This window comes from Phacochoerus africanus, chromosome 2, assembly GCF_016906955.1.
Source record: "Phacochoerus africanus isolate WHEZ1 chromosome 2, ROS_Pafr_v1, whole genome shotgun sequence".
NCBI lineage: Eukaryota > Metazoa > Chordata > Mammalia > Artiodactyla > Suidae > Phacochoerus > Phacochoerus africanus.
Window position 1 is genome coordinate 245,163,955 of NC_062545.1, and position 288,358 is coordinate 245,452,312.

Genomic DNA, 288,358 nt, shown 5'->3' on the forward strand with positions numbered 1-288,358 from the left:
ATCCGTGACATCACTCAGTGGGTTAAGGATTCAGCCTTGTCTTGAGCTGTGGTGTAGGTCATAGACACGGTTCCGATCTCACAGCGCTATGGCTGTGATGTAGGCCAGTGGCTGCAGCTCCCATTTGACCCCTAGCCTAGGAACTTCCACGTGCCGTGGGTGCAGCCCTATAAAAAAAAGAATGAGGAGTTCCCGTTGTGGCGCAGTGGTTAACGAATCTGACTAGGAACCATGAGGTTGCGGGTTCGGTCCCTGCCCTTGCTCAGTGGGTTAACGATCCGGCGTTGCCGTGAGCTGTGGTGTAGGTTGCAGACACGGCTCGGATCCCGCGTTGCTGTGGCTCTGGCGTAGGCCGGTGGCTACAGCTCCGATTCAACCCCTAGCCTGGGAACCTCCATATGCCGTGGGAGCGGCCCAAGAAATGGCAACAACAACAACAAAAAGACAAAAAAAAAAAAAAGAATGAGGAGCAGGACAAAAGACAGAGGAGGGATTTATCCCTAGCAAAGACCATTAACAATTCCCAGGAAGTAAAAATAGAATTAAAGTCTAACCTTATTTTTTCTTGTCCTTTGTGCTTAGTCTACTTTCACTTGCTCATAAGGTACATATGGAGAGGCCTCTCACTTGGCACTTTTGGCGCAAAGAAGGTACGCAGACACTTCACCTCAGGCTGCGAGCAGAAGCTGTGCATGATACTCAATGCAAGATGGTGGCGGTGGCGGCAGCCGTGAGCAGACATTGCACCTGGCACTGTGTTTCAGAGCAGGAACAGTATAGCTGCACCCAATCCGCCAAAACTCGGTCCCCTCTCACCGACTGAGAACCCAAAGGAGGAGACCACCCAGAGCCTGTCAGGAGGGTGTGTGCTCCAGAAATTGTCAGAATGCCTTTGCACCTCTCCATTCTTCTCTCTTTTTTTTCTTTTTAGGGCTGCACAATATGGAAGTTCCCTGGGCTAGAGGTGGAACACAGATGCAGCTGCCCACCTATGCCATAGCCACAGCAACACAGGCTCCAAGTCACATCTGTGACCTACATTGCAGCTTCTGGCAATGCTGGATCCTTAACCCACTGAGTGAGGCCAGGGATGGAATCTGAATCCTCATAAATACTAGTTGGGTTCTTAACCTACTGAGCCACAATGGGAACTCCACACCTCTCCATTCTTTGATCAAAGAATCAAGCTTTCCTTCGCTGCTGAACCAAAGTAGGTCTCATTCAAGCATCGCCAGGCAGCAGGACACTTGTTAGGGCCTGACTGGAAAGGGTCAGCAATAAAATCTCATAAGATATGAATCTACTAGGAGAAAGATGTTGAGTATACAAAAGCTTTAAAGTGCTTCTACTGACCTCTATACATAAAATAGATAAGTAGGGAGTTCCCGTTGTGGCTCAGTGGAAATGAATCCGATCAGTAACCATGGTTTGATCCCTGGCCTTGCTCAGTGGGTTAAGGATCTAGTACTGCCATGAGCTGTGGTGTAGGTTGCAGAGGCAGCTCAGATCCCACGTTGCTGTGGCTGTGGAGTAGGCCAGCAGCTGTAGCTCCGATTAGATCCCTAGCCTGGGAACTTCCAAATTTTGCAGGTGTGGCCCTAAAAAAAGCAAAAGAGTAAAAATAGAAAAATAAAATAGGTAAGTGGCAAGAATTTATTATATAGCACAGGGAACTATATCCAATATCTTGTAATGATTTGTAATGGAAAAATTTTGAGAAAAAATTATATATTATATTATAACTGAATCGCTTTGCTGTAATCTTTAACACAGTATTGTAAACCAATCAACTTCAATTGAAAAAAAAAAAAGTGCTTCTATTGAATGTGGCACATAGACTCTTAAAAGGGAATCCATGACAATTTCTTTGGTTGCTTTGAGTAGGAGGGCAGTAGCTGAGACTGCTCATAAAACAAAGAGGGAGTTCCCTAGCAACAGGATCTAGTTGTGGGCTATAGAATCCAACTGGTCTTTGATGGTCCCCATGTTAATGCGCTAGGATGCCCTTGGCATGTCCTTCTTGTTCACAGACAAAAAGGGAAGGGAGAATGTTTGAAATATCCTAAGGTGGAGCTATTATTAATTCATGTTTTGAGCCTGGAAGGCGGATTCAGATATTCCTAGCCAAATGATCAGATTCAATTTATTTTCCTTTAACAGGGCATAGAGATATTGAGCATACAAGGAAAAATTTGGAGTCCAGTTTCTGTAGCATCCTGCCAACCCCTGAGACCCTCATAGTTGCCCTCTGGTTTCAGGGAAGGGAAATGAATAATTCCCAGGATCTTATTAGAGTCCAGCATTGATCCCTGAGGTATTATTAGATGTCCTAAATATTTAACCTGGGTGTTAACAGATTGGAGGTTTTCCTTAGAGACTTTATGTCCTCTTAGGACTAATTAATTGAGTCAAGAGAAAAACTGTCTTTTTCTTTTCTTTTTTTTTTTTTTGTCAGTGCCCAGAACATATGGAAGTTCCCAGGCCAGGGACTGAACCTATGCCACAACTGCAACCTAAGCCACAGCAGTGAAAATACAGGATTTTTAAACAGTTGAGACACCAGGGAGCTCCCAAGACTTTCTTGAGTTTATGGTTTCTCAGAGGAGCAGAGGAGATTATCAGCATATTGAACAAGTAGATCCCTGAGCGAAAACTACATTAGCCAAATACTGCTTAAGTATTTGGGAGAAGTAGGATGGATTTTCAGTATAGCCTTGGGGCATAATAGTACAGGTGTGTTGTCAGTCTTACCAAGTGAAAGCAAAAGGATATTGACTTTGAGTAAATAGGCATCCTTAAAAAACGCATTACATAAATCTCTAACAGTAAAGAAGGCTCTATCTATAGGAATGGAATTAAGGATTGTTTATGGATTAGGCACAATGGAATGACAATATTGTTGATAGCTCTAAGATCTTCAATGAACTTCCATTCCTGCCCATTCGGTTTACAGGTGGAAGGATTGGAGTGTTATAGGGATTAGTATAAGGAATAATTAGGCCCTTGGCAATGTGTGCCTCTGTTACAAGATGAATTCCTTCAAGGGCCTCTATTCTTAGAGGATATTGCTTAGTATTAGGTAGCGGTTTGGAAGCAGCCACCTGAATTTTAATGGATGGAGTTGAATGAATATCATTAAAAAATTGTGACCACAATTAGGAGACACAGATTCTAACAACTTACTATTGGTTTGATTGGCTGTTACAATACTGGGATTCTAAATTCCACTTGTTATGTAGATGAATTATCAGAAATGTTCCGTATCTCAAGATTAATCAGATCCTTAAGGGAAAAGGAGATACTGGCCTTGAATTTTTCTGAAAGATCTCACCCTATTAACTGTGCTGGGAAAGAGGGTCCAAGGAGAAATTGAAGTAATCCTTATAAGGGGGCTATGTCAAAGAAGAGAGATTTTCATACTTTCATAGAAACCCCTGAATTTTAATCTTTCTTACTGTATAAGAAGAGGTAATGAAATTAGCAGTCTCATTGTACAAATGAGTCTTGTTGCATTTGTCACTAGTCATAGAAATATTTTCATAAGTATAAGAAAATTTAAACCCTTACTTTAACTGTGATTGTATGAAAACACTATAAACTTTTCATCAAAGACATATTGCAGACTGTGTCCCAAGAAGTGCTTACAACTTACCTAAACATGCTTGGTTTCCTTCCTTGCTCACAGTGAGAAATATCTCCAATTGCTCATCACTGTCAATGTGGGAATGGTAACCTCTAACCATCATCTAATTTTATGATTCTTCCCATTTTACAAAAGAGAAAAAAAACAAAAAGCAGAGATCATCCTGCATAAGTCCAAAAGTAGACATTTTAATCTATTTTTATTAAAGGAAGATGAGCCAGAACTAACATTTTGAATCTATGACTAATCAGACCACTTACCCACTCACCTGACCTTTCAACGGCAAAGGAAAGACAGATACTCATAGTCTCATATTCATTCTCAGGCTCTTTAATCTTTGCCTCTAAACAAACCTCCTAGGGGCTACTCCAGTGAGTTTTCTAAAAATATAAACCAAATCATGTTTTTCTCTGGCTTAAAACATTCCACCTGACCAAAGTGTCATTTGCATGGTATTTTAAGGCTATTCATAACCTGGTCTCTGCCAATAGCCTTACCCAGGCAAGACTACCTCTTTGGAAAATGAGCTCCTTGTGGGTATGGTGCTGTCCTCTCATACACCAGTTATTAAAATGGATGGTTTTGAAATGAGTAAGTGAATAAGCAAATGAAGGAACTCTTTCTAAGTAGTTTTGGACACTTTGGATAACCCTTTGAGATATCCTTGATGGGATGGAGACTACAGTTGATTTTTTTTTTTTTGGTCTTTTTGCTATTTCTTGGGCCGTTCCTGCGGCATATGGAGGTTCCCAGGCTAGGGGTCCAATCGGAGCTGTAGCCACCAGCCTATGCCAGAGCCACAGCAACGCGGGATCCGCGCCGCGTCTGCAACCTACACCACAGCTCACAGCAACGCCGGATCGTTAACCCACTGGGCAAGGGCAGGGACCGAACCCGCAACCTCATGGTTCCTAGTCGGATTCGTTAACCACTGCGCCACGACGGGAACCCTTTTTTTTTTTTTTTTTTTGGTCTACAGTTGATTTTTGATATCTGAAAACAATCGTTCCTTTTTTTAATTTTAATTTTTAATTTTTTGCTTTTAGGGCCACACTAGAGGCATAGGGAAGTTCCCAGGCTAGGGGTCAAATCAGAGCTGTAGCTGCTGGCTTACAGCCACAGCAACACCAGATCCAAGCTGCACCTGCAACCTACACAACAGTTCATGGCAACACCTTCACCCACTGGGCAAGGCCAGGGATCAAACCTGCTACCTCATGGATGCTAGTCAGATTTGTTTCTTCTGAGTTACAATGGGAAAGCCAGCAACTGTTCCTTAAAGGAGTACAATACGGTGTTTTTGCTGCAAGTCCAATTTAAAATTGTACTTATTTTTACAATCTGATGTTCTTGTAGGTTAAATCTAACTCATTTTATACCTAGAGTTCTCAAGTGATAAATGGTAAATGTCATTGATTATTAGAGAAATGCAAATCAAAACTACTATGAGGTACCAGCCGACACCTGCCAGAATGGCCATCCACTAACAAGCCAACAGATAACAAATGCTGGAGAGGTTGTGGAGAAAAGGAAACCCTCCTGCACTGTTGATGGGAATGTAAATTGGTACAATCACTATAGAAAACAGTTCAGAGGTATCTCAGAAAACCAAATTTAGAACTACCATATGATGCAGCAATCCCACTCTTGGGCACATATCCGGACAAAACTTTCCCTGAAAAAGACATATGCACCCATATGTTCACTACAGCAGAATTCACAACAGCCAAGACATGGAAATAACCTAAATGTCCATCAACAGATGAATGGAATTAAGAAGCTGTGGTATATATACACAATGGAATGCTACTCAGCCATAAAAAAGAACAAAATAATGCCATTTGAAGCCACATGGATAGAACTAGTGACTCTCATACTAAACGAAGTAAGTCAGAAGAGAAAGACAAATACCATATGACATCACTTATATCTGGAATCTAATATATGGCAGAAATGAACCTTTCCACAGAAAAGTAACTCATGGACTTGGAGAAGAGACCTATGGTTGCCAAGGGGGAGGAGCAGGGAGGGAAGGGACTGGGATGGACTGGGAGTATGGGGTTAATAGATGTAAACTATTGGGAGTGGATAAGCAATGAGATCCTGCTGTATAGCGCACGGAACTATATCCAGTCACTTGTGATGGAAAATGATGGAGGACAATGTGAGAAAAGGAATATGAATATATATATATATGACTGAGTCACTTTGCTGAACAGTAGACATTGACAGAACATTATAAATCAACTATAATGGAAAAACAGAAACAAACACATAGTGAAAGCAAAAAATAAAATAAAAATAAAATAAAATAGAGATTCACCTTGAAAAAAAATAATAAACCTTCCTAGGGTTGAAAAGTCACTTATCTAACTAAGGAGAGTTGTTTTACTCTCTCAGGAAAGCTGAAGGTACTCAGTCAAAAATTCAGAAATAGGAATCAGAAGCATATCAGTATTTGAGGACTGGTACATAGTATAGTCACAGTGCCGCCTTTTTTATTTTTTTTTTAATTGGGGACTGCCATGTCCATGCCTCTTAGCAACAATTGTGCTTGCCTAATCTGCATTGGTAACCAACTTCTATCACCATGATTATATTAAGATTCTATACTTCAATGACTGGAATCCATATTCCTCTCAAGATTTTTTTTTTTTTTTTTTTTTGTCAAGCTCTTGTCAACAACCTCACAGTCATTCTAGAAACAGGTTATACCCGATTGCTATATTTTCTGTTAAAGTTTATTTATTTTACAAATAATTCAAACTTGTTTTTTTAATTTACAAGTACAATTAAGTAAAAATAAAAATTTCCTAAAAGTAAAAATCAAAATTTAAATCAGATTAAACACTTAATATTTTATGTATTCCCATCTGTCTCTTTCATTTTATGTGTATATGAGTGTGTACGTATAAAATGGGAAACTTTTGGTTCTCTGATGCTAGCAGTCACCTCATACAATTTCTCACCAATGTACGCTTGCATCTACTGAAATGCTGGGGCTTTTATTCTCTAAGTAGAGGAGAACAGAGTTCAGTTTGCTTTTGGGGGCAGGGTGAAAAAAGCGAAAGGGGAAAACTAAAGGGAATAGGATGATGTGTGTCTCATCCTACCCACATGGCTGGGTTTGGGACACTTTGATTAGAGTCAGAAATAGAACAAACCAGGAATTCCCTGATGGCACAGCAGGTTAAGGATCCAGCATTTTCACTGCTGTGGAATGGATTCAATCTCTGGCCGGGAAACTTCCACATGTTGTGAGCATGGCCAAAAGAAAAAGAAAGAAGTAGAACAAACTGTAGTTAGGTCAGGTCTGCACCATCGGCTTCATGATCACTTCACTACTGTGGGTATATATAACATCTCTTGTTGGGACCTTACTTCTAAAAATAACTAGAAGACATTTTGACTGGGACCAAGGTTCTGCTTTGTGGAGAGGTGGCTCAGAGGTATTATATTTGGATATATATATAGACTTTAAATTCATTCAATTCTCCAACCCATGTTTTGTGTGTTATTATTAGTTTCCTATTGCTGTTGTAACAAATTTCCACAACCTTAAAATAACACAAATTCATTGTCTTAGAATTCTGAAGGCCAGAAGTCTGAGCTAAGTCTTACGGACCAAAGTCAAAGTATCAGCGGAATTGGTTCCTTCTGGAGGCTTTAGGGACGAATCCATTTGTTTACCTTTTCCATACAGATTTTAAAGGCTGCTTGTATTCTTGGCTCATGCCCCCTCATCAACTTTTCTTCCCCTTCCTCCGTCATCCCATCACTTTCTTCCTCCTGCAGTGTTTCTTCCTCCCTCATATTAAGGACCCTTGTAATTACATTTAGGGCTTACCTGAATAATCCAGGATAATTTTTGAGTCTTGGTCCATCTGGGTTGCTGTAACAAAATGTCATAGACTGGATGATTTATATATACTAAACACACTAAAAGAGATGAGAAGGTGTTAATAATTTAAAACAAGAATAGAAAAATGTAAAACAAGAATTAAGGAAAAATATCAGGTATGAAGAATAGGTAAAATAGCAGGAAAAGTTAAGGAAAAATTAGTAATGAGACCAAATTGAGGAATTTTCCCAGAAGGAAGTGGGAAAGGACAATACAAAAGAAAATCTGAGAGATATGGGCGAAAGAAATAGGAGTTCCAGAGAGAGAGAGAGGAAAAAAACTGAGGAAAAAATATTTTAAAAGTAAAAGATCAATTTTTGATACTTAAAAAAGGTGAAAAGAAATGTCAAAAAGGAGAGGTTTAAAAACCCATAATTAGACAATTAGACACAAAGAAAAATTTTATAGCTTACAGAGAACAGATGAAATACAAAGGAACAAATATCAGATTGTCAATAGATTTTTCAATAGTAATCATGGATCCCATAAGACAATGGAATAGGGCTTCTAAATAACTATGGGAAGAAAACTTAGAAGAACCAGAATTTTATATCTAGCCAACTGCTATTGCTGTGTGGGCATGACAAAATGTTCTCAAGTACAGGAAATCCTCCCTTTGCACAGCAGTGAAGGACTAAAAATGACTGTACAAGCTGAAACCACAAAAAGTCATTTTAATGATTAATCAGAACCCTCATGGTTCTTCCATGATCTTAAAAAATTTTTGTCAACACTTTAAAACTCTCTGTTGGTTCTAAATATATGAGGAAATGAAAAAAAGTCAAGCTAATATTTTAGTATATTATGATTTAAATCTTAGAAACATTAAGAATAACATGTTATTTCTTTGTAAAAAGGCTCTAAGAGTATTTTGAATAGCACTTACCTTTTTTCATATAAATTATGATGTATGGATTGCCTTTTAATAAAAGAGTTAATCTATGTTCAACTCTTTATTGCCCACTTTGAGAGTCTGTCTTTCTTTACATAAATTCTTGATGTTGTTGCATTTGGAAAGGTTTGTCTCATCAACACACAATATTTGATGAGCATTACAACTGATTTCCCTCAAATACTAACTCTGAGCTTAAACAAAACGGAAGATTCTTCATGTTCTGACATCATGACCTTACAGTTCCTAGCAAGTAAGTTACAGACACGTAAACTTAAGCAAGGAAGAAGAATACTGAAGTTTTCTAGTAACCAACACAAGAGAAAACAATGTACTTATTCAGGTTTTATAAACTGTGCTATTAAATACTGAGAGCTGAGATTCCTTAACACCTTTGGTTTGGAAGTCTCCCTGTTCTGGAACAGTTGATTTTTTTGCTCAATAAAATATTCATATCAAGTTAGGCTCTCTGAATTTCCTTTTGACAGAGGCAATGAGTGGGATAGCAAATACTTTATGGCTAGTGTAAATTATTGCTGAGGTCCTAGTTTTGTCTTGAGAAGTTTGGTATCCAGCCCAGTGGCTGCCACATATGTTTCTCAATGTGGCAGACTTGGACTTCTTTTGAAGCTCTCAAATTAATAAACAGGGAGGCCGTTAAACAGAGGAGGCTCTAATGCTATGGTGCCTGTATTAGCAAACCAAAATCTAAGACTGTAAATGCCTCAAGGCCACAAAATCGAAACACTAAGAACAACCAAATAGCCAATAGGTTTTAAGCTACAGCCAACAAATAATTTCCTTACTTTGCATCCATCTTTTGTCTATAAAAGTTTATTCATGAGCCCCTTTTGGTGGAGTGCTCCTAATGTTCTGATTAGGCACTGCCCAATTCCAGTCGATTTTTGCTCAAATAAACTCAAAAAAATTTTAACATACCTCAATTTCTTTTCAAAAAGTATAAGCCAAATTCTATTCAGCTTCTCTTTTGTAAGAGGAGGGAATGCCTTTTAACAAGGGCAATAATGCCCTCTCTTTAAATAGCTAGGTTTGGGCTTGCTTCTCAATCTATGTTTTAAACACTTTTCATATTTATTCATATGTAAATAGATGGTAAATTAAAACATTTGATTTAGAAAAAGGAGTGTATGGGAGATGAGGAAGTGGAGACTGAAAGTGGAGACAACTAGTATTAAGTCCTATTTCTTATAAAAAGGAGTGTTACAATTTATTCCTGTAACCTGCTTATTCCATTCATCAATATAGTCTAAGTTTATTTCATCTTAAGAAATACAGCCCTGTATCACAATTTTAATGCCTATATAGAATTCTGTATTATGGATATACCATAGTATTTAGATTAATTCTAAAATTATAAATAATATTATGATAAATATTTTTTAACTTTTTAAAAGTATAGTTGATTTACAATGTTGTGCCAATTTCTGCTGTACAGCAAAGTGATCCAGTCATTCCTATATATATATATGAATAATTTATATATATGGACGTTTTCTTATATTATCTTCCATCATGGTCTATCCCAAGAGACTGGATATAGTTCCCTGTGGTGATAAACATTTTTGTATAGTCATATTTAAACAATTATTTTATTTTGTTATTTTATTTAGAATACAGATCTTCCTCAACTTAAAATGGGGTTACAGGAGTTCCTGTCACACTGCAGTGGCAACAAATGCAACTAGGAACCATGAGGTTGTGGGGTCACTCAGTGGGTTAAGGATCTGGTGTTGCCATGAGCTGTGGTGTAGGTTGCAAACACGGTTAGGATCCTGCATTGCTGAGGCTGTGGGGTAGGCTGACAGCTGTAGCTTTGATTTGACCCCTAGCCTGGGAACCTCCATATGCTGCAGGGGAAGCCCTAAAAATCCAAATAAATAAATAAATAAAACAGGGTTATATCTTCATAAACGCATTGTAAGAAAATATCAGAAGTTGAAATTGGGTTGTGATGATCGTTGTACAACTATAAATGTAATAAAATCCATTAAGTAATTTAAAAAATAAATAAATAGGAGTTCCTGTCGTGGCGCAGTGGTTAACGAATCCGACTAGGAACCATGAGGTTGCGGGTTCGATCCCTGCCCTTGCTCAGTGGTTAAGGATCCGGCGTTGCCATGAGCTGTGGTGTAGGTTGCAGATGCGGCTCAGATCCCGCGTTGCTGTGGCTCTGGCGTAGGCCGGTGGCTACAGCTCCAATTCAATCCCTAGCCTGGGAACCTCCATATGCCGTGGGAACGGCCCAAGAAATAGCAACAACAACAACAACAACAACAAAAATAATTAAAGATAAATAAATAAATAAAAAAGAAAATATCAGAAGCTGAAAATGCATCATATACTGTAACCTACTAACATCATAGCTTGGCCTCACCTACCTTAAATATGCTCAGAACACTAACATTAGTCTCCAGCTGGAAAAATTATCTAACACAAAGCTTGTTTTATAACAAAGTGTTGAATATCTTATGTAATTTATTGAATGCTATACTGAAAGTAAGAAACAATATTTGGGTACAGAAGGGTTCTAAATGTATTGGGTGTTTACCCTTGAGATCATGTGGCTGACTGGATACTGCAGGTGGCTCCTGCTGCCCAGCAACACAAAAGAATACAGTTAGTTGGCATATCACCAGGCACTTCAAAAGTGACCTTTGCTAGTCACCTGTTAAAGTTGCTGGGAACACTGTAACTTGACTCTGGCTGTTCTTTGTTTTTCTTTTTGCCACTTTTGTGGCATGTGGATGTTCTAGGACCAGAGACTAACTGCAGTGACCCAGACCATGGTACTCCTCAAGCTGTTTTTCTAAGGGGATTTATGGCTCCGTAAAGTTCATCTCAGTTATTTAAAGCTATCTAGTTGTATCTGATTTTATGTACATTCTCAAACATGGCATTCCAGTCAAAGCCTTGGAAATACAACCAATGTTTCCATTTATGTTGTTATGAGGAGAAAAGATTTTTATTTAACTTATGCAAATAACTATACTGCCATTAAAATGAGCATACTCACTAAGAGTTCAACTCACTAAGAGTTCCAAATTCTGGAAGAATAAAGTAGAGAGAAAAAGACAAACGTTTTGATGTGCTTACAAAGGTATAATTTACCAAACTGCCACAAGTTATAGCTTAAGAGGAAAGTTTCCTTGTATCTTGAAACTTAAGATTAAAAGACAGTAATATTTCAGACAAAAAGTCATAAAAATTATCATTCAGCTCTACATAAATAATTCTTGTTATTTTTAATCTTCCATCCGCAGTTTACGAAGTCAAAAGTTTTTGATTTAGAGTTCTGGAATTAGAGTTCTGGAATTTCTTACCCAGTTCAGTGATATTGTCGGAAAGTTATCAGAAACTCCTACTTGTCACAAAGTCCTTTCTATTAATCTTGAAGATTTTCATCTTTGTAAAAGCATCAGAGTAAAACAGTAACTGTCTATAAATGACAAAAGACTTTAAATGGCATGGTTACAGATCTGATGATGCAATTGAAAAGGAAAATTTGCTATTTCTGTGGCATACAAAATTTTAAGGTAATAATTAGAATTATGACTGATATCATACCAGGACATATCTGAATTTTAGGAATTTCATATAACTTCCAGAACATTTACATTAATAATATTTGCCCATACAATATAATCTAAGAAGGTTTATCATCACTCATTTGACAATGCTTCCCATGTAATTTACATATCAAGTAAGACTAATTAGCTTAATATCTCTCTTTGAGATGTTTCAGGGGTCTCTGAAAACCCAAAGTTAGCTAGAGTTCAAAATAACTTCATTTACAATTTTATTTGGGGAGGTTTGTCAAAGATATCAAAAGGTTTTAAAAAGAAACACTTGATCGTAGCCACTGTGGAACCATACTCAGTTAATCATTTAACCAAAGTGACAATAAAAATTTCAAAAGCAAACTACAGAAAGTTATTATAGGGCATTAAAAGGTAAAGAAACTTTACAATCTATTATCAAAAGCAGATTAATACTCCAAGAAAACTCTGTCCTCGTAACAGAGAGAAAACCAAATTCTAGTTTTGAAAGCGCTTACCTTTAATATTAAAATTTATTCACTCCAATTTAATTTATTCCAGTGTTAGCCAGTACTGATTACATACAAAATTCTTTTCTCAGCATTTCTTTTCCATGAACCTTCTGTAATTCCTTTTTTACTTTCACATTTTGTCCCATTCTTTCTCTTTTTCTCTATTTTTTTAACCTCTCTTAGAACAAAATTACTTTCTTTTCCCTTAACAAAGATGTTTCCCTTATTAATTTTAGTAGTTCCAATTACATATATTAATCAGAATTCTCAACCTTTAAAACCCCTAATTTCTAGAGAAAACCAAGACTGTCTTAGGCTTACATAGCTATAAAACCAAAATGTATTTACAAATTCAATATAAACAAAGTAAAGGGAGTTTCCGTCATGGCTCAGCGGTTAACAAATCCGACCAGTATCCCTGAGAACATGGGCTTGATCCCTGGCCTTGCTCAGTGGGTTAAGGATCAGCTATTGCCGTGAGCTGTGGTGTAGGTCACAGACACGGCTCGGGTCCTGTGTTGCTGTGGCTGTGGCAATTTGACTTCTATCCTGGGAATTTCCATATGCCATGGGTGTGGCCCTAAAAAGAAAAAAAAAAAAGTAAAAATAAGTCCCATGAACAATATTTGATGTGACACGATGTTGTTTTGCTGAGACCCTACCTGGAATATGACTGCAGCATGAAATAGATTCTTTGGAGTTTAATGATCCATTTCACAACTCTTGACTGCCCCTTAGGGAAGATGCCTGACCTCTATCCATGTGGATTCTTTCAGGACTCCTATAAACTCCAAGGGGAGGGACTGTGCCTGGAAATCTAACTGCCCCAAATTTGTGCTCAGAGGGGTTGAACTGAATTACCCTAACTTGGACAAAATTATATACATATTTTTTGGTAAGTGCATTTATGTTCTACTCACAGAAAATTTCAAGGATAAATATGGTTTAATTTGTTCATGAAAATGATAGGTACTATTCATTCATATTGTCATGGTGTCTCATGTTAGCACTATAAATTTAGATATATTTTCCATTGTGAAGCTGTACCATTATTTAGCCAGCCCTTCTTGATGAACTATAAAATAACATCAAATCTTACTTGTTTTGATTCCACAAAATATCCTTCTGGTTATCTATAAATGTGGCTTCATGCCCAGACCAGCAAGAAGAAAAATTGATAATCAGAGAATGAAAATTTTCATCTTGTTGAAATAATTAGCAAAAGGACATTTTGGTTAGAAAATTATAAAGTTTGGAGAATGAGCGTTTTCTTTACCTCTCACCTCTCAGGGTTGGGGGGGTGTCCTAAAACGCTAATCAGTTTTGCGTTTGTCCCAGAATAGGAAATAAGGTGACTTCACCTACAGAATACCACCTAGGGAGGCATCTTTATGCTAACCAGTCAGCCTTCCTTAAGGGATACTTCTTGCATTGCATTTCAAGTTTTAACACTACTTTGATTCTCAGAATTGGTGCATTTCAGTGGCAAAAACTTGGGACATGACATGGAAAGTCTTAATCAAGGGATAGAATTGGGCCTTAAAAGATAGATACAAGGAGTTTCTGCTGTGGCACAATTGGATCAGGGGCAACTTGGGAGCACTGGGATACAGGTCCCATCCCTGGCCCAGCACAGTGGTTTAAGGATCTGGCATTGCCACAGATGCAGCTTGGGTCACAACTATGGCTCAGATCTGTTCCCTGGTCCAGGAGAACTCCATATGCTGCAGGGTAGCAAAAAAAAAAAACCAAAAAAGATAAATATGATATAGGTGAGTGATCCAGATGGGGCATGGTGATTAATAAATAAGGGTCATATAACACAAGCAAATTCAGCTGTTAACTTCTGAAAGATGGTATGTAAGGTGATTGGCATGGACTGACAATATATGGGGTGGGAAAATATGTGTGGTGGGAAAAATATATGAGATAGGGAATCTTTAGTGTCATCATTCTCTTCAAAATGCAATGGGATAAGAAGAGGCATAAAAGGGGTACACATATTGAAAAAGAAGTAAGAAAACTATTATTATTTGCAGTTGTATGATTGTTTTCCATCCAAAAAAAGAATCCAAAGGAATCAATAAGACAGTTTTGTAAGATAATAAGTCATAAGCAATATATACATATATATAGCGCTGTCCTATATAGCATGTTTAACCAACTGAAAAATGTAATTTAAAAAGTCTTATTCTCTGAGTTCCCGTCGTGGCGCAGTGATTAATGAATCCGACTAGGAACAATGAGGTTGCAGGTTCAATCCCTGGCCTTGCTCGGTGGGTTGAGGATCCAGTGTTGCCATGAGCTGTAGTGTGGGTTGCAGACTCGGCTCGGATCCCGCATCGCTGTGGCTCTGGCATAGGCTGGCGGCTACAGCTCCGATTGGACCCCTAGCCTGGGAACCTCCATATGCCGCGGGAGCAGCCCAAGAAATGGCAAAAAGACAAAAAAAAATTATTCTCAATAGCAATAAAACCTATGGATTTTCTAGATATATACTTAGTAACATCAAAGAGTTATAAAAAGAAAACCATGAAGTTTTACTGAAACATAAAGGAAGTCTTGAAAAAATGAAGAGATAAGATAAATACCTGGTTAAGGAGACCATTTCTCCCTAAATTATTCTGTAAGTGTAACACACTATTATCAAACTCTTAATGGAATTTTGTTTGCAAAGTTTACAGGTGGTTTTGATTCCTCACTCCTACCAAAGGCACTGTCTCCAAATACCATCACACCAGGGGTCACACATGAGTTTGATGGGGGCACAATTCAGTCCATAGCACTGAGTTGTTGGAAGTGTTGGGAATGGTCTCTTCTCCCACTCTTCTCTCTATAGGAATAAAAACAGAGCCATAATTTTAGAGCAAAATGCAATCATCTCCATACAAACTATCATCTGAAAGGATCAAGGGAGTGCCTGTTTGCTAGGGGTAGGACCACTTTTCAGCAAGACTCACACTTTCTTTTGCAGAAGTCAAGTGAGAGTTCCAGACCTCTGTGTCCTTAGCAAGACTCTAAAGTGACATTTGTGGGAGTTCCCGTCATGGCACAGAGGAAACGAATCCGACTAGTATCCATGAGAATGTGGGTTCGATCTCTGGCCTTGCTCAGTGGGTTAAGGATCCGGCGTTGCCATGAGCTGTGGTGTAGGTCACAGAGGTGGCTCGGATCCCCCATCGCTACGGCTGTGGAGTAGGCTGGCAGCTGTAGCTCTGATCTGACCTCTAGCCCGGGAACTTCCATATGCTGCGGGTGCAGCCCACAACTCTAAAAAAGCAAATAAATAAATAAATAAGGTGACATTCATTCAACTCTCATAGCACCGGCTCTCCCTTTCCCTCTGCTCATCCAGTGAATGCTGTGGTGTGCTGGGAACATCTTACCCACCCCCTTGTAGGACTGAAGAACTTACTTTCCCCAGTTGTGGAGAAAGTTTGACATTGTTAACAGCACTGAGCTGAGTTTCCCTCCAAAGCTTGCCCTTGGGTGATGAAAAGCCACCTGGTTCAAGCTCCTGCCTGCTTCCCCAGGTGAACCAGTATCTACATCCAATGACTGATTAATGCAGGGGTATCAAAGCTGGCCTCCTTGCCTCAATTCAGGGCAATTGCGAAAGGCTTTCTCATTTCTAGAGCTACCCATGATATCAGTAGAGGCCTTCACTGTGACAGCAACATAGTCCAACTTTTCTTTATGCCCTTTCCTGCTTCTTTTACTTCTCTTAGGTATTAAATCTCTTGCATACAAATCTCTATCTCAGAGAATATTTCCTGAAGACTCCAACAAGGAACAGTCTCTTATTCCTATTTGGCTTTGCCTTCAGCCTTTATGTATCCTTCTTCCACCCCTCTGCATTCTTTGAAACTCTGTCAAGTGCCTTCCTGAATTCCAGATAAATTGGTAAAAATCTTCATATGAAGGTCTGAGACAGACAGTTTTTTGTCAGTCCTCTGGATGTTTGAACAGTTAGATCTAGTTTACTCTTATGAGGAGGGATCTATAATAGGCACCCAACCTTGACTGTTCCTAGGCTTTGTCTCTTGTTCCCCTTGCCCTTCAAGGCCATGAAAGCCTATCTGCCCAGTTTGGCAAATACTGTACTGCTGAAAATGAAAATTCCATATCTTACATTTGTAATTATGCTCTGTACCCCCACCCTAATGCCTAATGCAAGCATTTCAGTCATGCTGATCTTTCTCCTCCAAGGCCAGGTGAGTTGCCAGTTACTCAGTAGTAGCAACATAAAATAGTGAATCTACCCAATGGGAGGTGAAGCTCTACCTAGCAGGGCTTCTACTTTTCAAATTCGTATCCTCTAATGAGGGAGTCATAGCAAGAATAAACGCATAATGAAAATCAAAATTATAAAACTATTTGTAACCTAAACATAGAATTCACAGGTTATAAAAACATAAAAGACCATTTCTCTGACTATAACATAGACACAACATGACTTTTTAGGAGAAGTGGGGCTTTTCTGATAAGTCGTGACTAAATATCAGCTCTTATGTTTCCATGGACCCTGCTGGGACTCCCTGTCCTCACCCTCTGAGGATGAGAGGCCTGGCTTTGGCTTCCTGGACTAAGCCATGGATCATGGTTCCCAGAAATCACAAAATAAGAGGGCTGGGCATGGCATAGCATAATGAGCTAGATGATTTAGAGAGAAGGAGGCCGGTTGTGGACAAGAAGGAGACAGATGTGGCAATGGTGAATGTCCATAAGATAGGGAAGGCTGAGGACAAGAGAGGGCTGGTTTCCGTAGGACACCCTCAGGCAGAGCTGGATATCATAATTTAGAGGAGTGGCTTCAAACCTGCCCAGAGAGGGGGGCATACTTACAAAAGTACGAACTTGCGTTTTTACAAAGCTTTCCGCTGGTGATTCTGATTCACTCAGTCTAGAGCAGGGGCCATAGTATCTGTGTACTTCTGTTTAACAAGTGATATCATGCTATATAAAATACAACTTGTCTAAAAATAAGGATAAATAAGTGCATAAATAACCCAATCAAGAGTTCAGGGAATATTAGAATGCATGGAAATATAATAATATTACAGCAGAACATTTGCAGGGAGCATAGACAAGATGGTAAACAAAAGTCCAAAATAACTTAATTTTGTCCTCTAAAAAAGCATTAAGCTTACCCTAAGTAGGTGTTCAGGTTTCTAAGAATTAAGATATGACCAAAAGTAAGTACATTTCTCTGCAACCAAAGCTTTAGAGGAATTGGGGGTGAAAGGATGTCACCTGCTGCCACCTTGTGGCAGAATTTTATAATTAACAAAGACAGGCAGCAAGTTTGAAGACCTGGCTCCTTAGAGAAATTACTCATTAAGTTAACCTGGAAAAAATCACTTGAAATCTTTATGACTCTGTTTGTTACTTTAAAAAAAGTAATATTTACTATATTACTTAAATTACAACATTGTTTATACAAGCAATTAGAACTTTTCAAAGACGTGCTATAAAATAATAAATATTCTTATAGTGTAGCAAACGTTGTCCTGCCATTTAGTGGTGAGGGTCAAACTAACTTTTCCAGGGTTATTCTTTTCTTCTCCTGATTCAAATGGTGACCATGTGGTAACTGATCAGAAATTGGAAACAGGGTCAATGAAAGAGGTCTCTTCCATCCACCCTTTCGTCTCTTCCATTTCCCCAATTCTGTAGGGTGAAACTAACTCTTTGGATCAGAATTGGCTACTGAGATGGTGTCAGATGATTGGCATTTTTGGAAAATATAGATCTCACCAGTAGCTGGAGAATCTGGTTATCTATATGGTAAGAACTGAAAGGTTCTATAAAGGTCTGCTTTCTTTTCAACATCTTGTCCAGCACTCTGAAGCATGGGTAGAAGTAGGGGTGTCCGACTTGAGTTGATCTGGAGCCATTTTCCTGTTAAAAAGGAGACCCAGAGACCCTAAATGGAGTCACTTGTGCTAAAATCAAGACTTAATACCTGATCTTATTGAAGTTACAACCTTCCCCAAGAATGTAATCCTAACCGGTCGATGTGGAATTCTCTGGTCAGCACCAATGAGGTAATGACCCCTAAAGGAAGATGAGGTAATCTGGCATACAGATCCTCTTCATCCCCTATAGGTAGGTTACATAAGCCTGAAATAATTTTTTTTCTTATGACTTGTCTTACCTTTAAAAACCTCTCCCTTTCTATAGCCCTTCAGAGCTTCCCTCTACTTGCTAAATGGGATGCTGCCCAATTCACAAATTGTTCAGTAAAGCCAATTAGATCTTTAACATTTTAGCTTGTTGGAGTTTTGTTATTTGACATTTTTGAGATTCTCTTGGTTCTGCCCATCTTCATGATCAAGCCAGGTAGCAAGAAGTCTCCAATACTTTTAGGCATCACAAAAAAAATTGAGAAGATAAGTAAACTGCTTCAGTTCTAGTGTTCCAAGCAATTCACCCTGATTAAACTGTCCATTGTTAAGACTACGACTTTAGCTTAGAGAATAGGATTTATTATTTAAATTAAGACAATCCTTGGAGACAGAAGTGAAGTCAGCTTCCTTCAAGACATATGGAATAAAGGGGTCTAATAGATAGAAATAATCATATGAATAAAATCTTGTTTTATTAAAAACACGAGAAAGGGGAAACGGATGCTGAGTAGGCAACCAACAAAGTTCACTTAGCACCAGGGATTGACTTAGCACAATACTACAGGTTATAATACTCAAACAAAATTCAATTAGTGTCAGAAAATCAATAATGAATAGAAGGGATCCTGACAGAGAGTAATAAAGAACTACTCAGCTCTAGGTAATGTGGCCATGTAAGAATATGAACCCAGTGTGACTAGATCATCAATATTTTCAAGAGAAGTTGGTAATCTGGATTTTTATGTAAAATATCTTATTTTAAATGTTGGCAAATAACTCAATTGTTGTTTTTAACCAAAAAAGTCAGCTAATGCTATCCAAAATAAAGCCTATCTATTGGTCAAACATAGGCTTGTGAAACTCAAGTTTACAAACTTTGGCTTAGAATCATTGTTTGCCATTCAGAGGTTCTGTAGATTAAGGTTTGCCCAGAGTAGAGCAGCCAAACAAAGGAGATAAGAGAGTATCGTTATCTAACACAGTGCTTTTCCGGATGGGTTCCCAAACAGGTTTTCAGGCTTCTGCTTCACCTAACAAAAAGTGAAGTCCATTTGGAGGACTTTTTTCCAGGCTTGGCAAAATGTTCCAGTATCAGGAACGATGAAAGCTTGTTTTTTCCTATTGTTTACCTTGTGATGTTATCTGCAAGGCATTCAGCCTTTTAACTGATAAATTAAAAAAAAACTTTTTAAATTAAAAATATGTTAAAAAGTTCGCTCGTGGTGTAAAGGGTTGGGGGATCCAGCCTTGTCACTGCTTGAGTCGCCGCTGTGCTGAAGGTTGGATCCCTGGCTTGGGAGATTCTGCATGTCACAAGCGGAGCCAAAACTTTTTTAAAAAACAAATCGATAAACTAGATTGATTACCTTCCTACATTAAAACACAAACATTTAGCTTAATTGAATGGGAAATAGCCGGTTCTTATTAACTAAAACAAATAAATGAATAAATTTAAAAAAATCAATCCTTAATTAGCTTAAAATAGACTAGTATTGAGATCAGAAACTACTTATTGATTTATGTTTATCTTTAACCTGGTCAATTTCTTGCTCCAAAGAAGCACAAAAGCAGTACTTGCCAATCCTGTTTACATGTTAGAATCTCGCTGGGGTCGGGGGAGGGTCAGGAAAATGCTTTTTTAAAAAGCATCGATGCCCAAGCCCTACCCTAAAAGGACCAAAACTCCTTCAGTGGTTCTCTTGTTTAGACCAAGCTGTTATATGTTATATACATCTCCCTGTAAGAAAAGTCCACAAGCTCCGAAACCCACCGAATCTCTTGGGTTTTCTTCAGAACCCCTCATTTCAGCACGATGGGGTTCAGAGCAGTATTTTCCCTAGGTGTCCAAAGGCTGGTTTTTCCCCCGGAGATTGACGGGACCTTCAGCCAATGTGCAGTCTGACCGAGAAATAGGCAAGCGAGCAACGGGGACTTAAAATAAACAGGGACTTCATCTCAGTAGAAAAAGATTAGGTCGCAATAGCAAAAGCCAACAAGTGGAAGAAAAATCCTGGGCGCTGCCTCCAGCGTCAGCTAGGCCTGGACACACCCAGAGAATTTGCCGCCGCCGCCGCCGCCGCCGCCGCCGGGTCCCCAAGTATTGCTAGAGAGACGCGCTTACTTCCGGGAGCACGGCGCCCTCGCGGCGCGTCACTTCCGCCCGGCTGTGTTTTAAGGTCCACCTGGCCGGGTTGAAGCGACTTCCTTTTCTCTTTCCCTTTTTCCTCTCCCTGACTCCTCCTCCCGGAAACTTCGCTGGACCTTAGCTTGTGGGTCAGGGGTGAGAGGTTGCGGGGGTGCTACGCGGACCTCGGTGAGTAACTGCCCAGAGTTCTGTTCCCAGGCGGCGCAGGTTGGAAGAACTCAGGTTAGATCTCGGCCAAGGACGGGACCAGACTGTGCGGGCACCAGGAATCTCCACCTCCTCCCGCTCCAGAGTCTCTCTCTGGGGCCTGCGGTTGGCCTCGCCGGGGGCTGGGATCCTAGGCCCCTCTCGAGTCGGATTGAGGTCCTTGTCCTGCCCCTCTCTCTCCAGGCGAGGCCCCATCCAGGTGGCTGCCTTCTCCTGGAGCTTGAATTGGAAGCAGAGTTGTGTGTAGTCACGGTGCGGGTGGGGCTTCCTCTTAAAGTAGCAAAGTGCTTTAGCATCCATTCTGCCTCCTTTGAGCTGCAAACCTTGGGAGGCAGGTAGAGCAGACAGAATAAATTGTTCGTGTGCATATGGGGAACTCATACTTTCAGGGCTGCACGGCTCCGTAAGAGTTAGAACTGGGATTCGCCCCCAGGCCCGGTTTCCCTAGGGTTGCACAAATTCATGGGGAGAGCGTTTGGAAATAGAGAAGAAACTGCAGATATAACAGAGCTATCCTTTCTGAGTGCATACTTCATGTTAGGCGTTATGCTAAGTTCTTTCTATACTTACTCATTCCTTATAAGGAGTATGGAAAGCATATACCTGTTGTTATTTCTGATTTAGGAAATTGAGGCTCAAAAGTGATAAATGACTTGTCCAGTATTAATAATTAATTACACATCTCCCAGGTATCTTTCAGTGCTCTGCTTCTCCCAACACTATATAATTAACTTCTTTTCTAATAAAACTGTACTTTTTGGATTTTGGTTTGGGAAATGAGAGTCCTGGAATTTTTCTTGGTCTCTGCACCCTTTGCCCATTGTTTCATTTCCAGCAGCATCTTATTTAGAAATTTGTAGTTATGTAAACTACATCTGTGACTTTTACTCCACAACTTTCTCTTTCCAAGAGAAACTTGAGGATCATGTTGCTGAGTGTGGAATTAATGGATCTAGGTTAAATGATTGGCTGGAAAAATTGGTAGTTTTTACATTATATGTGGACTGTCTTTAGTTGCTCACCTTGTGTATCTTACTTAAATTTCTGTCCTCAGGAAAACAGCTATCATCTTGTGCCAAGATGTCAGGAATTGGAAATAAAAGGGCAGCTGGAGAGCCTGGCACATCTGTGCCTCCGGAGAAGAAGACAGCTGTTGAAGATTCAGGGACTACAGTGGAAACAATTAAGCTCGGGGGTGTCTCTTCAACGGTAAGTGGAAATATTTCTATGAGGGTGTGCTTTTCTTCTGTCAGTTGCAACCTGAATTGATTTATGGAAGCCTTCTGGAGTAACAGGAATTGGTTTGAAAAGAAAAGGGTAATAAAAGTATAAAAGCCAAAAGTAGATGAAATGTTGTGTTGCTCTGTTCTGAGAAAGAAATAAATGGACTTTTGGTCTTTACTCTTAAAAGTATGTTTATATTCTTTGAAGAGTCTGGTACCTGAAATAGCATTGTTTATAGGTATTTAGCAATTGAAAGCTATGCATTGATTTTTCATTCACTGAAAACTTAGATGTCAGGCACTAAGAGGCAGTGTAGCAAAATCACCGAATGTGTGCCTCTTGTTTCTTTGTGAAATGTAATTACAGTACCTAACTCATTGGGTTTTTGAGAGGATGAAATGAAAGAATTCCTATTAAAGGTTAAAACAATACCTTTAACATGATAAGTACTCAATATATGTGAGCTATTAGTAATTTTTATTGGCCTGATAGTGTGACTGTAATGGTGAATAAAATAGATTTTGTCTGTTCTCTTCTGGAGTTGACGATTTTATTAGACTGTTATACACCAAATGCTTGTAGTAAATGTTTTATGTCCATTGGACATCAGAAGCTCACTCTAACAGTGATCTATATCTAGATCAGTAGTCTGTATTTTGGAACTCAACCATGGGAATATAGTGTAAAAATGCTTGACATTTTTATAGCTTACAAAGCCGCATCTACTTTTTAAAATTGGGGGTGAGGATCAGTGAGAATAATAGGAACATTCACAGTAAATTGTTGATGAAGTGTCATTTCTGAGGTTGTCTGGATTTCAGTGGTCTCCTGTTGCCAGGAGGTGATTTCGTCTTGGTACTATCTCCTATCATACATCACAAGGACATATATCCATTCAGTAAATGTAAATATTTGCATAGCATCTGTTATTTGCCGGACATTGTACTTTTCACTAAGGACAGCCCCTCGACTTCAGCTTATAGGTAGACATTGACAAGGGAACAGACTGTCAAGATGGATTGGGAAATGTGTCTTCATAGATGTAACCACATGTTCTAAGGGAAGCACAGAACACACATCCCAGTTTGCACTTTATCCAGAAGGCAGTGAGGAACCATTGGAAGGTTTTAAGCAGGGGAGTAGTGTGCTCTGACTTAGGTTTGGAGAGCAGATTGTAGGAGAGCAAGAGTTAGAAGCAGGAGTTCAGTTAGCAAAATTATTCTCTCATTCCTTCTCCCTCTATTCCCTCCTGTTCTCCCTCTCTAAGGGTGGGGTGCTGGGACATGTATCCACTGATAACTGCCCTACTTGGTTGAAGGTTGTTGAAAGCAATAACTCTTCCTTTGCACTTTGAGGTTGCTGTAGTGAACCACCTAAGATTGTGGAGCAAAAAAATTTTAGACTGCAAAGTGTGCTTGAAGTAGAAATACTGTTAATGTGACTGGAGCTGTCCACCAGAGGTGTGCTGAAGTCTGGAAAGTTGACAGATCATGGCATAGGGTGCAAAAGTGTCTGCTACCAGAGGTTGTTGCAGTGATCTTAATGAGAGATCATGGTGGCTTGGACCACTGTGGAGGTAGAGGTAGTGTTGACAAGATTTGCTCATGGACTGGGTGAAGTATATGAGAGAAAGGCGGCAAGATAACCCCCGGATTTTGAAATTATGGCATTTTCACTAACTGAGCTAGGGAGGGGTATGAGAGCATTATGGCAATTTCCACTAACTGAGCTAGGGAGGAGTATGAGAGGAACAGATTTTGAGGAGCTGTGGATGATGAGTCATGAGTTTGCTATTGGACATGTAAGTTTGAGATATTAGACCTGTGAGTGGGTAGGTATTTGGATATAGTGATCTGCAGTCCAGAGAGAGGCCTGGGCTAAAGTTGGACATGGAGGAATTTTTTTTCTTTTTCTTTTTTGGCTGTGCCATGTCAAATGACATTCCCGGCCAGGGATCAGATCCCTGAGTGGCAGCTGCAGACCTATGTGGCAACTATAGCAATGCCAGATCCTTTAACCCACTGTGCTGGGTGGGGAATTGAACCTGCATTCTGGCACTGCAGATACACCAGTGATCCTTTTGCACCACAGTGTGAACTTTGGGAATCATTTTTTTTTTTTTTTTTAAAGATGATATTTAAATCCATGAGACTAGAGGCTCTCCCATAAGAAATGAGTATAGGTAAAGAAGTATGAGAACAGGGCCCTGGATCACTGCAATGCTTCATGTCAGGAGATGAGAAGAGACTGACCAAGGAGGGGCCATTTAAGGTAGAAGGAGAACAGGACAGAGTGGAACCCCAGAAGCCAAAAGAAGAACGTGTTTCAAGAAGAAGTTGATCAGGTGCTGTTGATGGGTTGAGTAAGGGAATGACTGAGACTTTAGATTTAACAATTGAAAGTTCACTGGAGACTTGACACAAACTATGTTGGTGGTGATGGCAGCCTAATTGTAGTGAGCAAAAGAGAATATGAGAGGAGGGGAATTAGGGAAAAGAGGGTAGAGATCTTGCTTTGGAGAAGTATTGGTGTAATGTGGGCCTTAGCCCAAGGGAAGTGTGGGTAGAGGGAAGATTTTTTTTTTAATTTGTTTTTTAAAGTAGAGGTATTACAGCATTTTTAAGTATTGATGAAGTGATTTGTTAGAAAGGATATACTTGATGATGTAGCAGAAAAAGAAGACAGTTACTGGTGTGATGTCCTTGAATAAGAGGGAGAACACACTATAATGCACAAGTGAGGGGATGGGTCTTAACTGGGAGAGGGACAGTTTATCAACAGAAAGGAAGGCAGGGGATGTGGATTCACATCTAAGTAGGTCCGTAGTTGGAGTTGTGGGAGATAGTTGTGGACATGCTCTTCTGGTTGCTTCTGTTTCTTTCAGTGAAATCAGAAGCAAGACTCATCTGAATGAGGATGGGGGAGAAAGTTTTGGAGGTGTGAAGAGACACGAGAAGGTATGCAGCAGTCATCTTGAGGAGAGAATGGACCAGAGAGATGGAGTAGGGTTGCTGGCAGCACTGAGAATCTACTTGAATCTGTGGTCCTGAGTTTAAAGTGAGGCCAGTCAGCATGGTGCTTTATTTTTTCTAGTCACATTCAGCTGGATGGATGTAGGTGGAGATTTGGATGTTACTAGGATTGCGGTTTTTACCAGGCAAATATCATGGAGGAAGGAAGGAGAAGGTTATAAAACAGCATGATTATAAGACTGGTCATGGAATTTAAGTCTGATAAAGAAGGGAGTGAGGAAATGAGAGGAGTGAAGGACAGAGGTGTTGGATGAAGGTGTAGGACCCAATGAATTGTAGATCCTGGAGGAGTTAAAGTTTTGTTGGCGTCAGGAAGCTGGAGAGAGCTAGGGAAACATGGTAATTTTGGAGAATGAGGTGTTTGAAATTGAGTTTATAGAACATCTGGGTACAGTTAGGACTAAGAATAACTGTGGGTATTTGGTGACTGAGGGAAGTAGAGGACAAGATTGTTGGAGGAGAGAAGGTCGAGGTCCAGGATGATCTGAGATACAGGAAAGATTGTATGGGAACTGAAATCAGTAAGAAGTTTGACATTAGTAGTATTGGAGAAAGTGATAATAAGCTAAGTGCTGAAACTTCAGTAACTGTGGGGAACTGCCCTGGACAATAATAGGTGAGTGCAGCAAGGCAGGGTCACAGGTGGTACAGACCAGTGGCATGAGCTGCAAAGCTAGGAGGTTTTAGGGAGCAAAGTAGATAATGACTTAGAAATGGATAAGTCAGTGGATAACAGGAGGAGCTCTCACCTGCCTCTTATGCCCAGGGCTTCGAAGGGTATGGGAGAGACATAGACACCACTGGAGGAGCCTGCAGGGAAAGTGTTTTCATCCAGGTTTCAGGAGGCACTTCAAGAAGGGGAAAGTGATGTTCAGAAAAGAGGTTAAAGATACAGTTTATTGGTAGTATTCATCAACTGTTACAGTTGGGAAACCGTTGTCTGCTTTGGTGTATCAAGAATGCTTAACCAAATGGAAGAGAGAAAATAAAAATGAAATAAGAAATTGGTGCTCTAATGAACAGTTCTTCCTTTAAAATATTCATAATTTCTAGGTAAAGTAAAAACATAATCCCTTGGACCTGCTGTTTCTTTGTCTAAGTTACTCCCTCCCTAACCACCTCCCCAACCTCCCTCTCATTCCTCCACCAGCTTCTCCTAAGAGAGGTTAAAGATAAGGAGAGGGATACATAATTATATCTGGAGTGATGTTTTTGCAGAAACAGCAGAGAATAGGATCCTGAATACAAGTTGAGGATCTAAGAATGTAGGCATAGGTTGATAAGTTGTGACTGGATCTAGGAGATGAACAAGGAAGAACTTCCATATGATGAATTTTATTTTCTCTTTAAAATAGGAAGCAGAGTCATCTGCTTAGTGCAAGGTGAAAAGAGACAGGGTTCAGTAGTTTGATTTTGCCTTGATGTAAAATAGGAGCTAGCCCTCTTGTTAAAGAGAGAAACATTTATGGACAAATTCTGTTCAGGTTAAAATTCATTTTATAGAGGCCCCAGTCTTCCTGGTTTAATGATCTTATCTACAAGTCTCAGCATATTGGGTATAGGAATGGAATAGTAAAATATGTGGGTTAATTCAGATTGGGGTTTGTTCATAGTGGTAGAATAAAAAGATTAAAGGCAGGGAATTTGAGGAGCTGGATAGGCAGTAGTTTGAAGAAATGTACTGTATAGTATAGTCAGGTACAGAAGACAGTAGAGACAGAGAAGAAAGAAAGTGCAAAACTGGGATATAGATGAAGACTGGTATATTGGGACAAGGGCATGAGATGTCTGGAAAGATGGTTTTATTCAGGGCATGGGAAGTTGGAATTTAAGATTTTAGATGTGTATGGCATAGTTCCAGATACTGACAAATAGGACAAAAGGCTAAGATGTGGCTTATGAAATACCTAGCAAAAGCACAGCAAAGGAAATAATCATTGGAGTTGAGGAATTCAAAATACTGACAGTGTAGATGCTAGAGGTTTAGGTGGTTTGTCTACATGTGTACGTGTCCACGTGTATGTTGAAGTCACCAGATGTATTGACAGGGACTGGGATAGAGAAGGACCTGGTTATCAAAGTCCTGAGTGAATGAAGGGGCAGCACTTAGGTGATAGATGACTGTTGATTGGTGTAGATGGTGATCTAGCTGGATGATGGAGCCTCACAGTAGCAGTGTTTTGTGGGTGTACATGTGACTAGAAGAGTGAGCCGGATGAGGTCAAGATTCTAGTATATTTTTGTGTCGTTCTTTCCTCCCAACTTCATGGACCTTTATCACTTCTGCTCTTACTTCTTATCCAATTATTTGCTGTTTGTTTTTTTTTTTTTAATAAATAGCTTTATTCATAGGAAATAACTAATGCACACATTAATCCTTGTTTAGTTAAATAGCTGATTTGTGTAATTTCTTTATGGAAATTAATAAGATTGGTTTCCTGGGGCAGGAGGAGTTAGACATTCGAACACTGCAAACCAAAAATCGCAAACTGGCAGAAATGCTGGATCAACGGCAGGCCATTGAAGATGAACTCCGTGAGCACATTGAAAAACTGGAGCGAAGACAGGCCACCGATGATGCCTCACTGTTGATTGTCAACCGGTATTGGAGTCAGGTAGGTGGCTTGTTTATTTACTCAGGTTTTTATCCAAGCGACTTTAGTTCCCCTTAGCACTGTCTTATTTCCAAAGTTATGTCTTTCTTTATTTTTATAACTATACCTCTTCTCCTCCAGTTTGATGAAAATATCCGTATCATCCTGAAACGTTATGATCTGGAGCAAGGTTTGGGAGACCTACTCACAGAAAGAAAAGCTCTTGTCGTGCCCGAGCCAGAACCAGACTCCGATAGCAATCAGGAACGGAAGGATGAGCGAGAGAGAGGTAAGTGTTTGTGGCGGATTCACCACTGCCTACTTTGTGGGTGTTTGAAATAGAGCTTTGCTTTGAGGCTCTCCATTTGAGGGGAAAAAAAGATTTTGGTATTTCCAGTTTTATAATTTTAGGGGCTTCTTTTTTCCCCCTGTGTCCTCAGGGGAAGGGCAAGAGCCAGCTTTCTCTTTCCTTGCTACTTTGGCCAGCAGTTCCAGTGAAGAGATGGAGTCTCAGCTGCAGGAGCGTGTGGAATCCTCCCGCCGAGCTGTATCCCAGATTGTGACTGTCTATGATAAACTTCAGGAAAAAGTAGAGCTCTTATCACGGAAGCTCAACAGTGGAGGTGAGGTAGAACCCAGGAACCTGGGGGCAGAGGGACAGGAATGAAAAATCACCTTTGCTATCTTGTGGTTTTCAAACTTACATAATCATTTTTTTTTGTCTTTTTTTTGCCATTTCTTGGGCCGCTCCCGAGGCATATGGAGGTTCCCAGGCTAGGGGTCTAATCGGAACTGTAACTGCCAGCCTCCACCAGAGCCACAGCAACTCAGGATCCGAGCAGCGTCTGCAACCCACACCACAGCTCACGGCAACGCCGGATCGTTAACCCACTGAGCAAGGGCAGGACCGAACCCACAACCTCATGGTTCCTAGTCAGATTCGTTAACCACTGCGCCACAATGGGAACTCCTACATAATCATTTTTAAATTAAATTTCGTGGAATCCTGATCTCCAACATTGCCAGTAATGTCATTACTGTGGCACTTTAGTATTTTACAAGTGCTTCACATTTTAAACCAGAGGATAGTCCTATAAGCTGGGAAAAGACTATCAGATTCTTTCTGATGCACGATACATTTGACACTTCCGTAAGCAATGGAATTAATTTTATTATTTAAGAAATATGTAGTATTGGCCATTGATTTTTTAACTACTGTAATTGTATTTTTAAAATTTCTTCCATATATAGATGTATTTTCGGGTCATGCTCACGGCACATGGAAGTTCCTTTGCCACAACAGCAACTCAAGCCCTTGCAGTGACAATGCCAGATCCTTAACCTTCTGCGCCACAAGGGAACACCTTTTCTTTGCTTATTAGAAACTGAATTTTGACTTCAAAGAGTCAATTTTAATATAGTTTTGGTTTTTTTTCCATTTAATATTTTCAAAAAGAGTTGGCTTAAATTTTAGTATTGTCAGATCTCAGTGTTTAAAAATCTCAGTGTTGGAAAAGTTCTTATTTGAAATGAAACTCTTATTTGATATAATTATGTTTCTATTTAGTATTGATGCAGAAACTTATATTTGTATAGCATAGTCAGGTATTTGTGTAGCAAAGTTGCATCTTCTTAAATGCCCTTTTAAATAATAATAATGGTCTAGTTGTAACATCTCAATTTCTCTGATTATCATTAAGATGTTTAACCTTTATTTTCTGAAAGAACTATGTTGACTGTAATGGAGCTTGAACCATTGGATGGGCAAATAAAATTTTTCTTACTCTGTAATTTTGTTTTTAAAGGTACTTGGGCTAAATTATCAATAGAATCAAAAGAAGAGGCATGTTAAGGACTTATGAAAACCTTGTGGGCAAAGGTTTCTTTTGCTTTTCAATTTGTGTGTGTGTATTTCTGTGTTTTATTATTTGTATAACAGACTTATTTTAAGGTAGATAAATCAGAAATCACATAAAGTAGACTTACAAAAGTCCTCCCTTCTCACTTTCCAAAGACAGCGACTGTAAACAATATTGTTTGTATCCTCCCAGGCTTTTGTGTACATATGTTATATCTACTTGTGCGTTCCCAGCTAAGCTCTGTTTCTTGGTGCCATGCCTTGCCTCTCTCATTGTTTTTCTTTTGTCTTGCACTGTTTCTGGTATGGGCACTTACATAATGGAGAATGAATGGTTATAAATCTTCTCTGTCACCTAATGTAAAGTGATCTGTAACTTCCTTCTTCCCTTGGTTCTACTTGAATAGTTAAAAGGTACTTTTAAACACCAGTAATATGCCAAACAGATATACCATATGGATATTATACCAGATAATATGCCATATGCAGAGGCTCTGTCATTGTTAAATTTGATTTTATAAATGAATATCAGGTTTAAGAATTGTTGTGTTTAAAAAGGAACTAACAGTTCTTTAAAATTATTCTTTTTGATGGTATGCATTTTAACGTAGGGTTTAAATTAACAAATACATTAGCTACAGGAGTTCCCTTCATGGCTCAATGGTTAATGAACCTGACTAGGATCCATGAGCATGTGGATTCGATCCCTGGCCTTGCTCAGTGGATTAAGGATCCGATGTTACCTTGAGCTGTGGTGTAGGTTGCAGATGTGGCTTGGATTTCATGTTGCTGTGGCTGTGGCTGGCAGCTATAGCTCTGATTCCATCTCTAACCCAGGAACTTCATATTGCTGTGGGTATGGCTCTAAAAAAAAAAAAAAAATTACAAACAGCTAATCTATTATTTACAACATAAAAGGCAGTTACCATTGATAAGCTCAACTTTCTAAAAGATAAAGATGTCTATGGTATGCATTGCAGTATCAACTATAACTTAGTGGTTTATTTTTTTCCTTGTGTTTATTTGGTTCTTGATTCAAAAGAATTGCATTTAATAGCTAGTTTATTAATTCACTAAGAATTTGTTGAGCTTTTATTGTATTCTAGGTTTTTTTCTCAATAGCTTAAGCCATTAAGAGGACTAAAATTAACCCTAGTTCTTACCTTGGGTTATGAATTCATGAATTAAAATCACTTTGAGAGTTTTCAGGGGATACTCTTTTTTGGCCCTGCCTATATGTGTTCTTATTTAGTAGGATAGGAAAGGTCCTAGGGGAGTAACTAATTTTAAAGTTTCCACAAGTGATTCTGATGAGCAGTCTTGGTTGAAAACCATGAAAACTACCACATGACCAACGTGTATTGTGTTTCTAAAGAGTGATGACAAATTTACTTCTTGATAACTGCCTCTAACGGGCAGCAAGCATATATCCTGAGAGAACCTGTTTTCATTTACCAACATTTGGATTTCAGCTATAGTATTTGTGACTTTAAATATACTAATTTGGTATGGTAAATTCTATAGATTTACTACTTTGTGAATGGTAGTGTGCGTTTTGGTTTTGGAGCCTTGGGAGTGCCTCTGGCATAGTATTCTAGATTATGATAAGTATTTCTACGCTCTTGTCTTTATTCTTCATGATTTTATAGGTGCTTATTTGAACAAGGAAATTGCAGCCCCTGCCCCATCCTTCTCTCTCAGTAGAGAGATATTCATGTTAGTGTTAGTGAATAATAGGAATTTGTGGTAGACTTAGAAAATGGAATTTTATTTCTGTTAAGCTGACACTGATTAGAGATACCTCTGTCTTGTCCACATTTCTAAAATGCAGTTTTTGGGTGATTGTGCCTTATCTGAATCAAGTTATAAAACCTCTCCATTTCTTTTCTCAAGGCATTTTGATTTTATAGAAAGGTATGGATGTTAGGTGACCTTGCCTCAGTGTCTACCTCTACAGAAGCACAAGCTTGGCTCATTTCCTTAAGCAGGTCCTCTAACTAAGAACCAAGTCCTCTAAGGTACCTAATATGTCAAGTGAAGATAATAAAAGTCAGCCTACCTCTTGCAAATTTCGGGATAATAAAGTGAGGTAGCATGTCATTGCTTTGTTGGGTAACATAGTGGTAAAATTTGACATTATAGATGCTAAGCTAAAGTATAGTCCTTCTTCTTCAGATAATCTGATAGTGGAGGAAGCAGTACAAGAGCTGAATTCCTTCCTCGCACAAGAGAACATGAGGCTTCAGGAATTGACAGACCTCCTTCAGGAGAAGCATCGCACCATGTCTCAGGAGGTACTTGACTAGATAGGAGGATGGCGGTTTCCACTGGTCTGTGGGGACATTGATTTGAATACTGAATGCTTTGAAGCTCGTCTTACTGTAGAAATCCAGTTTTTATATTAAGAACATACAGGGCAGGTTAAAGCAGCCAGCTCTGAGAAATCGAAAGGCAAGGAAAGGTTAAAGGAAGGAAATAACTGAATACTTTTCCTTGACTCTGCCTCTGTTTAAACAGACATTTTAGGATCTTAGTCTTTAGGAAGAAATACGATCATGGAGTTTCGTAAAACAACACAGAAAATCCCCAAATAATAAAGTACTCCAGATATAAAAAACCATGTACAGTGTTACTGAACAGTGCATTGGTAGAAACTCATCTGAGAATAGAGCAGTAGGAACTACTGCATTTGTAATGACCTATGAACATGAGGAATGTGGGTTTTCAGTCCAGACCTGGACACAAATAGCACCATGATGAAACCTTGTCAAGATTTGGGTTGTTACTTATTTATGTAAAATGATTGAGACAAAGTGATGTTAAGCCTTATAGGACTCTGCTGAAATTTGACCCATTTTGTGCCCCCCAACTCTTTGTGCTTGTTATTAAGTTAATAGTTACATCTACTTAGTGCCTAGCACTTAAGCACTTTATGAATTTTATCTCTAATGGTCAAATAATGCTCATCTTACTGCCAAGGAAACAGATGCAAAGAAATTGGTAACTGGTCAGGACACAGCCAAGAAAGAGATTGAACTGTGCTTTGAATGTAGGTTCACTTAACTTCAAAGCCCACGCTCTTTATTATGCCCTATTTCCTAAACTTAAGTGCCAAGGTACATGCTGGGCTGGTTGCATGGGAATCATCTGGGAAATTTATTTTTTTTTATTTTTTATTTTTTTGTCTTTTTGCTATTTCTTTGGGCCGCTCCCGCGGCATATGGAGGTTCCCAGGCTAGGGGTCGAATTGGAGCTGTAGCCACTGGCCTATGCCAGAGCCACAACAACGTGGGATCCGAGCCGCGTCTGCAACCTACACCACAGCTCACGGCAACGCCGGATCGTTAACCCACTGAGCAAGGGCAGGGACGGAACCTGCAATCTCATGGTTCCTAGTCGGATTCCTTAACCACTGGGCCACGACGGGAACTCCCTGGGAAATTTATTAATACAAGTAAATTCTCATCAGCCTTCAAAGGGATTAGAGTATAGTGGTGCTTATAAATAAATTGGAGTGTAGTAAAAAAAAAATAGGATAAATTTCTGTCATGTTTTAAGAAATAAACTGGGTGTCACCAAGATAAAAAAGTCTTCCTTTACCAGCCTTTTCCCAGATCTCTCTTGGTTAGCATCACTAAGATGGAGAGACACATTGCTTTGCTCAGCTGAGTTGATGTCCAAGATGACTGTTATGGCTGCCTGTTGCTGCCACCTGTCAGCTACGAGCTCACCTTAGTTGTCCACTGAAGTGCCTACACATCCTGTTTCCAACATGGCAGTTTCACGGTAGTTGGACTTTTTACATGGCTGCTGGTTTCTTCCAGGGAATGAGTGTTTTAAGAACACTAAACGGCCTTTCAGACATAGACTAGAAGTTATGTAGCTTCGTTTCTACTGGTCACTAAAGTTGACCCAGATGCAAGAGGTGGGGACAGTGACACCATTTTGATGAGAGGGCTGTCAAAGAATTTGGGGACCATATTTTAAAACTAACACAAGGAATATGTATAGATTAGTGTGAATATGTAACAGTTTTGTAATTAAAGTATTAAATATCATTAGCTGTATATGGCTCCTAAATAAGCAGAGAACAACATAGGTTTTTGTATCTTTATAACATCTGATTCTAGATTGCCCCTGGCTCAGCTTGAAAAAGAATGGAAGTTTCCCTTTCATTCTCTTTGGATTAATATGTGTGGGAATGTGGGAAGGGGAGGTTGGGGGTAAAGATAGTTGCCATGTGTGAGAGAGAGAGAGATACATACACATATGTATGTGTGCATATATATTTATATGTGTTTGAATTTTTATCTTCTAAAATATTTGGTAAAATCAAAGATAGTATCTTTTGTCTCTTAAAAAATAACATTTTCTGATGGGTTTGTGGTCTATCTAGGGAAATGGCGCTTCTTAGAGGGTGAAAAATTATTGAATCTTAAATCTTCTTTTCTTTGTTTGAGTTATCATATAGACTTCTGCAGTTTTCATGATTGTGACTGATCCAATACCGTTAAAAGAACCTGTGATTTCAAGTTTATACTCATGTTAGGAAGAGGATAAAGTTTCTTTTACCTAAATTTTATCTATAATGATGCATGAACAAAAGTTAATCTTGTGGCATTTAGGATATAAGGTATTCCTTTTCTGACTTAGTCTTTTTTTTTCTATATTTTTTTGAACACCTCTCTTTGGGATGTAGTTCTCCAAGTTGCAGAGTAAGGTGGAGGCAGCGGAGTCAAGAGTGTCTGTCCTAGAGTCCATGATTGATGACCTGCAATGGGATATTGACAAAATTCGTAAGAGGGAACAGAGACTCAACCGACACTTAGCAGAAGTCCTAGAGCGGGCAAGTGCTGTCTTATTCACAGTTTGGAAACTAGAATCATTTTCAGGCCTCTGCTCAGAGGGGATGGACTGGAGGATATCCCCCAAGTAGTAGTATTTGGGGACAAAACAGACTTCTTTGAAATTACTTTGGTTGTTGGACTAAAATTTTAGGGTCTCTCACTAAACAATCTATGTCTTCTCCGTAGGTGAATTCGAAAGGTTATAAAGTATATGGTGCAGGCAGCAGTCTCTATGGTGGCACAATCACTATCAATGCCCGGAAGGTAAAATCTTGGCTCTCTCAGGATGTGTTCTTTGGCCTGGTGTCAGGGTTCTGCTAGGTACTTAGGATTGTGTTCGCAAGAGGCAAGGTGGGGTTTTGCTAGAAGAATGGATCAGTAGAGATGGAGGCTTGGGAGAGGGGATGATTTATTCATTCATTTTCTTTATTCCTATTTTGCTATTTCCTCCTTTTCTCCAGTTTGAGGAGATGAATGCAGAGCTTGAGGAGAACAAAGAGTTGGCTCAGAACCGTCACTGTGAACTGGAGAAACTTCGGCAAGACTTTGAAGAAGTCACTGCCCAAAATGAAAAGCTGAAGGTAGGAGGCAAAGCTCTGAGGGGCAGTAAAACGAAACTTTTTGCTGATTAGCTCACACACATGTTGTGAACCATTATAACTTATGAGGGGAAAAAAAATGTAAGATTTTGTTGCTTTATCTATTTATTTAGTTGTGTATTTACTTAATATTTGTACCCTGCCATGAAAAGGATTTAAAGCTACCTGCAGAGATACACTGACTGAATCAAAGTGCTCTAACTTAGGAGTTATTGAGAAAAGTGAGGAGTAGGGTAAACTAGGCTGAGGATCCAAAATGTGCTGCATCCTGCGCTGCAGGTCAACGGGAGATCCTGAAAGAGGGATGGCGCAGCATATAAAACGTGAAAAGTGGGGGACCAGGAGGCACTCTGTTTCTCTGAACAAAGGCCCCTAGGCTTTAGCCCATAGGGCTTTTATTAGGGAAAGTGACCTATTGAGGTTAGTGAGCAAAAGCAGGCATAGGGAGTGTCGAAGCTATCTCTTAGTGAGATTTAGGGAGACTACTACCAATAAAAGTTAAAGGTGTATACATCTGGGATATAGTGCAGTTGCCTAAAGACCAACATAGTTAATGTATAAGCCCCTTATTTTATTTTGACAGGAGACCCTGCACTTTAGAACTCCATGTCGGCAAACATGCTTATCTGGCTTTCGCCATCACAAGCATTCCTTGGTTTATCATGCTTTTGCACTACCAAGTTTGCTTTCTGCAGAGTTCAGCAGTTCAGTGGTCTCCAATAAAAATGTATTTTAGAAACAGGGCTTGTATACCATAAATACAAGAAGCACATTCATACAGTAGGTAGGCCACTCCCATGTCAGTAATTGCCAAATGTAGGCCACAGAAATTGGCTTTGCAGTTTCTGCCAAAATAGAGAAAGAAACATGATCAGTGATCTTGTTGGTTTTCAGACCTGCCTATTAGAATTTTCTTTCCTTGGTTCTTGATTCTTGATTAGGGGGGTGGGGAGAAAATGGATTCTGAAGTCTTCCCATCCCTCTTTCAGTCAAAACCACCTGTCTTATATACTTTAATTTGTTTTTGGGTGTGTGTGTATGTGTGGGTGTGTATAAAAGATGTTTGAACCGAAAAAACAAAAAACAAAACCAAAATAACCTGAGTTGAATCAGTAAAGTGTTTGGGTAAACAGTTGCTTAGGAGAAACTTAAGTATTTTTGATGCCATATCAAAAATATTTTTCTTTGTGACTATCAATAAAGATAACAAGTTAGTGACTGGGGTCCTCAACTATGTTCTTAAACTGTATACTGAGGAATTTCATACTGCTCTTCCTTGTCCCTAGATCTCACAGATTTTATAGGGCTCATCTAGTGTCCTTGGATTTAGGTTAATACATGATATTAAACACATATCATTTAAAACAATTCTTGAAGGGAAGAATACAGGTACTAGGTACCACCTCTTGGAGGTCTAATTTAGTTTGAGATAGATTTTACAAAACTAAAGGCATAGGTAGATATATTTTGTAAAGCTTGTCTCAATTGCACAAGATGTCCATGAGCTTAAGATGTTATTTCCTTGCTGGCATCCAGGACACAGATACTGGATTCTGCTTCTGATTTTTCTTTTCTTTGGGCTCTCCTAAGGTGGAATTGCGAAGCGCAGTGGAGGAAGTGGTCAAGGAGACACCGGAATATCGCTGCATGCAGTCACAGTTCTCTGTCCTATACAATGAGAGCCTGCAGTTGAAAGCACACTTGGATGAGGCTCGGACCCTGCTTCATGGCACCAGGGGGACCCACCAGCGCCAAGTTGAGCTCATTGAGGTAATGGCCAAGTTTTGGTTTCTGTATATAAACTTTCTCCCTCATAAATTTTAGAATTTTATACCCTCATGCTCAGTTAATCTTTTATTCATTCAGCAAACATTTATAGCGTGGCTGTAGTTCTTTACTCTGCTACATGGTGGGCATCCTGCCGTCAAGGATAATACAATCTGGTGGGGAGAATAGTATCCTGTAGAATGCAGTGTGGTACAATGGAGTGCATCCAGAAGGTGCAGTGATAAAGGAGACAGAGTATCTGATATGACTATGAATTCCACCTGTGAAAAGTGAAGTATAAATCTTAAGGATAAATACAAGTTTACTGGTAGATAAAAATAGGAGAAGGTGTTCCCAGCAGTGACAATAGCAGATATAGAATAGTTTAGTATGGCTGGAATCTTATGTGCATGGAGGAGAATAGTGTATAGAAGCTGCATCACTGCTTACAGTCCATTAGATAGTATATGTAAATAGTTTTTTTAAGGCAGAAACTTTCAATCATGTGTTCACTTCTATATTTTCCATAGCCTCTAAGGTTATGTTTATAGTAGCTGGTCTTTTACTGTGTCTGCCAAATGAATTGAATTTAATATATCTTACTTTATTATTTATATACTGTTTTATTCTTTAGTTTTCCAACTAAATTGTAATATTCCTAGTGTTAGGGACCATTTCCTATATTTCTTCAGTCTTCTGCCAGCATTCAAACCAGTGTTTTGTAGCTGTCTGGTGCTGTTAAGTTTTGATTGAATTGAGACTTTTTAGAGTAATCGCTCTTTTCTTGAAATTTTCTTTCTTTTTTTTTTTTAGATCCTTATAGATAAAATTTAGGAAGTGTCATCATAGAATATGATACATAAATAGAATATGTTGGACAGAATAGAGTATGATGACATTTCCACATTAAGAATTGTTGATTGGCTCCTTCTCTGTATGCAGCGGGATGAAGTTAGTCTTCATAAGAAGCTGAGGACTGAAGTGATCCAGCTCGAAGATACACTGGCCCAGGTCCGCAAGGAGTATGAAATGCTGAGGATAGAATTTGAGCAGACCCTTGCTGCCAATGAACAAGCAGGTACAAGTAGTGTAGCTCCACCTACAGTTTGTCTGCTGCACATGCCTTCCTTGAAAGACACAGTGTGGTCACCGTTAGTACTAACTGGAGTGGAGAGAATCCTAAAAAACCTTAAATCAAATCTTATTCATTTTGGTTTACAGCCTGGGTGTTTGTTTTTCACCTCAGATTGGCCAGTTTTGTTTTCATCTTCTGGGAAGGAATCTTCTTTTTGGTAATTGTCCCTGTTTCTCAGAGGTCTCTCATATGCTTTACACTTTGTTTCCTTGTGCCTTTGCCCTTGTCACAGCTCTTCATAACTTTACCATTGCTGTATTTAAGGCCCCATAAACCGGGAGATGCGTCACCTCATCAGTAGCCTCCAGAATCACAATCACCAGCTGAAAGGGGAGGTTCTGAGGTATAAGCGGAAACTGAGAGAAGCCCAGTCTGACCTGAACAAGGTAACCAGGAGGAGTGGAATAAGTATTATCTGTTGTTAAGATTGCAAAGCTGTTTTAGAGTGAGAAAAGCAGTGTGGTTGTCATAAGTGTGTGTAATGCTTTCCTTCCCGCCCTCCTAGACTCGACTACGCAGTGGCAGTGCCCTCTTGCAGTCTCAGTCCAGTACTGAGGACCCCAAAGAAGAGCCTGCAGAGCTAAAACAAGATCCTGAGGACTTACCCACCCAGTCCGCTACCTCGAAGACATCTCAGGAGGAAGTCAATGAAATTAAGTCCAAAAGGGATGAGGAAGAGCGAGAACGAGAAAGGAGGGAGAAAGAGAGAGAACGGGAAAGAGAGCGGGAGAAGGAAAAGGAGAGAGAACGTGAGAAGCAGAAACTAAAAGAGTCAGAAAAAGAAAGAGATTCTGCTAAGGATAAAGAGAAAGGGAAACATGATGATGGAAGGAAAAAGGAAGCAGAAATTATCAAACAATTGAAGATTGAACTCAAGTAAGAGCAATGTTTAGAGTAACTGTTTCTGACTCAAAAGCTAAGGTTAGGATTTCATGCATCAACTGATTGGAATGATGACATAGCTTATTTAAAGTGTAACTAAATGTACAATTAATGTGGTCTTGATTCTTCATCAAATGTACAGCTACAATGGCCTGCATGGCTATCATGTGGTCTGGTTCACTGATCAGGTCTCAGTAAACCCTCTTGCTGTAGCCTTATTCTTTATGAATCCAGATGAAAGGGAGGAGTGTCATGATTAAAGTAACACTCATGAGCATTTTTGGAAATTAACTACTGCTGTTTACTAGATTTGGGCAGATTGTTGGCATTAATTGTAATTTAAATTATAGTAGATAGAATTGTATCACTATAACTTGAACAGTGTTGATTTCATTGCCTGTTAAGTAGTTTGCATATATGTCAGATCATTTTAAGAGATTTCTAGGAGGTTTACTCCCATAGGCATTCAAACAGTAAGACAGGCCTTTAAGTCAATGAAACACTGCCATAATTTGACATCTTTCCCCTTCTCTTCCTGCACAACCAGTAACTTTTCTGATAGAACAGGTTACTTTTTGCTCCCCACTGGTCATGGTTGAGCCTTTATTGGGATTTTGTATGGATTTGAGGGACCACTGTGCTAAAAATATTTGAACTTCTTTAGCATATAAAAGAATAGTTATGAGGCTTGAAAATTTAGTAAGTTTTAGTCTGTATCTAATGGTTAATCAATCACTCAACTATCAAATCAAGGATTAGCAGTTTATTTTTATTTTTTTGTCTGCACCTGCGGCATCTGGAAGTTCCCAGACCAGGTCTTAATCCATACTGCAGCTGCTGGCCTCTGCCACAGCTGTGGCAATGCCAGACCCCACTGTGCTGGGCAGGGGAATGAACCCGTGTTTCCGTAAAGATGATGTCGGATCCTTAACCTGCTGTACCACAGTGGGAACTCCTAGTTCATTTTAAACTGATTTTTTTCCCTTTTTAAATCTCTTCCTCTTCATCTCTTTAAGGTAAAATTGCCCCCCAAAGTGTAGTAGCAGTCATCTAAGTGATTTAAAATACATTCCTGAACCTGATCCCAGACCTAGAGCCTCAGTTTCTAGGAGTGGGGCCCCAGAACCTTGCTTATTTAAGAAGTACCACAAGTATTTTATAACTTTATATTGGAGAACTTGATCTGAAGGGAGAAATGATTATACAACTTACTTTCCTATACTTTTTGAGTATATCCAGAAGTCTCATGATAATCTGTGCAAGTTTTGTCTTTTAGATGTGTGATATAAAGTGTAAAGTAGAACTGTGGTAAAATATTTTGCACAATTCAAAATTCCCTTGCTCTGATGCCCTTTGTTTTCTCATTACACCATTCCCCTCTACCACCCTCATCATAGGAAGGCACAGGAGAGCCAAAAGGAGATGAAACTATTGCTAGATATGTACCGCTCTGCCCCAAAGGAACAGAGAGACAAAGTTCAGCTAATGGCAGCTGAGAAGAAGTCTAAGGCAGAGGTAATCTAGTCTGCCACTACCTATCATTCTGGTCAAAATCTTCATTTGTGGGATTTTCCTTCACACTTCTGAAGGCTGTAGTTTCTTTATTTTTAAAGTTAGTGTTTAAAATTCAACCTTTTCTTCCCTTTCAAAGACCATCTAAAATAGAGATTTCCAGGTTTTCCACTAGGTGGTAAGGTATATCCGAATTATGGGGTAAAGGAGTAGTCTTTTCAAACTTTTTGTTCCCCCATTTGCCATATAAATCATTATCATGATGATTTTCTTTTTCTGACTATGTTTGGGAAGAACGTTGTATTCTTTTAAAATTTAGAGGCCTAGAAAAAAAGCGTGAGACCTACCATTCCAAGAAAAGGTACATGTGCACTCCTCAAAAATGCTGCCTATGGAAGAAGCGTGTGATGTTGAAATGGAGTGATGTTAGAAGATCAAGGGTTGTGATGTGGTGTGCTAGCATATCATTTATCTCCTTTCATAATTCCATAAAGGTTTCTTTGGTGTTATGGGCCCTCCATCTGTGCACAGTATTAATTAATTTTTGAAATTGTATTACAGCTTTTTTGGTTTTCTTTTTGTATGATTTCTTTGCTCCTATAGTTGGAAGATTTGAGGCAAAGACTTAAGGATCTGGAGGATAAGGAGAAAAAAGAGAATAAGAAAATGGCCGATGAGGATGCCTTGAGGAAGATCCGAGCAGTAGAGGAGCAGATAGAGTACCTGCAGAAGAAGCTGGCCATGGCCAAGCAGGTGGGGATACTTTCTTTTTCAGTAGATGTTCCTTGACAGGTAAGTTATTGACAGTGAAATTTGCCTTATTATCCAAATCTTTTTTTTTTCTTTCAGAGTTGGGGGTAATATTTTTTTCTCCTTTTCATTTGTTTTTGCATTGAATTCTCTCATCCTTCAGTTATTTTGTTTTATATTTGTGAGGAAGGAAATTTATTTTTATTTTCAAATGGATAACCAGTGATTGAAATACTGTCTATTAAGAGAGCTTTCTGGAATCAGAGGATATAATGAATATAATAGTTTATAAAAAGATATAAAATCTTTTATGCATTATGATTATAAATATTTGGAACTAAGATAAACGTGTCCCCCAAATAAATAACCAGTATGTTAACTGTGGTGGTTTCTGGATCATAGAACTATACGGACTTGTCCCCTTCTCATAAGGAACATGTATTTCTTCATTTTTAAGTCCCACTGAATTTTTTTTTTTTTGTCTTTTTGCCATTTCTTGGGCCGCTCCCGAGGCATATGGAGGTTCCCAGGCTAGGGGTCCAATCGGAGCTGTAGCCACCAGCCTACACCAGAGCCACAGCAACGTGGGATCTGAGCCGCGTCTGCAACCTACACCACAGCTCACGGCAACGCCGGATCGTTAACCCACTGAGCAAGGGCAGGGACCGAACCCGCAACCTCATGGTTCCTAGTCGGATTCGTTAACCACTGCGCCAGGACGGGAACTCCCCCACTGAATTTTTTAACATTTGATAATAAAGATACAAAAAAAAATGTATGGAAAAACCATGTATGTTCACTGTTTTAATGGTAAATTGATCATTAAATATTTTGAAAAGAGGAACTTTATTAGAACCTATATACATTTCTTTTGTAAAAAGTGGAGCTTTGAATACAGATCAGTTAATGAGCATCAGACCAAAAATCAAAGCCAGTGACTTCAGATAATAGAGCTTCTTCTGATTTGAGGGCTAACCTAGTGATAAAACTAGGCTTTTTAAAACTAAGTCTCTCCTCACTATGTTAATTTATTTCTTAATGAATAGTGGGAAACTTTAGTTTCCTATGCACATTTCTTTGGAATTAGAAGGTTCTATTAAAATGAATGTTCCATTCTTGGTGGGAATGTAATTGGTGCAGCCATCATGGAGAATAGTATGGAAGTTCCTCAAAAAACTAAAAATAGAGTTGCCATATGATCTAGCAATCCCACTCCTTGCATATATCTGAACAAAAGTGTAATTCGAAAAGATGCATGTGCCCCTGTGTTCATAGCAGCACTGTTTACAATAACCAAGACGTAGAAGCAACCTAAATGTTCATCAACAGAGGAATGGATAAAGATGGGGTGCATATATATAACAATGGAATTTACTCAGCCATACTAAAGTATGAAGTAATGCTGTTTGCAGCTGTGTGGATGGACCTAGGGATTATACTAAGTGAAGTGAGTCAGAAAGAGGAAAACAAATACCATATGATACCACTTATCTGTGGAATCTAAAGTGTGACACTGGAGTTCCTGTCGTGTCACAGCAGAAACGAATCAGACTAGGAACCATGAGGTTGCGGGTTCGACCCCTGGCTTCACTCAGTGGGTTAAGGATCCAGTGTTGCTGTGAGCTGTGGTGTAGGTTGTAGATGCTGCTCAGATCTTATGTTGCTATAGCTGTGGCGTAGGCTGGCAGCTGTAGGCCCAATTCGACCCCCTAGCCTGGGAACCTCCATATGCTATGGGTTTGGCCCTAAAAAGCAAAATAAAATAAATAAGTATGACACTGATGAATTTATCTATGAAACAGAAACAGGCTCACTGATGTAGCGAACAGACTTGTGGTTGCAAGGGGGAGGATTAGAGTAGGAATTTGGGACTAGCAGATGCAAACTATTAAATATAGACTGGATAAACAACAATGTCCTATGGTATAGCACAAGGAACTATATTCAGTATACTATAATAAACCATATTGGGAAAGAAAAAAAAATAACATGATTCTTATTTTAGGAGGAAGAAGCTCTCCTCTCTGAGATGGATGTCACAGGCCAGGCCTTTGAAGACATGCAGGAGCAAAATATCCGTTTGATGCAGCAGTTGAGGGAGAAAGATGATGCAAACTTCAAGCTCATGTCAGAACGTATCAAATCCAATCAGATCCATAAACTGCTAAAAGAAGAGAAGGAAGAGCTGGCAGACCAGGTGTTGACTCTCAAGACTCAGGTGACTAGAATGAATAAAGCTTTCCAAAATTCTGTTGAAGAGGGCACTTTCTACGTGAAGATAAATGTAAAAGAATGATTATTATGGCATTTTTTGTAAAAAGGAAAAACCCTGAAGCCCTAAAAACTAAACTTACATGATTAGGGAACTGATAAATAAAATACATATCCCTACAGTGCAGTACAATACATCTGTTTAAATAATTACGGATCTGCTAATATGGAAAATGTGTAAAATATATCATTGAGGGATTTGTTTGTTTAGCTTTTCTATGTTAAAAATGTGTGTGTCTTTGTGTGCATGTGCTGTAGTGTGTTAAAAATTTCTAGGTGGCTGCATGAGAAACTGTAAGAGTGATTTCCTGATTACTTTTGAATGTTGGAATGAGAGAATTATCACAGTCTTGCAAGTAAGTTGAAGGATTCATGGGTAAGATCAGTAATAGTTTGAGATTTCTAACAGATTTTTAGGCCTGTGGATTAACAGAACTGTCAGTGTTTTTGTTTTTTGGTTTTTTTTTCCTTCCTGTTTGTGTTAAGATGTGATTTTATTTTTCTAAGGTTGATGCCCAGTTACAGGTGGTAAGAAAACTGGAAGAGAAGGAGCACTTGTTACAAAGCAACATTGGCACAGGGGAGAAGGAGCTGGGTCTTAGGACCCAAGCCTTAGAGATGAATAAACGTAAGGTATGATCGATTACTCTGTAGTCTAAAGCGACTGTTCATCTTTGGACAAACAAATAAGTATAACAGTGATGCAATTATAGGTTCACTTTATTCCCTGGGCTTGGGTTAACCTGTTGTCATATTGGAAATAAGTGGTGATAAGGAATGTAATCATACATCCCTCATAGGCAATGGAGGCAGCCCAGCTTGCAGATGACCTCAAAGCACAGTTGGAGTTGGCTCAGAAGAAGCTACATGATTTTCAGGATGAGATTGTGGAAAACAGTGTCACCAAAGAAAAAGATATGTTCAATTTCAAACGAGCCCAGGTCAATTGTTTTTTCTTTACTTTTTACCTGTTAGGTGGTTTCTGAACTGTGAAGTGACCTATGTTATGAAAGAGTGATCTTTTGTATGTCATTTCTTACTTAATTATAAGTTCCTTGAATGAAGATAAGGAGGCTCTTTGATGAAAATATTCCCCAAATCCTGTCATGGTGCGTGCTACCTAATGGACAGGAAATAAATATTTACTTGAATGGGTTAGTGAAATTGTAAAGAAGTAGCAGCATAAAGACATGAATTTTTCTTTTTTTTTGCATGCTACCTGTTTCTCACAATGCCTTTCTATCCTTGTCTATAAATCTGTGAATTTTAATCCAGTCTATCCTCAGCTTAAAACTATCTTAAACTAAAGTAGTCTGTCAAGTTTTCATCTTTTTTTTTTCTGTACCTGTGGTATATGGAATTTCTCATGCCGGGGATTGAATCAGCCACAGCTGATTCAATATATGCCACAGCTGTGGTGATATATTCTTAACCCACTGTGTTGGGCTGGGGATTGAACCCTTGCTGCCACTGAGTCAATGCCAGGTCCTTAAACCACTGTGCCACAGTGGGAACTCTTCTTTTTTAAAAATTTCATCCTTTTAGGAGTTCCCGTTGTTGCTCAGCAAAACAAATCTGACTAGGAACCATAAGGTTGCAGGTTACATCCCTGGCCTCGTTCAGTGGGTTAAGGATCTAGTGTTGCCATGAGCTGTGGTATAGGTTGCAGATGCCGCTCAGATCTGGTGTTGCTGTGGCTCTGGTATAAGCTGGCGGCTGCAGCTCCTATTTGACCCCTAGCCTGGGAATCTTCATATGTCGTGGGTGCGGCCCTAAAAAGCAAATAAATAAATAAATAAAAATTTAATCCCTTTAAACTCTTAGATTGTATTTTCACAGAACTGATTGACAGTAGTTAGATGCAGCTGAGTTTGATGGTTTGATTACAACTGCTTGTCTGAAACAAAAGAAAATAGCTTGTCATTTGCAATTCTCTACATTCCTATAAGATAATTAGACTTGAAAGGACTGAAAGTGCTTTCTTTCTACAACAGAAAGTTTAAGTTGGAGCAATGAATTTTTCCCCAAGATGGCAGGTCTGGGGAAGTGTGTAATGGGTATGCTGTCCCACCACAGGAGGACATCTCTAGACTGCGAAGGAAGCTGGAGACCACAAAGAAGCCAGACAACGTACCCAAATGTGATGAGATTCTGATGGAGGAGATAAAGGATTACAAGGTTAGAAAAACTGCTTCAGTAATTTGTCTCTGTTCTTTGTTTAGGCCCACAGTGGCCCACTAACAGATTAGGAGAGTAAGTACTGAACTTTTTTACATGAAGGTAACTTTCATGAGAAATGGTTTATTCTGGGGGTGGGGTGGGGATGGTGCTATTAGTGCTTAGTGGATTTTCTTGCTCTTTGCTTATATATAAGAGCCTTTTGGGTCATAAATCATTATGGTTGGTCTGACTGATTTTTTTTTTCCCCAGGCACGTCTGACCTGTCCCTGTTGCAACATGCGTAAAAAGGATGCTGTACTTACCAAGTGTTTTCATGTTTTCTGCTTTGAGTGTGTAAAGACCCGCTATGACACCCGCCAGCGCAAATGTCCCAAGTGCAATGCTGCTTTTGGTGCCAATGATTTCCATCGCATCTACATTGGTTGATCCAAGGCCAGAGAAGAAGACGAGCTGGCTAGACAGGCACTTAGTCATTAACCACCAAACCTCTACCTCTTCTCTCCTTGACTGTCACCTGCAAGGCAGTTTGTCTGTCGACTCCCTTTCCTTTGTAGACAGGTTGTCCTGTCTAATAGCTAGATGACTTCAGGGGAAAGAACTGGTAATGCAAGTCTTGGGTTTTAGAATGAATTACAAACAACTTTTTTTTGTCTCCTCTACCAGCTTTGTGTATTTCCTGCTTTTAGACTTTTTAGTATCTTCTTCAGGCCCACTGTATAATCTTGGATTGTTCATTCCTCCTGAGGAAGTCAAATTGGTATTTGTGACACAGAGAAAGGAACACATGGAGACACATGGCTATTTGTGGGTGATCTTTTAGAAATAAGCTGTCTACGAGCATAAATAGTACTTGATTTGGGCAGTAAACTTTTTGTACACTTGGGTTATAAAATGGTATCATTGTGCTGCTGTTTCCTGGATGGTTTGAAGCCTTAATGAAATTTATGTCCAGGATGATTCAGTCCATTTCTTATTGACTAGCTAAGTAATTTGTTAAGGTCAGCTGGCTTCCTTGTTATTTAAGTTTTAAATGTTCTGCTCACTGATATCTTTAAATTTTGTGAGGCCAGAATAATTTCAAATACTATATCCCCTTTTAGCTTATAATGAACTTACAATTGGAGAGGATGGCATGCAGGACTGAGATGGTAAAAAGATCTTCTGGGTGCTCGGGGAACTTGTTCCAGGGAGGCCTTGGTGAGCTATATGAATTGCTATCATCTGCCTGTCCACAGGGGTTGTTGTGGCTCTTGTTTTCCAGAAGATTCTCTGTGATGTTTCTATTGGACTTTATACTCCACAAGCTTCAATTAAAGCAGGACTCAGTTTGCTTTTGTGTTCATGTTATCCTTTGAGATTTTTGTATTTGTCATTATTAGTTGATTTTATACCTGCTGTTTTTGAATTGAATTCTCTTGAACAGAAAAAAATCAACTTAGATTAAGAGGCTAGCAGTATTTATTTCTCTGATTAATTGAAATGCTTTTATGCCGGTTTTATTGAATCTGTTCTGGGGAGAAACCATGCCTAAAAGATGACAATTTTTTTGACTATGTAGTTCTTTTTCATAGTTCACCAGGGGGATAAGAGATTGTGATTTGTTTTCCAAGGGGTATCAGACTGCTGGGTACTTTAGTTTTGAGAGTTATTGAATTACAAGTTTTACGGCAAACTTGAATGACAAATTTTATGGTAACCAGCAAGCCAGACGACTTCCATATCTGTGCTAAAGAGTTGTATGAACTGGATCCCTTCTTGATCACCGCCTTTCTTAGAAGATGGGTAAGTAAGGGCAAATTCCATGTCCTTTGGTGGTCACTGTCTCTAATCAGCACGACTTGCCACGAGTTCCAGAGTCATGTGGTATGGGTTAAGAAACGAGTCAAATTAGGGAATCTTACAGTGTCATCAAAGAAATCACAGGTCTCTTGATCCCCCCACCCCTCTACCCAACACACATACACATCCATGAGGGGGGTCCAGCCCTGCTCCTAGGTATATAGTGCATCTGCATTCATTAATAGGCACCTTTTCCTTGCTCTTCTCTTATAGGAGAAGCATGGGCTTAAGTTTGTAGATTGGAGCACAAATAAACTGCTTGGGCAGTGGTGGTTTAGGTTTATTAACTGTTTATGATGCTTGACTAAGAAAGCCAGCATCTCAGCACTAAGGGATAAGGGAGCCTGAAAAAAAACCACTGTCCCATGGGAAGCTGGATTTGGGGGAGGGGAGTTCCTTTAGCTAGAAAGATCCCCTAGTTCCAATTAGTTTGAGGCCCACGCAACACAGGAGGAGTTCTTAAAGTCATTTTTAGATAACGACCACAACCAGTGGTGATTTGGAACATTCTGGCTTCTTATTACAGAAGAGGCTAATGAATGGGCTTCAGGAATACCCACAAATAGTATACTAAATTTTGCTGTGTTGTGAGTACATTATTCATAGCTTTTCTTTAGATCTGCAAAAGATCCTTAAAGGATCAAAATTTCTTAAAGGAAGTTTGAATTTTAACAAATACTAAGAAAGTTAATCACTGCTCTTGATCGATATTTTCAAAAAGAGATTTTCTTGAAAGTAATGCCTATCAATGCCAGTTTTAAAGATGATTGTGGAATTACTAGAGTTCCCCCCCCCCTTCTGTTTTTTAAAACATTTCCGGTGTTGTAGAAATGGTTTCTTACTCTTTTTTCTTTAGTTGTTACCTTGGAAATTGTCTCAGCAATCTGGACCAAGATCAGGGTTGATGTACCCTAAGGTGTATGCCTTAACTGCATGGCTTGGCTCTTACCTTTTTAATTGCTGCTCTAGAGATCTTTTTCAAATATGTTCAGCTGTTTCTGTTGGCAGTTGCATTCTTACATGAATTTCTACTGGGATTTCTTGTTTTTTTCTTATTCTCTGTCCAGATCCACAGGCATCTTTGTTTTTTCAAGGGTAGAAGTTGTGTCCACATAATCCTGTGGATGTGCCACTTGAGTGGTATGGAATGGCTTTAAATTTTGGTCCCTAAGGTTTTTCCCTGAGAACTGTTAATTCACTGATTAAACCCAAATACCAGTGGGTAAGTTATAACTAATTCTTACCGTAAAGTCTAACCTGCCTGACATAAGACAGCTATGCTGAGAGTAGGTAGAACATTGGTGGATTACATCTAAGTTGGATTTGGTTTACACAGTAGGAATCCAGGCATGGAAATAACTCAAAATTTTCCTAGATCTGCAGTTATCCCACCATAAGGAAACATTGGGCTTTACCTTCTGGGGATTTCTGCCCAATTTGGTCTCCTTTGAACATTAGTTATTAAGGTCTTATTTATAGCATACCTCACAATGACTAAAGTCAGGACATGCAAAGGACAGTGTTTTAGCAATCAAATCCCCAGTATCCAGCAGAGGGCCTGGCACATGGTCCTCAGCAAAGGTTTGCATGCTTAAGTTAATTCAGCTCCTGCTTCTGCTAACAAATCTACAGAAGTCTGTTTTATTGGACCAATGAGTGAATTCAGATATTCCTTTTTTCTACCCTCTCAGTGGAAACAACCTTTCCTCATACTGAGATACACTCTTTAAATTTGGATTATCCTAAAATACATGACTGCATTTTAAATTTCATTTGTGGCAATAACAAAAGGAATTGAAATGAATTCTGAAACTAACACCACTGTTGGAGGCAACTTGTGATAGCTAGGGCTTCTCTTATTACAGATTTAGCCTTTTTTTTTTTGGAGGGAAATTGTAGACAAAATTGGAACCATAGCATGTTCATGTTAATACAATAGTGACATGCTCTGAGGATTTCACATTACTGAACTCTGTGGAGTGTAATGGCTTGAAACCTAGAATATAAGAATTGCAAAGGGACTCAAACCATGTCCCTATTTTAGAGATGAGGAAACAGGCTCCAAGGTCATTCAGTTTAAAAGCAGAATCAAATTGTGACAATCTGACCTCCAGTTTTTTCTTTTGCCTTAAGTGGACACCTGTACCAAAAGAGTTCCTGTCATCAAGGAGATAATAAATGAAAATACTTTGTGTCTTTTTGAAGTCTTTCTGAAGACTTCTGTAAACCTAGTATATTTATCCTCAGTTGTTCTAATTTGAGTTAGGACCTCTTTGCAAGCCCTAGATTAGGATTAATTTTATTTCCCTGTTCATTGAGAGTTCCCATAGCACTTTGTTCTAGAGTAGAATTGAGCCAAAAGGATCTTAGATTGTTCCTTGCTCACCCAACGCATTTATGCATTTGTGGAGTGCTTTTTGTGATTTCCAGAGCTGGGCTAAACGTGTTTCCTACAAAGTTAGACTTGAGTGGGAATGGCCCTAACACTTAGTAAGTTAACTTTAGCAATGTTTCAGTTTCTTCATCTATAAAATAATAACTGTATTATAGGACTGAGGATGAAATGAGTCAATATGTACAAAATATCTAGTATAATGCCTAAAATCTAGTAAATGCTCAAAATAGCATCTTGCACATAAATTGAGAGGTCAGTATTTCCTTCTTCATTTTCTTCCTGTTTCTAGGAAAAACAAGATTGATAATTTTTTTGGCATCTAGGCCATGTGTGTTTATCTATGTCTGTCTCTAAGTCCATGTCTCCTAGTGATGTCATAGCCAAGTCATTCCAGAATATCAAAAAGTTAACTTCGTTTGGTCATTGCCCTACAAACCAACTGAATGCATGTGACAGTCAGTTCCATTGAGTGCTGAGGATGCTGATCTTTTCACATATCCATTTTCAGCTTAAAATCCTTAAGTGGTCCCTATAGTCTTGAGGATACAAATCCAGTTTAGCACAGTGATCCTGTCTCTGCTTTTCTCTTTCTTGTCCTTATTTCTTTCCACTTACCTTGTGCTTTATGTTTCTGTTATGTTGAACTCTTTGATGTTCCTAAGTACCTTGATTGCTGTAGTTTCCAGCTCCAGAACTGCACGTGCTATTTCTTTTACCTGGGATTCCTGTTACCCTCTACTCAGTGTCTTCAGTGCATGCACATGCACGCACACAGACACACACACACAGGCAAGTGTCTTCTTTGCTCCTGTAGTACCCAATGTGCGTTTATCAGCGTACATGCCCCATTGTTTTTCCAGTTTGTGTCCCCCACCCAGACTGAACTCCACGGGATCAGAATTTGCTTTGTATCTTTCTGTAGCTAGCCCAATGGCTAGCTCAAAATAAGCATCCAAAAAATGAATGACACAGAGTTTCCCAGTGGCCAAGCAGTTAAGGATTTGGTGTTGTCACTGCCGTGACTTGGGTTGGATTCCTGGCCTGGGAACTTCTGTATGCCAAGGGTATTCTCACTCCTGCCAAAAAAGAATGACTAAGTGATACAAAATAGACTTAGGTCAGTTGGTGATTGAACCGGGCTATAGTAGGTTTATATTTTTACAAAGTTTGATTTGGGTACATGCCAAAAGATCGTATAAAGAAAGCATCTAGCTAGCAGATTCGTGGTGGAAAAGTTTGCCAGCAGCTAATTGCAAAATGCCTGAGATTGCAGACCTGCTGAGTGGTTTGCAATGGTGTTTGGACCAGTTCTTGGTTGGATTAGAAAGCAAAAAGAAATGCCTGAAACACTGTTTCTGTGAGACTCAAGGACTACAGTGTTGAGTTCAATGGACCAAGATGGGTGCAGTTACCATATCAGCTTTCTCTGGAGCTGGGGGTCAGGCTGAAATATGGACGGGAGGCAATACGGCAGAAAGACTGGAGGGAGAAGAGGAAGTTATAAGCCAGTAAGCAGTATTCTGACATTATAATATGATTGTTCTGGAACTGAACTGCTAGCTTATGAATCTCTGCCACTACTCTTATTAGCTCTGTGATTGTGGGCAACTCACATCATTCCCTGACCCTTAGTCTTTCCATCTATAAACTAGAGGTCTAGTTGATCTACTCTAGACTAAGTCTAGAGTACCTATCATGGAGTTGCAATGAAGATTAAATGAGATCACAGTTGCTAATATGGGTGCTCAGTAGATGTTAGCTATGATAGCGCTCTTGGTTTACAGGTTGTGAAAAGGACATATTATGAGAAGGTCCCTGAGGTCTGACACCATGCCCATGTTATTCACAAATGTGACTCTAGCACTTGTTGCCTGTGTTGGGTTTAGCAAATGTTTGTTGAATTACTAAGTGAGTGTGGTCAAGGCAGAGTTTTTCAGAGATCTCTTAATATTGTGGCTTTGCCTAAAATGTCTCTCAGACGAAGCTATGTCAGTTTAACTTCATGATGCCAAGGCCCTGAGTTTGCTCAGTGTATTTTGTGCTACTTTGGACTATACCGAAGAAACAAGCTTAAGTCACAGCATCGCTGGGTGTCCTGTTAGGAAGGGACAATACCACAGCAACCTTTGGATCCTCAAAGACAATGAGTGCCAGCAGTACATCTGGAAGTGAAGTTTCTATCTGAACATTTATTCCACAGTCATAGAAACTGAAGATGGAAAAGACCTGAGGGCATCTAGTCCATCCACGTGATTGTACAAGAAAAGTGGCTGGAGCAAAACAGCCTGTTCACTTCATGCTCACAACACAGCATTTCAGTTCTTCCTGGAGCGGAGCGATTGCAAACACATTCAAATGAAGACACAATGCAAACACTTTACAGACCTTAAGAAAATACTTATAGGTATGTTATTTTCATAAAACAATTAGAAACTAAATTTAAAAGAATGAGGAAATCCTGGATTTGATGGGTATGGGTAAGTGAAGAAAGGAATAAACATTGCAGAGTGAAGTGGTTTCAATGACTAGAAAGTTTCTTCTAGGGACTGGGTGGATTTTCCAGTTTACCTATCAAAATATGAGTTGGGAGGAAGAGAGACTATGAAGTGGTTTCTTTCCCCTTCAGTCTTTATGCACACAGAGGAAGGGCTTACCAGCTCCAGAGCTCTAACAGACCCAGCACCAGCCCTGGGAAGTCTGTTGCCCAGATGACATAGCTCTGTCTTGCTTGGCAGCCGCTCCACTTACCACTTAGTGGGTTGGCATGGAAGCAGCAGCTCCTCTCTAAGGTTTGTGTGACAGCAAGACCCGTGAATAACAGAGAGTCATCTCCAGGCATGTTGTTAAAAACCTCAGCTGATTGGGTCCCTGTGGCTGCCTCAGTTGTCTGTCCCAGCCATTCTTCCAACTTGTCTTTAATAGAGGGATCCCCCTGCTCCTTCACCTTGGGCACCCACACTCTGGAGCCCTACTGTTATTATTTACATGAACTAGTAGCCTCATGTGTTCCAACTGGCCCATTCCTACTTTATTAGATGCTTCCTGTGCCAGAAATTCCCCCTTGGAAAACAGGGTTGGGATGTGTGACACAGCTGGCTTATTGTGTTCCCAGTTTCCAGGCATCAGAGGGCTTGGAAAAAAATGGAAGACTACCTGATCTCATGAAAGAGGAGCCCACAAGAGGAGGCAAGGTAGCCTTCCTTATCTCTTTCTTCTTTACTAGAAAACCACTCTCTACCTGAAGACTTGTGATCTTTGTATTTTTTGAGCCTGAGGGGGGTTGAGAGAACAGAGGTGGAGCAGAACAGGAAGGAGGGTTTCAAAGGACCCACCATTTCATGAAATCTTTTTACAGAACACAACACACTGTTTCACAAATTGCAAAACACTGTTCAATTACTACCAATAAAAATAACCACTGCTACTTAACAGGGAGACTGCTTCATTTCACCACAAGCAATTAAGCTTTGTTTTTCTTTATCCAGAACATGGAGGCATTTCAAGCAATACTCTGGCAGTAAGTCTGCTTTCAGCCCCTGCTGCTTCTTGCCGCATCCTGGCCACAGTTTTGGCCAAGGTAGTTCCTCAGAAGATACTGAAGGAGCCATGCCCTGGTCATCTACTTTGTGGATAGGCAGAATGGTCTGGCATGTTAACCACCGCTGCTCAGAATGCCTCAGGAGAGAAGCTTAAGGTAAACCCAATGTACAAAAGTCCAAACTTACAAAACAGATACATTAAGGGATTAATTGATTGCAATACAAAAGGATTCTTTACAAAAGAATTCACCTCTGGGTTCCTTTAAATAGCCAGCTTCTCAGGTACTATCAGAATGTGCACTGAGTTATAAAAATGTCCATGTTCAACATTAGGAGCGTGGCTGTTCTCTGAGTTGAGGTACACCTGTACATTGGCCTTTCAGGCTGTGCAGAGGTTAGCGGTGCAGAGCATGATGGCAGACGCTCTAGAGCATCCTTAGCTGCTGCAGATGGGTAAGGACGGCTAAGGGCCACAGTTTTCCAAAGGCAGTTGCAAACCTGCTTCTGGGTCTAGGATGAAAACATGGGAAGATGGGCATTTCACAGCCAGTTGTCCTTTCCGTCTCCAGGGCTCACTGTTCCCTTATTGTTGAACTGTTTCATCTAAGAGGATGGTGAATAGCTTTAGAGCCTTCCCGCTTCCCTCATCAGTATCTCTGCGGCTACTCACCCCAGGACTTTCTGAGACAATTAACTAATTGCTAAAGTGTTATAGCGTAAAGTGTTATCTTTCCCTGGGGGACCAGAGAGGTCTTGGAAATGCAGGGACTGCATCCAAAAGTAGGGGAAGAAACTTTGTGGATGAGGAGCCTTGCCACTGATCTGCAGCTCAGAGCACAGTGCTTCGCAAGGCGCAGAGACCTCACTGGGTCTTCAAGGTGACGGGGGTGGATGGAGCAAAGATGACACTGGAAGATAAAGCCAGTAACTGACAGACAAGGAAGTCTAGTCCTAATGGTGCCATGGGGTGGGGGCAGCTGTGTGGATAGTGAATCAGCAGATGGTGTGTCCTCAAGTTTGAGAAACTCTCAGAATGGCTTTCTTCTCATTTCTCCCCATGCCTGGAGCAGCCAAACTTTTAGAACAGTGTTCCTTGAAGAGTAATTTTGAACCACATGTCATTCTCCTGGGGGTGTTGGTAACAGGAGGTTCCTAAGCCCACATCCACCTCCTTTCAGGCCCCATCTTCTGGGGAAGAGCCCTGGCAGTCAGCATTCTGAGTTCCTAGGTGATTCCTATCTATACTAATACTGGCAACTGAAGTTCTGTGGTTCCCACATTGCTTTCCCTTTCTGCGCATCCAAGCCATTGCACGCTGGGAAAGGGCTGCCTCGAGAGAGGGCAAAGAGCTTACTCCCATCAGTCACTTGAGGGCATGAGATGGGGCCTGGGGGAGAATCAAAGGGACCAAAGCCTGCTCAGAGCTTCTCACAGGTGAGTGGCTGTGAAGCTGGGACACTGACCTGGTAGTTATCCACACAAATATGAAAAGCACAGGGCACATTCCTCAGTGTTGAAGCATGTGATGTTTACAGGCTTGAGGATCACTTCTGGGATTCCTACAGCTAAGACTCATGTGACTGCTGATCTGGAAAGAGCCTAGTATATGGTCTGCAGAACATTTTCCCTTAACCCACAGTGCCAGCTCACACGTCCTCTGCAGGCAATTAGCAGGGATGTTCCAGTTTCATCCTGAGGCCATAGCCTTGCTTTGCTTTTCTCTTTTTTCCTTTATGAAAGGCACACACTACAGTGGAGATGCTTAGATTAGAAGTACAGTTCTATTCATTCCTTAACCAAACTGCTTTTCTGGCCCAGAGCTTTTGTTTGAAAAGCATGGTGTACATTTTATTTTTTGGTGCACACAGGAGATGTGGCTGTTCCTGGGCCAGGGACTGAACCTGAGCCACAGCAGCAACCCAAGCCACTGCAGTGACACATCAGGTGCTTAACCTGATGTACCACAAGGGAACTCCTGGTGTACATTTTTAATGCCTTGTCTGCCTGTCCTCTTCTCCCACTCACCACATCCTGGGCCCCTTTCATAGTAGCACATGAACAGCTTCCTACTAAATGATAGGATGGTGTCGGAGATCCAGGACCCTTTCAAAAACATGGCTCTTGCCTGATCCAATCAGTCCGGGCCTGCTGGGAAATGAACATGTTCATTTAATTATTTTAAGTACTCACCTCCCTGTCCTAAGTTTTTCTAGCTCTTCCCTGGCTCCAGAAGAATGCAGGAACAAACCTAGACTGGGGAGTTGTAGCAAAAGCTAGCAATCCTGGATAACCTTGCTCTATACTGAGGTCAAAACCAACAACCCGGTAAGACACAGGTATGAGTATCAGTTTTATCTCCTGTTGTTGATAGTGCAGAGAAAGGGCCAAAAAACAGAAATATTACTGTGGCACCTGGTAAAAATGTTAGCAGGAGTGGGGGCTGTCTGGTTATTCACAGATTCCTCATACAACATTTACTCCTGTCTAATTTAAGATTTTTGCTCTGATAAAGACTCCTACCCTGGACACCTAGGAGTGAGCTTGAGAAGACTGGCTGCTGCTTTGCAGGCTAGAGGGAGCAGACTTGACCTCCAAGAAGACTTGAAGTCCAAGAAGACCTAGACCTTAGCTTCCCCACACCTTGGAGAGTAGTTACAAAAGAGCCTTACAAAGTCTCAAGCGCTTAGAGGAAGGTCAGGAACTGAGAAAGGGGAGCAGCATGGCCACTTAGGGCTCACAAGTCCGATTTGTCCTTTGATATTCTTCCAGCTCCGTTTTCCGGCTCATGGCCAGCTGCAGCTCCTGCCGGATCACCTGAATCTGCTTCTCCAGCTCTGAGAGCTCCTGCATCACTGAGTTCCGAGCCCCGTTTAGGGAGGCTGCTTTCCCATTGGTGGTCAGGGAGGCAGGGAGCTCTCCTCTTGGCGGGAGAGGGATGTCATGGTGGGTCCGCAGGCCCGGCTGGTTTTGTCCTCCCTCATCACTGAAGATGTATTTTCGTCGGTGGCCATGACTCAGATTGGAAGTATTCCACACAGCGAGCTGACGGGGTCCCATGTTGGACCTAGGAAACCAAGAGACACTTTAGGTCGCCCTTCTACTCTGCAGCTCTCAAAGTGCTGTTCCCATCTGTGAGCCACTTCCTGTGAACACAGGTAGAAATGGGGTCACAAAGCTGTGGTCAGCGGGTCTGCTGAAGTATCAAGGGGACAAAAGGAGCCAATACAGTTCCTTTCAACTCAAGTTCACAATCTCAACAAGTCTCAGCCCTGAAACTGGAATGGGTGTGTCACCTGGAGGGCTGATGGATCAGGGTGTGGTACATTCTTTTGTGAAGAATCTTAGATGCTTTTCTGTTACCTTCTTGTCACTGAGGCTCAGAAAGCTGCACTGCCTTGAAACACTCTATGGCTCTAAAGATTGTGCTTTGGCAGAAGTGAGGTTCAGTTTACTCAGCTGCTGGACTCTAAGCATGGGCCTGCTAATAGATACTCCAATACAACTCATCCTGAGTCCCGTAGGACAACCCTAATTCTTACTAGTTGAGTTGGAGGAGAATAAAAGTATCCAAGCAGCAGGTTTCACAAAAAGTTTCCCATTATAGGGATGATTTTGTGAATTGAGAATGACAGCTGAGGTTTGAAGCTTAAAAACAAACAAACAAACAGACAGACCCAGAAAGCCTCAAGTTCTTTCTGGAACAATGGATGTCAAATAGAAGCAGATTCGCAATTGTCTTTCAGGCTTGGTGTCATGCCACCTACCACCATCACTGAGATGGCTGTAGAGAGCAAAAGAGCTGCTTTGGCACAGGACAAGGGGTCTGGTTTCTGAAATACATTTGGACAGTCAGATGCAATGAGAAGAGTTTCTTGCTACAAGAACAGATAGAGTCCTAAGCACGGTTGCTGATTTCTTCCAGCTTTGTTGCAGGGGAAGGTGGGGGCAGGAGGACTATGACCACATTTGCAATCTACCACAGGACAAAACAAAACAGAAACACTCTATTAAGTTCTTGTGTCTTGGTTCCCGTCCATGTTACTGAATCAAGACTTTATTCCTGGACTCTTACTTAGCAGGAGGTGAAGGGGAGGACCTGCAGGGGGAGGGGAAAAGGGAGGGAAAATAAAGTGTTGATTCAGTTACATGGATAAGAACAAAAACACAAGAACTTAACAGGGTGATTCTGTTTCATTTTGCCCCATGGTAGACTGCAAAAATGGTCATAATCCTTTGTTCTTCTTTTCATCCAGATTGCTCTGTAATGTGACTTTGCAGCTCATTCTTATCAAGGGGGATACAAGGAGGAAAGTCTGCTTTCCCTCCCACTTGAAATTTGTCTGGTCTCATGACTGGTTCTGGCCAACAGAGAGTGGCAGAAGTGGCAGTTCCAAGCCTGGCATACTTCCACTGCTTCTCTCAGCAACCTGCTGCTGCAGTGGGAACCAGTCCAGACTAGTCTTCTGGTTGACAATAGACCATTGGAGAGAGTCCCCAGTCTTCCTGGATGATCAGCTGAGGCCATCCTAGACCAGCCAACCCTCTGCTGCTCTCCCCTTTCCCACAAGCTGGCTGCAGACATATGCCCCAATGTGGCCATGATCAGCCATGTTCGGTCCAGATTAGAAGACTGCACAGCTGACCTACAGGTTCATAAGCAACTCCTTGTTTAAAACATTACAACTTGAAAGAATTTCTCAAACAGAAAAAACCGACTGATATGTGTCTCAGCCTTTAAAACAAACACATTCCAGACCACCCGGCAGTTCTTTAACATCTCTCATGGTTTAAGTCTCATATGAATGAACAAGGGCACCAGAGCCCAGCTTTCATGTGTGCTGGGCTGGGTAAAAGTTCTGTAATAAACCCACTTACAGCTCCATTGGCTTTATACTGCGTCAGAGGTGTGGTTTTAATTCTTCTAGCCTTTCAGTTCCCTTTAATTTTTCCTTCAAATCTTTTCCTATTGAGTTTGAATAATTTCAAAACAATCTTATTTGTGGTGTGTGTTACATGGTTTACACTTTTTGTTTATCTTGAGAGGAAAGGGAAAAAGTGGGAAGGGTGGGGGGGTTTCTTAGAAACCCAGTGGCATGAAGGACAGACCAAAATTTACATGAAATCACATGTTGAATAAACCAAGGAGTGAATATATATATATATATATCTTTTATAATATATATATTATATATATATTAATATATATATATAATATATAATATTAATATATATATATCCTTTTATAATATCTACTTCTTCCTTCTGCTTTAAATAAAAAAGAAGCAGTATCTACTTTTGTATTATGGCCCAAGATTTCTCCAGGCCTTTCCTCAAACACGTATGTCAATAATTCAGTAATCGTTTTATTCGCTCAATAAATTTGAAGCACACAGGAAGGATGTCGAGTCATAGTAGACACAGGCATTTCTATTGATAGTCTTCCAAAATAAAAGAGGGAGAGAGTTTTCACGCCAGTAGACCTAACTCTCAGATCAAGAAATAATTCAGAGAAGGGAAAAACCTCAGAGGTGGGCATTAACACATTTTTCTGAAATCTCCAGGCAAGTAGAAATAGCCAATCTGGTTTTCTCCATAGCTTTGTACATATATCTAGCAATATATTATAGAAGAATAAGCAAAATACGGATTCCATGACAAGTTCCATGTGCTAGCATCACAAATATGATGACTGACATGTGGCTCTGAGCCACCTATGAATGCAAGGTGACAGACGTTCCATATCAGATCTGGTGTCTAATTGGAAGAAATGAACATGTTGTATTGCTGGCCTCTACAGTGTTTCAGCTGTGTTTTATATTAGGCTTTCCTCAGCCATACAGTGTAAGGTGACAAGTGAGTTAACTCTATTTAACACTAAAAAGCTTCCACAGGGCAATTTTGTAACATCGAGGTTCATTACTCAATTAGACTATTCAGATGAGGTGTGACAGCTGTGGGACCTCAAACACGATGTTTGAAAGGTTATAGGTGAGTGCTGGGTTGTAGGGAGGTAGCATAGGAAATAGGGGCCCAGTGAGCCATGAGGGCATGTTGCCTTAGGGCCTCCTCAAAATAAGGCATTTCAGAAGGGAATCTATCAAGAAAAATGGGTAAGATGAGTGAAAGACACATTTGGTTCTGAATTGTGGTGAGAGAGATGTGAACAGGAGTCATATCACAGTTGGAAATGGGATCACTGGCAGCTTCCTGTTTCTATTATGTCTAGAAAACAAATGCTTTGTTATTATGAGGTGGTGTCTTTGCCACTATGCCTTCTTGTGTTCCTCTTTGGTTAAAACTTTATGTCAAAAATAATTATAGAAAAAATATACATAACACATCATAGAACAGCTGTGACCTGATCAGTCTGCAGCTTGCTGCTGACGAGGTTGCAGTGTGATACAGGAATACCACAGACTGTGAGGGAGGCGGGTGTGCTCACTGACTAGAAAGAGAGGCATTAAGAGATAACGGAAATGAGTCTGTCAAGCTCCATGCAAATTGCAGAGACAGCAACTGTGGCAATCCCCAAGGAGGTACAGACAGTAAAAAGGAATCACGCTTTTCCTTTTCCTTTATTGTGAAGGAGAAATTTGAGTGTCAGATTTCAAAATTACCCAGAAAGCCAAGCTTGGAGCTGAGGGTCTGCCATAGATGACAGGGGTGGCTTGGAGTTCCTGGGGCCATAAACGGAGGCCTCTGAACATAAAGAATCAGGAGGTCACTTTAGGCAGCACGCAACCGAGGCCAGCCGGGTACTAGACCCAGATAACTTCTGGCATCTTTTGCCACCATGAATGAGGCCACAGTCATCCACAGGCTGGATGTGGGGAAGGTGGGAAGTTTCAATTTTCAAATGTCATCTCTGCATTTAATGTTTGATACTTCCTATTAATGAGATGCTCTTTTCTGGGGAGTTTGTAGTAATAGTGCCAGGAAATGGATTAAGCAGAACACGTCTGTTGCATATTTCAAATATTCCTCAGAGTGCTGGAAAGGAGCTGGGAGAGGAAACATGCCATAAGGGCGATATTGCATGAAATTAATTGCCTGAAGTACTTAAGAATTAAGACTTGTATTTTGTACACAGTAATAATACCTAAAATAGCTTTGTTTTCAGGGCTTTATATGTATTACTACATTTAATCCTTACAGCATCTCTAGAAAGTAGGTACTCTATCTTATTTTTACTAATGAGGAAACAGTTTCAAAAAGGTTAAATAAATGACTTGCCCAAGGCCACATATATTTTAAGTGTTGGTCAGAATTTGAACCCAAATGCTTGACTCTAGAGATCACAGCTGCACTTCAACCACAAAATATATCGCCTCTACTGAATTTCAGTGCCCATCTATGTATAGATGTTATTTTCTATTTTGTCTGTTTTATTTCTATTTGAAACCACATATTTTTACTGAATGTGTTTATCAACAACTTGATCCTGATTTGAATTTATTATCCTAGTTTCCCTCTTAAGCATGGAGTCTCAGTCACATCTCTGGATTTTTAACAGATATAAATGACACCTGGCACTGGCCTCTTCTTACCTCTTTTCCACACGTTTAGTCTTGAAACGCTGCTGCTTTTCCTCTACAAATGATGTGTTTAGTGCTCTATGTAATCTCTGGTGAAAAGAACAGATTCAAAACATAGAGGTTATTAGAAACACACATCCAGGGGACAAAGTACCCCCTAAGATTTAATCTCATCACTACAAATCTTGGCCTCTCAATAAATTTCCAGGAATGCCCCCAAACAGATCAGTATTCAGTCCCAATTCTCAAGAGAATAAGAATTCTAATTATAAGTTATCCTACCTGGAGGGGAAAAAAGTAATTTGATAGGAGCCTAAGAAATGCTCTGAGTTGTAAAAAGGTTATGTGATATAAAAAGTTATACTCTGAGTTGTAAAAAGGTTATGTGATATAAAAAAGTTATAAAGTGTGGCAAAGGGCCTTATACAATTGCTAAAGGTGTCAAAAACTTAAGTTTCACTTCTTAGCAGTGAAAACAAGGGAAGAACTGAGAATGAAACTAACTGGAAAGGATCATTTGTAAGAGGTCCTAGGATGAAAGTAGGAAGAACGGGGTTCCACTGTAACCCAACCAGTGACAGTGACCTCTTTAGAAGATAAAGTGGTGTGTTAACAGCAGAGGGCGAAACAGATGAATGGGGCAAAGATGGCAGAATGGCAGCCTTACTGCTGAGAGCAGTGATGGGAGGCAGGAGGGAATCCATCTGGGAGGTCAGGCTGGCTTCCCCCACCTCACCCCTCACCGAGCTCAGGGAGGACTGATGCCTTGGCGAGACCCCCTTCATCAGTAAGAAGCCTCCTGGGTATATTTTGGTTCTCAATGCCAGTGGTCTTTGGGTCAAGATATGCAAGGAGTGTGAATGGAGGTCTGCCCGACAGTTTCAGTTCTTCCTGTAAGTGAGTGTGCAGGTGTCTGGAATACACAAGAGGAATTTGGATGCTATGAGCTTTAGTCTTGGCACCAGTGGACTTCAAAGCTCTGGACCATCTAAAATGCAGAAAGAACAGGGGCCTGTGGGTTCATCTAAAGGAAAAGAGGGACTTCAAGCTCATTTAATGGGTTTCAATTTGGCAAGAAAAGAATCCATGTTGCAACAGAAGAAAGGCTGGGGGAAAAATGTAATTGTAATGTATACATGTAAGGATAACCTGACCCCCTTGCTGTACAGTGGGAAAATTAAAAAAAAAAAAAAAAAAGAATCCATCATTCACACCATCACTTCAGATTATCGTAAATGAAGCCAGGTTCAAAACAATGCTGTTGCTTCCACTGTGAGCAACAGTGCAGGGTTGTGTGAAAGGAAGGAGCATTATGGGATAGCTTAATTTAAGGGGCAAATGAATTAAACAAGATAGTATGGTGAGAGTGTCTATACCACCCTGGTTCTCTTGGTAACTTGGCATCTGTCAGTCTGACTTGGGGCACTGGATTCTTCCCTCTCTGGGAACTCTAACATTTAAAAATATTGCAGCAGGATAATGGTGGCACTCACCTGACTGGTGTGGAGCCAGTATTGCAGCCTAGATTTGTTCTTGATGCGTGGTAACAGCAGCCAGTACACTATGTGCTCACCGATGGTGGTCAAGATGGACAGACCAAATCCAATGCACAGCAGCACAAAGAGTCCAGAGAAGTGTTTGATGCCCATTTGCAGAGTCTGGCAGAACAGGAAAGAAAAGGCCATGAATGTGATGTACCACCTGTTCCCACTCTTACACGCAGATTCTTTTTTATTGGACCCAAGGAAAGCTGGACACTGTCCCTCTGCGTGCTCTGTAGACTTCACTATTCTACACTGTGAAGGGAATCCAGCTAGGACTGGGTGCTTCTGCAGAGCACAATTCCCGGGGTGCTCCTCACATACAGTGCAATTGTATGACTGGTCCCTAGAGTCGTGCAGAGGCCCTGTGTCTGGACCACTCTATGGTCTCAAGAGAGACACTAAGAGATAGAGATAGAAACTGAGATTTGAAATAACTTGATATATTAAAACACTGAATAGTTATCAAGGAAAGAAAGTCTCTCAGGGACTGAGAAAGAGTAGATTTAAGGGGAAAAGATGATGAATTCAATAATTTTGACATTCAGATCTTTCAGGGAACATGGAGATCATCTAGTTCAATGTCCTCATTTTTGGGAGCAGAGAAGTGAAGGAAATTGAGGCATGTCATAAAATTGGACAGCCATGGAGGATAAAGAGAAGGGACCTACTTGTTGATTGCTTTTTGTGCCCTGATATAGGTATTATAACTGCCATTCATACTTGAGGAAACTAAGGTCCCTGCAGCTTTTAAGTGACAAAGCTTGTCTATAAATCAATGTTTGTTTAGCTCCAAAGCTTGGGCTCTTTCTGCTGTACAACAAAACAGCGGCAGTTATAGGAACAACCATAAATAAAATAACTTTAACATCTGTGACAGGCACTTTGCTAAGTGATTTATACGAGGTCTCTATGAAACAGGCATCATTCAGTCACTGACATCAATGACCAGTCAATCCTGAAGAAGAAAAACATTTGCTAGTGCCTACTATGTGCCAGGCACTCTTCCAAGTATCAGGGGGTAGAGGGAGGAGGGTTATGCCCCTGCCTTCAATCAGATAGAGTCTAGGAAGGAAGCAAATATTTATACCCCCTGATACATTGATCCATGCCTTCTGGCTTTTGTGGAGAAGCTGGCTCATGAGATAAGACTTGAAGAGAGGTAGAACGTTGAGGCTTGGGTTAGGCACTCTAGGCTGAGGGCAGCAGAAACAAAGAAGGAAAGACATGAGCTTCTGACACAGTGATCTGGGGGCTTGTGAGATAGAAGGCTGTGCTAAAGGGGCAGGGAGCATAAGGCCTGAAGGAGAAACAGGGCTGCACTGGGCAAGCTTAGATAAAGCATATTCCCCAAGATCAAACAAGCCAGTGCTAAGCAGCCTGGTGTCATCTCTTTGTCGGAGGCTTTTGGTGGTCGTTGTCATTGTCATCTTCATTGATAATTACTGAGCACTTAATATGTGCAAGACATACTTCTGAGCACTCTGTCAACACAGCAACTTGCTTAATCTTCCTATTGACCCATAGGAAGGTCCTATTACTACTTTTATTTTGCAGGTGAGGAAACTTAGGAACAAAGGAGTTAAGTGACTTGTCCAAGGTCTCATAACTAGAAAAGGTCAGAGCTGTGTTCACACCCAGGCAGTCTGGCTCCAGAGTCTATCCACTTAACCACCTCATTTGACTAGTCTTGAGTGATCCTCCCATCCTCTTGAAGGGGTTTTCTTTTTATTCTCCCCACCCCTACCTCTACCCCCAGTCCTAAAGAAGCAGCCACCCGTCAGGATGGTTCAGGCATGGCTAGACCTCTGGGATGTGCCAGGAAGTCTATCTGGGGGTCAAGATTCAGAGGCACAGCTTGGAGATTAAAGGCTTTGGGGAAGCCTGGGCCATGGAACCTCTTTTCCTCCATGATGCTACTACAGCAGTGGCTTTGAACCAAAAATAGGTGCTAGAATCCCTGGAGAAGGAAAGACCTGAGGTGAGTAGGGGGATAGAGCATGCACCAGGTCTAGGAGACTGGGACACAGGCAGGAAAACTAGCAGACCACCTGAGAATGAAGCAGGAAGCCCAGCCTTAGTGAACAAGGAAAGCCGGTTTAAGAAAGGTGAGAGGTGGGAGTTCCCATCGTGGCTCAGCAGTGCCGAACCCAACTAGTATCCGTAAGGATGCAGGTTTGATCCCTGACCTCGCTCAGTGGGTTAAGGGATCTGGCATTGCCATGAGTTGTGGTGTAGGTCACAGACACAGCTCGGATCCCAAGTTGCTGTGGCTGTGGTACAGGCCAGCGGCTACAGCTCCACTTTGAGCCCTATCTGGAATTTCCATGTGTCGAGGGTGCAGCCGTAAACACACACACACACACACACACACACACACACACACAAAGTGAGATGTGTTTGGGGCCCTAGTGCTACTCAGGAACTAGGGCTTTTCCTGGAACATCTCTGTATAAGTGATGACCAACCTGACCACCAGAAAATATATACAGATGTGTTTGAAAATAGACCTTGGCACGGACCTGCTGTAATGTGCACAGGATATGGCTATTACAGAGGATACAATCAGTTACTACTGCTGTGGATGAAGAACGAACAAGGGGAATTCATTTTGGATTTTAACACTAACCCTATCAAACACTCAGCAAAACACTAAACAGACTGGTGCTGCTTTCTTATAAGGTGCTGCCAAGATGAAGAAGAAAAGTGTAACTTATTTGGAATCATTCTGCCTTTAGAAGCATGGTGTTCCCCTCTTGTTGCGTAAAAATAATTGTCTCATTTCCTCTTATGACCCCAATAACAAACAGGCTGTATTCAGTTTATTTTATACATTTCTTTCTTCAAGTTTCTGTTGTTTATATCACATACTTATAGACTAACAGAAATAGTTGCTGTTTTTCTTAGATTTAATATCTGTGTGCCAGATACCGTATATGCATATTATAATCTTATAATAACATTGTAAGTTAAGTATTATTGTCCCCACTTCACACTTGAGGAAACCGAGGCTCATTAAATACTGCACCCAAGATCATACAAGGTAATAAATAGGGAAGCCTGGCTATGGATCCAGCACTGCCAAAGCCTGTACCACCTTCAAGCAAACACCATTTACAGGTATCCCTTGCTATCTGAACTCTTACTGTCTATTCCCTGTAATAACTTGCAAACATTTTATTCAAAAATCAGCATCTGAATTGAAAATCCGCTATAATCTGCCTGTGGGCACCAATGACAATGTTGACACTGTGTCTGATGCTGAGTGATAAGATGTTCGACTGCAGCTGTAATTCAGCTGTTCTTCCTGGAGGGCCACACTGCTTCAGTGTGCCATGCATTAGATATGTGCATCTGCCCCATATTATCAAGTGAAAACTTTTTATTTGATAGAGTGGAACTTGCTCAACTTGGCATTTATCATTGGTCAGAGGAAGAAGAAGAGGAGCAATGAATATTCAGTGTCAAAGCTTTAAATCCAGTGATGCAGACAAAGTAATGATTGCAGTTGCAAGTGACGAGTAGAAACATCACACTCAGAAATGCAATCGCAGCCTGGTCTCATGTTGTCAAGAGCTGTATAAATGACAGCAAAGAAATGCAAAGAGAAATAAGTTTTTTGTTTTCTTCATCCCATTGCTTCATCTGCAGCTTTATTTGATAGCTCACAGTCCTACACTTCTGGAGTCTCAAGAGCCAAGGAGAGAAGACTGTTCCAGGATTTAACCATGGGTAAATCTCAGGCATTTATGGCTTAACTTAGTCCTGCAGACTCACCCCAGCCCACCCAATTTCACTCAGTTAACTCTTCTTTTCTTTTGCTTTTTAGGACTGCACCTGTGGCATATGCACGATCAGGCTAGGGGTCGAATTGGAGCTACAGCTGCCAGGCTATGCTACAGCCACAGCCACAGCAATGCGGGATCCAAACTGCATCTGCCACCTACACCACAGCTCAATGGCAAAGCCAGATCCTTTAATCCACACTAAGCGAGGCCAGGGATCGAACCCGCGTCCTCAAGGATGCCAGTCGGGTTCGTTACCACTGAGCCACAATGGAAACTCCCAGTTAACCAATAAGTAACATTCAAAAATCACCTTGCTTGCTTATTTTATTTTGCGAAATGTTACTTATATTTGTTATGTTTAACATTTTATTTTATTGTTCATTTACATTAGTACACATTTATTGCACTGTGGAGGAAAAGCATACTCTGCATTATGCACACATGAATACCCACTTCTTAAGCATTAAAGAACTGGTGTTTTAAATGCTTCATACTATGCAGGAATCATTGCTGGACTGTCATATATAGAAACCCATTCATTGTGCATTCAATTTTATTTATTTATTTATTTATTTATTTATTTTATTTTTTGTCTTTTTTGCTATTTCTTGGGCCACTCCTGTGGCATATGGAGGTTCCCAGGCTAGGGGTCAAATCGGAGCTATAGCTGCCGGTCTACACCAGAGTCACAGCAACATGGGATCCGAGCTGCGTGTGAGACCTACACCACAGCTCATGGCAACGCCGGATCGTTAACCCACTGAGCATGGGCAGGGATCGAACCTGCAACCTCGTGGTTCCTAGTTGGATTCGTTAACCACTGAGCCACAACGGGAACTCCTGTGCATTCAATTTTAAACACTAGTGAGTGTCTAAGAATGGTTTAGTGATTTTTAGGGAAACTGGTTGGGCTTTTTGAAGTGGAAATTCTTTATTGTTTTTCTCATATAACAGAAAAGGCTCCTATTATCTGTAAATTTACTAGCCAACACATTTCCAGAAACAGACTAGATTCAAATGGAGAGATGCTTTGACTACCAAAGGTTCTGAGTGGTCTTTGTTGAGATTGTCGGTGCTTCCAGTGACATGTAGAAGCCAAGACCACCACTTTTGTTGCTGCTAAACCCCCTTTGGCATCTTGCTCAGCTGTGGACCCTCAAAACATCTTGTAGCCGATGAGATAACTGACTAGACTCTGAAACCTCCAGCAAGTAATGCAGTTAAAGTATTTCAGTCATATTCGCCTCAGATGTTACTGGTTAAATCCTATGATTTAAGCCTCCTTAGACCCCAGTCCACAGCTCTCACCACACAGCAACTACCCCATTTCTCTGGTCCTCTAAAAAGTCTGTACTCATTGCTTTCAATTCCTCTCCTCCCATTCGCTTTTGGACGCACTCCAATTAGGCTTTTAATACCTAGCTTAGGATCCTGTCAAAGGCAACAATGACCTCCACATCACCACATCCAGTAGTCGATTTTTGACTTATTCATGCATTAACGTGGACACCGTTGATTATTTCATGCTCTTTGATGTATTTTCTTCATTGTTTTGGGGAAGCCTCTCTCTTTGTTTTACCTTAGTCTTCTTGCTGTTTCCGCCCCATCTTTCTGACTGTGAGCACTGGCATAGCTTCAGTTCTTTAGCTCCATTTACTTTCTTAACCAGACTCCTGGCTTTAAAGACAACCTACTTCCAAAGGCTTCCAAATTTTTATCTTTTCCAACTCCTGACTCATCCATATCTAATAGACATCTCCAGCTTGACACATCAAAATTACCTCTGAATTTCCTCCCTGAAACGTCCTCTTCACACAGTCTTTCCCATCTTAACAAATCTCCATCCTTGCAATTTCTCAGGCCAAATACCTTAGAGCAATTTTGATTCCTCTCTTTCTCTTCATCCAGTACTTATTGTGTCTGCAAATGCTGTGGAGCTTATTTGCAAAGTATGTCCAGAATCTGATGACTTCCCACCACCTCCATCTACCACCCTGGTCCAAGCCACCATCATCTCTCACCTTGACCACGGAAACAGCCTCCTGACCCCTTCAGTCTGTTTTCTGCAAGGCTGACAATGACTCTCAAAATATGTCACTCCTGTGCTCAGTATCCAGTGATGGTTTTCAGCCTCATACAAAGAGTCTTCACACAGGACCACAGGACCTTACCTGACTTAGTCCCACAACTTCTAGCTTCATATTCTTCTCTCACTCTCTTACTCTGCTTTGTTGCTTGGGCTTCCTCACACTTCCTTAAAAACCATCCAGCAGTTCCTCCTCGAGGGTTTTCATCTTCTGTTCTGTCTATAAATTCTTCCACCAGGGATCAGTATTGCTCCTTCCCTTATTTTCTTCAGGCCTCTGCTCAAACGTCATTTATCAGTGAAGTCTACCCCAAACACTGTGGTTAAAAAGGCAAATCCTGGAATCCCCTGGTGTCTCAGAGAGTTAAGGTTGGATCCCTGGCTGCAGAACTTCCACATGCCAAGGATGAGGCAAAAAAAAAAAAAAAAGGGGGCAAACCCTTCCCCTTTCTCTCCTGGACCCCTTACCTGGTGTTAGTTTGCTCCTGACATAACATGTGTTTGTTTATTGCCTATTTTCCTCCTCGAGGAGAATATAAGCTCCAAGAAGCCAGGGATTTTGCCCACTTTGTCCAGAGCATACCCTGACTGCCTAGAGGAGTGCCTAGCACTGACTAGATTTTAGTATATGTGCTGCTGAAGCGAGCACTAGCACTTACTAGGTTTTTAATAACTATTTTTTGAACGAATGAATCCTTACGAAAGTTAGAATCTTTTTATTTTTTTATTTTTTGAATTTTATGGCCACACCCATGGCATACAGAAGTTCTCAGTACCTCAGGCCAGGTACTGAGTCTGAGCCATAGCTGTGATTTATGCCATAGCTGTGGCAACACCGGATCCTTTAACCCACTGTGCCAGGCCAGGGACTGAATCCATGCCTCTGCAGCGACCTAAGCCACTGCAGTCAGATTCTTAACCCACTGTACCACAGCAGGAACTCCTAGAATCTTTTTTTGGGATGATGTAAATTTATATATCCTCCCCAACCACCAAACACTTTTGTATATCTCAGGAGGTTTTAGAATAATTCCGTGAAGGAGAAAGGTAGAGATGGATTTTCTCAATGGATGGATGAGAAAACTTGCCATCCTGACTTCCTAATGCCAGTGTCCCTCAGTCTGGGGACCTAATGTGAATTGGGAGGAAAAATACAATTAATAAAGTAAAAAGTTGGAGGTAGAAGGCAGTAATTTCAGCTTGCTTGTGTTGGAAATATATTGTATTGATTTTATTTGCTTGGGATCCTTCCCCTGGGGAACTGTCCTCCTCCACTTCATGTGGTTTTGGGGTGTCTACCACTCACAGGCTCCCCAGTCCTTATCACAGGAGGCCAAGCATGGGACCCAGAGTAAGCCAATTTGCATGTGAAGCAGACACATTTGACTTTGAAAGTGGTTGGAGCAGAGTCATTTCCAATGTCAGTGCCTCACAGACACTACTTCCAGCCACTAACGTTCCAGAGTCCTGTGATTCCTGAGGCATCAGTTACTCTCCTCCTTACCTCAAAACATTGAGCTTATCCTTCCTTTTTTTTTTTTTCTTTCCTTTTTTTTTTTTTTTCTTTTTAGGGCCGCGGCTGTGGCATATGGACGTTGCCAGGCTAGGGGCTGAATTGGAACTGCAGCTGTATCCTATGCCACCACGGCTTGTGGCAACGCTGAGCAAGGCCAGGGATCGAATGAATCCACATCCTCACAGAGACAATGTTGGGTCCTTAACCTGCTGAGCCACAACTGGAACTCCCCCAATTCCTTCGATAACCCCCTTTATCTTTCTTATATTAATCCGTTGCTTGCAACCAAAGAATCTGCACTGATCGACTGCTCCAAGATGTCGATAACCTATTTGAGACAGATGATTTTTCCTGAGAACACTGAATGAATTTATCACATGAAGTACATACCTGAAAAAACTTAGTTACAATTACTCTCAACACTTCTCGAACTTATTGGGTACTTTCCCCTAGAGCAAAAGGACTATAAGAACCAGGGGAAATCTTTTTATTTTTCACTGATCTAACGTGTTAAGCTTTGTGTGATGATTTCTCCTCTAAGTGTGTAAAGCCAAATCCTGGTGTTCTAAATGATTTTCTTTTTCTTTACTAAGAGACCTGGGTGGGGGAGGAATAATGGTTTTAGTAAGAGGTAAAGACAAGAAAGGTTGTGAAGCTTTTGAAATATTAACTCCTAGATACTTGGAAGCAGGATGAAGAGGAAGCAAATTTGAAAGCTAGATTTCCTTTCTGTTGCCCAGAAGAGCAGGAGCTCATTAAAACTTGGCAGACTCCTTGTGTCTGTACATACAACTCTTTGTCCGGGTCGGGGGCAGGTACAGAAGATGGAGACCTGCATTTGCATGAGGAGTGGGCTTCGGAGGTACCAAGAACAGCCTCCAGAGGAGAGAGTTTACCTGGCTGGAGACAGTGGGGTAAGACCATGCAGTGTAATCATTTGTGATTTATAAAAAAGTATAACAAGAGTCATGAGACGGGAGAGAGCAGATATTCACTCAGAGAATCTGGAACTTCCTCATCAATGAAGACCATCTGAGAGAGTACGTTTAACAAAAGAAACAAAAGAGATGATTTGCAAAATCCAGGGAGACACTGTGATGAGTGGAGTTAAAATTGCTCACACATTTGGATAGGAATATAATCTAGATGGGACACTAAAATCAGGATCTGCAGGAACTTCTCACTGCTTCCCTGGTCCTGGGAGCTGTGGCAGCTCTCTCTCTCTTCCAACCTGGAATCTGCCTAATGGCTCCTCACCAGGGCACTGCCCATGGTGCTGAGGAGGTGCCCCCTTTCGGTTCCTGGTGCTCCCAGAGCCTCTCCCCTTCTTGGTTTGGGTAACCATGTTTCAGGCTTAGACCTGATGCTAAAGGTGCTACACTAGCTCCGCTGCGCAGTCTTTCGAAAAATCTTAATTTAATAGGACAACTAAAAAATATTTCTAAAAATTAACTTTGGGGTGATTAACTATTATTCTTTTACTATGTAAACAATTACTTTCAAGTCTTCATTTTTTTCTTCTGAACTATGACCATATACATACATAGTTTCTAGAGTTGTAAGCTCTATGTTAATACAACAATTATGCTTCTTAAGAAACAATATATTCTAAAATTAATGGGTTTACACATTTTACTTATTAATATTAATGGCTTTATATTTTCACCTATAATTTTGACTACTGCTTCCAAACTGTCAGGTGTTTAAATTTTCTTTCTTTATTATATATAATAAATATTGCTACAATAAAAAATCCTTTGCATAGAGCATTAAAAGAATCTTTTTTTTTTTGGCTGTGCCCACGGCATGCTGAGGTTCCCTGGCCAGGGATCAAACCTGTGCCACAGCAGCGACCCAAGGAACAGCAGTGACAACCCTAGATTCATAACCCACTGAGCCACTGGGAACTCCTAAAAAATCATTTTTGATTCTTTCTTTGAGATAGATATTGCAATGGGTGATATTACCAGGTCAGACAATATGGTGCCTCTTGATTGGTCCTCAGGCATGTGAAAACCATTCCCAATGATTCCCAAGATGCCCCAATTTATAGGATGCTCACATCCATGCCAACTTTGCTTTGCAAATAGTCATTTCTTCCTTTTTAAAGTATTCCAATTTGCATTTATTCAATTAATGTGGCTACTTTTCAATATTTGTTTCTCCTATTTCTACATGTGTGAGTTACGTATTTATATATTTTGCCCAGGTAATCATTTTAGAAAAGGCAAGGAATTTTACTGAAAAAAGCCATTAACCTCTTTTCTAACATATTACATATGTTTCTGCATCTTTAAGTTTTCCTGTTAGCTTTGTTTAGTTATATTTATTATACAGATGTTTAAAATTCTACATGGCTCTATTTGCTTTGATTATTGGAAACTTGTTTCAGTTGTTGGGATGTTTTATAATCATTTGCTTTATTTTTTAGAAGTATTTTTACTGGTTGCTTTATTTTCAGAAAAAAAAGAAAAAGAAAAAGAAAAAAAATACTTCAGTCCATCTTGAGCTTTTTTTACCAAAGAATGGAACACAGTGAAATGGAGCAGGACCCTCTGATCTTCCCCGACCTGTCTTCTGCCTGCTTTTGTCTGTAGAGAAACTTCGGCCAAAGAATAAGTTAATCAGAGAAGTGAGAAGATGCAGAAGCAAAAGAAAACAGTTGAATGAGACCAAATAATACTAGTTTAGTCATTAAGCAAAGGCAAGGACCTTTAGTTCCTCCTCAAGGGCCATAGATAATATTCTGAACCATATCCTGTGAGCTGCCTTGTAGATAATGAAATCCCTACTGGGTGGAAGAAGTTAACTACAGGACGACCAGACTTGCAGCCAAGACATAAGCTGCCACAATTTGAGAAACGGCCTCAAAGAAATGGGAACAAATCCACCCAGGTGTACTTAAAAACAATCCAGATGACGATGTTGGGACTACTGCATGACCAATTTCAGGATGACTGTCAGATCTGACTGTGCTGTTTCTACAGGTAGCCCCCTCCCTTCACCTATACATCCCTGAAATTCCCATTTAAAAGGTCTTGCCCCTCCCCTGGTTGTCTGTGGGGAGAGCGTTGGCCTTTGGACAGAAGTTTGCCCTTTCTGCCCCTCCTACCCCCACTTGCTGGCCTCCAAAATAAAGCAAATTTTATTTTCCATCAAATTGATTCTTTTTTTTTAAACATTCTTTAGCTCATATTATCCTCCATTATGTTCCATCACCAGAGATTGTATATAGTTCCCTGTGCTATACAGTAGGACCTCATGGCTTATCCATTCTAAATGTAATATTTTGCACAATCTTGCCTCTTTACTGCCTGTAGAGCAGGAAGCAGCCAGACCTTACCTTCTGTAGCAACATCACTTTCTCTTTATTGAGACTTCTGATTTCAGTCCCATTTGCAGAGGTACTTTAGCCAATAAAAAGCTAGTCCCATCCTGGGGTTGTGTGCATTCCTTTATGTTAATTTTTATTTTTACTGAGAATCTTCCTTTTAAAAATATTGTCAACACACACACACACACACACACACACACACACACACGAACATACACAAAACACTGAGAGAACAAATATTATGTAAAACTAATAACAAAACTATTAGTGGGTCAGATTTTGCCTAACAGCTGTCAGACTGTATCCTTTATCTACATAGCTTTTATTGATGCTCCTGTCCCTTCAGTATTAGGGCTTTTCATGATGAATCAGCTAATGCTTTAAAGCTGACACATGGTTTGTTGCTGTTCACATAGTCACCAGACAGTAGTATGGCTTTGGCAGGCAATATGAAAGAAGAGGGGTCCAGTTCTGATTCTCAGCTTAGCAACCTGACTCCTTTATCATGATGTCGCTCTGTTTTAAAAAACATCCAATCCTCTCCCTTTTCAAGCCATACAAAGTAGATAAAACACAGTAGCCAGACTCACAACCCACTTTAGCCCAACAGAGAGACTCAACAGCATAAATGAAGAATGGAATTTGTAATAAAACAAATTCCTGAAGGCTTTTCCTTAGGAATTCATCTGAAGCATGATTGACTTAGGAAATAAACCAACTGTGCTAAGGCCATATTTTCTCCAACGCTAAAAAAGGAAGTGGTTTGGGGATTGAAACATATGGTACAAAGCGACACAATCCATAAATACAGGATTCATAACAACATATTGTTACTGATGTCTAGAGCTGAAAAGCATATTGGTTGCTGTTATCACTTTAATTTAAATACTGTCACTTATTTTTCTCAAGATGAGATGAAGGTGGAAGATGATCTAAGACTGCCTTGCCTAGTCTTTTTTATTTTTTGCAATGCACAGAACTAAAGAGGTAGGAGCTGCTTGCTCCTTGAGAAGCAGTTCACCTCTTTTGTAAAAACAGAGGATTTGATTACATTAAAAAGACCATCAGGGATAATTTGAGGCAGGTAAACACAGAAACCATAAAAATAGGAGGCAATTCAGTGAGATGAAAATAGCACAGCACTTGCAGCCCTTGCTTTGCCACTTACCAACTGGGATACCTTGGAGAAGATTCTAGATCTGTCTATAGCATCACTTGTGAGATGATCAAAAGTGAGATAATGGCGCCCACCTCACAGTGTTGTTATGAAGATTAAATGATTTAACAAATGTAACAGGACCTGGAACAGCTGTTCAGTACATGTTAACTACTATTATCACCCCAAGAAGCTATGCAGAACTAGATTTGATGGCAATTGGCAATTAACGAAGAGAAAAATAAAAGCATTTTAAATTGGAAGTAAATGTGATCTTTATTATCCTCAAATATCCATATAGGAGTTCCTGTTGTGGCTCAGTGGAAACAAACCCAACTAGTATCCATGAGGATGCGGGTTGGATCCCTGGCCCTGCTCAGTGAGTTAAGGACCCTGCATTGCTGTGAGCTGTGGTGTAGGTCAGCAGCTGTAGTTCCGACCTGACCCCTAGCCTGGGAATGTCCATGTGCTGCAGCCCTGAAAAGCAAACAAAAAAAAAAAAAAGGAAAAAAACCATACAGTCAGATCTTTCTAAAGCGAGAAACAGGCTCACAATTCAAGGTCATGGTCACAACGCCTTGGAGCTATGTCAGGTAGACTAATCAAGCTATTAGCTTGTAAATTCCAGCCATTCAACTTGTTAAATTTAATCAAGCATTTCAAACCCTTGGTCACAATTTCAAATTTCCAGGTTTTTTTTTTTTTTTTTTTTTTGCTTTTTAGGGCTACAACCACAGCATATGGAAGCTCCCAGCCTAGGGGTTCAACTGGAGCTACAGTCACAGCAATGTGGGATCTGAGCCGTCTCTGCGACCTACACCACAGATTGTAGTGCCAAATCCTTAACCCAGAGCGAAGCCAGGGATGGAACCCGCATCCTGATGGGTATTAGTTGGGTTTGTAACCCGCTGGGCCACAAGGGGAACTCTCAAGTCTTTCTCTTTTAAACTTCCTCCAGTCAAGAAGTCTGCTGTCCCCTCTGTAAATGAGGGGGTGAGAAGGACCTTGACATTGTTTCCACTATCTCCTTTCTGGATTAGAATCACACAAATGTTCAGCTATCCTGAGATCAGATGTGGCTAAGTATTAAGAAAGGGTTCAAAAGGAACCCGCAGGTCTCCTGTCTTCCTTATACACTGATCTCATAGAAGAAGAGGAGAGGGGGAAGGAAGGACATTAGTGGAATGAATGGGTTGTGTTCTAACACTTTACATGCTTCACCTTTTTGAATCCTCAAAGCAACCCAGGGATGAATCCTCATTTTAATTAGGAGAAATGACGCAAAGAGGTGAAGTAACTTGCTCATGCGGCTAATGAGAAGTGACTGTGGTAAAGACCCTGTTGTAACTGAATCCAAACCCAGGTGTGTCAGAACCTTTGAACTATGCTACCCTGAAATAGGGGTAAGACTCATGTAACTACAGGATTGGGAGCATTTACTGATTATTAATACCTTTTTTAAAGTACTGCACAGGGAATAAAGGGGCAGGGATACCTGTTCTCTGTAGTTCATAAATAGTTTATGAAATAAAGGTATGGCAGGAGCCTTAGTAGATGGGTGCTCTGATAGTAACTCACTTGTCCTACTTTTCTGTGGGGTGGGCAAGACTAGCTACCAGCCTTTTCAAAATATAAGGATAATACATCTTGAAATGGATCTTCCTTGCCCTGAGAAAAATCACCTGGGTTTTGTCCCTTGGCTAAGTACTTGTAGGGAGAGTACATCTCATTGTCCTGGCATTTCGAAAGCCTTAAGCGTCTTCCGCACGGAGTGGTCCATTGTGAGAACCATGCCTGATGTGAAGTGGAAGATACTGAGACTAGACCTGTCCCAGATCTCCAGCAGACAGCTTGTTCTCTGGGAAATGAGAGTAGAAGGTGGGACCACAGAAAGCTGGTAACATCTAGGGTACAGGCAACTGTGCACTTATTGGTATACTGGCTCTCCTAAACAAACAGAACCAAAAGAAGTAAAATTTTTTGCTCTTTTCCATACTGTACTATTCCTACCATACTGATTTTAGGCTACTGACATGAGGTCACTGAACATGGAGCTGGGGAAGTGGATCCATACTTTGGATCTCCTCCAGTGTGAATAGGTTCCAGCACACCCCTTGGCTGCAGGTTTATTTTCCTGTGAGGGATTCTGGGCTGTTACATTAGGAAAAAGACTTCCCAGGATGAGAGCGCTCTCAGCTTCCCTGTCAGGTCTGACTTTGAAACTAAGTTTTGTTAGTGTAGACAGCATCCATCTCTGCTGCAGAGGTGTACCTGCCCATCTCTGTATCTCTTGAGTACTAGGAGCAACACCACTTCAGCATCCTGGAGAGAGTCCACTGCAGCGGGAATCATCACTGCCTCCGCCCATGGGAGGGATGATTCTGAATCTGTGCCATTGTGTCCAATTGTGCAGTGGGGCTGAGAATCGGAGGTGAGAGAGCATCCCAGGAAGTTCTCATCCCTGACTGAGTGGAAGCCCCATTAACTGAACTTAATGCTGAATGGGCAACCAACCCTGAGAACCTATCTCCACTGAGACTGAGAGCTAAGCTGGGATTTAGTCCAGTCTTAGCTGTTCTTTCAAGAGTCCTGAGTTTCTGTCTGAAACAGAAAATTCAGGAGCAGAAGCAATGAGACAGGAGGAGTCAGGCTGGATTCTTAACCCTCAAGACATGCTTGGAGATTTCTGGATGTACCATGGGAGTGGGATGTGACTTTGGAAAGGGAAAGATGGGTTTCCATTACCCAAAGAAAAGTGATTAAAAGATGCTCAGACAAGAGAAATATATTCATCCCTGTTGCTACAAGAGGTAGTTAATCTATCAAGACACTTGAAAACCACCAGTAAATGAAAATAGTTCACCTAACACCTGATTGGAATTATATAACTTTCCCCATATATAAAACCATGAGATGTAAAGGAAAAGATGCATATTTTCTTATTTTTGAACTTTAAAAGTTCTTCTTGACTCCTTACAGTTTGGTCTCTGAGTCAAAACAAAGAAAAATATATGTTCATAAAAGCCATTTAATTTTCTTTCTCCCCTTGCTCTTTTCATCATGTTCTCCTGAACTCAGAGCATTACCCTGAATCATTAAAAGCAAAGGAATAAATAATACTGAGGTGGTCAAGAGGCTGGTGTTAGATAATGTTGCTTCACAAAGAGAAGTACTTTCCAGTAGGTCAGAGAGATTGTTGCAGGGCCTCTAGAGCTGATGTTTAAAGATACAGAGAGGAAAGAAAAAGTTGTTGTTGGGTGGTGCTCTTATAGACGGTCACACAATTACCCCCAATTTCTCGTGGACCTTCAGGTCTCTGGCCACAGCGCAGAATTCCTGGAAGGATATTTTCCCATCTCCATCCTTGTCCAGGGCGATGATGGTTTTGTCCACCAGCTGCTGTAACTGCCAGTCTTTCAGGTTGTCTCCCACCATCATGTTTAGCACCTGGAAGAGCTCCCCGTTGGAAATGTAGCCGTCTTTGTCCATGTCATAGATGCTGAAAGCAAACCTCAGCTTCTGCTCCTTGTCGCCCTTGACACTGAACTGGGAGGTCCCCACGAGGAATTCCTTGAAGTCCACTTCTCCGTTGCCGTCTGTGTCGAAAACATCGAACACTCGCTGCACCAACGGGTTCACCTGCAGCCCCGGCAGGGACATGAGCTCCTTCATACTCAGAGTGCCCGAACTGTCCAAGTCCACCTTCTTAAACCGCTTGCTCAGCTGTTTAATTTCGTTTTGGTCAAACTGGGAAGCCATTTCCACTGGGTAACTGGGCTCATTTCCCATGGTGGAGCCAGCTGTCTCACAAGCAGTTCGCAGGGTGGGAGGAGGGAGAAGGGTGGCGGGTGCGCGTGCGCGTGAAGCTTGAGAGGGACAGTTGCGCTGCCTGGAAGGGTGGGGTGGGGTGAGGTGTGGCGGCGCGGGGGCTGGAGGGAGCTGGGTGGGACAGGCTCGCGGGATCCTCGCGCCTCCAGACAAGAAAATAGGCAGCTCTGGGGGTCAGGCGTGAGAGTGGGTGGGAGGAGGACTGGGGGACAAGTGGGAGCTTGGAAGGAGGAGCCTGGATGGGTAAGGTCAGGAGAGAGGGGGAAGGGGAGGGGAGGGGAAGAGGGGAGGGGGGGGGAAGAGGGGAGCGGGGGGAGGATTCCCAGAGAGGCTAAGAGCCAGGATATCCCCCTTTCTTCCTTCTCTCAGCACCTTAACCCTTTTCTCTTGCCTTATTTTATCTTCTCACGTCCTCATTTTTCCTTTTACCCTGGGAAAGTAAACTCTAAGGGAGCTGGGCCGCATCTGTATTATCAAGAGAGTACCCCGAGCACAGTATCTGACATGCAGTATATGCTTAATATATGTCGAATGACTGTGGAACTGCAAGCAGAGCTCCTGATGCATATTTGCAGGCAGCGTTAGGACTAGATGAGATATTGCATCAAAGCATTGATCTCATATATACATTAACAGCTGACCCTTGAACACTATGTGTTTGTGCTGTATAGTTCCACTTTTCAACAGTAAATACTACAGTACTACAAGGTATGAGGGTGGCTGAATCCTTTGAGGCAAAACTGTGGATACTGAGGACTATAAATTATGCAAGGATTTTCCACTGAGCAGAGGGTTGGTGCCCCTAACCACCTCCCCCACCTGCTCCCTTGCATTGTTCAAGGATCAACTGTTTTTCCTAAATTCTCTGGGAGGGGAAGCCAGGAATGACATCCTTCTGGTACAGTGGCCACTGTCCTTTTTCAGAACATGAGGCTCAGGGGCTTTGTAAATGACACCCAGATATTATACAAAATTTCTCACATGGATCATCTACAGGCAGTAACACATGCCTGAGGAATACACACAATGCTGAGTTCAGGTCACTGTTCAAGCAGACACAGGTCTCAAGACTATAGCCTCTGTCACCCTGTTACTTCAAGTCCATCATCTCATGCCCAGTCCATATCTTTGTTGGGCTACTGCCTGGCAGCTGTCCTGCAGACCACTTTGGGGAATGACTGTAATATATCCTGAGAAGCCTTTTACATACTTTGAGAGTAAAAATGGGCCCCACCCTGTTTCTCTTTTTCCTCCTTTGCTTCAGCTGGATTTGTCCTTTTTTTGTTGAAGATGAATCTCACCCTGCTCCCATAGTCCTTATTCCTTTAGGAACACATCAGTTACTCCAAATGCGTAAGAAGTACCTTTGGTTCAAGAACAATACAGTTCAAAGAGAACTGGGGGAGCCCCAGGCCACTAAACCAAACTGAAGAGGGAAAACACTCTCTGGTTTAAAAAATGTGGGCCCCTTACCTGTGCTTTAGTTCAGCCAAAATGTTGGTCTAAAGATAAACATGCTGAAACCGGCACAACAAAGCCACGGAATACCTTACCATCAGATCTACACAGTTTAAAAGAGAAGAAAACGTTTAGAGGCTAAAATATTTGATGACTGACTGACCGAACTCATTTTCTCTGAAAGAAGCAGGATTCGGTGGAAAGAATTTAGAATAGGACAATCAAATCTTAACTGACCACTCAGTAGCAGTAAGCAACTTGGACAAGTCACTTAACATCAGTTCTCCCCATCTGGAAAATGGGGCTAATAACATATTTTGTACAGTTGTATGAGGATTAGTGCCGTTGCTAGCCAAGATGATAAATCATTGTTATTATACTTATTCTAACTAATTTTATTACTATTTACCCTGCCAATGGAGATGAAGTCTTAAAGAAAAAACGGTCGGCAGCCTGGACACTGAAGTGTACGTACGTACATTTAATGAACATTCCGTATGTACCGTGTACACTATGCCACTCACTGCTCTAAGCACTTTGCCAGCATTAACTTTGGCTCCTCCAGGGCAGTACTCTTTGGGGCCTGATGGCAGACTTTCCATTGCAGGCTCGAGGACTGCAGAGGCAGACCTCGCTCATACTCTTACAGACTCCTCTCTGCCTTTCTCCTGAATAATGCCTTGATGGTTGTCCTTTGAAAAGAGTCATCAGTGTAGAAACTCCTAAACATCTCCCTATTTGCAACACATTATTAGGAGGCAGTGAATAGTAGTGGAGAGGGCGCAGGAATTAAATAGACCAGATTTCAGTCCCTGCTCTGCCCTATTAGCAGTGAGCTCTTAGAGGAGCCGCTACTGTCCAAGCCTCAGCGTCTTTATCTGTAAAGTGGTGATAAGAATCGTCTGCTTTTTTGGTCTGAGAGTAAGATGAAGGATTGCATATAGAAATATTATGTGAGAAAAAAAATATTGCTTCGGAGTTACTTCGTGGCTTAGTGGGTTAAGGATTTGGCATTGGCACTGCTGTGGCTCTTGTTACAGCTATGGCATGGGTTTGATCCCTGGCCTGTGAACATGCTGTGGGTATGGCCAAAAAAATTTACTGTCCCAAGAGTTAACTGAATGGTCAAACAGACAATACGGGGAAGATGGTTCCCTTTCATTGAAATAATTCAGTGTGCAATCAGAATTGCTTTACTCCTGCCTTGTAGAGGAGGCAATGTGATGCCAGATCTGAAATTTTAGTCAATGTGAAGTCGAGTTCCCCAGTCAATGTGAAGGTGAGTTCCCCATTGTTCTACATTTCATAAACTTTGTAGTTCAGCATTATTATGGAACTTAGTGCCATTGTTTCAGTTTTCTCTGCCGTTACTCTTCGTCATTTCCATGGAAGACACTATGTGTTACTGTGGAGGGATTATTCGCTTATCCCTGTGGAGGGATTTGGGTCGTTGGACATTCACTGCAGGAAGTACATTAAAAGGACTGGATGACTAGTTTGGAAGAAATCGGGATCCTGGCATCACTTCCATTTCCCTAAGCCGTTTTTTTTTGTTTTTTGTTTTTTGTTTTCCCCTCAAGGCTTTTTGGAAAAAGGACCGTGAAGGGTTACATGTCAATATAATTAACACTGGAAAAAAAAAACAGACAGAAATGGAAGTGTTGCAAATTGAGGCTCATTATATAAAGCGCCATCTTCCAAGTGAGGCAGGAGAATGAGTTTCTGAGTAATTCACCAAGTCATTCTGGAAGCTTTAGAGTGGAAGCCCTCAACTTTCTGTGATGTTGCTGCTCACCATCTTTAACCTCTATTTGTATTTAGGTTAGCCACCATGTAGACTGTGGGACCACGCAGCCCTGAATATCAGAATTCTCACCTGCAACGCAATAATAACACAATAGTGTCATAATGTCATTGTAGGTTTTGGTGAGGTAACATCTAAAATCCTAAAAAGCATGTAAAATAGCACACAAGCACACAGTAAGTGCTCAAGACAGTTTTTACCCTGCTTCCTTACTTTTCCACTTCTTACTCCTTTATTTGCTTTCTTCAAAGAGGACATCTGGAGAAATTCTGGCTATGTGTTTTATCTTCTCTGGATGTGACAAAATTTGTTTGAAGTTTAAATCCATTTAATAAATACTGCAACAACATGGATGGACCTGAAGGGTATTATGCTAAGGGAAATAAGTCAGATAGAGTAAGGCAAATACTGTATGTTTTCACTTATATGTGGGATCTAAAAAATAAAACAAATGAACAAATATTACAATATGGAAACTGATCACAGATACAGAGAACAAACTAGTGTTTCCCACTAAGAGGGTTGGGGCAGGGGCAAGAGAGGGGAAGGGGATTAAGAGGTATAAGCTATTAAGTATAAAATAAATGAGGAGTTCTCATGGTGGCTCAGCAGAAATGAACTAAACTAGCATCCATGAGGATGCAGTTTTGATGCCTGGCCCCACTCAGTGGGTTAAGGATCTGGTGTTGTGGTGAGCTGTGGTGTAGGTCTCAGACACAGCTCAGATCCCACATTGCTGTGGCTGTGGCTGTGGTTGTGGCTGTGGCTGGCAGCTGTAGCTCTGATTTGACCCCTAGCCCCTGGGAACTTCCATATGCCTCATGTGCAGCCCTAAAAAAGAAAAAAGAAAAAAGAAAAAATACAATATCACTGATATTTTATAACTTTAAATGAAGTATAATTTATAAAAATATTGAATTCCTATGTTGTACACCTGAAACTAATGCTGTAAGTCAACTCTGCTTCAATAGTAAAAAAATATACAGCACTGGTTACCATATGAGATCCCTTAAGTTCCAACCTTAGTCCCCGAAAAGGCCACATTTATGCTCCAAAAAGATCAAAGACGCTATTATGAACCAGGAGAAACCTGCTAAACTGCAAGCACAAGTGCATTCTGGTGGGAACGGAATGGCTTGCAGAAAGAAGAAAGTGGTTCACAGAACTGCCACAGCAGATGACAAAAATCTTCAGTTCTCAGGATGTAATGTACAACACAGGATTAATATTGTAATAGTATAATCACTTGGTATGGTACATAATCTCTAATGATAATGACTATATTGTACATCTGAACCCATTACAATATTGTAAGTCAACTATATACTTCAATAAAAAATCTGATATAAAAAATTCATTTAACAAATATATACTAAGCACCTACTATGTGCCGGGCCTTGTGCCAGGTAAAGGACTCTTCTGTAGTGAACAAGACACAGTTCCTTTAGAAATCTACAGTTTAGTAAGTGGTATGGCTTTAAGGATGTAGCACTATTTTCTCAGTCTTTCACATAAACATTGTATATCAGGTATATGCAGAAGAATCAAGAGTAATATGCTTGATTTTCTTTTGTAATTCTGGGTTGGTATTTCATATGAGCTTTGAAGTACATGGTTTTCAATCATAATTTTGCTATTTAACAATTCTGTGATCTTGGTCAGAATTACTTATCTGAGTCATTTGCTCATATGTAAAATAAGGATACAATTGCTACCTTATAGCATCATTTTAGGATTGAATGAGAGAGAATACATGCTAGGCATGTAGTAGGTACACATATGGTAGATATTATAATTATTGCTTACTGGAGACTCGCCTAGGAAATTCTAGTTCTAATAGACTGTTTGCATATTTACACATGCAGATAAACTTAACTACTCATTTGTTTTCTCTGCAATTATTTACTGAGCATCTATAATATGTAGGCATACAATAGTGACCTATGGCAAAGACTCTGCCAGCTGTCTTTGTCTTATGGAGCGTACCGTTAGTAGGGGAGATGCACGTGAATCAAATTATCATGTTCCAATGTACAGGTGCACCCGTGGTGAGTGTTACAATCGAGAAGTAACACAAAAGGAATTTGATCTAGTCAGAAAGATTAGCAAAACCTTTATTGGGAAGTGATGACTGAGCTGAAATCTCAAGGGGAAGTTAACTGGATGTTTGGGCAGGGAATGCATGTTTCAGGAAGAAGGAGCCTCACACGCAGAGGAACTGGGGCAGAAGGAGCATATCAGGTAGGACAGACTTAAAGGCCACTGTGGCCAGAACGAGAAGTCAAAGGACAGCAAGGAATTAGATGAAGTGAAGAGATGGTCTGACCATGCCCTAGACATGGAAGAAAAGCCAATGTTTATTCAATCATTCCTTTACATGGCATCATTTATTCAGTTATGTTTTGACATATAAAGCATTGAGGGCATTCAGAGATGGTCTCCACTCAGAAATCTCATCAGGAGTTCCCTTCGTGGCGCAGTGGTTAACGAATCCGACTAGGAACCATGAGGTTGCGGGTTCGATCCCTGCCCTTGCTCAGTGGGTTAATGATCCGGCGTTGCCGTGAGCTGTGGTGTAGGTGGCAGACGCGGCTCAGATCCTGCATTGCTGTGGCTCTGGCGTAGGCTGGCAGCTATAGGTCTGATTCGACCCCTAACCTGGGAACCTCCACATGCCGCTGGAGCTGCCCAAGAAATGGCAAAAAGACAAAAAAAAAAAAAAAGAAATCTCATCCACAGCTGAGTGAATTGAGACATTGGAGCTTGTGATTAATCACAGCACAAGATGGAAAAGGAAAGATGCAATCAGAGAGGGCAAAGAGCTATAAGAATTCAGAGAACTGAGAAAGTGTTGAGAACTTCCTAGAATCCTTGCTGGGAACAAATGGAGGAAGATTTGTTTTTCCTCAAAAGTACTGTTTGGTCCTGATGAAGACAAAGGGGACAAATACCATAATCATAGAAGCGAGAAAAGGAGTTGGCACAGATATCAGCAGCTGGTTTAATGTGGCTGAAGCACTTAAGAAAAATATCAGAAGGTGAGCTGGAAGGAATCAGATCAAGGAGAGTTTTGAAATGTCTGGCTAAAGACATTTAGTTTTAAATGGCAGGGAAAACAGAGAAAAGTTACCTAATCAGAATTGTATTCTAAAAAGATCAATCTGGTCTTGTGAAGGGTGAATTGAAATGGAGGAGAGACTGGCAGATGGGAGAGCAGCCAGCAAACAATGACAACTACACAGGTTTGTCAGGAGAGCCTGAGCTGAGATGAAATTGGCACGAGAGGTGAAAGGCAAGGGGTATTAGTGTGCTGGGGTTGCCATCACCAAGTGCCACAAGCTGGGTGGTGCTTTCAACAGAAATTTATGGTCTCCCGGTTCGGGAGACTAGAAATTTGAAATCAGGGGGTTCCTGTCGTGGCTCAGCAGTAACAAACCCAACTAGCATACATGAGGACACAGGTTCAATCCCTGGCCTCACTCAGTTGGGTTAAGGATCTGGTGTCGCCATGAGTTGTGATCACAGACCTGGTTTGGATCTGGTGTTCCTGTGGCTGTGGTGCAGGCTGGTGCTACAGCTCCAATTCCACCCCTAGCCTGGGAACTTCCATACGCCACAGTTGGGGCTCTAAAAAGCAAAAAGACAAAAAGAGAAAGAGAGAAAGGAAGGAAGGAAGAAAGAAATTTGAAATCATGATGTCAATAGGGCATGTTCCCTCTGAATCTTATAAAGAAATCCTTCCTTGCTTATTCCTAACTTCTGATAGTTTGCTGGCAATCTTTGGTATTCCTGGGCCTGCAGCTGCATAAATCCACCCTTCACCTTCGTGGTTGCATGGTGTTCTCCTGTATCTCTGCCTTTGCATGCCAGTTGTCTTCATAGAGATACCAGTAGTGTTGGATTACGGACCCTCTCTACTATAGTGTGGCTACATTTCAATTTAACTAATCTTGTGTGCAATGACCCTGTTTTCAAACCAGGCCCTGGTATTTTGAGGTACCAGGGGGTAACTCTTTAGGAATTTTTTTTTTTTTTTACCACATCCACAGCATGTGGAAGTTCCAGGGCCAGTTCTCTGGCAGTGACCTGAGCCACAGCAGTGACAATGCTGGATCATTAACCCGCTGAGCCATGAGGGGACTCTCTACCCCTCAAAGGGATGGGGACACAATTCAACCCATCACACTAGGTCTCATAGACAGCGGGATAGAGGGAGGACACAAAGGTGACACTCCAAATGTGATTGCACTGGTTTCCCTGGCTGACCAGCCCTGTGCTTGGATGTTGTAGGAAGCACCCCTATTGTGTGAGGAGATGGGTATCCTTCACTCTCTCCCTGCTCCCCTCCTTGATGATGCTGGCGTCTCATCCAGCATGTCTTGAAATTCCACCAACTTCCAGAGCTGCCTGGGAGGAAGTGTCTTCAGAGAAAAGGGCTGGGCAATTTCTCACATTCTTAGACTTGGTTAATACCGTCTGTGAGAAATAAAAAAGATGGTTTTCTCACGTTTTGTGACACTTTACATCATCACCACTAGATGGCAATCTTCACACATTACCGAGCTTTGTTTTTTTTTCCAATCAGAATCTTCAGAGCCTGGAGATAGCTACTTAGCACTGGGAATGTTTAGGGAGGAGTCCTCTTTCCTGATTCCCCTCCTAGATTTCAGCAGTATGCATATCTGTAAAAGTGGAAGGAAGACTGTCTCTCACAGTTGTCCTAATCAGTTTAAGCACTGTTCACACCTTTTAGTTGCATAGTAAATGACATTCATAAATATGCATGAGTTCATTGAATTTAACCAGGGGAAAAGTAAGGATGATTTACTAATATGGGGTCATGGGTAAAACTGATGCCCAAGCATTTCTGTTATATAAAAGAGGAAACCCTTATTCCATGAGATCTGTTAACTTGATCATCAGAAAGGGTGAAGGGCGGCATTGGCTGGAATTAGTTTTCATTGTTATCTGAATTCAAACTTCTGTCATTTATAGTAAACAGAGAACGAAAGAAAAGCAGCCAGCCCTAGCTTTGTGATGATATGGGGTGAGGAAAAAACAACAATGCTAGAGAATTGTAGGTCTCTAGCCTGTCCACCCAGCAACTGGACTCTGGAATACTATTGACCACATTTAAACAAAATAGTTAATGTTTTTTCTTTAAAGGTCTATTTTAAGTGCAGGCTGATGATTTGTATAAGCCATCCTCATGTTTTCCTACTCAAACCTAGAAGCTGAGTTGGAAAAAAGAAATAACATGATTCTGGAAAAGCTAGTTAATCCAGCGCATTTGCAAAAAAGAAAATTCCAGAATCATGTATTTCTCAAGTCCAGTCCTCCCCACCCCCCAAAAAAATCTTCAGTTCCATAACATGTAAGTAATAAATAAAAGAACAAAATGCTTCTGCTTTTTTGAGGGGAGGGCCTCTCACACGGCGTATGGAAGTTCTCAGGCTAGGGGCTGAATCAGAGCTGCAGCTGCCTGCCTATGCCACAGCCACAGCAATACCAGATCTGAGCTGAATCTGTGAACTACAGCACAGCTCACAGCAATGCTGGATCCTTAACCCACTGAGCGAGGCCAGGGATCAAACCCACATCCTCATGGATACTAGTTGGGTTCGTTACCACTAAGCCACAATGGGAACTCAGCTTCTGCTTTTTTGGAGATGGGTTCAGGAGCAATTCCTGTAATTTCTTGCATGTGCTTATTATTTACCAGTTTTTTTCCCCCCTAGGCAGCTCCCATGGCATATGGAGGTTCCCAGGCTAGGGGTCTAATCAGAGCTGCAGCCTCTGCCCTATGTCAGAGCCACAGCAATGCGGGATCTGAGCCGCATTTGCGACTTACACCACAGCTCACTGCAGCGCTGGATCCTTAACCCACTGAGCAAGGCCAGGGATTGGACCCACAATCTCATGGTTCCTAGTCGGATTCATTAACTGCTAAACCACAACGGGAACTCCATTTTTTTTTTTTTTTTTTTGTCTATATGCATAGCTCTATACTCAGGGAAGGAGGACGGGATGTTTATTAAACTAGATGTTGTCCATAAACTCTCTCATCAAATATATTTTATTACTTAAAAGCAGACTATTATTATCCTTAGTTTGGAGGGTGAGGATATAAAGTTTTAGAAATTTCACAGCTTAGTTCGACACAGTGATGAAGCCAGGAGTCAGACTCTACTGTAACATTCACCTTCAGAGCTGAAATTCTTTCTGCTTTTCCAGATGGAGGTGGGCACCACTAAAATGACATGGAGTCTGTCCATCCAGCATGGTGAGTTGTGGTAGCTCTGGAGGGTGGGGCCAAACTGCATGGCTTTTATATAATTTCAGGTGTCTTGCTCATGCTCTGATGGGAGGGTTGGTCCCTCTCTAGGGGGTTCCCTCCTCCAGAGAACCTTCTCATATTTCTTCTTGCTCTTCCATGACTGAATCACAGGCTTGCCTGTGCCACCGTTCTAACCTTGCATCTTCTAGTGCTGCCCCTGTGGGGGTGTGGTCTAGGGGTTCCTCACAAGTCAGTCGCTACCGGCCTGCGATCTTGGTATTCATGTCTGCACTGGCTGCACCTGGCCTGGGGCTGGCACGCAGGGGTTCCAAACACATTTGCTGACAGATAAGTGAATGAGAGAATGAATACATGATTGAATCTGTTCTGGCAGCAAAGTAAAAGGTGAGGCCCTTCTGAGACTGGTCTCCCTTCCTTCATGTGCAATCCCATTCCACATCAGGAAAGGACACACGTGCAGCTGTGTGTTTCTTCAGGTTTCCAGAAAGTGCTGCCTGGATGGGTTCCATCTGACCTTACGCTTGGCTTAAATATTACGCTTAATTAATTAGGCTATTCCATGGGAAGCACTCAGCTGTCAAGGTTGTTCCTGACTTAACACAGGTTTTCAATTTAAAGCGATCTATAGTCATTAACTCTCCTTGCCTCGCCGTAACTTTCATCAGGCTGAATAAGCAGACAGTGACGTTTTAAACGGAAAAAGGAAGGAGGTGAGAGAGGGGCAGAAGGCTGTCCAGGTGTGACCCAGTTGTCAAGAGAAGAAAAGACTGCATTAAAACTTACCCCTTCCCCAATCCTATACCATTCCATGTGGGTCTTTAAAGATAAAAGGCAAAGAAAATTGATAAACACTGAAGGTTCTTGATGTGAATTGTGCGATCTCCTTGGCTTTCAATGTATAGTTGACTAACCTGTTCCTCTTCCCCACAAAAAAATTAATAGAGGGAAGAATGGATGTACCATGAGAAAGCTCCATTTACAGTGAATGAATGGTAATAGGTTTCACACCAGATGCATGTTTTGGTGGTCTGGGGCAGTGGTCAGGGATGGAGTGCCCACACTGGAGGCCAGTCAGTTCATTGTCCTCCCCTATGTCCCAAGATCCAGACCTTCTTCTAGTTAGGTCAGGATTCCTCTAAATGCACCTCCTTGAGGATCCCAGAATTCTCTAAGCCAGACATGCTGCATGGCTCAATCTTAAGGGCAGGAAGCAGGATTAACAGAATTTAAGAGATTTGCTGAAGGTCACTCGGTTCATAGCAGAGTCAGGATGAATAAGCTAAGTACCATCCATTCAGCATCTACCACATGTCAGGCACTTTTATGTGCATTATCTCTACTCCTTACGCCAAGCGGAAAAATCAAATATTCTCTCCATTTTGCAGAGGAGGAGACTCAGTGAGGCTAAGTAGTTTGTGTTCATGATGTTCTCAAGCACCTTTTACAGGTGGATAATTTGACACCATGGTAACTTTTTCATCTCCATCTCTACAGTGCTCCTAAAGTCACACCATTTAAACTTCGGCTTTAAAAAATGATCTAATAATGAGCTTCACAAATGTCTTCACTCCATCCCTGCTCCATGGCCCCATCCCTTATTGGATGAAGTTCAGGAATGGGGGGGGGGGGGGTACCAAGGATGGGTAAGATCAAGAGGGAATTAAAGGTCAGGTTGGGGTTGGGGGCCAGGAATGGGGTGAGGTCAGGGGTTGAGTAAGTTCAGGGGTGGCGGTGAGGGTCAAGTTGAAAGTGAGGTCATGGATGGAATTGGGCAGTTTCCTAATGTGTACTTTCCTTAATAATCATAATAAAATACCAAAAAGCATTCATTATTTTTAGACTGTTTCAAAATTTCCTTTTCCCTACCCTACATAACTGAGGTCACTGAGTTCCTAAGATAGAGCTCTCTTCACTGCAATGTTTATAATTCCCTAAACCCTCAATAAAAACACAAGGAAACCCATGAATTCTGAGGCAGAAAACCATGTAGAAACTCATCAAGATATGGACTCAGCTGTGGTTCACAGAGATTCAGACACTTTCCCAAGGACATAAAACTGCCTCGTCACAGTAATGGAAGAGCAAGGGTGCTCTGATTCCCAAGACCAAGGTCCTTCCAGTTGCCTGGCTGTCCTTCTCTCTCCTTCCTGACCAGTGCAAGACATGATCTCTCCCTGCTGCCTGGACCTCTGTCTGCAGGTACAGAAGCTGCACCTTCCAAATGGTCAGGCTGTAGGCACTTTCCTTTAGCTGGCCCCATCCCCACTTCCCTTGACACAAGGGGCTGTTCTGGACCTTCTTTTACCCTTCCAGATCCACTCTCCACCTCTCCCCACCCTGCTTTGTGCCCTGAGGAGATTCTCGATGGACTGCATTGACAGGCTTCGTTGACCTAAAGCAGTGGTGGAAGACAGAAGGGCGAGAGGAGATAAAGGCCAAGTATTAACTTCCTGGCTCTCACCAGGTCACTGTGGGATGGCTCTGTCCTTAGCCAGCGGTTACAGCTCCTATTAGAATGCCCCGTGCCTCTCTGGGTTCCAGGAGTGGAGCCCTCTATTTTTCCTCCTGAGCTAAGGTGCGGTAATGGTTCCTTCACTTTACCTGCCTGGGAGACTGCGCTGTATCTGCTGATTTCTGCAAACCATACCTCTGCAGAGAGTTTCTTGAAAACTCTCCTCAGACTGAGTGCAGTATCCATTCCCCGCCCAAATGGTTCCCTTTTCCTTCTTGACTATTTCTAGTTGATTAAAAGGCAGCTTATTCAACTCATTATTTAAAAAGACTTTCAAAAAGAGGTATCATATCGTGTACCTTAATAATTCCTTGAAGAATTTTGGGAGTTTGCTAAGCTCTGATCTATTGCCTTTTCCTGGTTTGTAACTAACAGATTTCATAAAACTGTTGCCCTGGAACTTTTAAATTCAGTCAGTGACTCAAAAAATACTTTTTTTTTTTTTTGCTGAGTCAAAGGAAAATGAAGTAAATTTAAAGCTTGCTATACGTTTCCCCCTGTGGAACTGATTGACAATGAGTCTACTGTGAGCAGAGGCACAGCTGTGCTAGGAGGATTGTGAAGAAATATCTAAGGTCAATTTAAAATTCCTCTCTGAAAACTGTTGGAGTCTGGTCTGCAGAATTGGACCTGCAATTTCCCAGGTGACTCTGGGAAGCAGACAGAGCCCTAGATTTCCAAAAAATGAGTTTATCTTCCAGAGAGACTGCAGCTACATAGCTCTGGGGTTGCCAAGAGATGGGAGGTGAATAGATCAAGGTTCTCACAGGGGATCAAGCATTAATGACCAACTTGAGAAACTGGTGGGAACTAGGTATATCATTCATTAGCCAAACAAGGATTTTGTTTCGTTTTGTTTTTCAGCGTGAAAAAGTGTTTAATTACTGTGTGGCAACATGCATAAACTAGGATTGTACCTGGAAAATGGCAGGTCAGAGAAATATCTTCCTCAAGAGGATCTGCTTCTGCTGTCCTGTGCTCTGCACTCCTCCCTCTGGGGGGAGGGAAGGAGGAAGGATGTGTTCATTAAACTGCCCTTTTATTAACTCCTCACAAGAAGCAACTGAAGATATGAAAAAGCCGAGACTGAAGTGGTTAGTGATTTTCCCAAGGCAAGCAGGTGGTAGAGAGAAGCTTCAAACATGGCTTGTCTGATTTCAAATCCAGTTCCAGTTTGTCTGTACCCATAGCCCAGCAGTTTACGACAAAGGCAAAAGGGATGCCAGCAAAGCACTCACAAGCATGCTTTCTTTTTCTGACCTTTTCTGGGAGAAAGTTAAAAAAAACAACCCCAAATACATGTCAAGACTCATGGATTGAGGGGAAAGGAAATCCAGCAGGCAGAGGGCCTTCAAAGAGGAGACCAAACTCAGCCAATGAATGAAAGATGGGTTTCATTTAATTATATCACGCCTTTAGGTTGAGAGAGTGACATCCTGAAGGTTTCTTAGGTTTTTCAAGACAAACATGCCAGTCAGTGCGCTGCTGTTTAAATGCACACAGGTGAGCATCACTACAAAGCAGTTTGTTGTTGCACAGACCAGAATATGCTGTAGGGCAGACCACCACCCCTGAGAAAGAAGAGCTTTATGAGGCTAGGGTGCCCCCTTATGTCTATACACACATACAGATGTTATCAGAATTTTCCTTTATTTCTGTTTCTGAAGTTCTAATTAAGGGTACACCTATCTTCCATTCTCCTTATTTCTACCCTTCGTCTCCTTCCGAATTCAGGTGACCTGGAAAGTGGGCCCAGGATTGTCTTAAGAACAGTCACTTGATCCTGATGTCAGCCTCTTATTCAGCTGCCTCATGACATTCAGAATTTCCCAAATGCTTTTCCTCTGAATTTGTCCCATTAAACACCATGGTTGTTGCATTTTGCATGGATTATCTGAATAGTGCATGGCTTTTTCTGATGTTCTGTTTGTTTTTCAAAATCTGTCTTCTTTTTTGTTCATACCTAACTTGGTTTTGTTTGAAATTACTGATAAATCCACAGAGCCCTGGAATAGTATTGGTGAACCCTCTTCATCCGTGAGGATATAAGTGACTGTGGTTATCATATGTGGGTATAAGTTCAACATTTTACAAACATTATCAGACTTAATTTGCACCATAATCCTATAAAGTATATATTATCACCCCAGTTGCAGAAGCTGAGGCTCAGAATGGCTAACATGTCATATTATACAGGTAGTGGTGTTCAAACCTAGAACTGTCTCTCCATTATGCTAATCTGTATACATATTAAATATTCTTATCTCAGGATGACAAAAAGATGATAATCACAGCCTCAAAGTTGGGGGGGGGGTGCTCGTGTAGATGATTAGATGCAAATACCTCATTGTATAGATAACTGGAAGTGCGTAGGATGAAAGTGGGTACAGAAGAAATGGTTGGCTGACTATTCAAGCATCCATTCTCCTGTCTCTTCCTTCCTAAGGAAATCTGGCTTTCATTTAGGTCTTTCTCTATGGGATCATGTATTTCAAGGAAAGCCACCCTATCCTCAGTCCTGGGGGATGAGTCATGAATGGCGTAATCTGTCATGGTGATCTCATTCCCCTCACCACTGATTGGATTAGGCATGGGCAGATAATGCAATTTTGGCCAGTGAATATGAAGAACTCTACTGAGCTTCTAGGAGGGTTTCCTCACTTCTAAAAAAGAGCTACAGGAAGATACCTGAGGATATCTATGAATGCAGGAAATTCTCCTGAAGGAGGGAGAGGAAGTATTAATAATTCATTTTTTCTTTTTCTTTTTAGGGTTGCACCTGTGGCATATGGAGGTTCCCATACGAGGGGTCCAATTGTAGCTGCAGCTTCTGGCCTATGCCATAGCCACAGCAACACCAGATCCATGTTACTAGGACCGATGCTATAGCTCATGGCAATGCCAGATTCTTAACCCATTGATTGAGGCCAGGGATTAAACCTGCATCCCCATGGATACTAATCAGGTTCTTAACTCACTGGGCCACAACTGGAACTCCCTCTATTAATATTTCTATTATTTAGTATGCCAGTTTTTTTTTTTTTTAACAAGTTCTTTCTGTAAATGATCTTATTCTCAGAACAAAATGACAAGGCAGGTTTTATCATATCCATTCATGGATGAAGAAACTCAGACTTAAGAGTGGTTAAGTCATTTGGTTGTTAACCAGTGGGAGCCAGAATGCAAGTCCAGAAATATACGTCTTCAAATTGTTCAAATTTTCTGTTGGATATTTTCAGACTGGAATAAACAGATTTTTGTTAGTGGTTGTTAATCTCCAAAAGTATGTTTTCCTCTATGTGCCCAGGCAGAGTGAGGTTCTGAGTCTGAAGAGCACTCCACCCTCAGAGGCTTGTCCTGGGAGCCAGATGGTCACTCCGGCTGGTGTCTTGGTCTGATGGTCCTCTGAAATGGCACAGCCTGGAGGTGTGCCTGTGATCAGGAGGTGAACATCCTTCCCCATTGCTGGCTTTGGGGACATGATGGGGAGGCTCCTTTCATCTTGTCTAATGTCTTGCTGTCAACTTTGAATCACTTGGAGATTTTGGTTTGAGTTAACCATGGTCACAACAAATGGTGGGAGACACCAAATGCTTGTTGCTTAGCACACTTTAAGCAATTTGTTTACTTTCTTAGCTGAATTAATCCACTAATCAGGTAAGCCCAATTTTATTTTAGGAAAAGTCACACAAATATCTCCAAATAAAAATAAAAATGCTTGCCTTAAGAGTTGTAGTGAGAACCAATGAGTTAATGCCCCAATATAGTTTTTGCCATATGGTAGGAAACAGCATGAGAGTTCCCCAATCCCTGATTTTCTTCTTTGCTTCCTTTAAATCTTTGCTCAATGACTATCTTCTCAAGAAGATATGAGGTTATAAAGGGATGGCACTCCCATTGTGGTTCAGTGGGTTAAGAACCCAACGCTGTGTCTCTGAGGATGCAAGTTTGATCCTGGTCTTGCTCAGTGGGTTAAGGATCCAGTGTTGCCATGGCTGTGGCACAGGCCTGCAGCTGTGGCTCTGATTCAGCCTCTAGCCTGGGAACTTCCTTATGCTGCAGGTGCAGCCATAAAATAAATAAATAAATAAAGGTGTTCCCGTCGTGGCTCAGTGGTTAAAAAATCCAACTAGGAACCATGAGGTTGAGGGTTCGATCCCTGGCCTCGCTCAGTGGGTTGAGGATCCGGCGTTGCTGTGAGCTGTGGTGTAGGTAGCAGATGCGGCTTGGATCCCGCATTGCTGTGGCTCTGGTGTAGGCCAGCAGCTTCAGCTCCGATTAGATCCCTAGCCTGAAACCTCCATATGCCATGGGAGTGACCCTAGAAAAGGCAAAAAGACAAAAATAAATAAATAAATAAATAAATAAAGGAAGATATAATACAGATTGTATCAGGGGCTATGGGCAGACTCTGAAGAAGGGAAATTTCAGCTGGGAGTTTATCATGAGAATCATTAACTGGGGAAATGTCAGGGGCAAGAGTAACTGGGAGGGATGGTGCAACAGTATGTGCCAAGACCTCAAGGCAGGAGAGCCACCGGGTATCTCCATCTGAAATGAGCATTGTGGTGAGGCTGTAACAAGCCAGGAGGAAAAGTGGCATGAGATAAGGCTGAGCAAGTAGGCAGGGTCAAGTCCCGCAGGGCAATGCAGGCCATGTTTAGCAATTTAGATTGTTCCATAATTAACATGGGAAGACACTTCAGGCTTCTAAGTAGGAGAGTGATCTGCCATGTCGAAAACAAATTGGAGAAAGGCGGACATGGAAACAGAGAGACCAGTTAGAAGACCTGCAGTGGTCCAGGTGAGGGATGATGGTTTGGACTACAGTGATAACAGGGGAGATGGAAATGAATGGGCATTTGAGACATATTTTAAAGAAGGAAAAAATATGGCTTCTTGATGGATGCAGAGGTGAGATGTAGGAGGCATTAAGGGTCCTGCCAGTTTCTGGAATGAGAAACGCGATGGACAGAGGTGTCATTACCCAAGATGTGAAGCACAGGAAGAAAAGCAGATTTAGGAGAGAAGATCAAGGGTTCCATTTTGACAAGTTAAATGTGAGATGCCTGTAAGATATTCAAGCACAGATGTCAAGTACAAAGGTAGATGGTTTTGGAACTCAGAAGAAGAGTTGGTGTTGAAATATGAATTTGAAAGTTGTTGAAGAGAGGCTATTTGAAGTCATTATTGTTGGCTTTAGTCTTTGCTTTTTTTTTTTTTTTTTTTATGTCAGGCTGACCTTGTATTTCTTTATTTGGCTTCTCTTTTAAATACAGGAGCCGGTGGCTCTTGTTCCACCTTTCAGTCTCCTATCTTAATCATCCAATTTCTGGCTCACTTTGCAGGTTTCTTTCTAATTACATCATAAAAGCAGAACATTGCAAAGGAAGAGATGTAGATTCTGAGAATATGTGTGCCTTGTGCGAGTCACTTAGGATCCCTGGATATTAGTTTCCCATCTGTAAAAAAAGGGAATTGGTTGTTTTCAGTTTAAAAAATCTAGAATGTGTCATCTAAGAGTTATCAGTTTTAAGTTAATGTCTACTTCTCCAAACCCACAAAAGATTCATCACTGAACTACTGGGAACTTCACTTCAATTAGATCTTGAGGATATTTTGAAGCCCACATCATGACCAGCAATTAATACTTAAACCAAACACTGTTAGAGTCAATCTCAGATACGACTGCTATAATTAAGAACAGCCATTTCTCCTGCACTAGTGGATCTAGCATATATGGAAAAAGAAGAAATTCATACATTTACTCATTAAAAACCAGTGAATTAATGCCCCTAATATAGTTTTTGTCATATGGTAGGAAACAGCATCCAAGTTCCCCAATTCCTGATTTTCCTCTTTGCTTCCTTTGCTTCATCAAAACAGCATCACAGTTAAATTCAAGACAAACTTGTGGTGTTACTGAAAATCCCTATAGGACAGGCATCCTCCAAGCGAAATTCAGAGTAATCTGGGACATGTAATAGCCTGGATTATTGGCCACAAGACACATTTCCAGCATTCAAGGTGCAGCTATACAAAGCGTCAACATTATCGGCAGTTTTTCCTTACCTCAGTGACAGCGAAACTTCTCTTGCCACAGGGAACCACCTTGTACCACTTATCATGTAGCACATCCATAAACCCATGTGACTTGTATTGACTAATTAGCTCAGATATATTGGAGGTCAAAGGAGAGTTGGGAGGGAGACCAATGCCGTATCCTAGGAGAAAAGAGAATCTCAGATGAGTTTTCCACCTGAGAGGTACCTAAGAGCAAATTGACACCATGCTTGTGTGATACTGCTAACAGAACTGGTAAAAAGGGTGTCCGTTGTGAGCCTAGTAAGCTCTCACCATCTTTCCTTCAAAGGACTCAAAAAATGTCCAAGGCATGCTTACCGTGGATCTGCTAAGATGAGACTGAGCAAGTAGTCAGGGTCAAGGAATGGGTAAAAGGAATGAGTCCAGCAAGGAGAGGAATGAGCTGTGTATTGCATGCTAGGGGCACATTTTATTCCAAGGCCTTCTGCCCTTGCGGCAAAGATACTTTTCAGAAGCTATTTTTGAGGTCTTTACCAGGGCAAAGATACCCTATACACTTCTCCTAAATCCCTCCCCTGGACCTTATATACAAAATTAATTGCAATCCCTGGTTTACAAAATACTCTCATCATTGGACATGCATGACCCTCTTTTTTAATAACAGAATGAGACCATGTGGATGTATAATATAGCATAAGAACTAAAAACCCAACAAAAACTTGTCAGAAAAAAGGACTTTGGTAAAACCAAGTGTTGGAGCAAATGCAGATCAGTAAGATGACTGATTCATTGTTTGTGGGAATGCAAATTGATGTACACACTTTGTATAGTTGAAGATTTATGTGCTCTAAGTCAAGCAATTCTAAGTACATTCCTAAAGAACTGGTTCACAACCACACCAGGAGATATGTACAAAAATACTCTTATGAGTTCCCATTGTGGCTTAGCGGGTTAAGAACCCAAGTCTCTGTGAGGATGTGGGTTTGATCCCTGGCCTTGCTCAGTGGGTTAAGGATCTGGTGTTGCTACAAGCTGTGGTGTAGGTCCCAGATGTGGCTCAGATCTGGTGTTGCTGTGGCTGTGGTGCAGGCCTGCAGCTCTATAGCTCAGATTCGACCCTGGCCTAGGAACTTCCATATGCCGCATGTGTGGCTGTAAGAAGAAAAAAAAAAAATTCTTAGAGTCACTGTTCATAACAGCAAAAGCTGGGAACAACCCCAATATTGACAAAAGAAGGGGTAAACTATGAAATATTTACACAATTTGAATATTATATAGTGTGAAACATATGAACTAGAATGACATGGAATAACATGGATGACTCTTAACAACACTGAGAGATAAGATCAGTCCCGAAAGTTTACAGCATGAATCCACTGCGTAAATGTAACAACATTAAAAATAAAATGGCATATTTTTAGGAATTCATATGTATGTGATAAAAGTATATTTAGAAAAAAATCAGGGAAATTATGAACCAAATATCTGGGACAATGGTTATTCAAGGCAAAAGAGCCAGAAGAAAGGAGGAGGAGGAACATGAAGATGTAATTTGTTGTCAAGGTTTTATTAATCAGCTTGGACTCTGTATCCTCACTTGGTGTGAGGCTTTATTGCTTTTCCAGCTGTTACTTCACCGTTCATCTCTTTGATGAGCCACGTAAAAGTGCTATTAACTACATTTTGTCTTTATCTATTGGATACCATAGTGGAAAAAAAGATGTATTGCTCTGAAGACGACTGAGGAAGACAAACTATAACTAGTTGTCAAGAATCCAAAGATATTTTATGCAAACAAATATTTGCTATAACATTTCCATCTTACAATTTATTTCCAAGGACATTAGTTTTTGTTCTGTTTTTAAATTACAGACACTCAGATCCTTTTGCAAAAAAATAGAGGCTTGAGATGTGTGTGTAACTAATAAAAGAGAAGAAATAAATAACACAGAAAAAAATTTTTTGCGTTTTCAAGAGTGGCGTGTTTTTCCTCCCCTGAGAATTTTGTTTGTTCCTTAACAATGGCGACTCAAGGAAATGATGACAACGTCATGAGCATGATTAGAATTTTCCTTTCAAAGAGCTATTTTGAATGCCTATTCTGTGCCTAGTAGTTTTGGTTTGAAAAGTGCGACTGACAATAAAAGACTTTACACAGGTAGCCTGTTCTGCTGATGTTATCATTAAATACCATTTTTTAAAGTAATGGGTAACTATAGGGAAGTAACCAATTTTCTTTAGGAAATTTTAGTATAACAAATGTTATTGACAATTCAGTTGCACAGACATTCATTCAGTACCTATTTGCATGTCAGGCACAATACTAGTCATGTGTATGATAATATTCACTGAGTAGCTCACACATTTATTCATTCACTCATTCATCCTTTCAACAAATATTTACTGAGTGAAGAGGCACTGTGTTACCTGGCTGGGATTTAGCAATGAGCAAGGTAAATATGGTTCTTGCTGTCATGCAGCCTACACTCTCTTAGGGAGACAGATATTAAACAATGTACTGCATAATGATTGTTTCATTACAACTGAGATAAGTGCTTGAGGGAGATGAACTGGGACAGATACAAACATTAAGTAGGAGGACTTGGAACTCTCTGGAGGGTGTGGATTTATGGTCAGGATAATTAGGCCAGGTTTGTTGAATATTATTGTATTTTTCTCCCCTAGGCCAATAATTTTCAACAAACAACACTTCCTTCCTTCCTTTCATTCTTTCTTTCTTCTTGGTCTTTTTAAGGCTGCACCTGCAGCATGTGGAAGTTCCCAGGCTAGGGGTTGGAACAGAGCTGCAGCTGCTGGCCTACACCACAGTCACAACAACACAGGATCTGAACAGCGCTGCATTCTTAACCTTCTGAGTGGAGCCAGGGATCAAACCAGTATCCTCATGGATACTGGTTGGATTTGTTACCACTGAGCCATGACAGGAACTCCAACAATTTCTAATGTTTATGGAGGGCTTACTATACACCAAGTATCACTTTTATGTGCCTTACCCCATTTAATAGGTCATGCACTAGTCAAGACTACATGCAGGATTGTGGCATACTGTTCAGTTAAATAACTCTGGGATTCTAATAATGATGACTAGAACTTACCGAACCCTACTGTGTAACAGATACCATTCCACGTGTGTCTAACTCCTATAAGAACCCATGCAGAATATGCATTACTTAGAGACTTAATAAGGAAACAGCCCAAGGCCACACAGCTCATAGTTGGCAAAGCTAGCATTTGAAATTAAGTCTGTTTGAGTCTAAAACCAATGCTCTTTCCACTATATCCATTATAGCATGTGACCAAGGCAAAAGAACATCTGACCTATTCCTCCCCTTCAAACAGGCCCTATCACTACAATCATACTGATGCAATCTCCCCACACCAGGCAATGCAGTAAAAAAAACCCCACAATTCTCTAAACTGGTGGTTTGATTTCAACAAAAATAAATATATATATAACTCATAGGTAGATTTTGTTTATAAAATTTTCAATAAGTTGTGTAATTATAGTGTAAGTACAGCCCTAACTGGTATATGATTATACATAGATGAGTAAATTAACTAGCAAGAATCCTCTTTGACTATATTGGTTCCCCTAAAAAATCCTCATAAAGCCAACAAGTCCGGCCCAGGTTAGCGTAATCACGGCAGAATGGTTTTTGTTTTTCATTTGATAAACATTTCACTGCACACCTATTCATCCATTCATTAGTTCCACCAATTTGTATTGAATGCTATTCTGTCCCAGACACTCTGCCAGGAGTTAGAGAGGTTACCAAGTTAAATCAGATGCTGATTCTATCCATATAAAGCTCCTAGTGGCACAGGGGAGATGAGGCATACATAAGTACTACACAGCATGGTAGGATGTTCCAGGGATTTGCTTGATAAAAAAGACTGGTGAGTCATAAATTCAACAAATATAAAATATAGTGATTAGGATGCAACAAGGAGGATGAATAAAACTCTGGAGTTCAGAGGAGAGATTGCTACCAGATGAGAGAAGGCATCTTAGAGTGATTCTTGATAGTGGTATTTTGGAAAGACCAAAATACACGATAAGAAAGTTTAAAAACCTGAAATTAATATTTACAACAAATTTATATAGTCTAAGAAAAGAACTTTGGCACTGCAGCAAAAGCATAAAAATTACCTTAGGGAAAACACTATGTTGAAGTTGCAGAGACGTTTATGAAAAATTGCTACGTAGGAAATAATAAATATTAAATCACTCCACTCCATCATGTCAAGGTTAATTTGTGATTGGCCGCTAAATATAACTGTTCTTTAAAATTTTCTATTTTAATATATATATTAAGTATTGATATTTTAATGATTATGGCATTACTAATAACAATAATGAGCAAGTTAAAACAAACTACACATATGGAACAAGGGGAGAAATAGGAAAAGAAGTTATGTGGCAATTAGAAGAGGTATTTGTTAAAAGACACAAAAATCAATTTTATTCAGAAACATAAAAGTAAAACCTTGAAGGTTACATTTCTGTCCTCTTTATCATGCTTTTCAAATGTGATTGTGTTCATTGGTCAAAGAATTCTTATTTTTAAATTGCTGACTCAGCAGCCTGACTTGCTTTCATTATCATTAAAAACGTGGCTTTGCAATAAAGATGAGGTTGACTATTTTGTGGTTGATGGATGAAGCAAAATGGAATCCTTCAACCCTAGAAGGCTTCAGGCACCCTGGAAATTAGATACAGCTTAATGGCCCAAGAGAACAATTTTCAGAATAGAATTCTGATCTCTTCCCCATGGATAAATCAGCTTTACTCAGCTAAGAGTGGTGAACATATATTTTGGCTAGCAAATGTATAGTTAGAAATTCGGACTACAAGAATCTTCCCGAAATGTGGTTGGAAAATAGGTGTTTGAAAGTAAGAACTTAGATGGGATTTGAATGGCTTCAAGAAGAAAGATTAATTGAGTTTTTTGGTCTGTCATTGGAATCTCCTATTTCGCTACTCTGGGGCAATGGTTGAGAACATATTGAAATAGTCCAGACCATAAAGAAGACTTTAAAAATGGGTTTCCTGTACCCGCAGCACATCAAAGTGGAAAGAGAAGTATGTGGGAGAAGCTGAGATAAATGAAAGCTATCCATTCTGGGGTAATTTTATAGTGAATTGGTCTCAACCTATTAATTCACTATACTGAACAATAATAATTTATTGGGCCCTTACTATGTGCTTGTATATGCTTTAAATGTATTATTTTACTTAATCTTCACGACTCCGTTGTAGATTTACTCTTCATAAGCGCGTGATGCAGACGAGGAACCTGAGGAACAGATTAAGTGGCTTGCCCAATGTAGCACAGTTAGTAACAGTGACTCCATTCTAACATAAGCGCAGCGACTCCATTCTAACAGAAGCACTCAGAGCTAGTGCGCTAAGTACTGTATTAAATAATTAGTGGAGAGCAAGTAAAAAAACAAACTCAAAAATGGACAAAGGTCTTTGGCAGAAAGGTCGCAAATCATTACTGTGCAGTTCCATTACTCTTTCTTCTCATTTGACCTTTACTGTCAACGAACTCCAATGCATACATTTGGAACATGCATTCATTTATTTCAACACTTTCTTTTTCTCCAAAGCACACAGCACGTCTTTGTGTCCCTGGTGTATGGTATTTAATAGGACTTTCTACATGCTCTTGAATTTTTAGTAGTTTTGGTTTGCTGCTTTGAGGATTCACGAAAAGGTTTTAAACTCAAGGTGGACTACTGTCTCTTTTACCTCACCTTTACCTTTTAAACCTTAAATAAATGCAGAATAAATGAAGGTGGGAGGGGTATTGAGTAGTCACACTAAGTTGGTATAATGTCATTACTGTATAGAGTGAATGTACACTTAGTATGAAGGAATCAATGGCCCCTGTTTTCCCTCCTAAGTTCCGGAGGTCATTTAAGCACTTTGGAAAGTGTAAGCAAACTTTCAGGGTGCTTTTGATTACATCAGTAAGTGAATTAGGTACTTATTTCAAATACAACCTAATGAGTTATAGAATAGGCAATACATCACTTGGTATACGACTACTACATGCCTTGCATTGTACTATCCTGTGAAAGGACACAGTTAGACATATGAAACAACCCTGTAAGCTAAATGGGTAAAAATTGTTCATAAATTGCTTATATGATATTTTTATGCCCATAAAGTCTTATTCATTAATAATAAAGTCCGGATTTTCATAAGTTCAAAAACACCTACATGTTGGTAAAGGAACGCATATTTTTTAAACTTTTATGGAGAAATATTCCCTAAAAATCTATGAGATTAACTTTTTTTTCAAAAGCTGTAATCAAAACTTTTTCTAGTATCTCTGTCACATTGTTGTTTATAACTTGTAAGTATCCTCCCTTTGTGTTTTTACCAAGTTCTGTTTTTAGGCTACACATTTGCTTGCAGAGGTAGTAGTGAATTAAATTTTCTGATTTGCACCTCACCCAGAAAAAACCAGCAATAGTTTTTGTAGAAGAAGCCCACAAAGATGAGAATGTTCTCTGTATTCACATCTGTGGTCTGTCTGTTCTCTCTCGGAGAGTGCTGGCCTGCGCCATCTTGCATTTATCCTCTTTGAAAACAAAGTGGTATCTGGAGATGATGGGAAATGCAAGACACCAAGTCTCATGAGCACAGATGGAAATATAAACAGGAAGTCAGTGGGGAGTTAATTGTGTGGCATCTGGCACTGGGGTCTAGCAGTGGCAAACAAACCATCTCACCACTGCCTTTTGACAAGCTAAGGTTGTCCCCCTGAAGACAAGGTGGAAAATACAGTCCCTCAGTCTTTTGCCCACTACAAATGTTTCATTGTTAACAGCTGCTAATGGCAAAAGGGACTTCAATTACCCAGTGCATCTAGGACAGACAGAAAAAAATGTAAGATCCCCAGATGCCACAAAAATGGGATTTTTCCATGGTTATATCAAAATGAGGTTACATAATGAATGTTCCTTTGGTATTCTAGTTTTTCTCTGGCTTTTCTTATTTTTTCTTTTTGTGCCCTGCTATCTTAGACTGTCATCTATCTTAGACTATCTTAGACTATCTTAGACTGTCATCTATTAGACTGTCTTCTATTACAGAAGACCACCACCACTAAATCTCTTCCTGAGTTCTAGTCCTGGTTCAGGTGGAGGTTGCTTTACTTGGAGAGGAGACTGATGTCTCTTAGGAGAAGGTGCAAAGAAACAGCATCAGCTGTTATACTCTCATTCATCGCAAAAATTAAGACTAAAAGAAAAAAAAATGCTGATGTTTTTAGGAGAGACAGAGACCAACTGTGGTTGGGGAACTGAAATCTGAATAGTCTTTATATACCAGTTAACATACAGGAAAGTATAATTTTCTGGAAACAGGACTTAGGCGCACCCTTGGGATTGTTTCAAGTCAAAGAGTTTTCTGACAAGTAAGCAAGGCTCTCTTGAGAGCCAGCATATATACTGTCAGAAGAGGGAAACTGGGAATTGGGAGATGTGAAATTTGCTGGTTCAAACTATCAGCTCCATATATCAACTGTTGTCCAGAATGAAAGGAGCTACAGACAAAGCAATTTTTCTTTGGTCCTGAAGTCTGATTGATTGGTTGACCAAGTTAGAAGCGAAAATTTGCTGCCAGCGGGGAGAAAGACAAACCTGAGGTCCCAAACAAGGTTCTGTTTAGGACTCTTAGAGGTTACCAAACTGCGGAAGCTGATTTTTTTCTACCTATTGTTCAACTATTGGAAAAAACATTTACTTAAGGACCATGAGATATAGATTCTAATTCCACTATTACCATCTAATTGTGTAATTAGGAGAAAGTGATACAATGTCCCTAGGTTTTCCTATGGATAAAAATGACTAATTCCACACTGGGGTCCTTCCAGCTTTAACACAATCATTCTGGTTTTTAGCATCACATTCATTACAGAATTTGGCCATTAGAAAATACAGATTAAATTAAAACTAGACTCCCTATTTATTACATTGTGTCACCACTCCCAGATATCTAAAGCAACATTGTTTGGACAACAATGATGTTTTGGTGGTTGTTTTTCTAACAATTGGATAAAAATATGTTTTTGGAGTAGGTGAAAAATAAATACCTAGCTTCAGCAACTTAACAGCTAAGTGCTTATGAGCTGAAAATGAAAACAGGGGAAGATAAATAGCTCTTTGCCTCTGATGCTGGCATCTGTGACTTGCTAGGCTGGCGAACTGAGCACATCCCAAGAAAAAGTGAATCAAGAATGACTGATTAATACCTTCTATGGCAAATGGCTTCCCCACGGTTAGAAGTTTGCAGTCAGCATCTACTGACACTTCATAATCCAGAAGGGCTTTGTCCATGATGAAGGCATCTAGTTTCTCTGGATCATTCCTATGTTTAAGACCAAGAGAAGAAAGATGAAAAATGATTCATTAATAGAGAGGAAACACTAAGGCTGAAAGCTGGCTTTTGTTTAGGGCACAGAAACCTGAACAGTTAGGGCAGCACAAGCTGACTAGCTGCTGGCTGACTTGACATTTCAGTGACCTTCAGAGAAGAGACTAGGGGAAAGAGACACTCTTACAAGGGAGCACGACATCTTTCCAATGGGTTCATCTACCACTTTCTTTCAGTACTTCTAAATCCAACAACAAAACCAGAGCCACTCTGAATTGAATGGGAAGATAAGTAGCAAAAGTTCATTTCTCTTAAATTAACAGAACAGACTTCTTGTGTAGGTGTTATATTTATCGTCCTCCATACATTTTTACCCCTCGTAATGACCCTGAGGTGGGTGGTATTATCTAATGTTAACAGATGAAGAAACTGAGGCTCAGAGAGTTGAAGTTACTTAAGCCAGGTGACATACCTAGTAAGAGTTGGAGCTCAGGGGTCTCTTTTATCAGTTATGTGAAAATTCTTAATTCTTTCTTTCATGATCACTATCATATTCTTTAGAGATCAAGCATTATTTCATAGTTGGGAGTACATATTAAGGAGCAAATAAGAGACCTACCCACTCCTGGGGAAAAGGAAGTCAAGGTCTCTTTAAGGTCTATAGGCTGGCGTTCAAAAAATGGAAAGGGTAACATGTAATAAATCCTAGTGGTTGGATTTATTTATTTATTATTATTTTCATTTTTAGGGCTGCACCTGTGGCTTATGGAAGTTCCCAGGCTTGGGGTTAAATCAGAGCTGCAGCGGAGGCCTACCCTGTAGCTTGCAGCAATGCCAGATCCTTAACCCACTGAACAAGGCCAGGGATTGAACCCATATCCTCAGAGAAATGACATCGGGTCCTTAACTTGCTGAGTCACAACGAGAACTCCCAGTGGTCTGATTTATTAATATATCTCCAGAGAGTCATATTTCACTCCCATCCCAGAAGGCAGTTCAAGCAAAAATCACTTAAAGCAGGTGTTTCTGGATCATCTCAGTGAGTTGTCTGTGGGCTGGGCTCAAGATGCCAACAGATGCCTTCTTCATCCTTCACGTGTTCTCCCTAGTTTTTGAACAAAGGTGCAGAGGCCATCCAGAGGAAGGCTATTAGCACTGGCTTAAGCTCCCACTTACAAAGGGGGCCAGGGTGGAGGAGTTTTAAAGAGAACTGTTTAAGGCGTATGCAATGACTCTGGCTTTCAGTCACCTCAAATTCTTTTTTGGAAAGGTGTAAGACATATATCCATTTAATAAAGGCTTTCTGAAACCTCAGCACTGTCCAAATAGCTTGACAAAGAGAACAACTCTTCTCTTTGCCATCTGGGCTCAGTCATCCTTCTTTTAGAGCCAAAAATGAGGCTGCTGTAATTCAAGACAGAGGAGTAGCTTTTAAACTCAGAGGAGAACATGGTTAGGGCCTATCAAAAATCTGAAAGAGAACAGAAACCCTAGACATGTCTAAGATTCATCACTGCACGGGAAGCACCTTTTTGATGCTTTTGTCTGAGTCACACATGGATGCGTATTAAGCAGGTCAACTTCCCTTCTGGGTGCCAATGACCATTGCTTCCCCTTTCTTTCTATTCTTCCAGGAAGTGAAATAGCCAATTCAAAATGCATCCCCTTTTCCAGGGGTATTTGATTTAAGTTACAACGAGGCCTATGTTTAACTTCAACCAAAATGAAAAACACACTACCCATCTCCACAGCTGAGGGAGCTTCTGAAAGGGTTGTGGATGCAAATTTTCTTCTAGAAGCTGTGGATGAGGAATCTGAATGGAAACCTGGCAGTAAAATAAAAATCAAGCTGAAAGATGTTTCTCCAAGCAAAGGTTTACTCTCACAGTACCAGAATGCACCTTGGGAGCTAATGGCAACAAGTTACCATTTACCAATACTCCCTAAATATTTGTGGTAGCAATAACAATAGAAAAAAGTAGGGATTTAGTTTTTCTAACTAGTAATTCCTGAGGTTCATCTTGGTGGTATCCTTAAATAACCACTCAGGATTTGAACTGCAAAGTGAAGTTAGCTATGACAGGTCTCTATTGCATAGGAAAACAAGAAGCAATTAGCTCACAGACTCCCCTGGGACCCTGAGTCACTAGTGAGGAACTGGTGGGGTGTGATCCAGGTATAAGGAGTTTCTAGAGTGGCTAAATCATCCTTATAGGTGTCAGGGCCTTCAGTTGTTTCTCCCATTATAGAATCATGCTCTGCCTTTTTGAGCATTCATTTAATAATAGACGTATACCACAAAACCAATCATATACAGCCACATGAAAAGGAATTAATGCTTTAATAGGAATTCATTTATTGGAATACTGTCACCTCAGAGAGCAGGGCCCTAAGGGGGCTGGCCTAAGCCCAGAAGAATTGTGATGAGAGAGGGGAGGGACTGGTTTAACACAGCAACTTCAAGGGTTGTGCCCTGAAGGTCAGGTTCTGGGATGTCAAGGGTAACTTGAGGACTGTGGCTGTTTGTAATGGTGGCTAAGACCAAACATAGGCTGAGCCAACAGTGGAGAGAGAAGGCCAGACATGGGAAGGGAAAGGGCATTAATGATAAGCTCTGCCTATATTCCAATTTGACCTCAATCAATGAGTCACCTGGACAGCTTGGTAAAATTCCAGCATAAGCCCAAGGGTCTGCACGTCTCACCACACTCCTAGGTGCTGCTGGAACATGTACTGACCTTTGAACATCAAGGACCTACTTTCCAGTTATGTTTTTAGACTAGTTGGCAGCCGTGCTTGGAATCTAGAGACCCTGTTCTAGTTCTGACACTGCCACTTGCAAGTTGTATTTCCATGGGCAAGTTGCTTCTTTTGGGCCTCATCTCCTTCATCTGTGCCCATTTTCCTAGCAATTTCTGCTCTCCAAGGCTAAAGTGAGGCCAACTCTGAAGCCTCCAGAATACCTTTAATGAATACCTTTATTTGTTTAAGCAGTGGCTTATCTGACCCTTTCACACTGCCATTAGGGCCTGGTTTGTCGGCCATGATTCTCTAGCCCTTGCTATCTCTCTGATATCTTATTCTTTCCCTCAGCTATGAATCTGCCTGAAGGAGAGACTAAAGAACAGGAGCTTGGAGGCACTAAACTCTGTGTCAGAGAGGGACTCTAATGTTTTAATGTTCTTGCACAATTGAAAGTGCCATTTCATAGTGCTTCCACACCATATATAACTTAGCAAATCTGAGAGCACAAGGCTTCCTCTCTAGACTCTAGATAAAGCCATAAAATTGTTTTAGGGGCTGATTACAAAAGCTCTGGAAAAACAAAGAGCCCTTGTGTCCCATAAAATTATTTATTTCTCTTCTTTCTCAAAAAAGATTTTGAGGTACCAAGTCCTGCCATCCACTGGGGAGATTGTTGTGTTTGACAATAGAGAAACCAGTTTCCTGGTGCGGCACGATTCCAGGGACTGAGTTTGAATGTGTGTCATTGTCCCGAGACCATCAGGAAGGAGGGAGAGGGCTGTTCACCCACATGCTGTGCTGCTTATCAGGAGCCATTCATCCCCTTCTCCCAGGCAAAGGAGATGAGCAAATCCAGAACCACACCATCCTCCTTTGCATTCAGCTTCACTGAATTATAGGCTCTGATAATCTGCTGTGCAATGTGATTGCTCTTGATTGCTTCTCATAAATTCTGATGAGAAGGATACAGGCATGGGAATCATTGCCTTTTATCTCATTCCTTTCCACAGGAAATCTCTAAGATAAATTCCATTTCCTTGGGGCAAGAGGAGACAGTCCACGGGCTTAGAGATTCACTGTGAAGGAAAGAATTGCTTTGGGACATTTTATCCTCTGTCTACATTCCCTGTGTGTTTGATCATTTCAGCACCATTGTTTTCTCAAGTGATGTCAAGCCAACATTTACTTTCCCACCATCTGCTACACTAATGATGCCACTGGCACTTGGATCAAAGCTACTGCCAACTTGGGACTGTGCAGGTAACTAGTAAACTAAGTCATATAATTAAACAGGCACTTATTTTATAGTGCCTCCTGAATCTCACACTGTGTGAGGTATTACCGAACACACGACAGGTATATTTAGTTATCATTAAAAAAAAAAAAAAGCCACCAAACACTTTACGAGTAGCTAAGACTTATTTTTCATTGAGAACTTTGTGGACCCAGGAGGTTGACACTCACTTCAGATACTCCACTCCGTCAAGGGTGGCTGGTACATTGTACCTTCTCATATATTCATGCATCTCTGGGAAGCTTTGCCTCACATAATCTTCAGCACTGCTTTCCCGGACAGTTCCAAAGCGGAAGCCTTGGGAGGGATGATGTAGCTTTGAGGTAGAAAAAGAAATGTCTTTAATACAAGTTATTCTTACGGTTGTTTTCAAAATTTTCTTTTTCCATTATTCTTTGAAATCTAGTAATGATAGAATTTTTCAAACACGCACAGTAATACACACAAATTTCCATGTTTTGACATAGATACATGCTCTTTCATCCATTTCACATGAGTAATTGGTCTACATTCAGAAGCAAACAGGTGGAAACCATGAACCAAAAATACAAAACAACTTTCTTCTTTATATCGAGAACATGTCAGAATTCTTTAGAGACTATAAATTGGTATATAGAATCAACCTTGGTATTATAAATTGCTTATCAGATAAAGCATAAAGTTAAGATAACAAAGACTGCACCCTTCTTTGGTTAGAACTACATGAAGGCCTGTTTAACACCTTTCATCCTGAGATTGAAATAGACATGGCTCCAAACAGTGAATACATCTATTATATGTTTATTGGTCTTTATGCTATAGCATTTTTTAAGTGTGTTGAATTTATTTTTGGTGTAATTATGAAATGATCTCTTTCCTTTAAATAACTGTATTATCTAGTCATGTTGTATATTTGTTCAAGTAGAATGGCATGTAAGACAATTAAGCAATAGAGGAGAAGGGTAGCAGGAGGGGACCCAGTAATGCCACAGTTCTTCAGGATGCAAGACCTCACAGCAAGGACAGGCAGGACACTGGGAGTCCTGCAGAGGCTTTTTGCACCAAGGATAACAAAGATACAGCACACCAAATGGTATAATTCACGGAAGTTGTACAGAACTGGTAATATAGAATCTAGACTTATTTAAAATAAAATAGTGAACTGGGATTGGGCTGTATTATGAAAATAGTCTAATATGCTGTAGTCAGTGGTATATTGGAGACTATACTTCTCTACACTTGTTTAAAGTTTTTGCACTTTTTTGTTCTGCTTCATGTTAACATATTTGATATCACTGGTTCCTACCTGAAGCCCTGAGGAATGGGATTCATGGAGTTTATAAAGCTCCTAAAATTGTAGGAATATTTTATGTAAAGATGTGTTTGTAATTTTATCCTATAAGGGAGATAGTATAGAATTGTGTTTTTTAATAATTAGGTTTTCAGATTGTTTACAACCTCCATAGGTTGGATCTGGAATGTCCACAGGTTAAGAAATCACTAAATATGGTAACAAATAACTTTCATTTGAAAAATTAATTAGTTTGACACATACTAAAGGTCTAACAGTATAATAGTTAAGCAAATTATACACCATGTCCTTAGAGAATGTTATCTAATGATAAATCATATTTGTGAAGCACATTTAATAAAACAAAGCATTTAATCATACGACACATGGAGAAAAAGCTTATGTATGATATGATCAAAATTAAATATGTATATAGTTATTTTAAGTGCTATGATTCTTCCCTCCCGACATATGTCATTCATACATACATACACAACACACACACATACACACACACACCTTGGAAGAAAATATATCAATATTTTAACAATGGTTGTCCATTTGTGGTGAAACGAGGTGTATTTATTTGTTTATAGATTGTCTACAGAAACATGCCTCATATCTGTAAGTGGAAAAAAAAAATCCTTAGGGAGTTCCCTCCGTGCTCAGTGGTTAATGAACCAACTAGGATCCATGAGGATGTGGGTTTGATCCCTGGCCTCGCTCAGTGGGTTAAGGATCTGGTGTCACCATGAGCTGTGGTGTAGGTCACAGACACTGCTCGGGTCCCAACTTGCTGTGGCTGTGGCCTAGGCCAGTGCTGTAGCTCCAATTTGACCCCTAGCCTGGGAACTTCCATATGCCACAGGTGCGGCCCTAAAAAAGCCAAAATAGAAACCCACCCTTTATTTTACAACTGGTGAAATAAATTACTCATTAGTTTATTCAATATTTTGGAGACAGTTTTTAAAGTACTGAGGCCCCATGAGTAGATACCAGCTTTGCCACATAGGGATTCACTGCCTGGTTTGTGGTATTTCTTTGGCTACACCACTGTTGAGGAGGTGATATGGCCAACCCATGTATTTAATTGTTCTATACACTGAACAAATTCTAATGTTTTATGCCAGCACAATATTAATGAGGCATAAATAATACCAACAGCTAACACTTTATTGAACATTATGTGCCAAACATGATGTTTACCTGCATTATCTTGATTAATCCTCATAATAACTTTGTGAAGAGGGCACTTTGATACTTCCTTTTTAAAAATTAATCAACTGAAGTGCAGAGAAATGTAGTCGGTAATAAGTAATAGTAAGTAATAAAAGTAATAAAATCATACAGCTAGAAGTAGTAGGGACTGGATTAGAATCAAAGTCTGCCTGATTTCAAAGCCCAAGCAATTTCCCACCACATCACTCTGCCTTCCAGCTCATAGCAGCAAATGAATGGAGAGAAGATGTTTATAAGAATGAACTCATTAGTCTTTTAAAATAGTCTCCTTAAGCCTTAGGCCTCCTTGCTCTTCTCACAGTAGCAAATTGCAGCCTTATGGCTTGAGCAAGGCAATGTTATCAGCATTCTGTTTGTTCAACACCTATCCATTTTCTGAGGCCTAGATCAAGACTTCCATATGAAGTGTTTGGCCTTATCTAGCTTCACTCTCCTATCCAGAAAAACAAAAACAATTTGCTGCTTACTTATCTATGCTGATACAGTATCTTGTACCCATATAATATGTAGGCTAGGTACTTATTTAACCATCTTTCACACTTTTTATGCATATCTCCTTTGATCCTTCCAAGAAATTTAGGAGGTATTTCTATTATCTTCCTTTTATAGATAAAGAAACTAAAGATTAGAAAATTTGTTATTTGCCTAAAGTCATAGAGCTAGTAAATGTTGGATCTGGAATTTGATCCCAGATAGTCTAATGGAAAATAGTGAAGTTCCCATTGTGGCTCAGTGGGTTAAGAACCTGACTAGTCTTCACGAGGATGCAGGTTCAATCCCTGGCCTTGCTCAGTGGGTTAAGGATCCAATGTTGTGGATGTGGCTCAGATCCGGCATTGCTGTGGCTGTAGCATTGGCCTGCAGTTGCAGCTCCGATTCAATCCTAGTCTGGGAATTTCCACATGCTGCAGCTGCGGCCATTAAAAAAAAAAACAAAAAAGAAAAGTAAAAAGAAAACAGTGATCTTTGAACACCATGAACAGGGCTTCTAATGCTATGTTCTACTGACGCTGGGCCTTGTCATTACAAAACTTGCTACTCATGTGCCAGGTAGTATGCTAAGTACTTTGCACATTTTAAATTCTCACAATAATCTCGTTAAGATAGATGTTATTTTCTTCTTTTACAGATTGAGATGCTGAGGTTTGGGTAAAATAATCATCAAATTCTTGTGGCTAGCCATTAGCAAGATTCAGCCTGTGTTCTTTTCCCTAATACGCAGATTGGTTTTCATTCATTTTTGCACCACAGTTAACCTGTTATTACACTTGGCACCTGACGTGGGCTCTATACATGTTTCTTAAATCAACTTATTTTTCCACCATTATTCTATCCTCTCTTCACCCATTTAACTTCTATCCATCCATCTACTCTCAGTTTAATCATCATTTCCCTAATTTGCTAAGTTAGTTCCTTTCTTAAGCCCTCCTAGCACACACACCTTTCTTTTGTCAAACTTCTCACAGTTGCACCTTTTAAGTTTTAAATTTTATTGGAGTATAGTTGACTTATGATGTTGTATTGGTTCAAGATATATAGCAAAGAGAATCAGTTATACATATATCCATTCTTTTTTCCCACATAGGTTATTACAGAATATGGAGTAGATTTCCCCTACCACTCAATAGGGAAATATACAGTAGGTCCACAGTTGTACTTTCAAACTTATTTGTGTAATAGCCTAATGTCTAGCTTTTCAGTTTCTTCACTGGACTGGAAGCTCTTTGTCAAACATTTAATTAACTGTTGTATTCCAATGCCTTTCATCATGTAGTTGCTCAATAAAATGCTTGATGAATGACTGACAGATTCTTTCAACCCTAGGGAAATGAGAGCACTAAAGGAGTTAACATAATAGCTTACAACTCAAGCTCTTGAAATGAACCCTCCTTTTAAGGTAAAAGGGTCTTAGGTCAGGAATTAAAATACTTTTGTCTGATACATGAAAAGAATCTCTTTCAAAGGTCCATTTTCTCACATTAATGCTGTGGCAATATGTTTATGGCCTATGAACTACTTCTTGGCAAACTCTGGACCTCTTTCCTTTGCTGAGTACTTCAATTCAGGACTCCTTCCCGAGACACTGGAGGGAGCTGGGAAACAGCAGATCAGGCTTGGAATTCCAGTGGAGGAAGCCCTTTCTGCTTTCTCCTTTTCAGGCTTTCCTGCTGCGTTCAGCTCACAGGCTCTCACATCTCCCAGGCATGGCTCTCATGCCTGTGAAGGGAGCAGATGAGGTTTTGAGAATGGAAAGTTCCTTTACCATTAGCATAAATAACCAGATTCTATGAGAGGCAGCACTGTATCGGCCTGATGGGGACCCCACTCTAACGTGGAGAAGTGTTACAAATGCTGCCACTTTACCAGTGCGAGCCACCATCATGTCTACCCTCCCCACTTTCCTTCTCTTCCCTCCAATCCAGTCAGAGTAATCCTAGAGCCCCAGACTGATCATTTCTCTCACTTGCTTAACACCAATCAATGGCTCCCCATGGCCCTTGGGATGAAGGTGAAACTTCTAATGTGGCCTCTAAGGTACCACGTGACCTTGCTCCTGCTTTCTTCTCTCCAGCCTCATCTCCTCACTTTCCCCCTGGGGCCCTCTGCTTTAGCCAGTTTTCTTCGTTCCTCCAATGCACAGCTTTTGCTTGCTAAGACCTCTTGCCTATAGCCTCCACTCTACCAGGGGTACTCTATTTCCTCCACTCCACCTTCCCTTTGTGTAGCTAACTCTTAAATGTCACTTCCTCAGAGAGGCCTTCACTGACCCCTAGACAGATAAGGTCACCAGTGACACCCTCCCATCGTACCCGGTAATTTCACATAGTATGAATAACACTTGGGATTATTTGTTCAACGCCTATTTTCCCAGCTAGATTGTAAATTTCCACAAGGGTGGGGCCCATGCCCATCTCATTTGCATAGTCATAAATCCTCAACACATGCTAGCTGCTATAACTATTACCATCATCTTCATCATGAAGCAAACACAGGGCTTGGTTCAGAGCAGATGCTTAATAGGTATTAGTGTAATAAGTTATCATCAACACAAGATTCTTAGTTTAGATACATTACAAATTTGCTACTTTTGTTACACTGCATGTCATCTTTCTTTCCTTTTAAACATTGAATTTTTTCCTATCGTTCTTAATTCTTTCTAAGCAATAAATTATTTCTTAAATTTCTGTGTGTTAGATTCTAATTTTAAAAAAGCAGGCTACTCAGCAGTCACAGATTAATAGAATCAGGAAAGGGATCTAAGAAGCTATTGATGCAACCGGGTGGACTGCCATCCTGTGTGTCCATGTGCTGTGAAATTCAAACATCCAGGGACGTCAGAAAGCCTGCATCCAGGAGGGAGGATAAAAGTATACAAAGAGCTGAAGCAGTTGCGCTGCATTTCAACCATCACCAGGAAGCCCCAGAGAAAGAAAAATTTCTTTAAAGTTCCAGCTGAATATTTCACCAGCTCTTCCAATTCTGTTTATATTTGTGTCAGCCTCTTCAGGCCTTGGGGAAATACCTAAGATTAAACTACCTATTTGTGTGTGAATTGTTCAGTATTAATGGAATACTGAACTCTACCCAGAGCACCTGCGTGGAGAATAATCAGACATTTTGCAGAAAGCAGAGAAATGGCTCAAATAAAATGGAAGCAAACTCAAGAAATAATCAAGCTGCTTTGTCCACAGTAGATGTGATGATTTAGATTAAAAAACAATCTCAGTGTTGAGTATTTTCATGTGAGGTCTCCATTTGCATTTAACTGAGACTGTTACTTAAATATGAGTAGAATGTAGTCACCAGACTACTTTGGAGTTGGGCGGAAAGGGCCATTCTTAACTTTACCAATGGAATGGGGTACACTAGGTATTGGGACCATAGCTTCTCTCCATGACAGTATTTTATCTACTTATAACCTACAGGCTCTACAATATGGGGTGGTCTCAAAGTTTGAAGGGGCTTTAAAAGTCATCTACCCTAACTGTCCACTGATCTTGAATCCTTTATAGCAAAGCTAAACGGAGTTTCTTCAAAATGTAGATTGATTTATTAGATGCAGGTTTGGGGTCTGAGAGTCTGCATTTCTAGCAAACCCCCAGTTGATGCTGATACCTTGGTTCATGGACCAGACTTTAAGTATAAAGGCTTTATTTATAATATCACTATCAAGTGCCTATTAAGTCTCTGCTTGAATGTCTCCGGTGACGAGGAAATCACTCCCCTTGAAGTACATTTTCTGTATAGGAAGGGAGACTTAGTGGACCACCCAACCAATTTATCTATTTGAACATGTAATAATAATGATAAGACTAGCCAATATTTTCAAATATTTCCTATAACACATTTAAACCAAACAAGATGGCTACTTTTATTATTTATTAATACATATGAACTGAGATTCAGCATGTTGTCTAAGACCAAGAGAAAGATAAAATAAGATCTGAATTGGACTCTGTCTTGAATCCCTTACCCTTTTCTGGCACTACATTCTGCCTTTATAGATTTGGGTTATTGTCCAAGTTGTGGTGATAACTTTGAATAATATCTACCTGTCTGTGCTACAATTTCAAAATCATGTAGGTTATTATAGATGTGAATGTATAATTTGTATTGCAAACTAGGACACTTCTTTGAAACACTCTTATTACAGGAGAGACAGAAGATGCACTAGGGCAGCTCCCAGCAAACAGGGATGCATGCTCACAGAGTTATTACTCTTTCTTTGAACATTAGGAAACAGAAAAATGAGGTTGAAAATAATGTGCCTGAGCCCTACCCAGATTTCTCTAATGTGAATTACTGAGTAAATTTTATGTCATAATATTTTTTCCCCATGTTATTCCCATTTTCTTCTACAGAAGCTAGGTTCTCCATTTTTGAATTAAATTTTTTTTAAAGTATAGTTGACATATTACATAAATTATAGGTGTACAAGTTCTTACTGCTTTTCTTCATTTTCAGTCTGAGGTCCTCTACATCGGGTCAGCTAATCTCTAGTCAACAACCTTCTTCAACATTATGTTTGATTTATATGAGCTGCAGCCCAGGTCCATCTGACAACCTGAGTCATCACATCAAATCCTTTGTATAGACTAGGGGTTAGCAAACTATGCCCCATGGGCCAAAGCCAGCTTGCCACCTGTTTTTGTAAATCAAGTTTTACTTGGAACATAGCCATGCAATTATTTATACATCATCTATGGATGCTTTTGTTCTATAATGATAAGAATTGAATAGGTGTGAAAGAAACTAGGTGGTTTTACAAAGCCTAAAATATTTACTCTTTTGCTCAAACAGAAAATGTCTGCTGGCCTTTGATGTAGACAGTAACTGATCTAACTAGCTCTTTGACTCCTTCGAATTTTCCTTTATATTCTAAAGTCCCCATGGTCACTCAAGAGGTACCACTTTTGGGGGTGAATAAACAGAGGTATAGATTTGATAAATCTCAGCAGGTTTCTTGGCACTGACCAAATTTAGGCTTCAGTTTGACGGCACATCTCAGTCCTAGCTGCATGGAGTATTAATCCCCCAGCAGGAGGTCCTGACTACCACAGTCCTTTGCTTCTTTCTAGGACCAGTAATAGGAAGGTTCTGGTCACAAAATTCCCGAGGGAAGCATTTGTATGATGTTAGACTAATTTTGAATTTATTTTCTATTATTATTATTTTTTATTACTCACCCTACCTAAAGAGACAAAAGGCCTGTAATTTTGAATTTAAAGTCACAGAGGCAGGTGCAATTGGAACAGCCTCCATAGGCCTGAAGTTATGACAACTGGCCAGTGACACACCTGTTCGCTCTGATTTATTCTTTCATTTCATCCTCTTCTTTACCATTTTCCTCCATTCCTCATGTTTTTGATGCAGACTCTGTGTCTTCCATCAAAGCTGGAATTAATCATTATTTCTATATTATTTCTTCCATTATTTTAATAATGGTAATAGCTAACCCTTACTGGATGTCTCCTCTATTCCAGGCACTGTGCCAAGATCTTAAATTCACCACTTCATTTAATCTTCACAGCGTCTTTTTGTGGTATATATAATCATTATTCCCATTTCAAAGATGAAATAGGGAGGGTGGAGCTGAATCTTGAAGCAGCTTGCCTAAGGCTGTACAACCAGAAAATGGCAGATCAAGGAACTGAACCCAGAAACTGGAGAACTTGTACTATTAATCTCTAGTTTATACGGCCTTTGGGAAAGATTCTTCTTCTTTAAACTATAGATAAGATAGGCATTCTTCAAGCTTAATGGTCAATTTAATCCAAGCAACTATGCCAGTTTAAAGAAAGAAGACAGAGAACCCATTCCCTCAGGGTTTTTAAAACAAGGTGTTTATCACAGTTACAGCAACAATAGCAAAACCAGCAACTTTTGAACTGCGCTGTTTACAAAATGCATTCATGCGTATTATTCCATTCACAAGGCACAAGCACTCTGTTTGTTTCTGTGTTCTATTCATAAAAGGTTAAAAACAAGTTAGATGGTTCAGCCAAGCTCCCTAAAACAAGCACATTCATTCTGAATCCCCTAGTGGTCAAATGCTTATGTTCCATACCTAGCAGTCTTGGGAGGAGCTAAAGACCTTTACTCTCCCTGTTCCATCCCCTCTTGCCAGCATCACCACATCTATACTCTCATCTCTGCTGCCACACTGGCCATCTTAATGCTTCTTTTTTCCATTCTCTTGGGTTAACAGATGGGGGCTAACTTGAAGAGAGATAGCAAAGTTGGGGAGGCTGTAAAAAATGAGTCCAGGATATAGGAAAGATAAGTAGCTGGAGGACATGTTAGAGATCATGCAGTCCATTCATTTATTTTTATAGATAATAATACAAGTAGCTTCCACTTCCACTGATTATGAACTTCCCATGTGTCAAGCACTCTGCCAAAATCTTACCATGGACTACATATATGTGTATGTGTGTGTGTGTGTGTGTGTGTGTGTATTTTAGGGCCACACCTGCAGTAGATGGAAGTTCCCAGGCTAGGGGTAGAATTGGAGCTACAGCTGCCAGCCTATGGTACAGTCACAGCAACACCAGATGTGAGCTGTGCCTGTGACCTATGCTGTAGCTTGTAGCAACACTGGATCCTTAACCCATCGCGCAAGGCCAGAGATTGAACCCGCATCCTCATGGATACTAATCAGATTCTTAACCTGCTGAGCCACAATGGGAGCTCCCAATGGATATATTTTAAGCCTCACAGCAACCACACGAGGAATGTTTTATTATCTCCAACTTTCACACAAGAAATAAGGTTTGCATTTACATAATCTGCCTAAGATCATTCAGCCTATAAACTGGAGAGTTCTCAACTTAGTTAGACTCCAGAGTCTTTTTATATAAACATTCTTCTATGCTACTTCCTGATCTATATAGTAAGGAGACTTAAGCTCACAATGAAAAACATAAAGAAGAGACTGGGTTAAGGTCACACAAATAATGCAAAGGTGAACTTGAAAAACCCTGAGGCCCAAGTACAACCTTGTTGAATGTATAATCCTCCCCAAATGAATATGACTGATAAAAATAATTGTTCTTTATTTCTTCTTTATATTAAGCTCTGTTCAACAACAGTTGCCCATCTACTATTTGTGAAACTGTAAGTTTCCAGTCTTTATGTCCTTCTCTAAAAAATAATTTCCTGAATTAAATTTTCTGAGTATCATCTGGCATTGTGGTACCCATTTATTAGGCCTCTGGAAGTCCTTGGTAGCCCTCTGTCTCATGTACAGTTATAAAAGCACAGGGCTTATTATTATTATTGCATTTATAATGGATGGACATTGTAGAATTTCTATAGGGGAATTATTGCTAATCTGTTAGCAAATGCTCTCTCTATGCCTTTATTGATTGTTCTTTTCTTTCATTCAAATTATTTTGTTTTGCTTCTTCTCTAACCTTGGTCTCAAGGCATTATTCTATTCATTTGGAATAGCCTATCCTTTTCAGTTCTCTGAAACCATTCCAATTGTCTTCTTCAAAATCCTCTTCAAATCCCATTTTATGCTCTGTGATCTTGTGGAGCTAAGTCCATTTCTCCCTTATATGCCAGACTATTTATTTGCTACTTGTACCACCAACAGTACCAGCGTTTCCAAATAGAGAGGCATGGAATAATAATAATAATAATAATAATAATAATAATAATAATAATAATAATAATAATATAATAATAATCACAACCATGTACCTGGCATTGTTTAAATTCTTTGGGTGCATAACTTCTTAAATTCTTGCAACAATCCTTTGAGGTTGATCCTATCATTATACACATTTTATAGATGAGCAACCTGAGGCACAGAGCAACTAACTTGTCTAAGCTTGTGGAGCCAATAAATGACAGAACCTGGCAGTCTGTGTGGCTCCATTATTTATGCTCTTGACTGCCATAATACACAGTACAAAAGTTCTGGGCTTTACCAGCTCTTCCTTTAACCTCTGTGAGACTCAGTTTCCTTCTATGCAAAATGGCTAATTGAAGGAATTCAGTCATTGTCCACATAGCCCAAGGGCCAACTGGGGGAGCTTAATCAGTTGCTACAGTCTTTTAGAACTAGAAACTATCTATTGTGTGGATTACAGGCCTGGCCCTCCACACTCAGCGTCTCATTGCAGCCTCTCTACATCCTTTGAGGTAAGTTCTATTAATAGCTCTAGTTCATAGTTGGGGAAAATGAAGCTCAGAGACATGAAATAACCTTCCCCAAGCTCTTTAGCCCATGCTGTTGTTATACTTATCCTCAGCTGACTCTAGAACCAAACTACAGGTAAAATATTGTCTTAATGGAACTTTCAAAGGTAATTATGATCACAATTCAATTACTTTAGAACCACCATCCTTCTAAAGATGTGACTCCACAGTAAGTGACAAAACTGGGGCTTGAATCAGGTCAGCTGAGGCCAGAATTGGTGCCTCTTAGAAAAAATAGGAGGATTCCTTTAAGCTCATGGCATCAGAATACCCCCCTTTTTTTAAAAAAATATAATTGACTTGTTTTCCAGCCAAACTTCAAGATAAAAAATGTCTATAGATGGGGGACTCAAACTTCTCACTTCTCACCGTCAGTACAGTACACTGAAGACTGAGCAGGCAAGTAAGGTCCTTAGTGAATCTAGACTCAGCAATTCTGGGCTGATTAAATGCAAATGAATGAAAACAGCTATAAATTTACCTGCAGTCTAGTGATGTAAGCTTTTTGGCACAACTCTACTTAAATCTTTATGGCATAGGAACTTGTTTTACTACCAGTTTTTACTTAGTTATATAACAGAAGCATTAAATATTAAAGCATGTCCAATTTGGTCTTCATTCAGGGTGGGTTGAATGCAAAAGTACACAGAAGGTTTAGCCTTAAGGTCAATAATCCCATAGTATAGACCCCAGGAAACCAACCTCTTAGAGATCTGCTAAAGCAAAATATCAAACAAAGATAAAGTACTGAATAACATTAAGAAGAGAGATTATTTCTTCTTCTTGCTTTAATTTTCCCTTAGGCTAGCCCTTGGTGGTGATGTGGGCTGTGTCTAATAATTTAATTTTCCATGGCTGAAGAGTCAATCTGTCTTTGCTCTAGAGAGCTCAGTGATTGAGCTGTTATGATGGAGAGGCCCTCAAAGATTTAAGCATCTATTCTAAACTAATGCATCCTGGGGAAGATGTCTCCCCTCTCCCCCTTCTCCAGGGCAGCCTGCCTGGAGCACTGTTGCCAGCTTTTCCATTTGAGACCATCTCTAAGTTTATGATGGAGCTGGTGTTTGCTTATCTTTCTCTTCTGTTCAGCACATTTGCTCCTGTTAAATGAGTTATGAGAGCAGCACAACTAAAGCAGCATTTTTGCTTTGTGAGCCAAGCATCTGAGGGTAGCAGTCAGCTGAGTTAAAGACGCATTTTCTTTCTTCCTCTTTTGGAAATATCAGAAAAATTTCATGTGGTAATAAAAAAGACACAATGATTCATAAAGTTTGCAGTTGAGAAAAGTAAGAATCAGCAATTTGACCAAGATTAGACAGCTAACTGGAACTATGTCACATACACATTTAACAGACTAAATTTGTGTGCTGCCTCTGGAACTTAACCTGAATGGAAGTTCTCATTCCACTGTCTTGAGTAATCCTCACAAACAAACTAGGAGCATGAAATGAAGAGTTTAAAATTCACATGCAGAAACTGTCTCGATACTAACTGGATAAGAAGATCCAGGAACTTTCTCTACAGACTACATAGCATCGGTAAATGCTTAGTGTTAGATGAAGGAATACACCTGGAATGTAAAGAAAAACAAAAACTGGCTCAAAACCTAAATATTCATGATATTAATTAATCTACACTGAGTTTAAAAAGACAAAAGTATCTCATCAGTTTAGAAAAGTAATTCTAAGTGGAAGTTATTTGATGGTTTTAAGATCATCTGTTATACTGGTATACATTAAAAAATAATAAAATATTGCAAGTTCTCGTTGTGGCTCAGGACTAATGAGCCCAACTAGTATCCATGAGGATGTAGGTTTGATCCCTGGCCTTGCTCAGGACCCAGCATTGCCACGAGCTGTGGTGTAGTTTGCAGACACAGCTTGGATCCTGTGTTGCTGTGGCTGTGGCATAAGCTGGCAGCTGTAGCTCTGATTTGACCCCTAGCCAGGGAACTTCCATATGCCGCTGGTTCAGTCCTAAAAAGCAAAATAAAATAAAATAGAATAAAGTAAAATAAAATATAAAATAAAATATTTTAAACTAAAATATTGATTTAAAAATTTGGTCACTTATTAAACTCTAATTCTTTTTTTGGCTCATATTCTGAAGGATAATTTTCAGATAAATGGGCTCATTTGTAAATAGACCATTTCTTCTGAAAACTATAGAATGTTAGACCTAAGGTGACTTGAGAGCCATTTAATTCATAATCCTTAATTACCAGATGAAGAAAAAGGGTTGACCAGGGTTAAATGACTTGCTCAAGGTCAAAGACTTAATTATGGCAATGTCAGGACCAGAACTTAGTTCCTTGGACTTTTGAGATTACATGAGTCATATATGTATGACTACAGAGGTAATATTTAAGGATGAAATTGAACAGACACATTCTGAATATCGAGATCAATGTTTAAGCTGTTGAAATGGAAATCATGGAAAAACTTAACAAGTTTCATTTTATGAAAAAATTTCAAGAACATTCATTTACTTAATGCCACAAGTAAAACATGAACCTATTCTCACTGTAAGATGCAAACAGAAGCTTTATGGCATAAAGCATTATAGTATCTTTTTTTTTCTTTCTGATTCTACTGCCTTCTCCAGAAGTCACCATTGCTAGTATTTAGTCATCATCATGAGTATTCTTGAGCTTACCTCTCTCTCTAAGGTGCTGAGTTTGGTATTTAGATGTACTTTTTCGATTACAGCCTGGAAAATGTACTAATCTTGTTTGAGACTACTGTTTTGTTTAATGAACATGAAATAAGAATATAAGCTTAAATCTGGGGCTAGCTGGTGTGCAAGCTACAGAGTGACACCAATGTCTTGGATTTTCATAGTACCTTTTTAAAAAAAACATACTTGTCTATTTTCAGCTAAAGAACTGCAAAAACACCTTCCATACATTTCCTCCCAACAACCCTGGGTGTCAGGAGGAAGGAATTATTGTGTTCTCCATTTATAGAGTAGGAAATCGAACTCTGGAGAGATTAAGAGGGTACAGTCTATTGATTATATTAATATCTTTGATTTTTCTCTCCTCTTTGATTTCATTCCTTGCCACGTCACCATGAGTACCTTTCCTCTTTGGCTCTGGACCCAGGCAGGTGACTTACTTTGGTCAGTGAAATGTTAGCAGACATGATGTGAGAACAGTCTAGGAAAGTGCTTGTACCATTCTACTACAGACCTCTGCTATCACCATAAGAAGGACATGCCTGGATTAGCCTGTTGGAGGATGAGACATGTGAAGCAGGGCCAGGTCACCCCAGCAAATACGAAAGCCACTCCAGGTTAGCCAATAGCTGGCTGCCCTCATATACATAAGTGAGACCCTAACAGGTAAGCCACACCTGGGACGCTTGTGAGCTTTGTAAATGTTTTGGTTGTATGCTACTGACGTTTTGTGGTTGTTTGTTAGGCAATATTATTGCAGTAACTGTTCACTGGTACAGTGGTAACAATTATAAATGAGGATCCAGAAATTTAACTTAGCCTGTCTAAGCCTAGTGCTTATTTGGCCCAATTTTGCCTTTTTACATTTTCACATGCTACTACATTTGCCTGGAATTCCCATTTTCATTCCTCCTATTCTTCCTTTAAAAGCCAGATTAGATATCATCTCCTTTTAGAAGCTTTCTCTGATCTTCTCAAGAAAGAGTTAACTATCCTTGCAGGTGCCACCTTTCCCTTTTAAAAAAATTTAATATTTCATTAAATATAATATTTTCATTATTTTTATTATTTCATATTTTTATGATTCATTAATTGCACTGTAGTGTAATTAGTTGTTTATTTGAATATATTTCTGAAGGGAATATGAGTTTCTCTAAACTCTTTTAGAAATCATCACAGTGCCTCATTAAGATTTTTGGAATTATATTAATTGATAGAAAGAAGAACATGAAAGAAAAAAGGAATAATGTCTTGCTGAATGATTTCAAGCATGTTTCTGATTTGGTTTTGCCAGCCACCTAAGTTAGGGTCCTCAGGTCAGGTGAAGGTTCAAGAACAAAGAATCCCTTAATGCATTAATTTAATACATATATGTCATATATACTGTGTACTAGTTGCTAATTATTATGAGTAACATAGAAAAGGTCTCTATTCCAATGGAGAAAAATGATTAACAGAAGGCAAACCAGATAATTACAGATGGTGATACATCAAAGAAAGGAAGAAAAAAATGTTATCATGAGACAGAAAGTCAGGTGAGGCAACAAGAATATTGATATTCTCACTTGATACTTAATGATGAACACAATTCCTTTCCTAGTTTTACAGCAGGGTTTAGTCTTAATTTGATTATACATTTCTGAGAACAAAAACTGGATGTCCTGTTCTTTACATCTTACACAGACTCTAGGCACAAAGAAGAGTTTGCTGGCTGAATTAGTAAATTCCATTATGTGTGTTTGGGTGTGTGTGTCTTCCCTTCAGATTCTGAAATTTATGCTACTTGCTTGGAGGGTTATTATAGTCTGTAAATCCTACAAATAAATTTCATATTCCTTGCTAATACTTTTGGGCTTCTTCTGAGATTTCCCATTTGGAAATGGTCATAGGTTTTATTCTGAAGATGTATGTCAAAGCATAAATCCTGAATGCCATGAATGTTGGCTGTAATATTTCCTGGAGAAGTCAAGGATGCAGTTGGTGTTAGCCTAAAGTTAAGAGGTATGAGAAAAAACTAGAGTAGATTCTTAGCCCTTATATTAGATATAATCTCTCCTTCATTTATCTGGAGTTCTGGGATTGTGATCATCTACAACTCTGGAGAATTTAGATTTATAAATAACAAATGTAACAAATTACAGAGCATTGATACTGGCTGGCCACAGTGCCTAGGTATTTTATATACATTATCTTGCATATGGGTAAAGATAGTGTTATGACTAGGTATTCTTTTTAAACCTATTTATAAGGTGAGGAATCAGACTTGTTGTTCGAATAACTTCCCCAGGATCACAAGCCCAGTTATGGTGCAGAGACAAGATTCAAATACATGTTTTTGGACTTGAAACAGGATTTGGAGATCTTTCATTTTTGTCAGCAAATGTTTATCAAGTACCAGGCTCTGTACTGGGTCCTGGCAATAAAAAGATATCAAATGGCCCGGGGCTGTTCTCATGAGATGCTCTCATGGCACCCCACGAACCTCCTGATAAAAGAGGGAAAAGAGAAAAGGAAAGAATGGGTTTAAGGGATTCTGTGTAGCAGTCTGTAGAATAACTCTAACACTGAATCCCCCAAGAGCAGTGTTCCCAACATTCTGTTACCACTGAAGACACTATCCCTTTGGGATGGAATTGACCGCTGATGGGTTGATCAGAGGTCCTGGGCAGTAAGCCCTGTGCAACTATGGTTTACATGCGTTTCCTAACCTCCTTGGACCAAGGACTTCTGGGACTAGTTGGCTTTCATACTTTTCTCCAAAGCAAAGGGGTAGAGTAAACTTGTCTTTTATGAAGCTTGGTTTTCTATCAGCATTTAGTTTTTATGTATTCAAACTTTGCTCTAATATGCATAATTGCTGAAAGAAAAAGGCTGTAGAACAGCTATGAATTATGGCTTTTAGGGGAATGAACATTGCAGTTAATGTTGCAAGACAGCTTCCATTATAATCCTGTTTTCACATCCTTATAATTTTTTAGGGGGGAATGAAAGGGAGGTAGAATTTTTCTTTGAGCCAAAAATTTCCATGGTTTGACTCACCTAAGGTGATTTTATAAAATGAAACATTTGCACAAATGTCTCCATTTATTTTTTGAGTTATTGTATTGGGAAAATGCTGTTCATTTTTACTCCAAGTATTAATGCATAAACTATTCCAAGTATTTCAGTCATCACATGCCACTTGTTTCAGGAATGACATGTGAGTAAGACTATAAAGGAATTGTAATTCCTAAAGGCTAGATTTTTTTATATAACTATATTACAGCATTTAGTATAAAAATGGTTAAAATATTTCATTATTTTAAGAATTTCATTGTAATGCTTGGTTAGCACATAGCTTTTCAGAGTAGAAATAAATATTTGGGTTACTTTTACTACTTTTGAATTTATGATGAACTCTAAAGTGATACCAGACATTTAAAAATAACTTCTATACTTTTTGAACTATATTAATCACGGTTTTAATTCTTCAGCTTATGTCTGTTTTAAGTGATTCTCCTGTAAAGACACACTGTTGAGATTTAAAAAAATGAAACCAACTTTCAGGGATCAGAATTACTAATTACCACCATAAAACCAAAACCAGTTCTTCCTATATCTGAGGATCTTTGTTTAGAACTTGGGACACATCTGTAATAAGTGTTTTGTTTCTATTGATTTGTCTCTAATTTGTTTTTCCCTTCCACCCATTATTGATATAGTTTGATGCTCTGAAACATAATCTTTCTTGTGGCTATTTATTTTCTATGTCTGACTTTAGATAATTTATTTATATTTAACTTTTGCTAAAAGTCTACTGTCAATATACCTTGTCATTAAGATGAGAAAATCGGAGTTCCCGTCGTAGTGCAGTGGTTAACGAATCCGACTAGGAACCATGAGGTTTCAGGTTTGATCCCTGCCCTTGCTCAGTGGGTTAACGATCCGGCGTTGCCGTGAGCTGTGGTGTAGGTCGCAGACGCGGCTCAGATCCCACGTTGCTGTGGCACTGGTGTAGGCTGGTGGCTACAGCTCTGATTGGACCCCTAGCCTGGGAACCTCCATATGCCGCCGGAGCGGCCCAAGAAATGGAAAAAGACAAAAAAAAAGATGAGAAAATAATACGTATACTGTAAATTTTGATACAAATGAAAATTATATTATTACTGAACATAATAATACAATTATTTGAAATGATAGTGAAATATTGTTGAGAATGGTCATGTGTGGTCAGTAACTCTGGGCTTTTCCACTTGGTGGCGATCTTTACATTCTCCAAAGTGAAAGCCATGTTCATTAAGTGTTTCACACTGAATAACCTCCTGGTCTCTTTTAGAATCTTGTACCTATTATGCTATTCAGTACAATATTTTATGAGCTTATTCTAATTAGGTACCTTTTGAACATTATCTCTATAGTCTTTAAATCTTATTCTTTTTTGACTGGAGAGAAAAAACGACTTGGTGTTTTCTCACTGCAAATTCTGCTCTAGTGCACACACATATACACATCCATATAGACACATATAAAATATACATATATTATAGACTGTACTATATATACAGTTCCTCATTATACATACATTTACATTACATGCATATATTATACCCAGCATATTATGCTACACATACATATAACATACAAGCATATGAAATATGTATGTTATAAATGTATGAGACCTATTTATCATATGAATACATATGAAGTATAAATATACAAAAGAATTACATATACACACAAATATGTTATATATGCATATTTCTTGTTAGTGTCTAGGCTACATTATTTTCTGATTCTTTTCCACATTGTCCTGTAGCATATCCACACAGCTGTTCTCGTCATTTGGAGAGAGGTTAGATCTCTGTGTTCTCCTTTCAAGGTCTCTTTTTTTCAGTCTCATTATCTGCTTAAGATGAGCCTTCCTCTCCTCTTATCCTTCATAATTCTGATTCATCATTCAGAGTTCATTCAGCTCTATGTTTACTGCCTCAAGGAGGCCTTCTCTGATCGTGTCCACCCACTCCCACCAAGGTGATGAGTTTCCTGTTAATACACTAGCATCATCATAATACTTATCTCATACTTATGATTACTTAATGTCTGATTCCCCTGCTAGAATGAACGTTCTCCAAGGAGAGGTTTTAGGATCCGACTTGTCCATTGTTGTAACCCCAGCCAGCCCTTTTCGTAGCAGATGCAGGGTGACTTATACATATTTATGGAAAGGACAGATGAACGAGTTGCCTGCCTGCTATTCTCATTTGAAAAATAATTTCTATATTTAAAGTCATTAGTCAATATGACTAGGAATTTAATATGGTTTTTCCTATAATTGCTATAGAGGACAGGCTAGTTATGGTACTCAATGGCTGAAAGCATTTCAACAACTTTTGCCTATGGGGAGCTATAATTTCACCTTATGATATCATAAACCACTCAAGGATTTCATGTAGTTACCAGAACCTTGGGCTAAAATTATAACCCTGAAAGCCCTTGCTGCATATTAGTCATTTGGTACATGACACAAAGCAAAATATATTCTGCATTCTTGGACTTCAGTTTGGCTCTTAGTATATTGGCTGCTGGATTTTATATCTGACCTGCAAACTATTCAGCTCCCTGAAAGTTTAATTCAGCCAAAAACCTAAGGTAATTCACAAGTACCAGATGTACAAGGAGCAGTAATTAAATGAACATAGTATGATTTTCTTATTTTTTCTGATAATTATCTTTCTTAAATTACATTCCTGAAATGCAGAGCAAATGTTTGGAAACTATGAGCATTCCTACCCTTTCATGTTTAAAAAGTTTTGAACATAGTTTAATATGAGGCAGCAGACTGTACTGAAAATAATGATGGATCTGAAATGAGGAAGCTTGGGTTCAAGTAGCAGCTTGAACTTTTGAAAAATCACTAAATTCTTCTGAGCCTCAGTCTTCTCTCCTACTTAAATGTCTTTTCTGCCTCACAAAGACAAAGAGGCTAAACTGAGGTATTAGAGTGAAAGCACTTGGGAAGCCACAGAGAGCTTTACAAACCATTTGTGCCATTATTATTTGTCATAGTAGTGAAGCAAAAGTCATTTTCTAAAAGCATGTAAAAATGAAAAGAAAATAGCTGCATCAGGCTAAAAGCTTGCATTTCCCATATGTAATACTTTCTCTTCTTTCAGCAGTCAATTGCAGATAAGAACCAGTGCAAGCCTGTGCCGATGGCAACATTTTGTGAGTAAAGGGGCATCGCCTTTCACTCCTCTGGAAGAGCTGGAAACAATGATTTGCCAAGTGACTTACAAGATGTGAGGGGCAGGGTGAGAAATGGGTTAACAATGGCTCAAAGCAGCAGCTGATAAATTGGTTGCTATCTCCACAGAGGAAAGAACAGAGTAAAAAGGCTCACAAAGCAACCCAAGGAAGAACTTTTTTGCAGTGAGGGTCGACCAGAAACTGAGACCAGGGGTTCTTTTCTTCACTGGAACCTTAAACTTGTTAATAGGGCATGACACCACTTATAAGATGAAGGTCAAGTTTAGTCCTGGAACATGTCATAGATTCAAAGGCAAAGGGCCAGCAGCAAAGTGACCTGATGTTGGCTCACATGGAAACTAACCTCCAGAGATACTTGTTCAATCTTTTAAAATTTATTTATTTACCCAATTTTTTCCTTCCTGTGTTTTTCAGATATAACTGACACAGAGCACGGTATAAGTTTAAGGTGTGCAGCATGATGATTTGACTTACCTGCGTCATGAAAGGATTACCACAGTAAGTTTAGTGAACATCCATCATTTCGTGTAGACACAACACTAAATCCTTCTCCAATTTTATGGTACAAATGAAACACACAGGGATCTTGCTACAAATGCAGATTTTGACTTAGTAGGTATGGAGCAGAGCCTGACATTCTGCATTTATCTTTCTTTCTTTCTTTTTTTTTTGGGGGGGGGCCATGCCCTCATGGCAGGTAGAAGTTCCCAGGCCAGGTATCAAACCCATACCATAGCAGCGACCCAAGCTGCTGTAGTGACAATGCCGGATCCTTTACCCGCTGTGCCACAAGAGAACTCCCAGATTCTGTTTCTAACAAGCTCCTGGAGATGCCAAAATTATTGGTCCTTGGACCCCCCTTCTGAGGAAAAATGATTTAGATAGTGCTTTTTAAATTCTCCATGAATGAGAATGGGATTGGCTTACACCACAGCCACAGCAAAGTGGGATCCGAGCCACATCTGCGACCTACACCACAGCTCAGGGCAATGCCGGAACCTTAACCCACTGAGTGAGACCAGGGATCGAACCTGCATCATCATGGATACTAGTCAGATTTGTTACTGCTGAGCCATGACAGGAACTCCTGAAGGAAATTTTTTTTTAATACAAAGAAATGGCTGATGGGAGAATTTCAGGATCTGTGGCTGGAAGAAAGATTGGGGAGCCTCTGATATTATTTCTAGGGGTGAGCAACCCTTCTACATGAGTGTTAATTCAGTAAAACTTAAAATATTCATAGAATGTTTTTACTTAGTATTTTATTTTATAAACATATTTTGTATATCAACTTTTTAATTTGAAAATATATATCTAGCTCATTTTTTTTCCCCTAAAAGCAACATTATGTACCAGTGAAGGAATGCACACTACTTCAACCAATCTCCTCTTAATGACTATGGATCGTTTCTAGGCTTTCAATAGTACGAACAATACCTACTGATTTAGTCTCTGTCCTCATTGAACAAAATTTATGTGAGCTGAGCAGTGCTGAAGGTGGAGTGGAATATCATTTTGAGGGATTTAGTGGAGGAAGATTAATTAGCACCAGAGCTCATAGTCAGACACTTATGGCTTCATCTGGAGCTTTCTAACCACAGGCCAGAAGAAGTTAGGTGTCCAGTTCATAGGCAGTGGTGGAGGGGGAGCAGGGCAGCAACTGACTGTTAAGCTTTCTGGCTTGCCACTAGATACACTGCTGGTTAGATGTGGTGACTGTTGTACAGTGTAGGTAAAGAGCTCCTTTTTCTTAGTTTGCGAAGTACCCAGGAGGGCAGAGTCTTGCCCGGATAGGTTAGTAGTGATATAACTCTTCCCTGGGTAGGTTAGTAGTGATGCTGGTGGTGAGGGTGGGGTGAGAGTTAATCCTTTCTAGATCTGTATCTTTCTAATTTCATCATTGCACACTGAATCATAGACTGTGTGTACACAAAGTCAAATGGCACAGCTTCAGCCACTGTCTGTGCCCTTGAATCATCTTTGCACGTGAGCAGCTTTCCCAGACTAAGACCCGGGGTGGGGAGAGGGCTGGTTGGAATAAATCAGGTTGAGGATGACATTCTTATGACACGTATAAATGAAACACTGAGTAGGAATAATTTATAGTCAGATACTGTTGGATATGAGTCCTGCCTCACCGTTTATTAGGTATATGGCCTTAGATAAGTTACCTAATTTCTTTTAGCCCCATTTCCTCCTCTGTATGGATGCAGTAATGTAAATGAGAAAAGTTCATGTAAAGCAATTAGCATAGTCCCTAGAACATAGCAGGTGTCCAGTACATATTACTATATTATTTACTGATGATATTTTCAGTTCCTATTCCTGAAATTATATCTATGATCCTATTATGAAGCTAAATACTTCATGTAAGACCCTCAGTATGCTGACTGGTCATGATTTTAAACATAAATCATAGAAGATGCACATATTTATATACCTACCATCGCATTCTTATTTGCGGTAAGAGTCACCTCCATTAATTCTATATCTTCAGGTCATGCATGAGAAAAAAGCCTCATTTTGAACCTAAGCTATGAGTAGCATCATCTGTATTTTATATATGGGTGTGTATATATATCTACATATATATGTGTATATATATGTTGTACAATATGTATACTGTATATTGAATTGGCCGAAGCAGGTTTGTATCCAGTTGCAATTGGGAAAACTAAGCCCTAAGTGGCTGAATTTCCCAGATGGAGTTAATAATCAAAGTGAACTCACAGTTAAGCTTCTTGGCTTCCACTAGACACACTGGTGGTTAGATCACTCTAGCTTCTGATCTGATGAAGAACCAAAATGTCAAGTTGAGACTAAATCATAAAAATCCAACATCCACCTTAGTGCACTGTTAGGGTAATTAAATACATATATTTTAGACATAAAAGGAGTCCCTTCAGGGGTTGCCTGCAACATCTTCACAGACATATAGATATTTATTGAGCATGAAAATGAGATTCTTCACAGGGTAAAGCATCAAACTTGGCAACAAACGTCTCTCTCTCAAACCTCAGGACTTTGCCTTTTGTATCTCAGCACATCGCCCCCTCCTGGGGCTCTCCTTCTATCCATTCTATAGCATTGAGTATGGAATGCTTTCGAAGGTTTTGAATGGTTTGAATGATGTGAGACCAAGCGGTGAGGTGTGGCCAAGATGAGCCCAGTAGGACAGAGGAGCATGGGGAGTACCTCTTACGTGATTTCCACATTCTAAGAGTGACCTAGAGTAATAATTCTCTCTAATATAAATGCATATGTCCATTTAACCTGCATGAACTTTTATTTATTTATTTCATTTTTATTTTTTTTTTGTCCTTTTAGGGCTACACCTGCAGCATATAGAGGTTCCCAGGCTAGGGGTCTAGTTGAAGCTGTAGCCGTCAGCCTATGCCAGAGCCACAGCAATGCAGGATCTGAGCCACATCTGTGACCTACACCACAGCTCACAGCAATGGTGGATCCAATGCTGGACCCACTGAGCAAGGCCATGGATTGAATCCGCAACCTCATGGTTTCTGGTTGGATTCGTTAACCACTGAGTCATGACAGGAACTCCTGCATGAACTTTTAAAATAATATAAATACACATGTGTGAACATACAGTCCATAGACATGTACACAGATAATTGTTTATAATTATGTAATATATGTGAATATTTATAAATATCCTGTGATATATTGATATAGAAAGTACCTATATATAAAGGTATTGCTTGCTAAGTAGGTTAATAATGTAAAAAAAGTTAAAGGCCAATTTTCCCCTGATTTAAGGAGGGGTTTGCAAAAATTTGGTATATTTTCTGTTTGTATTCAAATGAAGGAAATGATCTTAGACATTCATTAAAGGAAACCCAGCAGGGTGCCTAATTGAAAACATTCTGCTGCAGTTAGTATGAATTACTGTATCTATTTGAAAGTAATAAAGCTGCAGTTATTTAAAAAATTCTATAAAGATGCCATCTCAAAATTATTTTGGAAGTAGGTAAGGAAATAAACAGATTGCATGCTCATTTGTTTAGTTTTCCATTTATCAACTTGAATTAGCAAAGTCTTGACGGTTTTCTTAAAGTTCTTTGAGGAATGTTCAGGAAGGGAAAAGACATAATCATTTTTTAAATGAGTCCTTACTGGATCATTAAATGTTCCTGACCTAACTCCACAATCTGCTGCCAGAGACTCAGAACCACCTTGGCTGTGGCAGCATCATCTGTCTTGTGTTCCCATTCAAGGATCCTACATCTCTCACCCTTGTCTACACTATGGGTATCATGCTCTTAGGTTTTCTTTTGCTTTGGTGATGTGCTTATATCAATCCCATGGCTCAAACACTCCAGGTCACTCTTGGAAATAATTTGAAACTCACTTGGCACACTCTCCAAATGCAAGTCAGAGGTGCTCCTGCCCTCTGCTTCTTTCCTACTGAACATATGCTGGGCACCTCTGCTTGACCTTGGGGCCAAGTACATTATTTACCCATTATTTACTTATCTGAATGAGTGGTTGCCAGATGCTTAGGCTCTAGGGGGTACAGGTGCATAAGCTAGATCTGGTCTCTACTTTCATGGAATTTATAATCTACTGCTAGATGGTATCAGAACTTCAACTAGATATATTTCAGAATATCTCCTGTATTCCTTTCAAACTAGGACACAGAGGCCATAGCAAGTAACCTGCCAAACTTCACATAAATATACATTGAACACCAGGACTCTGCTCTTTGGGCCATAGTATATTGTCTTTACTGGAGGGGTTTCCTTCTATTCATTCCACTGCATCTGGTAGGCGAATGGCTTTGAATGGTCTTATCAAAAGCATAAACTTCAAAGTAATCCCTGCATAATGCTATAGCCCTATTCTATGGATGTTTCCATTTTTCATTCATTTATTTTATTTTACTTTTTGGCTGCACCTGCAGCATGTAGAAGTTCCCAGGATAGGGATTGAACCCATGCCACACAAGTGACCCAACCTGCTACAGTGACAATGCTGGATCCTCAATCTACTGCATCACAAGAGAACTCCTCATTCATTTATTAATTGAAGAACATTTGTTAAATATTTATGGTTCACCCAACACTGAGGATCCAGGGATGTGCAAGACATAGCAGTTTAACAACTTAAATAGACAGCACGACAATTTTGGATTGTGTTAAGTTCCAAGAAGGAAATAATTTGGATTGGAATGAAATATGCTCCCCAAAGTCTCTGTGGAAAGCATAGCATCTTCAAGATGTAAAGATTTTGCTGTGGAGGTCCTACTCACTGAAGAACTCGCTCTACCTGGACTTGAAAGGCTGCAGACAGCAGGAGTGTGTGTGGAGCAAATACTGCTGCTATGACTGTTGTCTTATGTCTGCAATATTCTCATTCCTACTTGGCTTATTATGTGCTTTCTCATAACAAACAATACACTAACATTGTAGATAATATAAAGCAGAAATAATAAAATAAATATTTTCTGTAACAACACTGCTCAAAGACCATGCTGTTGATATTGTATTATATTTCCTTCTAGTCACTTCTCTTTATTGCTTGTACATACGCATATTACAAAATTGGAAATATAGTATACGGTGTTGTAACCCAGCTTTTCATTTAACATATTTTGAATTGTTGACATTTTAAAAACTCTTCAAAACCATCTCTACTAGTTGCATTTTTACAGCACACCAAGACACTAATGTATTAATTGTACTATCATTGGACATTTATGTGGTTTCCAAGTTTTGCTATTTTGAGTAGGACTGCAGTGCATCTTTGCAATATATTGTTGTCCACATATTAAGTTATTTCCTTTGGACAGATTCCTAGAAGTGAAAGTCAAGGGTGAAAGGGCATGAACCCTTTTAAAGATCTTTATATTAACAGCCAAAGTGATTTATGAACATACTGTAACAACCTTCCCTCCCAATAGCAGTCTATACTGGTGCAAGTCCTAATGTGCTTCCACCAAGACTGAGAACTATCAATAAAAATTCCTATTTTGATAGTAAAAATATCATGTCATTACTATTTCAATTGGCTTTTCTTTGATTACAAATAAGATTTAACATTTAAAAATTACTGATGAATTTTATTTTCTGAATTGTTAAAATTTATTATTACTTGATTTTAATATTACTTTAATGTATACCTTGCTCTCTTCCTGAAAAGATTTAATTCAGTTTAAAGGTCACATAAAATATAAGATAGCATGAATTAAAATAGGGTGAGGTAGAAAAAGAAATGATATGAAACTAGGAATGATGTTTAAAATGCATACCACGATGACGATAAATATGCTATTAGTGCACAAGAATTTTGTCTCCAAGCTCTCTAAAAGTTAGCTCAAAAAGAGAATCTTGTCTTTTACCCAAATCACACTGGCAATAAAAAAGAGAAAGAGACAGGCAGGTAATCAGAGAACTAACTGTTCAAGATGATTATAATTAATACTGGTATTAAAATCTGATAAGACTTTTAACTATTTTTTATTACGATTTTGTGCCCCTAGTTGTCAGATACTATGCAAGTTGATTTATTTGGATTATTTTAATTTCTAGGACTATTTAATGGGGGCAGGTACTATATTAAGGTCATTTACATCAGTGTCCGGCATATGGGAATGGCCAATGAGTATTAGCTTTTTCTATTATTATTACTAATATTATTGCAATATTTAGAACAAAAAAAAATCCCTTGAATTTTTTTTTTTTAAGAATATATATAATTTTTTAAAGAAGATTCAGTAACAATCAAGAAAACCAACAAAAAATCCTTTGGGATTTTGACTGAAATTGCTCTACACTCTAAACTAAGCAAGGAAAAATTTCACATCTTTAAATACTTAGTCTTCCAGTTTGGTACTATGGCTGTTTGCTTGCTTGTCATTTGTTAAAAAAGCTTTATTGGAGTTCCTGTTGTGACACAGCAGAAATGAATCCAACTAGTATCCATGAGGATACTGGTTCGATCCCTGGCCCCAGTCAGTGGGTTAGGGATTCAGCATCGCTGTGAGCTGTGGTGTAGGTCTCAGATGCAGCTCGGATCCCACATTGCTGTGGCTGTGGCGTAGGCCAGCAGCTGTAGCTTTGATTTGACTCCTAGTCTGGGAGCTTCCATACAATGCAGGTGTGGCCCTAAAAAGCAAAGAAACAAACTAACAACAACAACAACAAAAAAACCCCAAAAAACCAACCAACCAAACAAAAGACTTATTATTAAGATATAATTTACATGCTATTCAATTCACCCATTTAATGTGTGTGATTCAATGGTTTTTAGTATATTCACAAGATACATGCAACAATCAGTACATTTTATTTTTTATCTAAACCATTTTTTATGTTTTATACATTAAAAAAATATTTTCTTTTAATGTAATTTTTACAGAGGACATTTCCCTCATTTATCATGAATTTTTGTTGCCAGAGTGACTGGGATGTTTCTCCTATTCTATTTCCTACCTAAAAGTACATGGAGCCCAGGGGATGTGCTGCTCTACTCAAACCCTAGCATTCCTTAGAGTCTTCTTTTGAGAAATTTTCTCTCTAGACTGTCTGGTAATAAAACCCTTCTACTTTATTACTTGTCCTATTCTTATTCGCTTTTTCCTGGATTTCCAATCTCATAGCTCATGATGGGGGTCAGGACTGTACCTCTCTCCCTCCAGTCTTTGGGGCTTCTGCACATGCTGCCATGTCACCCTGAGACGGATGCTCTTCTCCTAAGATGCTGTGACACCACACCCAACTCTTCTTTTGCTCATCTGCCTCCCTGAGGTCTCCTCCTTCAGATCTCAGCCAGACTTTCTTTCCTCAGGGTGGGGCTTCGCTGTTTTCCATTCGGATCAGGTCTCCAGCCCAGCTCTCAGATTCTGCTGTGTTTTCATTCACAGTAACTAACCACGATTTAAATCATTACTTGATTTATGTGTTCCCTTGATTAATGTCTTTCTTCTCCACTAAACTCCACATTGCAAGGATAGTGTTTGCTTTGCTGACTATTAAATTCCCAGCCATCTACTGTGGAGACTAAAACAAAAGTTGCTGTTATTGGATGAACTAAAGAAAGAACATATGAAAGGTCTGGTGTAGTTCAGTTTTCTTTCCTCTAACTTCAAACACCATTTTCAGTGTCTTGGTTGCCTTGGTGTTCTGGCGCCCTTCCTCCTTCAAGGCCAGCTTTTATTATATGAATTCATATGCTTCATTGGGCAGCTACATGCTGTTATGTGAAGATCAGTGAAGGTAGTTTTTATTATTTGGGGAAATGCTTATCATTTCCTACTAGGGCTATGTGAGTGTCCTTTACTTTAACATTTCTGGTTAAAGTTTGCTCTTGCCTTCACAGCAGGACTATTTAATTTTTAATATTTACTTGAATGTTTGCCAGGACTGTTTATCTAAAGCAGCACTATCATTTGCCAGTCCAAAAAAAAAAAAAAAAGGACACTAATCTCCTAAGAAGATGACTTTTTTTGGTATTAGAGACACAGGGCTAAAGTGGGCATTTTATATGAGAAGCTGGAAAAAGAACTTAAAAGTACATTAAAATCAGCAAATACCTCATTTTGAATGCTCGTGTATCCTTTCAACTGGTCAATGCAACTCTATGAGGGGAGATAGGGCTTTTAAAAAATGCTTTAGTGCACTTTATGATTTATGAAGTGATTTCCTCATCTTCTCTTACACCTCAGCAGATTGGATGTCAATGGCTGGAATGTTTTAAGAATGAGCAAGTCTACTCCTTAGACCGGAGACCCAAATCAAGACATCTCTGGATAAAAATAATACTGTGGTTTTTATCCATCTGTCAATCATCCCAAAAGACTAAGAGGAATGACTTTGGATGATGAGACAATGGGTGCTTGCTTCCATCTGTCTACATTACTCTATTTTCTGCACTGCCTATAAGGAATAGTGCTAGTTTTATGTCAGAGAAATATCCATATAAGCTCTAATAAATACATTGCTCACAAATCCTTGCTTCATGGTCTCATGCTTAAAGAGCCATCCTGCTTTGACGCATGGAGCTTGCTTTCCAGAAGAGTCAGTGGGAGGCTGTGAGAAGCTACATATATTACTTTTAGTGTAAAATAAATTATCCTGGCAAAAATAGTTTGGTTAAGTGAAGACAGAACCATCGTCTTGAATTTCATTTTCACAGCAGGGAAGTACCTCTCCCTTAGGGTTATCTGTAGGAGCAGCCAGCAACAAGATTATTTCTTCCCTCCGACCCCCATCAGAAAAAAAAAAAAGGCATTCCAACTTGCCTTGGCTGCTGTAACATGTTGTGAATCATAAATTGGTCTATCCTGCACAGCCTTTTGCATTTAATTTTATTCCTGATTCAAACTAGTTGGTAAAGCCACTGAATCTCAACTCTGAAATGGTGATAAAATGTTCACACTCTTTACAGTTTTATTAATTGTGTTAAATGGATAGCCAGCATGCTAAACAATTATGATCAAGAAGAAAAATGGAGTTATTACAGTCATTGTAAGTTATCTGATATCATGGTTATAGATGCTTATGCAGCCAGGACTCAATTTACTGATGGACTGGGTATAGAAACAGATCACAAATCTTACTTTTTAAGTCCACAGATTTTCATACAAACACATTTCCCACAGGAATATTTCCTAAGTGTTCTTTAGATTCCAAGACTGATACCAAAAAAAACTACAGCCAAAATTTTGGGTTAGAGATAGAAACTATTTATACAAAAATAAGAAAACACTATTATTGTTATTATTCAAAAATATTTTATGTACCAGAAAAGAAGTTTTAAAGAAGGAGTAGATGGAGCCACTGGCAATCTCTGTTTTAGATTGGGTTGCTTAGATGGCCTCTAAGAGCTGAAGACATCAATTTCTAGGGCACATTTCTTAATAAAATGGTTCTAGGAAGCCTGGGAGTTGGTATTCTCAAAGATATCAGGCTCACAATTATAATAGGGAGAATGTGAAGATCATTCCAAGATAACTAAAGAAGAGTTAGAGAAGGGAAGGAGGCAGGTGTTCAAGAGCATTAAAGTGGAGGCAGAGGGAAATTTCTCCAAAGTGAATTAACTGAGCTGTTAAGTAGGGAAAACGGGATCAAAACGGAGCACAGTACAATGGGAACTGTCCTGATATCCAGTAGGTGAGGGAGATGAAAAGATATTAAAGGGGCAATCCCTATCAAATACCCATGACATTTTTCACAGAACTACAGCAAACAATCCAAAAATTTATATGGAACCATAAAAAACCCAGAATTGCCAAAGCAATCCAGAGGAACAAAAAGCAGAAGGCCTAACTTGCCCAGACTTCAGACAATACTACAAAGCTACAGTAGTCAACACAGTGTGGTGCTGGTACAAAACAGACATATAGACCGATGGAACAGAATAGAGAACCCAGAAATAAACCCATACACCTATGGTCAATTAATCTTTGACAAAGAAGGCAAGAAGTATAAAATGGGAAAAACATAGACAGTCTCTTTAGCAAGTGGTGCGGGGAAGACTGGACAGCTGCATGTAAATCAATGACACTAGAACACACCCTTACACCATACACAAAAATAAACTCAAAATGGCTTAAAGATTTAAACATAAGACCCAACACCATAAAACTCCTAGAAGAGAACATAGGCAAAACATTTTCTGACATCAAACATACAAATATTTTCTTAGGTCAGTCTCCCAAAGCAATAGAAATAGAAACAAACAAACAAAAAAAACCCAATAGGACTTAATCAAACTTACAAGTTTTTGCACAACATAGGAAATCACAAAAAAAAAAAAGAAAAAGAAAAAGACAACCTACAGAAATGGGAGAAAATAGTTGCAAACGATACAAACAAGGGCTTAATTTCCAAAATATACAAACAACTCACATACTCAACAGCAAAAAACAAACAAACAAAAAACCAAAACCAACAACCCACTTGAAAAATGGGCCAAAGACCTGAATAGATATTTCTCCAAAGAAGATATATAGATGGCCAACAGTCCATGAAAAAATGCTCAACATCACTAATTATCAGAGAAATGCAAATCAAAACTACAATGAGGTATCACCTCACACCTGTTAGAATGGCCATCATTAGTAGGTCTACAAATAACAAGTGCTAGAGAGGGTGTGGAGAAAAGGGTACCCTCAATTCACTGCTGGTGTGACTGTAAATTGGTACAACCACAATGGAAAACAGTACAGAGGTACCTCAGAAAACTAATACAGAACTACCATATGACCCAGCAATCCCACTCTTGGGCGTATATCCAGAAAAAACTTTCAGTGAAAAATATAAATGCATCTGTATGTTCATTGCAGCACTATTCACAATAGCCAAGACATGGAAACAACCTAAATGTCCATTGACAGATGAATGGATTAGGAAGATGTGCATATACACAATGGAATACTACTCAGCCATAAAAAGAACAAAATAATGCCCTTTGCAGCAACATGGATGGAACTAGAGACTCTCATATTAAGTGAAGTGAGTCAGAAAGAGAAAGACAAATACCATATGATATCACTTATATCTGGAATCTCATATAACCTATCTACAGAAAAAAAATGAACTCATGCACATAGAGAAGAGACTTGTGGTTGCAGAGGGGGAGGGAGCAGGATGGATTGGGAGTTTGGGGTTAGTACTACTGCATTTGGAGTGGGTAAGCAATTACAGCTAAGCACTTGTGATGGTACATGATGGAGGATTATGTGAAAAAAATGTATGTATATGTATAACTGGGTCACTTTGCTGTAGGGCAGAAATCAACAGAACATTGCAAATCAACTCTAAAAATTTTTTGTTAAAAAAGATATGAGTCAGGGGTAGAAGAATCTTCAGAGTGTAACTAATACCCCATATAGATCACCTCTCAATTCAGATTTAGGAGATTTTTTACCTTACAGCAGAAAAGCAAATGTCCCAATAGAACCACAAGAGATCTGTGACATTTATATAAATGATACCTTTTCACTCCTTAGAACTAAAATGCTATCAACTGATTTTGAAAAACAGTAACATAATCCTAAAAAATGCTGAAACAAAGCAAACCACAAAAACCCAGCTTCATAAGACATTAAAACACACACACACACACACACACATGCACACATGCTAATTCTCATGGTATGGACTGGGTGCTATTCAGCCTCTGTCCTCTCTGATAACCACTGGTAAGAAACTAGACTGGGCAGGTGGAACAATATCAATCTTCATCCTCAAAAGTTAATATCAGTCTACAGGGAGGCATTCAAGGGTCTGCATGACTTGGATACATGGCACTTTTAGCTCCTTATCTTCCACCTCATCTTTCCACAAATCCCATACTCTAACACCTTGGGACTTTCTTTATGCTTGTTGCTTCTCATCAAATGGCAATTATTCTCCCTACCACCTTCTCCCTTGGGGACTTCATACTCCTCTGGGGCTTTGCTACCAGTATCACCTCTTTGCTTAGGATTCCCACCAGCTTCCATTTCACTCCTGAACTCTAGCTCCATTATTTCCAAATGCCTGCTGGATCTCACCCAGATGTCTAACATAGATTTAATATCTTTTTTTTTTGTCTTTTTAGGGCTGCACCCTCCGCATATGGAGGTTTCCAGGCTAGGGGTCGAATCAGAGCTGTAGCTGCCAGCTTATGCCACAGCCACAGCAATGCCAGATCTGAGCCAAGTCTGTGACCTACACCACAGCTCACACTATCGCGAGATCCTTAACCCAGTGAGTGAGGCCAGGGATCGAACCTGCGTCCTCATGGATGCTAGTCAGATTCATTTCCGCTGAGCCATGATAGGAATTCCCCAGCACAGATTTTAAAATGTCAAATTTGAAACTGAACAGATCACCATATGTTCTAGATCATAAACTGCCTTTTCTGCTTCCTTGAATGGCACCATCATCTCATTCACTTGGGTGTACAACTTTGAAGGTATGACTCTGTTGCCTCTCACACTCAATTAATTGCCAAGTCCTACTGACCTGGTCACCACAAAGTTTTTTGCTCCTTTCTTCTTTCTATCAGTAACAACAGCTGTAACTTCAAGTCTGTCCACTGTCTTTCTCATTGAGTTTACATGCTGCTGCTGAAACAACCATCCTAAGTGGATTCTGCTCTTCTATGCTATTCCATTGTTCAAAAATGTCAGTGGCTCTCTATTGTCAAATGTTCACTTAGCCTGATGTTAAAGATCCTCTGATATCTCAACGGAGCTTACTTTTTCAGACTTGGATTTTCTCCTTCCTCTCACGTGGCATGCTGTGGCTAATGTGAAGTCCTCAAGAATAGCCTGACTGTGCCTTATACTTTCCACCTCCAAGTAGTTCATTCTGTTCCTCACCTTGGAATGGTCACTCTAACTCCCTCAACACATACGTTCAATTTCCAAATCTTCTCCAAGAATAAGCACATATTTTATCTTATTAATGTGGAAAGTAACAATGTCTTTTCTAGCAAAGGAAATCTTGGTTACTCCATGTTGCTCTGATTTCGGCTGAAACGCCTTCCTGCGACCCCCCTCCTCTTTCCCTCTTCTCCCAGTAACAATTTGTTTCAAATTAGCCAATGAGAAGAATATGCACCCTGACTTGACCAATGGGAAGTGGACAGGTACATCACCTGCATTAGGGATAAATAGGGAGGGTCTTTTCTTCTTTGCACCTGCTTTTTGAGCACCTGTGTCCTTCCGCAGAAGTAAAGAGCCTTGTCGTGATCTCCCAGTGTTCATGTGTCTCATTTTTTGACAGTGACGATTTGAGCCATGTCACCAACACTAATTAAGCCTTCCCTTAAAGGTGATCACCTTTTCCTTGAACTCTGATTTATTTCATTTATTTCTAAACTTTGGCATGCTAATAACTTTCTAAGTTGTTCTCCTTGTGTTTTTATATTTTTATGTTTTCTCCCTTACTTTACTTTTGAATTTCTCCTCTTCGTTTAGTATTAAAAAAAAGGATGCACTGATAAGAGAAAAAAAGAACTCATGTGAGTGATTAGAATATACTTAAGAATGAATGCTGACTGAAAGAGTAGGGATATTATTTTGATCATACCTCTCTATGGGAAGGTGAGGGCATTATGTCATCTGCATGATACCATATATCTGGATGAAAAACCAAACAATTCTGGAACCAATATTATTTGCCAAAGTCCAGATGTTGAGTACTGCTTAGTTAAATTATCTGGGTATCTTTAAATGAGAAACACAAATGAGAGACCTGAATGTTAAAACAACATTAGAAAAGAAATATACACTTTTAGAAACCTTAGTGGAAACTCATTTATTATCTAAAATTGAAATGTTGGGAGTTCCTGTCGTGGTGCAGTGGAAACGAATCTGACTAGGAACCGTGAGGTTGCAGGTTCAGTCCCTGGCCTCGCTCAGTGGGTTAAGGATCTGGCATTGCCATGAGCTGTGGTGTAGATCGCAGATGTGGCTTGGATCCTGAATTGCTGTGGCTGTGGTGTAGGCTGGCAGCAACAGCTCCGGTTAGACCCCTAGCCTGGGAACCCCCATATGCTGCGGGTGTGCCATAGAAAGACAAAAGACAAAAAATAATAACATAAAATAGAAAATGTTTTAGATTTAAAATTGTCCCACTTCATTAAGACATTACCACTTGATGTGGTTCATTTTCCTTTTTTCTTTTAGGCTGGGTTAGAGTTATAAAAAATGCTACCTTTTTATTCTGGTGGAGGTGGGGATGGAATGATTGTTTTTGTTTAAAAAATGTTCTACTGCTGTGTATGGTTTAATCTTTATGCTTTTCTTTTGAATTCCGTAAATAATCACTGCTTCCAGTTTCTCATGTGTAACAACCATGACTTAATTTTGGCAATCCTTGGTTCTGATTAATGAAGCCCTAGTTGCAATGTGTTCACTTTTTTTTACATATTATAATGGTCCGGAATCTTTATAACAACAAGCCTATATTATATTAGATTGTTTCTGTTCTTTTTTTTTGCTTGTATTTATTAAAAATTTTTTATTCAAGTTAGTTGATTTATGTTATTTTCTACTATACACCAAAGTGATTCAAATAGACATATATATACTTTTTCATATTCTTTTCCATTATGAATTACAGAATATTGAATACAGTGCCCTGTGCTATACAGCAGGAACTTATTAATCTAGATTGTTTCTTATACTAGATTTGAATGAATGGTTTCCACATTGAGTTGGTAATTTAAGCGTCACACTGGCAAGACTATTGCAAGAAAATCTGAGTAAGCCCCTATTAAGATGGTGAACCTTTCAAGATCTACAGGCCTTTTACGGCAGAGAATAGGCTGCTAATATTAGTGCAGAGTATGAATGCTGAAGTATCACCAAAATCTCTCTTTAGGGTGACATGTGTATTTATACCATAGAACTTACTTGTGTTCACTAAATTCCAGTCGAGAAGCTACAGTGCTGAGTGCACATTAACAGGCAACATAATTTGTTGCCTAGTCAGTGACCCACTGTTAAATCTTTTCATGAGGTTTACATCTCTTACCAGCAGGTTTTCAGTACATGGGTCAAGTTTCTCACATGCATTTATTTGCAGAACAGACCATATATCCTAATCCAAACCATTTATGAGCCTTCTTTAAAACTGCCACCAGCCCTCCAGGCCATTCCATCATTTAACAAAAGACAATAGTAAATGTCTCTGTTTTTTTTTTTTTTTTTTTTTTTTTTTTTTGCCATAGCATGCAACAGCTTCATGTGGGACCTCAGTTCTCAAACCAAGGACTGAACCTAGACTCCAATGGTGAAAGGGCTAAGTCCTAACCATTAGAAACCAGGCAACTCCCATAAATGTCCTATGTGTTGGTGCTCTGTGCAATTAATCCTAAATGTTTGATAGAAATAGGTAATAAATGATTCAATACCATGAGATTAAGTGTGAAAAGGAATATTTGAAAAGGCATGAAGAGTTTTGAAACCCTCAGCTTAGTACAAGCTGCTTTAAACGTGGTGTGTCCTGGGTATGCCCACTGAATTGCAGCTTTCTCTAATCATTTCCAGATGTGTCCTAGGCATTGGAATACACTTCTGCTCTGGACCTGCATTAGGTTTCCCACTAGGACTACAATAGCCCCTTGAGCTCTACTCCAATTGCTTGACAACCATCTCCTTTCTACACCCAGCAAGTTGGACGAAGTTCTCCATACTCCCAGTCACTCAAAGAGGTCTTGTTTCAGCCCAGAGAGAACATGGATGTGACTGTCCTTACCTGAGTATCACCGCTGCTTTACCTGCTTACCTGAACTCCACCCCCCCTCCTCCCTTGTACCCTTAGGGTCAGACATCTAGGGTATCAAAGGCAGCGTGGAATAGATGTAACCTTCTTGAATGTTCTTGGATATTGTAATGTGACTGTTGGCACCTTCTTCCAAACCCAAGGTGATCGTCCTTCCTTACTCTATAAGGACACCCTGTTCCTAGTTAATCTTGCCACCCCAGTTAGTTTACTACTCCTTGTCTACACCTATTGAGTTTTCTAGCATCTGACTTTGCATGCTTATGATAAAATTTTAGTTCTTTTCATTTTGCTATTTATTTTTGGCCATGCCCACAGCATGTGGAAATTCTCGGGCCAAGGATCAAACCTGTGTCACAGTAGTGGACAAAGCTGCTGCAATGACGACACTGGATCCTTCACCCACTGCACCACAAGAGAAATTCTATTCTACTTTTTTTAAATTTTTTATTTTTTATTTTTTTTTGCTTTTTAGGGCTACATCTGCAACATATGAAGTTCCCAGACTAGGGGTCTAATTGGAGCTGCAGCTGCTGGCCTACGCCACAGGCATAGCAGTATCAGATCTGAGCTGCGTGTGCAACACACACTGCAGCTCATGGCAATGCCAGACCTTTAACCCACTGAGTGAGGCCAGGGATTGAACTGCATCCTCATGGGTACTAATTGGGTTCGTTACCACTAAGCCATGATGAGAACTCCTATTTTTCTATTTTTTAATGGTGAGAAAAAAGATTCTTTACTATTTAAAACATAAACCATACTGTTTATTTCAATTAATTCCCAAGAGAAATAATTAATCAGTAGGTGAAGTTTTCTTTGAGGGAAAACACTTTGTAATATTACTTCCTGAGAGCCATTGTGTCAGATGGTTAACTAACACAACACAAAAATGGCACTAATAGATGTTTCTACCAGAAAGACTTACTTTGGAACACATATCTCCTAAAACCCCTCAGTCTTTTTGTTTCATTTAATAAAACAATGAAATATTAAGTTCAAATATTTAGTTCTAGTTTCTATGGATGGTTCAGAGAATATGAAATGTGTTAGATAAAAGAATATAGACATACTACAGCATAAGACACAATAATATATGAAATCATAATGGATAATAAGGAAATCCAGAGTAAAAAGAAGTATTACCTTAGGATCATGTATTCCAGAAAGCTCTTCGTAGATCTTCTCACCTACCATGACAGCAGCCAAATTCGCTGTGTACGTAGAAAGGCAAAACATACAGAAAATGGCCCAAAGGTTCATCAGAAACCTTCCAGTCCAGCATTTTGGGGGTTTGATGGCTGCTGTTCTACCAAATAAGAGGGCATAACAGACATTCAAGGCTGAAGAGAAGGAAAACACTTTATTTCTATTCCGCCCCTTGGGAGTCATACCAAAGGGACTCTTCCATTCATACAGAGTGAGGAAGATGGCAGTGACGTGCAGCGCCACAAAAATCCCCAGCCACATTGTCCAGTGGAGTGGCCACATGAAGGCTCCAATGGGAGCTGCTGTGTCTCGGGTCCTCACTAAGATGCCCAAGCTGGTGGAGAAGAAAGGACTGGTGAAATCTATCACCTGGCTTCGTGCAGTATTGATGCTGAAGGAAGTGACTGCCATGTGGGCTGACCCACTCAGGAGATCACCAACCAGTCCAGTCCAGTGCCCATTTTTCCAGGCTCCATATTTGCCATCCCCAACAATATAGAGATCAAAGTCAAAGTTCATGTCTTCTGATAGCTTTTCTAGCAGATCAATACAATATCCATAGCAGCACTTCTTGAATTTGATGGGCACTGTATCATTACCACTATGGAGGCTGTTAAAAAGTCTGTCCAACATGGAAGAATCATTAGTCATGGGGTCTAGACAGAGCTGGCCAGCAGGGCACAAGCCTTCATCGTCTACCTCCCGTGTGAAGACAAATGGATGCTCGATCAGTGTAACCACTCGCAAGTGTAGCTTGCTTGGGTGCTGAAAGTGGGTTTTGTGCCTCTGGGCCTGCTCTGGCCATATTCCATAGTCCATGACAATCTTCCCCCCTTGCCAGCTGCCCAAGCGTGTCCACATCGGCTCTCCCATAGGGTCATGTTGCAGATTCCAGATGAAAAAGTTATTCTCTGAGCTGATGATAGTGGAACCTTTTACTCTGATGGAGCCACTGAGGCCTCTGAAAGTGGTGTTGGCTAGAAACCTGGCAAAGAGGAACAAAGGCAAAAAGTAAGGAAGAGATGTGAGGCCAAAGTCTAGAAACAGTGCTCATCTTTGCTTCTCTGTCTTAATAAAAATAAACTCTCTTTTTTTTGTGTGGTCTTTTTAAGGCTGCACCCACAGCACATGGAGGTTCCCAGGCTAGGGGTCTAATCCGAGCTGTAGCTGCCAGCCTACACCACAGCCACAGCAATGCGAGATATGAGCTGCGTCTGCAACCTACCATAGCTCACCACAATGCCGGATCCTTAACTCACTGAGCAAGGCCAGGGATCGAACCCGCCTCCCCATGGATGCTAGTCGGGTTCCTTAGCCACTGAGCCACAACAGGAGCTCCTATAAAGTCTATTTTTTAAAAAGGCATTGTCTACAGTTACTACAGGAGTTAATAAGCTGGACTCTTTCTAGGAGGAGAGTCCTATTTCATTGAACAAAAGAGATCTCACTCTTAGGTTCTAACACCTGGGCTGGGTGCTAGACTCTTAGTCTTACTCCTAATCTCTTTATTCCTAGTTAAGGGATATGTTAATTGTCTTCTATCATAAACAGTTTATACACGCTCACGAACTTCCAAGCTTTGGAGAGTCTCAGCATCTTTAGTATGTCTCATTTCTACTGTTCACCACCTTCAATTGCAAATAAATCAGCTTAATAAATATATTATTTTGGATGCAAGGAATGAATTTTAATAAGTATGCACATACTTTTATAATTGCTTACAAACTGCATTCGTAATTCTAGAAAATAGCCAAATCTTGTTATAAGTGTTTCTCTTTTTAGAGAGGAAACAATCCACATGTCTGTCCCCATGAGGCCATTCAAAGCTGCATGTTGGATACCATCCATGGAATAAAGAAAAAGATGATAAATAGACTTGCAGTTCCCAGGATAGCCTCAGGCTAACCTCCCTCTAAGTCATTAGAGAAAAACAATTGGCTCTGGCTCTAGAGAGAGCCTCTGCCAGAAGTCGAAAAAAGGAAAATTACCAACTGAATGATATACTGATTCTTAACCCTGTGAACCAGGGCCCTGTCAGTATCTGTTCTGGTATAAACCAAGGAGAGAAATGCTTGGTCAGAGTCTCTGTCTTTTTTGAGTCTGGGAAGATAAGACAATACAAGGCAGCATACAACCCCATGGCACCTCTGTACTCTTAACTCTGGCTTTGTGTCAGAATAAACGCCCACACTTTGATATCAGACACAACTGCGTTTGAATATTGGTCCAACCACTTTTGAGCAAAATTGGGGAAATAATTCCATTTTTATTTTTAAATTACTTCCAACGCAAGGGTTAGAAGTAATTCATGTGAAGTATATACCACACCTTTTGACACAGAACAAATATTCCAGATATGATAACATTTGATGTCATTCAAATTTTTTCAATCAAGACTGTCCCCAGATCACTTTTCCTAGTCTTTTCATAGAAATTTTTTAGCTGGAGAGACAAAGTATAGCATTATGATAAACTCATAAAGGGTACTCAAGACACATTTGAAATTAAAAGAAATTAAATTAAAATGTGAACTGTATCATAGAAGATTTTTTTGAGGAGTCGGATAATAAAATTCCAGATTCTTAGCAAAACAATTCATCCACTGCTTGTCACAAACATTACTCCATAATTTATAAATGCAAATGCAAGTAGTAAGAAGCTATGCTGCCATAGAAGGAACACAGAAAAGCCAGAAAGTGTGGAGAATGTACTAATTTTCATTAGCAATATAAACGTAAATCACTTTTGACGATGCTACTATCACTAAATGCAATGAAATTGCTCATTTTGGTAGATTGCATATAATGGTAATCACTCATATTAGCACTCCCCAGTGGGACTCTACCACTTAAAATGAATTCTATTTTGCAACAAGTAATGAAGTCTCAGTTATCTTAGACTTTACAATAGTTTTCTGATTCTTTAGGGAAGTAGAAAAACAAATCATTAAAATATACAGATTAATTAATTGATAACTACCTAGGTACTATAAAAGGGTGACTATAACTGTGTTTCTGATGAGCAATCTACTATTAGATTTGTTAACACATACACACGCACACTGATATAACCTAGGGAATAAAATAAAATAACTAGTAAACAGGTTAATTTTATTTGGTCAGTGTAGTGATCGGGAAAGTAAAGCTGGAGAAAGAGAAACTCTTCTTTATTTTAACAATATGTGGGGCTGGGTGATTACAGACTTTTAACTGGATGGACCCACAGAGACCACCACTGGGTACATATGTATTTGAATCATCTCAGAAATGATGTCTTCAAGAATCTTTCAGAGATTATATGTCCCTCATTCTAGTAAAACCAATTCCTCATTATTGATGTTAAACAACACTCAACATGGCTATAACTAAAGGACAATGCTCAGTTGTCTTTGAGGCATTCATCTGTCACAGAAAGACATAACAATCAGTATCTAGATGTTTTCAATTTCCCCAGAGTAGAAAATCCAGTGTTTGTTGCACTATGCAATTGGTACCAATAAATTGGGTCTTAGAGAGAATCCCCATTTATGACAGATTATTTCTATTTTATTTTCAGTTTTACAGAGAGGGAAAATTGAATTATTTTACTGATAGCTTTAGTTATCGTCACCTTCACTATGTATTTTTGTAATGGAATGACAATGAATAGCAAAGTTTGAACACTCACTATATTAGTTAAAGATTAAAATGTTGAAATCTTGCTTTTATTAAATGGATTTCTACCGTGTTCCTTTTTATCTTGCCTTGGACTTTTCTTGGATGAACAAGAAAAAGGAAAATCAGGAATAATTTTATTGGCAAGATAAATTGATAGAAATACCAGGCACTGTTCTTAGTATGAGTTATAGAGGTGAAAGACACACTCACTGTTCCCAAGAAGCTCTAAGTCTAGTGATGCAGAGAAAGAAAGGCAACAGGTAGTATAATAAGCAACATGATGGAGGTAAACCTGGGTACCTTTAAGACAGAAAGCAAAGGCACCTGTGCATTCCACTCAAGGGGTGACAAAGAAAGCTTCTTAGAGGAGGAGGTGCCAGAGCTGAATCTTGGAGAAGGAATTACAGTTAATGAGGAAGAGAAGCTGGGGACTGAAGCTGTCAACACAGGGAAATGCATGTACAAATGCCAGAGACACATAAAGCAAGATGCATGATGATAAGCGGTGAGAAATAAGGCTGGAGATGAAGGTGGGAAATAAATTACAAAAGGATTGAGGTCACAATGAAGGTAATGGAGATCTATCAAGAGAACTGTGTCTGAGGAGGGACGGGATTATTAATCTTGATTTTAGAAAGATTTTGTGGAGTTCCCATGTGGCTCAGCATGTTAAGGATCTGGTGGTGTCATTACAGTGGCTGGGATTGCTGCTGTGGTGCAGGTTCTATATCCCTGGCCCAGAACTTAGCATGCTGTGGACATGGCCCAGAAAAACAAGAAAGATTTTGTTTTTCTGCTAGCTATATAGGAAATTTTGGAAGGAGAAAAGAACTGAGTACAATGTCAGATATAATGAATAGCACTCTTTTCATCCCCTTACTTCCTCTCTTCCTCTCTGTTTCACAAGGAGCTCAAGATGACAAGAGCCAAGGAAATAACAGAAATGGAGAAGAAGGCACAATCAAAAGATACATAGTTTCAAAAAGAAAAGTAGTAATTTTAAGATGGTCAAATGCACAAGGCTACATTTAGTTCACAAACGATACTAAGAATGTATAAAGCTCGGCTTGATGAAAGGTCATCTAAATAAGATCTGGAGTATTTAGTTGAATATCAGCTAAATGTAAGCCTACAGAACACTGTAGATATTAAAAAAAAAGAAACAGAAAAATAATTTCTAATTCTTTTAACAGTAATTTAGAGCCTGGGTCACAGGGACCAATAATACCACCATGTTCTGTTCTGATTGCAGTACTGCTCCAGCCTAACTATGAATTCTCAATAAATCTTTCAGTTCAAGAGTATGATGAGGAAAGGTAAGGAGGTTGAAAATTTAACAGGGAGTGGTAAGTATAACAGTCTGATTGGAGAGCAGAGAGAAAAATATGTAGGTTGCAAGTGCACTACTGAGGCTTTACATGTCCACTTTATGAGACTGGATTTTATTTAATAGTTAAAGGGTAGCCATGAGGATTTTGGAGCAGAGTAATGCTATAACCAATATTACATTGGCAATACTGAGCTGGGAATAGGTAAAGTGTGTACGTGGGAAGGAGGAGATGGTGACCAGGAGACCACTTGGAAGACTATTACAATGGCTTTGTCATGGCATGATAAACGCTTGGATTTCACTCCGTGAGTGAGAATCTGGTTCAGCACTGTGCAGAGTGTTTAACAAAGCAGCTCAGGTATACATCGCTTTTATTAGCAAACCTCCCAAGATACCATTCTGCTTGAAAGAGTGAAGCTCATTAGTTAATCAGCATGGAGGTAACTTATTATTTTAGTAAAAGCTTCCAATTATGTCACTAAGAATATGTGTTGATTTGTATAGGAGCTGAGATAAAATCTGCACTTTTCAAGTTATGTAAAAAATGTTTTTGAGACAGTTCACAAACAGAAGCAAGATCAGTGTTTAATGTTTTTAATATGTGTTTTAGAAGCCCCATTTGCACATGAAACTTAAATACTGATTAGAAGATTTTCCTGTTCATCAAAACAAATAAACAAAGATGTTAAAATCACATTTTACCCATCCAATCATTTGTTCATTTACAAACACTTTGGCCAGGCACTGTTCTAGGTTCTAGGAGATATAGTAGTAAATAAAAGAGACAAAAATCTCCATAGCTTCTATTCTATTGAAGAAGACAGAGTAAACATGATAAAGAGGGACTATGTATGGGATATTAGAGAGTGCTAAGTGCAATGGAGAAAAAAAATAAGCAGAGTAAGGAGATAGGATGTGTCAGGTTTGGCAATGGTAGGGTGGAGTTGCAGCTCTTGGAGAAGTTAATATCTGAGTAAAGGGCTGAAGAAGTTAGGAGCCCATCAGAAGGATATCTGGGAAGAGCATTCCTTGAATAGGGAACTAGTCTGATGTCCTAGAGTGGGACTGCGTCTGGTCAGCAAAAGGAGTGAGGGGCAGGGACTTGAAGATGACATCAGAGAAAACTTACAGGGAGTGGGAGTTGGGGCAAATACGATTTTGTGGGTCACTGTAAAGTCTTTGCTTCTTCTCTATGTGAGCTAGAAGGCCACTTGTGGGTTTGAGCAGAGAAGGGATATGATATGACTTAAACTTTAAAATCCTTCATCACAGTGCCAAGTTGAGAATGGACTATGAAGAGACAAGAGCAAAAGCAGAAAGATCAGTCAGGAGGCTGTTTCAAACATCCAGACAAAAGGTGATAATGGATTAAGACCTAGGTGGTAGCACTGGAGGTGGAAAGAATTAGTGGATCTTGATAGATTCTGAAGCTGAAACTGACAAGATTTGCAGGTGGCTCAAATACATTTGCTATGAAAAGGACAGGTAAGGATGACACCAAAGTTTTTGCCCTGAGCAGGTAGAAGGATGGAGCTGCCATTAATTAAGAAAAAGAAAACTACAGAAGAATCAGGTTGTGAGGTGGGTGGGAACCCCCCAGGAGTTTAATTTTGCTAATGTTAAGTTTGAGATAATTTATAGGTATCCAAACGAAGCTGCCAAGTAGGTAGTAGGAGGTGGTCTAGAGTTCAGGAAGGAAGGAGGACTGGAGATACAATTTGGGAACCATAACTCCATATATGGTGTTTAAGGAAACCAAATAAAATCACAAGTGTAGATGAGAAGAAGTCCAAGGAGTAAGTGGGGGGTCACTTTAACATTTGGAGATGATGCAGGTAAGGAAGAACTAGAAAGGAAACAGAAGTAACCAGAGTCATGGGAGAAAAGGCTATGTTGTGTTCTAGAAGCCAAGTAAAAAAGACGTTTGGGAGTTCCTGTTGTGGCTCAGTGGTTAATGAATCCGACTAGGAACCGTGAGGTTGCAGGTTCAGTCCCTGGCCTCGCTCAGTGGGTTAAGGATCCGGCGTTGCAGTGAGCTGTGGTGTAGGTCGCAGATGTGGCTTGGATCTCGAGTTGCTGTGGCTCTGGCGTAGGCCGGAGGCTACAGCTCTGACTGGATCCCTAGCCTGGGAACCTCCATATGCCGCAGGTGCAGCCCGAGAAGAGACAAAATAAATAATTAAAAAAAAAACATTTTAAAAAAAGATGTTTGAAGAAGGGGACAGTGATAAACAGTGTCAAATGCTTCTAACAGATCAAATACAATGAGGACTGAAAATTGACCATTGGCGTTAGAAACACATAGGCCACTGGTGACTTCATGAGAGTAAGTTCAGTGAAGTGTTGGCACTTATTGCTTCAAGGGAAAGAGAGAAACTGGAGATAACTCTTTAGAGGGTTAGGCGGTAAAGAGAAGAAATATGGAATAGCAGTGAACAAGAAAAATCAAGAGAAAAAAGTGTATACATATTTGAAATAAGCTCAGGTTTTTATGCTAATGAGTAAACACAGAAAAATTGTTGGTATAGTTTTGAAAGAAGAGAGAGAATTCATGGGACAATGCCCTTGAGAGGCAAAGGGATTGCGCTCTAAGTCGCAAGTGGGATGAGGCTCTCTGCTCTGACAAAAGATCACTGCCATGAGAGAAATGGAGAGAATACAGCGCCCAGAAGTAAGGAGTGGGTGGATGCGGACAGGAGAGCTTGTAGAAGTTCCCTTTCGGCTGCTTTAACTTATTTCAGGCATTTGGAAAGTAAATTGCAGAGCTTATTATACACTCCTCTTATAAGTCATTTGAGAGAAGTTTCATTGTACTATTTTCAAAATGGAACCAAAGGTACTCTTAAAAGTACAGAAAGCAAAGAACTTTCATGACAAATGTATTAGATCAATTCCAACTAAAAAGCTTATTGTTTTGTTTTCCCACTTGAGTTTTTGAGAGTTGGTTGTAAAGCTAGCTGGGCCTGGCGATTTCTAAAAAATTGTAATTTTTCAATCATTCTTTCAATCTCTTCTATTAAGCTGTACATTTCTCTGGATCCATTTTGGCAAATTATATTTTCCTAAGAATTTGTTGCTATAGAATTACATATAATATCACTTATACTAGCTTTAGAACTTCTCATTTAATTTGGCTTTTGTTTTATTTTATTAATTCCTTCTTTTAGACCTCCTCCCACTTCTTCCTTCTCTAGTTTTTTTGGTCTTTGTGTATTCTTTAATAATAGAATGTTAATGGCAGTTATTTTAATTTTTCTGATTATTTACATATTCATGTATTATTTTTACTTTTTAAAAACTTGCTCTAAACATACTAAAGTTAAATAAAAACATCCAACTATAAATAATGTTCCCATATTCCTAGAGATTTTAAAGTTCTTAGAGATTTTACTGCCCCCTGATTTTCTTCTATCTTATTCAGCATATAGTTTTACTAATATTATGTTTTTATGTGTATTATAAATTTGTATCTTTTCTTGTTTTGAAGTTGTTCTATCATAATCACATTATTTCCAGTCTTCATTTTGGAGACATGGAAATCTACCTTTGTGTTGTTTAAATGCATTAGCATCTTCATGTGTCTTCTTCCATGCCTAGTTGGTTATAAGTCATATATTTATTTCTGCTTTGATTTTTTTCACTCAACTTGTCTTTTCACATAGCTATTTCTCTCATTTGTTTTTTATTTCTTTTAAAATTACCCTCTTATCTTTGCTTTTTTTCCCCTCCTATTATAGTTGCCTTCCATCAATCATAGCTGTATCTGGGAATATCAATTTTGCTCTATTAAACCTTAAAATTTATTTTTCCCCTTTGGGAACTTTGTATCATTAAAATCTCTGTATCCTTATTCTCTTTTATCTTGAAAAATGAGCTGGATTTCTTTTCCCATGATTATCTCATCATGTTTAATATTTTCCCCCAGAGGAATGTGAGATTTGTTCGTCCTCCATAAAGCTCTATAAAATGTTTTAGCCTATAAGAACTTAATTTTGATATTTTGCCATTGCCTGATTAGAAATCCTTGGTTATGTTACTGCTCGTGACATTCTCCCAAACTTTTAATTTAGCTCTAGATCTACCGACCAAAGCAGGAAACTCAATAAAGCTCTTTTAGTATGAGACAAAGGAATAGTCTTTAATTTTCCTCCTTTTTCTGGGAGGAGAGTTGGGAAGAGATCTATTGATATTCAGCTATCTCATCTTTGGGAGCTCCCTTTATGGCACAGCAGAAACTAATCTGACTAGTATCCATGAGGATGCTGGTTTGTTCCCTGGCCTTTATCAGTGGGTTAAGGATCCAAAGTTGCCATGAGCTATGGTGTAAGTTGCAGACACAGCTCAGATCCTGCGTTGCTGTGGCTGTGGCACAGGCTACGGCTCCAGTTTGACCCCTGGCCTGGGAACCTCCATATGCTGTGGGTATGGCCCTAAAAAATAAGAAATTTCATCTTTTGTTCATATGATCCGTATCTACAGTCATGCAATAAATCTTCCAATCAAAAAATTCTCCTAAATTCTACACTTTTGCATTGTCACAAGCTCACACTTATATAGTTTTCCCTCTGCTCTTTATCACTAAAGAGTCTCCAGACTATTCTTTCTTTGGCTAGTCTTCTGTTTTTTAGAAAACTTACACCCAATTCTGAATTTTCAGAACTTCCACAGACCTGCAGTTGTCTACATTATTAACTATTTATGTATGCTATGTTTGTATTTTAATCCATGTGTATGCTTTTTCTTAATTTTTCAAGACTTTCCCCTAAGCCTTCTTATTCTCTAAATTATTCTCATTTGCATCTCTTCCTCAAGCTCTAGATTTTTTCCCCTTCCTCCAGTATTCACGCAGTTTCTGGCATGTAGGTTGGTCTATGGTTCTCTCATTATTCCTTTAATGGTCTCTATTTTGTTTTCTCTGAATTTCGTCTTTCCTCCTTTTTCTCTCCCTCTCTCTCTTCCTTTTGGTGGACTTTACATAAAGGAAATAGCAATATTCCATTGTGTGAGGAAGAGATCTTGGTTTACATCAACTCTTGACCATTGCTAGTTAATTTAACTATTTTTCCTGCCACTCTAGGTCCCCTCTCACTACCCTCTGAAATTCATCTATTTATTTCCATTTTTTTTAAACCATCTCTTCCCCTTTTTTATAGCTCCGGAGAACATCTATTTGTATAGTCAGCTGTTTGTAGTACAGCTTTCATTTTGTGACCTCTTTCACCAGAGCAGACCCCTGTGGTATCTGCCTCCCCTACATAATAACATGAATTTGCCATCTTACCCACAGAGCTTACCCTTGGTCCAATTCAGTGAGAGAACATTTCTTTGCTTTTGTTCTCCACAGATGAGATGACTCTCCAAATGTGACATTAAATGTAGATGATTTCTTGAGCTCTCTACAAAATGCTGCCTTAACTGTCCTCTCAAATCCTCCTTAGCACCGTAAAGTATAAGTTATTTACAGGTGATTAACCCCATCTTTTTTAGACCATGAGACCCTCAAAGGCATGGACATTCCAACAGAATGTCCAACAGAATCTTTTCTACAGAGATGCCGTGAGGAATGAACAAACTCTCCCTTCCCACGTCATCACTCAAATCATACATGTATCCCTTTCTTAATCCCTAACTGTGGAATGAATTTTCCACAGTTTAAAACCTGCTAGAAGCTAGTATTCATCAAAACCAGATCCTGAGGGAATATACATTTTTGAATACATCTTATTTGATAGCCCCATGACTAAGAGAAAATTTTAGACTCAGCTCTTGGCATGACTTAAGTGACACAGAGGGAGGGACAAATTCAAAGAATTTAGCTAAAATAGTCTATTGGAAACATCTGGGAACAGAGATGTTAACTTAGATTCATGACTCCAAAGCATGTGTTGTCCAGAAGTATGGACTCCTTGTTAGCCTTGCAGAAAAAGTTAATGGAGGAAGAGCAAGTGGACACACTAGGTCACCCCACAGCAAAAGGTTCTCCTTGTGTATCCCAGGAACCAGTGTTGACATGATCCAACCCCTGGCTTCCATGTTCAATGCAACTGCATTTCTTTTGAGAACATTTTGAAATATAACAGGCTAGCTCATTTGGCTTGGTAGAGGTCTTTAGAATAAGAACATTTATACATGGGTAATCATGTCTCGATTTAAATAGTTTTTGGCTGCAAGAATATGAATTACAAAGTCATAGAATCCCAATTAAGGAATGTTTATATTAATTCTGAAGGAGCATGGAACTTGGATTTAGATAGTTTAAATCTTCCCCTGTAAAGTACTAACTGAATGACCTCAGGCATACCACTTAACTTTTTAAGGCAGGAATGAATCCCTTATAATCAAGGAAATTAAAACTTGCAGAGATTAAATAATTTTGCCAGGGTCACAATGCCAGTAAATTGTTGTAAAGGCAAATGGGAATATCTGAAATTAGAATTATATCATGCCACCTCAAGTTCTTCTGGCACTCTTTTAATATGCATGAACTAGGAACAATCATCAATTGATACCATAGGACTCGTGAATGGGTATTTGTTTTAGTCTTTTTTTTTTCTTTTCACCTAAAATTATTTTTAAAAATTTTATTAAAGTATGTTGATTTATAATATTGTGCCAATTTCTGCTATACAGCAAAGTGATACACACACACACACACACACACACACTCCCTTTACTTTTTTTTTTTAGGGTCGCACCCGCGGCATATGGAGGTTCCCAGGCTAGGGGTCCAATTGGAACTACAGTTACTGGCCTATGCCACGGCCACAGCAATGCAAGATCCAAGCTGCGTCTGTGACCTACACCACAGCTCACAGCAGTGCTGGATCCTTAACCCACTGAGCAAGGTCAGGGATTGAACCCGCAACCTCATCGTTCCTAGTCAGATTCGTTTCTGTTGCACCACGACAGGAACTCCAATATTCCCTTTCTTATATTGTCTTTCATCATGTTCTATCCCAAGAGACTGGATATAGTTTCCTATGCTATAGAGTAGGACCTCAATGCTTATCCATTCTAAATATAATAGTTTGCATCTTGTTTTAGTCTTTTTTTCTGAAGCTTCCCAGTGCCTCATAATACCTGGCATGTAACAGATTCTAAACAGTACATGCAGCATCAATAAGTAAAGCAACATTTACTATTAATGAAAAACCAGTGAATCTTGGTATTGCTTGACTATGTAAGAGTGAAGATGACTGGAGCTTGAAAACTCCTATTTAGGAGGGGAAAGAGTCTCCAGCCCACTGTACCATTCTTTAAAGACAACAGTAGAGGGGGCTTAATAATGCCAGCTAATGCCAGAAGATAATCACTAGCAGAATGGATGTTGTCTCAATGATGAATGATAAACAAATAGCTAGGTTAGAGAAAATGGATAAAAAATAATCAGAGGAGCATACGAACAAAAGAAAGGGCATTGTAAGATTCCTGGGAAAAAGGACCCCTGTTTTCTATTCTTTGTGTCTCCTAATATTAGTAAGCTTCAACATATGTTTGTGGATGAATAAATGAATTAATCACTGTCTAATTGATACATAACTGAACTGCAGAAGCTATTCAGAGAATAAATTCCATAGCCTGCTGAGAAGCTAGAGTAACAATCATTATCAGGACTATGATTAATCAGCTAAAGGATCAGGGACTTCCTAGGCCAAAGGGAACAAGGTGTCAATCACTGTCTATACTCTTGGAATTCTTTTTTTTTTTTAAGGGCCACACTTACGGCATGTGGAAGTTTCCAGGCTAGGGGTTGAATTGGAGCTGCAGCTGTCAGCCACGGCCTCAGCCACACCAGATCTGAGCCACATATGCTACCTACATCACAGTTCAAGGCAATGCCAGATCCTTAACCCACCAAGGAGGGGCTAGGGATCAAACCTGCATCCTTATGGATACTAGTTGAGTTTGTTACTGACTAGCATTAAATGGGAACTCCTACTCTTGAAGTTCTTAAAAGAAGGATAACTGCCTTTGACCAGGCAATGAGTAACTCAGGAGCTCAGGGAAAATAGATTCATTACCACCCAGGGCCTTAGATAAGCATGGGCAAATGCTTATCCTAAGAACAGCAAGCAAGTCCTTAAACCCCACATTCATTTTCACAAGAGTCTGGTGGTTAGAATGAGATAAGGGAGTAAATGTGGGCAAAGCTCAGACCAGTTTTGAGAAATAACAATTTTTATATCTTAGTTTAAAAAATTACTTGCAAGAATTTTAGCTATATTACTTTACTTAGTTATTTGTTATAGGATTATGATTTTATAAATATGTCATAGCTGATGTTCTGCCATTCAAGTGACATGCAATATGCGTATAAATTGCAAACTCCTTAGCCTAGCATAAAAGCCCTGTGTGGCATGCTATCAAATTAACAACTTTTTCAGAATCATGTCAGATCCTCTTCATAGGCAACCTGAGTGCCAACTGTACTAAATTTCTCTTTCAGATCTTGGCGAATGTGCATATGCTATTTCCTGCTCCAAACCTGAAAACTCCTATTCATTGATCAAGATCCAATTCCAGTGTTTCTCCCTCATCATCAACTCTCCAAGAAGAGTTTGTTATTTCCTCCCCTGTGTTTGAACGTATTTCTGTTTTTAGGAATCATATATCCCTTTGTTTTAAAACTATTGACTTATTTTTCAACCTCATACACTAAGGCTGCCAGCTCCAAAATGGCAGGATGCAACTCTTCATCAGCTCTACCTCAGCCAAGTTCAAGAAATAGACACAGACTGCACAGAAACACCCTTGAACATATATTTGTGAAGTTATTGCCAAATGTTAGATTAGATATCATTGCTTTAAGCAATTAACATTTAATAAAACATCTCGCAAATACACTGTTGATGGTCATGGTCTGAACTTGGCCTCCAAGTGGCTCTACCTACATTTAGTTCTGATGGATGTTTGCTCTAACATGTTGAAGTCCAGGAAGAATAAAATCCTGTTTACCTGTAAGTATGTCTATATAGTCTGCCATGAGAAATGATTTTCTAGTCTAAAGGCTTATTGTGAAAGAGCCATGTTTTGGGGGATTTCATTAACATTTTAAAATGTTAACAATTCTGTCAGCCTAAACTGAAAATGACTGTGTGAGAAATGAAAGCTTGCATAACTCTGACACTCGCTATTCATGGCTCATTATCCTCATGACTTTCATTCTGCAGTGAGGAAGTAGGGTCAGGGCCACAAAATTTAGGAACAATTAAGAAAATTACTATATGCAGATATGACTTATGGACTGAGAATAATGACCTTGCTAAAAGACTGTATTCAACAAAATAAATAAGGATGATGAAAAACCCACAGATGTTTTATAGCTTAAGGCAGCTTTTCAGTTATTTATTATAAAGAATCTTTCCAGGGTTTTGCCTACTTCCCTTGACCTTTTCCTGAACACTTTGAAACTTTCTCTTTGACTGTATTCCTCAGGGAGTTTAAGAAGTCCTAGGCATATTTCCTGAAAGTTCTTTGAGTTCATTCTCAAACACATCCATGGAGATGAAAATATTGTTACTGACCTCTACACATTGTGAGTTGCTGCCAGGCTCCAAACCACATACTCTTCTTTTACAACTATCAAAGTCTGAGGAATAAACTTGTGGAAAGAGCCACAAGGGCAAAGGTTATCCACTAACCTAACATTCCATCCAAAAAAAAAAATTGTATCTAGGTTAAGTTAAAAAAACTTGTTTTTAATTTAGACCAAATTTTATTTCTCTACCAACCATGTATTATTCTTCTAGAGTCATAGATGGTATAGGACATAAATATAAAATGTCCTTGTCTCCTTTCTATATTAATTTCAATAAATGTCTTTTAAGTAGCAGCTATCTGCTAGGCATTAAATTAGGCTGAATAATAGTGTCTCCACTTAGCAGAATTTATGTTTTAGTTCAGAAGTCAGATGCATAGACAAATAATGATGATGGAACAGGCTAAGTACCATCATATAATTTCATGTACAAAGGGCCATGGGATTTTTATAGAAGGAGGCACATAACTTTAACATATATTAAATTCTGAGGAGCCAGAAAAATCAGCTTGGTCTTGAAAAAATGAACCCCTAAAGTATATACAATCCAAGTCAACAAATATTTCTCCCTGTAGTTTCTAAACATTTTTAGGATTCGAACAGAATTATTTTTTGTGTGCTCTCCATTTTATATGGACAGAAAGGCATCAAATAATATAGTTTTCACAAGTGGTTTTTTCCTGTGTGCTGTTTAAGATTGCCCTTCTAAAATAATGACTATTCAAAATGATAACTTAAGGCTTTGTTTATATTTTTGATTTGAAGGAGAATGTTTTCTATCTCAGATTAAAATCCTGAGCCTCAATTTTGTGCTAGTTCAAAAACAGTAGGTTAAATATGGATAGTGGCTATAGCATAAAGCATGCATAGGCTTTAATCCTGAGGAAATTCAAATACAATGTAGGAAAAAATGTTGAAAGTACAATATAGGAAAATTAGATGATGATAGAATGTCTAATTTTACCATTAATAGATTAATAAATGAATTTTGAATTATTTTATTAACAACATTCTGTAAGGAATGTGTAGCCTGTGCTTCAACTCTGCCATATATATGGCATTTAGCATGTTGCCTTGCACATAGTAGGTGCTCAATCCATATATGTGAAATTAATGCTTTGGACCTTCTGACTTTTCCTCAAATGTTCATGTCTTTTTAAAAGGCAAGACACCATGAGGTTGCCCTGTGTTCCCCTTGTTCTAAGAGCACATCCTGAAAGTGGGGCCAGACTGTAGTCCTCACTTCTGAAACAGCAATAATTCTCTGGTTTGGCCTCTCTAACCATAGGTGGTCCTTTTTAGAAAAAAAAATCTTAGTCCCAGTAAAATATTCTTTAAGGATATTCTCCTTTTTCCAGGGATCATGAAAATGATATCTATAGGATGGATTATTCTTTAACTTAAATAAGCTTTTTCATTCCAGCTTCTGAACCAGATTGAGAAGGTGGAAAGGTAACTAAATGTAAAAAAAAATATTACATTATTTATATAAAATGTATAAAATATATATTACATGCATATACACATATAATGTATAAAATATCTATCATCTTCTATCTATCAATTGATCTATATTTCTATCACAACTCTTCCATGCATAGTAGGAACCACTATTATATCCTTTCTACATAAATGGGTATAGGACATAGGTAACTAAGGTTCAGAGAAGTTAAATCACTTGACCAAGTGATGCAAATAGCAGGTTACAAGAGCTAAAATTCAAATTCAGAGAGTCTGGCTCCAGGGTCTATGTTTTCAACCACTGCTCTATACTGCCTTAAGCATCATTGTCTGGAAGGAGAGAGAAAGTCTATCTCCTGCTTGACTAATTTTTTTTCTCCACATAGATTTAGAGAGATTTGTTTGAATCTGCTGATATGGGAAAGAGTGGGCAGGAACAGAAACCTTTGTTGTGTATTTTTTATAAGCTGAGCACAGTGTTAGGTACTTTTCATATAAAATTGTGTGGTCACTTTGTTAATAATACATTAAGCTATCTGGAGTTCCTGTCGTGGCACAGTGGAAATGAATCCAACTAGGAACCATGAGGTTGCAGGTTTGATCCCTGGCCTTGCTCAGTGGGTTAACGATCTGGCGTTGCCATGAGCTATGTGTAGGTTGCAGATGTGGCTTGGATCCTGAGTTGCTGTGGCTCTGGTGTAGGCTGGCAGCAACAGCTCCGGTTAGACCCCTAGCCTGGGAACCTCCATATGCTGTGAGTGTGGCCCTAAAAAAGACAAAAAAGACCAAAAAAAAAATATATATATATATATTCGATACCATCCTAGTTTACTAATTAGAAAACTGAGGCTCAGGGTTTTTAAATAACTTGCCAAGAACACACAGCTAGTATGGGACTATGGGTTTAAAATCAGGACTGAGTGTTCCCCACTATACACCATGTGCTTCCTGCAAAGAGAATAGACAGGGCAATTTTACTTCCTGTCCCAGTCCAATGTATGGGGATGTAACTTGGGCTTTGCATCCTACCTTGACAAATATTGTCCCGAAGTAAGATTTGCAGTCTCCACATCCATGCAGTTCATCGTGCTGGGAATGAGAGCAAGTTCTGGCTGGATCATGGTGGCTGTGGCTACAGCTCTTGCAACCAGTTCCATGGCATCTTGTACATAGTACTCAAAGACAGACTGTGTTGTTTTTCCATGAGCAATGAGCCCTAAGGGCAGACCTTCTGTCCTCAGTTCCTCGACATTCTGGGAGTCCCCTAGCACCCAATGAAGCTCAGAGGGCGTAAGTCCAAACTGGGTGGTAATTTTGAAAATCCGCCGGATACTTTCCATGTCACAGCCAAACATCACCATGGTGGGCGTGCTGTTCTTAATGCTCTCAAGCTGGGCTTGCAGGAAGCTCAAGAGGTCCTCAGTAGAGGAGAGATTGGTGGTGATGTTGATGATCGAGCCCAGGTGGAACTTGGAATTATTCTGGGTAAGGAAGAGGAAGTCGGTGATGTTCCAGTCTTCCTGGCACAGCAACAAGCTAAAATTGTACCAGTTGTTCATGGTCAGGATTGAGACAGTGACATCAGCATCAGAACTTAATGAATTTTCTAAACTCAGTTGGAGGTGAAGGGGATTCTGTATTTAAAGATATGAAAAAGAAGAATTAGAATGTATTGGCCAAAGATTATAACATAGGGTACTTTTGCTTTCTTATGAGGTTTACTCATTTATTGTTCCCTGTGATATTCAAATGCCTCTGGGAAAAAATTCCCATGACTTGGAAAACTATGTTTCCTGTCTAATGGAAGTGATTCTCTACAACAGATTTCTTTATAATTTTTGCTCAAAGTACCAGAAGGCAGATGGTTCTTGGTATAAATGTCAGGGGTGACACAACCATACATTTAGTCTTAAATTGTTAGGCTTGTCTACTTCCTCACAGACAGTCCCCCTCGAGGCATCTCATTTCTAACTATCCGTGTTCTTAACTCATTTGTTAAATTTTCTTGTCAGGTGAAATAATTGAAAGAAATTTCTTTCACTTTCCTTTAAAATGAATAGCAGAAAAATCATATAACAGTGCAAGGGCTTGCATAAGGATAGTGTGGAAAAAGGACGCATCATAGTTTCCCAAGCTTCCAGCCTGTGAGGAAGGCACTTCTCATAATATATATGGTGCTATGGTCTAAATGTTTATGTCAAAACACGTATATTGAAACCCTAATTCCCAGAGGAGGGGGGTCTTTGGGAAGTAATTAGGTCATGAGGTCAGAACCCTCATGAATGAGATTAATGCCCTAGAGGCTCAAGAGAATTCCCTTGTCTCTTCCACTATGTGAGAACACAGTGAGAAGCTGGCAGGCTGCAACCTCAGAGAGGACCCCAACCACGCTGGGACCCTAATCTCAAACTTCCAGCCTCGGAACTGTGGGAAATGAAAGTCCGTTGTTAAAGCTCCCTAATCTGTGTTATAGCAGTCTACATACACTAAGACATATGGAATCATTAAAAATATACTCATCAAAATTTAATACATAGTTTGATACTGAAGGTTTGATTGCATTTCTATATTGACTGTGATAGGATTCCTGCTGTGAAATGTGAAATCTGCGCCATTTAAACACATCTATGTAATTTCCATCGAAATTGCATCTATGGATAGAAACTCACCAACACAGTGAAAGAAGAACAACGTGTTTGAAAACTCACAAGTTATTAATCATAAAGTAGAAATAGGCCTCTAATAAATAAAACTCTTAACTTCTCTCCTGAGAGAAGGTATTTGACATATCTATCCTTTAATATTGATATTTGGAAGATGGTTAGCACTCTGATTCACATGTTAGGTATACAATAGATGAACTAAATGTTCCCGTTTTGAAGCTGTCAGACTACTAGACTATTTTTGAGAACTTGCCAAACATTCAGTTCAATAACATAAGTAGAGAAATGAAGAAGACTTTCTCAGTAAAGTTTCATGCTATTGTACAAAAGGAAAGAAGTATGGCCTTTCCTTACCAACTAAAAAAAAACAAACAAAAAAAAAGCGTGTAGCAAGAAACAGGGTTTGAGCTGAACTTTGAATAAGTGTAGCATAAGGAATGAGGATTCAAAAGGGATTTATGGGAGAAAAACTATGACCAAAGGCAGTGAGTGAGAGTAATCATGGTGGTAGGAAGGATGGAATCTTAACATTTGTTCTGAGAATGTGACTTCTGTCCTTCCAAAGCAAACTTTTGAGCAGAACTTGCAATAATATAAGCAAAACTTCAGGAGGATCATCTATAAGTGGCATTCAAAAGGGAGAGGGAAAATAAGCCCTCCAGGATTTTGATTAGGTGCTAAAGGTTTAAACTGGAACCAGTGCTAGTAATGATAGGGAAGAGCGATGAAAAGATTTTCATTAAAATTAAAATTTAGTGACAAGATCAGATATAAGAGGCAAAGAGATAAAGATGTCAAAAAACCAGGAGCCAGGTATCCCGTCCTTGTTCCTCAGGCTTGAGATGCCATGCAAGATAGGAGGAATGGAATCTCCATTTTTTCACTCCTACTATACTGATGAATATAGCTTGCTCAGAGAGTTCTTTCTGCCCTCTTTTGCCTTTCTTCCTTTCCTTCTTCCTTTTTATTTCCACCTCTGCCTTAACCCTCTTCCAGAAGCAAAGACCAATGGAAGGCAAACTTTACATTTTGCTGGCAGGAACACACTATTCCCAACTGTTTTCTTGGCCTCAGCTCCCTATTCTGTTGCCAGTTTTCTCTCTAAAACAGAAACATGACCGTATCATTCTTATGCACCACAACCTATGAATCATTCGTAGGACAAATTTCAAAAATCAAGAGTATGGCTTAAGAGTATCCCTAGTCTTTTACTATACCTCCAACACTCCAAACATGCACACCAAGACAAGTCACAGTGGACAATTTATCTTCCTTCTATCAGAGCAAGCTATTCCCAACTACACCTATTTGATATGCCTATCTCTCCACCTGGGAATGTATTTGCCTGCATTCATATTCATCCTTCAGAACTCAGATCTTCCATGCAGATTTCCAGAATTCTGTTTATGTTCTATTTACTAATATTTTCTGTTGCTGTTTTTTTTTTTTTTCTCTCACATTATTTTTACCCCATTGATTTCCTGCAATGGTGAGCTGGGTTTTTGTTTGTTTGACTGCTCCTCTGACTGTTGCCCGAGTAGAATTAATCATCTAATGCCTGTGTCACGGTGTCATGTTGTTCATCCCTATAGCACTCTGCACACTGTAAGTTAGCTATTTAGTTAGGTGTTTATCTCTCACACTAGACTGGAATCTTCTTTAGGATAAGGACCATATCTCAACCATCTCTTCTAGCACAGTTCTTAGTTAACCAGAGGTAGTATTTTTTCCTCATTTGTTTACTTTTTAAATTTAATTTTATTGGAGCATAGTTGACTTGCAATGTTGCCACTAGTTTCAAATGTACAGCAAAGTGAGTCAGTCATACATAGCAATATATCCATTCTTTTTTCCCCATATCAGAGATAGTATTTATCAACTGGGATTTTACTTTTGTTTACCTCAACAAACAGGCTATGATCCAGGCTATGATCATAAGCTTGTCAAGGAAAAACTGAGAAGACCATTTCCAGCAGAGGTTTAAGAACCAATATTTTGCCCCTAGTTGGAACAAAGGCCCTTCTGTGCCCTTGGCACACAGGAATTCATTAAACCCAGATGTGAGAATCAGGCTCTAACGGAGGCAGGGATGAAAATGTTTTCATCTTGCTGAAGAGGGAAGTAAAGTTAGCTAATCATATTGAGCATTCAGCACCTTAGAAATGAAGGCATTGGCATGAAAGAGTGACAGAGTAGTAAAACAAAGACCTCTCTTCATGGATAATGATTACTCTGTATAATCACACTCATCCCTGCAAACAATTCTTTTTTTTTCCAATTAATTAGTTGTTTATTTTTAGCTGTGCCCGCAGCATGCAGAAATTCCCCAGCCCTACAAACGATTCTACCGAGAAATTCCAGATGTGGCACTTAATTGTTATATAAACTTAAAGGACACAATTCTTCATATAAATATTTATTAAATAATAGTTTAGAAACATGTAGTGATACTGCATTTATCTAGCAGCCTCAGATGCAGCATCTCCTAACTTCTTTCCATACAATAATAAGGGGAAAGGCGTGCATGCATGCACACACCCACAGACATATGAAAACGTATAACAATACAATTCAAGCCTAATTGTAAAACTTTCATTGAAACCTGGGACAAAAATTAAGCAACGAAATTGAGAGTCAAAATCTATAGCTTAGCTATAGATTGCTGTTGGCAAAACAATAACCCATGGCCTGAAAGAAGGTATAATTTAGGAAAAAAATTCCAAATTCTTTATTTCCTAAATCAGAGCTCCAATAACAAAACAATCTAAGAATCAGGAAGGTTCTCCACCATGCTGAAAGACAGTGAAGACTGCCTCATAAATTGCCTCACCGTTTATATAAATTAAAATATACAGGCTCGGTAGAAGGAGGTAGAGGGAGAGAAAAAAAATGAATTAAAACAGTAAGTACTAACAAAAAGATTAACAGGTAAATAAATTGAACAGATGTTAATATATGTTAAGAAGTACACTGATTTAATATACTATATTAATATGGTATACACTGAGATTAAAAAGGAATATAGAAGAAACACATATGAAGTTAGGAGCTGATAAAATAGATTTTTTTAAAAGTAAATACCACTTAAAGACCTAATTCCACCACATATTAAAAATAAATTCCAGACCATTTAAGAGTTAAAAGTACAATGTCAAATCATTAAAAGACCAAATAGGTAAATACATCTCAGAGATCATCATGTGCAAGACAAAGATATTAAGCAAAATACTACAGTATACTTTATTTTTAGCATTAAGCACCTCTCATAAACAAAAAAACAAAATTTAAAGGAACATGAGAAAGAAGAGAATATTTACAACAAAATCAGGAAATAGACATTGACTGGGCATTCATTCAATCAAGAAAATTCATTTTAAGCTCTATGAGCCATACTCTCTGCAAAAAATTCCTGTTGACTATATTGCTGATGAGAGACAATATACAGATAAGCAGACAAGTAAACACTTGATATAATTATAAATTATGGACATAGGGCGTAGCAAGACTAGGGAAAGAGTGTTCCAGGAAAACTGTTAATAATAATGATTAGTAGGGTAGGCGGATACAAGTATTTGCACTGTATAAGCATTCTCTAATTGGAACTTTAGAAAAAAATAAACGGTGTACAGAAAAATGATTAATCACTACATATAGGTAAACATATATAATGACTTTAAAAAACACACATTTAACTAAAAATGGGGTCTCATTCTGACCATTTTCTGACTAGGTACCATCTTCCTAGCCCCACCCAGGTAAACAGGTGGAGCCACTACCTGCTTTGATATTCCCATTTGATTCTTTACTTTCCTCTTCTGCAGTGTCTACAACGGTTTGCTACAGGAGATATCTTTTACAAATACCAGTTATACCAACTCCTTAGCAGGAAAAGAGCAACTCTATCTCAGGATGGGAGAGGCTATTTATTTGGAAGACATCACATTCACAGCAGAGCATACCCTTCCCTGCTCCAACCACCCTACTCCCAAAAACAAAAAAACTTCTTTCTTTGGTAACTAGCTCCAAAGTCACTTCACAAGTTAGGAAACTTATGGTGCCAGCTGCTGGAGATTCCCTGTCAATCTTTGTTCTTCCCAGGAGCAGAGATTCACCTATTTTCGAGATCAGTAAAAGTTTCAAAAACACAATAAGCTGCAGTAAAGAGCTTGCCAAGGGCTTTGAGATACTCCCTCAGAAGAATAGAGGTAACAAAGCCAGGTTTGCTTTAAGAGTAGAGAAAAGATGAAATTCCTTTAGCTCTTTCTTGGGCAAACCCATTTAGTTCTGCCTTGTAGGCCAAAGCTTAGAAAGCTCAAGTAAGCATAATATTTCCCCCACTTTTAAGAAAGATGAAATTCTGTTCCATTCCTAAGTCTGCTGATTGCTAAAGGTGTTCAAGGGCTCAGAACTGCTTCAGGCTGCTATTGCTGCTCCTCAGCCAAAGAGGCTGCGGAAGACTTGCTGTTTCTCATTACCTCACACCTCATTTGACCCATATCATACGGAAGTCTTTTTCCTTCTGAAAATTAAAGTTTATTCCCTTCGAAGCCCAGGCTTTTAAATAAATTAAAATAAATTAACTATTTTTACAGCTGCATTAGGGATTCAGGCAAACATAAGGCATAGTCCCTGCCCAGAAAGTGTAATCTAATAGTAATAATACAAATGAAAAGCTAATACCTAACAATGCTCCTAGTGCTTTTCGCATATTATTTTATTTTCAAAATGGCCTCATGAAGTGATTCCAATGATTAGCCTCCTTTAAAAGATGACAAAAATCAGGCTCAGAAAGAGTGAGTAATTTTCCCAAAGTTGCACAGCTACTAAGAAATAGAGCCTGGATCCAAAATCCAAGTTTGGAAGACTTGAAAGTCTTATGCTTTTAGCCAGGACTCTATACTGTTCCCTCCACTTAATAAGAACAAATGTGCAGTAGAGACTTGACATTTGTAGGATCAATATTTATAGCTCCCATTATTTGCAAGTAATCCTAAAGGCCCATGGAATCAAGTCACTTTTAAGACAGGTCATGGTATGGGTTAGAATGACATGCCCTGTGTGGATGGCACATGGGAGTCAGTGAAGGGGCTGGGCCTGCTGCCCAGCATGCACACGCCTCAGCCATTCTCTTCACTCGCCCTCCTATTTGTAGCAACTCCTGTGAAATGAGAAGACTTGTGATATTTCATAAATAACAATTTAACAAAGAAAGCCAGTGGCATAATTAATGATGTCAGTTTTACGTTTGGTAAAATAAAAAAGTTTGGAAAATGTCACTTAAATTTTTCACTTAGACTCTGCTGAATCTCATGGATGAAACTATAATCTACAATGGTGTTCAACTAGTATGTATGGGAGTTTCACCAAGGATCTTAGGACATATCCTTTGGGATTTTTGAGCCATATACAAGCAGTATATAAGAGGAGTAAAAATACAATGAGCGCTTCAGAAGACAGGGTTATGGATACATGGTGCAGTTGGCATAATGTTGTCAGTCACGTTGGATGTCATGCATTTCATTGCAGCAGTTAGAGAAAAGTTGGTCTTCCCTCATGGAAACAGAGCAGATGCTGGTAGACTGGCTCAGTCTTATGAGGAAGTGTTGGCACACATACACAGTCTTCACAAATAACTGGCTGATTGATCCAACAAAAACAAGTGTTGAAAGCCATGGATACGGTGATGTATGCCTTCAGGCAGGGGGAAGAGCAGACATATACACACAGCAGGTACTCTTTGAACCAGTTCAATCCTTTTTCACCATAGGCCACTTTGCAGAAAGGGAAGTCAGAGGCATAGTAGGTCAGCTTGTGGCAATCACTCAAACTTCCTGTGGTAGGCTTCTGATCATGTGTTTTTCCCCATTCTAGTGCCATCTAGATGATACTCAACTCTAGTGCCATCTCTTGATACTCAACTCTTTCATCTAGAGTCCACCCCCTTTCACTTTTGTTGTGGGTGGTTATAGTTTCTCTCACCTGACTCCTGGTAATCTTGAGAGCCTTTAGCTGCCACTCACTCTCTCATACAAGATAGACCTTGCCCAGGTACAATTTTTAGGGCTTAAAACGGTTACCAGTATACTTGGGGGAGGGGGGACTTTGGTTAAAAGGATATGGCTACGGAAAATATGTAGTCATAAGATGCTCAAGAGAGCAACTGACTCAGGCAAAATGTCCCAAAGCAGGAAAAGGTGAACCAGGGACAGGGAGTCATTGGAAATGTGGGCATTCAATGTCAGGAAAGCTAGTAGGTGGCAATAAGGTCCAAAACCCTGCTCTGGGGTCTGGAAGGTCACTGCAGCTCCCAGGGGAGCCTGGAGGAGAGAGCCCTTTGGCTCTATTTGGAGTAACTCATAACTTTGTTTGAATTGGGGCTCTGTCATTTACCAGTTGTGCATGATAGACTTCGTGAAAATCATTTAGCCTATGGAGCTTAATTTTACTTTTATGTACAATGAAAATGATACCACTTACCTTGCAAGGTTTGTGAGGATTAAAAAAAAGAAAATATATACATATAAAGCATCAGGACACAGCAGATAGCTCAGAATGCTGCTGCTGCTGCTGCTGAGATTAGGAATATTATACTAGGAGAACTGAAGTGTAAGAGGTAGACTGGTGGTATGCTCATTTTATTTAACAAACAGTTGAGTATCCGTTTTAAGTATCTATTTTGCGTCTGCTTTGGGAACTGACACTAGGACTACAGTAACGAATAGGCCAATACTGTCTTGTCTTTGACGAACTTTAAAGTCTAGAGGGTGCTGTTATCAGCATCAAGACACAAACTCAAGGATAATTTAGAAGTATACCAACAGACCAGTAGCAAGAAAGAGTGCCCAATGTTTGAGCCAGACTGAAAGGAATAATGATTTGGTTTTTTGGTTTTAGATTATGAGGCAAATACCTTGACACCCTCTTTCCTGAATTTCAGACAAACCCTGGGCACTGAGGTAAGACCAAATCTACAGACAAAGGTCAGGGATGAAAGAGAAGGGAGGAAGAGGCTAGAAGAGGCAGAATCTTCATCACATGCCCAACATGTATAAGTGTTTCATAAATATTAGCCTTATTACTATTATCATCATTGGTATTGTTAACAAAATCAGCCCACCTCCTTGGGCTGGTGTAACTGATCTTCCTTCTCGACTCAGAGCATTCTGATGTCAACATCAGTCACTGTGCCTGACTACAGCACCATGATGTACTCAGGGGCCATGGAGCCAGCTGGTTTCCATTTGACTGCACCAAGAAAGGATGAGCATATGGCAATGCCGGAGCTCTTGAATCTCTCTAGAAAGTGGATTTTCTCTTTCCTGCCACGGTGTTGGGTTACCTACTTTCCCTCTTGTTGTGTTAGTGTGCCCACATTTCTGGCCTCCTTGCAGCCTCTTTAAATATACTTTGAGCTAAAAGAAGAGTATAACTCTCATGTCACAATTTTGTCTAAAGTAAGAATAAAATACAGGGAGTTCCCATCGTGGCTCAGTGGAAAGGAATCCGACAAGGAACCATGAGGCTGCGGGTTCAATCCCTGGCCTTGCTCAGTGGGTAATGATCCGGCGTTGCTGAGAGCTGTGGCGTAGGTCGCAGATGCGGTTCGGATCTCGCATTGCTGTGGCTCTGGCGTAGGCCGGCGGCTACAGCTCCAATTTGACCCCTAGCCTGAGAACCTCCATATGCCTTGAGTGTGGCCCTAGAAAAAATAGACAAAAAGACAAAAAAATAAAAAATAAGGAATAAAATACAGAAAGACCATGTTACAAGCAAATACTGAGGAGGCTGTGTGCTGGATTTGAGACCAGGACTGTTCTGGGGAAACTGACTTCCACTTTCTTCAACTGTAACAAGAGAATAATGGTCATCGAACTACCTCAGGACAAGGTGGAGAGGACACGATGGCATGCATGGGGAAGTGACTTATGAAGTAGAAAGCACTATAAAACAGAATACATAATGCATTTGCCTATCTGTTTTGTAGACAGTAGGAGGCTGGTGGGAACCATAAGCTGGAGAGAGGTAAAGGAGGCATTTGTAGAGTAGAATATTCAAGTTAGATAAAATTTTCATATTCTATACCAACTTTTTCATCTTCATATTACAAAGGACAAGATTATTTGTCACATTTCAAGAACTTTTGGAATAAAGATTTTAGTTTAAGGCTGATTTTGGAGTTCCCGCCATGGCGCAGCAGAAACGAATCCAACTAGAAACCATGAGGTTTTGGGTTCGATTCCTGGCCTCACTCAGTAGGTTATAGATCTGTCGTTGCTGTACGCTGTGGTGTAGATTGCTTATGAGGCTCAGATCTGGCATTGCTGTGGCTGTGGCATAGGCTGGTGGCTAGAGCTCCGATTAGACCCCTAGCCTGGGAGCCTCCGTATGCACTCGAAGTATATGGAGGTTCCCAGGGTAGGGGTTGAATCACAGCCACAGTTGCCAGTCACAGCCACAGCCACATCCCCTTGGGACCTGAGACACGTCTGCAACCTACCCCACAGCTCACGGCAATGCCAGATCCTTAACCCACTGAGTGAGGCTAGGGATCGAACCTGGGTCCTCATGGATACTAGTCAGATTTGTTCCCACTGAGCCATGACAGGAACCCCACATTTGAATGAACCTCCACATTTATACATACCAGCAGGCAGATGATCCACAAGATAATTAAAATTTATCAAAGTATTCAAACTATTGCTATAGATACTCTCTTGGTGGCAAACTGCAGCATGTTTTCTTATAATAGGAACTATTGAAAAATGCACCAGATAATTACACTGTCTAGCATGCAAGCTAAATTTCCTATGGGAATTTTATTATTTTATGTCAATGCAGCTTGAAACTATTAATAAGAAAGAGATCACTTATGTCAGATGCTAATTTGCTTTATTATACAAGAATGAAAACTCAGCTAAATGCAAATTATTTCTATTTTTAAATACCCTCCAGAACTGACACTACAGTAGACATAAACTTTTTTTCTCAATTCCATTTGCCGTTTTTTTTATTAATACATGTTTTGTATACGTAAACCATGGTTCAACTGTGATGTAATGTGACTTTTGTATATACTGGTTTAGCATTCCAGATTAATTTGATAGTATCATACATTTATAAAATCAATTTAATTGCATAATGGCTTATTTGATTTGGAGATTTTTAAAAATTACATGGACTCATATTCATTGTTTACTACCTGGCCGTGACCAGTTTAACACTAGAAATAATATCAGCATGCCATTAAGCAGCATCTAAGTAAATTTTCACTTTAGCACTTTTTAAAATTTGTGGTCTACTAATTATGATTAAGTTTTGCTGCAATACATTTTATTTCACCTGCATTATTAGGACTGCATTAGTTTAATCAATGCTTTGTACCTTTCAAATTCTGGTTCAAAGTAAGAAGACACTGGAAATACTGAATTTAGTTCTCAAAGTCTCTGGTCACAGAGGCAATACTTTCTCATGAATGAGTAATTTAATTATTAATGGTTCTTTAAACAGTTTTGGCGATCTCAGGTCCAGAATGGTGAATCCTGAGTGAACTGGCTTATGTTCATTCACAATGGTCTAGGTGAGCATTGTCACCGATTCTGAAATGAAAAATGACCTAGTTGGTTAATTTTCAAATTTAAGGTTTGAATTGCATCTGGCTCTGTTGTGAACTCACTGGTCACATCATTACCCATATCTATTAAAGCCCAGTAATAATCAGAGAAGTCAGAAATATTAAGTTTGAATGATCTACCAAAAGCCAGCTGGTATAATTATGATTTTGTTATTTTGTTTATAAGGGACTTTAAAAGCTTCCTCTACCCCAACTCCTGTACAATTTATGGAATGCCATGAATTAAGGGGTAAGAGTGAGTTATAGGTCTTTCTCTTTCTATTGGGAAAGTTAATAATTTAATTGAGGTGGTCTGTCTTCATGACAGTCTTCTGTGAATATGACTAAATTTTAATATTTATGAATAGCTACTTGTGTTTAATTTTACTTCCTGATTTTTAAAGGAAAGATTCAACCTTCACACTCTCTCTGCAGTCCTTAAACCACAAATAATTACCCTTTAGAAGACAGGTATAGTGAACTGATTTATGAATTCCCTAATTTTTCTTCTCCACTGTGAAAAACACAAACAATCACATCCTATCTTGAAACAGAAACATTAATTACTAACATATCTAGTGCTAAAACAAATCAAATCAATAAAATGGATTTTCTGGGTTTCTACCAACTTACTGTAGAAGCCCTGGAATGATCTCTTTCTGGAATTACTTACTGTTCTCTGTCTGTGTCCTGGATGATCCTGGAGGGTTCTGTTATCCTGTCCCTCTCCTCCCTTTCCAGATCATTCAAGCTCCATCAGAGCCCACTGTTACATCTCTGTTTTCTAGCCCTCATCCGTACTTCCTCTGAAGGGCAACTGTGGTGTCATCTTGTCCTATTTATTAAGTTGTCTAAATATATCTTAGTTTCCTTTCATCTTGGAAGCCATTTCAAAAATCTTGGGATTCCCTGAGTGCTCCAGCTCTCTTGTCTATTCATCCAAGGGTAGATCATTTTTTTCTGCCCAGAACACTCTTTATCTCTCTTTCTGCATCACTAACTCCTAGTCATCTTTCAAGGTTGTGCTCAGGCTTTATTTTCTCCACTTAAACATTCCTGACTTACCTTGCCCTCAAGTTGTACAACCTGCCTCTCTTTTACCTGCAAGCCCCACCATACACTGCACATCTGCCACTCATTTATCACATGACACAGTCATTAGTTTACTCATCTCTCTCCTTCCTGGACTATTTGGAGGCTAGAGATGTTGCCTTGCAGAGTGAAATCCTGAGTAACATTGCCTAGAAAATAAGAGACTTATAGAGAAGAAGTGGTGGTGGAATGAATAAATGGTGATGTATAGTTTGGATTTAGACAGAGAAGTCTGACCTTTACCTGAGATGCGCGTCTATTTTTTATGAGTCATTTTCCTTCCTATTGGACTAATACGGTACCTCTTGAGAGCCAGGAATGATCATTAGCTGCTTTCTCCATAAAATCTTATCCTCCCAGATGACACAAATCTTCTCTGATGTCAATCAGAAAAGTGGCACCTGAATACCCAGAGGATTGACAGAATTGCTTAAGTGCATATACACCCCAGGCACTGTTTAGAAATACATGGCCAGATTCAAACTGTGTCAGTCTTTTTCTTTACACAAAAGATGGTTGGGAGGAAATATTTATTGTGCTTTATAAATTATTTGTATTTGAATTTGTTTAAATCCTCAACAGTGATGCATTTAAAACATACTTCAATGCACAAACGTATCACTAGTGAGGCAACCTCTCAGTGACTCTTCTGCTATCTATAGTCAGGTACTGCTACAGAGGTGGCAAATGACTTTGAAATCTCTGTGACCAATCTTGAATGGGATTATAACAAGGTAACTAGAAATGATAATAAATAAAGACGATGATGTTAAGGGAAAGAAGAGGACAAAGGAAGATGACAGAGATCTTATCAGGATTTCAAACTTTAAAATAACAACCTATCATTACTGTGTGTAACAGAAAGTATATTGACATTTTCATAAAAGAGAAAGTAATTAGGCTTCTGTTTACTTGAATTCAGACACACAACTACACATGGCTTGGAGGACGGGGAGAAGGGAATACAGACAACTACACTAGTCTGAATTGTCCCCCTCCTTGCCCTGAATTGGTCTAGTTTGCCACGTTGTATGTATGACAGAAGAGTGAAGATGCTTATTTCTTCCTCAAGGAAATAAAGTGAGCTAGAGTAAGGGGGTCCAGAATTAGTTCCTGAAATGTCTTGCAATTTTCCACTAGGGAAACGACAGAGAGATTTTTCTTTCCTCTCTCTCACCTCCAGACCTTGTTCTGGAATTCACTCCAGCAGTTTTTCTCTCTCCCTCGAGCTTACAAATATCCTCGACATCATCCACTTCACTCCTTTCCTGCAGCACAAGTCTAAAGATGTACTGATGCTTAAAATTTCTACTTCCTCATTTTCTATTTTTCTCATCCAATCGAGCTTTTGAATTCACCATAACAACTTTTAATTTTTTTATTTTATGGCTGTACCCGCAGCATATGGAAGTTCCTAGGCCAGGGACTGAATCCAAGCCACAACTACAACCTACACTGCAGCTGTGGCAATGCCAGATTCATTAACCCACTGCACCGGACTGGGACTGAACCTGCACCTCTGCCATGATGGGAGCTGCTACAGTCGGATTCTTAACCTGCTGTGCCACAGCAGGAACTCCCTAACAACCTTTATTCAAGCAGACAATGACCAAATACTGCTGAAGTGAAAGGCTGATTTTCATTCTACAGGTGACTCACCTCTAAATACCATTCAACACAGTTGTTCACTTCCTCTTGAATTCCATTGGCCTTGTTTTCTTCTTATCCCACCAGTTTATCAGTCTATCATTTTTCTAAATTTGATGCACCTCCAGCCTCTCTCCTTGCCTCCTGTTTTCTTACCCACGCTCCTACTAAATTTAAGTACCACTTATACCCTTCGATCTCTAACCTAGACCTTGTTTATTCAACTGTCTTCTTGATATCTCTTTTTGGATTCCTGTTGGGCATCTGAAACCTAAGAAGTCCAAAGAGATACACTGTGTTCTTTCCTCTTACCCTGACTCTACCACCACCCCTGCCAAATCCATTTCCCTTAAAGCATTCCCCAGGTCACCAGGATTGCACCGTCATCTATAACAACTGCTCAGGCCAAAAAATAAGAAATCTTCACATCAGTAAGTCTCACTTGCTCCAAAATGTACTTTGAATTCAATCACTTTCATCATCTCATCACTTCTAAAGCAAGCTTCCATCTGTCACTTAGACTAATGGGACAGCCCCTTCACTGAGTCTCCCTGCCTCTACCACTGTTGGTCTGACAATCAGTTCCATACCTAGCAGGTGAAGTGGTCTTTTAAAGAAACCTAAATTCACATGATTCCTTTGCTTAGAACACTTTAATAATTTCCCACTGCAATTAAACCAAAATGTGACCTCTGCACCCAATGCCCTAACTGATCTGGCTCTGCCTGTTCTTCTAAGCTCCCCACCCCATCTGTGAGGTCTCAAAGCTCTGCTGCTCAACCCTTGTATTTGGTGTTCCTTCTTTTTCATGAAAAGTGACAACACTCTTCCCCCATGTGGATGGTTCTTTCTCAACATTCACGCCTCAGCTCAAATTTCTGGGCTTTTCTATCTCATGTAAGCAGCTTCCCCCTGGATCACCCATCAAATCCATCATATGCTTCACAGAACATGACTTTATCTTCTTTACAGCACTGGTCAATAACAGAAGTTACCTTACTCATTCATTGATGAACTTGAATGTTTTCTCACTACTAAGATGAAAGTGTCTAGAAGGGCCCAGACACTTGATCCTCCTCATCTCCCCTGGGCCTAGAATAATGCTGCATGGTGCATGTTGACTGATGGACCCAAGATGTCCCTTTCACATATAAAGTTTAACTTTCTACCCCAAACTTCACAAGCTCATTTTTTGACCTATGAGACGTATCCCAGAAACTGCCCCAGTAAAATTATTTTGGGGTGGTTGACCAATAGAAATGTGTCTTCTTTACTACCTCTGTCTCCATCCATGAGTGCCCGGTACTCCCTTTGCGTCTTGATCGTGAACTCTTTCTTGATTTCTAAATGTTTATCTAAGCATTTGCCTTCTTTGTGGCCCTATTTCTAGCTTTCTCTTTTGTTTAAACATAAGGCAAAGGGCTTCCTTTAAAAAGAACATCATAATGGCAAGTGACTGTATCTACTAAGCATTAGAAACCATTATCATCATATTTAAACAGCTTGCTGTTTTGGCTATTGTCTTAAAAAGATGAGACATTTTAGCTATTATTTAAAAACTTCATTATGGCACAGCTCTTTACTGCAAAATCGGTTGTCTCTGGATCAAATCATGTTTCCTAAAATATTCTCATAAAGGATTTCTCGACAGAATAGGGCTAGTGCATTAAATATCTTAATGTAATGTTGCAGAGAGGCTCATTTTAACTCTTTGGTGTTTCAGGCCATATTCACCTTCAGAGTAACTCATGATTCTAGACAATTTATTTTAGATATATTTTTATTCAGAAAATATTGGTTGAATCACTACTACACATCAGACACTGTAACACATATTGGAAATGTGATTGAAATGAACAAAACAGATATATCCTCTGCCTTTATGGTGCTTTGAATCTTAGGGGGAGGCAGATATTAATAAAATAATACATAATAAAATAAAAAATAAGAGTAACACTGATTAAATGAATGTTCACTATGTGCCAATGTTTTAAGTGCATTACAATTATGAATTCATTTCATCAAGAACATGGAGGAACTACTAACATGGCTATTATTATAAAGAGGAAGGAACTAAGCTCACATAACTGGTAAGAAACTAAGATGAGGTTCAAAATCACTCTCTGGAAGCCATACCTTCTTTTTTTTTTGTCTTTTTAGGGCCGCACCCGCAGCATATGGAGGTTCCCAGGCCAGGGGTCTAATCAGAGCTGTAGCTGCCAGCCTACGCCACAGCCACAGCAACACCAGACCCAAGCCAAGTCTGCGACCTACACCACAGCTCACAGCAATGCTGGATCCTTAACCCCTGAGCAAGGCCAGGGATCTAACCTGCAACCTTATGGTTTCTAGTTGGATTTGTTTCTGCTGCACCACGACAGGAACCCAAGCCATACTTTTAATCACTACATTTTCCTATCTAGTGAAGCTTGCTGAAAAAAGTGAAAGGCAAGAATTATTCCAAGTACATTCATAATTATAACAGTAAGCTCTATGAACCTAAAGTGAAGAGTCTAAAGAGAGCACGTTCCATTATCGCTCAGTCATAAAAAGGAAGGAAAAAATGCTATTTGGATGGACCTAGAGATTATCATACAAGTGAAGGAAGGCAAAGACAAATATATAATATTGCTTATATGTGGAATCTAAAAAAATGATACAAATGAACTTATTTATAAAACAGAAATGGACTCACAGACATAGAAAACAAGCTTATAGTTAAGAAAGGGGAATGAGGGGGGAGGATAAATTAGGAGTTTGGGATTAAAATACAGATAGATATATAGGTAGATAGATAACCAACAAGGACCTACTGTATAGCACAAGGAACTAAACTCAGTATCTTATAATAACCTGTAATGGAAGAGAATCATGTCGCTGTGCATATGAAACGAGCACATTATAAATCAACTATATTTCAGTAATTTTTTTTTTTTAAAGAGAGTATATTCCAGAGTGACCTAATCTGGGGAATCAAGGAAGATCTTCTTGGGGAAGAGATGGGAAGGTTTTAATTAATTTAGATTTCATTCTCTCCAGCCCTATACTGCCCTATTAATACTACAAGAACCTTCTTTTCAAAGCAATGCAGAAGCTCCTCAGTGACAATTTGGTAGTTAATTCATGCTCTGACCTTTCCACTTCCTGCAATGTAATCAATCTCTGCTGTTGCTTAACATGGTGCAAAGTCAGAACAAATGAATATGGGTTGTATGCTCATAAAAACTCCCTGGGTGGCCATGGTCTGTCCTGAGATGAATGTAGCACATTCAATAATAACCCTAACAAGTGAACAATATTAAGTCTGATTCTTTGGTGACCCATTCTAGCTACCTGTAGATAAAGCTAAAATTTGGAAAGGAATTATTTAAGAGGATTATAATCAGGTTATGTAATTAAGGCCCTGGAAGGACTGACACCATTGCATTTAATTTATGACACACTATATAGTAAATCATTTCAGGGAAATGGCGCCTCTCCTTTTAACGCAGGTCATTAGGAAAACACTCCTCACTGTCTATGTGACAGAGCACTAGAATGTGCTGCCAGAGGAGGTCATCATAGTTCTTTTTAAGCAACAGCTCATTTAATTCCCACATGAGCCAGGATGCTTCAATTTGTTCCTTGGATACAGATTTCATTCCTCACCCCAGTACTTATCTAAAAATGTAGAACGCTGCACACAAGGGAGACCAAGAGAAAGGAGAATGAATGTATTGCCAAATGACCAAGTTTTATAGCCTCTCAAATCCAAGAGGATTGATCTTCCTTTTTTTTTAATTCACTTGCAGATGAAACTTACAGATTTTAGAAAAGAAACCATAGACTTGTAATGAGGCAGAGAGACTAAATCAGCAAATGAGAAGCAAGAAACATCCCAACAGCAATTATTCAACAGCCACTGAAATTTGCAAAAGATGCCAGTATCTCACAGGAGAGTAAACAATCATGATGTTAAAATGTCAACTGTGGAAAGAGTATGTTCAAAAAGCAATGCAAAATTTCCCAGCAGTATATTTTGTCTTATGGAGTGTAGCATTATGCACAACACTCCCTATGTAGCCCCAGGGTTGTAGCTGCATCAGCAGAAATCTCTCTACTTCTCTGTCCATGGCAATCACTAATGAACTCAACTGGGGACACACTAGCTAGCTTAATTTATTATCACCACTAATTGTTTACGTCTAGTAAGGTTAAAAGCTGAAATTCAAACCCAAATCCTATTTACACCCATTTGACTGTTGTTCTTCAAGGTTAGTTTATTGTCTGATCCTGCATATCTCTGGAACAGGCAAGAAAGGCCTCCCTTTTGGTTGCCCTGGTGATGCCTTCTTCATATGTCTTTTAAAATATCCCAGATAGGCAGTTCCTTGGAAATAAGAAATGGCTATTGATGGGAGTCATATTACTTAAAAAGCAAACTGATTATTGATACACCTAGCTCTCCAGTTTAAGTGAGCACCGTTTTTGTTTTGATTTAGCTTTTCACAATCACTCTCAATATTAAGAGACATCTCTAACACTATATGATATGCCTAGAGTTTTCAGGTTAATATCAAGGTAATTTTTTAAAATTCTTAACTGTGGCAAACAACCCATCCTAAGAATTTAGGATAAGTAGATAGAGAATTTTGACTCCCTGCCTGGAAGGCTAGTGTAATGTTCTACTCTCTTTTTTTTTTTTTTTTTTTAGGACCACACCCATGGCATATGGAAATTCCCAGGCTAGGGGTAGAATCAGAGCTATAGCTGCCAGCCTACACCACAGCCACAGCAACACCAGATCTGAGCTGCTTCTGCAACCTACACCACAGCTCACAACAACGCTGGGTCCTTAACCCACTGAGCAAGGATACTAGTTGGGTTCATTACTGCTGAGCAACAATGGGAATTCCCTACTCTTTTTTCATGCTTAATGTTTCTGCTGAAGAGGACAATGAAAGGGAGCATGAAGTCAGAAGTTGCTCAGTACGCTTTTGATAGCTCTTTGGCAAGGCTTTCCCCTTAATGTTAACCAACTGCATTCTGCTGATTATCTGGTGAGAAAAAGATGAAGTTCTTCAATGTAAAAGGTTAGGATGGGGGTGGTGGTCAGAGGTGCTAAATGTGTTAAAGATAGAGAATGAGAACAGTCCCACCATTTGGATGAAGAGCCTAAAACAGTTAGCTGATGAGAGTAAAATATTTGTCATTCCAAAGGGTCTCAAGGCCATGTCAGTGATTGAGTGCTAATAGTAGTGGAAAGATCACTAAGTGATAATGCAATCCCATTTTAGGACTTGAATAGCTAATTGGATTTTATGATTTTCAGGGATTTAACATTATTTACTATGGGCAATGGGGTTGTCCAGTGGTGGGAAGATCGGCATCATGTGCCTTTTAAATATCTTTTCAAACAAGATAATGTGGTTTTTGTGATGGCTTTGTAGATAGAGCCAATTAAAGCATATTTTCCCCAGTGGCACAAGGGGACTATGTGACAGTACTGCTAAACTAAAGGGGAAGTAGAATGTCCTGTAGGAAAGGAGAGATGGGTTACTGTGGCTCAGTCCCCAATGAGCTCAAGGTTATAGAATTAATGTGGCCTGGGAGTTCCCATCGTGGCGCAGTGGTTAACAAATCCCTAGGAACCATGAGGTTGCGGGTTCCATCCCTGCCCTTGCTAGTGGGTTAACGATCCAGCGTTGCCGTGAACTGTGGTGTAGGTTGCAGACGTAGCTCAGATCCCGCGTTGCTGTGGCTCTGGCCTAGGCCGGCGGCTACAGCTCCAATTTGACCCCCTATCCTGGGAACCTCCATGTGCTGTGAGAGCTGCCCAAGAAATAGCAAAAAGACCAAAAAAAAAAAAAAAAAGAATTAATGTGGCCTGGGAGTAATCTATATGACACTTACCATGACAAGGTTCTATTTATATAATTTTAATTAATCATGAATGAGTCATTTTTGCTTAGAGATCTAGAATTAAATTTATCATCTGTTCAAGGCATAAATCAAATAATGAGATAATGATTTGTCTTATGCATTTCTATGGCTAGCCTGAGATTTTTATAACAGATGAGTGAGCATCTAGCTCCAAAATTATAAGGTCTACACTAGTCTCTCAGATGTTAATTAAAAGTCCTCAAAGTAACTTTGCAGACTCTCACATAAAAATTTGCAGCAAATTCCCCAATATATGAATATGTCACAAGATATATTTTATGAATCCCACATAATAGTAGAAAGCTCAGAGTTAAAATTTTAACTGTTATGAATGTTTTCAAAAAGCTCTGGAAAGGATTTGAAATGATCACAACACAAAGGCAATTTCAAAATGCCCCAGTGACCCTTGGCAGGGACTTACTCTTTTAACAGCATGCTTATATTTTCCCAGCCATAACCTTTATCTCGATTCTTTAAGTTTTTTTTTTTTCTCTTTTGAAATGATTTCTCCTAGGAAGATGAGATGCTTAATATATATAGAGGTTGGACATGAGTAAGGAAAGTCAATGGTAAATACATCAATGTGTATTCAAGGTCAAATAGATCTCAGAAAATTCAAACAATCTTTGCTAGCAAGAAACAAGAGTCATTATGTGTCCATCTCAACAGCTTCAGATGATAATAGGTAACATTTTAAGATGCCAAAGGCATCATCTAAAGGAAATTTTAAATAAAATACCATTTACTGAAACAGTACAACTTTCTGTTTATGGGATCTTTGGTAGAGTATCTCTGGTCTTTTTGAGGCAGCAGAAGCTGGGGATTAAAGTCTCAAGAGAGGAGTTGGGATCTTGGATTTGGATGATGGTGCCAGAGCAGCTCATACACTCACTATCCGAGCTCTCAGAAGGAGCATCTCTGAATTGGCAGCGATTTAGAAAACAGAGGACTGAACCTAAAAAACCAAAAAAGTTAATTTTAATACTTGCTTGGTAAAATTGTCCACCTGAGGCTCAGTTTCTCTATAATTTCATTTGTAATCTGATGGATTTACACTTTCCCCCCAGCGCTGTAGTATGCTATGTGAACTAACATTATTTTGTAAATCGTAAAATCTCCATCAAAGTGATTATTTTTATTATACAGATACCAAAAAAAGGCTCATATCCTATCCCTAAGACCTAAAGCAACTGAGACACCCTATTATAACTTCACACTGTACTCATTCCTTCTTCAGTTATTAAAAAAGTCTACTGGAGGAGTTCCCATCATGGCGCAGTGGTTAACGAATCCGACTAGGAACCATGAGGTTGCGGGTTCGGTCCCTGCCCTTGCTCAGTGGGTTAACGATCCAGCGTTGCCGTGAGCTGTGGTGTAGGTTGCAGACATGGCTTGGATCCAGCGTTGCTGTGGCTCTGGAGTAGGCCGGCAGCTACAGCTCCGATTAGACCCCTAGCCTGGGAACCTCCATATGCCGAGGGAGCGGCCCAATAAATAGCAAAAAAAAAAAAAAAAAAAAAAAAAAGACAAAAAAAAAAGTCTACTGGAGAAAGTAGGAATGGTATTTTTATGGTCTATCACTATGACAGGGTAAAAGGCCTTTGAGGAAGTGTTTGAATATGCCAAAGAAACTTATTTTATATGCAACCTGTCTTTTTTTATTTGCTATTAGTCATCGACATTCTTTTTCATGGAAATCTTTTGTTTTACAGTACTCCTGAGTGAAGCTCAGTAATCTGGAAAGCTGGAAGGAACTATAAAGAGATTACATTTGAAACACTGGTGGTACAATCCAGTCTTTTAAAAACTAAAGAGCTATCTGTAGGTAAATGATAATTGAGACTCTGGGCAGAGTAGGAGTGGGTAAGTGGAAACAACAGAGCTAAGATCATTAAGGCTATAAGTTTTGATTATCAAAAAGTCTCAAATGACAGATAATAGCGATTTTGTGTTTAACCAAATTCTCTATGGCAGAGAATTCTTGTTTTTTTTTTTTTTTTTTTGAGCATCAAGAATACAAATTAAGACAAAAATTCATTTATTGTTGCATTGAAAATGTCAAAATATGTGCAAATATTAGTGATTTTTTGCAGATATCAGGGAATATTAAGTCTTGCAGATGACTGATGTCCCAAGTCTAATCTCAACAGCAAGAATGTATTACCTAAAAAGAGATTTCTACTAGTCTAGAGATCTGTCGTGGGTGGATACTTTCCAATTTCTACCTTGTCCCATAGGTCTGTATCATAACTCAGATACTTCTACTTATGTCAAAATTGTATAGTCAGTTTAATCAGATTGCTTTCCCAATGGAGAGGCTACTAAAGACAGTCAACCTCTGGTGATGAGGAACCCAAGGGAGGAAATCTGCCAAACAATTACAGTGACATTACGTGGCACAGAGTCAGCTGGCAACGAGGCGCTGTTCTGGGCAATCTGAAAGACAAACTAAATGGCCAAAGCAAATAATTCCCATTAATGTATTTTTTTCTAAACTTCATATTATCTGATTCAACTATCTGTTTAGTTCAGATGAACTGGAAAATTGCCCAGTCTCCATAGCTCTCAGCACTTAGGCACATATGCCTAACATACCAAGTTAAATGTTGTGAAAAAAATTTAATTGAGAATAAAACAATATCAAACAATATTGAGCAAAGAGACATTAATTACTCCCAAATGCATCTCAGAGTTAGAAGAAACCAGAGCATCAATGGCATCCACCATAGGCCTAGGCAGAGCTGTGCAGAGGCTTTGGAGCTACAAGAATGAACATGATTCCTGGCTATGCCTCTTACTAGTTTAGTTACCCTAAGCAAGTAAGGTCCTTAAGTAAGTGACCTTAAGTAAGTAATCCCTCATCTCTTTGCCAATTATGTAAGGAGAAAAATGTTAGCTATGTGAGTAGTTTCGTGAGAATTAAATATGACAATAGCACATGATAATGGTGCATTGCGTGCTAGCAATCATTTCTACTATTTCTTTGAGTGACCACTGTGTCTGTGACTCACAGCTCCAAACCACCTTTCTCTTCTCTGCTTTGGGATATTAGAGCTAGTGCACCACAAAATACATTTCTGCTCTGCCTGAGAATTCTGGGAGACTCTAGAGGGAGACTACAGGGCTGGAGGAAGAGAAGGGAGTTGTTTCTTTCTATGGGTGGGTTTTCTGCCTGCACCTGGTTCCCTTAAGCACTGCTTCGGGAATGCTTCTTCACTCTTACAACAGTTCCTTTCCAGGTCAGCAGCTAAATTCAGTGCAGCCTTTCCAACATTTGCAGAACCACTTTATCCTGCACATTCACAACCAGACAGAGGCCTGGATCTCAGCCCAGATGGACCAGCACCATCAGAGACACCACCACCAGATGAGCAGCACTACCTGTTCTCAGATGTTTGAGTTTCAGCTTCACAGGGCTCTTCCTCTAAGTTTCTAAGAGTTAATATTTCCAGCCTCTTCCTATTGTCTCTTCAGCTCCAGGGATGGTAACTGCTTTCAGGATTTGCTATCTCCACACCACTGAGTTCTCTTATGATTCTTCCAGTTACCAGACTGACAATGTTGTACCTAATGACTCATTAAATTTCCTGTCTTCAAATAAGCGGTGTGGTTTCTATTTCCTGAGTAGCCCTCACTGATACACTCACTATCTGACAGTTTATTTAATCATTTGGACAGCTTAGAAAGATCTTGATTTTGAGAAGAGGGGCCTTTTGAGCCACACAGAACAACTTGCTTCCTGACTTTTACCAGTTTATCCAGTATTGACATGTTTCAAACAAGGCTACTGCTTCAAAGTCATAGAACTGGGTGAGAGTTACAAGGTAGACAAGGCAGCCAGCAGGAAATGGCATAAAGGCATGGGTAGAAATGAAATGACTGATGGCGTGTTCAAACCAAAATCACAGTGATGGATCATCATTCTAGTATGTATCCATAAAATTCCAATAAAATTCAGGAACCGATTTGATGCAATACTCCTCAACTCCCTATTAAAATATCAAATAAGACATAAAAATATGAGAACTCACAAGTCTAAAGACTTCTATTAACAACAACCAACTCATTGCTAGCATGGAAAGATGTTGCACAAACAGAAAGCTAGTGAAACCAGAAGAAAAAAACATGAAATAAGACACTGCCTCTGAAAATAATAATAGCTAATATATTGGATACTTAATACCAGGCATTTCTTTATACTTCTTATAAGTTATTTCATTTAATCTTCCTTAAAACTCAATGAAATAGTTTCTACTATCTCTATTTTATAAATGAGTTAATAAAAGGCACAGAAAGGTTGTACTTACCTAGTTGCCTTTAGCTAGTCAATGACAGAGATGGGATTAAAACTCAGGTAATCTGGGTCCTCCGCCTTTTAACTCCTTAAAATGATTTTCAGCTCTTTCTATCACTTAGCTCAGTTAGAAGAGTCACCACGGCCCCTCTACTGCATGGGGTGTGCTTTTTGAGGGAGTTAGAATGACATTCAATCACTTCTCTCCTCTGATTAGTATTTTTATTCCTAAATCTAGATAAAAGAGAAATTGCATCTCCAAGAGGCGTGTGTACGGGAAAGGTTTCATTCCTATAAGCAAAGCACCATACAAAGTAGCAGGATCAGAAATTACTCCAGAAGAGATGCAAAGCCAACTGCTCTGGTGGGTTTTTTGGTTTTCATATCCTTCTTGATTCAGATCAGTGATTCTCAACCAAGAGGGGACATCAGAAGCATCTGGGAAATTTTTTACATAGGCAAGCCTTTGTTTCCTAAGATTTTGAGCCAAGAGGTCTAGAATGGAGCCTAGGTGTGTATTTTGTAAAGGCTGCCTAGTTAAGGAATGGATAAGAGCATTAGAAAGTGACTCAGCTTGGAGAAGTGGATTCCAGGCTGGTTCAGCAGAGTCACACCACCTGCTTGACGACTGGTTTAAGCAATGGGCACAGCAACTTCGTGTCTAGCTTTATTTATTGGAAGGGGATTCAGCCAGAACATAAGTGAGTTTAAAGTAAGGCAATTAGCAATCTATGTAGCCTGTTTGTTGGCAGAGGGTATAGATAGATTTCTTACTGTTCTAGAGTAAGAACTCCTCCTCCCACCCAATTAAAAAAGCAAAACAATATGGGCCCTATAAAAATACTGTAGGACAGACAAAGGAAAGGAAAAACATATTATGAAAATGATTTATTTTAAAAGCCAAGGGAAAATTAGAAATTTAAAAAAACTCACAAAACCCTGACATTTAAACAATAAACAGGATAACATGACTTTTATGAAACATGAGTAGTTCACAAAAGGAGAAAGGGTGAGATGAACAGTAACAGGATGGAATGAAAAAAGAATACTGTTAAATGGAAAGAAATGGAGAAATTAAAATCCGATAACATATTTCAAATATGCTGTGGAAGCATAAAGGGCAAGACAGATATTGCAAAGCACTGAATTAATGACATGGAAGAAAAAATTTAGGAAACCTTTCAGGATACAGAACAAAAGGATCAAGAACTGTAAATAATGAAAAAGGATGGAGAAGGTGATTATGCATCTCAGTTTGTACTCATTCACTTCCTGTTTTATGCCTATTGTCCTATGTAATTATTAACCACTCCTCCTTTTCACTTTCATAATTGTCCTGGTTTGAATATAAACTATTTGGTCACCTAACTATAGATGATAAGCCTAAGAATTATGGTGTACCTAAGAATGAAACCATAAACACAGGAACAAAAGGACTAAGCAAAGACACATCTGGAGGAAAATGTTTTGTTCTGTTCTGTTTTTTTTTTTTTGGTTTGTTTTTTTTAACTCTCAATTCAATGGACCCATCTCATTCTTCACAAAATCAATAAAAACAAGCTGTACCTAGACCTATCTGGAAAAAATGTTTGAATAAAACTGTCAAGGGTTTAGGAAGAAAGAAAAGGAAGTAAGTAACCTTCAAAGGGATAAATATAAGTACCATGGGTTTCTCATTACTGATATACTAAAAGCACAAAGACAATAAAGTGATACAAAACTGAATTTGTTTGGGAAAGAATTTTATGCCTTGTCAGTTGTCCTCTATTTGTAAGAAAAAATAAAAAAACATGTGCTGGGATAAATATGGTATAGAAAATAGGCCATTCATATACCCCCTGTGAAAAACATCCTTGGAAATATTCCAATTAACTAGCACTTAATTTCCCTTTCCAGGAATTTACGCTAAGGCAAAAATCTACAAAGTGGACAGAGTCTATGAACAAAGATCTTTATTGTGGAACATTTTATTCCACAAAAATTGTCAATTTTTGTGACAAAAAAATGCAAAAAACTTACATGTCAACATTCCAGGCATATCTGAAAGCTTGGGATCACATGCGGTTAATAAAATAATGGTGTCTATGGGTTTCCCATGACAGGAAAACATCAGCAACATCACATCAAATGAAAGAATCTGAATAAAAATTCTCTATGCTTTTAAAGAAAAAATTTTATGTAACAAATATTAAGAGAAATACCTCAGCAAGTTAAGAGTGATTGTTTTTGGATAGTGAGAAGAACTTTTTGCCAGGCTTCTGTATTTTTCTGATTTTATAATTAGAAAAAAAGGAGGTAGACAAAACAGAAATATGATTTGTTCAAAGTCTGTGGTGACTTATAAACATGATGGAAGTGAGCAAAGCAGAACACAAAGTTGACTACATTTATAATTTCAGAAGTTCATGTATTCATACTTTAACCAAATATCTGAATGACTACTATGTGTAAAGCACTATAAGAGGCCCTTGGATATAATGGCAAGTAAAGCAGAAAACACTGACCTCAGAGAGATGAAAACTCATATCAAGAGGACAAATGCTAAAAAAAATTAAAAAAAATTAAAAAAAAGAGGACAAATGCTGAAGGGAAAGTACCTTAAAATGGTGAAGTCATTACTCTTTTAAACTGTAACGACATTTTTCAACACCGTCATTGCATTGTTTTTCATATAAAATGATTATTTTTGAGTCAATGAATAAAAGTGCAATAAATATGTGTATATAAATAAGTAGATATATAAATGCTTATGAAATATACATAATATGTACATATTAGACACATATATCATCTATTATGTAAATATACGTATTTATATACTTACATAAATATAAGTAAATATGTACACATAATAAAATAAAAGTAACTTTCTTAGATCACTCTTACCCAGAGTTCCATCAGCTTTTTCAGAATTATCCAGACGAATTCTCCAGACCATTTGCTTAGCAACTTCCTTTGTAAAGAATTTAGAATCACTGAACCCACAGTAAAGAACGCCAGTGATTTGATGCAAGGATGCTTTTGTATTTTGAAATGACATTTCTTATGAGGGACTTGAATCACTCTGTCATCACTATCTTGTCAATTGCCTCATCATAGAAAAGTTATCAGTTTTCTTTTTTAAAAAAAACCCACAAACTCAAGAGAGTTTGTCAGATTTTTGCCGTAAGCTTGCTTTTCTGTAATGCCTACTGAATTTTAGTGTTAAGAAACAGGCTTAGGGAAAAGGAAAACAATGGAACTAGCACACTTTTTAAAAAAAATTGAGTACTTACTATAGATCAGATGATGTTGCTAATCCACTTGAGATAAATTATTCTACTTATTTAATCAGACCTCTAACACTGTGAGTAGTTACCATCATCTCATTATCTCTGTTTTATGAGTAAGTTTTCTAAGATTCATTTATGGGTACACCTGGAATGGATTACATTCATTATCTTTTAGCACCTTTTTTCCCATCTTGTTCTCTTGCTTTCAAATGAGGTGGCCACTTCTCCTTTACAGTTGGTACATATTCTAGTTTTTCTAACTGCTCCTTAAAGCTACTGTACTTATTATGGTTACAGGCCTATGTCACCTCCTCCTGCTTAGCCAGTCCTGGAGGCATTTCTGGTTAATACCCACCTACTCAGATGTGTTGACATTTCCAATCCAGAAGGCTAACCCTCAAGCTTTAGCAAGCCTGCAGATTATCTTTTAAAACATGAGTTACTTGGTTCACTTGATGTACATGTATACCAAGTCATCATGTTCCATGCTTTAAATATCTTAATAATTTTGTTAACTATACCTCAGTAAAGCTAAAAAAAAAAGTGAATTAGTTGTCAACAATTAAGCACAATTTTACATTAAAAAAATACGAACAATCTGGCTTCCTTTGAAAATTCAGATATTTGGCCACATCCCCATGAGTAACAGCTGGTTGGAGGTAAAGTGGTGGCTAGCTGCCTCCTTCAGAAAGATTAGGCACTTTTCAGTTACCTAAAATTTTTACTACTCCCTACTGTAGTATTTGGGATTGTTTGTCATACTTCCATTACCTTCCCGGCTCCTACATGGCATCTGAGTTTGAGACCTCTGCCCCTGGTGACTGATTCTCACATGGTCCTGTACTTAGATAAAAAATCACCTGGGGGAGTTTCTTCAAAAAAAAAAAAAAGTAGATATCAGACCACAGCATGTAACTTGTGGAATTCAGGGTGTCTGAGAATCTACACTTAAAAAAAAAAATCACCTACAAAGATTTTGTTTCAAGTGGTACCCAGTCACAGTTTGAAAATCATGTGAGGGCAGACTCTTAAGATAATATGGTTCCCAAAATATGATACGCAGAATCACCTGCAAAGTTGTTTGATTTTTAGATAGATTTCTAAGCTCCAACCCTAGGGGTTCTGATTTGATAAGTCTGAGAATCTATATTTTGAAAAATTATCTGGGTGTGCTAACAACACAGATGGGCACCACTCGGGGGGCGGAGAGGGGGCTGAAAGCCTAAGGAATTACACTTACTGACAGAAAAGCAGTGAGTACAATGGGAAGCTAAGAATAGAACTGGCCAGTCTTAGCCAGATCTGAACTCTTCTCTGATTCCCTGAGATTTTGTTTGACAAGAAATGACAGGATAAAATACAATTCCAGGCTTCTCTTTTTCACTGATTATTTCCAGGAACTTTACTTTTCATCAACTCTGACTTTCTCTCTACTTTTACATGTCAAGAATCTCTGACTACACAATAGGGAGACATTGGCTGACGGACGGGGGTGAGAACTTGGGAAAGCAATGACGCAAAGGCATGGGGACAGCATCACTTTTCTGCCCCTTGTGGTCTCCAGGAAACTGAAAACCAATCTGGGGACATATGAAAAGTTTAATAGGGTATTAGAAACACTTTTTTTCTATTTCTTACAAAATCAATTTTCTCAAGGACTTCCTCCTCCAGCTTCGTTCTATGTAACACAGTAAATTCTGGGTGGTCGTGAACTCTATCCACTCAATGAATGAGAACACTTTTTCATAAAGTGAACTCTATCCACTCAGTGACTGAGAGCTCTTTTTCATAAACTGGGATACTTTAAGTTCATATCACTCCACCCTGACATACGGTGGGTTTCTCACAGGTGTTACTTAATTCTGTTACACTGGAAAGGATAGAAGTGGACCACTGATTGATCAATAGTGCTGAGCATCTATTATGAGACACTCAACGGTGTTAGGAGTTTAGGATTCAATTTAGTGGAGGAGGGAGACATGTATGTCATAATTAGTCACATGGTATGCAAAAGCTCTAGAAAAGAATGTTCAAGGTAGAAATGTCACCCAGAAGTGGAAGTGATTAACTGCTATAAGGAGAAGGTGGGCATTGGATTGTGCACAGGTAATAGCTGAGCAGCATTTTGAAGGCAGAATAGGAGTTTCAGGCAGGTTTGAGGTGAAAGGGCATTCTAAGCAATGAGAGCAGCATTGTGCACATAGGCATGGCCGAGCAGAGTGCAAGGGATAAGGGTCAGTATCTAGAAGAAATATGGAGAGTTAGGCCAGACAGATGATGAAATGTCTTGAATGCCACTGAAAGCTGCTTAGAATTCATCCTATAGGTTAGAGCTTGGCAGAGTGTACAAGTGGTTCCTGAGAGGATTTTAGGTTGCTCAGGGGCTTGACATTTAAAAAACTCTGAACTGCATCATGAGAAAGTTAATCCCTTTTCAATTAAACATTTTATCCTTCTGTTAAATCAAGGAGAACGCCTCGGTTTGGTGTCAGTATGTCTGTAACACTTCTCTAACACCTGGAAATGCTCCCTTTTAAAAAAGGGCTCAGGCAATTCCACCTAGCTAGAATTGTTTTGTTTTTGCTGTGTATTTATTTTCATAACTAACAACTATTTATGGCAAGGGGTACTGGTTTTTCATTAAGTGTCATGAGGAAAAGATTTTTAAAATAAATTTAAGTAAAACTGTACAATAACTTTAAAAATTAATAGCAATAGATGATGGAGAGACATAGCAAAATGATGAGGGCAGTACATTAATGCCTCAAGTTTGGAAACAATGCTGCTGTTTTTAGGAAGTAGGGATGGGGTTTAAACAGAATAGTGAACTATTTCTCTTCTGACAGCAGCTTGCAGAATGTAATGGAGGAGCCAAGGCTAGAGGTGAGAAGTCAATTTGAAGGTCATTGAAGTACGATGGGCAGAGGTGGTGAAGACAATATTAAGCCTGTCTATTTGTTCCTGATCTTTCCACGTGAAGGGAATCCCTAAGCATTCTCCTGGCCTGGGCTGCGGTTAATTCTTGATGAAGATGCAAAGATCTTTAAGTGGCTGCTGCCCAGCAAATGTTAAAGGCAGACTTGGAACCAAGGTCAGAATGAGATTGAATTATTTTCCAGAATTCCAACCCCTGCTGGAGTATTATTTAGAAACTGATGTAATCTCAGAACTCTTAACTAATGTGTTTTTATGAATATAAGCGGGCAACCTTAGCTTTAGTATTTGATTTCCAAAGTGCCTCTCATGTTAAGCTGTGTCCTGGCTGTGGGTCTCTTTTTCTGTCAGCTCCTTAACTCCCTTCTCTTCCCCCACCTCCAGGTCTTTGCTTTGAGGACAGGCAGCTGACTCTGGGGGCAGTTGAATAAGCACTTTTTTAGTTCTCTATTTAGGAAGAGGGAAACCCTACTTTCTTTCCTCCCTTTCCAGCTGCTGCTGACCATTTAGGGGTAACAACACCACCCCTCCACTTCAATGCAAGGTGACAGAACATGGGTGGGCTGGTCCTACTGCCAAATGAGTACCCAGGAAGATGGGTCCTGGCTTTCTCAAACTGAAATTAGGCGTGTTTTCCCAAAGAAAAAGATGTTTCAATAAAAATGCTTCTCATTTGTTTTTTAAATTTGAATGTACAAGGTGTTTTTTATGTATATTAGCTCACTGAAACCCCTATCGATTCTTTTAAATTGCAAGCAAGACACTCATTAGATACCTGTTTAATGACCGACTATGGGTACTTTATAACGAATGAAAATTGAGGCTCAGAAAGGTTTCCAAGGCCATACAGGTGATTTCAGTGCTGTAACTTGAAGACAGGTTTTCTGGTTCTCATCTTCACTTAGCATCCCCTTGATCTCAAACAAAAGCCTGTTACAGATAATGTTTAGTGTCGGTGCATTAAAATCAGAGTTCTGTTATATTATGGATCAAACAGGCTTTTGTGGCCTGGCCTGAGGTCTTAACAGCCACAGATAAGATTGTTTCCATGGAAAAATCAATTCTCAATTGGAGATTAATTCATCTGCAAATCACAGCAACATGAGATATATCTGTCTTTCTATATAGATATATAACAGAGAAAGGCTTTTTAATATAATGATTTACATTTATTGATTTAAAAAATTATACGGACACATTTCAGTTCCTAAAGTGCTTACGCTTTCTGGGCACCCGCATCTTAACAGAATGTCATACACTGTAAAGAATTATCTGTACATGTTTGTGGAAGGCCTTGAAAACCAGGTTCTGTAAGACTGCTGATGGTAAGTGACCTGTTTCTCTGGCTCTAGGGGAAGCATGTCAGAATCTCGGGAGTTGGGGATGGAATGCTTTTTTGACCTGTAGTCACAAAACCTAGAGAATATAATATAATCCTCACAAGGGTGGTGGACTTCACCACTTCATGAATCATTCTTAGAGTAATTGTCATTAAGGTGTGGGTTTCATCCATCAGGAATGTTGGGGAGTGGACAAAGAATGATAATATTGTCATAATAAAGTGTCTTTTAAGCAGTAGGGAGGCATTAGACTCGGTTCATTACACCTGGTGTTTGTTGAAGGAATGAACGAATAAATGAAAGCAGCTTTGCTTTGAGAGATTTCTCTAGCAGCAATGTGCAGAATGGTTTGGAGGAAAGGAACTAGAGACTTCAGGAGCTATTCAAGAGTATTGGTGGGAGAAGTTAATGTCTTGTGAAAATAAGGAAGAATAAGGATAAATAAAACATACTGAGGAAGGGAACAGAACCTGACAACAAGAAAAGGGAGAAGTCAAAGAAGTTATGAGAAATCTTCTTATAGGTGGGAAAGGACACCATCTTAGGATGATTCTGACCATCGAGTTTAAGGTGAAAATGAAAGATATAACTGGAGGAGTTCCCGTTGTGGTTCAGCAATAATGAACCTGACTAGAAACCATGAGGATGTGGGTTTGATCCCTGGACTCAAAGCTTACTAAGTTAAGGACTCAGCATTGCTGTAATTTGTGTTGTAGGTCACAGATGTGGCTCGGATCTGGCATGGCTGTAGCCAGCAGCTGCCGCTCTGATTAGAGCCCTAGCCTGGGAACTTCCATATGCCACAGGCAGTGCCCTAAAAAGCAAAAAAAAAAAAAAAAAAAGATAACTGGAGATTCCAGTTAGACATTCATGGTATTGCCACATGCAAAGAGATAAATTCAGCAATCTAAACCTTGGACAATGCCCATACACAGTTGTGTAGCAGTGTACCAGACCTGGGTATTGTCTCACTATTTATACCTCTTTCTTTGAAATTGTGTGAACTTGTTAGCAAATAGGATTATGGATGGTACTAAGGACAATCCATTTATTTGACAAATACTTACTGCTATGCTTCTCACTACCTAAGGGCCTTTGCATTTTTCTTCTCTTTGCTTGTAATGCTTCCCCCTCAGAAATTTGCATGGTTCATTCCTTATTTCAATCTCTGCTCAAACGTCACCTCTTCAGACAGGTCTTGGTGAATAAACATAGTCATTCTCTAATCCTTTACCCTGATTTATTTTCCTCCATTGCGCTTGACTTTACTTAATAATGCTATATCATATATTTATGTTTGTATGTCTTATTGTCTGCCTACACCAGTAGAATGTAAGTTCTTTGAGAGCAGGGCCTTTGCTATTTTATTTCCTGCTGTCTGGCCACTGCTATTTGGAGTAAGAGAGGACTATATAATGTGGAATGGAGGGGAAACCAATCCATATGGGTTGAGCCAATCAAATATCTGGGGAAGGTGGGCTAAGAGATTTAAGGAACCAGTCAAATGATTAGAGTTATAAAGTCTATGGAGTCCAGGCTAAGTCCTGTCCTGGTAAATTAGAACCACAGCCATGCAGAAGTTACAGCAGAGCTGAGGAAGAAGCTGGTATCCAGAAAGAAGGATGGAACAGATGGGAAGTGACAGCCAAGGGAAGAGCTTTTGGGCCCCAGAGGAAAGAAAGAAGAAAGCTGCTCAAGCACTTCCCAGTGGTGCAGCCCAGATGCACCTCGAGCAATTCAACTCCTTGTCATTTTCCTGTGCTTTTTCATCACAAACTCCTTGTTTCTGAGCTCATGGGAGTAATATTTCTGTTCCTTGAAATTACAAAGCCCTCAGACAGTAATAGAACTTGTGTGAAGACTGAAAAATATGGCATATCTGTGCTGTCAAATACAGGAGCTCCTACCCACATGTGGCCATTATTGAGCACTTGAAATGTGTTTAGAGTGCCTGACAAACTGACTTCTAAACTCTACGTTGTTTTAATTTAAACTTAAGCATTCAAATAGGGCTAGCAGCTATCAATATTGGCAGCAGAGTATTATGGTTATTACTACAAAGGGTTAAATACAAGACTCACCACCAGTAAAAGACAATGAAAGAGCCAAAAAGAAAAACAAACAAACAAACAAACAAAAAAAAAACACCATGATGATTTCATAGAACTCAAGTAGAGGTTGTTCCACAACATCAAAAACTGTAAGAATATCAAAGAGGATGAGTCTGGTAAAGTTCCATTACTAGTGGTATTATTTATCATTTTATGGGAAAAACCTGGTCCAAACTATAGGAGTTGGTGAAATAATCCACTCAAAGGCAAACTATCTGGCCACTAAAAAAATGGAAAAATATTGATGATATGGGAAAAATGTTTATAAGTTAAACAATTTCATAAAATAACATGATCCCAGTTTTATAGCGCATACATATGTCTAGATCTCTGGGTTGTGGGCTAATGGGTGATTTTTATTCTTTTGGCATTTTTATTAACTTTCACAATTATCCACAAAGAACATATATTTTTTAAAATCATAAAGAAACAAATTACATGCTTAACACAATAAAATGGCTAAAGCAATAATAAATACAGCTACTAAAATAATTAACCATCTTACATTTCTAAAGAGATATCTTACTATCAGGTTTATAACTGCCATTATGGTTGCAGAACAGCCAAGACTGTTGGATTTTCTCAGAAGGCAGAAAAATATCTTTTCTTAGATGGATTAACCTACATTTCCCATAGTCAAAAGACCAGGAAATGGACTAAAAGCTGCTTGGATTCCCTTTTTTTTTTTTTTTTTTGCCTTGGAAGGCTGGATTCTTAGGATGTTTTAACTTAAAGCTATTGTTTAGAGACCAGTAGGTGGCGCTTTGTGCCTGCAACCAGGTGACGGCATACTGGATTAATTCAGGCTTGGATTTATCACTCATTTTCAGCTATACACTGAAGCGTTTCCTTATGTGTATAACACATTGTGTGATGTGACTCAAATTAATTTCCTGGATATCATCAAAAGCATAGCAGCTCTGTATTTGGACCTATTAAATTTACAACATACAGAAGCAAATTCTTTGTTTAACAGAATCCCTGTTTAAGTACCTCTGGTTGGGACTGAACAAGTACAGTTCCACAACTGAGCCAGAATGTAATTCTATTAGATAAAAACACGCTGAGCATCTAACTTGGATTATGGAAATAAACTGTTCTTACTTTTCAAGCTGAAGAGTACTCACCCAATTTTTGTTTGGCTTTGGGTTGAGGCTTTCAGTACAAAAAAACACCAATAGTTTGTATGCAGGCTGTGCAGCCATCAAAGCACTTGATACTGAAAGTTCAGCTAATGATCACCCCTAACTGAGAGGAGAGTAGTGACAACCTATGTCTAAGTCATCCCTAAGAATTCTACTGAAAGATCCAGACGGAGCCATTGTCTGGAACTGTATAGACTCAGCACCTGCAGAGTGATGAAAATATAAAGCTAGACTGCAAATACAAAGGAAAATACCACCTTTTAATACAGAAATACCATCAACTCAGAATGCCTATGCTTCGAAAATCATGCCAGCTCTGACTTTTCAGAAAGTTTTTTAAAAAAAGAATTCCTTTCTTCTATTTTTTGATGACAATGCCCATTTGGAGTGACAATAAAGCTTTCTCCACTTGTACCAAAGTATTTCTACAAATTTTAAACCAGTATCCTTGACAGAATAGCATAACATCAAAATGTTATGTAAGGTTATTGGAGGACACCCGGGGGTAGTAGGGCATATGAATTACTTTTATAATCAGAAAAGCAATACACATTTTAAAAGTCCCTGTACGTTGTATGCATAAATTTTGATATAGTGATGATTCAATCAAATACCAAATTTGCCATATGGATATCCTTTTTTACAATTCTTAGTATATAACAGTGCTACTGTTCCTAAACTTTGAGCTAAAAGATGCACAAGTCAGTCCAATTAGTATGCATAAAGCCTGCATGAGAAAAGGGAATCTTCTGAACCTTTAATCCACATCAAGTTAGACTCTGCCCTTTCTAAAATCCCTCTTCTCTCGGTCTCCCCCAAGAAGCCTAAACCAAAAACTGGGTCATGTTTCTACTGTTCCTTGATTTTAGTTTCTGGGAGCCTCCTATGAGAAATTGGGGTAGTAGATAAGGCAAGACTTGTGAACTCCTCACTAATACTGACAAATAGAAACAGAACATTATTTTTTACCTCTGATGTAACTGTTCCAAAGATCCAGGCATCAAAAAAAAAGCAACTGGTTGAAACTGGACCTCAAAGTTCATTTCATTGCTGACCAAATTTACACATGCCTAACTTGAGGGTGCAACTCAGTGAATTAGACCTCTAAGGGGAGTTTCAAAACAGCAGAATCTTATTTTTTCTTAGGGTTGATCCATTGGAATCAGATCTCAAGTCTGAATATCAAATGCATATGGAAAGTGCATGTATAAAGAGTCTGGAGAGCAAGCTAGAATATTTGAGTTCTCGTTCTGATTATTTCAGTTTTTAATTAAGCCATGTCAACACTATGTGCTAAAAGAATGATCATTAGCATAAGGATACACAGTGCTCCAGGGACTGTTCTTAGAACTTTGCATACATGCTATCACCCTCACCGTAACTTTATCAGGTAGTCACATTTTGTGGATCAAAACTTGAGGCATGGAGACATTCTCAAGGTAAAATGTCTAGACAGTGGTAGAGCTAAGATTCAAACACAGATGTGTGCTTCTCAAAAACCTATTCTCTTCACTCCTACCTGTATTTCTTCCATCTATATGTTACCATTGTCTCATTTGCAGAATACAAGTATACTAATTATCCTAACTTCACGAAGTAACTGTGAGGATCAAACTGAAAATATGGATGTGAAAGGATAAATTTAAACATACTCTACAGTTTGTTCCTGAAATCTATACTTTATAATGAAGAACTGAAAGCACGGGTGAGAAAACGTGAAGGCAACTTGTGTTTTCCTCCCTTATTTTTAATTTTGTAGGTAATACATACTTGAGAAAAATGGAAACACAGGATAAAATATGGACTTCTATAACTTACTTACAATCACATTTAACTTTTTTTTCCTTAACAGCCACACCTGCAGCATATGGAAGTTCCTGGGGGCCAGGGGCTAAATCAGAGCTGCAGCTGAGGCCTGTGCCAAAGCCACAGCAACACCGGATCCTTAATCCCCTGAGTGAGGCCAGGGATACAACTCACCTCCTCACAGAGACAACATCAGGTCCTTAACCCACTGAGCCACAACAGGAACTCCCACATTTAACATTGGTATAAACATAGTTCTAGATTTTATATTTTACAGAAGATCACACATTATATACACTGTATACATTTTTTATCTCTGTGTCAGTAAATATATTTTCATTTTGAATGGGTACATGGTATTCCATTGTAAAGATAGACTATGATTCATTTAATTAAATTTCTATTATTTGGTATTTAGTGTGAAATATTTTACTTATCAAACCTGTAAGTAGATATCGCTTTTATCTTTTTTTCCTGCAATAATTCAAAAACAGTGATGGATCCAGTCTGTTGTTGGATTGTAGGCTGACAAATACACTAAATTCAGAAGGAGTTGTTAATTTTTTCCCCTCTTGGTGACTTCTCACTTTCTACAATGCATAGCTCTTTTAGTACTTTGTGTGTTGTCTACACACTGTTATTTACCTCACAGGACTGTTAAAGCGATACTACGAGCACATTTGTGAAGAAGCCCTGAAGAGAATAAATACTATAAAAATATACGACTTAGTTTTTTCTTAAATTTATGTCTCAAATGAATAACAATGAGGGATAATTCAGCTTGCTTAATTCTCTACCACTTGAACCCCTGAAGGCTCATCTCCACAGACTAGATACTAGCCTTCTAGTGTCAGGGTTTATTCCAGCTGATACAGTACCAACTCAGTTCAGTAGTACGACCATCCTGCTCCCTTAGTGCAGGAGATCAAACTCTGTTTCCCCTGAAAGTGTCTGAATCTTCAGATTCAGGAGATCTGAAAATCTAGCTGAGGTGTTAGAATGGGGGATGGGAGTAGACAGCTGGTTTACTCCTTGCCTACCTTCCCCTCATTGCTCTCTTCTCCCACCATCCCATATAAGAAAGATCAGAGAAAGAAATGAGTGGCTAAAGACTTCCATCAGTTTGTTATCCATGCATTCACTCAAAAAGCTATGCGGCAGATTCTGAGATGCTTTCTTCTTGCCTACTTTTATAGATTCCACATCTCATTTCTAGTGCTGTACTGCTTCTCTACTCTTTTGTGTGTGTGAGTGGTGGAAGCTAGAGAAGGCAGGAGAAAAGACAATGAGATTCTCATCTCTACACTTAGTAGGGCCACTCAAGTGTACAACGTCTTGGTATGAGAGCCCTGCATAGTTGCCTAGGCAATGATACTCAAAGTAGTTGGTCTGCAAACTCTTATCTTTCCAAGATAAGGATCTTGGGCCAGTATGAATCAACACACTGCTTTCTTCATCAAGAAAGACTTGACAGTGAAAATAATGTCAGATAAGCCAAACAGTGTGCTTAGTGGTGTGGTAGGTGGAGCTGGGGTAGAGGGGTTAGACTGTGTGATGGGAGTCTCATGAGCGATCTAAAGTTTGCCTATAGGAGAAACTTAAAACCAATGTGAGAAACCAACATTTCTGAAAAACCTTACACATCTTATTGAAGCTTCTATGGCAATACTGAAGGCTCTAGAAACTGTATTGATCATGTGCATTGATAAAGATTTGCTATTGGGAATTCCTGCTGTGGTGCAGTGGGTTAAGATTCCAGCTGCAGCAGCCTGGGTCACTTTTGAGCTGCACACTGTGGGTTAAAGGATCCAGCATTGCCCAGCTGTGGTGTAGGCTGCAGCTGCAGCTCAGATTCAGTCCCTAGCCTGGGAACATATGCCACAGGTGCAGTCACAAAAAAGGAAAAAAACTTTGCCATTGGTATAGCAACAGTGGCATATCTTCTAATCCTAAGCAAGGGTACAAGCTACTTAGGAACATAAGTCTTTTGGGGGTGGTGGTGTTAAACCTACTTTCTTTTTTTTTTAAGAGAAAGAAAATGAAGGAGTGGGTAAAGAGTAAGGCGGAAGATGAAGGCATGTTATACTGTGAATCACATCCTACTTTGATTAGTAACAACCAATGGAGAGTTAATGGTGAATTAGGACTTGGATGATTCTTATCTGATCAAAACCAACACCTCTCTACAAGTTATTTGGCTATCAATTTTTCCAAAGAACTTCACTTTCTTATTTGATTCACACAACTCTGTCAAATTGGTAAAATAACTTGCCTTTGACCGACAAGCATAGATGCTCAGAGATAGAGGAACTTCCCTAAAATTCCATGGCCAGTGAGAGGTAGAGGTATATTGTCTTTTGAGTACAATTTAATATACCTTCTATTATATTCTGCTTGTTTAACCGACATGATTGGAATTTGACAGGAGGTATTCAGGAAATAAAATCGAATGGTATTCCCAGGTGAAACCATTAGGGGAAGGAGCTTTCGGGAGGGTAGGAATAACATATACACCCTCCTGTATAAAATAGATGATCAACAAGAATCTACTGTATAGCACAGGAAAATATGGGAAAAAAGAATGGATATATTTATATGAAAAACTGATTCACTTTCCTGTACACCTAAAACTAATACACAAGTCAACTATATGCCAAAAAAAATGTTTTTAAAAATGATCAACATAGTAAAAAAAACCAAAAACCAAAAAACAAAAAAACAAAAAACAAAAAAACCCAAAAACTAATGGTACAAAATCCAAAGTCCTGCCTCACCAAAAGATAAAACACTAAGGAATTAGACAGTGAAACTCATCTTCAAATGATTCCATCATAAGTTAACTCCAAGATGTAAGAGCCATGATCAAGATCCAAGATTCTCTATGACTGTTCTACAGCAGACACATAGAAAAAGGGGTGAAACTGATTAACTGCCCCATGAATGGTGTCTCTTAGTCTCTTCTATTCTATTTATCTAGAAAAGTAAGGGCTGTTACAACAAAATCCCTGGATTAAAAATAAAAACTTCCAACTTAATCCCAGGTCCCTGTTCTTCCAGAGAAACATATAAAAGATCACTGCTAAGGAAAGCTTTGCATCACTTGACATTTAATTTGAAATAATTTATCTTCAAGTCAGCCACAATTAGGTGCTACTACCAGCCATTCATTATGAACTGAAGAAGAACACATTTCCCCTAGAGAAGAGAGAACGGTGCCTTGCATGGAGTAAGTCAAGGAAAACTAACACAGTTGAGAGCAGATGTTTTAAAAACAAGTGTCCTTTACTTGTTCCCTCATGAGGCATGTAAGTTATGTATGACGTTGTTTTGCCCCCCCTGGAACATGCAAAAGTGGCACCATGCCAGCCAAATTCTAATAAACAGAATTCAGTACTAGCCCTATATTATAAAAATGGACCATCTAAAACACAATTCCAAGGAAATAAACATCTATTAATTAGGTAGCATATATGGCTCACGAGACAGGCAAACTGTGGATGGTACATTCAACAAGAGATGAAAATGGTAGTGCAGTTTTTAATTGCATAGGTTTGATTCTAAGCCAATTATATTACTCCATTAATTCTGCCTAATGAAATTGATATGGAATTAACATGAGATATATATTTTAAAAAGAAATATATATCTGTCATTACCTCAGCAGGTAAATTTTGAGGTGCTAAAATTGAAAAAGTAGTATGTGAAGAGAAACAAAGAGCTGTAAGAACTTATTGTAACTTAAATGTAACTGATTCCATGTGCAGCATCATTATTTGAAGATCATGGGAAAAGAATTTAGAACTATGAAGTGATCATTTTAATAAAATGAGTTGGCCTCAAATGTGGGGGTTTGGGTGTGATAAAGTCAGAATTGTGGGGGTGGAAGCATGCTTTGACCTTTTCCTATGTGTTATGTGGCATTAAGCATTTATTAGGTAGTGATAATACACATATGGTTTCCAAAAATAGGTAGCTAACTCTTACTTTTAATGGATCTCCCTGTTTTAAGGAAGATGGTTTCTTCCAAGCTGATGAACCTATGTGCTTATGTTTAGAATAAATAGTATCCTGAAATAAAGCTATGCTATTCTCAGGAATAAATAGTATCCTGAAATAAAGCTATGCTATTCTCAGGGGTTTGGCCATTTCACTGGTATTTCCTTCCATTCAGGAGTTGTAGCAGAGTGCTATCAAAACCATTCTTTAGATATTAAAGGTTTCATATGAAAGAAATCAGTCGCCTAAAAGAAAGTGGGAGAAAACATTATTGCTGCTCCTTCTCTAAAATTAATTTTGATTTGTCTGATTGTGTGGACAAGTTCACTCTCTTCTAGAATCCTTTATTCAGGCACTGGTGCAATCAACAAATTAGGTCACTGGGCAGTAGACTCCAATGAGGACAGTGGCTAAATGAAGTCAATTTTACTTAATGTGTAAAACGACTTTGTCATTCTTTTATATTTAGAAAGTTAAAAAAAAATCACATCACTGTATTAGATAAAGGTCCACTTTTCAGGGGGAAGCCAGGGAAAGATCAGTTATTATTTTTGCTGAAAGCAGAGGGTGGTTATATGCTAAAATTACATATTACAGTGACTTGGCATTGAGCTGGACATTTTTAATAAAGAACATTATAGAATGACATTTAAATTATATACTAAAGCAAAGACAGGTTAGATGTGTTTGAATTTAAAATACGAAGATAAATGAAAGAAAATGTCCTCAGGTGGCCAAGACCTGAGTTAATAATCTCTTCCTTTCAAGATGTGTGCCATGAAAGTAGTATTGACAATGATGATTTAAAATACACTTCTGAGAGTTCCCTGGTGGCCTAGCAGTTAAAGTTCTGGCATTGTCATTGCTGTGCCTGGGGTCACTGCTGTGGCTTGGATTTGATCCATGACCCGGGAACTTCTTTGTGCAGTGGGCGTGGACAAAAATAAAGTAAAATAATTTCTGAATGAAATATAGAAGTAACTATGCTTGGCAGAGTATTTTATTGTCAGCTTGCACGGGTTTTCCCTAGAGAACTCTTTTCCCTCCAGGGGCCCTAAAGCGATGAGGTCCACTGATTCTATATGCTACTTCATGGCTTCTCTGGTCCCCTTGTTGTAATGTGCTGTATACAACAAAAATTAATCATGGAACATAGACAATTTCACTTCTAAATAAGGTCACTAATGGGGGAGGGGGGGTGGATTCTTGCTATTTCTCTTGCCAAACAATCTACAAATGGAAAGGAGTCTGGAGACTGTGAACACTATTGGCAGGTATGAAGTATTAGATAATAAGGAAGCAATGATGAGAAACAAGTGATGCTGACTCTTGCATTTGTTAGATCCAATTCTGCATATATATTAATAATGATGCACCCTATGGATGCAATTTCATGTTTAGAACACCCTGGCCACTGGCAGTATTGTGCACCTGTGTTTTCCATGCCTTCCCATCTGCTGCCTGCAGTCATTCAGATTCAGGTGACGGAAATATTTTAGATAAAAGTTAATTAGCCTGCACTCTGCAGATAAAATCTCTACAGTTCAGAATTAAATAGGAATCTTCTGGGAAACTGGTGGAAGTGGCCTGGGTCTGCCCTTCCTAAGATTAAAAATGTAAGATTTTTTTTTTCTAATACTCTCTTCATATGCATAGATTTGATCAAAATTTTCTCATGTATTTGCTCTCACTCATTTTATTTTAATCTCTATTTATACTAAAATTGCAATAAGAGATTAGAAGTATTTTTTTTTCCAGCTGAAGTGATAGTGAAAGTAATATAGAGTTAGAAATTCTCCAGTGTTTGGACTCTTCTACAAGTATACAGACCAATGTTGACCAAACCCCAGAACTTCCCTTAGTTTCTCAGCTCTAAAATGAGAGCAATACCAATTACCTATTTGTTTCATAAATACTTTGTAGAAAGCTTAATGAAGCGTGATATTTTGATAAAAAATAATGTACAAAAATGCAGAAAACCCATATTCCTAAAAGGATCCCGCCCTCTTAAATATTTATCATTACATACATATACATAAAATACATACTTTTTTTAACCCATAGGAAACTAAATCATTAGTCTTTTTTCTTTATTCCTGTACAGTTGGAGCAGAAATGGGCTGACTCAACTAAATATAGCCAGTCTCTGAACCCACATCACATAGAGAGAGAGTAGGGACAAAGAAAAATCGCGAGTCCTCCCATCCATTTATAAGGTATCAGATAAAATTTCTAAGGCATTCCAATATCCAAGACTAATTAATCACTCTACCTATTACTTCTGTACTAACTGCACATTGCCTGTTTACTCAAAGGAATTCAAAGAGAATTATTTTCTTTCTTATGCCATCGCCTAAAGCTCAGGGACACCTGCTAAATAAGTCAGGGAGGTCAGGTGCTCTTTCCAACAGGTGTTTTGAGAGCTCCTCACTGCAAAGACTCCAATAATCTGGGATCTTCTTTGCCCATCCCCCGCGCTAGTCATTAGAACCTCCTGCAGACTTCTACTTCCGTCGGGTAACCAATAGGTTTCTCTCTGCTGGTCAAAACGTGAAGAGTTTTTTCGCTTATTCTCCCCACTTCCTTCCTTCCATCTGATACCTCTACCTCTCATTTTATTTCCATGTGCTCTTTAAATTGTTTTATTTCACTTCTACTGAGACCCTTCTACCTATCACCAACGAATGTGGCCCGATCCGATCCTTAAACAATACCTAAGTTGTGATGTCCAGCGTCCTTCAAGTCTTCACCGATTCTCGCCCTCCCTCGCTCTACCCTCCCCGTCCCCAGCGGCGCCCAGCTCCCCTCGGCGCGCCAGACTCCTCTCACCTGACTCTCCCGCGGAAACTCCTGGCGCACGATGCTGATAACTGGAATGTGTAGAACGGAGCTGACCAAGTCGAGCTCCATCATCTCGCCCAGGCTCTGAGGGAAGGCGAGCAGCGCGGATACCCCTTGCACCACCACGGTGTGGCACACGCTCTGCAGAAAGGAGAAAGGGTCACTGCTCCACGGCGAGCTAGGGGAAGAGAAGGGCAAGAGCGGCAAATCGCCCAGGCCCGCCTCGATGGCCATCACTACTTCCAAAGACAGGTTGTAGGGCAGGAGCCCTTCCACTCGGTTCAGGTTGTCCACAGCGAAGAGGAGGGCGTCCCGAGGCCACAGGGTCTCGGCCCCGGCGCCCCCTCCGAGCTTTCGGGCGACCGGTGGCCCCCGACCATGCAGGGCGCTCCCCAACCAGCGTGCGCCCGGCGAGGGCGCGGGGGGCCGCCAAGTCCCTGGCTGGGGTTCATCTCTCTGGGCGCCTGTCCGGCTACTGTCGGGGATGCGTCTGGCTGCGCGTGGGGCCGTGGTCCAGGGCTGCAAGTGCACCGCGCCCACCCTTACCGCGTGTCCGATGCGCTTGAGGATCTGGCAGGGTTGTGGGTGCGAGGAGGAGCCGGGCACCCCGGCCAGCACCAGTGCGCAGGGCGGCGGCAGCAGCAGACAGACCCTGCTCAGCAACCACCACAAACTCAGTCTCCTCATTACTGAGACCCGCAGGGAGAAAGCGCGCCCCCTCCTGCGCCTGGCTCGCCCCCCTGCAGCAGCTGCCTAAGGTCTCCGCCCCCAGGTCCCGCGTGCAGCTCACTCCGCGCGGCGAAGCGGTCCCAAGAGCTAGAGCTTACTCAGGGCCATCCAAGTTGGAGCCTAGCGCGCCCTCGGCAGTCTCGGAACCCAGTCCCACGTCCCTCCGCCTCGCATCCCCTGCCCGCCCGGTCCCCTTGCGGAGCAGGGCGGGCGGGCGGCGGTGGTCACCCGCGGCTTGGGCGCCCGTTCCCTTTCCGCCCCATCCGCAGGGCTGGCTGCTCGGGCACTGCGTCCGGCTCCTCGGGGAGGTTGGGCAGAGAAGCAGCTGGGATTTCTAGGGGGCAACAATGACCGAGGAGGCAAGGCGCTCACTTGGATTCTTGTCTCTTTCTTTTTCACCCACTTCTTTCTTTGGGATTGCTCAGGAGAAAGCGTTCACGCCAGGGGTGCGGAAAAGCAGCCAAATCCTCCTTGTTCCACCGTCGGCCACCTTCTCGCGGGCTCCCCCAGCGCTGTCTTCATTTTTCTTCTTCCTTCGCTACTTCCTCTCTTCCTTTCTTTCATCCTCTTTCCACCCAGTCGCCGCCGCTGGCTTCCTCAGAGGAGCGACGCGACTGGCCAGCAAAGGGTGGTTCTGCTCCGAGCGCAAAGTTCCCCCCGCCTCAGCTGGCGCCTCCCTGTTGCCGAGCCCTGGCGCCAGGCTGTCGCTTGGCTGCGCTAAACGCCCACTGATGGAGAGATTCCCGGGTGGCGCTTCTCGAGCCCCTGGCAAGTCCTCTCCCCTCAAAGGCTAGGAGTCGTAGTTGGCAAAATTTCTTGCGACCTAAGAGAGCCGTCACTCTGAGCCGCGGAGAATTCTCAATTCGGAGTTGCGCCTGAGGAATCTGAAATCCGGCGGCTCACTGGGATAGGTTTAAAGAGGCTGTGACTTTAAGGAAGCTTCCCTTCGATGTCTTTAAAGGTTTTTCTAGTTGAGAGCAATAAAGCAAGAATCGTTGACACGTTTAATCTCCTTAGCTACCTGCTCTCTGGCACGTGGGCCATTGGTTTTTTTGTTTTGTTTTTTAAGCATCCCTATTTTGGGATTCTCAAAATTAAAACAGTGATTTCGAAACAATTATTTCATCAAGGAATGAAAGAGAATTAAAATGCTTTGAAAGTATACTTTCAAGCACTGTCAACAGCGGTTTTTAGTTTAGACCAGGAGTGCCCAGATGACAGTTGCTAGCAAGTTCTTTCATTTGTATGGTAATACAATGAGGTCAGTGGGTTCTGATTTGATCTTTTTCTCCATGATCTGAACAATCTGAAGTTGGAAGAAGGGGGTGAAGAGTAGGATTGTGGTTTCCAGGCATACAGTAGATTTATTTTCTTTTATGCATAGTATCAATTAGAAGGAAAATAGAAGAGATATCCATGGGGCAGAGCACACACCAGATCAGGGGTTCTGAATTTCAATAACACTTCCAGAGAACCATGACCTTGGCAATTTTATCTGACCTTGCCATGCTGTTTGGATCTGTTAAATCATTATGCAAATACAGCTAGCTTTTAACTCTGGGGAGTTGTTTTGATTCAGAAGTTAAAGTTTCCATCTTGCTTTAAATCATTGGGAAGAAGAGTCTCTAGCTAAAGAAAATTCCCAAGAAGCTTGCAAAGCAAATGCTGTTTCCCTCAGCATAGATCTTGAAAGTCATCTCAGAGCTAACCTTAACCTGCCATTCAAAATAATTTTTGCAAAACTGGGGTGCCAGAGACTTTTCTCCCATGAGGGAAAAGTGGAAATTATAGTAGAGTCTGAACCAGAAGGGAAGGATTCTTCCTGAGGCCCTAAAGAGTCTTCCTTGCATGGGATGTTGGAACTTTCCTCTTGCTCCAGATGTTTCCATTGATTGGGATCTGAATAAGAAAAGTTACATAATCTGGGGGTCATTGCATTACAGGAAGACCGGGAATCAATTAACTGTGTAGTACGGAGGTGTGTTTGTCTTTGGAAGAGTGTTTATGCCCTGAGGGGTATAACATTCCAGATTATGACTATGCCCTAGAGTGATTATCTTAGTACTTGGCATCACAGATATGTTCAAACCAGTTTTCCAAGAAAGAGTAGGTGATGAAGAACAGCTGGATTTAATCTAATTGCTAATGGCACCCTAGAGTCTCTGTGTTGCTGACCCTTTCCACTCAGGCCCCAGGAAGGGTCCTACTGCCCTGTGTCCTTGAAGCCAACAGACCAAGTTCAGCTTAGAAGCAAAGTAAATTTTATTCTTTGAAGAGAGAATGGAGAAATGCAAGGTCATGCCCCTCTAGCATTTTCACTTTCCCAACAGGCTACAGGTGGGGCTGCTTTATAAGGCGCTCATCAGTGGGGAGGGGGTGGAATCCTTGCAGAGCTGGTGAAGCTGTGCTGCTCCCACTCCATTTCTAGGGCTCAGAGTGTGCGCATGACCCGCTCCCACCATTTTGAATTGCATGTCCTGCGCGGCTTCTGCACAGCCATTTCTCACCAGAAACTCTGCTCTGAAGTGTTGGATTTGAGGCCTCTGCACGGGACACTTTGTGAGCAAGTGAAACTGAACTAATTCGAAGGAAAAAAAAGGTTAGACTTTATTATCCAGATTCTATTTTTATTTCCTGGGAGTTGTTAATGGGAATTGCCAGTAATAGCTATGTGTGCTTTAGGCCTCTCAGGCCAGGACTACTTGAGGAAATGGCTGAACTGGTTATTCATAGGACAGATGATGTTTCCCACGGTTCTGAGGACACTGCTGATCTGGCTTTTGAGAAAACTGTAGCTAAATCTTGTGAACACTGATTGAATGTGAAGACCAGCCCTTCCTTGCTGTCCTTCCTTTTGTTTCTTTCCTGGGTTTTTCAGTTATGCCACACTGATTTCCTTTGTTTTCTCCTGCTGCTTGGTCCTCTTTTTCCATATCACTCTAATCTGAGCATCTCTGAATGATTCTTTTCTGTCTTTCCCTTAGCTCTTCCTTTTTCTTTTCCCTTGCTTTGGTGGTCATAAATTTGAAAGCTTTTAAAATATTCAGCCATCAGTTTAACAACCATTTATTAAATTCCTACTATGTGCAGGCATTGCTATAGGATTGTCTTGGGGAGAGAGAAATAAGCTCTACTTCAGAGAAGTTGAAGATATATATATATATATATACTTTTTTTTTTTTGTACAAGAGTCATGTTAATGAGAGAACAAAATGCTAACATTGATCTTATATTTTGGTGGGAGAGACAGACAATAAAACACACAAGTAAGTGTAGGTTGTGTGGCTGTATTAGTTGGTGCTAAGGAGAAAAATAGAGCAGGATAAAGCGAGTATTACAGACGTGAATAGGTAGTAATTTTAGGTAGAGGAGCCAGGGTAAACCCCTCAGATTACTTTTGAATGAAGACCTAAAGGGAGGAGAGGGAGTTATTCTTAAAATACTTAAAGCAAGAATTTCCAAGCAGAAGAAACAGCAAATGCAAAGGCCCTGAGTCAGAAGTGTTTCCAATATATTTGAAGAATAGTGAGTTGCTGGAGAAACATGATCCAGTGGGAGAGTGGTGGCTGGTGAGGTCAGAGAGGCAAGGAGGAGGTGGCAGATAAAATGTCAGTCACTCAATAACTTTGAAAGGAATGAGAAGGCATTGGGCAGAAAAGAGTTAAGCAGGAAGGATGACTTAACGAACTTATTTTTTACTAGGACCACTTTATCTGCTCTATTGATAATTAGAGGAAAGGTAGGCAAGCCTGGAAGTTGGGAGACCAAGTATGAGGCTTCTGCAGTAATCCACAAGAGATAACATTGCTGTCAAATCATGAAACAACTCTATCACATTAGTGTTTATTATTCCCATTCTTAGAGAAGGGACAATCATATCTGAGTAAAGCTGAGTTGTCTGCATGAAGTCATCACATGGTGAGTGGCAGTGTGAATTCAAAATTTTAAGTTCATTGTAGCTACATTGTTGGTAATAAGAATTGGCCAAATTCACAATTGGCTCACCAAAAGAAGATGAAGCTCTTTTGTATTACGGGGTTTGAAATGAGAACTACTAATCCAAGAACCCATGTTGGAGAGTCAAAGAAAGAAAAACAAGTCCAAATGCTCACAATTTAAAATGTGCTTTTGTGTACATCTGTGCTTTCTGGTACCAGGAAGGGGGTACACTGAAAGTTGAGATATACTGGAGGTAGCCTAGGAAAGGCTGCAGTAAAGGGTTCTGTGTGAATCAGGAGCTTGGGTGCAATTCTATACCATTTCCCTATGGGTGTCACATTTAACCTCTGGGAGCTGAAGCTTTCATCTTTGTAATAGGGTTGTGGTGACAGTTCTTGGCAGTAGTCTGCATGACATTAAATGGACCCTGGTGAACCTTTTCAAATTCCACAGGATGGGGAGACTCTTAGGGCTATCAGTTTAGTCACATTATTTATAAAGGTTTGGAAAACTATCTTTAATTTTTTTGCTTGTACCCTGACATATCTCAAGTTCTACCCATATCTAGCTTTGTTTTTATATATGGCAACAATTTTAAAAAGCATGTTTCTATCTCTGGGTCAGTCTCTTATGCAATAGTAGTAATGTGGTTTTTAAAATCAATCTTCAGATGAAAAATGTTCTCACCTGTAACTAATAATACCCACAAGCCCAATTGTGCCCGCTTCCACATTAATTTTCTGTCTCTATTGCCAGAGACCCTGTTGTCATAAGAAGCTTTCTGGGTAAAAATAAAGCAAAAAAAAATGTGGCATTGTTAAAGTTATGGTAGCCAAATTTGATGAGGGAGTGAATCTAGGAAAGATGAAGTTAGTTTAGAGGAGCAGACCCTGAGAGTTATCCATCAGAAGCCTAATTTTTCTTTACTCATTTCCCCAACTAAAAAAAAAAAAAAAAAAAAAAGCGTTCCTGTTGTGGCTTAGAGCTTTACGAACCCAACTAGTATCCATGAGGATCCAGGTAAAATTCCTGGCCTCCCTCACTGGGTTAAGGATCTAGCATTGTGGTGAGCTGTAGTGTAGGTAGCAGATGCAGCTCAGATCCCATGTTGCTGTGGTGCAGACTGGCAGTTGCAGCTCAGATTCTGATTTGGCTGCTAGCCTGGGAACTTCCATATGCCACAGGTGTGGCCTAAAAAGTAAGGAAAAAAAAAATCCTGAGTTCTCACTGTGGCACAGTGGGTTAAGAACCTGACTGCAGCTGTTTGGGTTGCTGAGAAGGAGCAGATTCAATCCCTGGCCCAGGAACTTCCATATGCCACAGGTGAGGCCATTAAAAAAAAAAAAAAAAAAAAAAGCCTTTATCGACTTGATATCTTGTAACAGAGTCCTATATTCTACTAATTATGCATTAATGTTGGCAATAGTTTTCATCCTCCTTTAAAAATGCAAATAACAATGATTATGGGTCTATCCTTCACACTTTAATATAAATTATTTTACCCTGATGGTTATAAAATGAATATCCTATTGGGATTTTTTTTCAGAGGGAGAAGGAATTCATTTTGTATTATAAAATAATTGGGATTTGGAAAAGAACCAATGGGCTCTTGCTTAAAAACTTCTGGGCAATCTGAGGGACTGGAAAATGGAGAAAAAGAGCATTAGGAACCAAGAAAATGGGGTAATGAAAAGGAAGCAAAATATTAGTCCATCCCGTCTATTTGAAATAGTGCTTAAGCCTTCCCCTTCTGCTGGAAATACAAAGAAACATGGCTTCTCTGTTGTACCACATGATCACCTACCACCAAAAGACCAAATTTGGTGCAAGGCAATTACTGATCTATAAATTAGGAACTGCCAATCGTTTGTTTTTCAGCTATGAAAAAGAACACTGTGGTATCCTCAGACTAGTTGTTGACAGGGGAGTAAGTTATCAGATGTGACAAGTGCATGGCCTTTTCAACATGCACCAGGATTATTAGCTGAGTGTCTGGATTTCCCAATTCTTGTCCTAATCCATGCACTACAGGGAACTCAAATAGGTCTTGGAGAGGCCAATATAATCATTCCAATTTAATATTTATCCAAATGAATAAAACTTGGCCCATCACAGACTGAGACATTTTTAAGGATTTTTTTTTCCCCAGTTTGTAGCATGAATTTTATAATTGTGGCCAAAAGACTGGGAATTTTCTAAAGGCAATTTACCTTGATAGAGTACAGTCTTATATCTGTAAAAAGTATTTTGGTGAAAAATAGTTTTTGTTTCCTTAGAGAGATTGTAATAACCTAAATGGGAAAAGAATCTGAAAAAGAGTGGATAAATGTATAACTGAATCGGTTTGCTATAGAGCAGAAATTAACACATGGTAAATCTACTACAATAAAATTTTTAAAAATGAAAAAAATTTACTGATGCCTGTTATAGAATTTCTGTCCAAAATTAAACAAAACAGTGCCTGAAAAAGTTTTCAGAACATGTACAAGAATTATTAAATCTTCATTATTTTAGAGTTTATTATCTTGAATGACTTTTCCATGCCAGACACTACATCTCTTAATATTTTATAGATGATGAAAGTGGTGCTTTGTCAGGCTGAGTCATTTGCTAAGGACTGGGAGGCAAACCTGGATTTGATTCTCTGATTCTAAAGTCCATGCTCTTTTAATTTCCACTTCAGGCCTGGCTGACTCTGAACCATTGTATAACTAATATACAGGGATGAACGTAATTGCAGAGTTAGTTGACTATTACTAGTCAGAATATATAAATGAAAACTCTACAAGTTCAACATTTAAGGAAGTCTTTGGGGATAGTTTTTTTTACTACTTATTTCTACATGTAAATAGGAATGAAACATTACAATCTTCCACTCTCTTATGGGGCCACAAAATGTCTAGTAGATATCTTTTGTCTATTTCAGCTCTGAAATGACTGTACCTTGGCTGCAGTTTTAAGTATTGTTGGAAATATTACAACTCATTATCTCCCTTAGGGTCACTGTTTAGCAACCACATACTCAGGATATCAAGAAATATTTCAATATGTGAAAATTTAGGTGATTTGGCATGGAAATTTTGGAATGTTATTGCTGGTATAAGTTCAATTCAAGGGGAACCTTTATTCTCCATAAGGCAGACCGGAGTCTTTTCTTCATTAACTGTAATTCACAAGACTCCTATCTTTTTTTTTTTTTTTTCTCTTTTTGCCTTTTTCTTGGGCTGCTCCCTCGGCATATGGAGGTTCCCAGGCTAGGGGTTGAATCGGAGCTGTAGCCGCCGGCCTACGCCAGAGCCACAGCAACGCAGGATCTGAGCCACGTCTGCGACCTACACCACAGCTCACCGCAACGCCAGATCCTGAACCCACTGAGCAAGGCCAGGGATAGATCTCGCAACCTCCTGGTTCCTAGTCGGATTCATTAACCACTGAGCCACGACGGGAACTCCGCAAGACTTCTATCTTGATAAAAAATGGAAGTGGTTGTGATGGAAGTGGTTGTGATGGAGGTGGTTGTGTGGTATAAGCTAGCTCACTCAAAAATGAGTTCGGATATACTTCCTATTGTGATACATGAGTTTTGGCTAAACAGAGTTATCCTCTGTGCCATTTACAAGTCTTATAATTGATTAAAGCAGGAAAATTAATTGTGCTGAAGCAGAACCTTCTTGAAACTGAATCTCTCTTTGAAATGAGAGGTAGTCATCTAGAAATTATTATAAAATAATAATTTCCCTGAATTCAGAATCCCCCTCAAAACACTTTTTCTTTTGGGGTGCCATCACTGGGTTAAAAAAAATCAGTTGCTTCCCTCTTCCAACAGTTCTGTCAGTGCAGTATACACTATGGAGAGCAGACTGAGAAAGACCCAGACAGTAACAGCAGTGATTAGCTTATGATCACATGAAACTCCACCAAGAGCTCAATGGGAACAATTTTGTCCATTAAAAATGTTGAAATAATGAGACCAATTAGAATGATGCAGGATGAAAATAATAAATACTGCATTCTGGAATGGAATGACCCCTCCTTTTTTCAAGAGCTTAATGCATTTTTGCAGAATTTTAAAAAATTCTAAAGAAGGTAGACATATTAATATATTTATATAGTTTTAAATCAATTATAAATGGCTAATACTGGAAGCAGAAAGTCACCAAATGAATAGCCCATGCATGGTTCCACAGCCGAATTAAAATCTCATTTCTATTATAGCAGTAAAAATGGGAGGCAGCATTTACTACTATGACCACAGATGGGGGAGCTCATGCTGTGTAGGCTGGTGTTTCTCCTCTGATCTGCTCCCAGGGAGAGACTTCTGTTTGGTTCTGTTACTTGATGCCATTAAGGTGAGGGCTGAGCTTTTCTGGTAATGAAAACTCTTGCAGCCCATTTGTTTATAATGGCTGTATCTGCCTTAATCTTCATTTATATTTTTTAACTGAGAGATTTGCAATTTCCTCTAGCCTTAGGATGGCTTTCTCCTGAAGTCCATCTGGCTGGCAGCATAGTCATGTTTCTGTGGAGTTTCGAAAATGGTCTTCAGCAAAAACAATCTTCCTTTGCTGTTGCACAAGCTATTCAATCTTCCTCTTTAAGTCTTCATACTAGCTCCTTGTTGCTTTCTAAATCAGGCTGTTATTTTCCTGGTTTATCAACCTCTCCATCATGGGGATATATATATTTTTTTACTGGTATCGTCTCCAATGCCAAAATATATCATCTTCACTCCCAAAGTGGGTGGCCTGGCAGTGTCCATAGTTAGTGGTGCAGGCATGTGTCTGTGTGTGGGATGGGTAGGGGGGATGGTGGATGCAAAAGCAAAAAAGCGATACACAATTTCCAAGTGACTACAGTGTCTTTAGGTTGCCTGTATATTTTTTGGTCTGATCCTGTAATGCCAGCAAGTTTTATTTGTCTATATAGGCAGGGGCTATGGTTTAAAGAAATGAAACTAGCCAATGCAATCTTTGATTATATTTTTAACAATATCACAATAAAGATGATAAATCACACTGAATCCTATGTATATTAGGAAAGGTTTTAGTAACATCTTCATATGTAATGTAAAGTATATAATTTAGCAATAGGTGCAATTTGAATTAATAGCAATTCTACATCCCCTGTAGTAGTAAAATGGCCTCATCTTAGGTGGAGTATGCATGCCTAGCCCTTGACTCGGTGCTTGGCTAACCCACTGCTTTGAAAAAATGGAATTTTAGTGGACATGATGCAAACAAGTTCTTGACATGTGCTTGCATAGTTGGACTCGTTTTCTTGAGCTTCCACTTTTCACCCAAAGAACATTCTTGGAATATCTACTGGTCCAAAAACCATGAGAGGTATGGAAAAAACAGATCTGGAAACAACTGCAGCTTAGAGCCATCTCCAAGTGATGTAGATCAGTTGAATTCCAGTGAAAAACAATCTGGTGAGTGAGAAATAAATGTGGTGTTTTATGCAGATTTTTTTTCTTTTTTGTTAACTCTTATGCAGGAAAGTGATTGATACACATGTATAAATCTGTGGGGAAAATTAGTTGGATGCATCTTCTTCACTTTTAGGATAAGCATGCCAAAGATAAGCCAGAGATTAATGGGTTAAGAAAAAAAACCTTCAAACATCTCCATAGTCTACCTTGCAGTTAGCTTATATTCAGTCCAAGCTCTTACATTTACTACTTCAACCTCACACAGTGAATATTCACACTCTTTGCATGACCCAACACAATAAAGATACTGAACCATCATGAAATTGAACATATTCAGCATGTCCTTAGGGAAAACAACTACATAAATTCATATAGTGGCTAGAATGAGTGGTGTGAAGGTTAAAATCAACATATCCAGTCACAAAATAATCTTAAAATAATTATTTTATTTACACTTTTCAAATAGTATGGAAAGGGATACATACACTGTAGTAATATTTTAAAAAATGTCTTATCTTTCCTGTTCATTTCCTTTATTCATTCAACTGCTTCATGGCAACTGTTTCCACATTTCTTTCATCCTAAATTGTCCCTAAAACCTTGAAACTTTTTCCTATTTGAAAATTTTCTCGGCCACAGCCTGTTTTCTCTTTCTCTGCCTCTAGCTTTCTTCCTGGTTCTGCCTAACAAACCCTGCGAGAACTGAGCCCAATCCAGCTGTCAGGAGATTGAGGACTTCAAGCCAGAATCTTTTTTAATGCCCAGAGTTTGGATAAAGGCTGGGAACACTCATAATTTAATAACTGTTGACACATCACTTGTGGAAATAAAATCAGCTCCGTGTTAGGAACATGATAGATGTTGCTATAGAATGCAGACGCAAATAAAATGTCCCTGCTTTGAGATCTCACTAGTACTGGAGAATTTTGTCATTCCAACGAAACATTTAAAAGATGGAGTAAAGCTTGAAATGGAAGGTATTCCTGAATTACAACTGGGTCCTTTATAAGGATATCAAACATAAAGGAATCAACATAAAAATGTTATAAAACAGAAAATATATGCCAGAAATCAGAAAGTGGAGCTAATATGATAAAATGAAGCTTTAATATATGTATGTACACACATATGCACATATATATGTATTATAGTAAATACAGGGATTTCCCATTGATGGTCTCCAAATCAATGTCATTTTAGGTTGTAAAAATGTCACTTACCCGTTCTATAATGAAAATTTAATTTAGCTTTTACATTTCCATTTCTACTACTGGTGAAAACTCATTTAACATAATCCCTTAGAGATTTTTCTCTCCCATTCCCATTTGTTCCCTTTCCTGGTGTGGAAGTGGGCTCATGAACTGTTCCTGGTGTTCGACAAGGGGCATTAGCATTGTGGGCACTGTTCTCTCTGTTCAGACTTCTACTGGGCTCTCCTGACAAGGGCTGCATCTTCTGTTTTAGCCTCAAGGGACGTGCCCTTTTGTGTCATCCTTGTTCTAACTCCAGGATTCTGTGAGCCATTGGCTTTTTCAGCCACTTGGGAACCTCTCTTGAGCAGCTGTGAGAATTTTCTGACACTTGTCTGTACCACACTGCAGAATGGGGAATGTGGGGAGGCTACTCTGAGGCCTCCATCTAGGCACTCCCCTCAGCTACTACTTCAATGCTGAGGGGCTTCTCTACAAGGCTTCCAGCCTCCCAAGTTGCTAGAGAATAGATCCTTCCTCTCTGGGATCTTCTTAACCTATTCGGGTTTCAAATCCTTGAGGATTTCAACCCTGTGTTGGTTTTCTGTTGGTGGTAATAACAAATGATCATACATTTAAGTACTTAAATTAGCACATATGTCAAAGTTTCTGTGGGTCAGGAGGCCAGGCCTGGGTCAGCTGGGTCCTCTTATCAAGGTTTCACCAGATGGCAAACAAGGTGTTGGCCAGGCTATGTTATCTGAAGATGCAACTGGGGAAGACTCTATTTCCATCCTTGTTCAGGTTGCTGGCAGAATTCCGTTCCTTGATGTTGTAGGACTGAGAACCATGGCATTAGACCGCCTGTTGGTTGTTGGCTGCCCTCAGACCCTAGAGAACACCACAAATTCTTAGAAGTTGCTTGCAGTTCCTTTCAATGTGGGCTTCTCCAACATGGCAATTTACTAAGGGTGTGGACACAAGGAGGTGGGATTGCCAGGGCCACCCTGAGATCTGCTCATCTCAGACCCCAGGATGATGTGGAGAGCTGGCACCTTCAGAGGCTCAGTACAGAGAAGTTCTGGTCACATCCCTTCTACTTCTTCCTGTCAGCTGGTAACGTTTTAGTTTTCCTCAACTCTTACATCATCATGTACCGTTTTCTAATCAATTTATGACCTATCAATTGGTCTTTAGGTCTCTCAAGTTTTTAGAATTCCAAAACAATTTTATCTCCCAAGCCTTGAAATGTGAGCTTCAAAAATGATGATCTGTGCTATAATTTTGCAAAATCTACTCAGGATCTGAAAAGGCAAAATAAGATTCTTATATTTTCTGTTCTCCCTTAAATTATGCAGTAAACCTATTTTCTCCATCTGGCTTAAATGATGGGATAGATCCAAAATTAAAAATAATTATCAAGCAGAGATGGATCAGGTGATATTTCAAAACAAAATTCTTGTCCATAGGCATAAAAATAGTGGTGAATGCTATTATTAAATGATTGCTTGGAAGCTTGCATATCAACGCTGAGAAAACTCACTTTTTACCTAATGTAATTCAGTTGGATTAAAGAGTTAAGTATAATCACATTGGAAAATTAAACATATAGGTCAAAGTACTTTAGGCTACATTGTCAATGCTTTGAAGAAATAGGAGTAGTCTGATTATAAAATCAAGCTATCAAAATATATGGAGGGCTGCACACATTTTTTTTATAAAATGATCTGATTAATGGAGATATAATCAAAAAAAGGGAGAAAGGAAAAATTGAAAAGTATATATAGAAAGGTATTTTGCAGTATGATTGAAACATTGTGGAAAACTAGAAAACAAAATAAATATTTAACAATAGAGGAGTGATTAAGTTATTTATAGTGTATTCTGTTACTTCAGTCAGTAAAAACAATGAACATGGAAATTAGAGCTTTTGATAAATCACAATTATGAAAGAAGAATTGAGTATGGGTTGCATACGGTCTGCCTACAAGTTTATACGCAAAACCTTCATTTACACATTGATAAAAATTGGAGAATATCAGAAATATTGTATAAAATAGTGGCTATTTTACATTAGTAGTGCCTCATTTACACATTTTAAAGTGAAAAAGTAATATGCAAAATAGAGTTATAATTAACCTAGCAAGTCATTTCCCAGTTACCTCTCATATTTAAAGCATATTTAGGAACCAGAAAATAAGCAAAAACATATCCAAGGAGCCAAAAAATGGGAGTGCTGATGCTCTGAATTTCATACATTTTGACAGAAAAATACTTCCAACTGTTAGTCAGAGCATTTAAACCAGCCTGATTCCCATATTACAACAGTTTGAAGAGATAGTCAGAAGATAGGGAACAAACTTCAGAAAATTAGTGATAATAAAATCCACCCAATATCCTGAACTACTTATAAAATGCATCCACATATATTGCATTTGATTCATACAAAACCTTTGTGATATTATTTTCTCATTGGGTCCATATTACAGAAGAGGACATTGAGACTTAAATAATGTGTTTGCCCAAGATGGTGCTGTTTAAACTTAGGTGTTCTAAATTCAAATTCCTTTCTAAATTTAGAATCTCTTTATCCTCGCTGCATCCTCTGTCTTGCAATTGTGAAACATGACATCTGACTGTCTGCCAGCTTGTTAGCATGTGGGTTTTGGATCAGTCAGACTTGTTTTTGCCACCTGGCTTACCAGCTTTGTGACAATCCTTAGCCTCGGTTTCTTGATTTATAAAAGAGAAAATATTTGTAGTGCTGCTATAAGTAAATGAAAAAAATGCAAGTAAATGAGAAAATGCAGGTAAAGTGCTTGGCGTAGAGTCTACCTAGTAATGCGGCAAGTTTTAAATCACTCCAGTAAGTGTGTACGTCAAGTTAAAACAAGTGGAAGAAATTGAATAGATAGATTACTATCCACTCGTTTTGGAATTTGACATTTTCAGGCAAAATAGCTTCGGTGGCCACATTTGTGTAGAGGTTGGTTTATTTTATTTATTTTTTTATTTTTTATTTTTTTGTCTTTCTGCCTTTTCTAGGGCCGCTCCCGCGGCATATGGAGGTTCCCAGCCTAGGGGTCTAATCGGAGCTGTAGCCACCTGCCTACGCCAGAGCCACAGCAACATGGGATCTGAGCCACGTCTGCAACCTACATCACAGCTCAAGGCAATGCTGGATCCTTAACCCACTGAGAAAGGCCAGGGTTCGAACCCGCAACCTCATGGTTCCTAGTTGGATTTATTAACCACTGAGCCACGACAGGAACTCCAAGTTTGGTTTCTTTTAGAATACCCTTGTCACTTGCAATCTTCACAGTTGTCTTGCTTCCATGCTTTTCATTCTAATCATGAAATTAAAAAAACTTAGGAACGCTGCACTTGTTCAAATGTAGGTGACAGTTTTGATTCCAGAGCATCTTAATGACTGGAGATCAGTAGAATTCTACTTGATGCTACTTTACATAGTGGATTTTCAGAAGGAAGACAAGGCCCTGAAAAAATGGACATCAAAAGCTTCCACTGTGAGCAAAGACTTCTGTGATCTATAGAAATCTGAGTCAATGGTACTTCTTTGAAATGAGCTTGAGGTATCATGTTACTCTTTCTCATGCTGTCCTTCAGTCTCATGCAGTACTTAATATTTTTTTAAGTCCTTCTGGCCAGCTTAATTGGTGATTCCTAGATTGTCTTGGATCCTTAAAAGGATTGACAGGAAAATAGTTTTGGTGCTAGTTATTTTTTCAATACACACACCCCCACCACAGATCCTTGGCATTGACTGTCTTAAATGCACTGTATTGCATTTCTGTCATGTCTTTGTTTTAATAAGTAAACCTTTGAACCCAGGGAAGCAGTCCCAATTGTGTGTGTAGAAAGATAATGGAATTCACTCTTCCTTGGGTGATGTATATGTGCTAACTCTTAGGTACTTTTCCAAACTTGCTTATGGTACCAAATAAATGTGCAGTAACTAGTGGTAAATTCAGACTTTCCTACTTCCAGCTGAGCAGAATGCTAGCTGAGTTAACCATACTTTACTTGCCTCCTAGCAATCAGAAGAATAGATATAGCATATACTTAGACTGATGGTAAGTGGTAAGGACACTGGAGGTTTCAGCTCTGGCCCTCCTTCCCACCCTCCACCCTTAGTCTGCAAGAATTTAAAGGTGATTGATTCATAAACACTTTTGAAATACAAAACAGTTTAAAAAAAAAAACCCTAAAAATCCTCACCCACAAACAACTAAAACAGAGAAGCATCTGGTAGAAGCTATTGGGATCAAGGGCTACAGATGGAGACAGTCTCTCTAAAATGCCCATCTGTGTCTTCCTTTTTGGGATAAATTTGAGCTTACAACTATGTCCAGATAGACTAAGACACAGTTGGGACCTGATCTTAGATTGAAATGTTCTAATACACATTGACAAGGTTGGGGAGTGTTACTGGTGATTTTGGAAAATTCAGGAAAAAGTTAACTGAAGTGTGTGGAAAGAAAGGAATGGGTTGAATATCAGCAAGAGGACCTAGCATCTGAGGAGGAATGAAGGGTCAGATTTTGAATGGAGAAATCTTCCTGGACTTCTGAATTGTCACATTGGCACATAATGTGAACTCAGTATTAACTATTATTCTTATTGACTGAAAACAAACTCTACAAACTCTAGAAAACCCCAACAAGAACAACTGAAAAACATAGGGCTTTAGTATATAGGCAAACTGGGTTAGTCTTTGAGAGCTTTGCTGCATTTCAGTACAGTGCTATAAACAGCAGGTCAGTTTAGTCTCCCTTTCAACGAGATTGAATCATCACAAACCTGTACACTGGGATTGCACTAGTTTATTCCTTTGAGGAACTGCAAATAATACATATTATTTAATATTATGCACTTTTAATTGCTATGTCAAGATTTGCTAAAGCATTTGATTGAAAGAAGATTGAAGATTTTCTCTTACTACCTGATTTAGTTAGGCTTACATAAAATTCTCACTGAGCAATTCCTTTAAAAATAATTTACAGAAAAAGCTTTATTTCCCTTTAAGAACTGTGATATGTCTTAGAAATATAATGTGTTCTAATTACCTTTTTCACTGTCTTTACCAGGAAGCTTAGTTGTACCAACTTATAAATTTAGGTAAAGCAAGTACGTTGACATTTTTTGGCCCTTTTTTAATATACCATGTATATTCTACTACTACATTTTCATGCTTTTTTTTTTTTCCTGTTGTCTCAAATCCTTCATGGAAAATAGATCAGAATTAATCATTCACTCAATCAATTCCATTGTGTTTTGTTTGAATTAATGACAGAAGTGTTCAAATGACACATTTAAAAATGGCACATTATGAATTTTTCTAAATTTATTAAATTTAATGAAGGAAATACTCAAAATGCAAACAAAGAACTTCTAGATGTTAGACCTTTAGGACTGAAAGGACTTTGGGGGTCACCTTGTTACACTTTTCATCTCTTAGCTTTTGCATTTTCATTGACATTTTCTGAAGATTTTGTAAAGATTGGTATACATTTCTTTCATTTTTTAATTGTGTGATAAGTAAACGTGTTAAAAATGCACTCATTTAAATTAAAGTAGGACTGCTCAATAATGTATATTATAGCGTATCAAATAATTTTAACTAAAAGTGAAAATATTTTCATCCCTTTTATTTGTATCATAATTTATACATTTATAAATGTCCTAAGGCTCATTCAAACCACTTATTTCTGAATTATTATATACATTCACCTAAATACTGGTAGGTTAGGAGTTACCTTCCATCTAAAAATAAAATCTAATTTGTGCTTTTGTAATTTTTTCTAAGCTCTGAAAAACATTTATTTTGTTATTTAAATTGGGACCTGAGCTCAAAATGTTCTAAGTTTAAAAAACGTAGAAACTAGGTAAATAGTTAATCCCAAACATGGGGACCTATATACCTTAAGCTGTAATGAATAACCAAAGTGCATCATAGCAGTTTCAATCAGTATTCTTCATCCCACCCCCACCAAACTTCTGTATGTTGCAGAAAATATGGAAAGGTTGTTTAGGAACCCTGGAAAATCTAACTGAGGAACTGGGGACATCTGAATCATAAATGAGCAGCCAATGAAAATAAAACTGCTATCCATGGTTGGTTCTGTGTAGGAATGGGTAGTCACAGCTACAGATGCTGGACTGTGTTGAGAGAAGGGTTTCCCATTAGTTACCATGGTAGAGTTCTGCCCTGAGAATCATCGCTTATCCTGATTCAATGAGCCTCTTCAGAGGCACTGTCTGGGGGAAATATTTCCTTCTAAGAAAACTTGAGTCGTGTGCAAACCATTGTGACATCCCTTTTCCCTAACAGCGAAAAGGAGAGAAGCTCCACTTCTTTACTTGGGGTAAACTTAAAGTACACCCTGTGTGGGGTAGAGTAGCTGGGGGTGACTGGACAACACTTCTTTTGATGTGAGAATGCTGTCTTAGTGCATACAGGCTCCCATAATAAAATACCACAGGCTGCGTAGCTTATAAACAACAGAAACATTCCTAACATTTCTAGACTGAAAGTCCAATTTCAGGGTGCCAACATGGTATTCTGGGTTCAGACTTGTATCCTCACAAAGCAATGGGGCTAGGGAGCCCTGTGGAGGTCTCTTTTACAAGAGCACTAATCTCATTTATGTGGGCTCTACCTTCATGACCTGATCACCTCCCAAAGCCCCCTCCTACTGATAGCATTACCTTTGAGGCCTGGGATTTAAACATATGCATATGGATGGGGACACATTCAGACCATAGCAAACCTTTCTGCAAAAGACCCTGTGTCCTTCAATTTAAATTTATACCAGTACTAAAAATAGGCTGAGGGCTTTTCTTTTTTGTTTTTGCTTTTTAAGACCATACCTGTGGCATGTGGAAGTTCCCAGGCTAGGGGCAGAATCAGAGCTACAGCTGCCAGCCTACGCCACAGCCACAGGACTGAACCCACATCTTCCTGGATACTAGTTGGATTCATTACCACTGAGCCACAATGGGAACTTCCAGGCTGAGGGCTTTGCAAATGGAAAACTGTGGACATTTCTTCATGGGCAAATTCTGCGTTTCCTCCTCTGAGGTTTGCAGTCTTGGGATGACAGCTTGTGTTTGCTCTTTTCTTTCTCTGATGTTTGTGCTTTGTTAGTATCATTTTAGCACATCACATGTTCGGTTAGCCAATTAGTGTAAAATTATTGTCATATGTGGAAGTGTTTGGATATGGATAAAAACACACAGCCTTTTTGTTTTCAAAATAATGTCAATGCAGGGCCACTCAAATATTAATATTCCAGTCAGACTTGATCAACTGTCAGAAGTAATTACTAGTCACGAGAAACAGACCTCACCATGAAGCATTTTAGTGTTTTTCTAAATATGAGGAGATGTAAGAATTGGGCTCATAAAATCTTCCCCTAAAAATATCTAACTATCTGAAGACCTGTTCTTCCAGTTTTCCCAGAGCACAGAGTGCCTCCCTCCTGGTCTCCACCCTGAGCTCAGCTCTGGGGGTGCTGAGGATCTGCAGCTGCAGTGGCTCGTGATTTATTTCATGTAGAAGCAAATGGCAAGTGACAAACTCCAGTTCACACCATTAACCTATATATAATTCTTTGCATACAGAAACGATGATCAGAGAAGCTCAACCCAGGAAACCCAGTGTAAATAAAATTGCAGCCTTACTTGGATTCCATCAGGGAGTAATCTGAGATGGAGATTTTGTTTTTACAATAAAATTTAGGGAAGTTGTAAGATTACTATCAACTTTCTGTTAATAACTTGAATTTTTAAGTTACAAACATAAGAGCTAATCATTTGTGAATAGGTCAAATCAGGATTATGTCGAGGATGACACTCCAGTCTAGGCACCCACATTAGGACGTTTTAAATTGGATACAATTTTAGATGTCCTTGGCAACTCTAATTTTGGCATCTTGTAATGTTTTTGTTTATTTTCATTGTAGCAGATGAGTTGACCCCATTCTTGTTACGTAATTTATCACTGGGTTTTCAATTAAAAAAGAACGACAGACTCAGTGTGGAAATAGGAAGGTAGCGAAAGATATGTATCAAGAAAAGTGTTTCCGTAGGAATGTTACAGTCCAAATGATGATGCCAGAAAGAGTGGGTCCATCATGGTAGAGTCCACTGTTTATTATCTCTAGGCCAGGCCCTCTTCAACATGAAGAGTTGAGTGTTGATTGGAGAATGTGCTTGGGAACAGCCTCTGTAGGGAGTGAGGGATTGGGCAGAGGGAGAAGGTGATGCAGTTGGCAACAGAGTCCTCAACAGACCCACAGGGAGTCCTGGAGCAGGGCTGGCCTCTGAGCTGTCCCAAATTTAGGCAAGAGGACAGGGCTCTTGCTCTGTCTCCTCCAACTTTCCTTTATCAACCAGGTGTTGGAAGAGGGCTGCCTCAAGAGGGAATGAACCTTGGGTGAGGTGGTTCTTTTTGTTGGGCATTTCCCAAATAGTGTCTTGATAATGAGTTATCAACTATCAATACTCCTGGTTGCTGGGATAATGTCTCTCTTGTGAAGGGCGATTAGGGTGAGCACAGCATTCTCTATGGTTACCAGGCCCTGTTGAATGTAAAGCCTGCAATAATTACATTATTATTGTTATTGATCAGAACTAATATTTATTGAGACTTCTTTTTGCATTGGGCACTGTGCTTAGTGAGGCTGTTCACTTTCAGTGTAACCATGTTGTAAAGCTATATAAAGCACTTGTTGCTCAAGCTTTGCAGTTCAAAGTGTGAGTAAAATGCTAGCTTAGTTTTCTGCTTTTTCAGCTGTGCAACCCAGAGTAAGATCCTTAAAATTATAGATGCTATCTCAGAGCACTTTGAAATATTAAAGGAGCTTAATTGTATGATGTATTTAAGAGAGTGCTATTATATAATTAAGAAATTTTAGATATTTTTAAAAATGATTTTTATTCTTTTCCATTATAGCTGGTTTACAGTGTTCTGTCAATTATTTACTGTACAGCAAGGTGACCCACTCACACATACATTATACATTGTTTTTCCTCACATTATCATGCTCCATCATAAGTAACTAGATATAGTTCCCAGTGCTTTACAGCAGTATCTCATTGGTTATCCACTCCAAAGGCAATAGTTTGCAACTATTAACCACAAATTCCCAGCCCATCCCACTCCCTCCCCTTCCCCCTTGGCAACCACAAATCTGTTCTCCATGTCCATGATTTTCTTTTCTTTTTTTTTTTTTTGGAAAGGTTAATTTGTGCCATATATTAGATTCCAGATGTGTGATATCATGGTATTTGTCTTTCTCCTTCTGTCTTACTTAGTATAATAATCTCTAGTTCCATCCATGTTGCTGCAAATGGCATTATTTTGTTCTTTTTTTAGAAATTTTAGGTATAATTACTGTTTTTCCCATTTTACAGATGATGGAACGGAGCCTTGGTGTGGTTAGATAAATGCTAAGGCACATGAACTCAGGCAATTTGACTACTGAGTCCATTTTCCTCTATATTGAACATTTTTTGCAACAAAATACTAAGCCAGGGTGACATGTTTAGGTGCAGGAAGTCTAATAGATTATGTTTTGCATGCCTTTTGGATAAGAGGGTCAAACTGCATGAAGATGAACTCCATAAAATAGTATGGGTCCTTCTGACATGGGTCGTCCTCGCAGCAAGATAATAGTCATTTATTTGTTTATTCATTCATTATTCAAAAAAGTTGTTTTGAGTTGGGCCATTGTGTTCCAGCTATTGTGCTGAACTCTGGGATTAAAGTGGTTAGCAGGACTGCCATTTTTCCTCCCTTCGAGGATTTATTGTCAAATAATAGTGTACTAAATTTTATAAAAGATAAGTTACATGGATATGAAAGGAAGAGAGACCTTCATTTTTGTTAATACTTAAGGATTTCCTACAGTTAGGCAAAAACTGCCATTCTCATACCCATAGCTTAAACGAATCACTTGTGATCACCCTATTTTCCCCTGACCCTTGATATGGCCCCACAGCAGGCAGTAGAAGCACATTACATGTGCTCAAAAGGAAAATAGAAAAGTGAAATTTTAGTAGTACTGGTGAGTCATTTCACTCAACAGCTATATGCCCTAGAGAGAGCATGAAATGGGAAACATTACTTTGCTATTCAGTCAGTTGGTTTGTTTCCATTTATTTCCTATAATATGAACACTTTATCGAGCTGGGCATGATTCTTATGTTAAAGACACTTGCTTTTCAAAAACATGGCCTCTAAACATAAACTATTTCATCTGTGCTGAATTGAAGAAATAGCAATCTGTTCCAATCCTGCAGGAAAAATTTCTGGTGTTGAACTAACTGATCTCCAACATAATATAAAATGTGCCCATATGGTAGTTGGTCTGTGATTAAAGGAATTTTCAGAGGTAGTTTTTGTTTTGTTTTGTTTTTTTGTCTTTTTTGTTGTTGTTGTTGTTATTGTTGTTGTTGCTATTTCTTGGGCCGCTCCCGCGGCATATGGAGGTTCCCAGGCTAGGGGTAGAATCAGAGCTGTAGCCACCGGCCTACGCCAGAGCCACAGCAACGAGGGATCCGAGCCGCGTCTGCAACCTACACCACAGCTCACGGCAAGGCCGGATCGTTAACCCACTGAGCAAGGGCAGGGACCGAACCTGCAACCTCATGGTTCCTAGTCGGATTCCTTAACCACTGCGCCACGACGGGAACTCCAGAGGTAGTTTTGATTATATGCAACTTGCCCCTTATATACTGACTTTAGAACTTAATCCCTGAATTTGATGTGACTCCATCTAGTACTGTGTTTAAGTAAATGAATCCTCCAACCAGGTAAACTTGGGTTCAAATCACAGTTCCCACATAACATTTGTGATGTTGGGGAATTCAATTAACTTCTCAAGCTTCATTTTCCTCCTCTGTGAATAGGAATCATCTTAGGTTTTGGATTGTTCTGAGGATTAAATGAGGATGTGTGAAATCCTTATCACAGTATTGTATTGAGCAGTGAGAGGCATATTAAAAAATCCTTGTGAAACGTAGAACCCTAGAAAGTTGGAGTTGGCACAACAGTGAAAAGTTACTTTGTGCTAATATGTGTATTAGGAGCCAATAAAACATGAAAGAAAGCAGTGTATAAAACAGTGATTAATTTTGGAGTGAGTGCTGAGCTTGAAACCCCACTTACTACACTTAAAAGTTTAGTAACTTTGGGCAAGTTATATGACTTCTCTAAGCTGTTCATCTGTAAAATGATGCAACTAATAATTCCTAACTGACAGTGTTGTTGTGAGAATTAAATGAAATGATCCATATGAGACAGCTGAGTTCCTGGCACATAGTATGCAATCAAATGTGTTAGCTATTATTATGGAAAGTTTTCATACACATTAGCTTTTTAACTCCCAGTTATTTATTTTACAAATACAAGAAAGGAAGTGATATGTCTAGCTGTTGAGTGGTGATATTTGTCTCAGTTATGGATCCTTTAAAAATTTTTTTATTAAGTACAGTTGATTTACAATGTTCTGTCAATTTCTGCTGCACAGAAAAGTGACCCAGTTATACATATATATATACACACACACATTGTTTTTGTCATATTATCTTCTATCATATTCTATCACAAGTGATTAGATACAGTTCCATGTGCTATACAGTAGGACCTCATTGCTTATTCCTTCTAAATGTAATAGTTTGACTCTACTAACCCCAAACTTCCAGTCTTTCCCACTCCCTTCCCCTTTCCTTGGCAACTACAAGACTTTTCTCCATGTCTGTGAGTCTGTTTCTCTTCTGTAGATAGGTTCATCATTGCCTATCTGTAGATAGGTTCAGTCTGTTTCTGTTCTGTAGATAGGTTCTGTTCTGTAGATAGGTTCTCATTCTGAGGCAATTTTAGATTCCACGTATAAGTGATAACATACAGTATTTGTGTTTCTCTCTCTGATTTCACTTAGTATGAGAATCTGTAGTTGCATCCATGTTGCTGCAAAATGGCTTATTTTCTTCATTTTATGGCTGAGTAGTATTCCATTGTGTATATGTACCACATCTTAATCCATTCACTTGTCCACCAATCATGGATCTTTTGACAACCAAGTTCAGAGTTTTTTCCACAAGCTGTTTCCCATTGTCCATACTCCCTTTCCTTCCCCATATTCCTGTTCCCCTCACCCCATCTCTTGTCTCTACTCTTCCCCCCCAAAATATGGGGAGATGCTATTGTATTTTATGCTTCTGATGTAACTGTATAATAGCATAAAACCAATACTCAAAATTAATCCTATAACTAAAACTGATAGAAAATCACAGCAAGGTTTCAAGAGCATAGGACTAGGTTGAACTGTAGAAGGCTGCAATACCAGATGAATCTCCAGAAGTAATTGAGAGGTTTTGTCAAGCCTAATCATCAGATAGAATTTTAGAAAGAAAATTAAAGATAACATTCTGTGAATGAAAAGCATAAGCTGGAAGTGGCAGGGGAAGAGCAAGGAAATAAACTTTTCATTGTGGTTGTTTTAGTTTAGGAAGAATTCATGATAATTGCACTTCATGATTGGTATTTCATTGTTTAGAAAAACAAATATAGTCTCTTGTTGCCTCATTAAAGTCTTTTTTTTGTTGTTGCAGAAGGCTCTTAATATTTATATCTTAAATACAACACTTTATGTCTTGATTTTAATCAAGTGAGAGTGGAGCATTTGCGTGAACAGAAAGAAAGTAGATGTTGGATGTCCATTGGTTCAATACCAAAAAAAAAACTGATCTATGTCTTTGAATCCTGGAATCCAATATAATGAGCAGATCCCTAGCATCATATTCAGGGACATTAGGTCACTGGATTCATAGTTCCTGCTACATGTCATATCTGTGGCATGAAGGAATGGTGTAAAAATTCAAGGCCTAGTCAATCTGAACCACAGTGGTTCCCCACTTGGCTTAAGTGTTGAATTCTTCTATCCTTTGCATTTAAGCCTGCCTAACATCTGCTGACTCACTACAGTGAGGCCTATGGTTTCAACAAAACTGATACAATTGTCTTGTTTATTCCTCTTCTTCTATTGGTCTTACTGTTGTCTGTTCTCATTATGATGCAACTCCTGTGCAATTCCTGGCACTGGGCTGAGTCTCTCCAACTCTTTACATGGTGTCTGAGGAGCTCTTAACTTTCATGGCACCCTCAGATTTTAAAAAAAAATTCTATTAAAGTATAGTTGATTCACAATGTTGTACCAATTTCTGCTGTACAGCAAAGTGACCTAGTCATACATATGTATACATACCCTTTCTTATTTTCCATCATGGTATATTCTAAGAGACTGGATATAGCTCCCTGCACCATACAGTAGGACCTCATTGCTGCCCTTGGAGATTTTGACTTATATGTTTTACTGCTTTAAATGTCCTCTGGTAGGATACTCTGCTCTAGTTTGCTTTCTTGTCCCCAATTCATTCACCTACCTACACTCTAGGAAGATAATACAACCCAAAAAGCTGGTTGGCAGCATCATGCAGACTTCTTCAGATACTTGTTCCACCCCATCACCCAACTCGCATGATAAATTCATCCATGCATATATTTATTTATACACACAATTCTTAAATTGCTTTGTAAATCACCATTTTTGTATAAACTCTGCTCAACTGCACATATATATTGAGTTACTTTCACACTTTTCCTCCTGGAAATGATGATAATAATTAACACTTTCATAGCACTTACTATGTTCCAGGTACTATTCCAAGTACTTTATATACATTAAACTCATTTAATTCTCAAACAACTCTGTTGGGTAGGTAATATTATTTGTTTTACAGATGAGATAACTGAGCTGTGGAGAAGGTAAGTAATACATCAAAGGCTAACTGAAATACTACTCAGTGAAACTTAAAAAACATTCTATCTTATGTTGTACATTAAATCTATTCGATTACTGACAGTATTGACTCTTTATCCCTAAGTGGTTCTGGGTTATACTATTCAGTAACAGTGTAAGATACATTTTTCTATGGTGTTTTTCATTTACCGTTTAAAGTATGATCCTTCCCCTCAAAGCCTCTCATTCTTTTAATTGTCTTATTAGGAGAAAAGCAACCCTAATAGAGGAGGTATAGTAAAAAGTAATGTGACTCAGAAGAAGAAGAAATGTGCATGCTCAATAAACAGGAAAAAGAGGTTCAATCTTACTAATACTTTGGAAAATGCTAATAAAAACACTAATACTTTGGAAAATGCTAATTAAAAAGTATTTTTACCTAACGCATTGGCAAAATTTTAACCATGATAATCACAAAGTCATGCGAAGTCCCAGGTATACCCTGCTGCTGGATGTATAGATTGGTATACCTTTTTTTGGATGGCAAGTTGGCAGCATCTGATGAAGACTTAACTATGTGAGAGCTTCAAGATACCAATTCTACTTCTAGGTATCTCTCTTAAAAATCTCTTCAGATGTGGACATAATAAGAGGAAAGATATATACCACAGAATTATTAATAAAAGCAAAATCCATAAGCTGATAATTGGTTAAATAACTTGTGGTACTTTCATTCATACAGCACCATATATGTAGCAGTTCTAAAAAGTCAGGTAAATATATATGTAATGACATTTGAAAATCTCCAAGATCTGTTACTATACAAAAAGCAGCTCTTAGAAAAATAAAGGTACCAACTAACCTAAAAAAGAAAAAAATTACACACCTCTATATGAACATGTATGCCAGATGCATATAAACCAAATAGAGTCGAGGCTATCTTCAGAACAGCATTTGGAAAGTGGAGGCACTATTGTTTGAAGTTTATATAAAGATGCACATACATTCATTCATGGCTTTCTTTTTGTGTGTTCACTTAAGAAAAAATGTATGTCTTTTTTACAAAGAGTTTTTGTCTTCCATACAATTCCTTCCTATTTTGCTTTTTTGAAGAGGACTGCAGAAGAGGGCTATTTGATCATTTTCTATCTCTTCATAGGAGGATACTCTATAATAAAGGCAGGTTAACATCGAAGGTTTCCTAGTATTTGTATATTATTACCTTCAAGGCAAAGTGCACTTAAATGACAGGGGGATAGCAACCATTTAGCACAATTCATTTGAATTTCCCAAGCCGTAGACCCTACTGTTCCTGCCTATATTCCTCGGTTGCCCAACATTGCAGCTTAGCTTGGACCTCTAAATGTTGGGGCTACTCTTTTCTCTTTAGGTGTCTACCTCACCTGGATGCCGTATAGACTTAACCCTTGGGTTTCAACTGTTTCTGTGATATGTTTGGCTCTCAATACATTTTATAATGAGCCCTGATAGTCCTTCTGAGGGCCTGTGATATTGCCTCAGGCCAAACCATGATCCTAAAATGGCCTAGGCAGGCTTCTGAGTTCTGTGGACTTCCAATGGCTGTTATGAAGGACTTCGGCTGCTTGAAATGAAGAGACCTGGGAAGTCATTACGTGAGAAGCAACCATTGCACTTGATCCCCTGTCCTAGAGGCAAACTTAGAATGTGAGTTGTGCTTCCCAGGCCACAGGCCAGAAGTTTCCTGGGGAAAAGCAATTAGGACTTTGGTAAGGGTGATGGCAAAGACTGGACGAGGGAAACACAAGAAACATGTATGGTGATTAGCAACTGTATCCCATGTTCCTATTTTTAAAGTGACCTAATTCTGCTAAATGACACGCATGTTTCTCAAACCAGGTGTGGTTGTGGTGTATTACTTACAGACATTGCCTAGAATCTTCCATTGCTTCTCCATTAAGTTCTCCATTATATGCTCTCCCCTGCCCCCTGCCTTATTTCACAAAGATGGGTGATGTTTGGCTTTGGTGAGAGCAGGGTTGTTGTGCTGGAGGCATTGTAAACTGATAATCCTGGTCTTCAGTTCTGTCAACACTGTAATCTGCCCATGTGCTCCTAGGGCTCTAGCGTTTTGAGGCCAAGTGATGGAAACATCTTGTTGAACTTGGTGTAAAATGAGCAGGAAGAGTACTGGCTCTAACAGGAGCCAAACTGCAGCTGCTATAGACTCTATACTTTTCTCTTTATACTTGGGGTATTTTGAAATCTCTCAGCCTCCTTAACTATCACAAAGAAATGGAAGAGAATGGTTATCCTCTATTCCTGAGCCAGAGCCTTAATGAGAGAATAGTACAACTTGTAAAGACTGATGTCAGGGTGGATGCAACAAAGTCCATGGGTGAAATTCAAGAAGGAGAACGTAGTTGTCATCTCCTGGTCTTATTTGGAGGTATATTTTAAGGTTCTGGGCTTATTAGTTCAGGAAAGGATTTTGATTATCTTTAGCAGTAGTAATTTCTTTGCCATTAGGGATGCTCAGATAGGTAGGATGACTGCTCCTCTAGATAGTGTTTCTATCGGGTCATTTTCTGGCTATCAAGAAGATCAAGAAAGCAGGCAACATAGAAACCCTAGATGATACCACAGGGCCTTTGAAATCTTAGAATGTAGAATTACTGAATTCTTGGTGTTGGCCAAATATCATATGGAGTCATCAAATGCAGCATGGTTTATATTGGACTTTTAGAAAAAGAAATGCAGTAGGTAAACTAATTTTGTAGTGGGTCTTAGGATAATCATTTATTTGGCTAAACAATACCTTAAAAACTAACAAAGTCAGTAGAGGCAAGCATTTATTCAGATGGTATTTACTTAATTGTGAAGATCTTGTTTTTATAGGAGTTTTTTAATCAACATACTTGCAGAAATCCAATGAAGACATTATTTGTAACTTCCAGATTTGTAATGTAAGAACAAATGTAGAAAATATTTTCACTTTTTCTGTCTATATGATCTTTAGAATAATCAGAAGTATTTAAATCAAGGGCATTCACAATACTTGTTTTTCTATCTACAGTCATTTGAACTTTGGTAAAAAAATTTTTTTTTCTCATTTAGATTTCTAAGGTTTGGCCCAACACCTAAGTCTCTGAGTGCACATGTTAACACAATTTAGAAGCAATAGAGTGCTTAGAAACCATCGTGATGTATGTTGTTAAAACAGATTTTTAAATAATAACTCTTGAACTTAAGCTCCACTCTGGCAAAAGCTTGATTAAAAAGGAAGCATTTGCAGTTTGAAGATCAGCTTATTGTTTGTGCTCTAAGAACAATGAAAATAAATACTCAGCATAACCAACCAACAATCTTCTAAACCTAATGGAATGCAATGGTAGTGAAACAACAGTTATGCAATATATCACATTCCTAGAAATTTGAACACAGTGAGCATTCATTGTTCTCACAAAATATAATTCCTTTTAAAATTCCCTCTTTGTCCTTATTGTTTCTATCATACATTTACAGGGTCATTTTCAAAGACAAAGAAATAAAAATGATTTTGGAGGCCCCACTAGGAGACACTTGCTTTTAGCACTGATTTGATTGTAACACGAGTCAAATAATTTGCTCTTTGTGTGTAACATATGTGCAGATTTTTAATACAATGTATAAAGCCTCTAAATGCTTGGCTTGGTTCTTCACTATAATGGCATATTTTCCATCCAGAGACAATAGTAGTAGTAATAGTAATAACAACAATAATCATAGCAGCTAGCATTTATTGAGTGCTTACTATATGATTTTAATCCCATTTATAGAATATACATTATATATATATAAAAGATATATTTCAGCAACTGATGCTTTGGTAGTATCCTCTCTTGGTAGGCTTAGTAGTAGTTGGCAAAGTTTTCTTCCTGAGAATTGCTTCCCTTATTTCCAAATTGGAACATATCTTCTTCTTGGGTTCAGTAAAGTTGAACTCATTAAATATGTAGTCAGCCTCTGGTAGATGATAGGCCTTACATTATTCATTGAGAAGCATGATAGTAACAAATACACATTCTGATTTATAATAGAAATATATATTTAGTCTTCGTCTCCTTTTGCTGGCACAGTGCTCTTAAAATCCTTGTAATTTCCTATACAATGTGAGTAAAAAGTTGTCTTGTTAGGTGAGTTCCAAAAATTGCCTCATAACTTAAGGATGGGGGCTAGTTGCTAGGAGAACTAACTATATGACTGGAGGACTAAAGCTTTCGATTGTACATCTCTGGTCTCCAGGGAGGGGAGAAGGGCTGGAAGCTGAATCACTCTTCAGTGGCCAATGATTTAATCAGTCTTGTCCATGTAATGAAGCCTCCATTCAAACCCAAAAGGACGGGTTCACAGTACTTACATATTGCTGGAGATCTTGGGAGAATGGTGCCCTTTCCCCATATCTTGCCCTTGCTTCTCTTCCATCCAGCTGTTCCTGAGTTACATCCTTTTATAATAAACCAGTGATCTAGTAAGTAAAATAGTTCCCTGAGTTCTGAGTCATTGTAGCAAATGAATCAAACCCAATGAAAAAGGGGGTTGTGGGAATTTCTTGTTTACAGCCAGTTGATCAGAAGTACAGATAACAGCCTGGACTTATGGCTGATGTTGGAAAGTTTGAGGAGCAAGTCATGGGAACCACCCATCTACAGCTGGTCCATCAGAAGCACAGGTGATAACCTGGGCTTAACACTGGCCTCTGAAGTTGGCAGGGGAGCGGGGGTCCATCTTCTGGAGCTGAACCCTTAACTATGGAATCTGGTGCTATCTTCTAGTAGATGATGTCAGAATTGAGTCGAATTGCCGGACACACAACTTGTGTCCAGAAAATGGCTTTTTCATGTGTATAACTACCACCCCCAAAATGGGATTGGGTCCCAGAAACTAAAGACACATGGTCACTACCTTCCACAAATACTTATGGGTTCTGTAACATTAAGGAGGACATAAAAACTGTTTGTTATATGCTTAATACTGCTTAGAGGTATGGCTTTTTAGTTGAATGTCTTTCTGGTTAAACAATAACCTCCTTGATAGAGAGCAATCTATGTTGTCTTGTGTTGCATATCCAATTCCTAGCATAGTACCTGGCTCAAAAAATGTTTGCTGAGTTAATGGTCTAGTGGAGGAGATAGAGGTAGATAAAAATATTACAATAAATGATACAGAAACAAGAAATGAGGTAATGTTGAAAGCAGACACTGAAGATAACAAATATTATACTTCAACATATTAGAGCAATATGGTGGAATTCTATTATATCTTTAATTTGATAATGAAAATAATAGTGTTTTAGTTATAAGAATATCTACAGTTCAAATGTTTTTAGGTGACACCCCAAGAAAACATATTTTCTCCCATTCTATAGGTTTGCCTTTTCATTTTGTTGATTGTTTGTTTTACTATGGAAAGTATTTTAGTTTGATGTAGTCTCACTTAGTGTAATTGGAACATATTTTTGGTGTTAAAAGTGTTATTGCCCTCATTTTGTGAGTGAGGATTTTGAGGTAAAAGTTTTAACTAATGCTTTGTTTTCTAAGCAGCTCTGCTACAGGTGTAATCTATACTGAATAGACAACCCCCCTGGAAGTCATATTTCAAACTATTAATTTTTCCATATTTTTAAGATGTAATTGACATATAACATTGTGCAACTTCAAAGTGTACATACAGTGTGTTGATCTGATATACTATGCATTGTGAAATGATTAGTATCTTTTGTTAACACCTCCATCATCTCATAGTTACTATTTCTTTTTTATGCTTAGGACATAAGTTTTCTACCTAGAAACTTTAAAATATATAACACAGTATTGTTAACTATAACACCATGTTATACTTTAGATTTCAGAACTTACTCGCCTAATATCTATAAGTTTGTATCCCTTTGACCAATGTCTGCCCATTTTCCCCATCTCTCAGCCTCTAGAAACCAACATTCTAGTGTCTGTCTCTGAGTTTGGCTTTTTTAGATTCCACATATAAGTGAGATCATACAGTATTTGTTTTTATTCGATGTATTTCACTTAGCATAATGCCCTCAAGGTCAATCTATATTGTCTGTATTGCTGCAGATGACAGGGTTTCCTTCTTTCTTATGGCTACATAATATTTCATTATGTATGTATCACATTTTCTTTATCCATTCATCCACTGATGGACAGTTGTGTGTTTCCATATCTTGGCTATTGTAAATAATGCTGCAATGAACATGGGGGTGCAGAGTATTCTCTTTTTGATATAGTGATTTCATTTTCTTCAGATAAATAACCAGAAATGGGAATGCTGGTTTTCTGTTTTATGGTAAGTTTTGTTTTTAAGTTTTTGAGAGACTTCTACACTTTTTTTTTTTTGTGGTAGCTGTATCAATGTACATTCACACCAACAGTCCAAAAGGATTCCCTTTTTTCTTTTTACATCCTCACTAACACCTATTTCTTAACCTTCTTGATGATAATCATTCTAACAGGTGTGAGTTTATTGCACTATGGTTTTCATTTGCATTTTCCTGATGATTAGTGTTGTTTAACATTTTCTTTCTTGTACCTGTTGGACATTTGCATGCCTTTTTATGAAAAATATCTATTTAGGTCATATCCCCCCCCCCCATTTTTGGCTGTGCCTGTGCCTGTGGCATGATCGAAAGTGTGCCACAGTGGTGATCCAAGTCACAGCAGTGGGAACACTGGATCCTTAACTACTAGGCTACCAGGGAACTCCAGCTCTGCCCATTTTTTCAAATGCATTTTTTTTTTTTACTATTGAGTGTATGAATTTCTTATATATTTCAGATATTAAGCCCTTATTAGATAGATGATTTGTAAGTATTTTCTCTGATTCTGTAGATCTTTCATTTTGCTGATAGTTTATTCTGCCATGCAGAGATTTTTTTTTTGGCGGGGGGGGGGGGATATTTTTAGAGCCACACCTACAGCATATGGAAGTTCCCAGGCTGGGGGTTGAATCAGAGCCATAGTTGCCAGCCTACACCACAGCCACAGCAATGCCAGATCTGAGCTGCATCTGCTACCTATGCTGCAGCTTGCAGCAATGCTGGATTCTTAACCTACTGAGTGAGGCCAGAGATAGAACCCTCATCCTCATGGATACTAGTTGGGTTCTTAATCCACCAAGCCACAATAGGAACTCTGTGCAGAGCTTTTTAGTTGGATGTAGTTCCACTTACTAATTTTTCCCTTTATTGATTGTGTTTTTGGTGTCGTATCCAGAAAACTGTTGCCAAGACCAATGTTAAGGAATTTTTCCTTATAGTTTCTTCTAGGAGTTTGTGGTTTCAGGTCTTATTTTAATGATTTCAATCCATTTCAAGTTAATTTATGTGAATGATGTAAGATAGGAGTCCAATTTCATTCTCTAAGGTGCTCCCCTTATCCACAGCTTTGTTCTTCAGGCTTTAATCACCTATAGTCAGAAAACATTAAATGGAAAATTCTAAACAATTCATAAGTTTTAAATTTCACATCCTTCTGAGTAGTATGATTAAATCTCATGCCATCCCACTCCATCCTGCCCAGGATGTGAATTATTCCTTTGTCCAATGTATCTTGCCAGTTATTCACTTAGTAGTCCTCTCAGTTAATAGATCAACTGTCTAGTATCAGAGCTTTTATATTCAAGTGGCCCTTATCTTACTTAATAATGGCCCAGAAGTGCAAGAGTAATCAAGCAGGCAATTCAAATAATTTCTTACTGTGCCTAATTTATAAATTAAACTTTATCATAGGCATGTATATGTAGGAAAAAACAGTATGTATATGTAGGAAAAAACAGATGTAATGGTTTCAGGCATTCACTGGAGGTCTTGGAATGTATAATTCATGGATAGGAGGGGACTACTGGATTTTAATGCTAATACCATACAGTTTTAGTTACTATAGCTGTGTAATATAATTAGAAATGTTGAGGGACAGCAGTGTTTTTTGATATCAGTCTCTCTGCCCTTTGGATGTAGCTGATGGAATTAAGGGATGACAGTGATTCAAGGTCAATCGATCTGTAAGCCAGTATGATTGAGAAAGACAGACTGAGCCTATCTGAGTCTGTCTCTGGAAAATACTGAGAGAAAATGTAAAGCCAGAGTTATGAGGGTACAGAATTACTGGTCAGAGGGTAATAGATAAAAGATGTGTGGCAAAGCTGGTAGAGAAGGAGGGACATATGTAGGAAAACAATAGCTGAGTCATGTAAATGGATGAGATTTTGAGGCAATAGAAACGAGATACCTAGAGCTGCAATGAACCCAAAATAAGTCTCCAGTTTATGCTGTTCCTGAAGCCTGAATGTTGAGGTTTTCATATGTCACTCCCATAGCTTGCAGGAAGTTGAATGAATTGCTGTTTTCATAACCTTAGAGCATAGGAGAGTAGCGTTAAACTATGGTGCCAGGGTTTGATCAGATCATAGGTATTGCCAGTACCAGGCTGACCCCAGGCAGCAGAACTGGGTACCTTGATGGGAGTCCAGCGTAAGATTCAGGTGGGGAGTAAAATGTCAGTGGCCCATTGTTCAGACTGGGATGTAAGTTTGGAGTTGTTACCATAGGCATGTGAGCAGAGGGAGTATAGCGGAAAAGTCAAACCACCAGTCAGTGAATCTCTGCTTTGAGGCCTCCAGGCTAAGAACAACAATGGCTTCTAACCCTAGGCCAGGACGGAGATAATTGCTGGGATCTACACAGATCCAGTTGTAACTCTTCAGTCTCATCCTTCTCTGTCCTTACTCATTAAACTTTCTAGCCACATTGGCTTTGTTTATTTTCTTACGTGTTGCAATTTTTTCCCCTGAAGACCTTACTGTCTCCTCATTAGTAATGTCTACTCACTTCCTTTGGTTGGGATTAAATGTTTCTTCCTCTGAAATGCCTTCCTTGACTAATAAGTCTAAATATTCTAAAGTAATTGTACATTATCCCTCTTCTTTATCTCAGAACAACTTGTAGTTTTTCCCCAAGGCCCTCAATAAAATTTATAATTACATATTGACTTGCAAGTTTATATGTGACATGTATATTCCCTATATTAGATCTATATTTCACAAGGGCAGGGCCTATGCTTGCCTTAGTAGCTTCTTTATATCTAATACATGACACAGATTTAATAACATCTGATAAATGAATAAGTAAATACAATGAGAATTAAAGCAGTGTAGGGTTGGGGAGTTGGGAGATCCATTATTGAACCAAGTGTTTGCTTTCCTTCAATACAAGATCATTCTGGTTACCTAATGATAATGTTCTTCTTGCTGCAAAAAACTGTATTGCAGTTTTAGTGACTTCAGTCTCTCTGAATGCCTTTTTAAAAAAAGAATCTAATCAATGAAATTTCCTGGGTGAATTTCTTAGTGTTATGTGACAGACATATATTGAGTAATACTATCAATGACACTCTTAAATAGTTGCCTTTTAAAGAATTTTTTAAAAATCTTTCCAAAAGAAAGTCACAGAACACACAATGTCATTTGTAAGTGATGTCACCCTTTCCTTGAAAAATTCTGCATTTTTAAATTTCAATTGGAAGTCTGAATATCATGACACTTTTCTTCTTTTAGAGTTTAACCCTGATAGCCTAGTTTATGCTGGCCCTGTAGAATTTCACATGTAGAAAACAATTTTATCTGTTTTTCATATCAGATTCTAAAGCAAATTCACAGTTGGATCTAGTAGAAGGGAAAGCAGAGATGTCAAAGAAACAGATGTTGGCATTGTAAAAGCAGATGCTTTATGCTTAATTTTACATGCCAAAAAATTCTGTTATTAAAATTCAACATCTGTCTTAGAGGAATGACTCACTCTCAACCAGGTTGAAAGTAAGCTCTAGTATTCAATTATAGGAATTTTGTGACTCAGAATGGTACATGTTTGAAAATCAGGTTAATAAACCAGACGAATACCTCTTCCAATATTATAAGGACTTCCCAGTGATGTATGCAGGTAGCTTCCAATATGAAAAGTTTCTTACATGAATTGTATCTAGTTTCTGCCTACTGAACATACCTGTCTCCCTTGAAGGACCTGGCAATGATAGGATTCTGGTGTAAGACTACCAGAAGGAAGACGAAAAGGCAGCTTTGGTATCGAAGAAACTGAAGTCTGAGCCCAGGAGTGTTACTGGGGAGCCTTTTGATCAGTAATGAAGGGAGACCTATCTAAGCCTAGACTTTGAAATCCTGCATCCTTGATAAGGTCAAAGATACAGAGCTGGCTGCCCTAGGAACCTAATTAAAACCCTGCCTCTCTGAGAGAAATTAAACATTGGCAGGAAGGAAGGCACCAGCAGCTGTCAGGAAGCCATTTCTTCAAGGACAGCTGCACCTTGACAGCACTTTAAAAGTGTTTTCCTCATGTGCTCTGTGAACTCCTAAAAATCAGTACTTTCATCTCTGATTTGACAGTTGGCCCCAAACAACTCAGTGAGTCAATGCCATTTTTCCCATGTAGAAAGCTGCATTCGTGCAAAGGCCTTCTTGTTTTTAGCAACTCAAAGTTACAATGATTGGACAAAAAGGCTATAGATGGCCCATTCATTAGGGGGGAAGTGAAGGGGAAGCATCATATTAATCAAGGAACCTGAGTTTCCAGGGTCATGCATTTCTAAATTAGACAGAGTTTCAGTGCAGCTTTTCACTTGAGTTTTAAGAGAGGGTTGCAGAATCTCTTTAACCCCACAGAAACTGGATGGCAGAAGGGGCACTTAGGCACTTACCATGTGTTGATCTGTTTTCAGACATTCCAAAGACTTGGAGAAAATGGTGTAATGCCCTGTAAGTTTCCATAATACTTCCCAATGTGGGTTCCTGTAAGTCCACTGCAATTCCCAGCAGGAAACTTCAGGAGGAAATTACTTTTCAGCTGTGGATTTGGCATCTAGATAGTGATGCCTGTAAGAAGGATTAAGGTTTGACAATGACTAGGAGATGAGAAAATCACCAAGAGAGTTTTCTGGAAACAAAAAAGAAAAATAAAAAACTTGTTAGGAAAGGCAGAAAAAATATTTCTACTGCAAGAAACCGTCAAATATATACTTCACTTCTGACTAATATTGAAAGCTGAGAAGCAAACTTTATAAATGGGCAAGATTCTGATGTACTTGAAAGAAATCTGTTTGGTAATTACAGTAGTGGGGAGGCATTTCTCTCAGGACCATTGGGAGGGTCTAATAAGAAATCTGCAACTGGAGTTCCCGTCGTGGCGCAGTGGTTAACGAATCCAACTAGGAACCATGAGGGTGCGGGTTCGGTCCCTGCCCTTGCTCAGTGGGTTAATGATCCGGCATTGCTGTGAGCTGTGGTATAGGTTGCAGACTCGGCTCGGATCCCGCGTTGCTGTGGCCCTGGCGTAGGCCGGCGGCTACAGCTCCGATTCTACCCCTAGCCTGGGAACCTCCATATGCCATATGTCGCAGAAGCCACCCAAAGAAATAGCAAAAAAAAAAAAAAAAAAAAAAGAAATCTGTAACTGTCCAAGACAGTGTCTGTTACATGCTGAGATCATCATTAAAAGAGACAACAAACAAAAAATAAACATAAAGTAGTATTACATAGCCATTTCTTGTAGCACTTGATATTTTAAAGCTCTCCTTTTGATTTCTGTGTGCTAAGTGTTAGGAGAAATTTGCTCTAGGTTACTGGCTTGATGTAGAAATGACTATGACCTCTTTAAAAGTGCAACTAATTTCATCCCCGCTTCAGCTTGAGGAGCTGAAGTAAATTGAGACAAAGTAACAGTACCAGTATTTTCTCCAATATAGAAAGAACAATAACACAGACAAAGAAATGTAAATTGTTCTCTGATCCTTCCAAAGGATTGTGGACTGTAACAGTTTGCTCTGATCTCCTCTGATGCAATGGGATGCTGGAGAAAGAGCACTCAGATCTTCCTGGGTGAATGAGGGAAGTCTTCACAGAACTCCTGTTTTGGCTGAGATCTAAAGGATGAAGAAAAGTTTGCTGAAGGTATAAAATAGAAAGAGGCAGGCAATATGCTCAGATACCTACAAATTTTGCTCCTTTCTTTGTTCTTTGTACTTCACTTTTTACCAAAAAAGTAAAAACATAGCCAAAGTGTTCCTTTTAAAACATAAAAAATCCGCTGACATCACTCCCTTGTCTGGTACCCTCCTGTTCACAATGAGAAAGCTCTTATTTCTCCTGGCCCATTCTCCTCCTACTCATGACTCTTCAGACACACTGGTTTTGTTTCTTGAACTTGCCAACCTCTTTTCTCCTCAGTTTTTACCCTTGTTCCCTTTGTTAGGAAAGTTGTCCCTCCAGATTTTCGAGAGTCAGCTTCTTCTTATTTAAGCCTGTCCTGGACACCTTCCCAATCTTGTCGCTCCAATAACATTTTTCTGATTTATGCATAACATTTATCCCTCTCTGACTTTATTAATTTTTCTACTTACTGTCTCACTGAAGAGGACATAATCACCATGAGATTAGGGACATCATCATTTAGCTTTGCTAAATTTCTTGCTGTTAGGACAGAATTGTCATACACATGGTAGGTGCTCTACAAATGCTTATTGAATAGATGGGTGAAGAATGAAAGAATGAATATTTTTGTAAAGTTGAAAAATCAAGTCACAGACAATTAATCTTGAAAGGTAGATAGACACCAGATGATAAAGGCTGTATGCTGTGTTAGGAACTTTAAACTTTATTCTGGAAGAGTGTAAAGGGCATTGAATAATTTTGAGAAGGTGGGTAGCATTCATAATTCCTACTTAAAAATGGTATTTGGCTTCTTGTGGAAAGATAGATTAATGAAGTTAGAAGTAAGGACATGAGGTATATGTATGTTCTAGATACCCTTCGAAGTAGGGGTGCTAGAGGAAGGAAGCATTGCATGGTAATCAGGTGTGTGAGTTGTGACATCACCTGCAGGGGTTTGAATAATGGATTTCTTTTTTTGTTTGTTTTTCTTCTGTGAAATTGTGGCAAATTACTCATACATTGTCTAAAGCACTTAAGAAAACGAGCCTTTCAGATCTTCCACTGTAGGGACAGTAACAGCACCAGCTGCTGTGCTCCGAAATCTTATCACTGTGTTTCCACCAAGGCCACATTTCCCTGGTTTGCTGCTGGCTGGACACTGAGCATGGTGGGGATGCTAAGGCGGGTCCATTCCTGGGAGATGTGGGACTCCTCTGAACAGTGCGTATATGTTGAGGGCTCTCTGCTTTTCAAAAGATTTTTAGGACTGCACTATAGTCGAAGCATTTCCTGCTCAACCTTTCTTCCTTCCCTTCCTCCCTCACATAGATTAGACCTGCATCTAGGTCAGAGTCCTCCCCCAACCTTCTCTGGTTTCAACCCACTTTCCCCTCACATGCGTTTTCCCCAATAAATCATGGCTAATCCTGTCTTGATGCCTACTTCTTGGGGATCTGAATTGACACACTTTAGTCCTAATCCCCTTTTGTTCTTTTTCATTATTTGAAAGGCAATTTTAGAGAGAATTAGATAGAATTTTGTGATTGCCTGGCTGTCTGTAATAAAACAGAAGGAAGGATGTATGTACTCCTAGGTTTTTGATCACCCAGTCTTAAGAAACCAAGGCAAGGGTGCTACCTTCCACAGACAAAAGAACACAGGAGAAGGTTCTGTTTGAAGAAAAAGGGAAGAAGAATGGGTTTTGTTTGGACATACTTTTGAGACCCCTCTAAGACATCTTGAATAAATACCTTGTTGGTCATTTGATCCCTGGATCTGGAGATCAGAAAATGTGAGGTAGGTGTCATCAAATTCTGAGTGCAAGCCATGGGAATGGATGAAAATGCACAAGAAGAGCAGGAGAATGGAGAGAGCTGCAGAGAAGAGCAATTTTTAGGGTGCAGTGGAGGAGGAGTAAGCAAAGGAGAGAACTGATTAGAGATCATTGATTGGAAAGCTATAATAAATTCAAGAAGAGAAATGTAGATCCATGCAATAACATAGAAAACTCAGGAAATGGCCTTTGTACAATTTTTCTTTTTTGTGTGTGATATTACAGTGGAGTTGGGAAAATTGTAGGAATCCAGGAATATATAATTTAATTTCATACCTAACATCATAAACATAAGTATTTGTGTAAGTAAATAGATTAAATAAGTATAAAAGTCAAACAAAAATACCTCTATTATACACCTAGTTTTGATTAACATTGAGTAGAATTACTAAGTTTTGGAGAGTTGATACTTTGCTACATATTACATGAAAAAATATATTCAATTAGATATTTCAACTATTTGTAAAATGAAAATAAACCAAAGCAAAAATGAAAGTCAACAAATTGATAAATATCTAGAAAATTTAAATATTTAAGAATGTTTACATTTTAAAAATATTGACACATTTAGAAACATTAGTAAAATGAGAGCTAAAGGACTCAAATCGAGATGACTCAAATCAACATTCTTCTATAAAATATGAAAAGTTTAATAAATTGGCAAAAGACAAAAGTGGGGGAAAAAAATACCACTACAAGTAAGCATATGGAAGATTTCTACCTCATTAGTGATGAAACATATTCAAGGGTGTTCAATCTGTTTATCCAGGTATAAAGTTAAAATGAAAATGTTTGGAGTTACAATTTTACACCTATGAAAATAATAAAATGAAAAACTATCTTGCCAATCATAATAGAGTCCTTCAATTATTTCATTTCTCATATTTCTCATATGTAGTCAATTGTGAAATTTATTTACTAATTTAGAAAATATTCATTAAATATATACTGTGAGATAGATACTACTCTAGGAACTAAGGACAAATGGTAGATAAGATACACAAGGTCTTCCTTAATCCCACTCATTAGAATATTCTATTTTCTCTCATTAGTATTACCTTAAGAATTTCTTGCTTATGGCAATAACATTCTGAATCTATTGATTCCACCTTTTTCACAATCAGTTCTTCACCTTGCTACTAGAGTGATTTTTTTTAAATAAGTTTTTGTGAACTTCATTATACATATCAAGGAGTATATAAAATACGAAGCTTAAATTTAATTTGAATTTGAATTTTAAAATTACCAATGAAGAAAAGCATCTTTTCTTATAATTAGAAGCTGTTTGTGTTTTCTTTTCCATGAAATGTTTGCTCAAGTCTCCCCCCCTCTTTTTTGGTCAGTTGTGTTTTCCATAATGATCTGAAGATTTTTACAGTCTATACTGACTAACCCTTTGATTCTTGTATGCGTGTGTGTAAACTTCTCCCCTCAAACCACATAAATAAATACATGTGTTTCCTCTGATTAGAAGTTCTTAATTTATTCCATTTTATTTTTTTTTATATATTTTATATTGGAGTACAGTTGATGTATAATGTTGCATTAGTTTCAGGTGTACAGCAAAGCGATTCAGTTATAGATACACATGTATCCTTTTTCAGATTCTTCTCCCACATAGGTTATGAGAGAATATTGAGTAGAATTTCCTGTGTTATATAGTAGGCCCTTGTGGATTATCAGTTTTATAAATAGTAGTGTGTATATGTTAATCCCAATCTCCTAATTTATCCCTCACTTCACCTTTCCCCTTTGGTAACCATAAATTTGATGTCTAAGTCTGTGAGTCTGTTTCTATTTTGTAAATAGGTTCATTCATATCATATTTTTAGATTCCACATATAATGATATAATATGATATTTGTCTTGGTCGAACGTCACTTAGTGTGATAATCATTAGGTCCATCCATGTTGCTGCAATGGCATTAGTTCATTCTTTTTTATGGCAGAGTAATATTCCATTGTATACATCTACTACATCTTTTTTTTTTTTTTGGTCAGAACTGGAAGCATTTTCATTTATTTTTTTTTTGGGAAACCCATTTTATTTATTTATTTTTAATTTTTATTTATTTGTATTTAATTAATTTTTTCTCTGCTGTACAGCATGGGGGCCAAGTTACACTTACATGTATGCATTTTTTCCCCACCCTTTGTTCTGTTGCAATATAGATATCTAGACATAGTTCTCAATGCTACTCAGCAGGATCTCATTGTAAATCCATTCCAAGTTGTATCCCATAACCCAAAGTTCCCAATCCCTCCCACTCCCTCCCTCTCCCCCCCCTCCCCAGGCAACCACAAGTCTATTCTCCAAGTCCATGATTTTCTTTTCTTTGGAAATGTTCATTTGTGCTGGATATTAGATTCCAGTTATAAGTGATATGGTATTTGTCTTTGTCTTTCTGACTTATTTCACTCAGTATGAGAGTCTCTAGTTCCATCCATGTTGCTGCAAATGGCATTATGTCATTCTTTTTATGGCTGAGTAGTATTCCCTTGTGTATATATACCACCTCTTCCGAATCCAATCATCTGTTGATGGACATTTGGGTTGTTTCCATGTCTTGGCTATTTTGAATAGTGCTGCAATGAACATGTGGGTGAATGTGTTTTTTTTCAAGGAAACTCTTAACTGGATATATGCCCAAGAGTGGGATTGCGGGGTCATATGGTAGTTCTATGTATAGATTTCTAAGGTATCTCCAAACTGTTCTCCATAGTGGCTGTACTAGTTTACATTCCTACTAGCAGTGCAGGAGGGTTCCCTTTTCTCCACACCCCTTCCAGCACTTGTTATTTGTGGACTTATTAATGATGGCCATTCTGATTGGTGTGAGGTGGTTATCTCATGGTAGTTTTGATTTGCATTTCTCTTATAATCAGCGATGTTGAGCATTTTTTCATGTGTTTGCTGGCCATCTGTATATCTTCTTTGGAGAAATGTCTATTCAGGTCTTTTGCCCATTTTTCCATTGGGTTGTTGGCTTTTTTGCTGTTGAGTTATATAAGTTGCTTATATATTCTAGAGATTAAGCCCTTGTCCATTGCATCATTTGAAACTATTTTCTCCCATTCTGTAAGTTGTCTTTTTGTTTTCTTTTTGGTTTCCTTTGCTGTGCAAAAGCTTTTCAGTTTGATTAGGTCCTATTGGTTTATTTTTGCTCTTATTTCTGTTGCCTTGGGAGACTGATCTGAGAAAATATTCATGAGGTTGATGTCAGAGAGTGTTTTGCCTATGTTCTCTTCTAGGAGTTTGATGGTTTCTTGTCTTATATTTAAGTCTTTCAGCCATTTGGAGTTTATTTTCGTGCATGGTGTGAGGGTGTGTTCTCGTTTCATTGCTTTGCATGCAGCTGTCCAGGTTTCCCAGCAATGCTTGCTGAATAGACTTTCTTTTTCCCATTTGATGTTCTTGCCTCCCTTGTCAAAGATTAATTGACCATAGGTGTCAGGGTTTATTTCTGGATTCTCTATTCTGTTCCATTGGTCTGTCTGTCTGTTTTGGTCCCAGTACCACACTGTTTTGATGACTGTGGCTTTGTAGTATTTCTTGAAGTCTGGGAGAGTGATGCCTCCTGCTTGGTTTTTGTTTCTCAGGATTGCTTTGGCGATTCTGGGTCTTTTGTTGTTCCATATAAATGTTTGGATTGTTTGTTCTAGTTCTGTGAAAAATGTCCTGGGTAATTTGATAGGGATTGCATTGAATCTGTAGATTGCTTTGGGTAGTATGGCCATTTTTACAATATTGATTTTTCCAATCCGTGAACATGGAATATCTTTCCTTTTCTTTATATCTTCTTTAATTTCTTTGATTAAATTTTTACAGTTCTCAGCATATAAGTCCTTTACCTCCTTGGTCAGGTGAATTCCGAGGTATTTGATTTTTTGATGTGCAAATTTAAAAGGTATTGTATTTCTGTATTCCTTTTCTAATATTTCATTGTTGGTATACAGAAATGCGACTGATTTCTGAATGTTAATCTTATAGCCTGCTACTTTGCTGAATTTATTAATCAGTTCAGGTAGTTTTTGGGTTGAGTCCTTAGGGTTTTCTATGTATAGTATCATGTCATCTGCATACAGTGAAAGTTTTATCTCTTCTCTTCCTATTTGGATGCCTTTAATTTCTTTTGTTTGTCTGATGGCTGTGGCTAGGACTTCCAAAACTATGTTGAGTAGCAGTGGTGACAGTGGTCATCCCTGTCTTCTTCCAGATTAGAGTGAGGAGGCTTTCAGTTTTTCTCCATTCAGTATTAAATTTGCTGTGGGTTTGTCATAAATGGCTTTGATTATGTTAAGGTTTGTTCCCCTTGTATCCACTTTGGCAAGAGTTTTGATCATGAATGGATGTTAGACTTTGTCAAATGGTTTTTCTGCATTTATTGAGATGATCATATGGTTACCACATTTGCTTTATCCATTCCTCTATTGATAGACATTTAGGTTGCTTCTATGTCTTGGCTGTTGTAAATATTGCTACATTGAACATTGGGGTGTGTATATTTTTTAGAATTAGGTTTTTTTTTCCAGATACATGCCCAGGAGTGGGAATGCTGGATCATATGGTAGCTATATTTTTTAGTTTTTCAAGGAAACTCCATACTGTTTTCCACAGTTGCTGTACCAGTTTACATTCCCACTAACAGAGTAAGAGGGTTCCCTTTTCTCTATACACTCTCCAGTATTTATTACTTATAGACTTTTTGATGATGGCCATTCTGAAGGGCTATCTCATTGTAGATCTGATTTGCATTGCTCTAATAATTAATGATGTTGAGCATATTTTCATGTGCTTGTGGCCATCTGTCGTCGTTGGAAAAGTGTCTATTTAGGTCTTCTGCCCATTTTTTGATTTTTTTTTTTTTGGTAATTATCTGTGCGAGTTGTTTGTATATGTTGGATATTAATCCCTTATTAGTCATAATGTTTACAAATATTTTCTCCCATTCTGGGATATCGTCTTTTCATTTTGTTTATAGTTTCCTTTGCTGTGAAAAAAGCTTTTAGGACTGATTAGGTCCTGTTAGTTTAAAGTTGTTTTTAATTTTATTACTCTAGGAGGTGGATCCAAAAAGATACTGCTGTGATTTATATCAAAGAGTATTGTGCCTATGTTTTCCTGGTGGGCATGGCTGTGTCAAGGGTTGTGTTTAGAGGTGGCTGTGGGCTCAGAAAGACTTTAGGCAGCCTGTATATTGATGGATGGGTCTGTAGTCCCATTCTGTTGCTTGTTTGACCTGAGGCATCCCAGCACTGGAGTCTATAGGCTGTTGGGTTGAGCCAGGTTTTGGTGTCAAAACGGTGGGCTTCAAGAGAGCTCATGCCAATGAGAACTCCCTGGTATATCTACCACCAGTGTCCTTGTCCCCACAGTGAGCCACAACAGCCCCCCTCCTCCCTAGGAGACCTTCCAAGACCAGCAGTAAGGGGTAGGCCAGGTTCCTATGAAGTCACTGCTTTTCCCCTGGGTCCCAGTGTATATGAGACTTTATTTTAGTTCTTTAATTTTAGTGTTAATGTTGTCAGATTTACCCATCTTTTCCTTAATGGTTGTGTGCTTTTTGAGTTTTTTGTTTGTTTGTCTTTTTAGGGCTGCACCTGCAGCATATGGAGGTTCCCAGGCTAGGGGTCTAATCAGAGCTGCTGTTGCCAGCCTATGCTAGAGCCAGAGCAATGCCAGATCTGAGCCACATCTGTGAACCACACCACAGCTCATGGCAATGCCGGATCCTTAACCCACTGAGCTAGGCTAGGGATCAAACCCGCAACCTATGGTTCCTAGTTGGATTTGTTTCCACTGTGTGATGACGGGAACTCCTTCGTGTTTTTTTTAACGTAATATTTCCCTGTTGTACATTTATAAATATAGTCTCCTAGATTGTTTCTAAATATTTTATGAATTTATTTTTCACCTTTAATTATCTATGAATTGGCTTTTATATATGGAGTGTGGTAGAGATCCATTTTTATTTTTTTTTTCTTATGAATAAGCAATTGTACTAGCACCATTTGATACATAGTCTATCCTTTCCACACTGCTCTTTAATGCTATCTTTGTGATAAATCACTTTCCATTGTACACGTGGGTCTGTTTTGGGGCTCCATAGTCCATAGGTTCATTTTACTAGTCCTGATGATGCACCAAACTGACATCATACCTCTACCTTTAAAATAAAGTATTGGTAGTAGGGAAAATCCTCCAACCTTGTTTTCTTATATAGTAATACTTTGTGTAATCGGCTCTTTGACTTTCCACATGAATTTTAGAATCAGCTTGTCAAGTACCATGATTAAAAACAAAATCGGAGTTCCCTGTTGTGGCGCAGTGGAAACAAATCTAACTAGTAACCATGAGGTTGTGGGTTTAATCCCTGGCCTTGCTCAGTGAGTTAAGGATCTGGTGTCCCTGTGAGCTGTGGTGTAGATCATGGATGCAGCTCAGATCCTGTGTTGCTGTGCCTGTGGTATATGTCAGCCACTGTAGCTCTGATTGGACCACTAGCCTGAGAAACTCCATATGCCACAGGTGTGGCCCTAAAAAGCCAAAAAAAAAAAAAATCCTGTTTGGATTCTGATTGGAATTGCATTGCATCTATAGGCCAAGTTGGGAGAATTGATAGCTTTATGATTTTGAATCTTTCTATCCAAGAACATGGCTTACCACTCTATTTGGGTTGTATTTAATAGCTTTCAGTAAAGCTTTAGAGTTTATGTATAAAGGTCCTGCACATCTTTTGTTAGATTTTTTCCTAGATACCTTAAATTTTTTTTTGCTATGATAAATGGTTATATTTTAAAGCTACATTTTCAAATTGTCACTGATGTCCTGAAATGCCATTATTTTTTGTGTATTGATTTCACATGCAGCAACATTGATAAGCTCTGAGAATTTCCAAACATCTGTCTTGAGTTGCTTTTTAGGGTTTCTACAGAGCCAATTATAGTATTTCCAAATGTTAGCAGTTTGGTTTATTAATTTCTTATCCTTATACTTTTGTTTATTCCCTTTAAGCCTTACATTGCAGAATTTCTAATACAGTGCTGCATAGAATTAGTAATAGTAGATATTGTTTTAATTTTATAATTTAAGGGATGCTTTCAACCTTTCACCATTATGTTTGATGTTCATGGTAGATTTTTGGCAACTGTCCTTGATCAGGTTAAGGAATATTATTTCTAGCCTTGTCTTCTGGGGTGTTTTTTCTTTTTTTCATATGATGAAAGGATAATACATGTTATAAAATGATTTTCTCATCTATTGAAATTATCATTTTCTGCTTTAATTCATGAAGCATTGTTTTTTATTTCTAACTTAAAACTAACTTGCAGTCTTGAATATAATACAATTTAACACTTTTAAAACATTATTGGGTTTGGCTTACTCAAGTTTAAAATTATTTGCCTATGTACATGCATAAAATTTACTGTTTTTTAATCTTCTGGTTCTGTCTTCATTAGATTATAATTACCTCATTAAGTGAATTGAGGATTTTCTTTGTTTTCTCTGGATTAATTTTTAGAAGATTGGAATTCCTGTCTTTGAATGTTTGGGAAAATTTATCTAAATTTCTATCTGAACTTCCTGTTTTCCTGATAAGATTTAAGCTGGTTCAGTTTCTTTAATGGATGTAGGTCTGTTGGGATGTTCTGCTTCTTCTGAGATCAGTCGTGATATGTTTTTTAGGAATTTGTTCATTTTACATATTTTGAAGACAATTGTTCATAATATCTAATCTATTTAGTCTCTGCTACATGTGATTTAGCTCCCTTTTCATTACTAGTAGTATATTCACTGGGTTTTCTCTGACTTGCTTTCATTTTCTCTTTATTAATCTTGCTTCTCTCTTTATCTTTAAAAAAAATTTTTTTTTCTGTTGATCTCTTTATTCATGTTTAGTTGCCATTTCATTATTTTCTGCTCTAAACTTTATTTCTTTTTCTCTGCTTGCTTTGGCTTTATTCTGATGATTTTTTTTCTAATGTGTTATTTTGCATGTTAGATAATTAATTTGATTTTTTCCAAATGAAAGTAGTTAAGCCTTCATATTTCTAAGTCCTACTTAGTTGCATTCTACAAACTGTAATATGTCATATTTTCATTATTGTTCAATTACAAATATTTTCAGATTTCCATTATGATTTTATTTAACCTATTAGTCATTTAGAGGAATGCTTTTAAATTTCTATGACTGTGTAAGATTGCATAGCCATATTTTTCTAATTAATTAAAAAATTTTATTGCATTGGAGTGGGATGGGCCTGGAGTTTGGGATTAGTAGGTGCAAACTATTGCATTTGGAGTGGCTAAACAATGAGATCTTGCTGTATAGTACAGGGAACTATATCCAATCATGTGCAATGGAACATGATGGAGGATTAATGTGAGGAAGAGAATGTATATATGTATAATTGGGTCACTTTGCTGTACAGCAGTAATTGACAGAACATTGTAAATGAACTATAATAACATTTTAAATACTTTATTGCATTGGGTTCAGCAAATATGTCTGATACAAATCTCTGAATTTTATTGAAGCTGTACATGTGGTGTAGTAGTTGATAAAGCAGTAGTTGTGAAGGCTACAGTTGTTGGTTGCAATCTTGTATATATGTCATTCAGAACAAGCTCCTTTATTTTGCCATTCATATCTTCTGTATTCTTACTAATTTTTGTATTTCTTTTCCATTGTTGATAGACATAATAAAGTTTCCCACCATGCTTAGATGCATGGCTGGGACAAGGAAAATACTGCACAAACATGGAACACCTTAGTGCCAGAGAGTAAGGAAGTTCTTAAAAAACAAAACAAAACAAAACCCAAAAAACAAACAGGGGGATGGAGGTATGTTAATGGGGTACAGGAACCCACCCAAAAGAGATCCCAAGGGCCAAAACCAGAACATTTTTAGCAAAAAAAATTCAGTGAGGGAAAAGTTAAAGCATGAGCTAATACAAATAAGTGACCAGTTTTTCCTACACTGCTTACTTATTTCAATCTTATGGTGTGCTAAGCACATGGGCATTGGGGATGTGTCAGAAAAAAATCAGCAAAAATTCTTGCCTTCATTGTGTTTTTATCCTGGTACAAGGAAAAACACAATTTTAAAAATAAGTAAATTTCATGGACTTTTGCAAGGTGAAAGATTCTAAGTTTATAAGTAAAACTGGGAAGAGGGAAAGGAGTACTATTGCAGTTTTAAATACATCAGACATCATGCAAAAGTAACTTTTGAGCAGACACAGGGAAGGAGGGGAAGAGTTATGCAAACATCTAGGGTAAGGGTGTTCCAGGGAGAAAAAAAAAATAGAAAATCAAAAGGATTTGAGGCAGGACCATGCCTAGTTATTCAAAGACTAGCAAGTACGTTGTAGCTTGGATAGAATGAACAAAGGAAAGAGTAGAAGGAGATAAGATTAAAGAATATTAATTTCCTAGGGCTGCTGTATAAAAGTACCACAAAGTTTTTTTTCATCCAGCTTTTATTGAGATATAATTGACATATAGCACTGTGTAAGTTTAGGGTGTACATCATAATGAGTTTACTTACCGCATGAAATTATTATAAAAATAAACTTAGTGTTCATTATCTCATATGGATACAAAATTAAATAAGAAAATTTTTTTTGTGTGATGAGAACTTGTAGACCCTTTAATGCTTTTCATATAGGAGTGTTAACTGTTGATCATGTTGTTGTATATTACATACCTAGTACTTATTTATCTTATAACTGAAAATTTGTATCTTTTGACTGCCTTCATCCAATTTCCTCTTGCCTCTTCCCTTGTCTCTGGTAACCACATACCTGATTGTCTTTTTTTTCTATGAGTTTGTTTGCTTTTAAAGTATAATTGACTTACAACACCAAGTTAGTTCCTGTTATACAATACAGTGGGGTTTTTTTTCTATACATTTAAAAATGATCAGTAAGTCTTGTGATACGACACCATACAAAGATTTTAATTATTGGCTTTATTCTCCACACTGTACATTTCATACTCATAACTTATTTTGCAACTGAAAATACCTCTTAATCTCCCTAATGTATTTCTCCCCCCACAACACCCCCCTCCTTTGGCAACCACTTGTTTGTTCTCTTTGTTTTGTTAGGTTTATTCATTAAAAAAAAATCCAGATATAAATGAAATCATGCAGCATTTGTCTTTTTCTGTCTTAATTCACTTAGCATAATATTACCTGGGTCTATGTATGTTGTCACAAATATTAAGATATTTCTTTTTATGCCTCACAAATATTGATATTTCTTTTTATGCCTCCATTATTATAATAATACATGTATAATAGAATATATATAATACACATATACACATGTATATATATCTAATATATATAAATATAATAGAATATATAATATGTATACACAGGCATATATATTTATATATCTAAAAATAGCAAGATATCATTTTTTATGCCTGAGTAATATTCCATTATATATCTAGGTAAATATTTACCTAGATATACATATATAATGTCCATATATAATACATATATATAATAGAATATATAATGCATATATACACATGTGTGTATATATATATTTTTTCCTTATATATAATACATCTAAAAATAGCAAGATATCATATTTTCTTTATATATATAATACATCTAAAATAGCATATAATACATCTAAAAATAAGTATATATATCATATTTTCTTTATATATATATGATACATCTAAAAATAGCAAGGTATCATATTTTCTTTATATATATATAATATATATAAAAATAGCAAGATATTTTTTATGCCTGAGTAATATTTCATTATATAGCCAGGTAAATATTTACCTAGATATATATATATAATATATATATAATACATATATATAATAGAATATATATAATGCATATATACACATGTATATATATATATATTTTCTTTAACCATTCATCTATCAATAGGCTCTTAGTTGCTTCCATATCTTGAACATCTATTTCTTGGATTAGGGAAGTTTTAAGCTATTATGTCTTCAAATATATTCTCTGCCCCTTTCTCTCTTCTTCTCCTAGGGCCCTTACATTGTGAACATTAGTATGCTTGACACTGTCCTAGAGGTCTTTTAAACTGTCCTCACTTCCTTTTACTTTTCTGCTCAGCTTCAGTGATGTCCAATACTCTGTTTTCCAGCTCTTTGATCTGTTCCCCTGTATCATCGAATCTACTGTTGATTCCATCTAATATAGTTTTATTTCAGTTATTGTATTTTCAGCTGTTTGGTTCTTTATGTTTTTTTAACTCTAATCACTTGTCATTGTGTTCATCTATTCTCCCATGTTCTTTGATCACTACTTTGAACTCTTTATCAGGTAGATTGTCTATCTCCACTTTACTCATTTGTTCTCCTGGGGTTTTACCTTATTCTGTTGCCCCGTTTTACCCAATTTGCTCTTTTTATTTCTCTTTTGCCTCTGTTGCCCAAGCCACAATATACTCCTCTGTTGCCCTATTTTACCCAATTTGATCTTTTTATTTCTCTTTTTTTCTTTTAGGGCCACACCTGTGGCATATGGAAGTTCCGGGTTAGGGGTTGAATCAGAGCTACAGCTGCTGGCCTACACTACAGCCACAGCAATGCCAGATCCAAGCCGTGTCTGCGACCTGCACCACAGCTCACCACATTGCCTGATTCTTAAACCACTGAGTGAAGCCAGGGATTGAACCTGCATCCTCATGGCTACTAACTAGTCAGAGTCATTTCCACTGAGCCACAGTAGGAAATCTCATGTTTTTTTTTTTTGCCTATGTATTTGATAGTTTGTTTACATTTTCCAACCTTGGAAAAGTGATCTTATGCAGGAGGTGTCCTATGTGTCTCATCAGTGCACTTCCCTCTTGTCCCTAGAGCTATATGCTCTAGGGATACACCCTATTTGGGGTGTGTGAGTACTTTTGTGTGACAGTCTGACTACAATGGACTGTCTGGTAGGTGTGGTTGCCCCACCTGTTTTGTTAGATGGTTGCCAGCCCCTGTCTTGTGTGAAGGCAACCAGCTTATAGTGGGTGGGGCCAGGTCATGAGGCTTCTGGCAGAGGTCACCTGGGCACCCAGGGCTTTCAGGGCTAGCACTGGCCTGCTGGTGGGCAGAGCCAAATTCTGGAGTAGGAGATTGCTGGGCTGGGAGTCCCAGGGCTGACGATCCCAAATCTAATGTTGCATTGTTGGTGGGTGTGGCAAGTTCTTAACACAGCTGACTACAGGATCTGGGGTGTTCCAGGGCTGGTGTTGCCCTGCTGGTGTATCGGGCCAGCCCTAGGAGGTCCTGGGACTAGTGCTGGCTCACTGGTGAGGTGAACCAGGTTCCTGGGTTTTTAGCTAAGTTTCCTTGGGGTCCTGGATCTTGTGTTGACCTCCTAACAGGTGGGGCTGAATCCCAAATTGATGCTAAGGGGCTGGTACCCACACACTGGTAGGTGAGGTCAGGTCCTGGGACTAGTGCCAGCCTACTGGAGGATGTGTCTGGCTCCCAGGACCTCTGGCTGCAGGGCCCTGGTGGTCCTGTGTTGGTATTTTGGGCTACTGGTAAGTTGGCCAGTACACAGGGGGCCCTGGTGCTGGTACCTACCCACTGCTAGTTGAAACTGGTCCTGGGCTTATACCAGCCCATTGGACATTGGAGCTGGGTTCCATGGTCTCTGGCTGCAGGGCCCTGGATGTCTCAGTGTTAGTGCCAGTATACTGATACTTGGGGCTGGGTCTTGGGCCCTCTGGTGGGCAGAACTCAGTCCTGGGGCATCTGTGGGCTCAGGCCTGCTGGTGGGTGGGCTTGGGTGTCTGCTTTGCTCGATGTGTCCCAGTACTAGTGCTGATAGGCTAATGGGCAGAACTAGATTCCTGTGCTAATAAGCTAGAGCAAGGATTCCAAAATGGTATTTGCCAGCACCTGTGTCAAAATGGTAGAAGGACCTCCCCCAGGTGGCTCTCACTAGTGTATGTATCCCCAGGGCCAGCCCCTGTTGCCTTCTGTCTCCCTGGGAGGCACTTCTAGGTGAGAAGCTGGGAGTTTACTTTGTGGCTAAGTGGGTTAAAAACCTGATACAGTGTCCATAAGGATTGAGATTCACTCTCTGGCCTCACTTAGTGGGTTATGTATCCACAAGTTGCATTGTGGCTTGGATCAATGTTGCCATGGTTTAGGACTGCAGTTGCAGCTCTGATTCGACCCCCTAGCCCAGGAATTTCCATATGCTACAGGTGCAGCTATAAAAGGAAAAAGAAAAAAAAATGGTGAGCAGTGGGTTTGACTTAGGCTCCTTTCAAATTATTGCTTCTGTCTGGACCCCAGAGTGTTTTGTGTGTGCCATTTGAGAGCATGGTCTCTATTTCTCACAGCCCTCTGGGCCTCCCCAGTTTAAACCGTGCTGGCTTTCAAAGCCAAACCTTCTAGGGGATCCTCTTCCCAGTGCATGACCCCCAGGCTGGGAAGCCCATATTGGGCTTGGACCACTTGCTTCTTGGGGAGAGCCTGTTGCAGTTATAATTATCCTTCCCTTTGTGGGTCACCCATCCAGAGTTTGAGCCTTTTTTTTTGTCTTTTTGCTTTTTCTAGGGCCCCTTCCCACGGCATGTGGAGATTCCCAGGCTAGAGGTCTAATTGGAGCTGTAGCCGCTGGCCTGTGCCAGAGCCACAGCAACACAGGATCTGAGCCACGTCTTTGACCTATACCACAGCTCACGGCAATGCCCCAGAATTTGAGTCTTGACTATACCGCTTCTCCACCCCTCCTACCTGCCTGCTTGTGTTTCCATCTTCATATCTTCAGTTGTAGATCTTTCCTGCTGTCTTCCAGTTTTTTCTCATCAGTCGTTTCTCTGTAAATATTTGTGATGTTGATGGGAGGAAGTGAGCTCAGAGTCTTCCTACTTCACCATCTTGGTTACTCCCCATGGCAGAGTTATTTTAAGGGTGACTTAAAATATATTTACTCTCTCATAGTTCTGAGGTTAGAAGTCTAAAATACTGGTGTTGTCAGGTTGTTTGCTTCTGGTGGTCTGAGGGAAAATTTGTTTTTTGCCCTCCTAGGTTCTGGTGGTTGCTGACAGTTCTTGGCATTCCTTAGTTTGGAGATGGGTCACCCCATTTTCTGCCTCCACTGTGTTCTCTTGTGTGTCTGCATCTTCCCCACCCCCACCCCTTGTGTGTTGGTGTCTCTGTTTTCTTTTTCTATTCTTGAAAGGATATCAGTCTTCAATTAAGACCCACCCTAATGCAGTATGATCTCATCTTAACTAATCACATTTGCAAAGACTGTATTTCCAAATAAAGTCAGATTCTGAGGTTCTAGGTAGACATGATTGGGGAGGGGTATACTACAAAACCCACTAGAAGAAATAACAAGGGCCAAAATCATTTAGGTCTCTGTAAGCTATAGTAGCATGTTTGGCTTTTACTCCAAGGGAGAGAGAAAAGAATTTTGAGCCCAGAAGGGATAGGATCTGTTTTAAAAGGACAACTCTGGCTGCTGCAGTTAAAATAGACTATAGTGGGCAGAGCTGGAAGAGGGGAGACTAGTTGGGAAGCTATTGAGTCCCATTATTACCAAAATAATTCAGATACCAGAAGACCGTGTTTTGGATGGCATGAGATCAAGGGAATGGAAAGTGGTTATGTTCTGTATGTTTTGAAAGTAGAGCCAACAGGATATTCTGATGGATTGGAGACAGAGGAGTAAAGACTACTCAAGATTTCTTACCTCAGCCACTGAAAGAAAGGAGCTGCCACTGAACAACGATGAGAAGGCTATGAGGCAGAACAAGTTTAGGGAAAATCCTGGATGATCCATTTTTGATGTAATTTCAGATGCCAAAGAAATAAGGAAATTAGGCAATTAATTATTATGTTTCAGTGCTGTGAAGAAAACTAAGAGTCATAAAACTGAGAGTTTTCAATATATAGATGGTATTTAAATCTATGAGACTGGATGAACTCACCCAAGGAGTGAATATAGAAAAGAGGCCCAAAGACTGAATCTTAGGCCACTTCAACAAGATCAGAGATCAGAAAGAATACAAAAAGGAGCAGCTGGTGAGGGAAGATATAAATCAGAAGAGTGGTGTCCTGTTACACAGTGAAGAAAGTGTTTCAAGTGTTTCGAGAGTTTATCCACCCTGTCGAATGCTGGGAGGAACATGAAGGAGACCAAACACTGGGTTAGCAATGGGGACGCCATCGGTGACTTCAGTAAAATCAGATTTAGTTGAGAGGTGGGAGTGAATGCCAGATAGGAAAGCCATGAGAAAACAGGATAAGAGGAATTGAATGCAATGGGGAATTTGGTATGAAATTTTGAAATAAAGCAATGGTTAATAATTGAGGCTGTTACTCTTAGAGGACATTTGGTCATATCTGGAGATGTTTTAAATAATCACAACTGGGGGATTTCCCTTAATGGCTCAGCGGTTAATGAACCAACCAGGATCTATGAGGGATGTGAGTTTGATCCCTGGCCTTGGTGAGTGGGTTAAGGATCCAGGATTGTTGTGAGTTGTTGTGTAGACAGCAGGCGCGGCTCAGATCCTGTGTGGCTGTGGCTGTGGTGTAGCAAAACAACAACAACAACGAAAGAAAAAAACAAAAAAACCCCCACAACTGGGGCCAAGTAGTGGTACTGGCAACTAGGTGACAGGGGACAGGAATGCTGGTAAACATTTTACAGTGCATAGGGCATCCTTCACTGATGCATACATTGTTCCTCACTAGAACATAGCTTTGAAACTATTGTCAGCTCTCAAACCCACTCTCTTTTTGCTGTAGTTACCTAATATCCTCTAGGTCACTACCCTTCCTTTTAGAAAATTTTAACTTTGTTCACTCTTGCTCTACTGAACAGTTCCCATCTAAATTCTTTGTGTGTTTTAATTGCCCAGGTAATTTTAATTTTTTAAAAAATTTTTATTATAGCCGATTTACAAAGTTTTGTCAATTTCTGCTGTACAGCAAAGTGAGCCAGTTACATATGCATATGTTCTTTTTTTTTTCCACATTATCCTCCATCATATTCCAACACAAGTGACTAGATATAGTTTCCAGGCTATACAGCAGGATCTCATTACTTGTCCACTCCAAATGAAATCCTTTGCATCTATCAACCTCAAATTCCTGGTCCATCCCAGGCCCTCCCCCTGCCCCTTGGCAACCACAAGTCTGTTCTCCATGTCCATGAATCTGTTTCTTTTCTGTAGATAGGTACATTTGTGCCATCTAAATTCTTTACAATTTCAACATCTACGGAGGAAATTCTTGCAACAGTCTTGACCTCTCGGATCTTTGAATCCTCCTTTGAGTGTGCTTGTTGTTTAGCTCATCACTTCACAGTCCTTTCCTCAAAGTTCTTTGTTGCTCCCATCACCACAAGTCCTTATAAACTGTTGTGGGCCGGCTACACTCTGACGACTGCCTTCCATCTTCCCTGGCAACTTACTCTCTTATGCTGATTGCATTTATGTAATTCCATGGGGTCCTAAGTTATTTTCTATCATATTTTATTTTTTTTAATTTATTGGTGTATAGTTGATGTACACTGTTGTATTAATTTCAGGTGCTGTCTATCATGTCTTATTTCTCACCCACTTCATGTTCTAACTTTTTACCGAGCCAAATCACTGTCACCCCTTTCCATACAACTTTGTCTTCCTTATTTTTATCTAATTATTTTTTTTCCCATTTGGTTAAAACCCAGACTTCTCTGCCTATTATCTTCCTGTCATTCTGAATTGTCTCACTTAAATTTCATGACCACAAACCTCAAGAAGACAATGAATGTTTCTAGCAGTCATTCTGTCTTTTCCTACTTCATTTACTCTTCTATAAATTATTTGATACTTTCTCAAATCCCCAAATTTTCCCACCAATTTCCACCTTACTTTCAATTGATGACCTTGCTGTTCTATTTCATGGAGAATAAGTTCTTCAAGCTTACTTTACCACATCTTCTCACTTGTCAACATTTATACTCATATACTTGGCTTTCTTCTCTGGTACAAAAACTGAATTTTCTGAACCCCTCAAAATAAGTCCAGCCTTTCTAGTTGCACATCCCATTGATTGCACATTTCTAATTGTTTTATAGTTTCTCTTTTAGAGGAGTTTTCATTTTTTGTCTATTTGTGGATTAAAAAATTTATCTTCAGATTTCTTTTCCTTGTATTGGGTCTATAGATGACATCTTTCAGTAAATTCTGGGAAAATACTTCTGTTATCTCTTGGATCCATAGAAAATAAGGATAATATCCATTATCCAGACAGCATGGAACTTTGTTTGGGTGATTAGTACAATTTATCCTTTTGTCCTTCACTCATTTAGTGATAATTCAACACTTTTTTCTTTTTCTCTGTGTACAACATTCTAGGCAAAATCTGCCTTATGGTTCACAAATTCTTTGCCTGTTTTCTAATCTACTGCTTAATTCTTTACTTAGTTTTACATTTCAATTTGTTAAAAATTTTATTTCTTTTTGAAAAGTACAATGCCCTCCAGCCCAGGAGTCTGTATTTTTTTTTCTCCAGGGTATCCTTGTGAATTTGTGGCTTGCTTTTCCATCATAAGTGTTCACACTGTTCCTAACTTCATCAGATTCCCTTATTTTCTTGTAGGCTTATTTCACTATTTGAAACACTTCTTCCCTCCCACCCTACCCTTTTTCAAATTTTGGCAAGCATTTTCATATGTTAGTGTCTGAATGTTTCATCATTCTATTCTGCCCTATTGATAGCAATGGAAGTCCCATAAATTCTTCACAACCATTAATTCTTAGCAAAAATCTCCCAAATTTAATAATAGAAAAGAAATACTAATACTGTAAGACTAAGGTTCTGCAAGATATGGCCCTTGGGCCAAATTAAGTCCACTGACTCTTTTTGTACAGCCTATGAACTAAGTTTAACATTTTACAACGGTGAAAAATAAGGAAGAATAGTATTTTGTGATGTGAAATTTACGTGAAATTCAGATTTCAGTTTCCATAAAGTTTTACTGGAGTACATTTAAGTCTGTTTAACACTACAGTGGTAGAGCTGGTTTGTGGCAGACACAGTATGGCCCTGAAAGCCTAAAATATTTACTATTTGGCCTTTTACAGAAAAAAATTGATAGACCTCTGCTGTAAAGCAACACCTTTCATGTTTATCCAATACAGGGAGCTGAGAGAGAAAATTGCTATGAAGGGGATAGTTCTTTGTAATTCATGAGGGTAGGTGTTTATTTACTCCAAGTTGTTTCTTGTTCAAACACTCCTCAGGTTCTCTTTGACACTTTGGCACTGATGATCAATAATTTCTTGATATAAATCACATTATTTTTAATGCTCTGCTCTCCTCGATATGTGTTACTGAGATTACCTTTGCCATACAGCGACGAATAGAGCTCTGAAATTTCTATGTTTCTTCTTCCACTTACATTTGCTGTTTTTAAAAACAGAAAATGTTCACGTTCCTTATAGTGTAGGAGTTCTCCATTTACTCTGCAGAAGCATGTTACAGGAGGAGGAAATAAAATCTACAGCTGATATACATTAAAGTAGCTTCCTTTATTTCTGGGAGCTAAAAGCATTTTGTCAAATAACTTAAAATAAGCTTACTTCTTTGGCAGAAATTGGACTTCCCACAGCTGATGGTAAAGCTGTTATCTGGAGGAGGGAATGATCTGTACATTTATTGGAAAACATTCACGATCATCAGTCCTGTTATAAATGTGCCTGAAATCACCTTCCATAGTATGTTTTTATATCTTTTACTTAGCCTAGGAAGATTTTTAAGTCATTTGGTGTGGAGAAACTTAGAGAAATTAAATAACCTCTTTTATTCCCCCCCACACACACATTTTGAGTTTCTATTAAACAATAATAGTAGTAGTTTAATAAGCTATTTCTTATATAAATGAGAGACCCTGGAAAGACTGTGATCCACGAATATTTAATAGGACTCCCACATTCTTCCATACATAGGGTCACATGAGAAAATTTAGCTAGAAGAGGCTTGTGTCAGGGATGAGTTGGAGGTAATTAAACAGTGGGCCAAAGAGAGCCTCAGAAGGAAGAGTCAAGGACAGGATGAATTTTCAAGGAAAATAGCAACCTTGTAGAGCCAACTTAAGAGAGGTAAACAAAGACATTTCAGGGACCAAAAAAATGGCAGTTCACAGAAAGGATTGCGGGTAAAATCTCTATATCAGGTGCTATTGATAGTGAATATTTTTTGTAGGGCCAAGGTCAGTGTTCTGCTTTTGCTTTTTGAGTGGCTAATTTAAATGTTTTCTTCCTATTAGGGAATTTTCTGAAACAGTATGTTTAGTAACAGGAAGTTCCCATTGTGGCTTAGTGGTAATGAACCTGACTAGTATCCATAAGGACATGGGTGTGATCCCTGGCCCTGCTCAGTGGATTAAGGATCCGGCATTGCTGTGAGCCACGGTATAGGTCATAGACACAGCTTGTATCTGGCATTGCTTATGGCTGTGGCGTAGGCCAGCAACTGTAGCTCTGATTCAACCCCTAGCCCAGGAAATTCCATATGCCACAGGTGTGGCCCTGAAAAGAAAAGAAAATGCCCTCACAAAAAGTGAATTCTTATGAGATCTCTGGTAAAAGTTAGGACTCTCTTGGCACAACTGAAAGGGTGGAGAGAGGGCAGGAATCCCTCTGGCAAAATTCTAGGAAGGATTTCCTCTCATTTAAAAACTATCTCATCCATTGCTTTACTTAGCTTCATCTAGACCAGTGGTTCACAATTCTAGTCATGCAGGAACTTAAGAGTCATCTATAATATATATAAATAATACATAACAAGGTCTATCTCAGACCAATTAGGTCTGAACTAGGTGCAGGGGGGATTCAAGCAGCATTTCCAATTTTAAAAGCTCCCTGGGAAATTCTAATGTGTGGCCAATGTTGAGTAATGTTGATCCAGACAAGTGTTTGTTCACCTCCGTTCTAGCTACATTTTGTGTAGGTCGTTCTTGTTGTGGGACTATCCCGTGCATCATAGGATGTTTAGCAGCATCCCTGGCCTCCCCACTAGGTGCCAGTAGCACTCTCCTTCCCTTTAAATTGTGGCAATTAAAAGTTTCTTCAGGAGTCTGAGTGACCTTAGGGCAAACCCAACAAAGGTGTATGAGCTCATCGTGGAGACAAGTCACCTCAAATAAAACTCCACACCTGCCCCAGAAAAAAAAAAAAAAGCCAATACTATATTACATATTTGAAAGTTGCTAAGATAATGGATTTTATGTATTCTCACTACACACACCCACACACATACAAATGGAAACTATATCAGGTGACAGATGTGTTAACTAGCCTCATAGGGATAATCATCTCACAATGTATTATGTGCATCAAATCATTACATTGTACACCTTAGATTACACAATGTTACATGTCAGTTCTACCTCAATAAAGCTGAAAACATATCCAGGTACATTGAATAGTATGGATAACATAGACTGTACATTTTTTCTCATACTTTTATATTAATCTGTATTAATCCACAAATATGGTTCTTTCACTCGAAGATATCCAAATAGGCTTGGCTCATTTGAAGTAACAGAGTATCCTAGGATATGTATGTATGTATTTAGGAAAAATTAATATTAAAATTTACATCATGCATTCTATTTTACTTACAGTGTTATATGTGTATGTATAACTAATACAGAACAAGAATTCCTAGTTATCTAACCCATGAATCAAGTGATCAACTGATAACCTTAATTAGAGAGTTCAGCAGAGAATGACTGATATGGTGATGGAAAATAGAATCCCACACTTCACAAGGGTTTTAGGAAGCAAAATGGGACATGGTAATAATGTTGAAAAGTATGTGTCGAGTGCTGACCTAAACTCTTCATTTTTTTTTAAACATTCACAAACAGTTCTATGTAGATTAATACCATCTCTTGATAAGAACTATGTCTAGGAGTTCCCGTCATGGCGCAGTGGTTAACGAATCCGACTAGGAACCATGAGGTTGCGGGTTCGGTCCCTGCCCTTGCTCAGTGGGTTAACGATCTGGCGTTGCTGTGAGCTGTGGTGTAGGTTGTAGATGCGGCTCAGATCCCGCGTTGCTGTGGTTCTGGCATAGGCTGGTGGCTGCAGCTCCGATTGGACCCCTAGCCTGGGAACCTCCATATACTGCGGGAGTGGCAAAGAAATAGCAAAAAAAAGCCAAAGCCAAAAAAAAAAAAACTATGTCTATATTTACAACCACTTTCCCCTGTTTGGGAGACATATGGTATAAAGAAAACTTTTAAGTTAGACCTGGATTTGAATCCTGATTACGTCAATTGTTAAATGTTTGTTCTTGGTCAGGTATTCATTTTGAGCTTCTGTTTCCTAATATTTGAGATGAAAACATCATGGCTATTATATGTGATAGTTAGAAATCACACATATAAGAAACATAAATATTTTCTGGCACTAGTTGACATAAATACCAGATTCTTCCCTTTCTCTTTTTCCTTTTTATGAAGTACTAACTGTTCTAGGTTACATTTTTTTCTCCTTTAATCCACACAATAGTTGTGTGAGTTTTGTATTATTACCTTATTTTACACCTGAGGAAACTAAAACTTAGAGGAAGAAAGTTACTTGTCTGAAGACAAGGACTAAGTCACAAGGTCAGATATTGAACTTATGCAACCACTTGGGTGAGAAACTGAGATACTAGGTAATATCTTTAAGTTTTCAGTAAAAAGGCACATAAACACTTTTTTTCATTTAAAAGATTTTATTGAAGTATAGATAGTTTACAATGTTGTGTTAATTTCTACTGTATAGCAGTGATTCAATTTTAAGTGTACACTTATTCTTTTTCAGATTTTTTTTTCCCCATATAGGTTATAGCAGAATACTGAGTAGAGTTTCGTGTCCTACACAGCAGTTCCTCATTGACCATCCATTCCTTATACAATATGTGCAAATGTCAATCCCAAGCTCCCTACCCATCCCTCCCTTCCCCTTTGGTAAACGTAAGCTTGTTTTCAAAGCCTATGAGTTTATGTTTTGTAAATAAATTCATTTTTATCATATTTTTAAGATTCCACATATAAATGATATATAATTATCTTTCTCTGACTTAATTCATTTAGTATGATAATCTCTAGGTCCATCCATGTTGCTACAAATGGTATTATTTTATTCTTTTTTATGGCTAAGTAATATTCCATTGCATATATGTAAGACATCATCTTTATCCATTCTTCTGTTGATGGACATTTAGGTTGGTTCTGTGTCTTAGCTATTGTAAATATTATTGGTTGGGGTGCTGTGTATCTTTTCCAATTATGGTTCTCTCTGATTGTATGCCCAGGAGTGGGATTGCTGGATCATATGGTAACTCTGTTACTAGTTTGGTAACAAACCTCCATACTCTTCTCCATAGTGGTTGCACCAATTTACATTCCCATGAACAGTGTAGGATTCCCTTTTCTCCACACCCTCTCTGGCATTTATTATTTGTAGACTTTTTGATAATGGCCATTCTGACCAGTGTGAGGTGATACTTTACTGTAGTTTTGATTTATATTTCTCAGTAATTAGCAATATTGAGCATCTTTTGATGGCTTTTTAGCCATCTATCTGTCTTCCTAGGAGAAATGTTTATTTAGACGTGCTGATTTTTTTTTTTTTTTTTTTGCTATTGAGCTGCATGAGTTGTTTGTATGTGTTGGAAACTAATCCCTTGTTGATGCCTTCATTTGCAAACATTTTCTCCCATTCTGTAGGTTGTCTTTCCATTTTGTTTATGGTTTTCTTTGCTGTGTGAAGACTTTTAAGTTTGATTAGGTCCCATTTGTTTATTTTTGTTTTTAATTTTATTACTCTAGGAGGTGGGTCCAAAAAGATACTGCTGCAGTTTATGTCAGAAAGAGTTCTGCATATATTTCCCTCTATGAGTTTTATTGTATCTAGTCTTACATATAGGTCTTTAATCCATTTTGATTTTATTTTTGTGTATGGTGTTAGAAAATAAACTAATTTCATGCTTTTACATGTAGGTGTCCAGATTTCCCACACCAGTTATTGAACAGGCTGTTTTTTCTCCATTGTATATCTTGTCTTCTTTGTCATGGATTATTTGACCATATGTGTATGGCTTTATTTCTGGGGCTTTCTATCCTGTTCCATTAATATGTTTGTTTTTATGCCAGTACCATATTGTTTTGATGACTGTAGCTTTGTAGAATAGTTTGAAGTCAGGGATCCTGATGCTCCAGCTCCATTTTTCTTTCTCAGATTGCTATGGTTATTCAGGATCTTTTGTGTTCTGCTACAAATTTAAAATGTTTTTGTTGTAGTTCTGTGAAAAATGATGTTTAATTTAATAGGCACTACACTGAATCTGTAGATTGCCTTGAGCAGTATAGTCATTTTGACAATATTAATTCTTCCAATCCAAGAGCATGATACATCTTTCCATTTGTTTGTGTCATCTTTGATTTCTTTCATCATCATCTTTCAGTTTTCAGAGTATAGGTCTTTTGCCTCCTTACATAAGTTGATTCTTGGGTATTTTACTCTTTCTGATATGATGGTAAATGGAATTTTTTCCCTTAATTTCTCTTTGCGATCTCTCCTTGTTATTACATAGAAATGCAAGAGATTTCTGGGTATTAATTTTTTATCCTGCAACTTTACCAAATTCATTTATGAACACTAGTAGTTTTCTGATAGCATCTTCTAGGATTTTCTATGTATGATATCATGTGATCTGTGAACAGTGACAGTTTTACTCCTTCCTTTCTATTTTGGATTCCTTACTTTTCTCTGATTGCAGTGGCTAGGACCTCCAAACTGTATTGAAAAGAAGTGGTGAGGGTGGACATCCTTGTCTTATTCTTTGATCTTAGAAGAAATGTTTTCAGCTTTTCACTATTGAGAATCATGTTAGCTATGGGTTTGTAATATATGGTCTTTATTATGTTGAAGTTGATTGCCTCTATGCCCACTTTTTAGAGTTTTTTTTTTTTTAATATCATAAATGGTTATTGAATTTTGTTTAAAGTTTTTTGTGATCTATTGAGATCATATGTTTTTTATTTTTGTTTGTTAATGTGATGTGTCACACTAATAGATTTGCAGATACTGAAGAATCCTTGCATCTTTGGGTTAAATCCAATGTATTGTTGGATTCCAGTAGCTAGTATTTTGTTGAGTTCTGTGTCATCAGTGACAATGTCATCAGTGACATTGGTCCATAATTTTCTTCTTTTGTGGTATCTTTGTCTGACTTTTGTATCAGAATGATGGTGGCCTCATAGATTGAGTTTGGGAGTGTTCCTCCCTCTTCAATTTTTTGGAAAAGTTTCAGAATATTAGGTGTTTATCATATCTAAATGTTCGATAGAATTTTCATGTGAAGCCATCTGGTCCTGAACTTTTATTTGTTGGAAGTGTTTTAATCACAGTTTCAATTTCAGTACCTGCAATTTAGTTTGTTCATATTTTCTATTTCTTGCTGGTTCAATCTTAGAAGATCGTACCTTTCTAAGAACTTGTCCATTTCTTCTTCTTGTCCATTTTATTGGCATATAGTTGTTTGTAGTAGTCTCTTAAGATCCTCATTATATTTCTGTAATGTCAGTTGTAACTTAGCCTTTTTAATTTCTAATTTTATTCATTTGAACCTCCCCCTTCTTTTTTTTCTTGATGAGTCTAAAGGTTTATCTTTTCAAAAGAACAGCTATTAGTGTCATTCTTTTCTGTTTTCTTCATCTCTATTTCATTTATTTCTGCTCTGCTGTTGATCATTTCTTCTACTAATTTTGGGTTTTGTTCTTTCTCTAATTGCCTTAGGTGTAAAATTGGATTGAGATTTTTTTTGTTTCCTGAGTTAAGATTGTGTGGCTATTAACTTCCCTCTTAGTATTGCTTTTGTAGTGTCCAATAGGTTTTGGATTGTTGTATTTTTGTTTCATTTGTCTCTAGGCATCTTTTGATTTACTCTTTGTAATACTACATCACTGAACAAATCATTGTCTAGCCTCCATGTAATTTGGAGTTGTTTTTCTTATAATCAAGTTCTAATTTAAGAGTGCTGTGATCAGAAAAGGTGTTTGATGAGATTTCAGTTTTCTTCAATTTACAGAGGCTTGCTTTGTTACCCAACATGTGATCTATCCTAGAGAATGTTACATGTGCCCTTAAGAATGTGTAGTCTGCTGCTCTCAGATAGAATGTTCCATAAATATCAATTAAAATGATCTGGTCTAATGTGTCCTTTAAGGCCTGTGTTTTCGTAGTGATTTTCCGTCTAGATGATCTGTCAATTTATGTAAGTGGGGTGTTAAAGTCTCCCAGTATCATTGTGTTATTATTGTTTTTCCTTTTATGACTGTTAGCATTTGCCTTATCTATTGAGGTACTCTTTTATTGGATACATATATATTTACAATAGTTATATCTCCTTGGATTGATGCGTTGATAATTATGGAATGTCCTTCCTTGTCTCTTGTAATAGTCTTTACATTAAAATCTATTTTGTCTCATGAATATTGCTACTCCAGCTTTCTTTGGATTTACATTTGCATGGAATACATTTTTACATGAATACTGTTTATTTGGATTTTCTACTGCTGATCACTATAGGCTAGTATACTGGAAAAAATGGAAATGAATTTGGGAATCAAAGACATTTCAAAATTACATTCTTAACAAGTTATAGACTCCAAATATTACTGGGACCAAGTTTTTATAGAATTTTTCTTGGCTTATTTTTTAGATAATTCAGCAGAAATCTTTGACATCCACTTTCTTACAATATTATTCTTAAGAAAGTTAGAGCTCTTCCATCATTTTTCCTTTCTCTCCACAAAATATTATTCTCAAAGGAAAGAATATTTATGAAATTATGACAATTAAAAAAACCCATGTCCAATCAAAGTTCCACTTTTTCCTAATTTTTGCAAATGTTAGAATTAGTTCAGGTAGGTTTATAAGTTTCATATCTGTAATCAAATTAATCTAAGTCTTGAGAGTAAGTCAAGATGAGTAAAAGGTGATTGCCAAGTAGATAATCATATCTCATTATGATTATAGTTCATTAATTGGATGTCACAAAACAAAGGAAAGACAGTAATAGTCTCACAAAAATCCCCAAGCCAACCCCAAATGAAAGAAACTTGGCAGAAACCACAGAGAAACAAGCTGATAAGAATAAAAAAAGATAAGATTCCAAATTTTCATAGATTATCTCTTTACTCTTTTAGTAACATAATCAGGAGAACTGGTAAGATGGTGCTTTTTAAAAATGATTTGAACAATGCATGTAAATACCACAGAGCTTCTCTATGCCTCCTTCACTAGGTCCAGCTGTAGTGATTACCACTGAACCCATGTGCAGCATCCGTTATCATACTTTTACCAGCAGTTTAAATTTTAGTGTGAGCTCAGATATTTGTATTTGGCTTCCAGAGCTGATACACATTGCCTGCACATCCTGGAAATATTATCATGGCAAAAAATTGAAATAGATTAAATTAGTGGTAGAATTAGAACGTATGTGGTGATATCTTTTCAAAAATGTCTTAAAATAATGAAAGTAATTTTAATAGATTTTAAGAAAAATAGAAAGTGAAGACAAAAAATTATAATTACTGTTAGGGGGAAATACTGAAGGGATAGATAAAGGTTTTTGGGTGAGAAAAATAGAGGAAATGTTTAAATTTCTTTCAGCATTTATTGATAAATATTTTTTTCCACATTTATGGGTTAATCTTTTTAAGTTAAAAAGGGCATTAGAAATCTGGGGGCCTCTTTAAACTTTTCTTTACCAATAAATAGTAAGTATTATATTGATATTCTTTCAGGGTTAAACATAGGCTTTAGAAATCTTACATTTGCTGGGAGTTCCCGTCGTGGCGCAGGGGCTAATGAATCCACCTAAGAACCATGAGGTTGCGGGTTCAATCCCTGCCCTTGCTCAGCAGGTTAAGGATCTGGCGTTGCCTTGAGCTGTGGTGTAGGTTGCAGAAGCGGCTCGGATCCTGCATTGCTGTGGCTCTGGCATAGGCCGGCATCTACAGCTCCAATTAGACCCCTAGCCTGAGAACCTCCATATGCTGAGGGTGCAGTCCAAGAAATGGCAAAAAGACAAAAAAAAAATCTTACATTTGCATGTGACAAAATCTGTCTGAACTTAGATAAATTCATAGACTATATTAAGTTTAATTTTTTTTACAGTGTATCTGTGGAAACAATGGAATATTTTACAGCAACTACTATATCAACTGTAGAAACATCCAAACATCCAGTTATTTGGCACAATAATTGCATACATGGCCCTTGCCCCTTAGTCCTAATCTTATTTTGTTGCAGTTAACTGACAACTTCATTAAATCATTCTTGTTACCTTTGTTTTGCTCTACTGAAGCTTGAACTGGAGTCATTCTTTGTAGTGTTAACAGTCTTATCAGCAAATCTGCTTTTCTCTGAGAAGAGTAAACATCATTATTAAATTTGTTATTTGCCCCATGTGTCAGAACTTCAAGCTTAAGAACATCACACTGAGGAGTTCTCCTGTGATGAAATGGGTTAAGGATCCAGCCTTGTCATGGTAGTGGCTTGGGTTGCTGCTGTGGTGTGGGTTCAGTCTCTGTCCTGGGAACTTCTGCCTTCTGCATGCTTGTGGGCACAGACAAAAAAAAAAAAAAAAAGTACACACCATTTTAATGTTAAATACCATTATAACAGGGAAATGACTTTCTGATATTCATAGTTAGAAAAACCTATGATAACACTAAGATTTTTTTTTTTGCTTTGTTAGGGCCACACCCATGGCATATGGAAGTTCCCAGGCTAGGGGTCCAGTTGGAGCTACAGCTGCTGACCTATGCCACAGCTGCCCCAATGCCAGATCCGAGCCTCATCTGTGAACTACACCACAGCTCACAGCAATGCCGGAGTCCTAACCCACTGAGTGAGGCCAGGGATTGAACCCACATCCTCTTGGACCCTAGTTGGGTTTGTTAACCTCTGAGCCATGATGGGAACTCCTAAGCTGATTTTATTAAATTCTTTTCAACAGTCTTTGAGGCTATAAAGAATGTTTTTATAGTTGCTTAGAAGTGATCTGGCAGTGATACATGAAGGTTAAGAGACTGGGCTTTCGGGTTTGACTGACCTTGGCTGTTCTGTTTACCACTTGGTAGCCTCTTAACCTTGAAAAATTTATTTAACCTTTGTGAACCTCAGATTCCTCATCTATAAAATGCAGATAATATTACCTTATTTTATAGTGTTGAACTGAAATTAAATGGACAATTAATTTAAGGCACTTAGCACTTAATTATTACTACTATTAATTTTTTTGCTTCATACTTTCCTCATATTTATGAAACTTAATTCATATAATAAGGAAGTTAGACTAAAAATATAATCTAAATAATTAAAACTCTGATAATGATAATAATAGCTAACATTCATTGAACTCTGTTTCCATGCACTTTTTTGTCATTTTCTTAATTAGATTTTTCACAGCATTGGACTTCTTCTGGCCAAGATAGAATCACAATGATGAGATTTACACTTATGTCTGAAGTAACTAAATAAACCCAGATGTAGTATAAAGCAGTTTTGAAGGCATTGTACATGAGGAGGAGAGATAACCATAAGAGATAGGAAACAGTTGAGCCAAGCCTAGCTTACTAACTTGGCAGCATCTCCATGCCATGCTTCAGGGAAAGGGAAGTCCAGGTGTATCCTAAGAGGTGTCCTGAGCTGAGAAAACAAAGATGAGAGTCTGTTGAAATCAAGGTAGCTAGAGTTCACGGGGCAAAGTATCACAAAGGAGGAAGATGTATGGGGAATGCTGGAGATCTGCAGCAAATCCCCAATAAGATCTTAACAGAATACTGATTAGCACATGCATAGAAAGAAACTACTGACGCATGGGGACAAAGAACAACCTGAAAGAATTAGAGGGAATGGTAGCTGGCACTTACCCAAAGCATCAAGTGTACCCATTTCCACTAGTTGGACCTCATTCATGAGGCATTCGATAGAGCACTCAGAAAGGTCCTGCTCCAGTAGTGAGAAATTGTTAACCCTAGTTTAAATGCTGCTTTGGTTCTCATTGACAAATGTTAAAAGCATGCTCCAAATGCACTGTTTCCAAGTGCATTCTGGAAAAAGTACAAGAATATTTATTAACATAAAAAAATATAGCAGCAGACAAGATAAAATTCACATGGTATGGCCCCTAGAAAAAATTAAAAGGCATACAGCAGGAAAGTACAATCCATAATAAGGAGAGAAATCACTCTATTGAAACTAAGAAAGGACTCAGATGTTCGGCTTGGCAGAGTTTGACATTAAAACAGTTATTACAACTGTGTTCTCTAAGTTCAAAAAGTTGGGGGAGGCATTAAACATGTTAAATACAGATGTGAAAAATGTTTCAAATATCCAAATTGAACTTCTATAGATAAAAATTAACAATGTCTGAGATAGAAAATGTACTGCATGGAATTAATGAGAGATTTGATGTTGTAAGTAAAAGACCAGCGAATTTCAAGACAGATGTAGAAAATATCCAAATGAGACACAGGGGAAAAAGGAAAAAATAATTAAAATAATAATAATTTAGGAGTGTGTTAGTGAGCTGTGTGACTGCTTTAAATATGTGTAATTGGAGTTCCAGAGGCTGCCTCTGGAAAATATCCTCTTAATACATTAAACTTCTAAATGTAAATATTGCATGTTGCTATATAGATTTATCTCCTTCGATATAGACTCTATTTGACCAAAATCCTCTTTTAGATGATATGTAGACCCCTTCATTGAATGTCTGTATATTACACATTTGAGGGCTAACTGGTATACCTTAGATTAAATTTGTTAAGAGCTCAGATTAATCTACTCTGAGGCTTGCTTGAGTATGAGTCTTTGTTTAGCCCATGGATAAGTGCAGCATAATGGTGAATTCATTATGATAAAAGTATTGTACACTCATTATGCCTCTGTTATGAACAGACACATTTTGCATATATTATTTAATCTTAGAAAATAGTAGATGCTCTATAAACTTTATTTCCATTATAACATTATGTATTAGAATAAATGTTTATGAATAAATGGTCATATTTAGGAAAAATATTTTTTTGACATTGTACTGAAAGATTTATTCTATCAGTAAAAATTGCACATACTTAAGGTGTACAATATGGTGATTATATGTGTGTGTGTATACACACATACAAATTTAAATGAAAACTATGGGCAAGCTTCCTTTTTTTTTTTTTTTTTGGTGATGAGAGCATCTGAAAACTATTCCACAGCCAAATTTCCAGTATTTAATAAATTATGATTAACTATAGTCATCATTCTGTAAATTAGATCTTTGTTTATCCTATATTAGATCACATTTGTCCTACAAAACTAAGTTTCTACACTTTGCCCAACATGTCTCTAATTCCCTCACCTCCATGCCACCAGTAACCACCATTACACTCTCTGTTTTCATGTATTTGACTTTTTTAGACAGGATATATAAGTGAGATGATTCAGTTTTTCACTTTTTGTGTCTGGGTAGTTTCACTTGGTACAATGTCCTCTAGGTTCATCCATGTTGCAAATGACAGAATCGCCTTTTTTAAGGATAATACTTCATCGTGTATGCGTATATACATCTCAGTTTCTTTATTAATTTGTTGATGGACTCTTCCATTTTGTTTTGTTTGATTTTTCTTTGTATTTATTTGAATAAAATAAATACTAAAAGATTTTCAAATTTATTTCATAGAAATATGAATTATAAGACTGTAATTTTGTTTTTCTGTCACCCACCCATAGTTGATCAGGTTTTCATATGTGCTTTGGAATTTGTGGAGCTTAATCAATATAATGTTATTATCTTTTAAGGAATTTGGCCCCGAATAGCCAAACAGAAAAATTCCTGAGCTAATTTATGCAAAGAAAATGTTTAATAGTGAGTTACACAGGAGGAATAGTGGTGACCTCATTTCTTCTCAGTATGTTACCCTTCTTCAACTCACAGCCAAACTTGAAGTTCCTCTTCCTGCCAAAAAGAAGTGGGATAACCCCTGTGCATCACATCACAATGCAGAATACTGATTCTGTAGAATATGGGCAGCTAGCCAGAGAATAAAGAAACTGAAAAGAACCTATTCAGCCATACAAGAGAATAAGCAGAAATAACTCCTGTGGAAAAAGAAATTGGTTTCAGGCATTTATTAGATAGTTTTGGAAGGTTTATAAGGACTCTTATACTTAAAAGTTATCAGATAGGGAATGAGGCTGAGGATTTTCTGCAATTAGTAATAGGTATTTGATGCAAGGAAGCAATTATCCCATTACAGACTAGGATGATGGGTCAGTAATGGGATAGGACACAAAGGTCAGAATGAGCTGAAAGTGAATAAAGACATGATCTAGAGTAGACGGAATAGAAAACATTGTCTTAGCCAGACCAGGTGAAGAGTTTTTTGAGTTCATTAGGTAAAATGTACAAGTTAATCCTCTTCATTTATTTAATCATTCACCAAATATTTTCTGAGCATCTATTCTGTGCCAGTCTCAGGACTGGCTGCTGGAGAGACAATAGAGCAAAGGAGATATGGTTCTTCTCTTTTTGGAGATGGCAGTCTCATGAAGAGGGCAGATAAATAAAACATCCAAAATGTAAGTGTGAAATCAGAACTGTGTAATGTCCTCCCATCCTAGGGCTCTCTGTCATGCTGTCTGTCCTCTCCTCTCTGCCTGGGAACGCGTTTGTCTCAGCTGTCTATTTCCCTTGCTCTTTCCAGGTCGTTGCTTAAATGTTTTCCCAATGAAGGCTACCTTGATTATCCTATTAATATTGGATCCAACCCAGCTCCCTTTATTGGCCCTTTGCCCTATACTTTCTCCCCCTAGAATTTATCATCTCTTAACATATGATGGGATTTACTACTTGACATGTTTCTTGGTACTACGTCTGTGCTGCTTGAATGTAAGTTTCTTAAAGGCAGGGACTTCTGGTTTTTCTTGATAATTGTGTTCATATCCCAGGTACCTGAAACAGTACCTGACACATCAGAGGTGCTCAGTATTTGTTAAATAAGGGAATAAATGGGGCTATGGGAATCTATCGAAACATCTTAACATTGGTCAAAACAGTGATAAATTACTATACTTGACAACTCCATTATAAAACGTATGTTTTCATAAAATTCAAGTTTTTTAGGTTTCTCAGCTGATTTGTTCATTATGTCCTAAGAATTATTAAAAAAAAAACCACAAAAAGACAAGCAAGCCCTCTTACTCTCCATTTCAATTCTGATACTCGGCTTCTGCTGATCAGGAAAGCAGCTTGTCTGTACAATGTTGCTTTAATGAAATTGATTATTATCTGATTTATACACATCTAACATCATATACCTAGACACGTGCAACATGGGTTAGTATGCATTGTGTTCATGATGTATTGAAGTAGTTCCTTGGCCTCTGACTTCTCAAATCTTTTTCGGTTCTTAGTCTTTTAATGTGCGTAATTTCCTTGCAGTGCTTAATTGATCTTCTCCATGACTGTTTTAATAAAAATTGGAACTTATTAGTAGAATTTTTCTGCAGTTTACAGAGAACCATTGACATCATATTTGTCCTGGAGAAGTTAGATTGCATGGGCACAACTCCTGTGAGAGATCCTAGGCATATAGTTAAATATTGATGTACCAGTGTGTGGGAATTTAAAAATAAGAGGACACAGGATCTTCAAGGAGTTAGTTGCTTGGCTCTATTATCCTTGGAATTGAGCTATTAGAGATGGTTCACTGTAGCCTAAATTCTGGGCCAAACATGTATAAATATTGTTATAATTTAAGGAGACTGGTGGAGCTAACATTTTCTGTTAATACGTCCCCCCCCCCCCCCCCCGCGCCTCTCTAGTGACCCCTTCAGGATTTACCAGAAGTCTCTGTGGAAATCAAATCTATGTGTAACTGTTTATCTTTATTCACAGATCTGGGGTTTGCTGACATGGGTTTCATTAGACATAATAAGGATGTCTTCTAGTCTTAGAGGCAAGTAGAATTTTGATGGTTCAAAAAAACTTGTTAATGTTGCCTCATCCTGAAGCATGGCACCCAAGAGGTTCAGCATTGTGAGAAAAATGAAACTACAGAAGGAGAGCAATGCAGGATGAGGCTGGAGAGTTAGGAGGAGCCAGCTTAAAGAGAATATTATTCTACACTGGGGATTTTGAACATCATCCTGAAGGCAGAAGTGTTCTATTTAAATATTTTATTTTTAAGACGGAGGAATAATATAACCAGCATTACGTATTTGGAAGATCACTATGGCTGCACTGTGAAGAGTGTATTGGTAGGGTGGCAGGATGACAGGCAGGATAATCTACTTGAGGGATGGTGATGACTTGAATTAGAAAAATGACAATGGAAAAGGAAGAAGCATAGAGATAGCCTTGAGGTGGGTGTGCAGAGGAACCAGAGAGGGAACAGAAGATGAAACCTATATATCTGGTTTTAATATTTAGGGTTCACTCTCAGGACAAGTAGTTCTTTTGGGTAACAGATGATCAATTCATCTATGAGCTTACAGACTTGAGCTATTTGTCGGCAATCAAAAATATCTATTTAAGCCATTAGGTTTGTGTCTCTGGAGCTCAAGAGAGATATTTGGATGGATGTCAATATTTGGTATTTATTAGTACATAGATGTTACTTGAAGATGTAGTTGTAGATGAGATTTACCAGGGAAAGGGTGTGGAGGGAGAAGAAGAAAAACCAGCACTGCGATTACTAGTACAGGGACATATACAGAAGAGTATTCTGTAAATAATACTGAGATGGAGTTGTCAAAGAGAAAGAAGGACATCATACTCATAAGCAGTGGACCCATTATAGCTTTCATCATCTAAATGGATCTTGAAGTTCCCAAGGACAAGAAAAGAGTGGAGTGGAAGAGAGTTATTGCCAAGGTCTTTAATGCAGGAGGAGAATGATTAGATGGTACTTAGTGACGGTGACTGATGGTGACTAGGTGAGGGAGTGTGACTGGATGACTAGATGGCACAGGCCTCCCAGGGATTGCAAATAGTTGGGGATGTGAGAGAATGAGAAATCTTCTTTAGAGAACTTTGCAGGAAAAACAAGATTTTTAGAGGGGTGTTAAAAGACTGAGTGTTTATGTCCCCCGAATTCATGTTGACTCCTAATCCCCAATGTGATGGTACTGGGAAGTGATTGGGTCGTGAGGGTGAAGCCCTCTTGAATGACATTAGCACTCTTATAAAAGACACAAGACAGTTCCCTCCCCTCTTGTGTTATGTGAGACTTAGTGAGAAGAGGTGTGTCTGTGAACCAACATCTTGATCTTGGACTTCATAGCTTCTGGAATTGGGAGAGATAAGTTTCTGTTGTTAATTAACTACCTTGTTTATGATAATTCTGTTATATCAGCTCAAAATGACTGAGGCCAGCTTGACTTAAGGCATGAAAAGGATAAAGGAAAAAATTTTACAGGACTGCACATAGAGGGATTTGTATGTAATTCAGGACTTAGGATTCTTGAACGTACAGTGAAAAGGTTTGGGTAGAGATGGGCAATAGAATGGTGTGTTAAGGGGAAAGCAGCACAGAGCATTTTATGGTGGTGATATGGTAGATGATAGCCAACATGAAGCTAAAGATTGCAGGGATTTGAGGGGGGCGGGTTTAACTCTCAATAAAGTTGCTAATCACCTATATGTGGTAGAGTTCTTAGGTATCTTAGGAGTCATGTTTGGCCATTAGAATTCTGATTTTTGGTAGATGAGTAAGTGAATAAGTGACCAAAGCCTGGATTAATGGCATGTGCTATGTGAATGAGTCGCTTGTCTGCAGGTTGGCCAAGCATATTGAGTTCTATCTGCCAACATTGGTACTGTGTGGGACACCCCTACTCTATTTTTCCAATCACAGTATGAGATCTGAAGACTTCTTTGTGCTCTGAGTCATAGTTAGGAGTTCCCTTTTAAATGCTCCTATAACGTTATATAATTTCCCTATCAGAGTAGTGGCCAAAACATATTGTTGCCAGTTTATATAGCTATATCCCCTATTAAGCTATGCTCTTTAAAGGAAGACATTTCTGATCTACTGATCTGGTTCCAGAAACTGGCATAGTGTGTGAAGTATTTCCCTAAACACCCCCCTGACACACACACAGGCATACACAACACATGAAGATATAGTGAGTGGGGCTAATACATCCTTCCATCTGAGGAGCTAGTATCTGTTTGTGCTCAGGGGAGGCATTTTACATTATGGTGGAGTTTTTCCCGCCTTCAGCATCTAGGGGAATGTGTGGAGCAGAGGGGTTGAATGGCTTGCCATCAGCTCACATTGATTACGGCCAAAAGAGGGCAGCAGAGAGTCATAGACCAGAGACAATTTGTGGTGCAGACTGGGTGTAAGATAATACAAAGTCAGGAGGGAGAGTTTCAGATGCCAGAGATAGGGTGGCACTTTTTACAGAAGCTAGTGCTAGAGGCATAGGTTTGGCAAGGAGAGAGTTGGGAAATCACTAGGTCTAAAGAGGTTCTTTGAGGGAAAACTAAAATCTTAACACCAGGAAATGAAGCAGAAAGTAGTAAAGTATTTGCTTCTTGATTAGGAGGTAATTTGTAATAATTGTGTTTTTACTAACTACATCCTTTGAAGACCAAGTCAAGCCTACACTGTTTCTATTGTGACACATAAAGGAATTTGACGCTGAGAATGTGGCCTGTCAGTCATAGGAAGGAAAGGTGAAGGGGTGAGGAAGCTTAGCCAAGTGAAGGGAAGCTGCAGATGTACAAGAGAGACTCTTCAAGGAAACACCAGAAGGCCAGCTGCTTAAGGGCAGAGCAGGTCCATCTGTTCCGAATGGCTCAAAGGGAGAAAAACTGGGACTTGTGGAGTGGCAATGATGGGGAGAATGATTTCAATTCAAAACTAGATCTGTGCCTCCTCTGGTGCCAATTTCCCCCAGCCTTCCATGCCAGAACCACCCTAGCTTCCTTTGAGTTTATCGCAGGTACCAAGAGCCTTCCTACCGCTTCACGACTGGCATGGCTGCCTTTCATTATCCCTCAGATCTCAGTTTAAGTCTCACTTCCTCAGAGAGTCTTTTCCTGACTATCCTCTGCTCTTCTCTATCACACCCACTTCCTTTTGAACATCCGTAACTATTCATGGTTATGCATTCCTTTATTTCTCTCTTGTTTATTGTCTGCCTTTCCCTGAGGAACAAGGACCCTGTGTGTTTTAGTCGCCGTTGTATACCCAGCATAGAGTATAATACCTTGTGGTAAGTGGCTTAGTAGGCATTTGCTGGACCAATATACTTAAAATGTTGCCTTTTGAGGGATGGAATTGCCCATCATGGAAGGTACTTAATATGGACTGGATGTATGCTTGGCCAAGACTGTCTAAAAGATTGAGGAGTCAGATGGATTTTTACATAAAGCGGCATTTGAAGTTCCTTTCTGTCATTTGATTCTATTATTCCAAGAAATGAAGAGTGTAAAAAGGATGACTCTAAAATGGGAGCAATGAGGAGTCCATTGCTCATCAGTAGGGGAGAAAAAAAAAGAAAAGTGGCTGATTAAAGAGTAATGAAGATCTTGCCAAGCCATTAATAGAAGTAGAAAATGTAATTTTTAGGAAATCTGGACCTTAAATAAGTCACTAGATTGATTAAGATCCTAGGAAAATATTTAGAGACAAGTACAAAAACAGGTCTGAAAATAAGTACTTAGTCTCTGTTTATGTTTAATAACTAGCACAGTATCTGGCACATAGTAAATGAACAATAAATATTTACTGAATAAATAAGGGAAGTTTTAGGAACCACACCACTATACCTTGTCATATATTTATCCATCTGTAGAGTCTGCATAGGCTCATCCCCTTTGCTTGGTAGTATTTGCCATTTACAGTTTAACACCTTACTGCATGTGATATACTTAACAGTTAGAGACAAAATAATGCCTCCATGAAGATAATCATGCTCCTGACTGCTGAGTGGTGATGAAAAACAAAATCATTCCTGAAAATATTTTCACTTCTTTGAAATTACCTGTGAGTTTCTGTCATGTTTTTGTCAAAATTAACATTTAAGTAAATGCAATAATAACTAATGCTCAATAAGCTGGTAGCATTAGTTTTTCTTCAAGATTTTTTTTAAACCATGCTTATATCATTGAATATCAAATATTAATACTAATTAAGTATATATTTCTTTTGCTATTAACTATCGTGGTGAATAAACTTTAAGTTAGCCACCATGACCCCCAACTCTTGGGGTTCATATACTTTTCACAATCTCTGCCCCTTGAGTGTGGGCGGAATCTGTGTCTTGCTTCTAGCTAATAGAATATGGAAAAGGTAATGGGATGTTGTGCCTGTGATTGTTATCTTCTATAAGATGCTACCTTCCTAGTACACTTGTTCCAGAGCCTATTAACATCAGATTGCTTAATAAACAGAACTATTTATTTTGAAACAGTTGTTTCTATTGGCTTAGGGGGTGCTGTTTTTTCACAAGATACTAAGGGTGTTGTGAACAGAAAAATATTGGAAACTTCACACAAAGTGTTGAGATACCAATTCTCCACAATGATGCTTTGCATCTCTATTAACATACTTCATAAACAATCTTCTGGTCATTTGAAGATTATAAGGCTTGTTGTTGACTAGGTGGTCTAGCTATACTTTTTTAAATTTAAATTTTTTTTAAGATGTAAAGCAAATATAAATATTAACATCCATTGCTTCTAGATGGTAAAGATGTAATTAATCGACACTATTTTGATGTTTTCATATGTTTCTGAAATACTTAAAATGAGAAAGCCTGTCATTAGATAGTGGCTAGGTGTTTGATGAGACAGGTATTTGGCCTTTGCTTCTTTGGCCCATACTCCATGATGCTGTCACTATGCTGAAAAACAAAAGCAAAAAGAGACAAACAGGGCTGTATCTGCTTAAAAACTTTTGTGTATGAAAGGGTGTATTATCAGATTAATAAGGCAATGCATAATAATGGGAGGAAATATTTGCAAATTATATATCTGATAAGGAGTTAATACCTAAAGAATTCCTGGAACTTAATCATCTCATATCCATTAGGATGGCTCCTATCAAAAAAACAGAAAATGTGCTAACAATTTGAAATGAATAAAAGCTTATACATTTTCCCTACAAATTAAAACCCATCTATGTGGGAAATTTAAAAAAGTCATTCTCCAATGAGACATGGTCCAGAATTAAAAGCAAACACTGGCTAAAGACTACTTAAAATAAGAATAATTGCAAATTCTTTAAATGACATAGAAAACAATAACTTAAAGTGTATGATAAATCCTGAATGTAATTAGATAGGACAAGAGATCCAAATAAAGTCTAGGTACAGACCTTAGACTATGTAAAATATGTGTGACAGAAAATGAAATGTAAGAGGCACCCAATAACATGTTGAATGGATGAATAACTAGCTTTTCAAATCAGTGGGATTATTAAATATTTTAACAACTGATAAACTTTTTGAAATAAAAAGCTAGTTCTCTAGCCCAGATTTCATTTCAGAATTTTTTTTTTCCTCTTGTCTTTTTATCTTTTTAGGGCCACCCATGGTATATGGAGGTTCCCAGGCTAAGGGTCTAATTGGAACTGTAGCCGTCAGCCTATGCCACAGCCACAGCAATGCCAGAATCTTAACCCACTGAGCGAGGCCAGGGATCAAACCCACAACTTCATGATTCCTAGTTAGATTCGTTTCTGCTGCACCACCATGGGAACTCCTAGAATTAATTCATAATGAATACTGCTAAAAGTAAAATGTAAAACTATCGCATGTTTCTGATGTTAGGATGGGAAAATATTTTTCCAAACATAAAGTCAAAGAAAAAGACATATAAGTAAATAATGAGATTTTACTACAAACATCTGAGCAATAAAAAAATACATACACCTACTAAAGGGCATATGGCAACTGATATAAGTATCTTGAACATTTTGTGAAAGTTTAATATCTTTAATAAAAAACAGTTCCAGCAATCAATATAAGAAATACAAATATCCCAGTAGAGAAATAGGTCAAGAACACGAACAAATAACTCACAAGAAAAAAATAGCTGATAAAATACGGAAAAGCTATTCAGCCCCAAGAAATACCAAAATGAAATAAATAGAAACATGTTACTAGTTTGAAATTTTCAAATGTGATTGCTTTGAAAAATTGGGTGCATTATTGCTTGGGTGCAATTATTACTACTCTAGAAGGAAATTTTGCAATGTGTTAGAGGAAATTTACAATCTTTGCACTTTTTTACTGGATAATTTCTCCTCTTGGAGTATATTCCTGGAACATCTAAAGAGATCTACCAAATAATTTATGTACAGGAATCTTTGTTGAAGCATGATTTATAATGTTGAAATATTCAAAACTAAATGTCTGACCATAAAGAATTTAATGAAGTATTATACAATTATTAAAATCATATTTAGTAGTAATATTTAATGACATTTAAATGCTTAGGATATATTATGTTGAAAGCATAAGTTAAAGAATATTTATGGAATGTCCAAATTTAAATAGAAGTTATTTACTTTTTTTTATGTAGCAAAAGACTGAAAGATGCTATTACTGAATATTTTTGATCATCTGAGAAATTGCAAATTAATTTTTTTGCTGTATTTTCTAAATTAAAAAAGCAAATATTAATTGCATATGTAGAAACAAAGAAATGGTGTATTTACTAAAAAAAAAGGCCTTTCAGATAAAACTTTGAGATTATCAATAAAGTTATAAAAGCTATAATGAGGGTAATTCATGAAGATGGTAGTGAAAACACTGTTTGAATTCTACTAAAACATAACATATGAATTGAGAAAGTTACTGGCCATAAGTACATGATAGCTTTCCAATATGTTGTTGTTTGGAGGAAACTATGGTTTATAAAAATAAACAGAAACCTAAATTAAATAGAGTCAGAGACCAAAAGGGGGCGCTCTCATGCCCTAGATGATAGCCCCAACAGGCAAAAGAAAGACTCCTTCTTGCCTAGCAAGGGCTCATCCAATGAGAGACAGTCATAACCCTGCCAGTGACAAACCATGGACTGTTTACTATAGCCCTTCCTTTCCCCTGGATGAAAGGGTTCTCCTCTCCGCCCTGCTGGGGACTTGGACATTGCTTGCCATGGTTGCAGATTCCAAATTGTAGTTCTTTGTTGATCCAAATAAACCCATTTTTGCTGCAGCCTATTTGTTTTAGGCCAATAGGTTATTCTTCAAGTACTCCTCAAAACCTCCCAATTTCAGGATCTTAGAAGACCTGACAAAGTAGGAAGGAAACTTGCATTTTTTGGTTTTGATTATTTTTGTTCCCTTGTAAAATCTCCTCACTGAAACAAAGCCAGAGAGTAATGGTAATCTCTTCTCTTCCTTTACAGTGCGCTGTGAATTTATACCTGAAGATGATTATGCAGACCTGTCTAATAGCTTTTAAGTTGAATTATTTTTAGATAGGGAGTTAATTCCCCATGCTTAGAAAGGAACATTAAACATATTTTTGCCTAACGATGTATGTGGAAATTCTAAGTGTATAACATGGCATACCCACTTATTCAGGACCTCTACACAAGATGAGCTGTTCTAGCTGAGCATAGGTCTTTTTAGATTCCTGGACAACCTTCAACATGTGTGTTGGGAGGATTCGCCACACCAACAAGCGGTTTTCTGATATCGCTTAGGTGTCCTACAGTTCATCTCCTGGGAGGTAGCCTCAGATCCCACAGGTTAACAGTTCAGTCTAATAAGACTGATTCCATTCTCCCAATTTCAGTTTCCAGTTGCAAGCCCAGATTGTTAACTGTACTGCTGACTCACTGTAAATCAGAGGTTCCCAGACTCTATTCTTGGGTTTAATTAATTTGCTAGAGAGGCTCACAAAACTCACATAAATAGTTTACTCACTAAATTACTGGTTTATTTTAAAAGAAAAAATTCAGAAATAGCCAGGAGGAAGAGATACATGGGGCAAGGAATGAGGTAAGGGATGTGGAGCTTGTACCCCGTCTTGGAGCATGCCATTCTCTCCAAATCTCCACACAGTGTTCACCAACCCAGAAGCTCCCCAAAGCCTGTCCTTTGGGGTTTTTGTTACATAGACACAATTGATTAAATCATTGGCCGTTGGCAATTAATCCAACCTCCAACCCCTCTTTTCTCCCCATTCAGAGGGATAGTCCTGAAAATTCCCACCCTCTAATCACAAGGTTGATTGTTCTGGCTAGTAGCCTACTTCTTTAGGGGCTTTCCAAAAGTCACTTCATTAGCCTAACAAAAACGCCTTTACAGATCTCCACTATTAGCAATTTCCAAGGGTTTTGGAGCTCTGCCAGAAAAGGGAAGGAAGACCAAATATATTTTTTACATAAGTCACAATATCGCAATAGGCATTTTTGGGAAGGTGGGTGTTTAGATCTTTGCTATTGTACTAATTGCAGAAAATGTCCAGTCTCTAGTTATAACTTTTCAGCTATAAGATTTGTTTTTGGCTATGCCCTTGGAATGCAGAAATTCCTGGACCAGGGATCCAAGCCACAGTGGAGATGACAACATTCCTAACTGCTAGGCTATCAGAGAACTCCCCAACTATAAGATTTTAAGTGATATCTTCATCAATTCTTTAAGTCCTTAGCTCTTTTAATTAGAAATTAACTTGTTATAGCTGCTGTGCAGCAGCCCTGTGGCTGCAGTGTATAAGCTCCAGAAGCAGCCCTATGGCCACAGTGTATCAGCTCCAGCAGCTCTTTTACCTGGCAAGAAACTAAGTGAGCACTTGGAGAGTTGGAGAACTCAGGTTTATTATGCCAGTGGGCTCAGAGGAGATGGCTCTCCAGAGTCTGAGACCCGAGGAAGGATTTCTCAAGGCTTTTATGGGCTGGTTCTTCTGGGTCCATGCTTGGGGGCATACCACAGTAAGGACAGGCAAGGCAATAGATGCTGAAGCAAGTTTATAGAAGCAGATGTGTGGGGGAGGGATGGTTAGGGGCAGTTGGCTGGACTTTGCTTAGTCATCATGGCCAGGGTATCTCCTTTCTACCTTTTTAATGGGACATTTTCTCATACAACTAGGGACTTCCCATTGTAGCTTAATGGTAACAAATCTGACTAGTATCCATGAGGATGTGGGTTCAATCCCAAGCCTGGTACAATGGGTTAAGGATCTGGCATTTCTGTGAGCTTTGGTGTAGGTTGCAGATGTGGCTCGGATCTCTCACTGCTTTGGTGTAGGCTGGCAGCCCTGATTCAACCCCTAGCCTGGGAACTTCCATATGCCCCAGGTGCTACTCTTAAAAAAAAAAAATCAAGTTTCCTGAGATAATAAACTTTGAAAAGCCCTTGCAGTAATTACCTGTGATTCAGAATGGTTTCT

At 38.9% G+C, this 288,358-nt stretch overlaps 3 protein-coding genes across 4 annotated transcripts; 1 reads left to right on the forward strand and 2 right to left on the reverse strand.

Moving 5' to 3' along the window:
• The first annotated feature begins 20,793 nt into the window (after positions 1–20,793).
• RNF20 (ring finger protein 20) lies at positions 20,794–46,969 on the forward strand. Of its 2 annotated transcripts, XM_047768070.1 has the most exons (20): positions 20,796–20,947; positions 22,041–22,195; positions 27,690–27,857; positions 27,978–28,125; positions 28,277–28,459; positions 31,870–31,988; positions 34,394–34,540; positions 34,728–34,805; positions 35,003–35,122; positions 36,731–36,910; positions 37,850–37,985; positions 38,307–38,428; positions 38,548–38,918; positions 40,322–40,439; positions 41,040–41,189; positions 43,192–43,404; positions 43,965–44,090; positions 44,258–44,398; positions 45,534–45,635; positions 45,888–46,969. In XM_047768070.1, the coding sequence occupies exons 2-20, from the start codon at positions 22,067–22,069 to the stop codon at positions 46,062–46,064; spliced, it is 2,928 nt and encodes a 975-aa protein (XP_047624026.1). In that variant the 5' UTR covers positions 20,796–20,947; positions 22,041–22,066; the 3' UTR covers positions 46,065–46,969. The 2 variants fall into 2 exon arrangements, with proteins under 2 accessions (XP_047624027.1, XP_047624026.1); XM_047768071.1 differs by lacking the exon at positions 45,888–46,969 and having other exon boundaries at positions 20,794–20,947; positions 45,452–45,583.
• Positions 46,970–52,041: 5,072 nt separating this feature from the next.
• Positions 52,042–208,566, reverse strand: GRIN3A (glutamate ionotropic receptor NMDA type subunit 3A). The gene is made up of 9 exons (XM_047768073.1): positions 206,998–208,566; positions 163,366–163,970; positions 146,289–147,336; positions 108,932–109,077; positions 104,601–104,716; positions 96,340–96,491; positions 62,440–62,604; positions 60,959–61,035; positions 52,042–56,475 (listed from the first exon to the last, which is right to left on the reverse strand). The coding sequence occupies exons 1-9, from the start codon at positions 207,694–207,696 to the stop codon at positions 56,139–56,141; spliced, it is 3,345 nt and encodes a 1,114-aa protein (XP_047624029.1). The 5' UTR covers positions 207,697–208,566; the 3' UTR covers positions 52,042–56,138.
• On the reverse strand, positions 77,346–78,348 carry PPP3R2 (protein phosphatase 3 regulatory subunit B, beta). Its single transcript, XM_047768072.1, has one exon. The coding sequence runs from the start codon at positions 78,154–78,156 to the stop codon at positions 77,644–77,646; it is 513 nt and encodes a 170-aa protein (XP_047624028.1). The 5' UTR covers positions 78,157–78,348; the 3' UTR covers positions 77,346–77,643.
• Positions 208,567–288,358: the final 79,792 nt, after the last annotated feature.

What these genes read in the sequence shown, in the direction of transcription:
- PPP3R2 (XM_047768072.1), bottom strand. Translation starts at nt 78,156, where the DNA reads ATGGGAAATGAGCCCAGTTACCCAGTGGAAATGGCTTCCCAGTTTGAC.
- GRIN3A (XM_047768073.1), bottom strand. Translation starts at nt 207,696, where the DNA reads ATGAGGAGACTGAGTTTGTGGTGGTTGCTGAGCAGGGTCTGTCTGCTG. An exon ending in AGTTTCCGCGGGAGAGTCAG is followed by an intron (nt 163,971 to 206,997) that starts GTGAGAGGAGTC and finishes CTTTAAATACAG; the next exon opens with AATCCCCTTCACCTCCAACT. An exon ending in TCGGGACAATATTTGTCAAG is followed by an intron (nt 147,337 to 163,365) that starts GTAGGATGCAAA and finishes CCTCTTTGCCAG; the next exon opens with GTTTCTAGCCAACACCACTT.
- RNF20 (XM_047768070.1), top strand. Translation starts at nt 22,067, where the DNA reads ATGTCAGGAATTGGAAATAAAAGGGCAGCTGGAGAGCCTGGCACATCT. An exon ending in CCCAAAATGAAAAGCTGAAG is followed by an intron (nt 35,123 to 36,730) that starts GTAGGAGGCAAA and finishes GGCTCTCCTAAG; the next exon opens with GTGGAATTGCGAAGCGCAGT. An exon ending in AGAAGAAGTCTAAGGCAGAG is followed by an intron (nt 40,440 to 41,039) that starts GTAATCTAGTCT and finishes TTGCTCCTATAG; the next exon opens with TTGGAAGATTTGAGGCAAAG.